The sequence below is a fragment of the Uranotaenia lowii genome, chromosome 2, assembly GCF_029784155.1.
Source record: "Uranotaenia lowii strain MFRU-FL chromosome 2, ASM2978415v1, whole genome shotgun sequence".
Classification (NCBI taxonomy): Eukaryota; Metazoa; Arthropoda; class Insecta; order Diptera; family Culicidae; genus Uranotaenia; species Uranotaenia lowii.
Genome location: NC_073692.1, coordinates 103377423 through 103643408, shown reverse-complemented (window position 1 = coordinate 103643408; position 265986 = coordinate 103377423). Strand labels below are relative to the sequence as shown.

Sequence of the window (265986 nt, the reverse complement as noted above, 5' to 3'; positions counted from 1 at the left end):
AAATTTGTGTCAATATTATCTTTTTTCAACTTTCAGTTAGGGATTGGCGAATGGCACTATAAAATTTAAAGTATAAATTAGGAAATTAAAAAAACAGAATTGAAACTGTCATGTTAAAGGATTACTTTCCTCTTAGCATTTGAATTTTTGAATGAAGGCAAATCTATTTTGAGTATTTGGAATAAAAATTCAAAACAATCACAAATTATTTTAAATTTTTGTTTATGATCGTAAGATAAGAAACTGTAATCCAAACAGTTGAATTTAGTCTGAATTTTATTGTTAATTCATATCAATATTCAGAATTTGGCTTTATGAATCTGGATTTTCAGTAATATTTGAACGTAAATTTAAAAGCTGATTTTCTTTGATCTTTATTTTATTATTGTTGATCGAGTTCAAGGGTTTATATTCTTAAACTCACTTGTGCTTGATAGATTGTTTTTTTTATTTGATATCTCGTACGAAACTTTTTTTTGTATTTTTGTTTATTGGTTCAGATTTTTCTCTATAGGTACTTAAATGTTTCAAAATTTTAGGTGGCATCCTTTTTACTTAAATGGTCAATTTTTATATTCTTTCAAGTTTGATGATATTTTTGATTTATCCTTATTTTTGATATCCTTTTTCTGACTTTTGAAACTGAGAGTTGGATCTAATATCAAGTTAAAGTCAATCTAACATCAAGTAAAAGTAAACTTTGGAAAAGTTCCTTTGAACCATTGAGCATAAAAGGTAGTGTACATGTTTCAATGTTTCCTGATCCTCCAATCCTTTCTTTTGATAGTTATGCTTATTACTTGGAATCACAAAATTGATGACATTCAATTCTCAAACTGACTGGATAAATTCTTAACATCTTCTAAAAATCAACCAAAAATAAATAAAGGTGATTTTTTTTCTATCAGTTATATGACTTTCTATTGGTGTTATCAAAACTCATCAAAAATGATTTGGTAATGGTAATGTTTTGAGTCTATCGAAAATTTTACATACATATTGCTTGAGTTGCTAAAAGAATATGACTTTTAGAAAAAATTAACGGTGCACGAACAATCATCAACAAGAAAATATTAGAATTGCCTTGAGTCTGATGCAACAAAAAACAAATTTCGTAAGTATGCTTCTTACAGGATAGTTGGGAAAATCATATCCAAGTATCCATTTTACTGGTGCCACGTTAAAGTACACTGGCAATGAAAATGGGATCCAAAACTTCCTATAGATAGATGGATGAACATTAGTAAGCCTTGATTGCTTTTGTCGCCTTCCTACTCTGGGTGATTCGAATGAAAAAAAAATGGAAATTGGGTGCCATGACTTTTATTTGATACGAATAAAAACTAAAAATTAATTTTCAAATTCAGATTTTCGGATGACCCCTTCTGAAGGGGTTGATCCATACAAGACAAATATTGTTTTCACGATATTGACGTTACTTTTCGTCGGATTGTGTGGAAAATTTCCACATAAATGTTTTGAAAGACGAGTAATCGATTTCAGGTTGTTAATTCTGTGTAAGGGGTCAGCCAAAGGGGTCGTCCTTATTAACTATTCACTGTTAATGCGATATTGTCGTTATAATACATCGGATTCAGATGAAAATTGGTACATGAGAGTTTTGAGAGACGATTAATGGATTTCAGGTATTAAATTCAATAGAAGGGGCCGGCAAAGGGGGTCGTCCATATTAACCTTCCAATATTTTTGCAATATCGTCGTTATTTGACATCGGATTGGGATGAAAATTTGCAAACGGTAGTTTACGAGGACGGGCAATCGATTTCAGATGTCAAATGTTTTGCCAGAGGTCGACGAAAGAGATCGTCCATATTTATTAATTTTTCACTGTTTTAGCAATATTGACGTTATTATGCAATGGATTGCTTTGAAAATTTGCACACGGGAGTTTAGAGGGAAGGGCAATCAATTTTAGATATCAAAAGTTGTATAAGAGGCCAATGAAAGGGGTTTAAATTTTTGGCAATAAACGCGTTGTAATGAAACAGTCATTTTTGTCATTTTTGTCATTTTTGTCATTTTTGTCATTTTTGTCATTTTTGTCATTTTTGTCATTTTTGTCATTTTTGTCATTTTTGTCATTTTTGTCATTTTTGTCATTTTTGTCATTTTTGTCATTTTTGTCATTTTTGTCATTTTTGTCATTTTTGTCATTTTTGTCATTTTTGTCATTTTTGTCATTTTTGTCATTTTTGTCATTTTTGTCATTTTTGTCATTTTTGTCATTTTTGTCATTTTTGTCATTTTTGTCATTTTTGTCATTTTTGTTATTTTTGTCATTTTTGTCATTTTTGTCATTTTTGTCATTTTTGTCATTTTTGTCATTTTTGTCATTTTTGTCATTTTTGTCATTTTTGTCATTTTTGTCATTTTTGTCATTTTTGTCATTTTTGTCATTTTTGTCATTTTTGTCATTTTTGTCATTTTTGTCATTTTTGTCATTTTTGTCATTTTAGTCATTTTTGTCATTTTTGTCATTTTTGTCATTTTTGTCATTTTTGTCATTTTTGTCATTTTTGTCATTTTTGTCATTTTTGTCATTTTTGTCATTTTTGTCATTTTTGTCATTTTTGTCATTTTTGTCATTTTTGTCATTTTTGTCATTTTTGTCATTTTTGTCATTTTTGTCATTTTTGTCATTTTTGTCATTTTTGTCATTTTTGTCATTTTTGTCATTTTTGTCATTTTTGTCATTTTTGTCATTTTTGTCATTTTTGTCATTTTTGTCATTTTTGTCATTTTTGTCATTTTTGTCATTTTTGTCATTTTTGTCATTTTTGTCATTTTTGTCATTTTTGTCATTTTTGTCATTTTTGTCATTTTTGTCATTTTTGTCATTTTTGTCATTTTTGTCATTTTTGTCATTTTTGTCATTTTTGTCATTTTTGTCATTTTTGTCATTTTTGTCATTTTTGTCATTTTTGTCATTTTTGTCATTTTTGTCATTTTTGTCATTTTTGTCATTTTTGTCATTTTTGTCATTTTTGTCATTTTTGTCATTTTTGTCATTTTTGTCATTTTTGTCATTTTTGTCATTTTTGTCATTTTTGTCATTTTTGTCATTTTTGTCATTTTTGTCATTTTTGTCATTTTTGTCATTTTTGTCATTTTTGTCATTTTTGTCATTTTTGTCATTTTTGTCATTTTTGTCATTTTTGTCATTTTTGTCATTTTTGTCATTTTTGTCATTTTTGTCATTTTTGTCATTTTTGTCATTTTTGTCATTTTTGTCATTTTTGTCATTTTTGTCATTTTTGTCATTTTTGTCATTTTTGTCATTTTTGTCATTTTTGACATTTTTGTCATTTTTGTCATTTTTGTCATTTTTGTCATTTTTGTCATTTTTGTCAATTGGCATTCCATTTTTTTTTTTTCCTCAAATTTATTTATTGATCATATTTTTTATGCCCTCGACCTACAAGTTTCTTCAAAAAGGATAAGTTTAAGTAACTTGAACCTGCAAAAATATTATCAAATACTATTTAAGATATTGAGAACAGAAATTTCAATCTATCAAATTTTCAAAAGATTCCCATATTAAGAATATTTAAATCCCAAAAAATAATATTGGATGTCTGATTCAAATTAGCCAGTGACCTAATACTTTCATATCAACAAACAGATTCTTCTTTACGCTACATTTTGTATACATCTTGCTGATTAATTATTTCCTTGAACGTTTTGAAAGTTTCATTACTTCTGGTTTCCTTCGTAAAGTAATTCATACATCGAACATAAATATCCCGTTAAATTGCCTGGTCGTGCCATGTTTCGTTCGTTTTTCCAACCATCCCGAGAGAGCCTTTCGAAATGGCCATATCGAGAGCTCAATACTGTTTATGCAAATCTATCAAGTTTCGAAAATTGGATCCTAATGATCTTGGATATTAAAATTCCACCATAAACCAATCTTATCATCTGCGCTGATTGGAAACAGGTAGAATTTCTCTTGGTTTACAACAGAAAACAATCGTAAAACAACCACAAACTCCTTCCATTCCGCCTTCCATTTGCCCGAAACCAGCCCAGCTTCAGCTCCGGTCCACAAGCAAACTGAATGAAATTAATACAATCTCGAGGCAAATAATAAAAAAAAACGCTCCAACGAGAGACACACAAAGTCGCAATCACGATATGTTTTTTTTCGTCTTGTGGCCAATGAGTCAATGATACGCGAGCGAGGGGAACATTTTTAAGGCAATAAACATTTTCCCCAATGTTGGCTCCCACTCGCTCACAAATACCACCTTTTCGATCATCATCATCCAACTTTGTTGATCTTCAATACTCCATCCATCTCCCATCAGCCAGCAGCCGGTGGATCCGAGCAGAAGAAGAAGATATCGCCAAAAAGGTGAGGAGGAACCGAAAAAATGCCAAGATGCGAAAAATCCGGCTTCGGGTTGCCGTGGATTTCGATGGCCGATAAGTTCACGCAACGCAGATGAAGAAAGCATCATTTTCATATCGAATTAGCGTCATTAGCTCGCCAGTCAGCCAGCCCAGAAAGGTTCGTCGCCTGCATCTGGAATGGAGCCGAGCGGATTCAAATCGTTTTATATATCGGTAGGGGTATATATTTTTGAAATTTTTCATCAACCTCCTCCGACACGCCGCAGCCGGCCAGCGAAGGAATGTTTGATTCGAGTTCCGAAATGGGTCTACGTGAGCTGCTGATGATCTGCTCTGGGACCTGGTTTCTCCTTCGAATCTTCGCAGACCCGGGAACAGAAGTGAAAACAAGAATTCCACAATTCAAATCAGATCCGGAGAGAGAAAAAGGTTGAAAATTAAACATGGACGGTTTCGATATTACCGGAACATAGTTGAAAAGTATTTTTACCTTCAATACTGATGTTATGAAATCGCTTGGTACATCTTTGTACCTGAAAATAATCACATTTTTGTAGGAGATGAAAAAAGAGGTTAAAGAAACATAAGCTACCAAAGAACGAAAGAACATAAGCCGTAAATATCATGAATTTTTCGAAAAAGCTACAACGGCTCACCGGCAGGACTTGAACCTGCTATCTCCGCTATGTAACTTTTCTATATTTGTTTTTTTTTTCTCCAAAAATATATTTAAATTTTAATTTAATAACAATATATAAGAAACTGAAATATAACATATCATTTTAAGACTCAAAGTAATATTTGTGAATCACTTTTGAAATTTTTTGTTTTTTATTTTTCAAAAAGATTTGATACTTCAGGTACCAGGATTAAGAAAAAAGGTAGGTTTTAAAGCGGTACGTCATCCAAACAAACGGAAAAATAGTACCCAGCTTTTTTGAAGATTTCAGCATATATCTGAGAAACCTGAACACCTATAAAATGGATAAGCTCATATGGGGTAAAGAATGGTAAAATGTAACTTTAGTTCTAATTCTTAGAATTCGATTCCATCATTTCATGATGGACAGAGTATAGAAAAGTTGTAAAGCGAACATAAACAGTAACATATACGTTGGAAAGAATTTTTCATAAATGATTTGAAGAGATTTGATTTTACAATGATCACAGAATGCTCTAACTAAAGGGTGATACGGTCAAAATTTGGTCAAGGGAAAACGCGTGTAAATCGGAGAAATCGTTTATTTAAAAAATCAAATTAAATTTCTTTTTAAGTTTAATTAGTATAAAATTCAGGAAAAATATTCAGTTAGGCTTCCGCTTTTCCAAATCCGAATTGCCGGGCCTTACGCTTAACCCCTGCCATCAGATTTTGTACAGCCACCTTGTCCACCTTCTTCGCCGCAGAAAGCCAGTTTGCCTTTAACTGCTGCTCGTCCTTAGCAGTTTTTTGGTCTTCTTTAGGTTTCGCTTGACAATAGCCTAGTATTTCTCAATTGGGCGGAGCTCTGGCGTGCTGGGAGGGTTCTTGTCCTTGGGAACCACCTGCATGTTGTTGGCGGCGTACCACTCCATGGCCTTTTTACCGTAATAGCAAGATGCCAAATCCGACCAAAACAGTACGGAACAACCGTGTTTCTTCAGGAAAGGCTGCAGATGTTTATTCAAACACTCTTTCACGTAAATATCTTGGTTGACAGTCCCGAAAGCTATGCAAATGGTGCTTTTCAAGCCACAGGTACAGATGGCTTGCCAAACCAGATATTTCTTCGCGAACTTTGACAGTTTCATGTGCTTGAAAATATCTGCTACCTTTCCCCTTCCTTTTGTCGTATAAAATTCCTGTTCCGGAAGCTGCTTGTCGTCGGCTTTGACGTAGGTTTCGTCGTCCATTACCACGCAGTAAAACTTCGTCAGCATCGTCGTGTTCAGCCTCCGGGATCGCGCTTTGGCTGTCGTATTTTGTTTATCATCGCGATTTGGAGTCACTACCTTCTTGTAAGTCGATAGTCCGGCTCGTTTTTTGGCTCTTAGTCCCTCTTGGCTCTCTTAGAACCCTTTTTTCATCGAAAAACCACCTTATTTGTACACTTCGTAAACAATTAAAAAAATTTCCAATACATACGACTGGGGCATAACTTAGGGTTTGGTGGGTCGTCTCATGTAACCGTGTAGACGACGAGAGAGAGATAGAAAACGGATCGGGAAAGGCAAGTCATTCTAGATTACGACGCGAAACAGACGGGATTTACAATGACGACGAGGCTGAAAATTGGTAAGGAAAACTAAAGAATAACATAAAGGCGTTAATATTTTTAGCCGGGCACCTATCAATTTCCTTTGCCAGATGACCAGTGTAATTACAATTATAACATCGTCTTCCATGGACAAAAGATGAGTTTTGTTTGGGCTCAGATATTCTCTGTATTACCAATTCTGACCCAGCCGACGATGATCTGTTATAGGCTGCTGGTTTGCTAATTGTCTAAGATTCGTTTGTGGTTCACGAACCAAGACAAGTAGCAAACCAGCAGCCTATAACAGATCATCGTCGGCTGGGTCAGAATTGGTAATACAGAGAATATCTGAGCCCAAACAAAACTCATCTTTTGTCCATGGAAGACGATGTTATAATTGTAATTACACTGGTCATCTGGCAAAGGAAATCGATAGGTGCCCGGCTAAAAATAAAAACTGTGAGTATTGTAATGAACGAGGACATTTCAAAATATGCTGTAACAAAAGAAATCGCGATAGCCGTTACACAAATTATCAATCTACGGCTCGATCTCGGGAACCATTGAATAAAAAGTTCAAACATGGAATTAATGCTATTAAGGTTGAAGAGTCCATGACCATAGATAACCAACAAGATGGAAGATTGGATAAATCTTTTTTTTTATCAAAACGGAAAACAAATACGACGATGCAAAAACTTTGCTATTTGAAGTCGGTGGAATTGGCATCAGAATGGTGGTTGACTCTGGCTCTCCGGTTAACATAATAAATACAGTGACGTTTAACGAGATGAAGCGTAGAGGGACATCAATTTTTCATGAACGGAAGCCTGATCCATGGGAGTTCAGATTGAAAGCTTTCGCCTCTGATCTAAACATCAATTTTTGTGCAGTTTTTGAGGTGGAAATTAAAATCCCAGGACAGAAGGATGGTATTTGGTCACTGGTTCTGGTTGCCCCTGATGGTCAGATAAACTTACTTAGCAATGTTACTGCTTTTGAACTGGGAGTTCTGGAGATTGGTTACGATTTGAACAAAAGGGAACTAAACGATGATTCAGAACTTCGGGAAATACCAAAAGCCCAGCTAAAAATCCAGGAAATTGAAACTATTCTACCGACCGTGCAAAGGTTAGGATGTTATCCGAAGGCCATTGCAGTCCTGATAAACGAAGAAATTAAAGAACGAGCTGTAAGAGAACTAGTTTTGATATCTTTGTTGAGTCTAGTCCCGAAAACTGACGACAGAGAACAGTTGTTAATTAATATGCGAGCGGCAATTACAGCAGTGCTTAGAGAGGATTGTCCGATGTTGAGTATTGATGATACAATAACAAGATTGACTAAGGTAAATGATTAATAGATGAGAATATAATGCTATAGGTACATATCGACTGAACTTTAATGTGTTTTTGTCAGGTCACAGAGGTTCTAAAAATAATCGTAGTAGCCTACATTCATTTTGGATTGGATTCAAACTCCAGCTTGGAGAGAATCCCAACAGAACCGTCGCAGGATCTTGCGGTTGACCCGGTGGAGAACCAACTTCAAACAAGATATTCTTTCGGAAAGTCAGAAACCTTCGGTCAAATCAGGCCCCTGGGACACTTGAATGGGAGTCAATGCGAAATCGGGATAGGGCCATCAATCTGGAACATGAAGGAAGTGCAGACAAAGACCCTTTTACAACTTCTCATGCACTGAAGGAGAGGTTCACCATCGTAATAAAAGAATTGAAGATCGGAGAGTTGTTTCCTAAAATACGTGAATTAAAATTTGGAGTGGTCGGGGTAGGCAACCTATATCAAATCGATGGGTGTGGAAAGATGTTAGTTGCTGACAATACAAATTTTAAGAGATTCGACATAGTTTTTAAAATCTCCAAGCAGAAATAAACTGCTATGATTAACACTTAAAAGATTTTGAAAGCCACCTAAGAAAATCAGAAATTTCAGGATCAGTTAATAAACGTTTCTTACTCTTAAAGCATTTGCAAATTGTTTAATCTCTAACTTGTTTTGCTTGAAATAGAACAAAAAATAAGAAGAATTGTCTAAAATTCGTTTGTGGTTCACGAACCAAGACAAGTAGCAAACCAGCAGCCTATAGAGTTCGATTTCAAATAAAGGAGGGATGAAACGATGCGTGTATTGGGTTTAACTTAAGGTTTGGTGGGTCGTCTCATGTAACCGTGTAGACGACGAGAGAGAGATAGAAAACGGATCGGGAAAGGCAAGTCATTCTAGATTACGACGCGAAACAGACGGGATTTACAGCTACAAAAACTTAATGTACACAGATAATCATAATAAAGTTTAACTATGGTAGAATCCGTTTGCACTTGCCCCGGTGTATCTGAAATGAATTTAAAAAATAGAAGCAAGCCAAGTAACTTTGACAAATGTCACCCTTCTCGGCGCAAAAATCATCATTTGTTTTGTGTAATGGTTACATAAAAAATGTTGAAAAATATTTTCATACCACCGTCGAAGCATGAACAGATTATTTTTTATCGATCAGTTCAATTTGTAAATGTTGAGTACTTAGTTGGCTCCGCTGGAGACTGGTCGCATTTTTTCCGCGGTCGCGTTTGATTGCTTCATTTTTAAATTTTGTTTTTCCCCAAAAGAAATTTGTTTATTTTAAAGGGGGAAGTGAAACACAATCATTTGGAACTAAATATGGAATGGCTCCTGAAAGAAAACATCTGTATGAATGGTGGAGAGATATTTATTTTTTGAGTGCGCAAGTTAAAACAACGGCATTCATGCCCTAATGTTGCGCTTGCTGAAATTGATGAAGCGCGTGCTATGGTTTGAACGGTGTAAAATGTGCAAGTGCAGAACAAGGGTTCTGATGAACTAAGTCTGATTCGGTGATTTAAAAAAAAAATGATCCATTTTTTCGATGAGTTTGTCAAAAATATGCTACCAGCAACAAACAAAAACTTGCCAGGTCCGCAGAAGAAGAAGAAAAAAAACAAGAACAGACTCGGCACATTCATCTTGCGGCCAATTGTGATTGTTCACTGGTGTTGGGAAAAGTGGTAGAAATTTTGACACTTGTAGCACATTTTGAAAATTTTACCATGTAAAAATGTTTTCAAGATCATTAGGCGTTGTATTTTTTTTACAGCACTGTTTCTATTTCCGCCGAATTTGATAGAAATATTGCTATTTTTGCATCACAGCATGCGAAAATACAACACGTGTTGTAAAAAAAACTTGAAGGCGACAGATCTTGAGCATGTTTTTGCATGGCAAAATATTCAAAATATGCTTAAAGTGTTAAAATTTATTCCACTTTTTCCCAAAACCAGTGAACTTTCTCTTAAAATACCTAAACACATGCAAAGTTCTAATTCATCCAAATGGATATTTCAATCTTTTTCAATCTATTTTTCATCTGAGTGTTTGACGGGTTTTTCACATATTTTTGAACAAAAAAAAATGATTTTAAAATTTCGCTTATGAATAATTTAAAGTACGTATGTAGGAAACTTTCTTTTATTTGTAAGGTTACTTCCATTTCACATATCATGCATAAAGCGTTTGTCGTTTCGTTTCATCATTCATCATAATTTATTCCGGCCAACGATTATTTATAATAATTTTAGTCTATTCCCTATCTTCAAGATCGTTTATAAAAATTCATAATTATATACTTCTAATTTTTTACCGCTTTCATAAATTTTATTGATTCATATTCATGTGATCTTATTGATTCATAATTTATGATTTCATTCTGCAGGATTAAATCATTAAATATTTAATGGTATGCAGAATGAACTTTTAAGTTTAAAGTGTCTCTAATCAAACAATCAATCAATCAAATATTTAATATCATCATTGGATAGTATGATAAAAAAAATGTTTCAGATTTTCGGAAATCAATGTTTTGTTTAGGATTTGCAGTAAACAACAAACTTGATTGGGATAGTCAGGTTTTGAATCAGTGTGTTAAAATTTACGGAATGCTTACATATTTAAAGCTCAAGTCTTGTTTCCTTAACCAGAACATATTAACTTTTTAAGAGATTTAAGATTTAAGAGATTTATTTTTAAGAGATTTATTTTACCATATTTCATCGCGTGTGATTTCCTTCTACCCACATTTTCAGCCAGATCACTCGACAGAAGGAGAATTGCACTTAACTCATGGTTCCGTTTTGTTTTTAGCTTAAATCGTTTAGATCGAGTTACTCATTTACAACTTAAGTTGCTTAGTTATTCATTTTATAACTTTATCAAAGTTAGATCATGTTCAATATTCCATGAATCGTCAATACTTAATGTCATTTATACATGTTTAACATTCTTCAACCCTTCACCCAAAATTCAGCCTCTGTGCCAATGGCGTGTAGTCAAATACCTACATTGCATCATTGGTACAAGAAGATAACGCGATCGGTGCTGATTCGATTTGCTCCCACCGGCATTAATCTCCCAAGTTAACCGAATTGCGTATGTCTGAAAGAAACGAAATAAAAACGTTTTCACGTCCCTCCCTATCGCATCACAAGACGAAGAAGGATGGAAATAAATACCGGCCAACACCAGGCAGCCAGCGAACCGAGCACTGTGCGTGTGAATGTAGCAAAAGCAACAACAAAAACATCCTTCTAATTCAATCCCTTCAATCCGCCGGCAAACAACCACGGCCGAGCTGTGCGTGTGTATGCAGTAAAAGCAACAACAAAAAAAACATTCCTTCAATTCAATTCGCCGGCAAACAACCACGGCTAAGCTGTGCTTCATTTTGCTCATCTTGCCCAAAAGGAGACGGTGAACTTTTTCGCTCCTAATATTTGTGAGGATATTTTAAATGAGCATTTCATCATCTGCTGCTGAGAGAGCCAAGAGAATTTTTTTCTCTAACGAATGATCAATCTTCTACTGTCAGAGCACTGTTGGTTTGTGACTCTGAAAACACCTCATCAGCGCTACGTGTGATCAATGAAATGAATTGCTCAGTGAAGGCAAGGGCATAGTTTTACTATTCTCATCGCTCATAAGAGAAAAAGAAATGCAAATCGCATATGAAATTTGATCGTTTCACCAAATCACGTGGACAGCTTTAATGTGGGATTGAACCGTCCTCTTTCTATATGAAATTATGGAACATTGGCCCCAGCAAGTGCTGAAATAAACCACAACCGAAGCGTCCATCTCTGTTCGGTCGTTGATTTCTCAGCCAGTAACTGAGAAGCTGATGAACATTTCTCCCTTCGAGAATGAAATTGGGTGACTGCGTTTTTGAAATGCTCTGCAACAAAACGTGGACTGCTTGATCGGTTTCAGTGTGAGAAAGCATGTTTCTCTTAGGCGTTTGACAAGCAGATGAGAAAAAGTGAGCAAAAATCAAGAGAATCGAAGAAGCCTGTGCGTGTGTATGTAGCAAAAGCAACAAGAATATATTCCTTCAATTCACCGGCAAACAAGCACCGGCCAAGCTGCCCGGCTTTAGCAGCTGTGTATATGTAGCGTGTGTATGTAATAGCAGGCAGTAAGCAAAGCACAGTTCTCATTCAATGGGTTTCCCGTTTCCTCCACTCCCGTTCCCTTTCCCGTTTCCATCGCAAGACAAATGAATACCTTGAAAGGAGGCCAAACGCCGGGAAGCCACTGTCGTGCGTTTCTTTTGTGATTGATCGGTGGCAGAATGCCTATGACAAATATCCCTCTTCTTGCATGAAGCTCAAATAGTACACTGGTTAAGATGTTGGTCTGGCAAGACCATTTGGTTAGTGATTTGAGTTCGATTCTCCCTACGGGCGCTGTGGTTAATATTTTTATTTTCTTGTTTCTGGGATGAATTATCCAATAGGAACGAAATCCCATAAAATGTTTTTCTTGTTTTGCTTGAATGTAGTGGTCATGCATCATTTTAGTTGGGAGCCGAGTCCTTATGCCAGTTACGGGTTTTCAAACATATCATCTTCGGCACAGTGCACATTTCAGCGCATTATCGGCACAGAGATGTGCTAAATAGGCATTGGATTTTTGCAACCTCTTCTATGGGTGTTGTAATGAAGTCATCATTGAATGATAACGAATTGAAGATGACAAAGTTTTTAACATCGTGAAAGAGTTTTTTTTTTTATTTTGATTCTCGTAAAAATTTAAAAAAATCGAACAATAGATGTACAAAGTTTTACATTTTTCGATGTCGTAAAAAACTTTACCTAGTATGACGGATTGGCTTAATGATATCACCTACAAACTTTATATTGCTTCCATTATCCTAAAGAAACTATAGTAAACAAAGAAGCGCAATCTGATCCCTTTCGAAATAATAAGCTTGCAACCCTGCTGTAGGGCTGCCTTTAAGACTGCTTGGTTTTGCTCGATTGGAATGACACTGACAGAAAATCAAAAATTCCAATCGTGACATTTCGTCTCTTTGTTTACTATAGGCTCGTTACATTATCCTATACCAACACTGTTGGTGTATAAATATTTTTCGGACAGTCTCCAAATATTTTTATATAAATATTTTTATAACTCAGTTAGCCACCTGGGGCAAAATGTAACAAAATGCAAATCAGAACTAAATCGCGTTCCCATATGCTAGAATATGACTGCTTTGCATTATGCGTTTGTTAACATTAAAATATCATCCATCCTAAGATTTATTTACATGATTTTAGACAGTGTTCGGCACAGAAGCGCTAACCCGCTATTCGCTAGTTAGTCCGCTAACTTTTTGTTAGCGATTTAATTTTGCCGCTAAGTTTTGATCGAGCTAGCGAATTAAAAAGTTCCGCTATTTTTTGGTTCCGCTAATTGAAGACCGCTAACTCTCATAGGTATATTTGTATCAATCCCTCGAATTATAAGTGACAGAATAAACTTTTTGTCATTAATCAAGTTAAGGTGACATTGAGCATTATTCTGATTGCTTACTTGGATTAGTTGGAAGAATGTTGGAAGAGATTAGAAGAATGTTGGAAGAATTAGTTGGAAGAGAAAAGATTTATTTAGTGTATTTTTTTTATTTTTAGCACTTTTTTTCACAATATTTACAAAAGTAGATAACAATAAAAGTTGTTAAACAATATAACACTATTTTTAACGTCCCTTCATCAAAATTTGTTTTCAAATGGTTGAGATATTTACTTTTTACAATACAGTTCTTAAGAGATTTTACAGATCAGTTCATATAACAATAAGATAATATTTCTATTGTAGCTTTCGTTTCAAGTTCAAATATAAATTGTATATATGTTTACGTTTGACAATGCTCCTGCAAGTTTGAAAAAGGGGAGAACAGTCCAAAGATTTTTAATTGTGATAACGTAAGATAATGTAAAAAACAATAAAATGAGATGAATTGCACAAAAGATTGTCAACGAAATTGCATACTATCTATTTAGCACAAAACCGATAAATCGAGTAAATTTTTAACCAAAACTTAAATGTAAAAAGAAATACCTCTCATCTTCCATCTTTTGCTCTTGTAATTGTTCAAAAAATCGTTTTTTGTTTAAAATAGTAAAACACAGAGAGTTGTTAAAATTCCCATCTTTGACAGTTTTTGTTTTGCTCATATAATTGTATGAAAATATCTAATTTTAAATTTAATACTTGAAACATATTTTTTCTCCCTCGAAGAGTTGGAAAAAATCGAAAAAGGAAGCGGCGTGACAAAAGAAGAGTTTGATATTTGTTCCGGCCTTTACCTTGGTCGACATTTAGCGATTAGCGCTTTAAGCTTAAAGCGATAATTTTTTTGGCACATTTAGCGTATTTTATTAGCGGTCGCTAACTTTGAATGAGTTAGCGATCTTATTAGCGGCGCTATTTTTTCAGTTAGCGATGCCGAACACTGATTTTAGATAATAGAATATTTTGTAGTACTTTTTACCCCTTAATTTATGCAGCAGATCAACACACTTTTCTTAAAAACATTTTTTACAGAAAAAACGTAAAATTTGATTCGAACAAAACAAAAAATTACTGCAATTGGTGCCTTATGCGTCATGACATCACAAATGTATGAAAAACTATAAATTTTCAAACGTTTTCATTTGATTTTCCTTAATTCCAGAGTTTATTGCATCTTACCCGTTTTTCTTATCAGGGTGAAAATCGCATGTTTTTGTAAATTTAAAAATAACTGGTGAAACCAATAATTTTTCTGACTACGTCAATTTGGTGTCCCATCGACCTTAAAACTTTTGATGTACAAGAGGCATGATTATCTGTAAGCATTAAGATTTTAGAAGCCATCGAAGTTAAAAATTGTTGCATGTTGCCCCAGTTGACGGTACTGGGGCAAGGGGGTCAAAAAAGTATAGTTATGCGTTACATAATTTGTGGATGTTGCCTAAGTTGAGGTTCTCAAAATCAGAGAGATTTAGGTGCCAAAATCATCGATTTTGAGTTGAGTATTTTCGATTTTTCATATCTTAATCAACATTTGCTGCAAGGTAAGATTTTTCTAATTTATTCAAATCTTTTTCGATTTAATTAAAACTGCTTGACTTATAAAAACATATATATGAAAACTATTTAGAGCTCCTTGACAACTTTAAGGCGCGTTTGCTCGAAACTATCATTTTGACACTTACTTACATCCCCATGAATCTAAGCGCCTCAGTTATAATCGGCTCTTAAATTCGGTCTTGAAGTGATTTTCATTCAACTTTAAATTATCTAAATTTTCATCAAGCAACTGAATTTAAAATAAATTCATCCAAATTTCAAATTTCAGATTTCATTACAACGTTCTAGATTTCAATTGAGGGTCTCAGAATCAGAGGGAAATAATCAATTTTGAGTGATCTTTACCAATCTATTCTTTATATCTCAATCTATATTTAATGTAAAACTCAGTAGTTAAAAAATCTTTAGTCGAGCACCTTGACATCTTTGAAACGCGTTTTCTCGAAACTATTATTTGGGCACTTATATCCTAAGGGTAAGGCTTTGATCCTAAGCGCTTACCTTTAGAGTAAATAATGGAACTCTCAAATCATCTTTAGAAAATCCAACTTTAGGATAAGAAATTTCCAGTGTAAAGTAGTATTTTTTTTTGCTGCTCTAGGATTCCCGGGGGGAAGGTGACTTAACTTCCAAGACCCCTTCGTTTCTTTGGTCATAACTATACAAATGAAGTATATTAAATACCAAATTTTTAACAATGGTCAAACCACCACTTCAATTATTTTCTCATTATTTATGTTTAGATAAGTTATAGGTTGAAAAAATAAAAGTTCAACAAGATTTATTTTTCTATTTTCTTTTTTTTATTAAAGGTTAAGACAAAAATAGATTAACCTTTTGCACAAATATTATATAAAAAAGATTACAAGCAGACTGAATGAACAAGCAGATTCTCATGTCAGGCAAACGATTCTCTTTTATGATATTTCGGCAAGACTTTTAAAATTTGTTGAATAAATGCATTTTGTTCAACAATCATAGAACATAAACAGTAAAAACTCATCAATTTCACAGGAACTCCTTTGGGCAACAAAAAATTACTCACTACTACTGATGAATATTTACTAAATTTAAAAATATCTTACATGGACTCGTGGAAGATAATTTTTTAAAACTTACAATTGGTAAAAATTGTTAAACATTCCCTTCAACACATTGTAATGGTCAAAATAGTGATTTTCCATTTTTGTCTGAACAAAAACTTAGTGTCAAAATTCCGTACATTTTCATGAAGCCCTACAAACCCCGAGAGTTGAATGAAGAAATGTAATTATGTCTCGGACCTATGGCAGACGAACAATTTTAGCCCTTATCTTAGAGGCGGTTTTTATATTCTGACAAATTGGATTACCGTCCACCCCAACTAGCAACCCAAGGCCGGGCTGCCGTAGCATGGTAGACTATGAAATCGAATCTTGGTCATTGCATATGAAGTAGGTACTCTTTTTGTGAGTTGATGGTTTCAGAACGTTTTTGGAAATCATGAGAATGAATATCAAACTTGTAGTTTTCGAATTTAAAACTGCATTATAATCGGTTGTCGATAACCCGTGGAAGGATGTAACGGCTTTTCAACACTTGAACTGAAGATACGTTAACGAAGATGAAGCAAAGCCTAATCAAAACAGAAGCTGCGTCTGCATTGAGCTACTGAGAAGAGAGCAAGACTTGCGTTATAGGGTAACAATTTATTGACATTTCACCGAATATCTATTTTTACAACCAATCTCTTATAATAGTCGCTCTATCGAATTATAGTTTATTTTATGGTTTTTCTCTGCATTGAAGCATCTCTAACCTTTTTTCAATATTTCAATATTCACAACTAAAAGCCAACCTTTTGATAGCAACCTTAGAAAGGACGCTCGGTAAAATTCGCGGGAAGTTGCGCGACCATGCGGAACTCGGGATAAGAAGAACAAAACCTCCTCCGGAGCACGTACATACCTAGGGACCTCAGAAACGATTTCAACCTGGGACTGGAAGGAGGGCCGCGCGAAAAGACGCTCTGGTTCAAGCTCCTTTTAGCCTGTTTTCAGCATCCCCCTAGAGTCCCGCGCTTTCCCAGCCCAACAAAATACCAGCCAGCCGAGCAGTCATTGCTGCTCGTTTTCCCCCCATTTTTTTCTGGAAGAGACTAAGACTCGGGACTTCTTGCTTTTTGAGCCTGAGCCCAATCCGAAGCCCAAAACCTGAGTCTCGAAATGACGGAGCAAGGTGATGCTGGGCCTTTGATATTCACCAAAAATGCCTCGTACATATAAAACGTGGATATATAATAAAATAAAATGATATGAAAGACGAAGAATGAAGGAATATAAAAATTTATTTACGCTCAACCACTTAAAAAGCCAGCAAAAGGCTTCGCGAGAGATTGTTGGGTCCCTGAAGAGAATAAGGAGACACGCGAAGAAGAATGTGGATAATAAGAGGCCGAACATGATGTCCGCGAATAAGAAGAAGGCTGAATAAGAGTGCTGGGCTAGGGTCTGTGCCACAGAGAGCAAGCAAGAAACCTCAACGCAAACCGAATTGATGCCGGGGAAGATGTTGAAGAAAAGATGTTCGCCAAAGGAATGTTTTCGATCTTTTTTTTTTTATCTTCTCTCCTTCGGCCAGCCTCGTATACATTTTCGAGCCCATTTCTCCTCCCGCTGCTTCTTGACCCCAAGGAGTGTCAGCATTTTTTCACCGGCCTTCCTTCCTTCCTAGCACAGGTCCTCCCAATCGTTCCTCGCTCTATAGTATCCAGTTATTTTGGTTCGTTACGTTTTTCTTCAACTTTCTTCCTTGCGGATGTTTGATTCGTCGCCTTTTATTGGAAAGATATCGACGACGGCGACGACGAGCAACGAGCGACGATCACGATGCGGATGACGACGACGACGACGACGCTGAATGTAAGACACAAAAATGCTGTGTATCGAGTTTGTTTCGACCGAATAAATTCCTCGGATTCCTTGATTATGCGTTCACTTTGCCTATCTCCGTTATTTCGGTCGTAAAATTTGCGAAACGGGAAATTATCGTTATGATAAGTTCGATGCTAAATTGAACCGTAATTTCAATTTATCACATCAAAGCTGCCAACAGTCTGAAGGGTGGAAGAGAATGTTTGAAGGCAAATCTTAAACTGTAGTGCATAGTGACTTGTTTTCAAATAAAGTGCTACAAAAAGCAATTTTCAAATTGGTCCAAATAGACTTTTAAAATTTGTGGAAAAAAGACTTTTTCAAAACGAGCTGTGTATAAAAAAAATAAAAAAAAATCCATGTTTGAAATTTTATTCAAGTAGGTTATTGAATATACACACACACATTTGAACTGAATGTTGTTCAGATTTAAACATTCAGGCACTAAAAACAGTATCTACTCCCAAAAATCAGACTCTACTCCAATAATAAGCTTCTTTAGAGGTGTAATTAACAGTATAAGATTCTATGACGAACCGGCATCAATAAGTTTTCTAATAACTGGCATTGTCCTCCTGGCGCAACTGCATTGCAAATGTCTGAAAGAAACCACAAAAAAATATATCCCATATCCAATCACAAAACAAAGCAGGATGGAGACGATCAGCCAGCAAGGATATTGTCGAACAATGTACCGAGCGTTGTTTGTGTATGTAAACCGACATTAGAAAAAAAAATCATTCTTTTTTTTCAACCGAACGGCAAAAAACTAACAGCGTACCGGCGTGGTTTGCGTTCCGGCCGGCGATATAAAACATTATCTAGTTTCCAATTCCCACCCATTCCCCTCGCATTCTGATACCTTCCCCATCAAAAACAAAGGAGGATAAAAAAAACACAGTAAATCTCTATGCCGAGTATGCGCTGAAATGTGTACAGTACCAAAGGTGATATAATTGGAAAAGCACTACGAGCATACAGACTTGAGCTCCCGAATAAAATTTTATAAGATTTTCATCCTGTTGAATAACTCATCAAAAAAATATAGCGAGAATCGAACTCACTGCAGCATCCCATCACGGCTTGCCAATCCGATATCTTACCCAGTGCCCCATCTGAGTCGGTTAGCAAGCGTAAGTTTATTGTCATAGTCTTTCTGCCACCGCCGATTATCAAAAAAAAATGCACTACATTCGCCGTCTGCCGTTTGGCGGGTTTTTCTCATCCTCTTTTGCCTTTGATGAGAAATGGATGAGATCGGGAGGGGAAGGTGGTGGTAATGGGAAACTTGAAATACTGTAGAAGCTTGTTAGTACCGGTTCGGCATAAAATTTTATACCGATAATTCCACCTCCAAGGAAGTTCATTATTTGAGTAGAGTATATTTGCGGGTGTATGGAATGGCTAAACAGTTGAAAAGACTGGAAGCTCTGGAGAAAAGAAAGAACTAGAAAAAATAATAATGAAGTAGGGTCAGTTACCCTACTAAAGCTTATTTCATTCAGAAATGGGACACTTTCTTTCGGTGATAGCTAAGCTTCTATTAAACGGGCATGCAAAATTTCGACAGCGTTGAATTGCTTGTCTGCTGAGCTGTTCTACCTAATATATTCAAAATTTAAAACTAGATATCTCATTTCTGAGATATTCAAGATGCAAGAGAAGAAGACAAAAAAAGTTTCCTTCAAAATCCTTCATTATGAAATCGAGAGCTGACAAAACAGTTTTTTAAGCCGTAACGCGCAACTACTATGCGTAAGTAGGCAAACACTTTCAAGAATGTCCACGAAGCTCAAACCAAGTGTTGAAGTGGAGCACATAATCGGAAACTACGGTTAAAGATCATCAGGGAAGTCAAGGCTTATATAAGCATTTTATATTATGAATTAGCAAAAACTAAGCGTAGGTCGTTGAAATTTGTGTCTGAGAATCTAGAAGTGTTGCCCTGTAATCAGTCATGTAACTTCAAATAACAAATTTTTGCTAGTTCCAGAGCTCGTATGTTGCCAATGCGACGGCTGAGATTCAATGAACGCCAAAACTCGCGAAAACAATTTTTTTCACAAATTACGGCGATAGAATCCCTCTACATCCTATTATAAAAAAAAGCTTGGCTTTCGGTTACCCATAATAATAAAAAATTGTAAAGTTTAGTTTATCGTGTTTTAATTTTCTGGCAACAAATTACCCAACCTCCCTCGTGACAATTTTCTTTCGGACATGGCAAATATCGACTTACGGCTCTCTCCTGCAGCGGCGCGTCTGCAAACGCTTCTCCTGCCGCTGCTCCCGTCGATCCTCGGCGAAATCTGATTGATCTGCTCCCGGGGTACCTTGGATCTATGACCGGTGTCTCGACCAATAGCCGCTAGGGGAAATGGCCGCGTCGCACTTCTCGATCTCGATTCGGCAGCCCGCTTCCAACGCCATTCCAATCTCGTTGGTCAAAACCTGGCCGTGCGATTGAACTTCGAGGGCAGCCTTGCCTTTTCACGCACAAACAGCCGTCTCAATTTTCGCCGTGATGGTTTATTCGAGCCGGCCAGGGCATAGACGCCATCCGAACAGTCCTGGGACGCCACCTGATATTCGTTTAAGCCACATGAATTAGCTTGAAGGATTAGTCGGATCACTTGTCGAAACTCGCGTGACATCGATACGCACTTGTTGGCCCTCGATTGCTGATCCGAACGATTCAAAATCACTCCTCGGTGTCGCGGTTGAATCCCAAAAAGAAAAGCAAGTGCTCTCCACCGAGCCTCGAGAGGAAGAACGAAAACAGCCGTTCTCCTCCGGTTCCACGTCACCTTTTTTTCGCACACCGGTGACGCACACTTTGTCGCAGACTTTTCCCTACACTGAAAGAAAAACCATGGTATTCTGAAATAAATAAAAATGTTTAATTTTACCATACGTTAATATTGTCGATATAAAAGAAGTTTTGGTTATTTTGACGACTTTTTGGTAAATTTTACCATGCGGGGTAGAAAAATTATGGTAAACCTAAATGAAAAAAGAGGTTTAATTTTACCATGCGCAAAATTTATTGATATAAATGAATGTTTAGTTATTTTGACGATCTTTTGGTTAATGCTACCATGCGGGCCAAAAAAATATGTGGTAAACCTACACAAAAAAGAGGTTTAATTTTACCATGCGAAACGTTTTGTGCCTTTGGATAAAAATTTGGTTATCATGACAATACTGTGGTACATTTTACCATGGATATTAAAAGCCAAAATACGTTCAATTTAGTTGTGTCATCTTGCGCTTTGTTTTCTCCTCGCCATTAAAATGGCTTTAAATTTCAATTTATTGCTGAAAACTTTGGAATCAATATTGATTTTGTGCTATGTGCCGCGATCTGAATGGTAAAGTGTTTTGGTGTGGAATATGTGACAAAAGATATAACTGTTTATTTATCCACAGGAGGCCATATTTTAATCTGGAGTGCAAGCGGAGTCATCAATGACCGCTAATTACAACAGTTTATAAAATGTTCAAGAGTAAGTGAATTTTATTAGTATTTCTGCACAATATTTAACATTTCTTTTTTATTTTATTTTAAGCGCACGGGGCGATAATGATTCAAGAAGGCGAAAATAAAATCTTGAGACAACAGCGGAACACCGGAAAAAATTGTAAAGGAACCTCCATCAAGTTAGGTTTTGGCATATAGTTCGTGATCATTAACACCGAACAATATTATATGTGAGTGATATAACAGTAAAGGATAAATAAACCAGCATTTTAAAAATTTAAATAGTTTCATTGAATGCATTGATAATTTACCATTATTTTGTCATAATTACCATGGCATGGTAAAATTGTACGTCGTAAAACCGTAACGCACCATAACGCATACACATGGTAATTTTAAACACACTCATGTTCAAGATAAACAAAAACGTACTCAAAAAAAATCCATCTGTTTTTATTTTTAAATTAACCCTCCGAAAAGGTAACGTTTACCATGATTTTTCTTTCGGTGTAGTTTTTTCCTTTTTTGTTGACTCTTCCCGCTCAGAATTCTGTCCGATTTTTTGCCAAATTTGGCCGTTTCGAGCAGTTATCGGGTCGATTTTGCCCCGTGATTTCCGAACTGGGACGTTATTATTTTTCGGTTCACGTTGAGGGTAACTTAATGAAAAGTTGGGTTTTTTCTAACAAAAATGTTGCCAATTTTGATCAAACCATATCAAATTACAGTCAACTCAAACATTAAAAAAAAACAAATGTAACAATTCCTACTCGTGGCATGGTCCCTAGCAGAATCAAGTTCATGTTATCATGATTAGGCAAAGCTGTGATCCTGTTAAAAAAACAAAATTTCGCGACGAAAGCTTTGGTTTTCGATATTTTGTAAAAAAAACTTAAAAAGAGTAGTAAGTATTGTTTGATAACTTCGTGACCTACGATCTCAACTAATCTATTTTACTTTTAACTGAATTTTATGATGATTTTTCTATGTTTTTGTCAGATTTTGAATGCTGACATTCCAGTGAAAACGTGTTTTATGGACACAAAAATAATCAAGTCATTTTAAAATCAAAACAGCTGAACCCACCAAATTGTACCTAGTTTTTGTCAAATAAGAAGGATCTGCCAATAAAGAAGCGTAAATTGAAAAAAAAAATGGATGCAGTCATCTAAAATGCAGATAAGACGAAGCATAAAGTGATAAAAACTAATTAATAATATAACTTAAAAAAGTGTGCAGAGACACCAAGAATACAATATGATTATTTCTTACAGAAAACGATATTTTTATATATTTTTTTTCCGTGATTTGTCATAAGATTACCTTCATTTCCATTTCAGAAAACTTGTTGATCAAATGAATGGTTTTCAAGATACACGCCTTCCTAACTGTCCCATTTCTAAATGAGCTAAGCTTTATGGACCCTTTGAGCGATATTGTTTATAAATCCATGCTTTTTCTCATAAATTACAATCTTTGAACATATTTTTCCAGCCTGGTTCCTTTTTAAGCATGGATCTAAAATACTAATAATAAGTTTCATGTTTCAAAAAAACAACAAATCAATTATTAATTTAATTATAAGTTAAAGAAGGTCATGTCAGTTTGTAAACGATAAAAAACACTAAAATTTTAGTAATGAATATCAAGAGCATTTTTACTCGCAGTTCGCACTGCACTGTCAGCAGCACGACTTAGTTGAAACTTTGTTGTGTATATTTACTGACAAAAATGTAAATAAATCTTTTTATATGTTCTAAATGAAGCCCTCATGAAAATTCACACTTCTTTTAATGGTTAGGATTGAAACAGAGTTTTGGCGATGTTAAATATATTTTTGGAAAAATAAGGTGTTAGTTAATCACTGCAAAAGTTGTTTCCCTCTAGGCTTTGGACAGGACATTCTGAATACGTGATTTTTTATCACTCTCTCTGGTTTTACAACTAGAGTGGAGCGACATTTTTCAAAACGTTGAACTATGTTTTTAGCTCCGTTTATTGCCAAATTTTTAAAAAAAAAAGGATGAAGGAGAAGTAATACCTCATTGTTTGCATGTGAGTATCTAAAATCTTCGTCATCAAAATTATTTATTTTTATGTTTGGCATTTTAGGGCCAAAGTAGGTTAAAGATCCAAAATAGGGTTACTCAGTCTATGCACTTTTTATCTTTGTGTCAGTCTTTGTGATATCACAACGAATTTTACAACATCACTGGAATACCGTTGAGCAACTGTACTTGCCAAATTGCACATATTGTATTCTCGGCTTCTGTAAGTTTTTCAGACAAGAATTGTGAGTTCAAATAAACTTCGATGTTCAATCGTAGCTCATTTAAACCTACATATTTTAGAACGCTTAAAGAAATCAGAAATAAGAGATAAAATTTGGCGATTCGCATCACGTGACTCGAAAGGTTGCCGAAAAAAAATTCTGTGTTTTGACGAAAAAAAATTCTGACTTTCTGTGATTTTACCCTAAAATTCTGTGACGGTTTTCTGTTATGCCTTTTTCATCAAATTCAATCAAAATTCATGTCTAATTGCGTCTTTTTTACATTTCACTAAAGAAAAATCAATTTAAATTACCAATTCTATCATATTATTCCATTTCATAGATAATTATCCAAAATTTATACTGACATAAAAAGTTGAATTTTGAAAAAAACGTCCAAAATTTTAAAATTCTGTGAAATCTGTGAATATTCCGAAATTTCTGTGTTCTGTGACACAGATTCTGTGATGAAAATTGGATCAAAATTCTGTGAAATTGTAGATTTTTCAGTGATTTCGGCAACCTTGGTGACTCGCCGGATAAGGCCTGTTAACTAATTTATTACTGTTTGTCCCAACCCTTCGATCCACTTTATAGAGTTATTTTTTTTTCTGTTATTCGAAAGTTGTAAAAAATATTATCATTTAATAGAAGTAATGTTACAAATTAATTTTGCGCAAACTTCAGGAAAAAACTTAACTTTGCCAACAATATGTTTGAAATCAACTTGTAGTCGTGCTGAAACTTTGAGTTTTGTGTTTTAACGATAAAACGATGTTCTGAGAATCAACAGAAAAAGATAAGAGATACGAATTGTTGTTTATTAAGAAGTTAGGACCTACAAGTGAGTGAGTAGGGGAGAATGAGGATACTTGATCCCTGGGGATACTTGATTCCTTAGCTAGATCTCGAAACTGGAATGTCTCACAAAGATCAAATGTTCTAGAAAAATGTGCCAAAATTAGCAAAATAACAATGCTTAAAGTTTAAAAAATTTTAACAAAATAATTGTTTGAGTAATTTAACTTTGTTTGAAAAATTTCACAAAATGTAACTTGAAGATCTTTTTTCATCACTTTAAAATGTTCCTTACATGGGAAAATTATGAAAAAATATTTGTTCCAATGTATCAATCGTTCGAGTGTAAAATGAACTTCATAATGCCATATTTTCAAAGCAATGGAAAACTCTCAACTTTTTTTAGAAAAAGTTTTCTAAAGTGTTGATTATGGGTACAGTTGATCCCCTAGAGTTGGGTACAATTGATCCCCCTTCCAAACGGCATATTCTTCTTCTGAATTGATCGTTATGATTGCCGATTACGAAACTACTAATATTTATCCAAAAACTAATAATTATCAAACAATTGTCTGAAGAAAAGAGCAAAAATAATTAATTTTCTCTTAATTATAAAAAATAGCCCCTTTAAGTATGCAATGTAATTAGCGTTGAGACAAAGTTCTAGAATTTTCTTCTTATGTCTGCTATAAATTGTGAAATGAGAACAAACATGACCAAAATAGTCAATTAACATTCTATCTTGGGGTTTTGTTTGATTTTTATACAAGGATTAGGGCTTCCTGAATAAAAGATCAAGTCTCCTTCAATAGAGGATCAAGTTTCCCCTAACTTCAGAAAAATCGCAATTTTTTTACTCCCACGAAAATGCTTCTAGTTCATCAACGGGTTCAAGTATCGTTCTAAATTTTGGAGCATAGAAACTTGAAATTACAAGCTGTCAGAAAATGCCAAAGATGGCGAGTTGCTAAATTTTTCCAAAAAGATATGGTGAAAATAAGAAAAGGGGATCAAGTATCCCCACTCTCCCCTACAGTTTTAGGCGGAATTTCGATACTTCGCTCATCAAACTAAAAAGCGACCACATATAATGTTTTTACCAAAACTATTATCCAATATTTTTTGCATGTTTGATGACATTTCATTACATTAGTGATAAAATTATAGGAAAATAAATTAGATTTTCAAAGCATTCAATACGTATTAATTGCAAATAAATGAGATTTTAGAATACTTCTGGATCAAACATAAATTTTGCAAAAAATCAGTTTACTGTTTTTAGGGCCGTAGGAATAACCGACTCATGGGGGGAAGATTTAGTGGTTGATTTTTTCCATGATTTGTTTTGCTCAAACAATGCATCAATAAAAAAACTTTTAAACTTATAACTTTATAACGACAGTTGCGTTCAAAAAAGAATGAAATCGTTCAAAGCAGCGCACTTCACTCCAACTTTAACCAGCTGTCGTTTCTGTCTGGGTTTATATATTTCATGCAATTTTCACAAAATATAGTTCAATTATCCAACTAACACTTCCCAAAATTTGAAGACTAAATGATGGCTGGAAAAAATGATACAGCTATTCTCGTAAAAAAGACATATTTGAGATTTTTATTATTAAGTTTTATTAGTGACACTTTACCATCTTCGTGGCATTCGTGTCATGATATTTGAGATTGCTTCACAAAATTCCATGTATTTTCATCAATTTTCGTTCCATTTCGCTGTACTTCTAGATCTAGAATTGAGAATCTAGCTGAGTTTCATTGAAATCAATTGACACGATCAATACTGCGACCAGTTAGAAAATAAGGTTCATTATCACCCAGCAGACGATTTCATTCTTTTTTGGGTTGATGATTGTATGGAAAATATCTTAATCAATGTTTTTTTTTAGATCTGCTTTCACAAAACCAAAAGTTTACATAAATAAAATTTGGAAATTGATAAAAACTTCAATCCTGACTTGTTTGGAATTATAGTATTTTAACAGGGCTCAAAATAAGAAAAACAGGGGTTCGGAAACAACGAATAAATAATTGATATTCGAATTTGATACATACACCCAAAATTCAGCCTCTGTGCCAATGGCGTGTAGTCAATTTCATAGCATCATTGGTACAAGAAGATAACGCGACCGGCACTGATTCGATTTGCGCCCACCGGCATTAACCTCCCAGCGCAACCGAATTGCGTATGTCTGAATGAAACAAAATAAAAACGTTTTCGCGTCCCTCCCCATCGCATCACAAGCCGAAGAAGGATGGAAATAAATACCGGCCAACACCAGGCAGCCAGCGAACCGAGCACTGTGCGTGTGAATGTAGCAAAAGCAACAACAAAAACATCCTTCTAATTCAATCGACCGGCAAACACGGCTAAGCTGTGCGTGTGTTTGTAGCAAAAGCAACAACAAACACATTCCTTCAATTCACCGGCAAACAACACCGGCAAACAACACCGGCCAAGCTGCCCGGCTTCAGCAGCTGTGTATATGTAGCGTGTGTATGTAATAGCAGGCAGTAAGCAAAGCACAGTTCTCATTCAATGGGTTTCCCGTTCCTTCACTCCCGTTCCCTTTCCCGTTTCCATCTTAAGACAAAGGAATGCATTGAAAGGAGGCCAAACGCCGGGAAGCCGCCGTTGTACGTTTTTTTTTGTGATTGATCGGTAACAGAAAGCCTATGACAAATATACCTCCTTCTGCATGAAGCTCGAATAGTATCCTAGTTAGGATGTCGGACTGGCAAGACGAAACAATTGGTGATTTGAGTTCGATTCTCACCACAGCGCTGTGGTTTTAATTTTTATTTTCTTGTTTCTGGGATGAATTATCCAATAGGAAGGAAATCCCATAAAATGTTTTTCTTGTTTCGCTTGAATGTAGTGGTCATCATTTTGGTTGGGAGCCAGTTACGGTTTTTCAAACATACCGTCTTCGGCACAGTGCACATTTCAGCGCATTATCGGCACAGAGATTTGCTAAATAGGCATAGGATTTTTGCAACCTCTTCTATGGGTGTGTATATGATTATTTATTTTTGAGAACTTTTACATTAAACTATTAAATCGAAACTTTATAAAACACGTCATAAAATCTTCAGAAGGGTGTTCTTAACTTGTATTATGAAACCTTAAGTAACAAAATATGGAATTCTTTTTGATCGATGGTTAAAATCTTTTTATTTGTCCAAGGCTTATTAAATTTGAGTTTCAAATAAGTTTTTTGAGAAAGCCTTCAAATTCTTGAAAAAAAATGAATCTATGCTTGAATAGAATAGATTAAATCATTCATACTCTTAAACGAATTTAATAATCTTAACCATATTGATGAAAATAAATCAAATTTTCAAAAACAAAATTAAGAGATTAATTTTTTTTGACTCAAACCTGGTTCTCACGAACTTGAACCGAATTTATGATTCAAGATTGAAATTTGGCTTTTCAAAAAACTTCAATGAAGGTAATGTTGAACAATAGACCCAGAAAATTTAGAATTTTGTGCAATATTTTAGATGAAGATAACTAGGTACATGTTTCTTCATCGGCAAATATTGTTCATGAAAAATCAATTGCATAATGATAATCCTGTGGACGAAATTTTTCAAAAAGAAAATTAGATTTTTTTGCATCAACCAAACTTCAAAACAAATAAACTCAAATTTAACTTTATATTTGTGTTTTTCAGCTGAATTGTGTACAAACTATCAATGTTTAATAATTTGATATTTTTATCTTGATTGTAAAACTCATTACGAGCTATTCTAAATTATGAATCTGCATTATGAATCTGAGTTCTGAAGTTTCGAAGCTTTGTTATATAATAATGTGAGTTCAGTGTTGTACTCATTAGATATTTGATTTAAGTGGAGTACACTCCATTCCTGCCGACGTCAAACTTGCATACCGAGTATTCATAGGTACATTATTCAAATTTCCCACATATATTCTTTCTGGAATCCTAAATGTCATATTATCAAACAAGCATCAAAACAAGGCGCATCAGATTAGTGCTAAAAATGTGATGTGCTCCTCACTGTAGGGAAGCTGCCTGTCTCCCCAAAACTGCACTGCCCAGTTTTCGTCATCGCTATTCAAAACGATTCATCTTTCTCGCTTCGCTCGCCGAGTTGTCGTCTTCGTCGAACGGGAAAGGAAAGTTCAGTCATAATTAAACATTTCCTTATTAAATTAAACAACTAATAATTGTCGGTTTCCGGCTGCTACCGTGCGCGTTTCGTTGCGTTGCTTATCGGAGCGATCTTTGGCCGGTTTGTTTTTATCTTTTTTATTTTTTCAAGCGAAAGACTCACACACAACACTTGGCCTGATGGGGCGTCAAGACTCAAGGGTCTGTGATTGGCAGCTCATGTAAGGGGATGCCGATGCGGTAAGATGAGCTATATATAGCATAAATAGTGAAGAGGGGGGCAGGGATACCAACACATGATGTTCGTCGAACGTGCGTGCCACTTTTTGCATGTTAGCGAGTCGCTTCGGTGCGTAACTACTTCTTTCGGATTTGGCAATGGGATTACACATTTAAATTGAGCGTTTTTGCTTTGGAAAGTGACATGTTCCATTGCAGATTATGAAGGTGTTTTAAAGTTTTGAGCTTAAATCTGAACATTTTATTTTTTGTGATTGGTCATAAGCTTGAAGCATGTTGTCCAATGTACAATATATTTTTCAATTTTTGTTTTGTATAAGAAATTAGCTGACCCGGTAAACTTCGTTTTACCTGTTACTTAATAAATCGTGAGAAAATTCATAATTCATCTACACAACTTTAACTTCTTCGTGCTCATGATTAAGTTTTCATAAAAATCGTTATCAAGTTGTTCGAGTTGTGTCCCATTTCAAGTTGTTTTGTATGGGAGCTTCCCTTTCATTAAAATAAGATTCTTAAAACTATTATACAAACCATATTTGGCCCGAAAAACTCTCGGATACCCAATTTCACATAATTCCGATCGTTCGTTTATACGTGATGGTGTTACAAAGAAAACGCCTCCATTTTTTTCATTTATAAGAAGATGGAACTTCACTTTAAATTGCTTCAAAGGTTCTCAATTTTACCATTTCTCGTACCCAAATAACCTTCCATGCCAAATTTGTTTTCATTTTCCCAAATAATTCTCGAGTCATGCCAAAAATTTGTAAGAAAGCCCCCCTTGTTATTACTCCATTGAAAAGAGAGGGGTCTGAAACCACCACAGAAACATTCATCGTATTCAAATAAACCTCCCACAGTGAAATTTGGTACTATTTGCACTATTAGTTATCGAGTTACAGTAGTTTCTCGATTTTATCACTATTCGATTTTATCAATACTCGCCAAATTCACGCTCGCCTTTATCACGGTTATTGTTTCGATTTTATCACGCTTTTTAAAAAATCGTTCAGAAACCATTTCCAGGTCCTTAATTTTCAATCAAAAGCATAGAGCGTCTTTGTTTATGATATTTTTATGGTTTATGTTATAGTAATAGGTATACAATAATATGAAAATTTTATTGAACTGCGTATTTTATCTGTATAGTGTTTAAAATCGTCATTTGGATTTTAAAAACGCTTGTAATAATTGACACAAGTATTTTAACGTCACGCTGATGTTAGTGTTGTTACTTGTGTTGGTTAGACGCTTTAAATAAAATTAACTTTTTTGGTTATGCGAATCATATAAAAATGTGGGTAAATTTAAGCGTTTTTGAAAAGAGATAAGTGGCTCTGATTTCTTTGTTGAACTTGTTGATTTTAAAGGGTGACTTGCGTAATCCTTATTGGATAGGCTTCAGTATTGTCTGAATGGATAATTTTGTAAGACCATAATGAAATTCTGCTAGCTTTGTCTGAAAATATGACTAAGATTTCTGTTTTTCTACATATAAAGACAAAAGATTATCTGCCGATAAAGCACACTTCGAGAAACACACTGTAAAAGTCTAAATTGAGCAAATTTTAAAATATTTTTCGAATAAACATACTTTTTAGTTCATCAAAGGTGTTAAGATTAAAATATTTAATTTTGAAATTATCAGAAAAAAAATTTTTGATGCTAATTTCTTTGAACTTTTTTTTTCAAAATCGATATAAGAGATAACGACTGTTAAATTTCCATCAAAACAAAATAATACACTTTAATTAGATGTAGACTATCAAATGGATATACAACATGGTTTTATTTCAAGAAAAACCTAAAAATTTGCTTTAGAGAAGAATAATTTGAATTGAAAATGATCCTTTTTGTTTAGTAATCTTTGATAATTACGCCTAATGATCAAATTTTATTGATACAAAACGTTTCCACTACTGAAAACATTATAAGTTATTGATTAAAGAGAGTAAAAATACTTTTTTCTACTTCAATTTTTAGTTTCGCCAAATTCACGGTTTCGCCATATTCACGGTGAAATTTTTTTTGACCGTGATAAAATCGAAAAACTACTGTATTTAAAAAATAGATCGATAGACTCCTCCCCACTTTCGAATTTCCAAATGAAAAAAAAATGGATATCAAACTACCATAAATTTTTTTTTCGTAATTCAATAACACACCAACGACAAACTTGGTTCTTTTTTTATGAAGAAAATTGTATGGGAGCCTTCCTCTCTTCTTTTTTGCTTCATATTGATGAAAGGAAAGGATCTCTAATAATCATAGAAACATTTCTTGTACCCACCCAAGTAACAATCTAAGCTTTATTATGGTCAGCAAAATGTCGTTTGGACCATAGCATTAATCTTCATAAAAAGCTAAAGCGTATTCTATAACATCACCTGGACTCTAATAAAGCCAAAATTAGGCTATTTGGCCCTATCCTAGGAACGTCATCATGACCAATCATTGTTAGTCATCAATATTGGTCACCAAAGCTTTTAAAAAGCTATTATAAAACATGTTAGAAATTTTTGTTTTTTTTCGGTTCTGTGAGTTTTCGAAGTTTTTTTTTTTATTTTTTCCAGCAACCGTAATGGTTGATGAATGATGATTGCATTATTCAGATATGATCTGGTAAAATTAATAGCTAAAAAACCAATGTTTAACCCATATAATGAGCGTTTTTTCTACTGCCAGTCAAGATTTTGGGTAAAATGTATATGAAATAGTATCTTAAAATAAATGCGCCTCGTCAAATCTGATGGTCAATCATGATGGGATTGATGGAAAAAAGGCCTGAAAAAATATTTTCCAATGCTTGCATTGTGAATCCATCAACATGGCGTCATTTTGTACCCTTCGATTTTGCAACCAACATGGCGTGAGTCAATTCATGGTTTTATTATGGTTTAATAATGACCCCAAAAAAAGCTACGATTTGACGTTTCTCTCGCAAGCCAACCAATTACACGCTAAGGTTCAGTTCCTCATTTCTGAGTTGTTAATCATTAGTACAGTAAATGAGGACAGACTTTTTGAATGAAAAGGGATTGGTTTTCAATGACCCGTGGAATAAATCATGAGTTGAAGTCAAATTTCGTTGTCTGACGCCATCTTGAAATCCAAGATGGCGGCTTCCGCTGAATTTTAAAATGGTGTAAATGACTTGAAATCGCATGAAACCCCAACAAAATGGGTATCGGGTGAAAGGGCTAAATGAGTAGAAGTTGAATTTCGCTATCCGACGCCATCTTGAAATCCAAGATGGCGGCATCCGCTCAACTTTTAATGCTTAATGCTGACAAAAAGTCGCATTAAACCACCACTATACGAGTATTGAATGAAAAGGCTAAGCTAGAAGATGTCGATTTTTTTCTTTCCGACGCCATCTTGGAATCCAAGATGGCAGCTTCCACTGAATTTAAAATGCTGTTAATCAATGAAAATCGCTTGAACACAACTTTTTTTCACGTAATACTACATTAAAACTACTATTTTAAAACAATTTAGATCATTTTAAATCACTTTTATTATTTTTTCATTATGTTTCTAATGCATTTAGAATTTTTCTTGTTTTGTTTCTAGTTTTTGATTTTTTTGCCATTTATGTAATTCTTTTATTCCTATCATGCTATTATGTCTAAATTGTATTGGTCTTATTCTAGCGAAAACTATAAGGTTATGTTGTTTCTGTTAACCGTCTGATTTTGGCACATGTGCCAAATTCGATGTTGCCAAAATCGAATGTTGCCAAAAACGAACGGGGTCTGTATTGTGGTGGTTTTTGTGGGATTTTCAGTCACTTACAGATTTTCAGAGAAACGCGAAAAGAGATATTCGACTTCTATCATTTAGCCTTAGCACCCAATGCAATATATTTGGGAGTTTCATGCTATTTTCATTCATTTACAGTATTTTTAAGTTCAGCTGAAGCCACCATCCTGGATTTCAAGATAGCGTCAGAATGCAAAAATAAACTTTTTATAGCTTATCCCAATTGACAAATACCCATATTTTGGAGGTTTCATGCGATATTCAATGATTTAGAGCATTTTTTAAGTTTATAGAAAGCTGCCATCTTTAATTTCAAGATGGCGTAAGATAGCAATATTCGACTTCTACTCGTTAAGCCCTTTCACCCACTACCAAGTTGGGTTTCATGTCATTTTAAGTCATTCACTACATTTTAAAGTTTAGCGGAAGCCGCCATCTTGGATTTCAAGATGGCGTAAGATAGCGTAATTCAACTTCTACCGGTTGATTTCTTTTAACTTATACCCATATAATATAGGTTTTATGCGATTTTCAGTCATTTACAGTATTTTTAAGTTGAGTGGTAGCCGCCATCTTGGATTTAAGATGGCGACGGGCAACGAAATTTGACTTCTTTTCGTTTATTACTTTCACCTTATAACCATATTGTGAAGGTTTCACTATATTTTCAGTAATTTACAGCTTAGAAAATAAAAGAGGAAGCCGCCATCCTGAATTAATGATGGCGTCAAGCATTTTTTTCCTACTATTTGGGCCCTTTCACTCAATACTCATATTGTAAAGATAGTCATACCACTTTCGGTGATTTCAAGTTTTCAAAGATGTATTTTTTTCAATTTAAACTCAAAACCAACACGCATTACTTACCAAAAATGTGTAAAAATGGGAGTTTCAATTCAAATATGTGCTATCTTATCTAAGCGTGTCCTGTTTTGACATTTTGATCGAGAACTGTCACTAAGTTTTATGGCGGTTTAATAATCAGGCACTGAGTGCTATTATAGAACATGCAAAAAAAAGCTTGGAGCAAACTTCTAAGTTTGTGTTTTATTATAGTTTAATAAAAGCATTCATAACTCTTTCAAAATAACTAAAACAGTATGTTTAATAAAAGTTTTATTAGCGTTTTCAAAAACATCTGAAAACATATGGCCGAAAAAAAAAATAAGCATTCTGCATGACCATAATAAAACCGTCATAAAACGAGCTGCACAGAAAAATGTCATAATTAAACCATAATAAAACTTCCTAATGCTAGTTGGCATAATCTGTGTTACTTGGGCAATTACCCTCCTATGCCAAAGTTGTTCCCATTTGATCGATCAGATCTCGAGTTATAAAAAAATTGTATGGGAGTGCTCTCTCTACCAAAAAACACAGAAATGCTCGTAAATTGCCAAAATTGGCCCATTTAATCAAATTTATCACAATTTATGCAAAAATTGTATGGAAGACCTCCATACAAAACCATCATCATAACATTCTGCATATACTTAAACACACCCATGCCTAATTTGGTTCCATTTGCATGATCAGTTCTCGATTTATGCAAACATATTTATTTATTTTTTGAGGACACCTCTCCCCTTTCAGTAAGGAGGAAGGGTCAGAAACACTTATTTTAACTTTCTCCGGCCTCAGAGTCTCCTACCTACCAAGTTTTGCCCAAATCGGCTCAGTTGTTCCCGAGTGTATGGGAACAAACAGACAAACCAAAATTTATTTTTAAATAAAGATTACCATAATTTCTTTTTAGGGCCTATTTTGAGTCCATATCAATAATTTTGTGGAACATCAAAATTTGCATTGCTTTCTCATATTCTACTGCGTGGGTAATCTGTAATGTGAAAATTTATGGGACGGAATACAGTCGATGGTTAAGCGAGAGTCCAAATGGCATAAATTGGTTTCTAACTTAAAGAGGTTTCTGACTTATCCACACACTTAAATTGCAAATACGTCACTCGAGATAATGGCTGATATCAATAAAGCTCTAGTAATTGCTTTTGCTATTTTCGAGCAGTTTTGTGAGTCAAATACTTCGAAAGGCATGCATATTTTTAATCCGGAGCTGGTTGAAAGTAAATGTTCTGCTCTGCTTTTTCATATCGAGTTGAGTAAATGCTTTAAAATTTTGCTATTCTAAAGTTCGAGCTAAGTAAAAGCTATCAAAGAAATTGCTATTTTCTTATTCATTCCACTAAATGGCTCTTCGAATAACAGGGAAAATGCCTTATTTTCACGAGATACTGGAGGAAATCTTATCGAATCTCGAAACGTTGCGTTCATCTTGAAATCCAGTATTGCATGTTCACGAGTGCACAGGTACTCGAACAACTGCTCTGAAATTCAGGGCAGTAATCGCCTGTGCTTATTTTAAGGCTCTCGTCAGACGATTTCATTTGCGAGGCGTTGCAGAAGTCTTTTTTCTTGCGATGGAAACAATAAGAGTGCTGGGAGTGCATGAAGGAAACAAACCTAATCCACTGAAATCAAGGAACAGTTTTCGCCCAAAGCAGGAGGCAACAACACCTGACGGCCAGGAAGGGGAATCAATCATAATTCCGAATGTCAATTTTACAATTCGGTTATTCCTGCAATTGCTGTGATGTTGAAGTGTTAAAATGTGTCCTGGACAGGATGAAATCGTCCCGATCAAAAAAGGATAGATGAACTGTGCAGGTTTTTGTTTGTTAAAGTTCTGAAACAATGCTGCTTTCTGATAAGATTTTTATAAATCCGAGAAAAAAATACTTTGGATAAAAATATTTGGTCAAGAAGAAGTATGTAAGAACATAATGTATCACACACAAAAATACCTAATGTGATATGTTAAATTTTCTACATAAAGCTCGAAAAAATTCAATATTTTAGAGCTTATGGAAATAAAATCACCTAACCCTAACTTATGAAAGATGCATCACTCTTCTTTTATTTATCCGCTCTTATTATCCTCAAAGGACTTTTTCATACTTATTTATTTGAAACGGCTTATCCCAAAGAACTTTTCCTAGATCTTTTTTTTGTGAAAAATAATTAACTGTTTCATTCGGCACCTATAGAGTTTGGAAAGAGAAAATGTCTTAGAGCATGACTGCTGACAAATCATTGATAAATAATAAAATATATTAAATAATAAAATAAATTTTCGTCTGTCTTTGAGGGCCGTGGAAGGTTCTTATGATAGTTTAAGACTCCAGAAACATGTTTGAGTAACTCGAGAACTGATCATGTAAATGAAAGCAAATGGAAGTGTATTTGGTTACGGAAAATGTTTCTAAAATGGTCTGGTACCCCTCTCTCCTCCAATGTAGAAAAAGGGTGCAGAAAGGGGGGTTCATATATATTTTTGCCTAAATGGAACCAAATACAGCATGGGAGGGGATTCGGATACAAGAGATAATTTTGTGAAAGTTTAAAAGTTTAAGACCTTTCCCTCTTTCCAGTCCGGGGATAGCAAGGGTGAAGGGGAATTTTTATATGATTTTTATTGTATGACTTGAAAACTTGTCAAGTAAATGGAACCAAATTTGGCATGGGCAGGTATTTGGCTGGGTGATTTACTTCTACAAATATTTAATATCACTTCCTCTTTCCAGTGAAAAGATAAGCATAGGGAGGGAGGCTCGCTTAATTTCTTTTTTTTTTTTGCATGACTCGAATACTGGTCAATCACATCTTACCAAATTTAGTATCGGAGGGTATTTAAATACGAGAAATGTTTCCATGATCATTTGAGACCTCTGTCTTCATCCAGCAGGGACTAATGAAGAAAGGAAGGGAGCAGAGATACATTTTTTATAACTTGAAAACTAATCGAGCAAATGGAACTTAATTTGGCATGCGAGGGAATTTCTATACGAGGAATATTCTTATGAATATTTCGTATCCCTCTCTCCTTTCAGAGAAGAAATGAGATGGTGGAAGGAGGTGTTCCCTTACAATTTTCGGAATATCTCAAGAACTTATCAAGCAAATAGAACTAAATGATTAATTGAGACCCCTCTTTTATTCCACTGGGAGAATGTGAATAAGGAAGGGGGCTCACAGTTTTTTTTATCAGTACCCGAGAACTATTCGAGAAAATGGAACCTAATTTGGTATAGGAAGGCAATTGGGTCCGAAAAATGATTATTTTATTATTTGCGATTTCTTCGACGGTCTTCCAAACTATTTTTTCAGTAAATAAAGCATGGATCATCAGATATTTGTTTGTTTGTTTGTTTTATTATAGAGGCTTGCTGGGTAGATTCGCCTCTGTATCATCAGAAATCTGGACGCACTGTTTATTATACCATAGCGCTCCTAGTTGTCGGATCTGGAATTTTTGACAGACTTTGTTCGGAAATGTTCCCTCTATCAGTGCTGAAAATTTCATTACGATTCGTTTTGTTCCAAAAAAGTTACACGTGATAGAAGCCGCGAGACGAAAATTAAGAGAGGTAATCAGTAGGCTCGGGTTCGATTCCTGGTTGAGGTAATTTTTTTTTCATTTATCATTCATGATCATGATTGCACTAAACGGTGAGGCGTAGATTCATCAAACAAAGCAATAACAAAGTAATCTAGGTCTGTTTTTAGAATTCAAAGAATTACCATATTAATTAACATACATTATGTTTCTGGTGTTTTGTTTGACGGAAGATGCTTTGATGCTATTATCCGCCTAATGTAACAATAAAAAAAAATCAATCATGAATGGTATGTGCAAAAAAAATCCCCTCGTACAGGAATCGAACTCTAGTCTACTGATTACCTCTCCGACATCTAACCAATAGGCCAAATCGTCAGACGATACAAGTTAAGCTGTAGCTCTATTACTCAGTTGACTTCATCGAGTCGAATTCGGTGCTAGATTCCCTAGCAGAAAATGCTCATTATGCCTTCATTGATAGTGCTCTGTTCGCCTCAAGTGAACAAATTAAAGTAAAAACGTGTTTCAAAATTGATTAAAGTGAAAAATCAAAATTTTATGATGCTGAAAATTGAGAAAAAATGTGTAGATCATGTTGCAGTGCGTACATTTCAGATCAAGATGATTTAAAGGTCATAAAAGCTTATTTGGTGGTGCTCAAAAATTATAATATTTTCGTCACTTGAGAACCTAGCTGATTATTATTTAATATTTCTTTAAAGATGAAAAGGATATTTCTTTTTTGGTGAAAAATTAATACTATAGGTAGTACGAAACAAGTCCTCATGAAAATTTGTTTAAGAAAATACGTACTTATGTAGAAAAATGGAGTGCTCATTATGCCCTGGGTGCTCGTTATGCCCTCATATCCCCTACCATGTGAATTTTGGTCGAATAGTTGATTTTCAGCTGGATTTGGGTCTCTCTCTGGGACTTTTCTTCTAAGGTTGCCAGATTGCCCGGTTTTATACAAGTTTGCCAGGATATTTGATACAAAATTTGGCAATAATGCGGCCAGGCCCGGTTGCCCAGATTTCTTTGAAAAATTTCCGGATTTTGCCAGGATTTTTTCACTTTATTTGGTGAATCGAAAAAAAATGTATTGTGTTGTAAAATGTTTTTTTTATTGTTGAGTGATTTCTGAGTTTTAACAAAAATTGCCCGGATATTTTGGTCTTGAATTAAAAAAAAAATGCTCGGATTTTGCCAGGTTTTTAAAGAAAATTGCCCAGATTGTCGGACCTTAGTCTAAACAAGGGTTGCCAAAATTTTTTCAGCATGTATCCGGGTTGAAATTTGATATAAAAACCTGGAAAAATCCTAGCATTAGATTTCAAAATCGACCACCAAAAATCCAGGAAATACACGGTTAAATGTTGTCAAAACCCAGATAAAGTCTGTTTTACAGAGAATCTGGTCGGATAAAATAGATCATTTCTCCGCAAAGGAATAACGTATAACAAATGTAAAAATTCAAATAAAGAATTTACAAAAAAAAATGTAAAAATGTCATTTTGTAAGGTTTTTATTGCACTTTTAGGAAAAAAATTACATAAAAATCATTCGTCAACTTTTCGGATGAATTTTCGAACTTTTTTCGTGATACCACCCATTATTTTCTGCACAGTACTTCTGGTAACCTCATTGCCATCTTGTTCCACCACTTTTTCATTTGAGAGGTTTTTTCATGGCTCTGCGACATTTCTTCAGTTTGCCCTTAACTATTGCCCAATATTTCTCGATGGGATGAAAATCCGGACAGTTTGGTGGATTGATACTATTTCCAAAAAAATCGATCTTGTTCTCCTTATACCACTTAACGACATCCCGGCTGTAGTGGCAGCTTGCCAGGTCCGGGCAGAACTTCACCGGACCTTTGTGGGACCGAATGAATGGCAAAACCCTCTTCTGGAGACATTCTTCTTTGTAAACATTTCCACACAAGCAACCCATAAAACAGGTACAAAAACGCTTACTCAGCCCCATCATTGATATGAAGTACGCTCTATGCAGCTCAAAATTTAGGTTCTTATTGATACTTTCAAGTTCCAAAACAAGTGGCCTCTTAATTCAGCTTCCAAAAAATCACAAAATGAACAAAAAAAACTCTCTATCTCAACTGAACCGTTGGCTTCGGTTCATATCACCTCCTCTTGATTATTTACTCTGTTCTGTACCGGTGCCGCCATGATACCACGCGCCGGATTCCAAACTCGACAATCTGCTCAATTGTTTCTTTCCTACATTTCCTACATATATCGCATAAAAATGGTCACTCAATTACTAAATTACATATTGAAAAAAAAAACTTGCCCAGCTTGAGGATCGAACCCCAACCCTTGTGGTGAGAATCGAACACGCTACCACAAGACCACGCCTAGATGTTATTCTAACTGAAACTAAAACTCAAAGTGGTGATTTGATTCTGAAAGCACATCAATGCACTTTTTGTGACTTATCCAATCTCGTATCGAGCACTTTTGTAACCTTTATTTGACTTATCAAATCCCGTATTGAGCTCTTTTTTGCCCTTTATGTGACTTAAGTCCCGTATAACGTACGTATAAATCACTTTTGCAAATTTCAAGTTCATACATATAGTTCACTTATGGGAATTGGGAAAAACAAGTCACATACAACGTACATTTTAATCACTTTTGCAACTTTCAAGTTCATTAATGAGTACATAAAGTTCACTTAAGGGGATTGGGCAGTTGATTCTCTTTGTCAGCCTATATGTAACTTTCAATGCCTTCATTCAAGTAAATATGTGACTTTTTGTTGCTTGGGCATTCATTGTGTCCCCAGTGATGAAAATCTTAGTCTTCTTCCCACAACTACAGATCCCTTGAAGAATCATCAACTTACGACCAAATTTATCTGCGAAAACATACTTGAATCTACCCGCAACATTCCCTTTACGTTTCGCAAGGTAAAATTTGTTACCGGGTATTTGACCAAAATCCATTTTGACCTAAGTTTCGTCGTCCATCAAAATGCATCCATTGTACTTGGTCAACACTTTCTTGTATAATTCCTTGCCCTGGTTTTGGCAACCAGGTTTTGTTTCAGCGTCCTGTAGGGATGTTTGCTTGCATGATACTACCGCAAGCCTTCTCGCAAACAAATTCGCCGACCTGCACTGTGGTTCGTCTTGAACTTTTTCGCCAAATCACGCAAGGAGATTCCAGGATTATTGTGAACTGATCGAATTACCTTTGCTCGCAGCTTCCGGTCATATGTTCCACTTTTACGCCTGGTTTGTTTTGCTCGATCCACCGTAAGAGTCTCCTGGTAACGTTGCAGCACCGAATTTACAGTCGATTTTGGATATTTCAGGAATTTCGCGATCTTTACCCTTGACCAGTGATCCGAAATACTCCGAGTGTGCGTAGGTCCTCCTCGAGCAATATCCATGTCCCGTGTCCGTAGAGAACAATCAGTCTAATGAGCAGATTACACTTCGTGCGGGGACTAAGTTTTCTTAAACGAAGTTGCTAAATTTTAATTTAGCGGTACCGAACACTGATAAGGTAATAAAAATATAGAAGATGTTTCTATGAAGCACCCTCGGAAAGTTCTGGTACTGCATCAATCAGAAACGGCACAACAATAAAGTCCTATAAGTTATACAAGCTGCAAAAATATTTGAAGAATTCTACACTACTCTTTGGTTTTGTTTAATGCTTTCATTAATCCAGCTCAAGTGCATGTAAACAATCTACGATCCTAGTGCCTGCTCGTCGTAGGTCATTTTTGCTAATGCGTCTTCACCTAATAACAACAACACGCCTACGGGAATGGCATGTTTTGCTCCCCCATCCCAACCCAGCGCACATCGTCGGTCGTGGCTTGTTGAACCAGTCCGTGGACCGCGAGTGCCGGGATACGAATACTTTGAAGCAACCGCGAGCCACCCCAACCCAACTCAAACAGGTGTGAGTGTAAAGAAACGCCAGAAACGTGTTTTTTTCCTTCGCTTCATACACTCCAGCCAGCACACCGCATGTGGAATGAAGCGCATTTCACACAGTAGAAGTGCTTTTGAAACAATTTTCTCTTGATCGCTTTCAGTTCACAGGAGAAACTCGCTTCGGTGACTCTGATGTGGTGATTGTGTTTTGATCTTATTGGCGGTGTTTTGAATGAAATTAAAAATATTTGCAACTAGGACCCCTTGGCCATGCATTGCTGGGGCATTGAATTGTATGTTCACATTATTTCCACGGAACAACCGTTGAAACGTTAAAGTTTGGAATTCAAGGAACGAGTTGAATTCTTCTGAGAAGCAGTGGAGAGCGTTCTTGAAAAACGGTGACACTGTTTTGGTGCATTGCGCTGAGCTCTAGGTTAGGGGAAATGCAACAGCGGTTTTTGTTTACGGCAGCGCAATTTTGTTTTTTGTTTTTTGAATGCAACCGCTAGAACCGTCAATTAACGTGCCTTTGCTATGAAGGTTAGTTCGAGTCTAATATGAGTTACGCGCCTCATGAGTGACCAAAACAGACCAATCGGAGATACCATAAGCCAAAACAAGTTCAAAACAAGAAAGGTAAAAATTCCAAGAGAACCTTACCTTTGTGGAATACGTATTACGATAAAGAAGAAAAAAAAAGTTTATTAATATTTATGGTTTTGCTCCTCAATATCGACGGATGAATTTGCATATTTTCGAATCATAAATTTTGTGTGAGTATGTGTTCACGTTTATCGAATCGTTAACTAGCGGGAGGAAGGCACGAAGATAAAAAAAAATATATCTTATGAATGCATAATAATGAAATGTTCAAAGTGACCCTAATTTGGTTGGATGTCTGCTGACGGCGCTGTGGTGCAAAAGAAGAAGAAATTCAAAACAGGAAATGCGCTAGTCAATGTGATGTCAATACAAGAGGTTATGATTAGTGATTGACCGAGAGGAGATTCAAAGCTGGATTTGAAACGTTAACAAATACTGTAAATGCAATCTAGTGCCCGGAATCAACATCAAATATTTCCGTAGATTGTAAATACTACATCGAATCATTCCTGCGGATCAATAGTCATCAATTTTACATCGAACGCGTACCCAATCGTTCAGTATGGTAAGTTAGAACAACTTGTGACTCTAAATTCCAACTCTAACTCAATATGAGCCACCCTGTGAGCGTGGCCTAACTGTAAGAAGAGCTGCGATAAATGTCAACGGACACGAGGTTAGATTTTGTGTTGACAGTATTCCGAACAACCGCTGCGCCAATCGCTATCGTAAAATCCGTTTTCTAAACTATGCGATTTGCTATATTTGGCAAAACAACATTCAACTCAATTATCTACAACTCTTTCCAGTTCTCTTTAAAAGTTGATGTTTTTTTTCCTCTAAAGCCTTATCTGTGTGTTTGTTACATCCTGACCGCTTGATAGTATTCGTTTAGTTGGTCGACTCTCCCAACTCACGATCACGATCCATCGTTCGATTCCCCAAGCTCTCTCGCAATGCTCCCGAAAAGCCCCCTCGCGAGAAAAACACCGAGGAGAGCAAAATAGTTACCTGGCACAGCTCCAATCCCAGCAGCTCTCGGGTAGCCTCGCCGCTTGAGGTTATAGTTGGGGCTGAGGAATTCCATGTCGCTGGTAGTTTCATAATATGGCATTCCACAAGCGGGTGACCCAAAAGTCGCCAGGTCTCCCTCCCTCGACGACGGTCGCTTTCAGCTTGATGTTGTTGAAGTGTTCAGCAGCAGCCAGCCGACCACTTTCTGTAGCATGATCTGTTAGCGTTCAAATTGATAGGGCAAAAAAAACGAATAAGAGACTTTGCCACATCGCAAACTCCTAACTGACCGAAAGCTTGATTGGTAGCAGCGGCACATGGTAAGCGACCGCGTGTGTGCTATGTCAACGTTAAGGTAAAGGGTCAGCATAATTTTTCTTCCTGCTTTTGCTGCCGGCCCATTTGTAAGTTGAACCACAATGGAATGCATCTCTCGGTTTTGTAATCTTTGTACAACTATGTAGAATTTTCCATGAGAATCAACAAATTTAGAAACTTTGTATGTACGAATTTCAATGAAATTAGGAAACAGGCCAGTAAACAAAACAAAATGAAAACAAATTTTGCAACACGGAAATTGCAGTTATAATTATTTGTTGAAACTCACCTTTTTGTTTCGGATCCTCTTGTGGAAATTGGGATCGGATCATCCCGATCTACCGATTGCACCAGAACAAAAACATTGTTAGTTTTGTTGGTTCTCCGGATCCTCTGGTCAGTTCGCAATTGAACAATAGCAATTATGATTGCTGATGACTGCTGATAATAATGTTCACTATACAAATGTTTACACCACTACACTTTGAAGCCAAACAACTCAAACTGGGTTCGTGGCAACGCAGCAGTGTTGCCAAATATTCTGAGTGGTTAACTCGGAATATCACACATAATAGAGAACATTAATAAGTTGGGATATCACATCAGTGTAGTATTGTAATTTGCTATCGCTTATGTTAAAAGTAGTTATTTATTTATGGAACAACGAACGACGAACAAAACTCGATTCCACGACTGAAACCTGTATTTTCAACATTAGTTGAAGTGTTAAGGGGGGGGTAGGGTATAACGGGTATAAAAAAACACCATTTTCACGATTTTTTTCTAGAGCTATCGTTCAAACAAATGTATTCAAATTTTTTGCATTATACAAAGCATTGTTAAAAGAACATTTAGTAATTTTTTCGTAGAAAAATATTGAAAAATGAGCCGGTGACGGAGCATTTTCGAGGATGCCTTTTAGAAAACAGGATTTGCGGTGGACACTGTATCTCAGCACAGAATCATCTGAAGTCAAAAAATCAGAGCAAAATATTTTTAATAGATGTTTTTCTGGACCCCAACGTTTTTATTTAACTTAAAAATATTTTTATGAAATTTTTGTGGCTGTTTGAAGTAAAAACTACGATTTTTCACTTAAAAATCCGCCATTTTTCACCTCTAAAATCTCCCCAAAGTAAAAAAAAAATCAAAAAAGAAAAACGTTGGGATCTGGTATTTTATATGTAGAAAATATGTTCCAAATTTGAAAAGAATCGGATAAGTAGTTTTCAAATGGCGATGTCCACGGACTTTAAAAATGTGCTTTCGAGAAAATCGCGTTTGAAGTTTCTGCTCTTGCTTTCTTGCAGTATTAGATAGGATGAGATAAAGGCCTATAACTTCTAAAGTTTTGCATCAATTGACTTGAAAATTTGACACAACATTCTTGAAATGTTTTACAATAAGAAAATAAAAAAATAAAAAAATCGATTTTTTGAAAGTGTTAGACCCTACCCCCCCCCCTTAAACTAAGTAAAAAAAAAAACATAAGAATATTAATTTTGGCATTATTTCAACTCTAAGGGGTCGCTCTAGTTCGCTGTAGTTGTATGCAATTTGGCACCATATATTTAATCCAAATTGAAAAAAAATCACGTCATTGGCTATCACCATTATTCTTGATGAAGGCAAATCAGCATTTCGTTCTAACGGATACATTCGAACTTCGAACGAATTCAAAACAGTATTCTGTTTTCGTATGAATGCGATACTTTCGATATTGTTTTTACTAACGATCCTATAGTAAACAAAGAGACGAAATGTCACTATTGGAATTTTCTGCCAGTGTCATTCCAATCGAGCAAAACCAAGCAGTCTTAAAGCAGAGTTGCAAGCTTACTATTTAAAAAGGGACCAGACTGCACCTCTGTGTATGTAGTCTCTTTAATTTTTACCAAATCAACTTCGAAATTTCTGAGCAGCAGGCTGCGTCAAAATGACATTAGTTGCAATGTTTTTTCGGGTTTTCGGGACGCAAAAATTTATTCGTTGGTTAGCGGCAGAAAATATTTGAGAAAAATTGTGCTAGGCTAGGTTGTGTGCCGAGGACCGTGCGACTGAAGAAATCGGAAATCAGCCTAAGGTGTGGAAATGAGCAGCCAGGAGCTGATTTCAGCAGCATTAAAACGTTCAGGTGTAGTCTGACATCGGAACGATTTTATCTGTTTCCTAGATGGTTCACTCAAGAGGTGGTCGTTTCCAGGAGGAAGAAGCTGTTCTCAATGCTGTGTGAATTAATTAAACCGACCCTTGCAAGGGCTTGGTCATCCCTCATTTGTCAGGCAAACGAGCAGGTTTTAAAATATCCCCAAAAACTGGTTTTTTTCTGTTGGGGAGAGAGTCCACTACGACCATTAAGTTGATATATTGTGGTATAATCCCGCGGTATTATTTTTACTTTGCTATGCTACTTGACACCCCTGCACTATTGGTTGAAGTTGCAGTTGTTTACCGGAAGCACTACGAGCACACAAATAAATAGGTAGCATCTTCAAGTGCAATCTAAGTTCCCTTGATTGAAAACATCCATCCACATTTATGTCCACATGCATCCACATTGAGGCGTACAATTCCCAGGTATACTCGGCTAGCATTTCACATATGCTAAAACCGGCAACCCTCATCATACTATGTGTGCCAGGTTATGTCACTAACGGGATTCGATCTCATGAACGTTGGTTTAGAAGATACGAATGCTATCCTCTCGGCCACGATCTGCTGGCCAAAAAAAAACTGTTTTTGGTAAACATGAAATAAGAAGCGAGCCGATAGGACAACTTTATCATGTCGTTCACAATTTCAAGTGCGTTGGGAGGACAGCTTGAAATTGAAAGGCGAGCTGAGAGGACAACCTGAACATCTTGATAAGAATTCCAAGCGAATTGAGAGGACAGCTTGGAAACCAACGGTGAATTGAGAGGATAGCTTGAAATTCAAATGCAAGTTGAGCGGAGCATATCGATAAGAATTGCAAGCAAATAGAGAGAACAACTTGGAATTCATAGGCGAATTCAGAGGACAGTCGTTATATATCGATAGAAATTATACAAGCGAGTTGAGAGGACAGCATAGAATTCAAAGATGAATTGAAAGGACAGCCTGAAAGTGACAATAAGAATTTCAAACGAGTTCATCTTGAAATTGATGACCGAGTTGAGAGGATAGTTTGAACGTATCGAAAAGATTGTTAAGTGAGTAAAGGAGATAGCTTTGAATTCAAAGACGAGTTGAGAGAACCGTAAACGTACCGATGAGAATTACAAGCGTTCAGGAAAGCTTGGAATTGAATAGGGTTCATGTTTATTTGAAGAAATAGAAATATTCATGTACGCTTAGTACGTCTTTCAAGGATATGATGATAACTATCTTATAATTGTCCATAGAAAGAATACTATGTATTCCGGAACCGAAATTCGATTGTATGACCGTTGGCTTAGAAAAATCAATACTATCCTGTAGAGAACGGGCGATGGCGTTGTTAAAAAGACACACCTTTGCAGAAAACACCTAGGAAAAAATTTAGGGTGGAACAAGATATGTTCACAAAGCTGAATATAAAAAACTATTTTTGGCTTTTTTTGATCATAAAAGATGATACAAATTAGTGTAATCTACAAAAGTGTGTTTTTTAGAACTAATTCAAAAGAGACGAACCAGCCAAAGGCTGAAAGTCTCTTTAATAAAGACAAAAAAAAACTAACTCAAAACTCTTTCTTACATACATAGCATTTAAAAAGCGAGCAAAAAAAATAATGTTGGTTAAAAAAGTGTGTGAGAGAATTTTTTTCCCTGGGCTGTTTAAACTGTTAAGGGTAAGCCTCTTAAATGTTAACGTCTTAAGCAAAATTATTTCATTTTTACGATCTCAAAACTTTCTCAAAACGTGATAAAATGAAAACGTTTTAAAAATCCTTCTCATTTTCCGTTGATTGAATCAGTTTTATTTTTAATATCCTTGTAATGTTTTGGCATAAAAAATTATAATTACTATTTTTTTTTTAAATCGTCCACCCCTATATGCGCTGTCAAGTTAAGAGATAAGACGAAGAAGGCAGGCACCTTCAATGCCTTGATTTACACAATAGATAGAAAAAATTGTACCGGTTCAAGTCAAGTCATTAACGCTTTTAAGAAGCAACAATAGCAAAAAAAAGTTGTGCAAAATTTAAGATCTCATTAGCTCATTTGGCGCAGTGTCTTATTAACACTTGATTGAGATACAAATGCTCAAATCCAAATTTTAATCATATTCAAAACCAAGAACCCCAGTGCTTCCAAAATTCATCCAAATCTCTTCAGTTCAAACAACTAGTTGGCTAGTGATCAACTTTCAGTTCAAGTTTTCATAAGGGTTGGTTAAAAAATTGAGTCGATTGGGAGCATTCTGGAATTTTTCAGGGCTTAATGTCTGAAAAGGTCCATTTTGGTTCAAAACTTGCCTACGATTTTATAGGGTAAGTTCCTTAATTTGGACCCCCATGGGTCTTTCCATGGCCTGAGAAGTTATTTTTGAAATTACCATGTTCTCAGAATTGAATGTTTTTCATGGTTTAATAAATGCCTAAATCTTCATCAACTTCATTCGTAATGAAAGTCGGAGAAATCTATTTGATTTGTTATAATTAAGTTCTAGAAACAGGTTACCGTCTCTGAATATAGGATCAATTTTTGTACAATATTTGACACATTCACAAGGGAACTGCGTTTTTGCTGCCTTTGTTTTAAAAACTGATTTTAAAAGACTGTGGTGTCCTGTACACAAATCATTTGTCAGATTTTATCCATCAACTCTAGATTTAGTGGCATAACGAGTAAAAGTTTTAAATTGGATCAGTTTTAAATAAAATCGATCTTTTATAACTAGAGACAAATTAAAAATCCTATGTGAAAATTAAAAACTGGTTTTGAATCTGTTTACGGTCCTTTATTTAATCACGAATTCAGATCTTGCTTAGCTATTCATTCCAGAGATACGTTTAAAAAATACAATCCTTAAATTTTGGGAGCTTGGAATAGATCAGATTACAACTTTTTTTTAACATCATTCAAGAAAGTCTTTGATTATTTTATATTGAGGATTAGAACTCATTTTATAACTATGTTGCAGTTTGTGACACGATTCGACTAATGTTAAAAAATATTAAATTCCAATTGGTTTAAATCTTTATTAAAATATCCTCAAGTTTACCGTATTTATGTAAAATTGGAAAAAAATAACAAAATTAAAAGTACTGAACTCATTTCTCAGAAGACAAAATTTTATGCGGGCCTCTGAAAAGTTGTTCATTGGGTTAAAATTTTTGTTTTTAAAATCTTTGAAATGTTCTATAAATTGCCAAAAAAAAATGTGCGAAAATTAATTTAAGGAATTATCACCTATTATCACCTATCACCACAAGAGTTCCCATAATAGTTGAAAGTCTTTGCACCTCGAAAAAATTCAAATTATTTTAAACCTTTGGTTTTTCAAGTTGTCTCCACGGTTTTTTCAGTGTTTAGAGCATTCGAGCGGATTCTACCTTTAATTTTGGGGAGTTTGGAAAACCTCAGGAAAACAGCTCATGTTAAACTTTGAATATCTTCGAACCATCAAAATTATATAAGAAAAGTTTCTCCAACTATTATAAATGATTTTTTTTTTGTATTAAACACATCGATAAAATACACTAAAAGAAATTTTGACACCATTATTCAAAAACTCGAAACTCTGGTGAGTAAGTATTTTTAATTTGTTACTTCAATGATTATGAAAATGAAAACGAATTTAAACAGCTCAGTATTGATAACGTTTTCTAAAAATTAATTCGAGTTTACAGTGGTGTTGCATTTGTCCAAATTTCAACCGATCCGTTTTGGGTTTTGGTAAATCTCTCAGAAATAGGACATATTAGAATATATGTATTTTTTTTTAAGGAAACTAATTTTTTTCACAAACCTTTTCATTAAAAAAAGTTCAATGATTACAAATAAAGAAATTCATTTTCAACCTGTTTACGGATGACTTTCCCGATACACATATCAAATCAAAATTTTATGATATAATAAATAACACTGAAATGTGATTTTTTTTCTGGGTGCAAATAAAAAAGGGTAAATGTTAAGATTCATCACTTTTCAACAATTCCATTTCATGTAGTGTTTTTTTTATTTAAAATCTAAACAACTACAAACATTTTCAGGAAGGCCGGTAAATTTCAAAACTTTTGAAATGGGCAGCGATTTAACATTTATGAAATGAACAATGAAGGTTGAAGGCTGAAGAAGTTTGAAAAAAAAAAATCATGGAACAAAAATTTCTCGCTAAGACGAATATGTACTTGGGCAGGCATATGCAATTTTTATTTTTAAAGCGTATTCTGTTTTTTTCTTGAACTTTAAAGAAAAATTACTTCTTTGGCCCGCGAGCGAATCTCATTTCCAAAATTTGACCCGCCTGTTGAAAATGTTGGCCATCCATGCTTTAGGCGGTGGTTTTTACAAATCCATATATTTCTCACAAATTGGATAGAGTTTTGTGTTTTTCAGCCAATCATTTACAATTTATCTACAATTTTAAATGAGAATTTGGTACTTTGGTTTCACCGTTATTTATTGGTAGATTTACATAGATGAGGATGACCAAAATTTCCAACTCCTGTTCCTGCTTTAGTATAAAAAGTTTCCTATTTTTGGAATATATAAGAATTTTTCAGATTATCCAAATATTTTTCTATATTTTAGATAAAATATCAAAAATAGTTCATATTTTTCACAGCGATAGATGATTTTCTATAAATTTAGGCTTAGATTGTTTAATAACGTGATGTTTTTTATTCGTTAATTCAGCTCTCTGTTTTACCACTAAAAAAGAAGTACATTTCGAGGAACGTTGAAAATTTTACTTTTAGATTAAATAGCAATACGATAGCATGTAGGAAGAAAACTTCATTGTTAGCATTAGAGTATTCCAAATCGTTGCCAGTTAAAATGACTATTTCTAATTCTCGGCGTTTTAATACCAAATTAGACTCTAGGTCAAAAGTAGGGCCACTAACCCAAGGTGAATCTTAACTTTTAAGTTTGTATTGGAAAATTCAGTATGCTGTTCAGAATAATCAATATAAATTTTCTTTCTCTCGTAGAACTTATAAGTGGCAATCAATAAATTCTGCGGAGGAATCTTTTTTTGCTGAGTATGTAACTCTGTTTAAGAACGTATTTTTTACATTTTTAGGCAAGCAAGTTTCAGCTTTGCCTTTTAAATTGAAGTCCGTCAAAATAAACAATCAAACTTTCAACACTGCTTATGCCGAGCAAAGTATTCCTTGTAATGAATTTTAAATATTTCTTATTTAAAAAGTTATAAATTTTTACAAACAAGTTTAGGCACAATTTTCCCGTATGTTTGAATAACGTGCCGATATAAAGCCTACCCCCATTCTGATACCTAGATGACTAAGTTCCGCAGTGAAGAAATTTTCTTACACAAAGCTCAAAGTAGAGATTTTCTTATGTAATCGTTACTTCAAAATTCTGCAAAAACCTGAGATGAGTTTCAATCCAAAACTAGCAGACGTTAAAAATCCATAAATAACTCCAAATCGACTGATGGTTAGTCCTGTTTTGAGAACTTATATGCATCGCTGCTTGTAAGAGGTAGGTTAACGGAACCTTAATTTGGTCTTGGGAAAAATACAAGACTCAATAAGTCTATTTTTTTGGCATTGATAGCTGGGTTAGGTTACTGTTTAGCTATTGATCCAGGCATCAAAGTCTGCTCGGGTTTTGTGTTAATTGTTAATTTGTTTTAACGATCAGGTGGATTCAAGATATCTCGAATATGGTACGGAATGTTATAAGAAAGCGAAAGCCTGATTTTTATTTCTATAGGAGTCTGATTTAGCTCTTTTGGTTCAAGGATAAAGATGAATTTAAGATTTTGATTTGAATATGATTTAAATGATTATATTTAACAAATTTATAATTCACAATCAGAAATCGGAATCTGAGTTTGGTCTTTGATAACAAAAAAAGAAAGCCTTCAGGTATTCAAAGCTCTGTCTACACATTGCTGTTTGTGTTTGTAGCTCAATGTATGGTTTCGAAATCACGTTTGTATTCTAAATTAAACTTTGCCGATTGCCCTAGTGCTCACATTATATTCTGATCACCGGTTGATTGGTCGGTTTAAATATAATTGCATATTGTAGCACAATTTATGTCATTACTATGCCAAACCCCTAACACCAGAACACGTCCCCCTCGTAACTCCTAACCCACCTTCGGATTGGTTTGATTTGACTTGGTTTGGCCTGGTCTGGTCCAAAGGGGCACGATCACGCATCAGTAGTAGCTAGCAGAAAGCAACAGTTTGGATACGGTGACGAGGGTGCAAAAAAATCTGATCACGCTCTCCAAAAGAATGACAGGAGGGAGTGGCTCGAATTTGAGCGCACGAGGACTGTGAACAAAGTTTTTTTTTGCCCGTTCATTTATTTATTTATTTATTTATTTTCGCTTGCTCAAACGAACTCGGTTGGCCTGCTGTCAAACATTCATAAATTAGGAGAAATGTGCCACGTTCCGGAACCAGGACTGCCTGGCCCCGGTGGACCATTCCAAACCAAGCCATGCCAGAAGAAGTGGGTGTGAGGGTGAGGAATTTTGGACCCTTAGCTGAGCCTCCGTTCCGTTGATCCCCGCATAGTCAGTGCTAATGAACAATCCTTTGTGAGCTCGATTTTTTTTCGTTGCTATTCCAACTGGTTTAGTGGATTTTTTCCCAATAAGCTTTGATTCCCGGGCCTGGAATCGGAGACCATTTGTTGGTTGTTCTGCCATGAATCAGTGCTTAGGAGGAGGGGATTAGGTCGAATTCCTTACAGGTGACGAATACACATGGTCTGTTGCTTGCTGATTCACTCTGGAGGCGAGAAAACCGATACGCGAAATAGTTTAGCATTCGGTAAATTGATAAGTTTGTTTACCAATGTCACGGCTGTTTTTTAACACCTTTTGCTGCGATAATTGGGGCGTGACTGGTCGGTAAAAATTGTGTATTTTTTAGCGTTCCGGCAGACAGACCGACTCTCTCAGGTGCTGTGGGCTTGTTTTAAGAGCCAAGTCGAAATAAGGTTTCGTTCGAATGGCAATAAAATTTGATTTACAATCCCTTTTTCCAATCTATAACTTATAGATACATCCCAAGTGAACCTGAGGTTGGCTCTGGCGGTTGAAATGCTAATCCTGTTAAAACAATGTTGTAAAGATGATTCATACATATGAACATATGTGCATAAACACAAAACCCGTTCAAAATATATAAAAACGCTCGAACTTAAAAAAGAATTAGAACTTTTCCTAGTCGGAATTTCTATGAGTTTTCAAAGATTTCCACTCCGTGGGAATGTTTCCAATACAAATATCCGTCTAATTTTTCATTGTGGGGATCAATTTTACAACAGACGCTTAGAAGCGTAGGACTTCTACTGGCAGTCTAACTTTCTTATCTTTCTTTTAACCTTGCAACTATTATTTAATGCTTATCCTCTAAAACACAATCCGTTGAGAAAAGTTATTTTTGTCAATTTATTTATTTATTTATTATTATAAATTCATCGAACAAATGTGTTTAAATGAATAAGTACACGATCACAAAGAATTAAACAATCTTGATTGGTGTAAACGACGAACAAAACGGCTTGATGGTTCTCCGAACTGATGTAAGTGCTCGGCATCCTGGAATATGCGCATCATTGCGCTGATTGGTTCATTGTAGCCGTAAGATGTCCTATGAGTTCGATTCGACAACAGCGAATGAGATCGTGACGTTCTCGACGGAGCTCTAAAGCTGATCATCCTTAGCAGGTTCGGCGATTGCACTTCTCCGTTCAACATTTTTGCGACGAACGTAGCCTGTTGAGTTTTTCGGCGACGTTCAAGAGTATCTAGGCCCAAGAGCTGGCATCGATGAGAATAAGGGGGCAGATCTTCGGGATGACTCCAAGGCAAATGGCGTAAAGCGAATCTAATAAACCGTTTTTGTACACGTTCGATTCGTAAAATCCAGCTGAGCTGATACGGAGCCCAAACGATTGCAGCGTGCTCAATAATTGATCGGACGAGTGCACAGTAAAGTGACTTCAAGCAATACGGGTCTTTAAATTCTCGCGATATTTTAGAGATGAAGCCGAGTTGTCGATTGGCCTTATTAATTACCGAAGAACGTTGATTGTTGAAGGTAAGCTGATCATCAAGGATAACACCAAGATCATTAACTTCGAAGACTCTTTTTATATGCTCATTGCCGATGTAGTAGTCAAATAGAATAGGCGATTTTTTCCGGTGAAAGGTTATCACAGAACACTTTGAGACACTAACAGATAATTTGTTACGTCTACACCATCCATCAAAGTGGTCTAACAACGATTGAAGGTATTCACAGTCCGCAGCGCATTCTATTGAAGCGAATATTTTCAGATCATCAGCATATCCAATTTTCGTTCCATCGTCTAAACTGGTTATCAAATCGTTGAAAAATAATGCAAATAATAAAGGCCCCAAGTTACTACCCTGAGGGACGCCAGATCGGTTTGTAAAAGGCAAGGAGATGCTATCGTCAATTTTAATTCTTATGCACCTTTCAGTTAAAAATGACTTGAGCCAATCAATCATATTATTATGAATGCCAAGCTTAGCAAGCTTAGCAAGAAGAATTTGATGATCAATGGCATCGAATGCAGCCTTGATGTCGGTGTATATGGCATCAACTTGCTTCTTATTTTCAAGCTGATTCAAACATAATGAAGTGTATTCTACAAGATTCGTACATACCGATCTTCCAGGCATAAACCCATGTTGTTCCAAAGCAATATATGACAATGAAGCCTGTAGTAAGGCTTGACTAACTATTAGCTCGAACAGCTTGGAACCTGCGGACAAGCTAGTGATTCCTCGGTATTGTTTAACGTTCCGACGTTCGCCAGTTTTGAAAATCGGGAACATAAACGAAGTTTTCCACATCTCTGGAAATTTCCGTTGCTGGAAAGACTGGTTAAAAATTCGAGCCAGAGGTGATGATACTGCTTCGATGCATCGACAAAAAATAGCTGATGGAATTCCGTCAGGTCCTGGCGCAAACGAGCTTTTCAGTTTTTTTGCAGCAGCTTCGACAATTTCTTGATTGACTTCAAAGGTGTTAAAGTCTATTGCATCGATAGGAACACTGCTAATGGCTTCGATACACTCACGTGCAGTAGAAGCATTGTCCGAAAAAACTGACCGGAAATGCTCAGCAAAAAGATCCCAACACGTTTGTGGAGAGTTAGCTACAGTCTCATGGAGGAACACTGACGAAGGGATTGCGTTTGATTTCCGTTTTGAGTTTACAAACTTCCAGAAACTTCGAGGGTTACTGCGCAGACCGGATTGTAAACGCATCACATGAAGCTTGTAGAGTGAGGCATTGAGTCGACGGTATGCTGTGCTAGCTATCCCAAATTTTGCTTGACAGTCTTCTGTCCGATTCTTACGAAGTCTACGCAAACAAACATTTTTTTCACGTCGTAGTTGTCGAAGTGTAGGTGTGCTCCAAGCAGGTGATACAGGTGGCTTGAATCTAGGAACATGCTCATTCAACCAGTTGCTGATTAAAATGCAAAACGTTTCAGTCATGCTGTCAACCGATGAGTTACTTAAAACTGCATCCCAATCAATGCTAATTAGATACTGCGAAAGAAGCGCAAAATTTGTCTTCCGGAAATTTAGAGGTCTTATGCTACCGATCGAATAATTTGATGGAGCCTCTTTGGCGGTTGAAGCAACTGGTAAGTCAAAGACAATCGGAGGATGATACAAGTCAACCGGTACTAATACTTCAGGAGCTGTACTGACGTCAATCTTTTCCTCACTCGGACCAAAAACTAGATCCAATGTCCTTCCAACGTGATTCCTGACTGCATTAAACTGAGATAGACTCAACGAATTTGTACCATCGATCAAGCAAGAGGCAGCAGCACTAAGGGGTGTTACGTTTAAAAGTTGAGCTCCAATTTCGCATTTTTCCCACATCAAACGAGGCTGGTTATAGTCACCACAAACCAGCACGGAATCATCACGAGAAGCCTTAGCGTACAATTCACGGATAGAAGCCACGTGGGACTCGACTACCTGGGCACAGCAGCTCTTATCAGGTGGGATATAAACAGCACAGAATAGGAATCTTTTACCATAAATTGTGGCAGCAACACAAACTTGTTCCAGTTCGTTTCCATTTTCTGTGTCGACAAAACTGCTGGCGTGGCATTGTTTCACTGCAATCAGAACACCTCCGAAGCTTTTTTTGACGCTATTTCGCGGACTACGATCACAGCGAAAAACAGCGTACTGATTTCCAAAAATCTGAGCCGAATCAAAGGAGTCAGTCAGCCCAGTTTCAGTCAAAATGACCACATCGTAACTGCAATCATTCGTTGCCAAATACAACACTTCAGTTTTGGTGCGTAAACCACGGACGTTTTGGTAGTAGCACCATGCTCCATGATTAGAGCGGCACGAAGACACGATTCTGGATGGTTGGAAACTTTATTGACCTCTTCTTAAGAAAATTAAGTCGAAAACAAAGTTGCTTTTTCAATAGTTTTAATTGTTTAAATAGTGTAAGAAATAAGAGTGTTTTTTTTTTAATTTTTTAAGGTTTTTCAATTGGTAATCGATGTTAATGCATCAAAACAACTTTTGGTTGAAATCTTTAACAGTACTGAATTAACCAAGAAAAATGAAAAAATTTTGAGGACATATATGGGCTCATATGCAGTAGAGGGTTAAAACTGTGTACTTTATTTTTGTAAATAATGAAAAATAAGATAAGCAGAAATGCTAAGATTGGTCGATCTTTTCAGGAAAAGATCGATCTTCATGATAGATTCAGCTCGACGGTCGTACGATCGTTCCACCTAAAAATCGAAGCTTTAGGATCGATTTCTAATAGACTTATCTTATCTTAAACTACTAACTTTTTGTTATGAAAAGGGCAAAAAAGAACACGGAGTACCTTCTATCTTTGATAGGAAAAAATGATTATAAACGCTTTTATTTAGGTATTCAATATATTGCAAAACTGCAGACAAAAAAAACCAAAACAGCCAATCCAAAATTAAGTATTGAAATCGACTGAATGCCAAACCAATGGCACTTTTTGACATTGAATCGGTAATAAGAATTTGGATCTAAATAACTCGGCTTAGCGAGAAAAAACCTAAAAGATCGAAAGATCTTATCGAAAATGAACGGATTTAATCGATTTTTTCATGCCAAAAATCGATCCAAAAATCAAACATATGAGTTAAATAGATCGATCATACATATATCGATCCAAGATCGACTAATCCTTGTTTTAACAATTTTACCTTGAATTTCATAATTCGCGGAAATGCCAAAAATTAAATAAGAGAATATGAAAAAAAATATTTTTTTTTCTCGAAAAGTCACTTTTTCAAAAATTAGCTCAAATCGAACCAAAATTAAACTGATAAAAGATACATTCGGGAACAAGTTTTTAGGATAAGTGTTTATATAGAAACATTTTAAAGGGAAGATAAGAGTTTCGTTTGCATTTGCTGGCAAATGGTTTGGTGTATCTTACCTATACTTTGAGTCAATACAATCAAATAATTAAATAAGTTATCATTAATAATCATTTATACCAAGTATTATTGCAAGTTGTCTATTGGGGGGGGGGGGGGCTGGTTTGGTAACTAATTTTTTTCTATCCTATTTTCGCACAAACAAAGGGGGAATAATTTTTTTTGTATAATATAGTAACTTTTGAAACAAGTTCTAAAATTTGTAATATTGTAAGTTAAAATTGTAAAATGAAGTCTTTAATAAGAAAATAGAACTTGGAACTTAGTCAAAAGTCTGGTGGATTTGGTTGGTTTGGTTTGAGTTAGAATTTTTTCTATGCTCAAATCAAATAAGCTGGATCTATGAGACTCTTATGCAAGTTTAAAATGTTTAACATTAATGAAAATTGATCAAATTGTTCGAGGAAGAATGACCCTAACGGGTTAAACTCCTATCAAAAAAGAAAAAAAAATCAAATTGTTCAAAAGAAAAAGCAAGAGATTAAAATTTTGCGGCAAAAAAACTGTTTCTTACAAACTTTATTCAAGTTTAAGATTTATAAGTTTCAATTTGGATCTTGAAAAAGTTGCAATATATGTAAATGATGTTCAACAAAATTTTCCATTCCAGTTCCATTATTGAAATCCTGAGGGTGATTTGTTTTTTAAAAATAAAAATCAGCTTATAACATAAAATAAATTTTTAAAAATAATCTGAAATTTTACTTTATGTTTTTGATTTATATATAAGTTTGTATACACAACTTACATTGATTATAATCTGTAAATTTTGAAATTCAACTGAAAAAAATGAGTCTACGATCTTTAGCGACTTGAATTCCTCAATGAAAGAGTCATCTCGATATTTTTATCGTACAACTTATTTACGAGATGAGTTTGAATATAAATTAAAATTTTGAATTTAAAATCTGTTCGGGATTCCAATAAGATTTTTGAATTTACAAAAATCAAACATTTTCGAATCTAAGTTCCAGATCAGAATTTAAAATATAACCAAAGAGTGAATTTAATATCGTGAATTTTCAAATAAAACTCTGATGTTACGGGTTTCAAATCTAAATTCATTAATTCAATAATTTATTTTCAATTCTATCTGTGAATCGAATTTAGAATGATTAATCTAATCTTGAATTTTCAATCCTGGATTGTCATTTTGAAGCTTTGAATTTTGCATGAGAATTGAGTTTAAAAACTTCGAATCTGAATATGAAACAAAAACTCAGGATGGTTTCTAATTTTTTTCATGCATATTCTGAAAATTATTATCATAATATTAAAAGCATATGAGGTCGAAAATCATAATTTAAATTTTGGATTAAATGCAAAACCAGGTTTTCAAAACGGCTGTTTATTTTTTATTTCTTATATTCGAATCGAAAATCATGAATCCTGAACTGGATACAAAATCCCAAATATTAAAATAGAAATATTTTTTTTATTCAAATAATATGGAATCAGAACCTACAAAATGTGTGGAATCTCATTTGAAGTTAAACGTTTGGAATTGAATTTCAAACAACAAGTGAGAAAATTTTTAAAAACTATGTCAGAAACCTGGAACTATTTTTCGGGGTTTTGGCATCAGTTCTGAGTTAGGAGTTTTTAATAATCAATAATCAAAATGAAATAAAAATTTATATTTTGAGTGAAAAGTAGAATACCTTGCTTGCATTTCCTGAACCCTCATGGGGGAGGAGGGGGAGTTAACCCCATGTCAATAATAATTTAAATCCAAAAAATAATAATCCACATTTGCCAAAAATGTTGATTAATTCAATTGTCTGAGACTCTACAATTAAGAAAAACACTAACTACACAAAGGAAAATCTATTGTAGTGTCTTTGTTTTAATACTTGTTAAAAATATTATAATTCTCCCAGTTTTAAGAAAACTAAATCTTAAATGATTATCTATTTAATTTCACAGAAGAACGTTTTATTTTTTTATTGAAGATTTTAATTTGTTTAACATCTATGTCAAAGACTGCAAAAAATTTTGTTTTAAAAAATATCTGAAATTCATTTCAGTTTAAGATTTCTTCTTATGTAACTTTTTCCCAACATTCAAAATTACTCACAGTCATCGAGAATGTTGATCATTTTTGCCATTCGTCCCGAGAATCTACCACTATCTCCTGGATGGGAAAACACCCCGTGACGGAGACAACAACTAACAGGTGCCAATCAAATTAATATTGTTTACTTGATATCGAATAAGATGGAGGTCAAATTTCAGCAAAACACTTTCAAAATAGTTGTTAAAAAAACAATGATCCTTAAGTAGAACAAGAAAAACAAACTACGTATCTTTACGGCCAGGCGATTTTTGGAAAGTTTGGAAAAACAGGGTTAATATGAACAAAATCTGTTGAAGAATATTTTTTAAATTTAAGTTTTTCATTAAATCACATCAGCAGCGTTTTAATCGTTGCTGAAAATTAAACAAAAATTGATGTTCATTTGTATATTAACTTTCAAAATCGATTCTGGACACGAAAATTTAAACTTATCAAATAGGAATTTGAGTATTTAATTTGATTTAGAAAAAAATGTGAATATACCCGGACAGATTTCAACAATATCTAGGAATCATGGCCGTAGGAACGGGGGGGGGGGGGTTTGGGGGTTAAACCCCCCCCCCCCATGAGGGTTCAAAAAAGCAAGCGAGGTATTCTACTCTACACTCAAAATTTCAAATCCATAATATGATAATAGAGCAAATATATTCAAGAAATACAATCTAGACTAAAAATTAATGCCAAAACCTCAAAAACCCATCCCAAGTTCAAAATTTTGCTACAGTTATCAAAATTGTCTCACTTGTTCATACACTAAGGTTGTCAGAATTTTCTCAGCACGTATCCGGGCTGTTTTATGTTCAAACCAGGCAAAATCTGGGTATTTGATTTCAAAATTTCCTACCAAAATCCAGGCAATATCGGTCAATTTTGATCAAAACTTAGGAATTGCTCATCAAAAATCATAAAAAAAAACTTGAGAAAACCTTCCCTGACTATTTTTATTTTTGAAACTTGCTCCGAAAATTTTGGACGCATGAATAAAAAATATTTTACTACTCAATTTGTTTTTTTAAAGTTTGATTTAAAATGAGAATGAGATTCAAACCCAGCATATTTATAATAATTGTCGGACAATCTGGCAACTTTATCTTAAAAATTCATGTCTGAATATTAAATTTTAAATTAAACCCATTTAGGGGGTTCTGATTCTATATTCCCATAACCAAAATTGTATTTCTACATATTTTCGTATTTTTGATTCTATATCAAGTTAAGGATTCTTGATTTTCAGTTCGATAAGCATAAGAAATAAGGAATGAAAAGCTGCTTTCTTGATTCGGTTTTGCATTTCATATCAAATTTGAATAATGTTTTTCGAAAATCATTTGCATTTTCAATATTTTGATAATTATTTTCCGAATATGAAAATAAGAAGAATTTTGTTTTTCATTTTAAATCAACCTTCTCAAACTTTTTTCTAAAAGATTCGGAAATCGTATTTTTTGTACATTTCAGAAATGGTATAAAAATTCGGAAACAGTTCAATTTTTGAATTCAGGTTCAGTATTAAGATTTAAAACTCAGGAATGAGTGGACGAGTTTTTCAATGAACATAAAATTGTAAAAGAATTCAAGAGAACATGAAAATAAAAATTTGCTTGTCAATTTCCAGATTTAATTTTTTTTAATCCGAAGATGTTTGTACACACAATTCAGTTGAAAATCCCAGATATAAAGTAGAATTTGAGTTAATTTTCTATGTTTTGTTTTATGCAAAATATCCCAAATTATGTTTTACAAAATTACCCACATGATTTTCATTATGGAATTGATTCTTTATGAAAAATATTTCCGGATGAAAAAACCAGTATCTGATCTTCACCTAAAAAATCTACACAAAATTCTATATTTTCTCGGTGTATTGATTAACATTATGGACATTGAAGTTTTTTTTTAAAACTGAATTTCAAACTGAAATCATAAATTTAGTTCAAGTTTGCTCCGAGTAGATTTGATCCAAAAATTTGCTATCGCTTACTGTTTTTTTTTAAATTTTTTATTTATTTTTAAGCTAAGGACCATTTTTCAAAATTTACGTTTTAATTCAAAAACTATTAATGAAAACTTAAAAATAAATAATCATATAAATAGTAACAAATATAATTTGTTTTTTTTTTCGTACGTTGTTGGGCAAAACATCATAGGAAAAAATCAGTCTCCAAAACCCCCCCATGAGTCGGTTCTTCCTACGGCCCTGCTAGGAATGCTGGCCAGATGTATTTAACTTAGCTCGAATTCGTTATTGAATTAACAGGTATGCCCGAATATATCCGAGAAAATCAGGTATAATCGATGATCAAAATATAAAACGATAGTTGTCAGCATTCTTCAGCACAATCTTCAATGAAAGATGTACGGAGAGACCTAACATCTTTTCCTGACACCTTAAGTTTTAATGATTGTGTAGCTTTTCAAAAATTTCCCTTGGATATTTTATGAATTATCCATCATCATTTGAAACAAAAGGACTAGTTATTCTGTATAGGGGAGATAAGGGCATAACGAGCTCCCAGGGCATAATGAGCACTCCTTTTTTCTACATAAGTACGTATTTTCTTAAACAAATTTTCATAAGGACTTGTTTTGTACTACCTACAGTATTAATTTTTCACCAAAAAAGAAATATCCTTTTCATATTTACAGAAATATTAAATAATAACCAGCTAGGTTCTCAAGTGACGAATATATTATAAGTTTTGAGCACCACCAAATAAGCTTTTATGACCTATAAATCATCTTGATCTGAAATATACGCTCTGCAACATGATATACACATTGTTTCTCAATTTTCAACATCATAAAATTTTTGATTTTTCACTTTAATCATTTTTAAAACGCATTTTTACATTAATATGTACACTAGAGGCGAACAGAGCACTATCAATGAAGGCATAATGAGCATTTTCTGCCGTATAATCTAGCAGCGAATTCAATTCGAAGAAATCAACTGAATAATACTGTCGATTTGGCCTATTGGTAAGGTGTCGGAGAGGTAATCTGTAGACTCGAGTTCGATTCCTGATCGAGGGGATTTTTTTGTGCACATACCATTCATGATTAATTTTTTTATTGTTACATTATACGGCTTATAGCATCAAAGCATCATCCGTCAAACAAAACACCAGAAACATAATGTATGAGCATGTGTTCATTCTTTGAATTCTACAAACAGACCTAGATTATTTTGTTATTGCTTTGTTTGATGAATCTACGCCTCGCCGTTTAATGCAATCATGATCGTGAATGATAAATGAAAAAAAAATCACCTCAACCAGGAATCGAACTCGAGCCTACTGTTTACCTCTCAGACATCTAACCAATAGGCCAAATCGTCAGAAGATACAAGTTAAGCTGTAGCTCTATTAGTCAGTTGACTTCATCGAGTCGAATTCGCTGCTAGATTCCCCGGCAGAAAACGCTCATTATGCCTTCATTAATGGTGCTCATACTGCCTCGGGGGGTTTCTCATTATGCCTCTACAGTAGACTGCCCCAAATGACCCGACTTTTGAAAAACTTATACGCTGCAGGCTTAAATTGATCCTGGGCCTAGTACAAGATCTCATGCCAAATTTGGACCAGATCGGACCACGGGAAGGGTCGCTCAAAGAGCCTGAAGTTTGTATGGGATTTTGAGACATTTTGTTCGAGAGGAACATGAAAAACCAGTTTTTCGTCAATAACTTTTGTCTCCTTCGATCGATTTCTTTCAAAAACGGGTTTTCTTAAAGCCTAATTTATGACAAATATTTCATCTGAAGGTTTTATTTCAATTAAAGTTAAGATAAAAAAGTTATTAAGCTTCAAAAATTGGTTAACTTTTTTAAGGGTGATATTCATCACTGTTTTAATGAGGCGACTAAAGGCCGACCAGAACACTCAACGTGAAATGCATGGCGTTTCTTCAAATAATGACCGATTTTAACCATTATTTTTGCACTCGATTGCAAGTTTTGATGTTGTTCTAATATTTGAGTTTGGATTATATTCACTGGATAGTTCGGAAAGAAGTAAGGGCGGAAAAATGCTTGACAATTTAAAAGAAAAATTGCATAACCACAGGGGGTTGGGAACATGACTGGACGATTTGTGATGCCAATAAAAAAAAAACAGTTTTTCATCAACATTTTTGGTTCCCGTCTGCCGATTTCTTTCAAAAACAATTTTTCTAAAAGCCTTAACTATGATAAATATTTCATCCAAAGACTGCATTTCGATAAGAGTTAAATTAAAAAAAAATTATTAGGCTTCAAAAATGGGCTCATTTTTTTAAGGTGGTATTCATTACATATTATTACAGCGACCAAAGTTATTGATGAAAAACTGTTCTTTCTTGTTTCTTCCGAGCAAAATGTCTCGAAATCCCATACAAACTTCAGACTCGTTGAGCGACCCCTTCCCGTTATCCGATCAGGCCCAAATTTAGCATGAGATCTTGTACTAAGTCTGTTGTACATATTTCCGCCTTTAGGCAGGGTTTATGTTTCATCTTTTCTACCAAACTCAGGATCATTTTCTTTCTCAAAAAATCTATTCAGAATGGTTGTTACTCTCAGACCCAACCGCCAACAATTTTTTTTAGATCGAAAAACACATGGACCACACTTTATGATGCCAATAAAATGATAATTTTTCGAAAAAAAGATCCTTTTACATTTTTCTCACGTTTTTTTTATATTAGCAATAGCTTTCTTTTGATAGAGAATGAAGGTGAATCTTTTTATTGGAATCACAAATCGTCCAGTCATGTTCCTATGTTCCTGTGGTTATGCAATTTTTTTTAAAATTGTCAAGCATTTCTCCGCCCTTACTTCTTTCCGAATTATCTAGTGAATATCATCCAAACTCAATTATTAGAAAAACATTAAAAATTGCAATCGAGCGCAACAACAATGGTTAAAATCGGTCATTATTTGACAAAACGGCATGCATTTCACATTGAGTGTCCTAGTCGGACATTCAGTCGCCTCATTAAAACAGGGATGAATGTCACCCTTAAAAAAGTTAGCCAATTTTTGAAGCTTAATAACTTTTTTATCCTAACTTTAATTTAAATGCCACTTTGTGATGAGATATTTGTCATAGTTTAGGTTTTAAGAAACCCCGTTTTTGAAAGAAATCGGTCGAAGGAGACAAAAGTTATTGACTATTAACTGGTTTTTCATGTTCCTCTCGAACAAAATGTCTCAAAATCCCATACAAACTTCAGGCTCGTTGAGCGACCCCTTCCCGTGGTCCGATCTGGCCCAAATTTGGCATGAGATCTTGTACTAGGCCCAGGATCAATTTAAGCCTGCAGCGTATAACTTTTTCAAAAGTCGGGTCATTTGAGGCAGTCTAGTATGCATTCCTGATTCCCTGAATTTTTAAAGTAAAGTTAAGCTAAATAAGGCTCAATTTGTCTGTGCTTGTTTCATTCAAATTGTTTTTTTATTGACTTTGAAAATTTATATGAACGCTCTCGAAATGGTTCGATAAAAAAAATGAAAATTTTAGGTGGTTTTAGTGACATTCTTACAGATTTTTTTTCGAATTATCACCGAATTCTGTTTAGATTTGTCCGGATATAATGTAGAAAAAAATCTGCAATGCTTACTACTTTACATTCATGTTCGTTGACAGTGACTTCTGAATGAGAGTTAACAAAAAAATGTACCGTAAACCGGGGTAATCTTGATCACCTGGGTAACTTTAACCAACATGAAATTTCTCCACATAATCATCAAAACCAGTCTGAAGCTAAAAATATCTCAAAACTTTTTCCACGTTTAAAAAACTATAAATTGAGTTTCATATTTGGAAAAACTTGGTTTGATTTTGAAAACTTCAAATGTAAGTAAAAATGTAATTCCAAAATCTTGAAATTTTTATTTTTTCTAAGGCTTGCAAACAAACACCCTTCCTGATGAAATCAAAGCGTTTAAATGCAAACAGGTGGATTTATGTGAGGGTTCATCTTTTTTCCTAAGTAAATGTATAGTTTGGTGTAGTTTTTGTTGTAGTTTGAGGTAATTTTTTTAGGTTAAAAAAATGGAGACATTTTCCAAGAGTAAGGCAGTCTATGACAAAAGACTAGAAACTCTATCAAATGGTAAGTTTTGAAGGTAAAAATTAAAGGGGAATTGTACGAGGGCCTAGGAAAGCAAATGAAGGCAAAATTTCATTTGTTATTGTAGTTAAAATTTGGTAAGTAATGTAAAAAAATTTAGCCCCTTAATTTATGCAGCATCATTTTTTATCTTTCGAATACAATTTTTGTTCAGCTTTATCACATTGAGGATCGCGATGTTGTTTTTTTTTAGACAGCGATAAAATCTAAACCAAGACAGACCGAAATTCAGCATTCTATATCTCAGAATTCCTTGGTCCAAAAGTAGCATATTTAGTATCTTTGAGCCACCGAAAGTGTTTTGTTCAATGTTGTAAGATTTCATGATTAATTTTATATCATTTGAGTTATGTCTCGACTGCTGAGCTACTCATTCGTAGAAACGAAAGAACGAGAATTCCCATACTTGGTCTGCAATTTGTTAACAAATAGCGTTTTTTATTAAAATCAGTGGCCATCTAGTTTTCCACGAGTTTTGCTCTAAGTGCTGTTTATTGTTTTTATTTTATTTGTTTATTTATGTATTTTATTTGGTTTGAAATGTCCTAAATGTTCCGAACTGCCTTAGCAGTTGATTAACTAGCATTTGTAAATATTATGTAGGTGTTTTGTACCCTTTATGGTCAAGAAAACTCGTTAAAACCGTCAAAATAGAGACTGATCAATGTTGCTCCAAAGCATCAAATTCTTAACAGAGACGAAATCGATTTGTTTAATCAAATTTGAAAAAGTCTTATAAATTTCTGCAACCATGTTTTACGTTCATAGGATTCCAGTACTGGTTTTAAAAAGATGAAACATGCCACCTTTCCCTTAACAGAAGAAATAACCGAAAAATATTGAAAAAAGTAATCAATCCTTTCCCGGATTAAAGTGATGTTATTTTTTAAGACATTGAAAACATGTTCAATTTATAATAGTTTGCCAAATAAGATTCGTTAGAGAATTGTTCCAATGGCTCCAACTTAGTAGCTTGAGTTTGGGTCAATCACCCTGAAGGGCCATGGATCGAATCCCACTACAAGTTTAGACCAGTGAAAATCAGAAAGGTTAAAATTGTGGAAGTCATGAATCTTTGAGCTGTGTATGTAAAAACTCGCCAACAGCTCAAATAAATGATTCTATAGAACGTGTTTTTGTAAACAATCAATCGTTTTTAGTGTTTCCAATCTGATAGTGGTTATGTCCAAGAAGAGGAATATCCGTATTATGACACTCTAATTATGCAATGATTTCCTCTCGATCGATCCGACGACGATTGACTGCCTCTGGATGCATTAACAAATATACCAACGTGTCGTCGCCATCGAGCTCCTAAAGTTTTCTGGACAGGTTTCCCCCCACCGCCTTCATTGTTGAAACGCCCGATTTGGCAGCCTCATCCGAGTTGACTTGCGATAGCTTCCATCATCAGTTAGGAAATGGCCTATGAATCGATCGTGCGATTGGGCTCCGAAAAACTTACAGCTTATTTATTCAAATTTAAATGATCGTGTCCAATTGGATGATGGCGCGCACATAGCGGATCCCGCGATCGCGCATGTAAGCATCACCTTTGGCTCGCTGGCTGGAGATCAAAGAACTCATTTTGCCCTTTTCCGGTGTTGGCATGGGACATTTCGTCACTCCCGTATGCACATATTCAATTAAAATCGCGTGGTCCTCCCCGTGGTGCAGCCGAGAGCATACCTGTACGTATACATATTAGATGGAGAAGCTGCGGTGACGCTGAACCGGAAAATGGCTCGAAATTTCTGACGGTTTTCCACCCCTGACCCCTAGCAGCCTTCCGCCTTCGAGCCTTCTCCACCTGCTGCTGGCAGCCGGGTTTCGAAACAGGTCGTGCAATTGAATTGTTGGTTAGTGGAACCCTCAGATGGTTTCTTGGCTAGCTGGTTGCTGACTGGCTGCTGAATCATGTCTTTGGAACCTACAGGAACTCGCCAAGCGACGACGACGACGACGCGCAATACGCAACACGCCAGGAGACGACGAAAAAGCGCGGACGCGCAAAAGCGAGCAAAAACTGGAACTTTGTCTCTTCGGGAAACCTGCTGGACTGGTCTCTTCTGGTCCCGTCCGTCGTCGTCCCGGAGCGGGGATGGTTTCCTTAGTATTTGGTGCGAACCTGACAAACAGCATCCACTACCCCCCAGCATCTTTAACCCCTTTACTGGCCAGCATTTCCCCTTCTTTTCTGCAGCTCATCGGTTCTTCTCGCATTAGATCATTTCGTTTGGAAATGTGTCGCTATCAAGCTGCATTAATTGAGTTTCAAATTTCAACAACCGAACGATTCGGAACCATTCCAGAAGAACCTGATTGCGAGATTAACTTCCAGCGCTAAACTAGCCGGGCTGAAGCTCTGGAAGCTTTTCTAGGTTCAACCGGCTCCAAGAACGCAACGCCTGGTGCTGTCGGGTTTGATGTGTGTATTTGCATCGTTGATGATCAGTGATTGGTGAGTTATTTAAAAAAGGTCCATTTTAGTTAAGCTACGATTTTGCTTAAATATTTTTATTGATTTCTAATAAGCCGGAACAAATATCAAATTCTTCTTTTTACAGCTCAAAATAACCATAAGTTACAATTTGGCCTTTATTCGCCTTAAAAACACTCGTTTACAGCATTTTCGAACCAAGTAAACTGAAAATCATTTTTCATGTGAAATCGGGTGCAGTTTTTAAGTTATGCTCTAAATATGGAATTCTAGAAAAATGAGACAGCAACACGATTGGACTTAAAATAAAAAAGTTATTGCGGTTGGACATGGACATTTTTTCCAAGTAAAATTTTCAGTACAAGAAATGAATTTACCGGAAAATCGCTTGATCCCAAAAGGTGTATAAAAATAAGTGTAGACAAAAATGTCAGAAATTCGGAATTTCTCCATAAATCACTCTCTAGGCCCAAGATATTTCATTTCATGGCTTTATAGGACGTTCACGAATTGAAACCAATCAATTTGAGATTTCGATTTGCAATTCAGTTAATATCATGTGTATTGAAACTCAAATCTTGACACAAATAACCCCAAACTTGTGTTTAAAATGGGTTTTTCTAAGAAGTGCAACTAAGCCAGTTCTAAATTTGAAACCAACCATTTGAACTTCGAAATTTATTCATATAATACTAATTTTACACATCACAAGTTGGTTGGCATCTGAAAGGTATTGAATAGTAACAACAAATAAAAACAAAATCCTAGTATCAATTACTTTATAACTAACCACTTTGATTTTTAAAAAAAGGGGGAAATGTCATTCCATATTTTATATTGATAAAAAATATTCCTCAAAAATCCAATTTCAGCCTCAATTGTAGGTATTTCGTGTTTCTCATTCTTCTGAGTCCAAAACTCCATATCCAAAAAGTTTTTGACAAATTATTCAAGGCCTAAAATTTTTCATTTTTCCTAGGTGCAAAGAATATAAGAGATGATTTTGAATAATTTGAATCCCTTAAATTCAAATATGCAATAAGGTTTTTGTCTAAGAGCTTTGTTTTTGAAATCACTTTTGAAAATTTTACAAAAAGCTTCAAATCAATTATCCACTTTTCCCTACATCGCAATTAATTTTGATTTCAGCGAAAAAAGTTCTTCTATTTGTTCATTTTACTCAATTTAAATCAGATGAAGATTTGTTAGATCATCAGTTATCAATGATTGATTTCACTTAAGACTGATTCATTTTTAAACTGTTAAACTCCATATCATCAATACTAGAAATATGTCTTTTTTCAATGCCTTTTTTGTTTAAATTTAAAAATATAATAACCGAATTTTATAGTTATTTATTTTAAATTTTCACATGAATTTTCCGATTTTTATAGTCCAACATTTTTAATTTCCTTACATTAACATTTTTTTTCAAAAAGTTTCTCATTGTTTGTTAGCCTTATAATCTAAATTTTTGAAATGGAAAACAAAGTTCTACCTTTAGTCCTTTCTAGGACCCAGTATTTCAATTGACGGCTACAAAACATTCAGAGCTTGAAATACTATAACTTTAAAACTTGTGCTTGAAAATTTTTAAAGGTTTTACTTATTTTTATTCTTTTGAATTATCTTTTTTTATAATGATTTTTTAATTAATGAAAAGAATCGAAATTATTCAAGGTAGCAACTTTAAGCTAAATTTTATTGCACAACATTTATTAAATGAGTATTTGCTTTGTGCTTTCAATATTTACAACAAAACTTCAAATTTATTATTTTTATTTTTATAATTGTCTTATTAATCATTCAAGGAATCACTCATTTCCCAACCTGTACTTTGTCAATAGAGGCTTTCAATGATGAACTGAACATGTTGCTTTATATATACATATATGAAGTAATTATTGTGAACTTCAGAAATTATCTATTTCTGAATTATTCAATTTTTAGGTTGATAACTAAATAAAAAAAATGATGTTATCTATGATTTTGATGACTAGAACTCTTGAAGTAAAATAGATATTCTTCATCTTATGAAAATTAATTTAATCATCAAGTAGGTATGTGATCGAGTAAATTCTCAAGTTCAAAATGGATTTTTTTCCTAATCAAGATTTTACAATTCCAAAAGTGATTCAATATTTCTTAAAATTGAAAATATTACAGCGCAATTTTTCAATGAAGCTTTCAATTGATAATGAAAAAAAGGAATGTTAATTTCGATGATTAATATACAACAAGTATTAAAGTTTTGCTGAATAATTTCAAATCATGATTATTTTCTTCCCTGACTTGAAATTTATTTTAGAATTCGGATTTAGTTTCTTTTTAAATCTGGGTTGAAATTGATGTATGTCGGACGCTTTAATCTCTGGTTTTATTCAAAATTTTAAATCGCAATCGTTCTCTGTGTTTTCAGAAATATTGATATTAGATTTGTAAATTTGATTGTTTAGTATTTATTTTTAAGCGAATGTCTAGCTTAAAATAAAAAACATCATTTTAAATAATGTATTGAGGGGGGGCAAGTGATATTTACCGTGTTGAATTCTGCCTATACTATGATAAGTAAACTGCGATTCGTTAAATTATTGAAAAAAATGCAAAAATAACTGTTATGGTAAAGTTACTGTGAGTTTGTGACGTTGAGTGAGGCAGCAGACGATTCCGTTTGATTAATAGTAGATGTATTAAAAAAATCCTAGAATTACAATTCATTTGTGTGTTACTAATTGTGTTTACATAATCTTAATAATAACTTACGTTTATTGATTTTCCTGCTCTTCTTATCTCATTCAACTTCTCAACTCTTTCTAGCTGCTTATTAGTTTGCAAGCAGCAGTATCTGAAGGTAATGAAGTTGATTTAGTGATAGTATAATTACTTCTTCTTTCTAGGTTGTTCTTACAGGTGGTGTGTTCCAGGTAAGTATTTACGGTAAGTATTCTCCCCCACGGCAATATGATTTCAGATTTCACGGGTAAGTATGTTTGTGGTAATCAATTTGTGCTTTCATCTACTAATGAAATTTAGCAAATAAGTATTTTTCTACTAACCAAATAACACTATCATACCAACTGGTTTTAAACGCTTAGCGATCTTGTGGTATTGGCACTATTTCATTTACACACTGTGTGTTTCACCGGCGGACTACAATCTATGCAAATTAATGATAAATAATTAAATATTTCATTCAGTGAAGCTATTAAATTACCGATTCAGGCCTAAATATAATAAGATTTACAAACTTCTTGTACTTAACACAACGTGTTGATAATTTGCAATGGCTACTATCAATTTTTCTTGAGCAATGCTATGATGATCTCATTATTCTACGCCAATAATTGCGCCTTCTCAGAATGTCGACTGTCATTGAGTTCCCCGAGCTAAAGTGCTTTAGTAGAGACGCGACACTCCCCCGCAGTACGCCAACTAGTGGCTTACTCCCCCGCAATACAGCAACTAGTGGTTTACTTAATTCCGCGTCTAACATCTAGCACGGCGAGTTTAACAGCTGGTCGTTCGTATATTCCAGTCGCTGTTTGAATGATTGCAGCTCTCACTTGTTTATCTTTACCCTGAATTACAGATATCACTCTTCCTAAAGGCCAGCAGTTTCTTGGTAGATTCGGATCGACAACAACTACTATGTCATCGATTTCGATAGACTTCACCGGCGTTAGCCATTTGGATCGTCTTGTAATCTCCGGCAGGTAATCTCTCACCCAACGCTTCCAGAAGATGTTTGCTTCCACTTGGCATGTTCGCCACGTATTGTTAAGAGCTTTGCTGCTATCATCAAACAACGTTGCTGGTTTTAAACCGTTCGATGAACCTAGTAGGAAATGGTTTGGTGTCAGGACTGGTGACTCGGGATCTTCCATTTCAAGATGAGTCAAAGGCCTGGAATTTACCACGTTTTCTACTTCGTTCAATAGATTACGCAATACTTCATCAGTTGGTTGGTGTCGTGGACTTATTTGATTCAAATTTCGTTTAACAGTTTGAATCATGCGTTCCCAAGAACCGCCCATATGTGGAGATGCCGGTGGAATGAATGTCCAAGTTGTATCTGGACTAGAGATTTCCTGTATTATCATGTCTTGATTCAATTCTTTTAAAGCCAATAAAAGTTCTTTGCTTGCGCCGATCATATTCGTACCACGGTCGCTTACAATTTGTATTGGAATGCCTCTTCTCCCCATGAAATTTCTCAGTGCCATTATACACGATTGTGTCGATAATGAGTGTGCGATTTCAATATGAATAGCCCTAACTGTGAGACACGTTATTAGTACCCCCCAACGTTTTTCGGTGCTGCGCTTCACGGTGACGTTCAGTGGTCCAAAATAATCGACGCCTACATACGAAAATGGTCTGGTAAATGCTGAAACTCTCGACACGGGAAGATCACTCATCGGAGGAGGATGAGGCGCTGCTCGCATGTTCTTGCATACCTGGCAAGCTGATTGTACTTTCTTGTAAAGGCTTGCTAGTTTCGGGATGATCCTGAAGCGTTGTTTAAGTTCGTTTAGCACTGTACGATGGTTACGGTGATAGAAGCGTACGTGATAGTGCTGAACTATAAGCCATGATATGTGACTATCCTTTGGTAGGATTATCGGGTTCTTGGTATCCATACTAGCAACATCACAAGCTCCAATGCGCGTCTTTGCTCTTAGAACACCTTCGCTGTCTAGAAAAGGCCAGAATTCGAAAAGATTACTTGTAGTTGGAAGGCCTTTTTGGGTAAGATCTTTGCAGGAGAGAATTTTTATCTCCATCGCAAAGTGTTCTTGCTGTGCTTGTCGAAACATACGTATTTCGCCTTGCTGTATCTCAGACCCTGATAGCGGTCCGAATAACGGTGCTGTCGCGTTAATCCCATTTTTTATGTTCTGTATATATCTGTTAAACATTGCTGAAGTTCTCCGAAGGTGGTTCCAACTCCCAAAGCGTGAGGAATCAAACAGTATTTTTGGTAAAGAGATATGTTCGTGACAGTATACGCTTTTTCTGAGTTCCTCCGTTGTTGGTTGCTGAAAGTTTCGTTCTACTGGCCACATTGCTTCATTTTGGTGTAAGAATTCCGGTCCATTAAACCAACGGCAGTCGTTGGTTAGCTCGGGAGGTTTTTGCCACTTGGTGCCTTCATCCGCGACGTTTTCTTCAGACGGAATCCATCTCCATTCCACAATTCGAGTAGTTTCCAAGATTTCACTCACGCGATGCCCTACGTACTGCGAGTATCGTCGATGGTCAGATCTGATCCAACAGAGTACATCACGAGAATCGCTCCAGAAGAAACGCTGATTGATGTTTAACGATAATGCCTTGCAAATGGAGGCTGTCAGTCGGGCTCCAATGACCGCAGCTTCTAACTCCATCCTTGGAATGGACAGAATGATGTTTAACGATAATGCCTTGCAAATGGAGGCTGTCAGTCGGGCTCCAATGACCGCAGCTTCTAACTCCATCCTTGGAATGGACAGAAACTTCAAAGGTGCGACTCGAGCTTTAGCGGCAACAATGGAGGTCTCAATCTTTCCGTGGTATTCGAAGCGTAGGTAGACTACCGCAGCGTAGCCTAGTTCGCTAGCGTCGACGAATGTGTGTAGCTGTACGATAGTGTCTGCCTCCAAGTTTATATTCGAGCGATAGCAACGAGGAACACTTACTGATTGCACTTTAGGGAGTACTGCCAACCACTGCAGCCAATTTTTGAAAATATTGCTAGGAATTTTCTCATCCCAATCGATTGAAGTGCGCCATACTTCTTGAAGAAGAATTTTTAGGTAAATCATAAGATTTGAGAGAAGCCCGAGAGGATCAAATACGGCCATCAACGTGCGTAATACCTGTCGCTTCGTCGGAACGCATTCGCCAGATAGGAGCTCTTTTTCATGTTTTGGGGACAATTTAAAAGTGAAGCTATCTGATATCGTGCACCACCACATACCAAGAACTTTTTCAGTGGATAACTCTGCATCATAGTTGAGATTCTTTTCGTTACCGCTCGTACCATTTAGTGCCTCCAAAACTTCCGGTGAATTAGATACCCAATTCCTCATTTCGAACCCAGCTTGAGCGTGTATGTACCGAACTTCCTTTGCCAAGCAAATAGCTTCTTCCACTGTTTCTGTGGCTATGAGCATATCGTCTACATAGTGGTTTTCTATAATTGCTGATGCTGCTCGAGGATATTGTCCTGCATATTCCCTCGCGTTCATATTTTTGGCGAATTGTGCACAACTGGGCGAACAACATGCCCCAAATGTCATCACTTGCATGACATATTCGCTGATCTTAGAATCGTGTGGATTTTCTCTCCACAAAAACCGTTGACAGTGTTGGTCTTCCTCCGCTACAAGTACTTGATGGTACATTTCGCATATGTCACCACAAACCGCTATCCGATTTTCACGGAACCTAAACAGAACGTCAGTAAGAGAGGAATTCTGATCCGGTCCTGTTAAGAGTAGTGAATTCAGTGCTGTTCCGTGACTCTTAGCTGCGGCGTCCCACACGATGCGTATCTTCTTGGGTTTATTGGGATTGAACACTGGAAAAACTGGCAGATACCATACCCTTGGATTCTTGTCTTCAATTTCAGCTTCGGTGAGCTTGCGAATATAGCCTTTTAGAACGTAGTCTTTAACCTTATCGTAGAGAGATGCCTTAAGATCTGGATCTTTATTCATGCGTGTTTCGAGGCACGCATAACGGCGAAGAGCGAGCGATTTACTTTCTGGGAGCTGGAAATGGTCATACTTCCAAAGAAGTCGAGTTTCAAATCGTCCATCCTTTCTACGCTTCATGCTTTCTAGAAGTCTCCGTGCTCGAGTATCTTCCTTAGATTCCACAAGAGTTGTTGGTTTTGTGATACCTAACCCATCGATCGAGAAATATTTTTGCATGGCCTGGTGTAAAACTTCACATTGCTCACCCTGACATGAACATCTATGTGCTCCATGGTAGCCCAAAAACTGTTGTTGACCTAATTCTGCACCACCATATACGATCCAGCCAAGTCGTGTCTTTGTCGCCACTGGTTCATGCATTTTTCCTTCTCTGCCTTTCAGAACGTAACCAAGGTTTGCGTTGTTACTGCCGATAAGTATACGAGGTTGAACTCCTTCATAAGATTCAACCTGAATTCCTCTGAGGTGACTGTATCGTTTCCTCATTTCGTCCATATCTAAAGTCTGATGGAAGAGATCTAAATTTGAAACAGTGAGCACCTCTGGTAGGCGATAGCGTTTATGCATCTCGTTCACACCTGAGATTTCAATGGTAATATTTTCAGAATTCTCCTGTCGAGTTTTATTGCCAGTCCATCGTAAGCAGAGTGGTTCGACTTTCCCAGACACTCCTAGCTCCGAAGCAAGCGATGATTCCATCAAAGTTAGCGAAGATCCGTCATCTAGAAACGCGAATGTGTTTATCTTCCTGTTTGGGCCATATAACACGACTGGTACCACACGAAAAAGTGCCTGGTTTGAAGTGTAGTGATGGATGTTACAATCTCGATGAACGACAGAAGATTCTGGGTTTTGTTGAGTTGAACCCTGCGTATCCTTTGCGGGATTATGTAGAAGTGGATGGTGCTTATAAAGACAACCGTTTGTGCCACATATTCTCTGAGATTTGCAAGGCATTCTAGGGTGCTTACCAAGACATTTTTTACAGAAATAAAATTCATTAACTGCAGCCCAGCGGGCTTTATAACTCATCTCAATAAACCTTTTACACTTTTCCAGAGAATTACATTCACCTTTGCAAACGTTACAGGATTTAGGAGGAGTATTGGGCTGTCCACGATCAGGTTTACCCCAAGCATAGGCTGGTTGATCAATTTCATCTGGTTCCGAGTGGGCATTTAAAAAACCGGTTACTTTTCTTCCAACTTTGTTTGCGCTGGAGTCCTGGCAAGAGAGCATAGCAATTGGCGAAATTGTTTCAGCCAATTCGTACAACCAATCGCAAAAGGAAGTCAGTCTGGTATCAGCGATAAATCTCCTGTGCCTCGCCCAATCCACTTTAAACTGTGTCGGTAGTTTGTCCACTAATTCCCGCACAAGTTCGACGTTGTAAATATACTCGTCCATCTGACAAGCTACAATGGTAGCGCAGAGATTTTTCACTACTAACGCAAATTCAATCACCGTTTCGAGACGATCGGCACGGGGTGGTGGCGTGGACTGTATTCTGGATATCAGATTGTGAATTATCACTTCGGGACTTCCGAAAAGCATTTTGAGGGTTGACATTATGCACTCGACATTGGAAGGATGCATTAACATGCATTTTACAGCATCAAATGCTTTTCCGCGCAAGCTTTTCTGGAGTCGCAATAGATTTTCTTCTTGAGTGTACCCGCACATAGATGTAGTAGTGTAGAATGTAGATATAAAAAGTGGCCATTCTTCGGGAACACCGGTGAAGGTTGGCAGCTCTCGGGACGCAGCTTGGCGGGCTAATGCATGACTATTTGAAAAACTATTCAAATTATCGATATTTGCATGTGGAAAACCCGTAGTCCGTTGTGGGGTAGATTGCTGCACTGGAATGAAACTTTCCTTTCCCAAGTTTGGACGAGCATATGTATTTACCACGTACGGCTTTGGCTGCATTCGAGCAATCATTTGATTCAACGGGGCACTGTGCCTGTGAGTATTCTCATTTGCTTGCGCATCTTCGCTGCACTGCTGCTGAATACACGGGTTCTGTTGCTGTAGTGGGCGATATTCCATTCTAGCTTCGCGGGTGAATTCGGGGATTGAACGGTCCAACCAATCCTCCACTTTCTTCTTCGGTTCAGTTTCGGCTATCGATGTTGTAGATGACGAGTTGCTAGCTATTTCCTGCATGAGATCAAAGCGACGATTCAATATTTCCTTCTTCTTCTTATATTCCTCCTCGATGAGCCGTTCTTCTTCTTGTAGCTTCTGAAGGTCCAGCAACACCCGTCGTTGTCTCACTGATGACTTAGTCGAGCTCGGCGCCTTCTGATTCTGTTGATCCGTAGAACCCATAAACTGATTGTTACGATGATCGTTAGCTTGCATGGAGGCGATTGTTTCCGTAGCTGTCGAAACTCGGGGAATGATTCCAGATGTCGTGCGTGAGCCTACTAACACGTTAGTGGTTGTGGCGATGGCAGTTGATTTATTGGATGTGTGATACTCGTAGGACGGATTGGCACTGTTGAATTCAGCACTGCACATGGTTGGCACTAACTGAGAAGGGGGGTATGTATTCATAAGATCGAACGTGCTCGCGGGCATAGATGTGTACGTAAGAACGTTTGGGGGAATGTTTGTTATTGGTACGGTCAAAAATCGCGAATTGTCCGAGGAAACAACCGTATTTGATAATGAATCAATTTCTATTGAAGGCTTAGTTGACAATACAGGAATATCTCTTATAAAACTAACATGCTTTTGGGTTATTTTACTGTTTTCACAACTGGTGCACCTCCAGCTGATGTCAGCTACAGCTTCTGTGACACCCGCGCACTTAAAATGATGCCATCGGTCGCAGTCGTCACATTGCACCATTGCATCAGTGTCTAAACCACCACAAGTTGGACAGTGTTTGTTTGCGTTCTTACCAGAGTTAGATGACGGAAGTTCTTTTCCCTTTGACTTAGTTCCTTTTTTTGGTAGAACATCTGTGGGTTCAAGGGAGCAAGTGTTGCAGATCCACACACGGGAAAGTGCATCGTCCGAAGCACCCACACATTGGAAGTGAAACCATATACCGCATCTGTTACACTGCAGCATACTTGTTGTCGAACCCGGAAAACGACACGCCGTACCAATACAGGTCATCGTTGGAGTTTTCATAGGACTTCGGCCTCGTTTTGGAACAGCTCCCATTGTTGCCTTCTCATTCTGGGCGGAGGATGATTTCTTCATCGTTTTTAGAACAATAAACGATTTTTTTAATGTGAGTTTGTGACGTTGAGTGAGGCAGCAGACGATTCCGTTTGATTAATAGTAGATGTATTAAAAAAATCCTAGAATTACAATTCATTTGTGTGTTACTAATTGTGTTTACATAATCTTAATAATAACTTACGTTTATTGATTTTCCTGCTCTTCTTATCTCATTCAACTTCTCAACTCTTTCTAGCTGCTTATTAGTTTGCAAGCAGCAGTATCTGAAGGTAATGAAGTTGATTTAGTGATAGTATAATTACTTCTTCTTTCTAGGTTGTTCTTACAGGTGGTGTGTTCCAGGTAAGTATTTACGGTAAGTATTCTCCCCCACGGCAATATGATTTCAGATTTCACGGGTAAGTATGTTTGTGGTAATCAATTTGTGCTTTCATCTACTAATGAAATTTAGCAAATAAGTATTTTTCTACTAACCAAATAACACTATCATACCAACTGGTTTTAAACGCTTAGCGATCTTGTGGTATTGGCACTATTTCATTTACACACTGTGTGTTTCACCGGCGGACTACAATCTATGCAAATTAATGATAAATAATTAAATATTTCATTCAGTGAAGCTATTAAATTACCGATTCAGGCCTAAATATAATAAGATTTACAAACTTCTTGTACTTAACACAACGTGTTGATAATTTGCAATGGCTACTATCAATTTTTCTTGAGCAATGCTATGATGATCTCATTATTCTACGCCAATAATTGCGCCTTCTCAGAATGTCGACTGTCATTGAGTTCCCCGAGCTAAAGTGCTTTAGTAGAGACGCGACAGTTACCATAACTTCTTCAATATTCAACCGATTTTAATAAACAACCAATTGAAATCTTTATTTCGAATTGACATTTAAGGCCAATATAAAATCAGATTTTTAAAATATTACCATCGAGTCTTAAACTTTCGCTAAAACAAAATTTTCCCTAAAAAAAATTTAATGATTTTTCTATCGTACAGTCATTAATATCAACAATACGGTTGTTTAAACGCAAAAATGAAGATGAGATGATCGATCGATACAAAATTTATTATCTTTTTATAGTTTTCAAATTACTGTTACGCAGTCCGAGATATTTGATTCTAAGTAAAAGTACATTTTTATTTTACCAAATTTTCATATTTGAAGCAAAGCTCAAAAACTGTTCTACTGAGATTTTTAAGAATTCCATTTTCAGATTCGGCGCTCAATTTCACATTTAAAATATAGGTCGGTAAATGAAGTTCACGATTTTTTTTAAATTTTGTAAACTAGTGTAATTTATTGGCCATACTTTGACTTTTTTTGTAAGGTTTCGGATATGAAATGATATAAAATTTTCTTCAGAACACCAATTTCAGCCTCAATTTATTCATGTGTTACTTGTTCATCAGAATTTACATTTCTACATAGAGGAAAAGCATTACCAAAAATTTAAAAATAAAGATTTAAAATTAATTTTCACTTTCCGCAAGCTGTTTTGACTTCAACTTTCAAAAAGACCGCAAGCTTTTTTGACTTAAACTTTCAAAAAGACCGCAAGCTATTTTGACTTCTGCATAAAAAGGTGTATGGAAAAAGTGTATTTTTGTAAATTAATCCCATTCACTAAAATATGGGATTATTTACGAATTTCTAAAGTAAAAATCCAATTTGAATTTTAAATATATTTTAAAGCAAAAATCAAATCATTTTGCAGGCTTCAACAAATTTGTTTACTGAAAAAAAATATTTTTTTTCTTTTCGTGAGTGATGGATGACAGAAATACTTGTAATGAAACCTTTCGAAATTTTTGAAAACTGTACAATTCAACCTTTTCGGATCATTATTTTCATAAATAAGAATATCTACAGACAAAATACCATTATGGAGTAAAATAGCCATAGTTAGGCATAATATACTGTTATCAATCAAATGAAAAAAAATTAAAACATGGTTAGACGTTTTTATTGTAAAAATTTCCTCTTAAATTATTTGAAAATCTAATCTTTTGCACCTTTCTTTTCAATTTTAAAATAAAGTTGCCGATTTTTTTGGAATTTCTTTAATTTTCAAATATCTAACTCTAATTTTTAATAAGAAACTAGCAGACCCGGCAAAATTTGTTGAGCCTTTGAATTTTTACAAAAATTGAAAAAAAAAATGATTATTTATTTTCATGATTTTAGATTGGTACCGCAAAATGGGGCTAATCGGAGTAGATTTTGTATTATTTTCGTAATATTTCTGTCAAGTTAATTTTAGTAGAACTTTATTCTGTCGTGATATGCCATTTTAAGTTTTCGCCAATAAGAGTATATTTCTCTTTTTCCCCATTTTCTACTTCTTAGGGACTTTTCATAAAATGTGATATTGTTTACATTTTATGAAAAGTCCCGGAGAAGTAGAGAATGGAGAAAAAGAGAAAAACGCTCTTATTGGTGAAAACTAAAAATAACATATGTAGATATACGTCATTTCGCCATATCACGGCAGAAAAGAACTCAATTATAAAAAAGTTGTAATTTTTTTTTAATCATTCTTCAAACAGCAATCTTTATTCACTCCCCAAGTGGGATGAATATAGACAGACAGTAGGTAGCTAATCAATCGAGGAAAACGTTCATTTGAACTTCAATCATATTGAACGTGGATGGATAAATGCGTTGTTTTTGCTTCGCAGTTTTCTTGTTCATTCAAATTCCCTGTAATCACCTTTTTCATCACCCATACTTATATTCGGAGAAATTTTAAAACGGGTGCCTTCCTCTTAAGGCAAAAATTAAAAAGGAAATTATTATTTTTAATTCCATAATTTCCAGCGAAAGCTGAAAGCGAATATCTTCTGAGATAAACATAAAAATGAATATTCTTCCGTTCTATATTGTTTTCTCTGTTTACAAAAGATGTTTTGTTGAAATGTGTCGCGATTTTACGCATTTTTAGTCAATTGTCTTTCTATCTTCTCCAAAATCATGTTAGAAGTAATCTTCACCGTATACCAATTTTGCAGACATCTCTATTTGCAGTGTTCTAAACAAAACTTCTCATGGTATGAAATTTCGCGATTTTTTAAGCATAATGTTTTTGTAACAAATTCCAAATTACATTCTGTTTTTCAATATCTGCTACCTGAATTTCATTTTTTTTATCTACATTGAATTGTATGATTTTGCTTCTCATTATACATTTTATAAAATCCATCAAAACACGAATGCTTGAGCTCTGATCAAATTAAATTGGAACATTAACAATGTTTATCGAATTCTGATTCACAGCAACTTTATATGAAAGGGTTATAAAATCCTATTTTTTTACAAAATGGCATTGAAAACTCTCATTTGACGTGAAGAATTGAAAAAAAATTAAATTTACTTAGAGAATTGAAAAAATTGTGATCATGATTTCAAAATTAGAATAAAACATTTTTAACATTTGGGTGTAATCAATCTTCTGTAGAACATATTATCACAACTATTTTTTTTTGTTTTCCAAGCTTCTGACCCCTCTGAGACTGAGTGTTGGATCTAGTTATGAGTCTAAAATCAAAAAAGTGATTCTTATTTATATTCTTAATTCCGTTTAGTTTTAATTCATCTATGTATGGAAGAAAAAATAGGAGATCTTTTAATGATTTGTAAAATTAACTTAACAAAAATACGGCGTAAATATAGACTACTATAATTTTTCTAGCCAAAATCCGAGCTATTCTATCTAGAAACCTGACTATATCCGGTATATGGTTGAAAGTTTCATCCAAATTTGTTCAAAATCCGGGAACTACTCAACAAAAATGGAAAAAAAACACCTGAATGATTTTTTGATTCATAGAAACATATTAGCTGATGTTGAATTGTATTTTAATCTCCAAGAAACCGTTTATGATCATTTTGTTAAAACGTGTTCAAAAATTTCTTTTTCATACACCAAAACCATAATATTTGAATAGTTTATTTCAAATTTTAGTATGATTTTGCAATTAAAGTGAATAAAGGATTTCGAATTGTTTTTATACCAATAAGTTGTGCGACATTAAAACTGTTGTGCGTGAAAGTTAGGAGTTTAGTGAAATGGTGTGTGAAAACATTCAAAAACAAATACATATTATTCAAAGCGATAGAACTGCTGAGGATAGCGCTACGTGCTCCGGACCATCCCAGGTTTTTCTACCAGCAGAGCGTTGCATTGGAGACACGATGCTTAGTTTAAATCAAAGATGAGTATCTGTTTTCATTATTTCCATACCGCTTTTTCGTATCATGTCAATCAAAACATAAATTTCCAAACGAAACAGGGCAGTTAAAATCATAATTCATAATATCTTTTAATAAAAGCCATGCAGTTTTTCAAAGTTATATGAAATATTGAAAAATTATACATAAGATATTGTACAAGACAAGTTTCTGAGAAAGTTCTTCATAGTTAAATTTTCTGCTCAAAAAGCTTCTACACTCTAAAGGTATTTTTGAGCATATCTTTAGGCGTTTCCAATTTAACGATTTTTTTTTTCGTACGGCTGAAGATTTCAGCTACTGTGGATTATGTGAAAAGATCTGATAAATTTTATATTAAAAATTTTCATCACTTAAAAAGTTTAATTCTGTTGAGCGATAAGTTTCGTTGGTTAACGAGATGCTAAAAATTTGTGCTAGAGATTAAATATATTGGTTCCATGATCCATTGAAGAAAAATAATGGATATATTATTTCTGCAATTTTTGATATTTGTTTAAAAAAATCTTGTTGTTTAATTCCTAGGCATACAAAAGAAAAGATAATTGATATCGTTTAACATCAAATCATAAGCCTCTCGTTACTTTGTGATGCGTAAAATTCATTATTATAAAGTCAAAATTGGGAGGTAAGTACGAAGAAGTGAGGGAAGTACAGTTGTTTAAAGGTAAGATGTAAAAATAAGAAAAAATTGATAACTTTTTTATTAATTTCATATACAAAATAGCTTAACTCTATTTATGGGGATTAGAGGGGGGCAGGACAGGGCATCAAATGAGCGGAAAACTGATATACAATGGATTGTGGGTTCAAGCCAGCCGGAGTATCTCGGCAAATTAGGAATCATGAATCGGGTACTTAGGTATCTTTTCAGGATTCTCAATTTGTTTCGAACAGTTGGAAGGGAGTGAGATGATTGAAACCTGTCCCAAGCCAGTGGTAACGGACCCCTTGGTTGTGATGCAAATTTTGTTGATGAGTTAAGCATGAACAATATTTGAATGTGCGATCGAGACTTCCCGTACCGCCTCGGGTCGAAAGACCTACCAGCCACTGGTGGGTCAAACATACATACAAACATACATACATACATTTTGCAATTAAAGTGAATAATACCGGGCTAAATTCGTGTTTTCCAACGAATCGAAACGGGTCGGACCAGACCTTTCTCAAAATTTGGTTACCGGTTGAAAACGAAAAATCTGTCAAGCTTTGGGTTGATCAGATTAAAAAATGTTTGAGTTGCCTTGATCCTGAAGCAAAATTGACTATTTTCGGCATTATGCTCGTTCTCGGCTGATAGCGTTTTTTCACCCCGTAAGAAGATTGACAATTATATCCAAGTATTCGTTTCACTGGTGCTACGTGAGGAGTACAGTGGCAATGAAAATGGGCGCCAAAACATCCAGAATACATAGAGATGGATGAACATCAGCAAGCCATGTTTGCTTTTTCGATAAAGAATAGGTGGTATGAAAAGAACCTAGCAATTGCTTTTGCTAAACCAAATCGAGCAGTCGCAGTCGAGTAGTCACATGAAGCAATTGCCTCGGTTGCTATGAATAAAGTTTGTTTTGACAGCTGTTTTCTCTGACAGAATCCTTTACTTTTAGAACAAGCTTGTTTGGTATGAATAAAGTCCAAATCTGAAGCAATTGCCCGACAAATCTCCAAGAAATTTCTTTATTTTCTAAGCATGCTCGATATCAGACTTTTCTAATAAAAAATTCTTTTATAACGTCTTAAATTTATCAAATTGGCAATATTGCACTTCAAAACAATTCAAATAGGCGTTTTCAACATGGATAAACAAAAATAGAAGTGAAAACCAATTTTTTTTTCATATTCTTGGCGTTGTATGGAATGATTTGTCTTGCATGAAATTGAACAAATCGAATAGCAAACATTCCAGATTACCGGGAATAGTGGATGAATTCCCAACTGGCCTGAACTTGGAATAATATTTCAATAATTTTTAACGATTTTTTTTAAGTATGTTCATATTAACAAAACAACCATTTTTAAATTATTTTAAAGTAACTTATTTTAATTGGCAAAACATTTTGTTTTTCAGGTGAACTAACTATTTCTTGCTTGCTAGACCAATTGGAATTGTCCTATCAACAAACGAACATTTCAGCATGCGCTTTTTAGAGCTTGTCATGCATTGCCTAAACACTTTTCGATCGTTGTTACCCGCACCGCTGAGATCGTTGCTGTTTTAGCCATAATTTTCAATTTTCTGATAGTTTTATTTAAATTTACTTAAGAAAACTACAGATTCTGCTTGTTGGATAGCATTTTTTTTTTCAAAGCAAAAGCTATAATCTAAAATTTTAGTACACATCTGCTTAGCAAATGTTTATTCATACCAAACTAATCAAATGCTTTGAGCTTTTCCTTTGCTTGATTTCGATCTAAGTAAATGCCACCGAAGCAATTGCTAAATTTTATTCTTACCACTTAATGACCCTAACCAACCTGTATGCATATCTCAGGTGGCGATGGAAATCCCGTGCTAAGTGTAAGTACAAGTTTTTTTTTGTAAACATTGTAACCAGGACAATTCGTGACGTCAGTTGCATTTTCAAACAAACAACCTTCATCGCTGCCAACTGCTGTTTACGATTCTCGCCTAGGATACTTAAACATCCTGGCAAATGACGTAGGCTTTGTTTACCTTTTTACTTCTTGAATAACGAATTCTGGAATAGTGAAGTCACCTAACAGATATTTATAACAAAAAAGATATTGACTTCATTCGGCTTCTTAAAGCGGGTCATAGACTACACAAATGGCAAATTCAATGATTCCACGACGATTGTTTGATTCTATGCTCGCCCACACACGATACAAACGTATTTCACGCAAACACAAACGATTGCTGCCGAAAACAATTTTGACAATTTTGAAAATTTTGACAATTTTGACAATTTTGACAATTTTGACAATTTTGACAATTTTGACAATTTTGACAATTTTGACAATTTTGATAATTTTGACAATTTTGACAATTTTGACAATTTTGACAATTTTGACAATTTTGACAATTTTGACAATTTTGACAATTTTGACAATTTTGACAATTTTGACAATTTTGACAATTTTGACAATTTTGATAATTTTGACAATTTTGACAATTTTGACAATTTTGACAATTTTGACAATTTTGACAATTTTGACAATTTTGACAATTTTGACAATTTTGACAATTTTGACAATTTTGACAATTTTGACAATTTTGACAATTTTGACAATTTTGACAATTTTGACAATTTTGACAATTTTGACAATTTTGACAATTTTGACAATTTTGACAATTTTGACAATTTTGACAATTTTGACAATTTTGACAATTTTGACAATTTTGACAATTTTGACAATTTTGACAATTTTGACAATTTTGACAATTTTGACAATTTTGACAATTTTGACAATTTTGACAATTTTGACAATTTTGACAATTTTGACAATTTTGACAATTTTGACAATTTTGACAATTTTGACAATTTTGACAATTTTGACAATTTTGACAATTTTGACAATTTTGACAATTTTGACAATTTTGACAATTTTGACAATTTTGACAATTTTGACAATTTTGACAATTTTGACAATTTTGACAATTTTGACAATTTTGACAATTTTGACAATTTTGACAATTTTGACAATTTTGACAATTTTGACAATTTTGACAATTTTGACAATTTTGACAATTTTGACAATTTTGACAATTTTGACAATTTTGACAATTTTGACAATTTTGACAATTTTGACAATTTTGACAATTTTGACAATTTTGACAATTTTGACAATTTTGACAATTTTGACAATTTTGACAATTTTGACAATTTTGACAATTTTGACAATTTTGACAATTTTGACAATTTTGACAATTTTGACAATTTTGACAATTTTGACAATTTTGACAATTTTGACAATTTTGACAATTTTGACAATTTTGACAATTTTGACAATTTTGACAATTTTGACAATTTTGACAATTTTGACAATTTTGACAATTTTGACAATTTTGACAATTTTGACAATTTTGACAATTTTGACAATTTTGACAATTTTGACAATTTTGGCAATTTTGACAATTTTGGCAATTTTAACAATTTTGACAATTTTGACAATTTTGACAATTTTGACAATTTTGACAATTTTGACAATTTTGACAATTTTGACAATTTTGACAATTTTGACAATTTTGACAATTTTGACAATTTTGACAATTTTGACAAATTTGACAATTTTGACAATTTTGACAATTTTGACAATTTTGAAAATTTTGAAAATTTTGACAATTTTGACAATTTTGACAATTTTGACAATTTTGACAATTTTGACAATTTTGACAATTTTGACAATTTTGACAATTTTGACAATTTTGACAATTTTGACAATTTTGACAATTTTGACAATTTTGACAATTTTGACAATTTTGACAATTTTGACAATTTTGACAATTTTGACAATTTTGACAATTTTGACAATTTTGACAATTTTGACAATTTTGACAATTTTGACAATTTTGACAATTTTGACAATTTTGACAATTTCGACAATTTTGATAATTTTGACAATTTTGACAATTTTGAAAATTTTGACAATTTTGACAATTTTGACAATTTTGACAATTTTGACAATTTGACAATTTTGACAATTTTGACAATTTTGACAATTTTGACAATTTTGACAATTTTGACAATTTTGACAATTTTGACAATTTTGACAATTTTGACAATTTTGACAATTTTGACAATTTTGACAATTTTGACAATTTTGACAATTTTGACAATTTTGACAATTTTGACAATTTCGGCAATTTTGACAATTTTGACAATTTTGACAATTTTGACAGTTTTGACCATTTTGACAATTTTGACAATTTTGACATGTAAGAGGATTTCTTTTTTTTGTAACAGGTACTTAAAGTACTTGGCTCCAATGAGGTATTAATAACGAAAATTTCGCTTGAACATCCTCCAACTTGCTATTATCGATTATTTCGATGGAAAACAATTTCTCTGCCCTAGGCAGACCACAACACGCTCTGGCAGTCCTTCGTAACCAACCCATTAAGCCTCCGCATTTTCAGTAGGTTCTCCAGCTTGATCGAAATTCCGTTACAGCACTACATTCGACTTCCATGGGCTTCACCAGCATAGGTAGTAGCTTACTAGTAGCAGTAGCGATCACTATTAATCATAAATGAGATTAAGATAAGAAACAATTTAAGGCTACTGGTTTTCAGCCTCGATTCCCGGGCCCAATATACATGTCGTGAGGTGTCGTCGTTCGTTGGCTGCCGGTTTTCCAAATCCGAAATAACAAGACATTATGAAGACAGAGGGAGAGGGAGAAAAAAAAAGAAATCCAATAAGATGGAGCATTGTCGTTGATGGGACCACTTTGGGGCAACAAGCCGAGACTAATTCATTCCTCCACCTTCAAGAAGACAGCACGCGGTGAGTAGGTACGCGAAGCACGGTTCTGATTTCCGAGATAAGTGTCAAGCAGGAAACGTTCACGCACCCCTCGGTGAATTCCTTCCACACACCTGAAAGCTCTGCCAAGAAGTTGGAATGCTGAAGCTGAGAAGCTGGAGGAGATCGGCAAAACCACGCCGTCTGTCTAAAGGCATTATAAAACGCGTCGGAGAAAAGATTGTGTTATTGATCGAAAAGCATTCAGCTACCGTTTTGAAAGTGGTTTTTTAAATTAGTTTGGATCCGTTGGGGGACGGCTTTGTTGCGATGGTAATGAGATAAATTTATGCGTGTATGAAAGCTCTAATGTTGCCTTTCCTATGCTGCCCTAGGACTGACAACATCTGGCTAAGTTCAGCTAGCGCCCACGCGTTTCGTGATATAGAGATTTGGAGCAGTAGCAGACATTTCGAAGTTGGTGGTCGAAATGTACCCTCTTATCGCTATGAAATTTTGACATACACACTAAAAGTGGTCCATTGATCTGATCTGACTTGTTCAGAAATATTTATGTCATTGTTATACTAAGTTTTCTCCTGCTACCGGTGTTTGTTTGAAAGCCTAGCGATATTCAAAAACTGACTTTACTTTCTCCAACTTAATTTTTTTTAGGCTTTGTTCGCATAGTTGGTAATTCAAGTTTTCTTGGAAATAATGTTGAAAACGTGCAGTTTTCAAAAACGCAAAAAAATCAACCATCGAATGATTACAATCTTATCTTTCATAATCACACAGAAACCGTCGAATCTAATTTGCTTTATGACATGATAACTACTGGTAAGTCATAAAATCATTCTGAATGTTCCCTGGAGCACTGACATTTCCGAGTTTTTATGATGCATCATAATTGGAGCTCGCATTGATTTGATTCCGATTGCACTCAGAGACATCAGAGACAACTTCCAGCTAAATTCAGCTCAGATCATCAGATGGACAGATAATTGGATGACACTAATGATTTTCGATTTGTTAATGATAGCCCAGGGCTGCGTTGTCCTTGGCAGCAACGAACCTGAAATTCTGGGGCCAGCTGATGATTTCGCTTCGAGGAAATTCCATTCCAACTTGTCTCTGCCCCCCGAAATATTACGAAAACCTCAAAAAAAAAACGAAAACGAAAACCTCCGGCAGCTACCGGCTGCTGCCGCACTAATTCATCGAGGTCCGTTCCCGCCTTGCACGGAACCGGACAGCCAGATTTGCTCCAGGAATGAAATTAGTGCAAAACTAATGCCCTGTGGGTGCCGGAGAGGTAAAACTCTTAAGAATGACCACGGAAGGGATAAATGGAATTGCTGGTCCAACAACAGGCACAGGGAATTCTTCGAAACAAAACGTCCCAAAGGAAAAAAAAGGCATCAGGAACGTGAATTAGTTTTTGGACTGCGCATTGAGCTTGTCGAGGGTTGCCATTTAAATTATTCTTATTAATAACACTAATTTAATAAAAGAATCTTGAATAACGTCTCATATAGCTGTGGCAAAAGTTATGTTGATATTCTTGATTTCTCATATAACAATTCTATGATTGTTCTACACGACCACCACCTTAACAAGAGGCCTCAGCTGTAACCTCAAAACATGCACTCACAAATCAGACTCTACTCCAATAATGAACTTCCTTGGAGGTGGAATTATCGGTATGAGATCCTATGCCGCACCGGCATAAACAAGCTGACATTGTCCTCCCAGCGCAACCGCATTACATATTTCTGAAAAAAAAAAACAAATAAAACATATCGCTGTGCGCGTGTACGTAAAAGACCCGGCAATAGAAAACACTTTCTAATTTCTGATTCTCAACCCATTCCCTTCCCATTCTCATCCCTTTCCCATCAAAGACAAAGGCGAGTGAAAAAAAACACCGGCCAATGCAGTGTTTTTTTGGTAATCGACGGTGACAGAAAGACTATGACAAAAAACCTTCGTTTCCTAACCAGCTCAGATGGTGAATTGGGTAAGATATCGGACTGGCAAGCCGAGATGAGATATTGCAGTGAGTTCGATTCTCACTATATATTTTTCTGGATGAATCATCGATTAAGATGAAAATCCCAAAAAATGTGTTCCTAGTGATCATGCATCGTTTTGATTGGGAGCTCGAGTCTTTATGCCAGTAGCCCTTTCCAATCATATCTTTTTTGATACAGTGGGACACCTTTCAATGCATTTTTGGCACAGAGATTTGCTGAACAGACACTGTATTTTTTCAACCTCTTCTATTGGTGTAGAAGAACCATGCTGATGGCAAAATATCGTATAAAAAGAAAGCGGTGTTATAAAAACTGAGCAAAATCAAACCACGTAGAAATCTTAGTGCAAATACTACATTTTTCTGAACAAAATAACAACTATATTTATCGCATGTTTGGATTTTTAGGATAATTAGAGCATGTTGGCGATTATTTTCAGAGTTAACATACACGGAGCTTTTGAAATCTGACTTTTATGATAGAATTGATTCATTTTGCATTCGTTTACGTAAGTTTAGAAACAACTCTTGTTTATCTACCAAGCAGTACCCATATAACAACTTTGTAAAATGTTTTGAAATAACTTAAAAAACCATTAGCGAAAAATGGTTACCTTCAACTACACGAGCTTACAGCATTTTTTAAGTTAGTAAGCTGAAATTTACTCTTAATGTGAAATCGGGCGCTGAATCCGAAAATGAAATTCAACGAAATCTCAGTGGAACAATTTTTTAGCTATGCTCCAAATATGAAATTTTGGAAAAAAAAAGAAAGAACTTGTGCCCAGTGCTGCAGTCAACGGACTGCACAACTTTTACTTGAAATCTCTTCTTTGAATATTGAAGGAAAATAAATTTGCTATCGATCAGCTGAACTTAATTTTGCGTATGATCAGAAGTATTGTATATATTAAAAAAAAAAAAAAGGAAAACACAAATATGAGCTCTCAGTGAAACAACATATTTTTGAGAAGACCTCTGACCTAGAAGACTTAAACGCTATCCTCTAGGCTACGGTCGGCGGCATTAGTGATTATAAAAGCTATTATTTTGGAGAAAATTTAGTTTTATCAACAAGTTTAGACTCGATGGTAACATTAAAAATCTAATTTTTTATGGACCGTAAACATCGATTAAAAACAAAAATCTCAAGGGGTTATTTATCAAAATAGGTAGAAAATGTATAAAATTATGGTTACTCTACAGATTTTTTCTTCTTAAAGCCTAAGTTGAGACTAATATTTCACTTAAAACTGAAACACGATTGGACTTATTAAAACAAAAAAGTTATTCCAGTTCAAAGATTGTATTTTGATCGTGAATTGTCGTCTAAAACGCAATGCTCCAAATGTACTCACCTCCCCAGCAAACATTAAATTGCATTATAAATATATTTGGCCGTCGACCGTGGCCTAGAGGATAGCGTTTAAGTTCTTCCAAGCCAGAGGTCATAAGATCGAGTCTCGGTCACGGCATACATAGTACTCTTTCTGTGGGCTGGTGGTGGTAGCATTAGTAAGATGCCAGCCATTATATTCTTGAAAGATGTACGCTTTAGTCTTAAGTAAAATTCAGATCTCTTCAAAGAAACATGAAGTTTCACTGAAATCCTATATGTGTGCTGGTTTTTTTTTAAATGACAGTTAAAATCGTTAACAATGGTAATGAAGTCCTAATGAATCGAATATGACCAAAAGTCCGCCATGTCTGCAAATTTGTTTTCCCGCGCTGGATTCAAGTGAGAAAACAACCTTGTTATTCTCTCTGCGATAAGCAGTGCAACCAGATTGCTAAAAATCAGAGGGTTCATTTGGAAAAACTGTCCAATGAGAGAAGCAGCAAATATTGTCGCTGGCAACGGTTTGCATGCATTGAGAGCAAAACTTGCGCTCTCTCGCATACTTTCAGGATGTGCGAATAAGTCGTTGAATATCGTCCAGTTTGTATAATTCTTATCGCTTAAGCTAGAAGTTAAAAATATGTTTATATATTGCCTCCACTTCCTCATATATTTAGCCTTTTTGTGACATGTCAATCACATCCATTTAGCATAGAAGTTACAGATTGGGTCTTAATAAGCCTTCTATGGGCGTACTATGGAGTTCTTTAAATTTCCTTTTTTGAGACATGTCCGCCATTTCATGAATATGAAATGTGAATGAACATCACAAAAGGGCATATTATCAAAAAAACATTGTTGTAGCTTGGAAATTGTTGAAATGTATAATTTATATTGAAATTTCAACTCAGAACAACTTAAAGCTAACTCGCAAAGGATTGTTTTTTAATAAAGTTATTTTTTTTTTCACTTTAAAAAATTTAGACTAACTGTGTTTACTTTTGCATTTTTAATAATTTTTTCTATCATGACTTTATAAATATCAACAATACTGTTGATCATACGCCAAAATAAAGTTCACATGATCGATAGAAAATTTATTTAATATGCAAAAATAATATTTCAAATAAATGTTATGCAGTCCGAGATATTTGAATATGATCATAAGTATTTTTTCCCAAAACTTCATATTTCGAGCATCACTCAAAAGCAGTTCTACTAAGATTTTTTGAATTTCATTTTCAATGGAAGTTTTAACGACTGTAACTTGAATTTATAGATAAGAATGTCGGCTTTCAGTCTTTTTAAAATAGCAAAAACGACTATTTATTTAATGTTCTGACGTTTCAATCCATATAGGATCGTCATCAGGGACTGCGAAGTTCATTGTGTGTAAACTAAATATCGAAATTCTTTACAAGATTATCTGATTCTTGCTTAAAATATGCCGTATTTATTGTCGGGTTTGATTCGGCTGATCAGATGAAGCTGTCGAGGATGAAAGTTACAAAATGTTCCTCAAATAGCCTTTCTGGAATTGTAATTGTAATTGCTGATTTATTTACACACGAAAAACCTTTAGCACAGGCCTTTTTCAGGTCAAGGAAATTTTAAGTACATTCGAAAAAAAGACTCACATTTCTGAGCAACTGTTATAAAATAAATAGAGCAAAGATTTAATTTCTGTAACACGTCAATCGCATCACTCAGTACTACTTTAAGTTACAAATAGGGCCTCAAATAGCCTTCTATGGATATGAAGTTCCAAAAAGAACTATAGAACAACTATCGATCGAGGTATAATCTGGACTTTTGGTAAAGTGATCTCTCTCAAAAATTCCGTTGAATTTTCCTCAAATTCCAATCATTTCAAGTCGTTCTATTTGAACATGAAATTTACTTCTGGTTCCTTTTTTTTTTGAAACCGAGTCCTACCATTGCTTCTAAAAACTTTTGCATTATTCACTAGGAACTGGCAACAATGAATACTGACAGCATTCTGTCAGCACGAGATGCTCTCTTGATTAAAACTTTTACAAATGCTGAGTGTTTATTGATGAGATTGAAGAGGTGTTGTTTACTGTGTTTCATCATAAAAACAGCTCCAAAACAACAGTTTCTTACGACAAACAACAGGCATCCCTCTTCCAACTTCTGCACAAGACAGAGGCCCAAAATTAAAAATTGGAATGAAACTTCTCCAAAAGTCGACCTATCCCTCAAACGGAATATCAAAGCTGGAGAAGAACCACCATTTTACCCTAATTTACCCAACTGATCCAAACGATCTTCACAACTGATCTTCACAAATCTACACCGATGGGTCCGATAGCAATTGTGGCAAAGTTGGTTGCGGAATCTTCGATGGAGTCTCCAATAGGAGCCTGGACCTTCGTGAAGCTTTTACAGTCTTCAGTTTCGAAGCTTTTGCCCTGCAAGAAGCCATTAAGGGTTCGAAGCCAAATTCCGTCATCTTCTCAGACTCGGCAAGTGTTTTAACAGCTATAGCTGCCGACAACATTAATTACTCCTGGATCTATGCCATTACTGCAAAGGCCCTCCTCCAGAACATCACACCCTGCTTCAAAAACGATGTTCCAAAGACTAGAGTTTTCACTACAATTAAGATTTAAAGATTTTAACAGTTTTGCCAGAACAAATCATAATCTTGCTTTTTTTGTTTACCTTTTTTCAGAAAAAAATCAACTTAAAGCTATTTGAGGATCGCTTCAGAGTTGGCCATTCAAAATGAAATTTAGCACAGCTAGTTATCCTGATAAAAGGTTCACTATAAGGGGTGGTAGCAGCAAAATTTTGGCTTTTAAAAACTTCCATATAACTAAGGACCACACTATTGGCCATCCTAGACCTGCGACTTTCATGAAAAAATGGCCCTGCAATGTGAAAACTTTTTCCAATACGGTATTGAACCAGAGAAAATCACTCATTTTAACTATTCTAGCTATGGAATGTTGCCATTGTTCCGCGGAAAAAAACTATTCTAGCTACTATGAAATATCCCTAATTATTGTCAGAAACAGTATACTAAAGGAACTATAAAAAGCAGGTAAGGAGACTTGAAAATAAACTGCAGTGTCATGCGCTCTTAAATCATCATTAGTAGGTGGCCAAACTCAATTTTTTTTTTCCGGGAATTTAACACAACGGTCATTCTTCCCAACAAGGCCAAACTCAATGCTTAACTTGACAGTTTTTGCTATGCTTTGAATTTTTTCTTTTTGAATTGTGATGAATCTTTCTTAAAGCATTACTTACTTTAGTCGCTTTTAATTCTGATGATGAGAAATACAATAATAAAACGTGTCAAATATGTTTTCCAAAAAAATTCTTAATGGTTTTTGGGACTTCAACAGGATCAATCAATGTAGATTATTTCATAAAACATCCCTTCTGTATATTCTGCATGAAGCTCTCAAAACCAAAGTAGTTTATTTTATTTGCAAAAATGATAGATTTTACACTCAACCAAAATTTTTCAACATTTTTGAAAATGCCAGTCTGCTATATTTTCACTATTGTGCGTTCCTGACCATTTGTGGACCTTTTTAGTTTTCTGTACTACGTAAATCTGGCGAAACACGAAAACAAAATTTTTTAGGAGTTTTTCTCGCACTTTTTCAACTTTTTTCATAAATGCCGTACTTAAAGCAACCAAAATCATCTGTTTTAATGATGAACATTGGTCTTTATATTCAACATACAACGAAAAGTAATCCTTATTAAAGTATTCTTTCTGTTATTAAACGAGTTTTAATAAACTCGCCGAGGCAGGGCAAAACGCGCCATGTCCGTTTATCTGAATATAATACATAAGCGTATTTCATATTTGTTTAAATTTATGTGCAGTTTACATCACAACCCTTCCAAAGAAATTTTTATGTTGAATTGGAGAACATAGCTTGAATGTAAACGAGAATATTTGAAATTCCGGAATTTCATATAGATTTAATTAATTATTCACAAGAATGTCAAAATAAAGCTACCACTCAGCGGACTCGAAGAGCGAACCCGATGATTGTCCACTATCGGCAGGAGTAGTAGCCGAGAGTACCCCACGATTTTGGCGCGATCATTCGAAGCATTTGATCCACCGCTAGGCATCGTGTTTTTCTATATCGTAGTATCTAAATTAGCCATCAAAGAAAAATATGCGCGTGTGGCTCTATGTGGCCTCAGGATTCGGAAAAGGCCACTTTCATCCCGGATATCCCAAATTTGCAAACCATTTGGATGGTAGGATCTACCGAATGCAACCATAGATCCTATGGTCGGATCTATCCGCCAACAACCACATCCCAAGGTATCTTCAGCAAAATGAACCTGGTCGGTTCTCCATCATCTCCATCTCCATTATCTGAAAACTATTCTCGAATTTACTGGACTACATTCTTCATTTACGAGTTATAAAAAAATCTTGTTATCGTGTGCAACTTATCCGTATCTCCCCTATGTGGCCTTAGTAACGGAGGCAAATCACAATCACACTGGATTCACACTGGCGTCAGAAGGAGTCGATTATGGTGGAGAAAGTGCTCGATATCGCTAAATCCAGCCCCGGCCCAAGTGAAATCCGAAATATTTTAGGAAACGCCGTTATCATGGGAAATCTTGAATCTTTCAATGCTTCTTACTGCATTTATAAGGGAATTTTTCCTGATGTGTGATAGAGGCAAAAGTGGCTGCTGTGTGGCAGCGGCTAAGAGAATACTACCACTGGGATACTGGTTCACGTCGTAAGAGGCGACTTATCCAGTACTTCCCATATGCGTTAGTCATTCTTCAAATGCGACTATCACATGGGGAGGGGGAGTAACGGCGATTGGTCACAATTTTTGCACATAACATTCAGAGGCACATGTCTATTCGACGTTTTAGGACGAATTGAATTACATCAACTTCTTTGTAATTTTTGGAGTTCCAAGCCTAGGTTCCTTCAGGGAGGATTCATCAATTGTGCTTTAATGTTTGCTATAAATGCACATTAGACTGGCCCACAACGAAAAAAATCATTATATTCCACGCGGCACCCCCTAAATTGGTGCATTTAGGTGAAAAAATGACTTTCTGAAAATATCAGGTCATTTGGAAGAAGCACGAGCTGGCGCAAAGGACTTGAAATTTGTATGGAGCTTTTCGGCAAAATGTATGAAAAATCGACATACTTTGGTGTTCTAAAATATGTTATCAGTATGCAAGAAAGCTCAGAATTTCAGGAATTGTAGTTCAAACAATGACAAATAAATTTGTAGAAGATTGTGATGCGATACGAGTTGACTGTGATAAGTTATCAGCAATTTAATGTGTGATTTTTTTTTCGCATTTCTTTGATTTATTGTAAACGGAGTATGGGCTAATAATCGCACTAACTTGATCGCTTCATCACACAATGAGAATAACAAATAGAAAGTTTGTGACCTTTCTTTTAACTTTTGCAGATATTGGTAATAAAATAAGCTACAACTTTGCCTAGGACACAAACTTTCTATTTGTTATTCTCATTGTGTGAAAATGCGATCAAGTTAGTATGTACTAATAATCCACCTATACACCGTTCACGATATATATATGAAACGCGTAAAAAATCACACATTCAAATGCAAATAACTTATCACAGTCAACTCGTATTGCGTCATAATCTTCTACAAACTTGTTTTTTATTATTTGAACTACAATTTCTGAAATTCTGAGCTTTCTAGCATACTGGTAACATATTTTAGATAACAAAGAGTTAAAGAATGTAGATTTTTCATACATTTTGCTGAAAATCTCCATACAAATTTCAAGTCCTTTGCGCCAGCTCGTGCTTCTTCCAAATGACCTGAAACTTTCAGAAAGTAATTTTTTCACTTAAATGCACCAATTAAGGGGGTGCCGCGTTGAAAAAAATGTTGTTAAAATCATCCCATACAAATTTGGGCCAGTCTAATGCACATGCACGAGTTGTATTCTCCTTATAATGTCATGTTTGTTTGTGGTCACTTTTTGTCATTAATAACAACCATAGGTAGTTGTGTAATAGTAATCGTTAGGAGACAAGTTAGAAATTGTACAACAAATTTTCAAAATAGCAATCCAGGTCAATTCTTGTTTAGATAAAAACGACTTAAACAACAAAATTTTGTATGAGTAGAGAATAATATTCAAACATAACGAATTACAAAATATTTAATTGCACTATCAGATCATGATCGGTTTGATTTTTTTTTTGAATCGCAGTAATAAATAGGATTTCGAAATGTTTTTTTTGTGATTCAATGACATTGTTTTCGGTTGACATCAATGTTCCCTTAAATTAGACGTTGTAAAATTATATGTTAACAAACATTTGTGTATAATTCTTACTATAATGTCCAAGTACTTTATAATTTTAGAAATTCTTGTCTACAAGCCTCATAGTCAGTGCTAGGAGTTTCAGTAGGAAACTTTAGGAGCAAAGGAGGTGTAGGACGAAATCATCACCCGCAATGCTGCCCTAGCATCTCCTAGGGTTAACTTTCCACAACTTTACTAACAATGGTCCAAAACCTCCTCACGTTTATGGATGGGTCGTACACTCAGAAAAATACTATTATGTATGCCATAAGATTCTCTTATGAAGTGGCGCCATAAGAAAAATTAATGAAATTCATAAGATTGTCTTATGACGCGAATGAATTCTGAAGATGAACGCCTACTTCAATGAAAGGTTGTTGCTTTTCATAAGAGATTCTTATGGAAACAATAAATCACTTTCTAATAAGAAAGATTCTCGATATTTCATGCTGAAAACATTCACTTTATTGTTTGCCAAATTTGTTTAAAATTAAATCCTTCATGGTCACCATCAGCAGCGCATCAACAGACGGCTCCATCAAAGTTTTTTTTGCCACATCTTAATCTTCGACCTTTCGTTTTTTGCCTATCAGCTTGCTGAAAAGAAAACAAATAGTGTATTTTAGTTTACTAATATATTCAACGTTCACACCAAAAACATCAAATCGAACTTACCATTCCGGAGATAACAATAACATTTAACATTGAAGGAAAACTATAATAACTATGAACTGGCGATTGCTTCGTACTGTTAGATGATGAAAAAAAAACTGATGCTATGAATGAATGTGTTCATCATTTTTTTCACAATGCCGTTTCTTCTATTTTTCATAAGAACATCGTACGAAAATTGAAAGAATTTCATAAGACTCTTATGAAAAATTAGTTTGGACGCAAACAAGTGGTTCATAAGATGTATCTTATGAAATTTATAATAAGATTTCCTCTGAGTGTAGAGATCTCTGCATCTATCTGTAAAGTAAACGTTGACTAACATACCTTCCTCTCTTCCCCAAACAGTCCGCAGGGTTCGGCCATGACACCATCAATATTCTGTGGGGCTGGTTTTCCAATTTAGAAGATTTTTTAATCTTAGGCAACAAAATGGGGGACCTTGCTTCTATTGCAATTATAAGTCAGGAAGTGTACCACAATCTCGAATGAGAAGATGTGGCAATTCCGACCGACTATAATTTCATAAAACGGAAAGTTATTGCGTAGCGCCAACCGAAGTTCTAGGCGACTGTTCCTGCGAATGCGAATGTGTGATAGAGGCGGGTCTCATTGTTCAAATCGAAAAAACCCGTTGACGCTGGAGGAGAGTTCCAAAGATACACCGAAGAACATATGGTGGGCTCTCTAGTAGTATGTTTGGATTTCAAGAAAGTCATAAACAAATAACAATTGATTACTGAACGTAGAACAAGTTATTCAACAACCGATATTTGGTGCCATTACCTTTGATTTTGAAGATAAGAACGCTATCCACTGCGGCTCGGCCTGCTGTCTTTGGATCCTTGAATTCTGCATTTTCGTCAAACAACTTTTAAAAAAATTAAAGGTATAGAAAATTAGAAATAAAATGCGGTGGCGATGGTGGAAGCGAAACGTACTTTCTCTATTTATGAAAAATCAGTATTATATGTATTATACCAAACCGAATAGCGACCATAGGACTAGCGACGCATTTTTACTAGCGAGATTTCTGTCATTCGCAGGTTTGTTTTTCTTTTTTCAGTCTAGTAGGCGATTTCGATGTAGTACTTGAACATTGTTTATGTTATTTACTGTACGTTTTCCTTATAGGCCATCAATCGCATGCTCCAGGTCTCCCAGGAAACTTGCAGTGCTTCGTTATTATTTTCAACGTCGGGCATATAGTCCAGTTACTAGCCCCCCCAAGGAGCACCAGCTCCGAATCAGAAAGAAGAAGAAGAAGATTTTCAACGTCGCAAATGCGACGTGTCGCTAGTAGGCAAAGCTGCTTTGATTATTAGCGCTCATATTTTGGATTTTTCTGCATGCATAATATGATCAGTCAAAATTGGGTGAAAATTTAGCTGCGTCCTATTTACACTATTGAAAATCCATCACCCAAATTCGGCAACGCTTCCATAACCTATTTTCGTAACTCATTAAGTTCATCCTTTTCAATAAGTATTTCCATTCCATGGAGTTCCATTTGCTATGGTTACCCTATACTGTTCCGTGAAATTGAAAAGGAAAATGCTGTCAAAAGTTTATATCCCAAAATTGCGTGAGCATTAGAATTATCCAGGAGCAACGATTAATGTTTTCCTACGGATAAGCTTTAACAGCCACACATCTTGGAATCAGAACCCGTGAGCCATAAGATATAAGTGGTTCTCTGCGAAGACCTACACACGTAAGTCAGGCAGCTCCAAATCGCCAAAAAAAACTTAAATGTTTTTTAACTGCTCACAAATTTATAATTTCGAATCCACAAAACGAGAAGGATGGAGAAATATTAAATTATATTCAAGGGAAAAAAACAACGAAAAGGGGTCTTTCGACAGGAAGCTGTTCAAAGTGGTAGCCCTTTCCATACGTCAGACCCCAACCTATATTTGAATCATTCATTTATGTTTCTTTTTCATTTTTTTGCTTGCCACAAGCTGTATCTGAAACGAACTTGAACGTAAAATTGTTGCATTCTTTCTGACATTGAAACTGACGTTCGACTGATCGTACGAAAAAGGGCACTCCTTTTCCTGGTACGGGTAACGAAATGCAATCGGTAGCCATCAACCCAACCATTTACGATGCCAACGCTGTGGATTGATAATGGTCATCATCGGAAACGCAGTTGGGGCCTTGCTCATTGCGCATCTCAAACACGAGCAAAAGAACAGATTGTGCCTGCAGCAAAGTTCATTTCAGCCGAGGATCTGCCCCTCGGGCACTTTCGAGTCGCATTCGGAGATCACCTCAGCAACACGCGGTAATATCCGGTTCCAGATGCGCGTCCCCCTTTGCTGGGCCAAGAGTGCCTCGCCCATTCGACCTTCCCCTCATCTGATCGTTGTTTCGGAACCAACACGTGTATCGGAGTCGACAGAAGAATGTGACCTTCAGACGCCGAATGAGTTCCACTCCGAGGAAATTTAGCCCTGGCTGGACCAATCAATGCGTTCCGATGCGATGCGATGGTCAACAACAGCAAGTAGGTAACACGTCGATTAGGCTGACACACCGGACACACAGAAAACAGTCACGCTACCGAATACGCCTAAATTGAACTGTCCCTTTTAGCATGTTAGTATGGTGTGTTCACTGTTTTTTTTTTCTTACTCTCTCTCCTGTATGGCGATTTTCACCAGCAGCTTTTTTTACTGCTGCTGTTGTTGTTTGAGTTGAACTAGAAGACGGGAATGATTAATGAAAGGTTCAGCTTTTGTGCGGCCGGAATGTGTTAATGGAGATTTGATCGAATTATTGCCTCGAGAGAAGAAAGAAATATTCAGCTCTAGCGTGGAATGGGAGTTTCTAAAATTTCAATTGACCATGCGAAATTTCTTTGGATGGGACCTGAAATGAACCATATAGTTAGAGTAAGTTCACCCGTGTTGGGAAAAAGTGGTAGAAATTTTGACATTTTGAAAATTTTACCATGCAAAAATGTTTTCAAAATCTTTGGGAGTTGTATTTTTTCACAGCACTATTTCTATTTCGGCAGTATGTGATAGAAATATTGCTTTTTCTGCATCACAGCATGAGAAACTACAACACGTGCTGTTAAAAAACTTGAAGGCCACAGATCTTGAAAATGTTTTTCTATGGCAAAATTTCTACCACTTTTTCCCACCACCAGTGAACTTGCTCTTATCAAATGTTATTCAGAACTTTCAGCCAAATTCAACTTTTTTATAATTAATTAAATGTTTCAATTCCAGCTCATAACTATTCACTTGAGTAATGGACGGCAACCCGCGGCTTTTCAGTACTATTTATGCGAGAAAAATAAGAAAACAAAAAACATTTAAATAAAACATTATTTTTTGTCGTCAGGTGTTTGCCTAATCAAGATTCAAGCGAAAAAAAATTGAATGACTACTTTAGGAACGACATAAAAAGGGTCCACGATGAAATTGCCACACTATGAAATTGCTCTAACTTTTTAACCGTTGGGTAGAATTTAATGAAAATTTGGTGGATTTAATTCATAGTGCATTGTTTACATCCTGAAAGTTTTAAAGTCCTGTGATCAAAACTCGCAGAAATGGAGTCGAAAGAACAGCTCGTGTGTGATTCATCACGAGAACAAGAATCTCCCGATCGTTCCATCGCTAAAACGTTGGGAATCGCGAATTCCACGGTGTTGCGAAAGATTAAACGGTTCGAGGAACGATTGATCACCGATCGGAAGCCGTGAAGGAAAAAGTATTCCATACAACACCAAAAATCACAACCGTGTGGATGGGGCCTTCAACCAAAACCCGAACGCATCCGTTCTGGATGTGGCTAAAAAGCTGTATCTAATCCGAAGTTTTGTCTAGAAGACCAAAACTAAGACTGGGTTTCGAACGTTCAAGGTACAAAAGACCCCTAACCTCATCAAGAAGCAGAACAAGTCTGCCAAAACCCGTGCCAGGAAGTTGTACCTCAACATACTGACGAAAGTTTAATGCTGCATCATAGACGACGAAACATATGGGAAGGCCGACTTCAAACAGATCCCCGGGAACCTGTTTTTCACGGCCAAGGATAAGTTCAGCTTTCCGGAGCATGTCCGCACTAAGAAGATAACCAAATTTGCGAATAAACTACTGGTTTGGCAAGCCATCTGCATGTGCGGGAAGCGGAGTGCACCTTTCGTGACCCAGGACACGGTGAACGGACAGGTGTACATGAAAGAGTGCCTCCAAAAGCGACTGCTTCCTCTCCTGAAGGCCCACAACGTCCCAACAATCTTATGGCCGGATTTGGCCTCATGCCACTACTCCTAGGACGTGCTGAAATGGTATGCGGACAATAAGGTCAATTTCGTGCCGAAAATGTTCAACCCTTCCAACACTCCGGAGCTCCGCCTCATCGAGAAATACTGGGCGATTATGAAGCAGCACCTTCTTAAACGACCTAAGGTAGTGAAGACAGTCAAGGAACTGAAGAAAGTATGGGTTTACATGCAAAAAACGGTTGATTCACAGGTTGTGTAGAATCTTATAGCCGGGGTTTGAAAAAATACGAGTTATTTTTCTATCCCTGAAAATTAAATGGCAATCGGATGAAAACTCGAATTTTGTGAATCAATTTCATCGAGTTGAATTCGCTGCTAGATTCTACGACAGAAAATGCTCATCATGCCGATCAATGGTGCTCTGTTGAAGAAAAATCGCGTTTTGAAATTGATTATAGTGAAAAATGAAAAATTGAAATCCAAGATAGCGCTGAACCGTAAAATGCTGTAAATAACTAAAAATTGCATGAAACCCCCACAATATGGGTATCGGATAAAGGGCTAAACTAGATGAAGTCAAATTTCGCGATGAGACGCCACCTTGAAATCCAAGAAGGCGGCTTCAATTGAACTTTAATATGCTGTTAATTACTGAAAATCGCATAAAACTCCCACAAAATGGGTATTGGGTGAAAGGGCTAAACGAGTAGAAGTCGAATTTTGCTATCAAACGCCATCTTAAAATCCAAGATGGTGGCTTCCGCTGAACATTAAAATGATTTTAATTTTTAATCTTGAAATCGAAGATGGCGGCTTCTGCTGAACTTTAAAATGCTGTAGATCTCTTTAAATCTTTACAATATGGGAATTGGGTAAAGGGCTAAACAAAGAGAAACTGAATTCCGCTTCCCAACCTCATCTTGAAATACAAGATGGCGCTTCCGCATAGCTTTATATCTTGTTTATCGCTTAAAATCGCATGGAACGCCCACAATATTATTATTGAGTTTAAGAGCGAAACCAGTAGAAGTTGAATCCCTCCTTCTGACTTCATCTCTTAATCCAAGATGGCGGCTTCTACTGAACTTTAAAATTCTATAAATGACTAAAAATCGCACGAAAGCTTTACAATATTGGTATTTGGCAACACGCCCGAATATTTTGTGTCGCCGAATTCGAACGATATTTTTTCTCAACTTTGTTTTAGCTTTGTGATTTGATTTTTTTGATTTTTTGATTTTCAGACAATTATCGCACATTTTAAGTCATTTTTTTATCATATTTCTGATGCATTTTGCACTTTTGTTTTTTTTACCATATTTGCTATTTATGTCATTCTATTATGCCTATCATGCTATTATGTCTAAATTGTTTTGGTCCTATTCTAGCGAAAATTATAAGGTAATGTTGTTTCTGTTGACCGTCCGGAAAGAATAATCGGTCTAATGAGCGTCATGTACAGGTTACACTTCGTGCATGAGCCAAGTCTTCTCGACCGCAGTTGATTGTGGAGTTTATAAGTAGGCACTGTAGGGTCGCGCCCCTCGGCGACCGCCTCACCTGTGAATGTGATAACCTTGGTTCTTGAGAGTGTGGGAAGTCGATGAACGAATGAGATGGCAGACACGGTACGGTAGCCGAGAAGTGTAGACGTGGCTGTGACTTGTGGAGGAATAATTAATAAATATAATCTGTAGTGCGAGTTAATCAAAGTGTTTTAATATTTATCCGAAGGATATCGTCTCAACAACCTGGCGACGAGGATTAAAAAGGTGAGTCTTGATAATAAGTTGAAATAGGTGAAAATACATTTTCGGAACGGAAAACAAATGAGGAGGAAGCTAAGATGGCTGCCTGAAGGTGACTTTTTCTGCAAGCTGGGGGCTGCCTTCAGCACTCGAGACACATTACCTAGGATAAAGCTGTGTTAGTGAGATCGATCGGATGGAGTGTGCGAGTGATTTATGTTGATGATGTTTTCTCTCACGTCAACTGCTTTTGTTTGTTTACCTGTGCATAATTTTTATGTTTTTTTAATTTTCGAAGCGATATTGCTGAATTGTTGGATGCAGATGGTGGTTGATTTTTCAAATTTACATAGCAGGGCACCGGTCGTAATTTGGGTCAACGATTTGTTTAGTAAATTAATTGAAATATTTAATTATATTGTTGATAACCGGTGTGGATGCGACAAAATTTGAAATTTAGCGAAGCAGAAGGTGAATGAGCGTTTTATATTTGTTTACAATCTGAGTGTTGAGGAACAGGGACTGCGATAATAAAGAGCTAAAATTATATGTACTGGTTCACAAGTGAGTAAGACAGCTGACGCAGGATGTACCAGTAGCGTACATTATTGGACGAAAAATGTACCAGGAGCGTACAAAGGCAGAAAAAAGGGTTAAGAGTTGTGCCAGTAGCGTACATAGGCGATGAAGGTTCAAGAGGTGTACCAGTAGCGTACAAAAGCAAAAATATATACGTGTGAACAGGAGTTGAGGATGTACCAGAAGCGTACAGAGAAAAAAAAGTGGAAGAAAAAAACGTACCAGTAGCGTACAAATGATGGGCGATGATAACAGTCGTGTACCAGTAGTGTATAGTAGGAGTCTAAGGAAAACGTACCAGTAGCGTACAGGAGTTTTTCGAGATGTACCAGTAGCGTACATAGGAGTTATGGACCAATTGTATCAGTAGCGTACAAAATTATATCTGTTAATGTACCAGGAGCGTACAGGATTTATTTGAGAGATTAGCAAGGATTCTTGAGAGATTGTTGATGTGATTGGTTGAAGAAATGTATATTTATTATTAATACGGTTACACAATTAGATGAAATAAATACAAAACAATGAAAATCCTTTAATGGACTAATGCGTTGAGTTTTATTGATTAAATAAAATATTTGGTACTATAACTATTATTTTTCCACAATACGGACTTGACTATTTACTTGGGGGATTACTCAAAGAAAAAAAAACCTCGAAATCTCGTACTTTTGAAACCTCCATCCGATCAAGTTTATTGCAAATTATTCCTTTTCATATGTTTATTTGTGAAAAATAAACACAACAATATTTAACTATGAAGATTATTTACGGTGCAAAATTTGGCATCTTGTTTACAGATGGAGGAAGCACGTCAAATCCCTTGTTTCCGATGTGAAACAATCGAAAAACAGAAGTTGTCTCAGGAATGGGACACTTGGAAAGTTTCTCTTGAGTGTTATTTCGAAGCATATGGAATAACGGATCAGAGGATGATGAAGGCTAAATTGTTGCATCTTGGAGGCGTTGAACTTCAACGTGTATTCCGGAGTTTGCCTGGTCACGATAAAGTACCGTTGGTCGCCGTAGACCCGCTAGTGTACGACTTGGCCGTCGAACTACTTGATGGCTATTTTCAAGCAGGCCGTCAATACGTGATTGAAAGAAGGAAACTACGGCAGATCAAACAAAGGGAAGGAGAAAAGTTTTCGCATTTCGTTCTGCGGCTTCGGCAGCAAGCTAGGTGTTGTGGATTTGAGAAACATTCCGGTGAAGTCAGCGAGATATTGAAGGAAATATACTTGATAGATGTGGTGGTAGAGAACTGTATGTCGGATGAACTGAGGAGAAGTATACTGAAGAAGGACCGCTCGTTAAGTGAGATAGAGGAGATAGCCGCGAGTATCGAAGACACAGAGATACAAATGTTGAATTTGAAGGGACCAGCTGTTGTGCAGGAACGAGCTGCTTATGCGATTGGAAATGTGCAAAGTGGGAAGAGATCGTTTCAACACACGGCTTACAGAAGAGGAGATGCTAGGAACAACCCACTGAAAAGGCAATCCGCTGTTGACAATTTCGCTAATCAGAACAATCAGTCATGTTTCGCATGCGGCGAGGAAGGCCATTTTGCTAAGTCTACCAATTGCCCCGCGCGAGGTCGTCCATGTCGCCGATGTAAACAGCTGGGTCATTATGAGAAAATGTGTCGCAAGCGGAAGAATGACATGAAAGTGATGACCAAGTCGAAAAGGATCTACAATGTCGAAAATGTACCAACGGAGGAGGTTGACTCTCGTTCCGCATCAGCGGAGAAGGATACCAAAGAGGAAAAAGTTTATTACACGTTCTATGGAGGAAATCAGACAAATGTAGTACCAGGGAGGATTGGAGGCATACCCGTTCAACTGTTGATCGACTCCGGTGCGGATGCGAATTTGATCAAACCGGAAACATGGGAAATGCTCAAGAGTCGGAAAGTTCACGTGAGGAGTTCTGTTAGAGGATCCTCCAAAGTCTTGAAAGGATATGGTAGTGACAAGCCGCTCACGATTGCTGGTTCATTCGTAGCCGAGATAGTTGTGGGAATGAAGAAGACAGAAGCGGAGTTTTTCGTTGTAGAGGGTGGTCAGCGAGACATCTTGGGTGATAGTACAGCAAAACAGCTTGGCGTTCTGAAGGTTGGTTGAATGAGAAAGAAAAATTAATCCAAGTTGTTATTTTTACGGAATTGTTTATTATTATTTTTCCATGTTATTTTGTTATGATTTAGGTGGGTCTACATGTGAACGAAGTAAATACTCAGAAAAAGTCATTCAGCAAGATTAAAGGCGTACATGCTGAGATCCACATGAAAGACCATGTCAAGCCAGTCTTCCAACCATTACGCCGTGTTCCGATTCCTATTGAGGAGGCGGTTAACAGAAAGTTAGACGAACTCCTTGATCGAGACATTATTGAAGTGAAACAGGGACCAACCACATGGGTTTCGCCTCTTGTAGTGGTACACCCAAAATTCAGCCTCTGTGCCAATGGCGTGTAGTCAATTACATAGCATCATTGGTACAAGAAGATAACGCGACCGGTGCTGATTCGATTTGCTCCCACTGGCATTAATCTCCCAAGTTAACCGAATTGCGTATGTCTGAAAGAAACAAAATAAAAACGCTTTCACGTCCCTCCCTATCGCATCACAACACAAGCCGAAGAAGGATGGAAATAAATACCGGCCAACACCAGGCAGCCAGCGAACCGAGCACTGTGCGTGTGAATGTAGCAAAAGCAACAACAAAAACATCCTTCTAATTCAATCCACCAGCAAACAACCACGGCTAAGCTGTGCGTGTGTAGGTAGCAAAAGCAACAACGAAAACATTCCTTCAATTCACCGGCAAACCGGCCAAGCTGCCCGGCTTTAGCAGCTGTGTATATGTAGCGTGTGTATGTAATAGCAGGCAGTAAGCAAAGCACAGTTCTCATTCAATGGGTTTCCCGTTTCCTCTACTCCCGTTCCCTTTCCCGTTTCCATCACAAGACAAATGAATACCTTGAAAGGCGGCCAAACGCCGGGAAGCCACTGTCGTGCGTTTCTTTTGTGATTGATCGGTGGCAGAATGCCTATGACAAATATCCCTCTTCCTGCATGAAGCTCATATAGTACACTGGTTAAGATGTCGGTCTGGCAAGACCATTTAGTTAGTGATTTGAGTTCGATTCTCCCTACGGGCGCGCTGTGGTTTATATTTTTATTTTCTTGTTTCTGGGATGAATTATCCAATAGGAACGAAATCCCATAAAATGTTTTTCTTGTTTTGCTTGAATGTAGTGGTCATGCATCATTTTAGTTGGGAGCCGAGTCCTTATGCCAGTTACGGTTTTTCAAACATATCATCTGCGGCACAGTGCACATTTCAGCGCATTATCGGCACAGAGATGTGCTAAATAGGCATTGGATTTTTGCAACCTCTTCTATGGGTGTAGGCAAAGCATCTGGGGAGCCACGAATTTGTTTGGATCTTAGACGAGTGAACGAGGCGATCGTGCGTGAACGTTTCCCCATGCCTGTTGTGGAGGAGTACTTGGCCCGATTGTGTCACGGAAAGGTGTGGAGCAAATTGGACATAAAAGAGGCGTTCCACCAAGTTGAACTGGCTGAGGAGTCGAGAGATGTCACAACATTTATAACAAACCGGGGTCTGTTTCGGTTTAAGAGATTGCCGTTCGGGTTGGTGACCGCTCCCGAGATTTTTCAGCGTATTATGGAGGAGATACTGGCGGGGTGTCAGGGTACTTACTGGTATCTTGACGATATCATTGTCAAAGGAGAAACTCAAGAGATACATGATGCGAACCTGGAAAAGGTAATCTAATCTTATTTTTGTATTTAATTTCTTTTTCTTGTCATGGTCAGAGCTAAATTTAAACTTGAAATAAAGAATAAATTAGATAAAAAAAAAGCAAATTTTAATATTTATAGGTGATGGATAAGCTCAAAGCCAGAGGAGTAGAACTAATCTGGCAAAAATGTGTCTTTGGTGTAACGGAGTTAGAATTCTTAGGGCATCGGATATCAGTGGAAGGAATCAAGCCGTCACATGCAAAAGTTTCCGCTGTTTTATCATTTCGTCCTCCAATATCAGAATCTGAGATCAGAAGCTTCTTGGGTTTGGCAAGTTATTTAAACAAGTTTATTCCTAACCTAGCCACAATTGCTCAACCACTTCGTGAATTAACAAGAAAAGGAACTAAATTCGAATGGGGAGTTTCCCAAAAGAATGCGTTTGAGAAAATTAAAAAATCATTGGCAGCAGCTTCAACCCTAGGATTCTTCGATCCCTTGGACAAAACAGCAGTAGTGGCGGATGCTAGCCCCACCGGATTGGGAGCTGTTTTGGTTCAAACTGATTCGCAAGGGCAATCGCGCATTATCTCTTTCGCATCGAAATCCTTGACAGACACAGAGCGCAGGTACTGTCAAACCGAAAAAGAAGCACTTGCTTTAGTTTGGAGTGTAGAAAGGTTTCGGATGTACCTATATGGCAGAAATTTTGACCTAGTGACTGACTGCAAGGTACTTGAATTCTTGTTTACGTCTCGATCTAAGCCTTGTGCGCGTATTGAAAGGTGGGTGCTGCGTTTACAGTCTTTTGACTATCAGATCGTACACATTCCTGGAGATAGGAACATAGCTGACGCGCTTTCACGTCTATCTATGTCAAAGGCTGTTCCATTCGATCCTAATGAAGAAATTTTCATTAGGGAAGTCGCTGTTTACGCTGCTACTGCTTCTGCTCTTAAATGGGATGAAATTGAAGAAGCTAGTAAGCAAGATGAAGAATTGCGCGAAGTAGTACGGTTGATTCAAAACGATGACCAACGGAGTTTACCTTTAGCATTCAAGGTAGTAGCGAATGAACTTTGCATCATAAATAATGTTTTGATGAGAGTGGATCGTATAATCATTCCTACTAAACTACGGGAGAGGGTGCTATGTCTCGCTCATGAAGGTCATCCAGGGATGAGATTGATGAAAAGTCATCTTAGGTCAAATGTATGGTGGCCAAATATGGACCAGCAGGTCGAGAAGTTCGTGAAGCAATGTAAAGGCTGTACACTAGTGGCAGCACCAAGTGTCCCTGAACCGATGATCCGGAAAGAACTCCCGACTCAGCCTTGGGTAGATGTTGCAGCGGATTTTCTGGGTCCACTGCCGGACGGTCAATATCTGTTGGTAGTAATAGACTACTATAGCCGCTTCATGGAGGTTGTAGAAATGAATTCCATCACAGCAGCGGACACTGTGGCGGAGCTGGCCATTATTTTCAGCCGGTATGGTATCCCAGTCACCTTACGAGTAGACAATGGGCCACAATTCAGTAAAAAATGCGAAGAATTCCGGAGTTTTTGTGAGTCTAGTGGAATACAAATCGTCAACACCATACCATTGTGGCCCGCAATGAACGGCGAAGTGGAGCGACAGAATCGGTCCCTGCTTAAGAGGCTAAGGATAGCGCAAGAGCTGGGGAAAGATTGGAGAGCTGAAATGCGGCGCTACTTATTGACGTATCATTCTACAAATCACACTACAACAGGCAAATCTCCAGGAGAACTGATGTTTGGTAGGAAAATTCGCAGCAAACTGCCTCAAGTTCCACTTACAAGGGTAGAAGATGGAGAAGTTCGGGATAGAGACAAGATCATGAAGGAAAAAGGGAAAGTCTATGCAGATAGCAAAAGGAAAGCTCGAGTTAGCGACATTGTCTTTGGGGACAATGTGTTGGTGAAGAGAACGAAAAAGGATAACAAACTGGACACTACATTCGCTCCGGAGGAATACGCAGTGGTGAAGAAACAGGGCAGTGATACAACAGTTAATTCCCAGGCAACTGGCAAGGAGCTCCGAAGAAACGTTGCGCACTTGAAGAAGCTAGAACGTCCGGATAGGATGGATACTCAACCTAAAAGGATGAGGGTTGAACCGACACGTTTCAAGGATTTTATCCCACATTAAATATGTAAAGTTAGGGGGGGGTTGTAGGGTCGCGCCCCTCGGCGACCGCCTCACCTGTGAATGTGATAACCTTGGTTCTTGAGAGTGTGGGAAGTCGATGAACGAATGAGATGGCAGACACGGTACGGTAGCCGAGAAGTGTAGACGTGGCTGTGACTTGTGGAGGAATAATTAATAAATATAATCTGTAGTGCGAGTTAATCAAAGTGTTTTAATATTTATCCGAAGGATATCGTCTCAACAGGCACAACTTCCGCTGATCATTCGCCGCCGGATTTCACGGTTGGGGTCATTGCCTGCAGTCACCAGTGAACCGAAATAGATAGAGTCTTCAACTATCACCAGCTCATCACCGCCTATTGTGACTTGTAAGGATGAATTGATGTCAGTGTGTAGGGTAACGGACTTATTTTGGACCAGTGGACCAATTTTGGACCACCTTGTCTAGCTCTCTTATAAAACAAATAATCATAAAATTTTTTAGCAAATATTGTTGAAGCCCGGGCACTTAATGTAATGCACTAATTTTTTTCATTATTAGTTGTTTTATACGAGAGCTAGACAAGGTGGTCCAAAATTGGTCCACTGGTCCAAAATAAGTCCGTTACCCTATATCGACATTCATATTCGAACATCCCTCGATATGTCAAGCAAGATACATCGACTCTCCGACAGCTCGACTCAAACGGGCTCCCGGACTACCTGTCATGTTGGTGAAAAACCGTTAGAGCCATTTTGCGTGCAGCGAGCAACGAAAGCAGTCCAGAAAGTCCTCCGGACAATCAGAGATTTTCTCTGTCAGTCGAAATACAAGTTATCACAGTGGCAGTCCTTCAAGGATTTTGTTGTTGCATTTTGTAATTGCATAATAGCTCTACACGCAAAATAATTTGGAAATTAATTCTACGGGATTTCTCACGTAAACTGAGCATTTGAAGCATCCCATCGATTCTACGTGCCTCTTGTAGTAACAACATTGATTCCATCTAACTAACACATGAATTTTACGTAAAGTTGAAATGGATGACTAAAAATTTCTTCAGATCGATTTTTCTTTAGCTTGTTATGCTACAATTGCGTAAGTTCTTATAAGAAAATCAACGGTCCTCATAAACAGCTGAATCAGAGGTTTATTTTCGGGGAAGAATGACAACAACATTTTTCGCAACCGCAAGAGCTCCCACAGTATTTGCAGCACCTTAATACTGACCCATGCCAACAGTTTGGCTCCTCAGCTAGCTGCACTTCGGACAGTGTCTATTTAGCAAGGCAAAACTTCCCCCAACACCAGCTAGATCAGATGAAAAACAGATTATAACAACTCCGGAAATTATACTCTCGGCCTCCATCTTTGAGCAAAAGTCGACGATTTGCTATTCGGTTTCCAGAATAAGGGATTCCAGCGAGAGCAGTAGGGGAGAGTGGGGATACTTGATCCCCTTTTCTTATTTTCACTATATCTTTCTGGAAAAATTTAGCAACTCGCCGTCTTTGACATTTTCTGACAGCTTGTAACTTCAAGTTTCTATGCTCCAAAAATTAGAACGATACTTGAACCCGTTGATGAACTAGAAGCATTTTCGTGGGAGTAAAAAAATTGCGATTTTTCTGAAGTTAGGGGAGACTTGATCCCCTATTGAAGGAGACTTGATCTTTTATTCAGCAAGCCCTAATCCTTGTATAAAAATCAAACAAAACCCCAAGATAGAATGTTAATTGACTATTTTGGTCATGTTTGTTCTCATTTCACAATTTATAGCAGACATAAGAAGAAAATTCTATAACTTTGTCTCAACGCTATTAACATTGCATACTTTAAGGCGCTATTTTTTATAATTAAGAGAAAATTAATTATTTTTGCTCTTTTCTTCAGACAATTGTTTGATAAATATTAGTTTTTGGATAAATATTAGTAATTTCGTAATCAGCAATCATAACGATCAATTCAGAAGAAGAATATGCAGTTTGGGAGGGGGATCAATTGTACCCAACTCTAGGGGATCAATTGTACCCATAATCAACATTTTAGAAAACTTTTTCTGAAAAAAGTTGAGAGTTTTCCATTGCTTTGGAAATATGGCATTATGAAGTTCATTTTACGCTCGAACGATTGATACATTGGAACAAATATTTTTTCCATAATTTTCCCCTGTAAGGAACATTTTAAAGTGATGAAAAAAGATCTTCAAGATACATTTTGTGAAATTTTTCAAGCAAAGTTCAATTACTCAAACAATTATTTTGTTAAAAAATTTTAAACTACAAGCATTGTTATTTTGCTCATTTTGGCACATTTTTCTAGAACATTTGATCTTAGTAAGACACTCCAGTTTCGAGATATAGCTAAGGAATCAAGTATCCCCAGGGATCAAGTATCCTCATTCTCCCCTAAAGGTGAGAAGTTCTTTCTAATTTTTAACTTTTTCTCATTCCTTGTGAAAATAAAAAAATGATTTCATTTTTCGTTTATTTCGACGGTTTTTTTTCTGGTAACAATACAAGAAGAAAACAGTCAAGGATGAGGAGCTTCGTTCCTTCCAAGAGGCCGAGATCCGGCCCAGGTAAATCTTACATTTTACATTTCTTACATTATTTTTAGTAAATTACCAATTCAAATTTATTTCTCATCCAGCTAGATTCAATCTTCAATAACAATAACATTCATAAACACATTGCGTTGAGTTCACTAAAATTTCACGCAAAGTGTAGGTGAACTACATGAAGCACAAATTCCTATTAGGGGGTATTCACGTGTTTATTTCGTAGCATCTACGTGAAAATCAAATGGATAAAAAATATGTAGTTTTTCACGTATTTGCGACGTGCAAATTATTTTGGGTGTAGTTTTGAGGAAATCTCTGGTTGCTCCAATGTAAAAATTTCATCGAGTGAATTTTTTTGTAAAAGTGAATTGTACATCTTCGAACGTGATGCTTGTTAAAAAATAAAAATAAAAGTCCAGTGAATAATTTTATTCCTCTCTGGCAAAGGTGGGGGCTACGGAAGGCGACACGTACCAACGTGATATGGTCTTCAACGAATTTTACTTCTTGGTTCGAAGAAACTCTCTTGTCAACTGGCAGCGCAAATGGGACGAGGATGAGATCGGTCGGTGGCTCCACTCGATTATCCCAAAGGTAAGCCTTAAGCCCTGGTTTAATAGATTGGACCTGAGTCGGGATTTTATTCGTATATTTTCCCGTCTCATGTCCAATCATTGTTCCTTAGATGCGGTACTCTATCGTTTTGACATTGCTGGCAGCAATTTGTGTAGTTGCGGCCAAGGTTACCATGACATCGAGCATATTGTTTGGTCATGCGAGGTCCATCTTGTCGCCAGAACGAATTCGATAGACTCCCTTCGGGCCCGAGGAAAACCACCTAATGTTCCAGTGAGAGATGTACTAGCTGTACTAGATTTGGACTACATGTTCGAAATCTACCTCTTTCTAAAAGCTATCGATCTTCGTCTATAATCCTTTTTTTATTTTCATATTTTCCTTTCTATCTTCTTTTCTTCTCTCACAAAGTGTTAAGTTAAGCAAACAATTGTAAACAACCAAAATCGATTTTGGCTCCTTAAAACCTAAAGGTATGAGCCGTTTCAAATAAAGAAATTGTTGAAAAAAAAAAACATAATTTTATTCGAATAAAGTTGAAGTTATTTCAAAATGGATGAGAATGCTCTTCTTTTGTAATTCGAAAGTGTGTTTTTCATTAAGTAATCGAAAGGCATAATTGCCAGTTAAGACAAAATTGTCAGTCGAGGACTTCGGTCCAGTTTAGGGCTTCGTTCCTGTTTAGGACTTCGATCCAGTTCTGGACTTCAGTCCAGTTGAGAACTTAGGTTCAGTTAAGGACATCGGTATAGTTGAGGACTCCGGTCCAATTTAGGACTTTGGTCCAATTAAGGACTTCAATCCAGTCAACGCATAGTTGCCAGTTGAGGACTTCAGTCCAGTCGAGGACTTCAATTCAGTTGAGGACTTCGGTCCAGTTAAGGACTTCGGTCCAGTTGAGGACTTCGGTCAATCTTAGGGCTTCGGTCCAGTTAAGGACTTGGTCCAGTTGAGGACTTAAGTCCAGTTAAGGTCTTCGGTCCAGTTAAAGACTCCGGTCCAGTTGAGAACTTCAGTCCAGTCAAGACATAGTTGTCAGTTAAGGACTTCGGTCCAGTTCAGGACTTCGTTACAGTTAAGTATATAAGTCCAGTTGAGGATTTCGGTCCATTTTAGGGCTTTGGTCTAGTTAAGGACTTTGATCCAGTTAAGGACTTCGGTCCAGTTGAGGACTTAAGTCCAGTTAAAGACTCCGGTCCAGTTGAGGACTTCGGTCCTATCAAGGCATAGTTTTCATTCGGTCCAGTTAAGGACTCCAGCACAGTCAAAGGCATACTTAGTTGCCAGTTAAAGACTTCTGTCCAGTTGAAGACTTTGGTCCAATTTACGACTTCTGTTCAGTTGAAGACTTCGGTCGAGTTGTGGACCTTTTTTTTTAAAAAAAAACGTTCACATACACATAGGATCTCAGTGAAGCTTTATGTTTCTTTGAAGAGATCCTTAACTCTAAGCGTACGTTTTTCAAAGTTATGATGGCTAGCATCTTACAAATGCTAAAACCACCAGACTACTGAAAGTATACTATGTATGCCATAACCGGGATTCGATCTCATGAACTTTAGCGTAGATGACTTGTACTCTAACCACTACGCTAAAGCCGCTGGCAAACTTCAGTCCAGTTTAGGACATCGGTCCAGTCAAGGCAAAGTTGTCAGTTAAGGACCTTGGTTCAGTTTAGGACTTTGGTCCAGTTTAGGAATCCGGTCCAGTTTAGGATTTCAGTTCAGTTGAGGACTTCAGTCCTGTTAACGGATTAGGTCCAATCAAGGCAAAGTTGCCAGTGAAGGACTTCTTTCCACTTTAGGAAAAGTAGCCAGACGATGACCTCGGTTCATTCAAGGCAAAGTTGCAAGTCGAGGGCTTCAGTTCAGTCAAGTCAGTAGTTTACGGTAGATTTCCTTTATCGCCACAGATGACCTGCTGACTATATAATTGTCGTCGGCAATGCAGGTAAGTTGACTTGATCTGTTGGAAATCGTGCCCTGCATTTCGCCCACAGGTCATCGAGAAACAACTTCTAGCGCCACGTTGAACATCATGTAGGAACGTTGTCGAAACCCTCTGCGCGATTCGTACGAACTCGACAATTCACCCAAAATCAGCATCCAGCACTGCGTTCCATCCATCGTGGCCTTGATCAGTCAGGGAAGCTTTCCGGAGAAGCCGTTCTTGTCCATGATTTTCCATAGCTCGTCACGGCTGATCGTGTCGTATGCGGTTTTGAAGTCGATGAATAGATAATGTGTGAGGACTAGGTGTTCATGGTGGCGTTTGGCAGCGAAGTAAGATTCGGGACAGCACTTTGTAGGCAGCATTGAGAATAGTGATCGCTCCGTAGTTCTAACAGTCCAATTTGTTGCCCTTCTTGTAGATGGGGCATACCACCTCCTTCCACTCCTCCGGAAGCTGGTCTGTGTCCGAAATCCAGACCATCAACCGATGTAGGCAATCGACCAACTTGTCCGTGCCCTTTCTGATGAGTTCAGCGGCGATGCCATCTTTCCCAGCCGACTTGTTGCCATTCAGCTGCCGAAAGGCTTCCTTCACTTCACTCATTGTTGGGAATGGCTCCTTTACGTCGTGGGCCACGCCGGTGATGTACCTAAGCCCACCGTCTTGATCTCCTGCATGTGCGCCGTTCAGGTGATCATCGAAGTGCTGCTTCCATCTTTTGATCACCTCACGATTACCCGTCAAGATGCCTCCGTCCTTAACCTGGCACATTTTGGCTTGCGGCACGAAGCCTCACGGCCTCTTCCGCTGTCAGTGATTTTCTACGTTTCGACGGGTGCCTCTTTGCACTAAATACGATCGCCCCCGGGGCGTTCTCTTCGCCCATCACCCTCCTACACTCTACGTCTTTCCATCAAGTTCCTTCAAAGAGTCCTCGAAAGGGTCTTCGTCAATCTCGCCTTCTGCTGGCAGCGCTGCTTTGAGAGATTGCGCGTAGTCTTCTGTGATATTTAACCGAGACGGGTGTTGGTTTCGAATGTTGTTCAGGGAGTTTTGGGTGCTTCTTCACCATCACCAGATAGTGGTCTGACTTGATGTTGGCGCCTCGACAGGATCTGACGTCGATGATGTCCGAGAAGTGCCGGCTGTTTATCAATCGATGGTCGATTTGTGATTGCGTTTGGTACGGTGATATCTAGGTGTACTTGTGTGGGAGGTGGTCCTGAAAAAAGGTTCTGCGTACAGCCAATCGTTTTAAGGTGACGAAATCGATAAGTTTGAGGCCGTTTTTTGGTCAACTGGTGCGCGCTGAACCAAACTTCGTCGGTTTGAATTCACCCTCCTGGTCGACCTGAGAATTAAAATTCCCGATGACGATCTTGATATCATGTGCACGTGATCGTCGATCGGCCACCACCTGATTTCGCGTTTCTGCATTTTCTCCATCACTATAAAAACTGTTCTAAGCTCGTGTGTGTTGCCGCAGATCTGGTGGAACTCTCTCAGCACACCTCATGCAGCGCTATGATGTTGAATTATCGGGTCTTCAATTCGTTGGAGAGCACACAGGTACTGCCTATGAAATTGAATGATCGATGGTTCCATGTTCCATGTTCCAAGTTTCCAATGGCAAGTCCCTTTTTGCTCAACTATTCGGTGAGCCGAATATTCGGCTTAACGGTTTTTTGGCGGTATTCGGCGCCGAATATTCGGCCGAACGAATATTCGGTACATCTCTAGTGCATGAGGTCTTGACTTGCACATTGTCTACAATTCGCCAACCAACAACCAACAAGCTTGTTAATGAAAGTAGAACGTCTGGTAAAACCATATGGAAAGGTACATGATTTCAAAGAAATTCGACCGTTTTCGGGTGTTTTGTAAAGTACAATATGTGTAATCTAAATATCCACTGGAAATCACCCGAAAGAATGTTGCTTCACTTAACCTCCGGCGGCGGCTCACCGGCTCTACTGTCGTGTCCTGACTGAGGGCTATTGAAGGCGAGTCTTGAGAGAGGGCGTCTTTGAGCTCACTCATACATTCATGCCCATACACACCATACACACTCACACAACACCACAAAAAAAACTCGACATCATATTTGGGTAACCATTGCTCCTAAGTAAAGCTCTACAGCTCTAAAGTATACAAAAATAATTTCTTCTCATGTGCTTATAGTTTTAATACACAGATTTGTCAAAATACTCGTGAAACTTAGCATTCCTTTGAGTCACCGGATATAGCTTTATTCCTCCTACTTCCCAATTCCGAACTAGAACACTTAAAAAAAAACCTGTCATAAGACTGGTGCATTTCTCGATCAATTGCTATCCTCTTCAATTCCCACTTATATGTCGAACGCCGGTGTGAACACATCTATTAAACAACTCACGACAACACGTTGCTCCGGTCCGGATAGCGGGATGTCACGTAGGTCGGCAAGTGGCCATAAAAAAAAGACCACGAAATGACTGTTTTCGACAAGAATGCCGATGCTACCGGTTTGATATCGTTTAAATGACAAGATAATTACCAGTTGGACGATATCAAATCGAATACATTTAGGTAGCAAGTACAGCAAAACCTGCCCAACAATTGGCCGGTATTGAACTTGGCTAAGTGGAGCCGAACCGCGTTCATCCGGTCCCGGGCAACGAATGAGGAAAAAAAAAGATAAACTGTAGTTGTCATACACTTATTTATTTGGGAGGGGAAATACCAATTTACGTACGTAAGGTATTCTGGTTGACAGACTGGTGGTTCGTCGAAAAACTATAGGCATGAGTAGCGTCGAATGGGCGTCTCGGCGACATTGCAGCTTGTCGTTGGTTGTGGAATCAAGTATTTTTAGACAAAGATTCACTGTCGTTTGCCGTACAATTGACTACATTCCGGAAATTGACTCGTAATTATGACCTCCCCCTGACTTTGTTCTGTTCCGGTTGAACGTTTTTTTTTCTCTTGTTGATCGTGGACAGTTTTTGCAATACGCGGCGGAAGTCGACGAAAATTTGGCATTCAACTGGGATTGCCATCGACAGTGACAATTTGTGATGATTTGTTTCGAACATTTCGAATATTTTAGTTTTTTGATATAACATAGCAAAATATCATGAAAACGATTTTTTTAAGTTTTCACTGATTGTGTATTGATGAAATGAAGTTATCCAGAAGAAACTGTATGAAAACACCAATAATGGACCTTATATAAAAGGCCAAAAAAGGTCAGGTTTTCTTTTTTTGCGATTATAGTCGTTTTACCATCTTTATGGCATTCGCGACTTTATCAACGCTGCAGTTGGCGGATCGTTATTGAAAAACTTATCCGGAACAACTGCATTCGATGTTTACTCTTGGGCTCGAACTCGCGGTCATCGGCTCAGAAGACAACAGACTTGCTAACTTACTAAATGATCTTGTTTTCTGATATTGTAATAAGTCATGAACAATTCAAAAGAATTTATCTCGTGATCTTATAAACCAAATGGGTTTATGGTGTATTCTATCTCCATTTTCAACTAAACTAGCAGCATTTTTTTGAAAAAATACCAACTTTCTTCTTTCTTTTTACAGGTAAGAATCTTATGGCGCTCGAATCAAGTGTTATTTAAATTAAAGGTATGTAGGTTCAAGGACATCTCTCACTCTCTCATTATATATTTACCTTTATATTTATATGCAATCTTGTATTAGGCAAAATTTTACCAGCATTAATCATCCGTCATAAGCTGGATTGAACGAACTGAATAATTTATTCGGTGTTCCTATAATAAGAATATTTTGCAAGTAAATCACAAATCAAAATAAAATATGACACAACTCGAACAATTATAGATGATTTTTAAACAAATTAGTTCTCAAACATGTTTTGACTTAACAAACATGATAAAATTCGTACAACTTTCATATTATACTCATGTAAATTTGTACGGTTTTGTGAACAGTTTTGTAAACGGAAACATGTACTTAGTAATTTTTTTAAGCATAAATTGGCATATTGAGAGATTTAAAATAATACCATTTTTATGTGAAACTTTCTCAGAAATTCAAATCTACCGTACTATTTAGACATTCAGTTCAATCTACCCATAGCTAAACCATCATATCTTCTGAAAACTGCATTCTGACACATCTCAGCGGATTTTTTTTGGAAACAATTTCAATTGTACCGATGCTACACTAAGCATTCCAGACCGAGAAATTCTTCCAAAAACCGGATAATATCCAAGCCTATCTGAGCAAATTCCGGAAAATTACCCAAACATTTCATGATGAAAAATTATTTGAAGTTATATTTGCTTGTCGAAGCACATCAGCAGTGTTCTATTCGTGTTTAAGGCGTACGAAATAATTCATTGGTTTATTAAACAAAACATTTTTTAATGAAAAATTTAAACTGAATTTGCTATGTTTGCCCAATTTTCCAAATAATGTGAATAAAACTGGAAAAAATTCTCTTCGGATCGGACTTGACTCGGAAATTAGATTGAAAAACCAGGCATATTTTATTAAAATTATTATTATTATTATTATTTTAATGGGCTTGTGATATAGCTCAGTTGGCAAGTCTGTTGCCTCCTGAGCCGATGTTCGCGAGTTCGAGCCCAAGAGTAAACATCGAACGCAGTTGTACCGGATAGTTTTTCAATAACGATCCGCCAACTGCAACGTTGATAAAGTCGCGAATGCCATAATGATAGTAAAACGACTATAATCGAAACAAAAAAAAAAAAAAAAAAGAAAAAAAAAAAAATTATTATTTTAATAACTTAACGCAACAGTAAAAAAAAGTTTTCGTAGAATGTTTCATAGCTTCACTCAACCATTTGAATTCATTTTTGAGTTTAAGTTTCCAGAATATATTGTAAAATTTTAACACTCAAGCATTTACTTTATATAATTACAAATTTTCTTTTGGTGAGTTAAAGGGGGAAAAATATCCTTTTCTGGGAGTTGGGTTCCAAATTTATCCACTGTGCGTTGTACAGTGTCTTATTTAAGTTAGAGACATAATGAAAAAAAGTTAGTTTTTTTTTTTTTGAAAGACATATCTGTTGGGCCAAAATATTTTTTTTCTTACTACAGTGGCCTTCAGAAGATCTTTTCCACGTTTTAAAAACAAAAAAAAATTATAATTTATTGAATCTGTAATTAAACAAACACGACGTTAAACAATTTAAAAAGTTGCAAAATAACAGAAGAAGTTAGAATAGTAAACTATAATAATTCTTTCGAAAAACCTTTGTTAACCTATGAAGTTTTATAATGTCTTTTCGATTCGTTTTTGAGACCTCTAACAAATAACCCATCTTATTCAGTATTGAGTTCATTCCATAAACTTTCTTTAGACCTAGAGAGTTCAAACTTTGCACAGAAATTTATTGTCCATACTGACTGCTTAATGTTTCCGGTATATTTCCATGAAAACGCATCGATTCAATGCGGATGAATCATCCGCAAAAAAGCATTGTATCGGTACTAAAATGATATAGTTTTTTACATATTTTTTAAGTTTTTGATTCTCTAAGAAAATCTAAAAAATCAAGCAAAAGATGTACAAATATATACATTTTTCTATGCCGTATAAAACTATAACACCCTCAAACTTTGTATCTTTTATTATCCTTCACCAACACTGTTGGTGTAGAAATATTATTCGAACCATCACCAAATTTATTTAAATGAAAATTTTTATAATTCAGTGTTCAGTGTTCAGTCTGGGCTGAAATGCATCAAAGTGCCAATCTAAGATTAACCCTTTAAATCTCGTTTCCATATGCTGGAATATCATCGTTTTCCATCACGCGTTTGTTTATTTCAACATTTCATTCATCCAATCATTAATTTGAATGATTTCAAATGGTAGAATTTACTGTGATATTTTTTACCCCTAAACTTATGCAGCAACCTTATGCTTTTTCTTAAAAACATTTTTGACAGAAAAATGTAAAATTTATTTCGAACAGAACCAAAAATTGCGGCAGTTGGTGCAATTTAAAAAAAACTATAAATTTTCAAACGTTTTCATTTGATTTTTCATTTAAAAAAATTATTTGCAAATTACCCCGTTTTGCGATGTGATTATCTGTGAAGGAGCAAAAAATTGAAGAGCTTATTTTCATTAATTTGGGTGCCCTATTAAACTATGCAATTATTTTAATTTTCAATTAGCTTTTGTACTTGAAATGGCTTTTGAAAATCGGTTGAAATCGTTTCAAAAATTTCTGCATTTTTTGGCAAAATGTAAAACAAAACAAAAAAATTAAAACAATAGGTTTAAATAAATTATCAACTTTTACCAAGACCGCTTGTAATTTTCACTTCTGCACTCGTTTTGTGGACTTTATCAAATTTAGTGAATGAAAGAAAACATTTTATCATAACTTTCTTTAGTTTTGTAAGAAATACTTGTAATGATATCTTCATACATTTTCAAACCTATAGTATTAAACTTTTTAAGATCATTGTTTCTCTGAAACTAGAACATCTAGGCAAAATTCTAGTGCATGATAGAATGAAGGATATTAAACAAAGGCAGAATTAGTTTGTTTTTTTTTAATGAAAAATAGTTAGCTTATCAGTTATCAATAATAATTTAACTAAAATATCATTAATTTATAAACATTTAAACTTCATATCACCAAAACAAGGGTTGGTAGGTAAAATCTGACAAAGGATTCGAGTTCAGGACGCCAAAATTTTCCAAATCAATCATTTAAACATAGGCACCGAAAATCTCTTGGGTTATCAATTAATTTCTATGAGTTTTTGAAATGGTACGACGTATTTATTGAAAAAAATTCCTTCCAAAATGTGATAAACATATCTTTTTCATCTTCATATTTTTAAATTTCAAAATAATTTATCGAATTTTAATGTATGCATAGCTTTTTTATTTTTCAAATAAAGTAATCAAATTTCATAATCAAAGTTTTTTTTTCAAAATATTTTTGATAAGTGCTGTATTTGGTCAGTTTAAACTTTCAACTGTCCATTGAACATGTTGAGTATAAAAGTTTCTTTCGTGATCTTCAAAAATGAGCTTTTTGGCCTTGTTTGATAACGGGAAGAATTTGAATTTAAAAAAATATTTTCTCTCTCCCGCTTTTAGAAGTATTTTGAGAAAATTCTCTCAAGTTTAAAATGGATTTTTTTCTTAATCGAGGATTCACATTCCGTATCGTGTTAAAATTTTTTTTTTTCAAATTGAACATATTAAAGCACAGTTTTTGTATGTTAATAAAGATGAGTAATTACTAAAAATGACAGTAGTTTTACGATTTTATCTCTGTTTGATTTTATTCAATACTCGCCATTTTCACGCTCGGATGTATACGGTTCTTATTTCGATTTTATAATTTTTTTTTTTAAGTACTTAGGTTGGAAATCATACAAAATCTATTTCCAGTCTCCTAAAATCAATAAAAAAAAACACGAAACGCGTTTGTATTTCGCATTTTTTATGGTTCCTGGTATGGTATATGAGTTTTAAATAATGTGAAAATGTTGAATGTTGATTCCTAACTGGATTAAGTATTTGAGTGTTAAATTTATCCAATTATTTTTCTCAAATTCACAAATTCGTGGAAAAATGGCTGATTTAGTATTTTTTCTACTTGTGCTTGGTTTCTTTCAACGATATGGAAATGAAAGGAATATCATAACTGATTATGTGAGGCCTTTTAAGCCGAAGAGGTATAATAAAACAGTTTAAATTTCGAGAAAAACACGCTTACGGTTCCAAGTTATGCAAGTTGAAATTACACAAGTAACAACTTGAGAGCTATTTCAAACACCCTTTTAATCGGTGAATAGGACGCACTTGCATGTTTAGGCAAACACTATTGTACAAATAATTAAATGTGTTTTAAATTTTGCACCGCTGTAGGTAAAGCATCTTTCTTTTTTCCTCAAAATTTTGGCAAAAACCCTTCTGGCTCGAAAGAGCTTATCTGATAGCGATTTTTTTTAATAATTTGAAAAAGTTATGGTTTTGACGTGTATGATTAAAAAGATGAATCAGAAAGGATTTTCATGGTGCAGTTTACGCTCGGTATTATTTTTTTTTTTTTTACTTTATTTATTTAATCGAAATAAGAGAAAATGAATTTTCAGTTTCCGTAAAAACTATTAGTCTTACTAAATCGGGCACTCTCATGGGATGCACTTTTTTTTAGGAAAAATTCAAAAATTGTTATGCAGGAGAGCAAGGCCGTGCGAACGGGTGGGGTTTTAGGGGTTTAACCCACCCCCCCCCTCCCATGGAGATTTTATTAAAGTAAAATTTTCAACGTAGTAAAGTTGAATTACTTGATCTCAAAAGGTATTGAAAGAAGATCAAGATAATCAGAAATTACTCATTACTCTTATTCCACCTTAGACGTGAGACATTCCATTTTACGAAATAACGCATATGCCGTTTTCGGGTTTCAACTTACTTTTAATTGTACATTTCGATTTGTAATTCAATCAACATTTTGTATTGAAACCCTAAACTTGACATTCACTACTTCGTCTTAAGAATGGGTTTCTATAAAGCAGTGTAACGAAACAAACTTACAGTTTGAAACAAATCATTTTAACATAGAAATTAATTCATCGAACACTTATTTTATACATTAACAACTTGGAAGCCATGGATACCTTATGATGGTCATCTGAATTAACAAAATATAATCTAAAACCTAGTATCTTCTACTTTATTACAAAAAAATTTTGATTTACAAATCAAGGATTTGAATGGAATATTCATCAAGAAACCAATTTTAGTCTCAATTTTATTTTGTGTTTCTTGTTCTTGTGAATGCTCAACATCACATTCAAAAGCAATGAATAAAGTTTAAAATTAAATTGAGTTTTAGAAATTTTTAAAGAAAAAACCTAGACGTTTTGATTTTACCAAAAACAGATACATTTTAAAGCTTATAAACTCCATATCACCAAAACGCAAGGTGATAGACAAAATTTAACAAACATAACGAGTTCAACACTCTTAAATCTATCAAATCAATCATTTAATCATAGGCACCGAAATGCTTTATCTTTGAGTTATCAAATATATTGTATTATTAGGTTTTTTAAATTGTTAGACGAGTTTATTAAAAAAATAACTTCTAAAAATGATGAAAAACTTTTCATTTTCTTCTTCATATTTGGTTTTAATTTTCAAATAAATTTACTGATTTTTAAAGTTTAAATATAAAGAAACATTTGTTATAATTTTTTTTTGATTTTTTCATTCTAAATGTGTGTGTTCTTGGAAACCTCAACTAAATTTATTTTCGAAAATTATTTGAAGTAGCAACTTGAAAGTTGAATTTTAATGCCCAATATTTACTAAATTTGTTTAAACTTTATGCTTTTTACAACAAAATTTGGGATTCATTATTTTTATTTTTATTTTATCAATTTCTTATTGATCATTTCCCAATCTGTAAATGGTTATTTTTTTAAACTTCAGAACTTTTTATAGCTTTTTATTTTAATAACTGGAAGAATTTTAATAATGAAAAAATGGTTTTTTCCTAATCGAGAACCCACATTTCAAATCGTGATTAATTTTTTTGCAAATTCAATATACGACCGCGGATTTTTTAAATAAATCCTTTTACTGTAAATTAAAAAAAAAAGTGTAAAATAAAATAAATGGTGGATAACAATCATTATCATTTTTCTATTATTTTTTAATAATGGTTAATTTTTAACCTTATCGGACATTTATTTGAGAATTCAGATTTTCTTTATATCTGGTGTTATATAGATTGCATTAATGCATTAGTTCTTGTTTCATCATAATTTTGATATTTATCAATGACCTACCGGAAATAGCTTCGATTTGAAACATTTATTCTGATTTGTTTTAAAAATTTTATTTGATCAATAATACTTATTATTGTTAAGGTTCAGTTATAATCATAAATAAGGAAATCAATTTCCTTATTAATTGTATATTGTTGGTATTGTTATTATTTTTGGCTAAATTTGGCCCCCCCATGAACGGGTCCTTCGCACGGGCCTGCAGGAGAGTATTATAAAGTTCAGATAATTCTTTGTCTTCTTGTAAGATTGAATTCCTTGATTGACTGATAAAATCTGATGAATATTTAGCATGTACACTGCTTATTTAAAACAATGACTCATCATTTAAGGCAAAACAAAAATTTTATTTATACACTTTTTCAGTTTCGCCAAATTCACGGTTTCGCCATTATGAATTGATTTTTTTTAGCGTGATGAAAGCGAAAAATCACTGAATTAACATTTTGCTAAACAATTTTTAATCATGGTTAATTTCTGACCTGATTTGAACATTATTTAAGAACTCGAAATCAATTTCTTTGTATATTTTTAATTTCAAATTAGTAAACATGACTGCTAAAAATTCTTTTTCAAGCAAATTTCTAGTTCAGAATAAGAAACGTATTGAATAATTTATTAATAAATTACCGGAAATAGCATTAATTTGATAATTTGATTCTGATTTATTTTAAATCGTATCAGCATATTTTTTTTCGAATTTGAGTGATGGTCATGAGTAAAAAAAAAACGATTATAGAAATCAACTGCCATATTTGTTAATAAATAAATAAATAAATTTGTTGTGCATTTCTGTTGGTGAAATTCATTTTTAGAAACACCCTACCAAAAACGTTCTGCACATTCAAAAACAAATTTTAGTTGAGGGTTTTGTCAGTTTGTCGATATTAAAAAAAAAGACAAGTGACTTAAATTTAACCTGTTATATCGTGAGACAGAAAACCCCATATGTGAAAAAAAATTCTAGCGTAACATTTCAAAAGGGCGAAACTGCCAAATGTAAACAAATCGAGTTAACGATCATTCCAGATGTACGTGGTTGTACTTTACCTAATTAACGCGGTTTCATCTTAAAATCACTAAAAACTTTCGAAAAATTGATAAAATTCAATTGAGCGAAACTTCCTGTTGATGCATTTTCTTTGCAAAGTCAAGTTACCCCTTATCAAAATAAGGTTAATTTTTCTTTTCGTGTAGTGCCAATGGGCGTAACTGAGTTGACCGTGTGACAAAACGGCTTAATTAGTTTTTGCGTGTAGGACCAATAGGTGAAACTTCAAAAACGGCCGATCAGTTGGGCGAAACTTGCAGGCGTAACTGAAATCGAAAATAAAAAAGGCGAAACTCGAAAATCTTTGAAATCGAGTGAAAAAAGTTAAAGATCTTGATAACCAATGAACAATAATTGAATACAATGCACATTTTTTGATTTTGTTGAACAAAAAGTGGTCGATTCTTTAAAAAGGATTTGATTAGATGTTCCGAAATTTCATACGCATTTTTCTCTTTTCGAGCTAACTGCTAGTTTCGCCCTTATGAAATGTTACGCTAGAATTCTTCGTTGTTCTCAATAATGAACACTTTATGCTTGAATTTATTGATCGTCTTGTACCGACAGTTAATCAAGAGAATAAACTTCACTTCGGATTTTTCTGGTAGGTATAGGAAACGAATAGGTATTTTACGAAAATGCAGTACAGATTGTGAGGCAGTTTTTTAAGAAGTTTTGGAAGTGCGACAGATGCAAACCAGCTTCATACACACTTTTAAATTGCTCATAATTTTTGATCTGTAGAAATTGGCATAATATTAGCCCTTATTCGCTCTTGAGTGTAAATATGACACTATTGGATGTTTGACGGCTTGTAACTTTATTCGGGTGCATCCAAATAATACAAATTCTTTGGGACGTTCAATGAATTGTTGAAATTTTTAATTTTGCGTAATTCCTTTTTTTGTTGACGCCCATGGAAAAAAACTCTCTAATCAGACCTTGAGTGTCAAATTGACACTCCTTTCTTAAAATCGCTGTATCTCTCTTGTTTCTCAACCGATTTTTACAAAATTTTCTAAATTTATGGAAACTTCGTGATATAACGCAAACATTTTTTCAGACAATATTCTGTTACAACACTTCAGTTATTCGTCATTCAAAGTCTAAGAAAAAAAAATCTGAAAAAACATGCCTCGGAAAAAGACTGTACATAGATCAGCAACGGAATGCTCCAAATAAATTTCACTTACTGTCCAGGAAAGCTGAAATTAAAAACCACATAAGGATATGAGAATAAATTTATAACAAAAATCATGAGTTTACATATTTGAGTTATAAAACGAGGTTTCCAAAACAATAAATATTGTAAAAATCGGTTGAGAAACAAGAGAAATACAGCGGTTTTAGTCAGGATTGTCAAATTGACACTCCAGAGAGTGTAGGGGGTAAAAAATTGAGGAACGGGTGAGGGATTTTTTCTTAATTGTTGCGTAACGCTGAGCATACACCCACCCCCCCCCCCCCCCCCCCCCGGACCTTTGTCACTATCCGTAACGTTCAAGCCTACTCCCTCTCCTCTAAGAGCGTTACGTAATTTATGGATGCCCTCTTAACGGTTTTTTGTCAAAATCTATCTTTCAGTACCTTCATTTTCGAATGTTATTTCTCCACACTTCAACCATTTTTTTTGCTAAACTGTTTAAACATATTAAAGCGAACACCTCCTATGATCTAAATTGGTACAATAATCAAATTGTTGCCAAGATTTTTTTTTCTCTAAATTAACCTTGTTTGTGGAAAATTCCTACAAACAAACCAGTCAACATTTCCTGCGTCACTACTTCTGGTTGGATGCAGCAGGTCTTGTATAGGAGCTGAGCTTCCTAACAGCAGTTGTAAAAAGTGTGAGCGACCGGAATGGTATGTTGATATCTTTTATGCTCCTCTGCAGCCTGCCCAGAAACAGCAGCAGCAGCAGCAACTTCAGCAGCAGCGCCCCATTGCTTGGGTTGGGAGGCTTTCGATTTTTATCGCACTTGGTTGGCGAATGGATAGACAAATATTTTCCAGTCCTTCCCCGGGTGCCCAGCCGATCGTTGCGTTTGTAGCTTGTTGTTGGGGTCCCAATTGCCAAAGTGAGCTCGCAAATGGTTGGAATTCCAGAGTTCCTCACCTGGTCCACTTCTCCGGCAACCATTTCCCTCCTCGATTGGCTGCGTGTCTGGTTTCATGGCCGTCATCATCTCTTAGCCGTCGTCCGAAGCTGGCCACCGGCTTTGGGAGATTAATACTTCCGATAGGCGGGTATGGGCCATTAAGTGAAAGATGCTGTGGAGTACGATTGCCTGGCTGAAGTTGTAACTGGTGGTGTTGTTGTTGGGGAAGAGTTACGGTTTTCTCGAAGGAGTTACCCCAACCCTTGCCGTTGCGATGCGACGGCCTGGCGAGCGAAAGACTAGGGAGATCCCGGATCACCCATATCCGGGATGGGGTGTGGCTAAGTGATGCCCGGTTCAATGCCAGACGGAATTTTTATTGTTTAGTTTTGAATGAACCATCGTTGAATGGTTGATTATTTCTATTTGAATTATCTCTAGAACCGGAATATCTGTACACTTGCGAAACACTTTAAAGGCTCTTGATAGTTGCTGTTCACACTACGGACGTTTAATCGGGACGATAACATAAAACAACATTACCGTAAAGTTAATTGAGGTACACGTTGGTAAGAAAACGAATTGATACGGGATTTGTTTCCTTGCAATATTACTCTTCGTGGATTCAACGTTTGAATACATGATGCTCGATAACTAGTGAATGTATTTTTTCTTTTGAATCATTTTAATTTGGTTGAAAATTGAAATGAATTATGAAAAGGCAGTTATTAACACACACTTTATGAACCGGTAGGCTTTTCCACAACTCTCAAAAATTAACTGTTATTGGAAGGTTTTGGCGTCCTTAATTCTAATCAATTGCTAGAATTTGTCTATCAGCTCTTGTTTTGATGATATGTGTGTGGAAATTTACAAATTGATCGATTTTGAGTAAAGTTGATCATTGATAACTGATGAACCAGAAAACCTACATGAAAATCAAAATGTGACTTTGAATCTTTTTACCATCCTCCATTCAATAAAGGAATCGAACATAAGAATTCAGAAATATAAATATAAATTTTAATAAAATTTTTTAGGATTTTGAAAACTTTGAATGAATTTAAAAAAAAAACAGATGCAAACTGAAAGCTGAGCTTTAGTTGGAATGTCTTGAGTAACAATATCAAAAACATTTGATATTTGAGGTTTGTCTCTGAAATTGGTCTATGATTTTTCATGTTCTAAACTGCTTTATTAAACCAAAACACTGTTGGCTTCTGCATGATAAAATTTAACAATTGAAATAAATTTCTGATTGAAGAAACTCTCTTATGTTATGAGATGCTTCAATTTTTGATAGTTGAATCTCTCAATAGCAGAATTTAACATAAATTTAATTTATTAATGATTTTAAACTTTGAGATTACAAATCGCTTTCAGCGAATTTTACTCGTCAACTGGCAGCGCAAATGAAACGAGGATGAGTTGAGTCGATGGCTCCACTCTATTATTCCAAAGGTTTAAGGCTTACCCTTGTTCAATAAATTGGACTTGAGTCGGGATTTACTCGAAAATTTTCCCGTTTCATGTCCCATCATTGTTCCTTAGGCGCGTTACATTTTCGTGTGAATCTCGCTAGCAGCAATTTTTGTCGTTGTGGACAGGGTTACATGACATCGAGCATCTTGTTTAATCTTGTGAGAACCACCTTATCGCCAGGGCGAATTTGATAGACTCCCTTGGGGCCCGAAGTAGACCACCAAAAGCTCTAGTATGGAATGTGTTGGCTGCAGTAGGCCTAGACTTCATAACTACACTACATTAAATAATGAGTTGTAAATACAAAAAACAAGAGTTTGGCTCCGTAGAACCAACAGTCTTAGTCGTTTCAAATAAAGGAGTTGTAAAAAAAAACTCATTTTAGTGGTTTTGTGCCAACGTAAGAACTTATACTACACATATAATATACGGCGTATTACAGGACACAACACTTGACGTTCTTACTAACATAAAAGGATTTAAAATTACCTTTCTTGTCGACCGGTTTCGGGCTCGATGTTGCCCATCTACAGGACGATGTCCGCCTGGTTACTCAAAAGAAAAACACTAACACAGCTTCATACTACCGCATAGTATTCGTCGAAGGATGGTCATATCATTTTTGGTTGGCCAAGTTGAAAAGAGGCGATATGATTGGCGGGTCGTCCTCGTTCATTAAAGGCCTCTCAGAAGTTGTTATAAACATGGATTCCCAGGCATTTAAATGTGACGCTTTGCGTATACATTTTTTGAATCTAACCTTTTCCCAATCTATAGAGTGGTTAGATTCCGATGCGTGGGCGGCTACGCTGGATTCGTTGGTTTTGTTATTGTCCACAGCGTTTTTATGTTCTTTTATTCGTGTTTTAAATTTTCGTCTTGTCTGGCCAATATAAACTGCTGGACAAGTCTCACACGGAATCTCGTAAATACCGGATCTTTCTTCCGGTGGGACTTTGTCTTTCAGTGACACCAACCGATCTTTTAAGGTGTTGGAGCTTTTGTATGCAACTTTCAAACCATGGTTAGAGAGAATCTTTCGAATATCGTTAGTCAGTAGTGGGAAGAACGGCAAACTGACTCTTTGAGATTCTTCTTTTTCTGGTTTGAAGGTGGTTGCATTAGCCCGGAACTTTTTCCTCTCGTGTTTGCGAAGAATCTTATGAACAAATTCTTTGTCGTATCCATTCAGATTTGCAGCCGATAAAATTTTTTCTTTTTCATTGTTAAACTCACTGGTTTCCATAGGTATGTTGTATAAACGATGAGCCATGGAGTGAAACGCAGCTTGTTTTTGAGCACCGAAGTGATTGGAGTCTGCTGTTATGTAGCGATCGGTGGATGTTGGTTTTCTGTAGATCCCAAATTTCACCGTGCTATCATCTTTCCTAGAGATTAACAAATCGAGGAATGGAAGTTTTCCATCTATTTCTTTCTCCACGGTAAATTTTATCGAACTGTGTTGACAGTTCAACAGCTCCAGGGTTTGTGAGAGATATCGTTCTTTGACCGTGGCGAAGATGTCATCTACATATCGCCACCAAACTCGGGGGAAAAGTTTTTCGCTTTTTTCGAGGTCGTGTTCAAAATCGCTCATAAACAATTCAGCTAGCAAAGGGGAAAGTTTGCTCCCCATGCTTAGTCCGAAGGTTTGCTTATAGAACTTACCCCGGAATAGGAAGAAGTTTTGGTTCATACAAACCTCAGCTACGGTCACGTACGCTTCTATGTTGTTTGGTGGTGCTCGGCGTCGATCTAGGTGTCTACGTAGGCTGCGCAAGGCGTCAGGAATGGGGACGCTAGGAAAGAGTGCGGAGACGTCAAACGAGACTAAGATTTCTCCTCGACGCACTTTGAAGTTTTTCAATTTTTCAACTAGCTCCACCGAATTCTTGACACTTTTTCCATGTTTTACTGGGTATTTTCTCATTTCCTCGACCAACCAAGCTGCCATTTTTTCGGTTGGAGTGCATATGTTCGAGGAAATGGGTCTCATGGCAACGGGATTCTTATGAATTTTTGGGAGGCAGTAAAGTGAAGCTACTTTTGGATTCGGTACTAGAAATTTTCTTTCTAATTTTACTTCACCCATCAGGAGCGCTACTTTTTGCCTTGCGATGTTTGCTTCCTCGATCAACATGTTGAGAGGATCTTTCGGCTTACCATTTTTGTACATGCATTCTTCATACGGCCCAGATGAAATCATGTCCCGAACTTTGGTGTCGTAGTCTTGCTTATCCAGGATGACAACGGCGTTTCCCTTATCTGCCCGGGTGAAAACCACTTCACGCTTTTTCAGTTGTTCTAAAACTTTTTCACAACCACTAGACTCTGCCTTTGAACGGTGCTTTTTTCTTGAAGCCTTTTGAAGTGAATTTGCAATATCATAGCGCAGGGCAGCTTTGGAAGGGAAATTCCGGAACTGTATAGCGCTCTCGATATTATTCACTATCTCGGCAATTGGGGCATTTTCTTGTGCTACGGCAAAGTTTAACCCTTTATTCAACAAGGCATTTTCATCATCACTCAGTTGAATTGATGACAAATTCACTACGAATTTCTCAATCGTTTTCGGTACCCCCCTATTCTTCTTGATTGGTTGAGCATTTGCAAGCGAAGCCAACTTTTTGCGGTGCTTTTGTTTCGTTGCGATCATGCGCTTGGAAAGGTTTCCGTTTAACACACTAAGCGCTGTCTGCCAGCACATCTTTTTCTTCGCGACACACTGCAGCACAAAACACTCTGCTGCTGTATGGAATTCTTCTTTTTTCAACAGCTTCAAATGAAGCGCGTATAATTGCTCTTCTACAACGGATAGCACTTGATGTTTGCATTTAATTTCTTCCGCCAACCAAGTTTTTTGGGCACTTTTGGTGGCTTTTACACTTGCTCGACTATGTGTCGATGTTTTTATGCTGATAAATCTGGGGACCAACCCTCTTCTTCTACACTTTGTTAGGAATTGGATATCCAATAACAATTTTTTCTTTTTGGTAACTAATCGGCCATAAAGGCGAAAGCACTTGGAGGTTGTAGCCTCAATATCACTCATTTTAGTGGTTTTGTGCCAACGTAAGAACTTATACTACACATATAATATACGGCGTATTACAGGACACAACACTTGACGTTCTTACTAACATAAAAGGATTTAAAATTACCTTTCTTGTCGACCGGTTTCGGGCTCGATGTTGCCCATCTACAGGACGATGTCCGACTGGTTACTCAAAAGAAAAACACTAACACAGCTTCATACTACCGCATAGTATTCGTCGAAGGATGGTCATATCATTTTTGGTTGGCCAAGTTGAAAAGAGGCGATATGACCCCCCAATCATATCGCCTCTTTTCAACTTGGCCAACCAAAAATGATATGACCATCCTTCGACGAATACTATGCGGTAGTATGAAGCTGTGTTAGTGTTTTTCTTTTGAGTAACCAGTCGGACATCGTCCTGTAGATGGGCAACATCGAGCCCGAAACCGGTCGACAAGAAAGGTAATTTTAAATCCTTTTATGTTAGTAAGAACGTCAAGTGTTGTGTCCTGTAATACGCCGTATATTATATGTGTTGTAAAAAAAAACTTTGAGATTTATTTGTGTAAAACATCAACGGATCACATGCCGATCCTAATGATAACTTAATAAAATAATGAGTTAAATACTATTAAAATTTTTCTTCGGAAAGTAGCCCTTGAAGCGTCGAAGTTGAAGTACTAGGCGAAGCGGTTGAAAGTTCTCAAAATTCCGATTAGAACGCTGTTGGCTCCGTAGTTATTCAGCCGGATGGGAACATAGAGCTGTAGATTTTGGTTTCTTAATCCTCGGGGTCGCACACTGAGAGAAATAGCCTCCAGCAGCATGGGAGAGTCAATCCTCGACGCAAGGAGATCCGCTACTATTCGTTCAGCTCCGTTCTGGTAAAATAGGCACCAAACTGCAGATGCATATTCAAGCGTTGAGCGAACTCTGCTGCAATACAGAATTTTTAGACAGTACACACCTTTAAACTCCTTTGTTACGCGAAATAAGAAGCCAAGACTTCTAGACGCTTTATCGACGATGTAATTCGTATGAGTTTTAAACTGCAGCCGATGGTCTAGGATAACGTCCAGATCGTTGATGTGGTCCACCCGGGCGATGGTTTCGTTCCCAAGAGTGTACTCTGCGTGAAGAGGGTTCCACTTGCGAGAAAAAAAAAGACCGCACATTTGCTGTGGTTCAGAGGCAAGCAGTTGGTGTCACACCAGTAGTGAGCGAAGGTGTTGAACTGCCTTTGCAAGAGATTGATATCGTCTTGGCCATTGATGGTGTGGAAAAGTTTGAGGTCGTCGGCATACGCAAGTTTTGGGCCGTCCAAGATAGTGAGAACATCGTTAAAATAGATGACAAAAATTATCGGTCCCAAGTGGCTTCCCTGGGGCACACCTGAACAAGCAGTGAATTGTCTTGAAAAGTAATTTCCAGTTTGCACTGATAACTTTCGTTCCGTTAAATAGCTTCGAAACCAGTCCAGTAGGGATCTACAGAATCTTAAGCGTTCGAGTTTAGCAATAGCAATATCGTGATTTACTTTATCTTAAGCAGCAGACATATCAGTATAGATGCCGTCAGTTTGTGACTTCATGATGAAGCTATCTTGCACGAACGATGTAAAAGTCAGCAAATTCGTTGTCGTGAATCGTTTCGGCAGAAATCCGTGCTGATCGTTGGAAAAGTATTGTTTTGAGGACGAGAAATCGGATCCAGAACAACCAATTCGAACAGTTTGGCTATCGAACAAAGAGCTGATATTCCGCGGTAGTTGTTCAAATCTTTCTTATTTCCCTTTTTGTGAACAGGGAACATGTAAGCTTCTTTCCAGAGCAAGGGAAAGGTTGCGAAGCTCGAAAAACATGTCTGATGGAAGTCAGCAAATGTTGCATAAAACGTTTCAAGAAATAGCTGGTTTTCCCGTCCGGACCCGTAAATGATGAATTTTTAAGCTTTGCTGTTGCCTTTAAAATAACTGCGTCATCGAAGGCAATACCGTTTAAGGAAGAGTTTAGAGGTGTGATATTTTCTACAGCCATATCCAGTTGCTCTGAAGGAATGGACCCAGTTGTGAAAACGCTAGAAAATTTCTCAGCAAAGAGGTTGCATATTTCAAGATCGGTGTTCACTGTATGGCCGTTCAAAATCATTTGAGACGGAAGCCCGGATTCTTTACGCTGATTTTTAATGTACTTCCAGAAAGATCTCGGGTTGGTCTAAAAATTACGCTGTAGCCGGTGGAGATAGTTCTGGTAGCAACGCCTACTGCTTTTTTGTACGCCGTGATCAGCTTGCGGCATTCTTCCTTTGTGCAGAGGGACTTATACTTGCTGAATTTCGAAGGGCATGGTTTTTTTGCCGTCTTCAGTTGTCGCAGTTGATTAGTGACCCATGGAGCTCGTGGGTTGGAGAGTAAGCTACGTTTCGGAACATGTCGGTCAATTATATAGTTCAGTATATTTGAAAAAGTCACAGCGGCTGCATCGGGATTAGACATATTGAGCTCGTTCTCCCATTCGATAGAATCCAGGACGAGTGAGATAGCTTCGTAGTCGACGTTTTTGAAGTCCTGGTAGAATGGAGCGGTTTCCTCTATAGGAGCGTTAGCTCTAGTGATATCGAGTGAGACCACTAAAGCTGGGTGATGGGAAACAACTTTAACAAGAGGAGCACGAACGGCCGTTTTCGTTTTCAAAGCTGTTGATCTGGCGATGAGTCGCGGTGCTCAAAGAGTCCAGGAAGATGTTGGAAGGAGCCGAGAAATAGGAGCGCATAGGATCTGGGAACAAAAAACCGCCATTGGAAGGGCACCATTTCAAGCCAGGCATGTTGAAATCACTGATAACAAGTATGTCATCTTCGGTAGAGCAGATTGAGCTTACTTTGGATAGGCACCGCGAGAAAGACTCAGCTGCAAGCGGGTCACTAGAGCGATCAGGAGGCACGTACACTACACATACATACAATTTCCGATCCCCGAGATCAATACGGGACCAAAAAAGCTCCAAATCGTCCCAGGAGCTGTCTTCGATAAGCTGAGCCGGGAGTCTAGAGTTGACAGCAAGTAAAACTCCGCCTCCAGTTGACTTTTTCAGTTCAGGGGGTTTCGATCGCAACAGAACACTGCATAATCTGAGCCGATAATTTGACTGGATAAGGTGCGGTCATTTAGCCATATTTCCCGTAATATTAAAAGCTTCAATAGCATTGGAAATGACTAGAAAATTATTCTGTTAAATGTTGTCAGTATTCAATATATAAACGTTTCTTTAAATAAATATCGATAAATCTGCAAAGATAAAATTTGCTTGTGAAAAACCTTTTTTTTAATCACTAAAACATATGAGACCCTCAGAGCCTGATCAATTTTGAGTAAATAACACTTAACGATTCTTCATATTACAAACTATGCTTGGTGATTTTTCCAGATTTTCAGTATTTTATTTACATACTTCTACGTTTGATCGAAAAATAGAAATTTCTTAAAATATAAAAAATTGCCAAAAAGAACAACTTAAAAGCATGATTTTTTTTGGCTCCAAAGGCCTCATATAGGATCTCACAGCGATTCCATTAACTTAACCACAAAGCGTACATCTTAAAAGAATATGATGGTTAACATCACACAAATGCTAAAACCACCAACTTAAATACAGATAAAAAAGGTACTAGGATGAGGATGTACGCCGTGACCGAAATTCCATCTCACGAATTTAGAAGACCGGAACGCTATTTTCTACGCCACGGGCGCAGAGTGGCCCAAAACTCAGAAAATCTGGCAAAAAGTCGATTTTTGAAGCGATCAAGATTATCTATCAATATTTCATCGTGTTCAAATTTCAGGCCACACTTTACCATGAAGATGACAGTCATAAGTTTTCTCGTTGAGGAGTTTGTTTAAAAATTTCCCAAAAAAATGTACATGGATTAAAGAATAAATAATAAAATAATGAATGTATTTTGCATTGCAATAATTTTTTTTATTTTTGCTAGGCAAACTTAATAACCAATTGAATGAAAATTTGTAGATAAGGTTCAAAGTTTTTAAAGTTATTAACAAAAAACGATAATATTTGTTAATTTTTGAACTTCAACAAGAGATTAAAAATACTCCACATAACTCCACTCTAATTTTATGTAGGAAAGATTCCCACATTTCTGAACAACAACATATTGCAAAGGGGGTTGAATAATTTTGCCATTTTTGGAGAACGGTTTTGAAAAGTAGAAGCATTATCTTTCGGATCACGAACTAGATAGATTTCTAATTGGAAATTATAAATAAGTTTTCATTCCAAATTTCAAAATACGATTAAAAAACATCCCTATATCCCCCAATATAAGTTTCTGTGTTTTATTTATCAGTTATTAGTTTTCAGGAGTTATCAGAAATAACACCCAAAACACGGTTTAATCGCGGTTTTTCAAGTTATCTACTGATTTTCATCAAATTATACTATTTGCTGTTCCAAATTCGTGAAAACTTATTGAAACATGAAAATTAATAGAAACATTAACAGTTTTTATAGTAGTTGAATAAATCAATAGAATATGAAAAAAAATCTTTATTATATACTTTTTTCTCAATTAATATTGTCATGAAGTGTTTGGTGATAAAACAACCGTTTATTGTTAAGGATGAACTGAGAAATTACTTAGCACCACATTTGGAACTTATGGAACATGTTGCAGCAAGCTTTTAGTAAATTTTATAACTGGGAACCTCTTACTGAGCCATTAATGTTTTTCAATTTAATTTGGTAAAATTAAAAAAAAAAGGTTGGTAGGTTGGTAAGGTTGCCAGATTGCCCGGGTTTGTCCGGGTTGACCCAGATATATTTAATATAAAATTTGAGATAAGTCCGGTCCGGCCTATTTTCCCGGATTTCATTAGCCCGAATTTTGCCCGGGTTTATTCTCATTCTCGTTTTCAAATCAAACTGAAAAACAAACTGATTGTGTTGTAATTTTTTTTTTATTTTGATTTAAGGAGTCAAATTTAGGAGATGAGAATTTCCATAATAATTTTCCAAAGTTTTTGCAATAATTACGTCTTTATAGGATTACCAGATTTATTAGAAAAAAGCCGGACCATTTCAAATACTCCCTAAATCCCAAATTTAATAGCCATTCTTTTACATATGTACAGTACTCGCTCATTAATTTGACGCTGTTTGGACTGAAGGGTGCGTCCGACCACTAAAAACGTTCGATTACTTAAAGTGCAAAGAAAATAACTTTTTTTTAAATGCGATACTTTTCAACATATTATTCTATATCAACGAATTCTGACTGTGAATTAATAAATAAAACTGAATATGTATTAATTTTGGAGCTTCAAACACTTGATATAAACTTTATGAAAACAAAATGCTGACCCACAACATACCCTAGCAACTGAAATTTCAATGAACTCATGACTTTTATCCAACGACACATAAAGAAACGTGTATTGAGTTCTAACTGGACTTGGCCTCAGGCCTCAAAAACGTCCGATTTCCGAGCGTATCCAATTAAAAGGCGTCCGATTAACGAGCGAGTATTTCATAAGTCCTTTCGATTCAAGTAGCTCATAGTAAGTGATGAAAATGAATAGATTATTGTAATTTGTAAAAATTGAGTTCTCAAGAAAACTTCCTTCTGTGCATACTTGGGACTCTTTTTAGTCGAAAGTGTTGCATGTAGTTGAGAGTTATCTTAAAACAAAAATTTCAAAAAATTAAATGATTTTTCAAAACAATTTTTTAACAGCAGGTCTTGATCATCCACTAAGTTTATTTGATTTTACTCATTCATACATTCAAATAAGGACAACACGTAATCAAAACTTTCAATATTAAAACATATGTTTATTGTTAGATCTTATTTTATTTTATCCAGAATGTGACTTCTTATTAAAATCCAAATGCAAAATGTGGTGTATAAATTTAACCCTTTAATGAATAGTGTTGTATTAAAACAACACTAATCACAATCCAAATATCTCGAAAATACTGGAATATTTTCAAGTGAAATACTGACAAAAAAATTTTAAGTTTAAAAGAAATTAGCCCTTGGTATTTTTATTACGAAATTCTAATGTATAAGAGATATCAAACAAAGTATGCTAAAAAATTGCATGGAAAAACGCTGTTATTTCTTTAGATTTGCAAATTTTATCAATTTTTTTAAATCTCAATCAATCACAAACACCTTCCTGCACCCAATTATCAAGGTTTGGAAGAAATTTGCAAAATCGTATTGATATAAATTGAGAATTTACAAAATTATTTTTCAACATAAATGGACCATAAATAAGGACTTCAAACCGGTGTAGTTACGTTATTCGAATTAAAATGTAATTATTTCACTGAATCAACAACAGTATTTTTCATTAAAAGAGAAGCCATGCGTTGAAGGGTTGAGGCTGCCAGGATTCCACAGAAAAATCTTGAGCCATAATCATTGGGAAGCAACTTACTTAAAGAATATTTTTTTCAAATAAAAATTTAATATCATCGCTTGAACGTGCTAAAAAAAACGCTCAACTGAACTAGAATCTTATTGGGATGCTTAGAACTACACGAGTTACCTAATCTTGTTTAATATGAACTCTGGAAAAATGCTACTGTTGCTACGTAAATATAAGAAAAAAGACAAAAAAAACAGTTTGACAGGACGAGATATCGCTTCCTGATTTCAAACTTACTATTATACGACAGAGAGGGGTCGTCAATATTAACGGTTTAATGTTTTTGCAATGATTGCTGTATTATGCATCGGATCCGGACGAAAATTCAGTCACAGGTGTTTCACAAAACGGACTATAGATTCTGGCAAAGTTTGAATCAGACGGCAGAAAAAGGAGTCCTTCTTATTAACTTTTTAATGTTTTTACAATTAATATGTTATATCATATGGTTTCACATAATTCCTTATAAGGTTATATAATATATCTTTATATCATACCCAATAATAAAATTGAAGTTAAGATTTCATCAATGATGATGGAATTTATAATTTGATTCTCTTTTTGGGACAAAGAATTTTATAACCTGTTTAGTTTTTTTTTAAGTTCCTGCGTTTTTGAACTTTTTATTATTTATTCAGCAGCGTTTTAGTTATGTATCATCTCTTTTTTAATATCAAACGTTATCTTTTCATTTGAATCTTATTTCGATAGTACAATTCACTTGACGTGATGAACTTTATCACGATTCTGTGATTGTTGCTTTTGGATATTGAGTTTTTATTCTTATTGAAAAGTCTGAATTTTGAAACAGGCTGCACAATCAACGTAGCGTAGCTAATAGCCTCGTTCAAATATTTTTCATTTTTTTTCTGAAACCTCAAAGCTGATGAAAAACTTTGCAGCAGCCTTGCTTAATCAAACCCATATCTGCAGTACTCAAAACTATAGGTTGCAATTACAAAGTAAGTTTTATAAAGCATTTCTCCTATTTTATTAATTAATTCTTGCACATATAATGCCCCCAAGTTATTCTTTCGGATTCTTCATGTGAAGAGAAAAAAAGATATTAGTATTGTAGCAATACCTAAGCACATTTTTTTTTACACACACACATCGTGTTGAAAGTTCAAATGCTCCTATGATGAAAAACATTCGAAATCAATATTTCATTTGAAGAACCGAGAGGACTCTTCATATCTCCAAACCGAGCTTAAATTCGAAAACCATTTGGCCTGTCGGATCAGCATGTATGCGTAGGCGTTCCGAAAGAGTTATGAAAATTGTAAATAAGGTTTTGATTCAGGCCCAATGGCCCAAGGAAGGAATAAGCTTTCCAAATTTAAATAAAAACAACACCGGCTTTGGGACACACGAGAAATGCAAATTCACTCCCCGAGCTGCGGCTATTTTTGCTATTCTACTGCGACGCAAACCGGCCTTTGGAGATGCTTGTCCTGTCCAAAAAAGGAACCAGCTGTGCGTAGGTGTCGAGTGGAATCTCACAAATAATTGCTAACTCGTGAATGGAGCAATCTGCCGAGTCGTCCCTCTCCACCCTCAACCAACCGAGCGAAATCTCTATCCATTCACTAATGCGAATGCATATATGAGCTTAATTAATTAGATATGCAAATCAAAACCGCGCCGCTTTTTTTTTTTCGAGCGGGGGATTTACAGTGAGTGATGAGCTTTAGATTGGAATTCTGATATTGGTACAATGGAACGGATCAGTTGCCAGCGAGCAACAATTTTGCACCGCCGCTGTTAGTGGAGTGGAAAGGTGGCCTTATCTGCACATTCCATGGCTAATTTTGGGCGGCTTAAAAGAGATCTTCCATACTTATTTCGTGCAGCAATTTTTCTTTGGTTGTACGTAATTAACGCGAATAAGCTTACCAATTTGGATAACGTGCTTAGATTGTTACGGACGGATGGTTCTGATGCTGGAAATAGACAAAGTCGATATGATTTGTAAATCGAAAATGGTTCATTCAAAATCATAAAAGATTATTCGATTATTTTCAGCCCATAAATACCTTTGGGTGATTAAACTACGCTCGAGTTTCTAAGAAACGGACGTGATTTTGTGCGTATCCAACTCTCACTTAAAGAGCTGCGATTCGAATCTTCTAGGAATCAGGAATGGGAAAAATTGGAGCATAACGGCTTATCAAAACTGCATTAGGAAACTTAAATGAAAAACTGAAAATTTTCTGAAGATATTAAAAAATCTGTTTTTTGTGTATTTCACTAAACATCTTGCAATTTTCATCAACCTTCCCGATCAAAAGAGAAAATCAACAAAGTAGAGAAACCTTAAGGTGCCTTAAGTGCCGTTCCATGAATGCATAAAGTTGTTGAAATAAGTTCGTTTCTCTGATAAGATGTCTTTCAACAAAAAAAAGAGTACATTCCGCAAGATTTTACAAAAAGAAGAGTACGCTCATTTCTCGATCGAAAAAGAGTACATGTACTCTTAAAAGAGTACGTATGGTAACCCTAGTCTAGAACTGCTAATTGTCATGTCCAGAAGACCCCTAAAAATTTTCGTTTTGTAAAATTAAAAGGATATTTTACCAAAGCTCAAATTCGTATAAAATTTTTACACCATTTTTTTTTAGCAAAACTCAGCGAATCACAATTATGGTTCTCGTAAATATGTGTATACGTAAACAACTCTACAAATAGGGCTGACTGAATCTCAACATGATTTTGAACAAGTTTATTCAAAACCATAGGATGGTTCGACCTAAGACAAAAAAGGTATTAAGCTTATAAGGAAGGTATTTCTGGAGAAAATATAAGATGAATTTATTGCTTTTAGTCTCATATAGAAATGCTCTCATCCTTGCTGTCTCACGATCAATTTTGTAGTCAACATCAGTTGAATTTGATATTCTGCGGATCTTTGGCTCAAAGTGAAAATATTATTTATTTTATTGATGCCAATATTAAAAACGCGAAGAACTGTTACTCCGCGGTTTTGATAGGTCTAGAAGAAAATATTCTAAGATTAACATTGCCTTAGAAACAAGCCAAAACGTCTGTAGAGCAAATATTTAAGATTGAAGCTTCATTTAATGTTTTCTCATTTGACGCTGTTTTTGAAGAATCAGAATATTTTTTTAATTAAAATTTCAAAATTGGTTTTCAAATAAATCATCAATTTGTTCAATTTTGACAAGTAATTAATTTAAAAATTTAAAAAATACCTCAATCCTATCCTATTGTATAATTTGATTGGACAATAAAATTTTACTCAACTTGTCATTATAACGAGAGGCCCGACACGCTTCCGGTTTTAAGCAGGTGGCTTAAGCGCCACTTCCGTTTGGAAGGCCACCTACCCTTTCTTATCTTGCCCAGCTGATGAGACTCGGTCGCGAGTTCCTTTTGATTCCCGATTTTGGGAAAGAAGCGGAAGGGACTCTAAAAAGGGATCCGTACTTCGACCCCTAAGGGCCGCCCCGAAGTCGAGACAAAACCCGGGAGAAATCCGTGGAAAAGAGAGTTAGCTGTTCGTTACGAAAGCAAGCTAGGGGCGCTAATCATCGGACAAGACCAAACCCCTTACCTGGATCAGAAGAGACAGAAATCGATTGGATTCACGGCCAATCTCCGCAGTAAAGATACAAAATAAATCCCGAACAACGAACAGCGTGTGACTCCCTTCCCAGTTATCCCAATCAGTCGATCATTACAAAAATATTCGCTTTTCCATTACAATAATTGATTTCGTTTTATTGATTTTGATGTGTGTCGTGTAGTGTTTACATCATACTGTTTAGGCCTAAACGATTTTTTCCCTCTTTCTACTTCTACCTAGCAGTGCATATTGGTGGAGACGCTTGGTTTTCGCTAAATCACTTAGCGATTTTGCTTGGGAAAATCATTTGATTTTCATTTAATTTTTCGGTTTTTCCACCGCGTGGGTGGTGAAAAGGCTACTTTCGTCGGCTCGCCAGTCCGAAAAACGTAATTTCTCCGCCAGAAAGTGTGAAAAACACTTTATTTATCCGGCTTAAAAGAGACGGTAAAAGCTGCGAAAACATACCAGGTATAACAATCGCTAAAGAATATGGGTGGGTTTACTATGAGTACTCACTCGAACTGCTAGCTGTTGGCGGGACTTTATGTTTGTCTCGTCGCGTTCAGTCGCTCCTTTGCGGCTACCTATCGCTCTCCCGGCGGATGTTTGCTGGTCGAGGGCTATGCAGGTAGCTAAGACGGGGCGATTAGAACCTTTTTTGTTCGGCCGGTCACCGCATAGCATTTGCGCAGCTATGCAGTGTGGCCCGCTGGAAGCTTGGTCGAATTCGGTTTCGGTTTGGCTGGGTGAAACGTTCGGCGAATGTTGGTACGTCTGTCAGCTGCCAACCCGCTTGCTATCGGCCCCTCGTGGTGCAAACGGCTGTGGCGCCGCGTTTCAATGTGGCTGGGTGGAGGTGGCGAAACTGGCGGGAGTTGTTGTTGCGGGACCCCGCGGTGGTTCGCGACCGGCCCGGTGTCCTTCCTCTAGGATGGAAGCTGCGGCGGGTGTGCGTATCTGTGGCTGATGGTTAAACACATGTCGGGGTTGCACATTTTGGCGGTACGGGTTGTAAATTTAGCCCATTCGGGTCTCCACCTACCTATTAGTCAAATGCACCACTTTTTGCACTGCACTTCCCTAAGCTGCCCTTTAGTTTTCCTGACACCGACTAATGCGAAAAAGAGGGTTTTTAGATAAGGGAACCTAGTCTCGGAATCACACACTGAACTTAGTTACCTGTCGAACCTAAGTAAAAGAACACTAATTGATCCTGACTCTACTAATCACCGGACGTAAGTGAGCTTGGAGTCTCAATCGTCCGCTGATCGACCTGATCTAGCTTGACTTCGCAACCGGAACTACCCGATACGAACGAGTCTAATCGCGAAGTCAAACAATTAAATCCCAATTCGCGAATTCTTCGAGTAGTCCTCGTCTTCCCCTTCTGAACCCGAAAATAGAGGCCCAACTTTTGCTCTGCCAAAATAGGTGCACAAAAGCCCCCGAAAGAGGTCATTCACCTGACGCCAAAATAAGAAAGTGGTCGGTGGCCTACAGAAGATAGCATCTAGAGTCACGTGCTTGCCGCCAGAATTGTGTCGGTCACTCAGATGTGTTAATGATTGATGATTGTTCATTTGGGGTGGTGCTTCATATGGTAGTGGGTGTTTGTTTCGTTCTTGTCTTTAATTATTTTAATTACGGCGAAATTTCTATTGGCATATGTATTTGAATATTAATATAAATTATTGTTACATTAAGATAAGGCTTATTTATTTAAGTAATTAAAATGAATGAATTCTTCAATTGGTTTAAGTATATTTAGCAAATTATGAATAAATTGTTTCGATTTGATGTACCCGTTACATCATTCCGTGCTAAAGTTACGAAAAATTTGATTGGCTTGAATCGAAGGTTCAAAGTCAATCAAATTTTTCGTAGGTTCGTTTTTGTCAGTTTGAACTAAGTTATTGATTTTCGGGGTCATATGGATTCAGCGTTAACTTAATAACTCCTCGCTATTTACAGGAGCTCCTAAAAGGGCCTGTCACTGACCATCAACGACGTGAGTCTCCGGTCTCCAGCGAAAATCGCAAAATTAGTTCAAAAAGTGAAAACTAAAACCCACAAACTTATTTACCACCGATGTAAAACTAACAAGAGAAGAAAAAAAAATAAAATGACTAAAAGGAAAATGAAATAGGAAATGAAAAAAAAAATATTTACAACTACTATCTAAAAAAAAACCAGAAAAAGAGAAAAAAACAATAAGTAAGCTTTAGATTCAAAACAAAAATCTTTGCTACTTGCTACAAAAACCGTTTAAAATAAAAAAAAATACTCCAGGAAGTTTACACTAAACTATGAGGAAGGAAAAAAATATTTACAACTATCAACTATTAAAGGAATATGAAATATACAAGATTAAAACAAAAAAGCTGCCTGAAACTATTGATTTGGTGAATGAGAGATGATTTGAACAAAAGCAAAGAAGTTTTCAAAAGGTTGTTTCGATTCCGGTTGACGCCCAGTAGTTGTGGCCACCCCTTCCGTACAAAAAAAACTACCTAAATTTGCTGCATTTATAACCTAAAGTATCACCACTGCTGGCTGAAAACGTCTGGTTGCATTTGCTCCCACACCTGGTTGCACCGATAAAGGAATGTAAATGCTCCCTTTTAAAAACGAACTCCGAGGTTTGAGCAAAATATCCTACCCCTACCTTTGGCGAGAAAACGGATAGTTGAACATTCCTCTTAAACGAAAAAAAAACCGAATTTTCTCCCTGTTTGTTTCCACAAGTAAACCTGTTCCTTTATTCTTACAGGGAGTCCACTCTTAAAAACAGAACTCATTCGAGAATAATTCTCTCCTGAGATTCTGAAGTATCACCTAAATCTACAATTAACTCATTCATAAATCTTATTCCATTCAGCAAACATTCATACATCAGAATCCACCTCCGTGGACTCCGACACGCATTCCGACATTATTCAATCAAACTGGCAACCACAACTTTAAACGTCAAACGAAATCAAAACAAACCCGAAAAAGTTCGACGTGTGGACTGGCTAGTGTGTATCGCTGGTTCCGAAAACCCGTTCGTTCCGGTGCATCTGCGAACCATAACCGGCCGAGGAAGGAGCATCTGTTGTCCGGGAGTGTTCTTCTTACGTGACGAGTATGGTGAAATTGCTGTTTCGTTCCAGCCAACATTGGTCAGGTTTGTTTGTTCACGTTTACTTTCAGATCTCGCTGACGGTTATCCTGGACGAAGCGGCCATCCTCGGTAGGATCCGTGACTGGGCGGACGTAGTCTGGTGGCGTTCCGAAAGAGGGTTCGGACGAAACAGCCACCACGGAGCGGCAACAACGGAACGGCATCAACAGACGGTTACGACGGAGCGGCAACGCGGGGGTGGCAAGGATTTTGTTATTGTATCGAAGCAGGTAAGTATGCAACTTAATGGCTAGTAAACTGCTCTTCAATTTTTTTAGGTGGAAACTACGACGATGTGAAGCACGTCCTCTTCAGCAGCGGTCCTCGGAAAAATTGTAGAGGCTTCGAAAGATGAGTCCCTGGATGATGTTGATTCCGCTTCCAAGATGTCTACGGGATCTGAACTGCTGACCGGGTTTCGCGGGAAATGGCCCTTTCGTCGCCCAAGGCTGAAAAAAGGCTGCCTCCTGGATTCTCTCAAAGGAAACTGTGAGTTTGTTTTTGAGTTTTTTTTAACCTATCCTAAGACTAATTTTAGAAAGTAATGAATAGGAAATTAGGAAACTAACACTACTAATTTTACTATTTACAAATGCGCAATCGGTTCAGCCCGATTTTAAGAGTTTTTCCGTTAGACGAGAGGTTCCTTCCCGCGCTCGAAAGTTGCTCTAGTTACTTTGTGTCCTGGATTCCGGTACCCTCAGCTTAGATAAATTGTGTCTTTCGCGAGTCCATCGAAATTGTTAGTCCCTGTCGGTTTATCGTCGGATAGTCGATGCTACATAGCTGAGGAAAAATTTTAGTCGTCTTTCATTCTGTTGAAAAAAAAACAACTTCTGGAAGAGTTTTCTGTTGTTGACAAACTCTTATTTTGAAACTTGTTTCGGTTCCCTCAGCTCGGATCGAACCCAGTCTTTCCTCGCGAGTCCTTCGAAACTAAAAATATTCCCTGAATCGGTTTTGTTACTGGTCTCTTAAAAGGTGCATAGCTGAAAAAATATCATTATGTTAGGTTTTGTTGTTGTTTGTGTGTAGGCGTTTAAGGTTTGTACTGTGGAACACTCCGAGGCGCTTTCCACTGTCATCCTCAAGTTCGTAGGTGTTTGTTCCAAGTACTTTTCTTATAACCGCCTGCTCGTATTTCGGAGCTAGTTTTTTGCAAAAACCTTTGCCTTTATCTGAAAGGTCGAATGTGTGCTTTAAGACCTTTTCTCCCACTTCGTACTTCGGATAGTTGGTGTTAGAACGGAGATTGTATGTCTTTGCGTGTTTGTCGTAGGCGTGTTTTAAATTTTCTCTCACCTGCTGGAATAGCGAGTCTGTTCTCTCCGCCTGTGATTTCGGATTTGTTTCTGGTGCTTGTTGCATTTCTCTCATCGTGGCGTATTCACTTCCGTCCGAAATCCTGTTCCTACCGAACATGATGAAATATGGACTGTATTTCGTGGAAACGTGAACCGCGTCGCGGATCGCGCTGGCAATAGATTGCAAGTTGTCCGCCCAATGGGAGTGTGCTTTTTTTAACGTTGCTCGAATCGCCGTCACGATCACTCGGTTGACCCTTTCGGTATTGTTTACCTGTGGATGGTACGCTGGCGTGAGCCAGTGTGATACGTTGTAGGTGTCCAGTAATGTTTTGAAGGATTTGGAAATAAATTGTGAGCCGTTGTCAGTTAGCACAATTTCGGGTACTCCAAACAAATGAAAAATGTTGTTTTCGACGAATTCGACTAACGAATGGGCTTTGGCTTCCCTGAACGGTTGTACCATGACAAATTTCGTGAAGACGTCCGTAGCCACCAGAAGGCAGGTGTTGCGGTTTTTCCCTGAGGGTGGTAGAGGACCAATGTAGTCTAACGTAACGAATTGCCAAGGGTGCTCTGCTGGCTTTTGCGATCCCATTGGCGGTGTTATATTCAAGTTGCCTGACTTGCTCACCTGGCAGGTTAAGCATTCTAGGCAGAATTTTTTTACGTCGTTATTCATGTTGGCCCAGTAGAATTTTTCCTTCACTGCGGCGAGAGTTTTCTCGATGCCGAAATGCGCCTTTTCGTGTATAAGCTTGATGATTCCAGTTATTTCCGCGGTTTTAGGGACACATTTCCAATCGAATCTAGGGTCTTGAAGTTTGGACTTGGTCGTTACGTAACGATAGAGAATTCCGTCTATAATTCGGTAGTTTGGGTATCTGCTTGGGTGTAAACGAATTTGTTCCATTAGCTGATCCTGTTCAACGTCTATTGCTGTTATCGAAATACACTCTATTGGTATTGATCTCGAAAGACAGTCGGCGGTAATGTTGGCTTTGCCCTTTCGGTATTCCAGGTCGAAATCATAGGCCTGAATTCTCAATGCCCAACGGAGCAATTTGGCATTACCGGTTTCGGTACCCATATTGAACAGCCATAAAAGGCTCCTAGCGTCCGTTATAACCCGAAATTTCACGCCCTCCACGTAATGGCGGAAATGCTGAATGGCTAATAACACCCCAAGGCATTCTTTCTCCACAGCGGAGTAACGCCTTTGTGTGCGGTTTAGTTTTTTACTAAAATATGAAATAATTCTTGTTGATCCCTCTTGTTCCTGGACAAGTGCTGCCCCTACCGCTCTATCGGACGCATCAGACTCTATAGTGAAGATTTTCGAAAAGTCTGGATTCCCTAGAATCGGTGCCGATGTTAAAACGGATTTAAGCTCCCTGAAAGCTTCTTCAGCTTCTTTCGTCCATGTCATCTTTTTGTGTTCTTTCGAAAGGAGATCGGTGATAGGTGCAGTGATTTTGCTATAATTTTTTATAAATTTTTGGTAAAATCCTGCTAATCCTAAAAGTCGTCTTATGTCCTCTTGATTTTTCGGTTGCGCGTAGTCGAGAATTGGTTGTATGCGAGTAGTGTCTATGGCCACTCCTGACTCGTTCAGCAAGTAACCTAGATATACTACTTGTTTTCTGCAGAATCTAGATTTCTCTAATGAAATTGTTAGTTTCGCGAATCTTAGCCTTTTTGCAACTTCTTCCAACAACTTTAAATGTTCTTCGAACGTACTAGAAGCAATGACTATGTCATCGAGGTAGACGAAGACGTTAGGTTCCAAGTCGAAACCTAATGCCCTCGCCATAAGCCGCTGCATGCTAAAGGATGCGTTTTGGATTCCGAATGGGAGAACCTTGAATCTCCAGACCCCTTCGGGCGTTCGGAAGGCGGTGAAATTCCTACTGCTCTCTTTCAACGGGATTTGGAAGTAGGCATCCTTTAGATCAATCACCGAAAAGAACTTGGCTTTCCCTAGACGGCAGAAGATGTCCTGCATATTCCTCATAGGAAAGGAGTCCTTAACGGTCAACTTGTTAAGCTTCCGAGAGTCAAGGCATACCCTCACCTTCCCGTTCTTTTTTAGGACTGGTACCAACGGATTGGTCCACTCGCTAAAACATTCTTCAATAGCATCTAATTTTTTAAACCTCTCCACTTCCGCTTTGATCGCATCCTGCATGTAAGGCGAGCATCGGTACATAGGCGGATTTTTTAGAACTGCCCCCTCTTTTAAAATTATCTCATGCTCTATCAGGTGGGTTTTTCCTAGATTTCCTGTTGATGTTAACTCGAAGTTTTTGATGATACTCGTGAGTCGTTTTCTGTCCTCGAAAGATAGTTCGTGTTCGGTTTCAATTCCCTCTGGGTCCGGTGTCGAATCTGTTGGTCCCTCATAAATCGGTATGTCTAAGGTATCGTCTTCTTCCTGATCCTCTATTTTTGGAAGGTTGTGAATTGGTTCAATCGCAAAGCAAAGTGGTTCTGCCTGTTCCTCTGTAATTTCTAACTCTTCGAGACCGTGTCCTAAGTCGATCATCGGTCTAATTTTGAACGAATCCCAAAAGTCTGCCCCTAGGATCAGTTTCCTGGAGATTTCCGGAACGATAATCGTGGGCACAACTTTTGTGTGGCCTTTGTATGAGAAAGGTATGTTAATGTAGCCCAGACATTTATATTTAGTCCCGTCTGCCGTGGATACTTGATAGTTCGCTGGTTGAACCTTAAGGCCGTATTTTTCTACAAGTTCAACCGAGTTTAAAATACTGATTCCTGCACCCGAGTCCAGGAGAGCTTCAATTTCAGTATCGAAAACTTTTATTTTGATGTGAGGGCATTTTTTTGAATTTATTCTGATATGGTAAATTTGTGAAAAAGGGTCGTAGTTTCTTGGATTGAGATTAGTGGGAACGCTTTTCGGTTGCAGAGTGTTAGCTATCCCCCGCTCACACCCTTCTACTCGTTTCCCTGGATGTTATTGACTGTGCGAGTCTGTGATGTCCTTGGGCATCTCTCACACGTTCTCAATGTTCTTCCCAGATTCCCGCATCCAAAACAAAATATGACTCGCGGCCTCGTACACTGTCTCCAGGTATGATCCTCGCCTTTACAGTTCCAACAACCCGCGGAATGAGCTGGTCGTTCTTCACTGCGTCCGTTAGGCCTTCGATCTACATACTGTGGATTACTGGTATGATCGTCTACCCGACTGCCTGTAGGCGTATTGAATGGAGTGTTTCTAAAATGTTGCCTTTGATTTTGGGGATTTGTATCCTGTTTCGGAGTGTTGTTCTGATGTTGCGGAGTTTGCTGGTTTCTGAAATTTGAACGATTTGGCATATTTTCCCTGTACGTTTGATTTGTTCCGTAAGTAGGTGTTTGTGTAGATGGTCCTCGAATTGCGTTCACCGTCAAGGGTTCGCCTGACAGATACTCATAATCGTCGAAATCGTCTACTTCAATGTTGTTGACCCATCTACGGTTAGGGTGTTCCGATATATGGCTTTGGAGTTGGAGATTGGTAGCGTCTATTCGATGGTTCAAGATCATCAGATGATCTAGATCCTTGACTCGAATAGTCGAAAGTCTGGAAAGGTACTGCGGACGCATGTTTTTCCAGATTGTCTCAAATTTTTCCCTCCTCGAGAGTGGTCGGGATAGCATCCGTTCCAACTTCTCGATTTCTGAAACGAAAGCCACGAAAGTCTCCCCTCTAAGTTGTTTCCGATCTTGAATTTTATCTTTAATTCCTTTATCCATATTTGGATTACCAAAACGGTGAGTTATTTTCTGTTGGAAAACCTCCCATGTGTTCAGATCATCCACATAGGTGAAAAACCAGTCTGCTGCTGTGCCTTCCAACAGCATATGGATGTCCCTGAGAACCGACTGCTTTGGAACGCCCTCTCGTTCTGCTAGTTTATTGATTTTGTATAAGAAATTTTCGACAGACATCGCTTTCGCATCTCCGTTGAAACGAAGCTTCCACTTTTCGACCCTACCAATATGTTCTCGGCGGTATCTGTACGCGGAGTAGGCATGCTCGTCTCTGAGCAAAGCGGATCCTGACGACTCTAAACTACGTCTGGTTTGTTGGAAAGGAGTTCGGTAGTTTCTAGCGCTGTTCCTATCCAAAGAACTGTCTGACGATTGACTTCTGACCCCCGGTCTGTTCAATGGCCTTTTATGTACCCCAAAAGTTTCACTTTCGGATTCTGACCCTGACCCATGATTTGGTTGGCGGGTTTTATGTGCGCTTCGATGAGCTTTCTCTGCATTTGCTTTGTACAAATGAGAAATAAGCTCGTCTTTCTCCTCAAGACTTTTCTTTAAGGAGTGTACTTCCCGCTCGAATGATTCTTGCAGTTTCCTACTATTTACCTGCCACATCTGGTCGAATTCTTGACGTGTTAGTATTTCCCCTCCTGGTTGCTCTATGAGTTTTTTCTTGGTACCTGTTCTGGTGTTGATGTGATCTTTTGGCCCTAAGTCATGGTGTTGTTTGAGTTCCCAAGGATGCTCAACCTGATGTTGTTCCCGAGGCCTCCACGCTTTCGTCATCGATTCTTTATTAAGTGTTGCCCCCTCGGTTTCCTCCTGTCCTTTCTCTTGTTCTTTTTCTACCGAGTTGCTTCCTAATCTGTAAACGGATATCAATTTCTCTATTTTGTCCAGAAGACTAGATTTCATTGAATCCTGTTCCTCGTTCAGAGTAACTGAACGATTCACTCTCATCCAATAATGTAGGACCCTCGATTCATATTTAGCTTCGACTTTCTTGTCTAAAGATTTTTTTAGATTTTCAATCCTCCCCTCTATGTGGGGTGCCTCATCGGTAATATTTACCCCAGAAGCGTAGTCTGTTTTTTCTTTTCTATCATCATGAAATAATTTTCGCAAACGCCTTTGCTTGCCGCACAAATCTAATCTCATCACCGACTCTGCTTGATTCCTAATGACTAATTCATAGTTTACTTCTTCCTCGTTTAGATCTTCCGGTCTTGGGAAATAACGGATCATCTTCAAAAGGTTTTCGGAACAACCGTTCCGGTGACGTATGCTGATCGAGAAATGTGAGGACGAGAGATATTACGGCGGAAATTATTAAATGAAGGCGAAACAACTTATGAGAACGAATAGATATTTTAAACCAATATAACTAAATATGAATTCAAATTGTAATTGAAAGAAAATGTTTTTAATAATCGGGTAAAAATAAAAAAAATAACGAACTTATGGAGAAGAAAAAAAATGTACTAGAGTTCCGACTACTATGTGTATAATTATAAACAAAAAAAGATAATAAATAGTATATGGTGAGAAAAGAAATACAAATTAATTTTAGGCCTTATCTAGCAATAACAATATAAAATGGATTCAATATGTATTTTTACGAACGAGATAATAAAACTTTTAATAACCCAAATGAATGCAAAATTTTTCAATGTAATAGCAATATCCGAAAATCTTTTTTGAAGCAACCCAATTTCTATGAAGAGAGTAAATGCGTCGATTCACGACTACTTTAAGATACTTTACAAATGTTATTTGATTCCAATATTACGTGACTTCAAATTCACAAAAATGCCTTGTATTGTTGGGCGCCAAATATAACGAGAGGCCCGACACGCTTCCGGTTTTAAGCAGGTGGCTTAAGCGCCACTTCCGTTTGGAAGGCCACCTACCCTTTCTTATCTTGCCCAGCTGATGAGACTCGGTCGCGAGTTCCTTTTGATTCCCGATTTTGGGAAAGAAGCGGAAGGGACTCTAAAAAGGGATCCGTACTTCGACCCCTAAGGGCCGCCCCGAAGTCGAGACAAAACCCGGGAGAAATCCGTGGAAAAGAGAGTTAGCTGTTCGTTACGAAAGCAAGCTAGGGGCGCTAATCATCGGACAAGACCAAACCCCTTACCTGGATCAGAAGAGACAGAAATCGATTGGATTCACGGCCAATCTCCGCAGTAAAGATACAAAATAAATCCCGAACAACGAACAGCGTGTGACTCCCTTCCCAGTTATCCCAATCAGTCGATCATTACAAAAATATTCGCTTTTCCATTACAATAATTGATTTCGTTTTATTGATTTTGATGTGTGTCGTGTAGTGTTTACATCATACTGTTTAGGCCTAAACGATTTTTTCCCTCTTTCTACTTCTACCTAGCAGTGCATATTGGTGGAGACGCTTGGTTTTCGCTAAATCACTTAGCGATTTTGCTTGGGAAAATCATTTGATTTTCATTTAATTTTTCGGTTTTTCCACCGCGTGGGTGGTGAAAAGGCTACTTTCGTCGGCTCGCCAGTCCGAAAAACGTAATTTCTCCGCCAGAAAGTGTGAAAAACACTTTATTTATCCGGCTTAAAAGAGACGGTAAAAGCTGCGAAAACATACCAGGTATAACAATCGCTAAAGAATATGGGTGGGTTTACTATGAGTACTCACTCGAACTGCTAGCTGTTGGCGGGACTTTATGTTTGTCTCGTCGCGTTCAGTCGCTCCTTTGCGGCTACCTATCGCTCTCCCGGCGGATGTTTGCTGGTCGAGGGCTATGCAGGTAGCTAAGACGGGGCGATTAGAACCTTTTTTGTTCGGCCGGTCACCGCATAGCATTTGCGCAGCTATGCAGTGTGGCCCGCTGGAAGCTTGGTCGAATTCGGTTTCGGTTTGGCTGGGTGAAACGTTCGGCGAATGTTGGTACGTCTGTCAGCTGCCAACCCGCTTGCTATCGGCCCCTCGTGGTGCAAACGGCTGTGGCGCCGCGTTTCAATGTGGCTGGGTGGAGGTGGCGAAACTGGCGGGAGTTGTTGTTGCGGGACCCCGCGGTGGTTCGCGACCGGCCCGGTGTCCTTCCTCTAGGATGGAAGCTGCGGCGGGTGTGCGTATCTGTGGCTGATGGTTAAACACATGTCGGGGTTGCACATTTTGGCGGTACGGGTTGTAAATTTAGCCCATTCGGGTCTCCACCTACCTATTAGTCAAATGCACCACTTTTTGCACTGCACTTCCCTAAGCTGCCCTTTAGTTTTCCTGACACCGACTAATGCGAAAAAGAGGGTTTTTAGATAAGGGAACCTAGTCTCGGAATCACACACTGAACTTAGTTACCTGTCGAACCTAAGTAAAAGAACACTAATTGATCCTGACTCTACTAATCACCGGACGTAAGTGAGCTTGGAGTCTCAATCGTCCGCTGATCGACCTGATCTAGCTTGACTTCGCAACCGGAACTACCCGATACGAACGAGTCTAATCGCGAAGTCAAACAATTAAATCCCAATTCGCGAATTCTTCGAGTAGTCCTCGTCTTCCCCTTCTGAACCCGAAAATAGAGGCCCAACTTTTGCTCTGCCAAAATAGGTGCACAAAAGCCCCCGAAAGAGGTCATTCACCTGACGCCAAAATAAGAAAGTGGTCGGTGGCCTACAGAAGATAGCATCTAGAGTCACGTGCTTGCCGCCAGAATTGTGTCGGTCACTCAGATGTGTTAATGATTGATGATTGTTCATTTGGGGTGGTGCTTCATATGGTAGTGGGTGTTTGTTTCGTTCTTGTCTTTAATTATTTTAATTACGGCGAAATTTCTATTGGCATATGTATTTGAATATTAATATAAATTATTGTTACATTAAGATAAGGCTTATTTATTTAAGTAATTAAAATGAATGAATTCTTCAATTGGTTTAAGTATATTTAGCAAATTATGAATAAATTGTTTCGATTTGATGTACCCGTTACATCATAAGGATTAGAAAATATCATGCATTTATTATTATTATTATTAAAAAATTGAAAATGAAATATTTTTTAAATAATTAAAACATTTCAAAACTTCTCAAATAATCATTTGTCTTAAGGTTTTTAGGCTGACTTTTAGGTTGCCAAAAGCACCGGTTGACTCATATCATGAAGTTAATTTTAAGAAAATTTTAAGCCTTTCTAAATTTTACAACTTATATTCCTAATCTTGATTTTGGAGAATATCTTAATACTGATCACGACTGGCAATTACAGGGCGGAATCGATTCTACGTAGACTCGGTTATTCGGTGCCTCGTCCAAAATTCTCTAAAAATTGCATTTATCAATCGAAGCCTGAAATAATTGAAAAAAAAAAGAAAATTAAAAGCCTGAAACCGGGCGTAATTTTGACCCAACCGATAGAACTTTTCAAAAATTTCACACATAATAGGTTTATCACCATAAAAATGTGCAAGCATCGGCGCTGTGTGATTTTGTAGTTTGAATGGTAAATGTCTGAAAAAGTTATATTTTCGAAGAATCGCTCTTTTTCAGGACACACATTTTTTGACATTTAGATGGTAAATTTTTTGAGATAATTTTTAGTTACATGATCCCTCAATTGTAGAAAATATGTACGAGAAATATTATCAGAGTAGAATTTTATAAAAGTTCAAAGTTAAAGTTTCAGTGAGCATAAATCCCATTTTATTATAAACTGTAGGTGTTCTATAACGCAGTATCTAACTTCTCCTTTTTCACATTCAGCAAAAGTAAAAAAAAAGTTTTCGGAGCTTAAATTTTCCGACTTGATTATCCGTTCCGAAAAATTAATTGGGTGGACATGGAATCCAGCTCGACCTGTATTCAGTTTATTTCTATGCTATGCTTTTATTTATTATGCAAAAATGAAAAAAAAATTCATTCTGATATAAAAATAGATCAAAATCTATACACACCAATGGTTGGAGTCAATTCTAAAAATTATAAATTTTCAATGAAATCATTTGTCTGAGCAGAGTTAAAGAAAATGATTTGTTTTTTTTTTAATTCAATAAATTTCATCTGATTTAACATTTTTTTTTTGCTTTCAACGTTATTATATCACTAATCACATGAATGAAGTTTTTGTTTTGTCAGGAATAAACATTGAAAATGCTTTACTTATTTCAATATGTTTATATCTTATACTTTAACACAAGTTTTTTTTTATCAAATAAGAAGAATCCAGGATCACTAAGCTTAATTTTTGTTCTTTTTTATAGGAATTTAACCCATTAAGGTAGGGTTGCCATCCGTCCCGCAAAAGCGAGACATGTCCCGCTTTTTTAGAAAATGTCCCGCCGTCCCGCTTTTTACTCGAAATGTCCCGCTTTTTTCAACAAAGTTTTCAAATAAGAAAATAAGTTTTTCACATTTAATTTGATTTGATTGTCATAAGTAATCTTAACAACACACCAATAGGACGGGTGTTTTTCCTTTGAAAGGTAATATGTAAGGAAATAATATTCTTAAATTTTGCAATGCAAGTCACATTTCAGCATTCCACTGGAGTGCTTAGAATATGTTTCATCTTCACATGTCACATGTTTTTCTTCGAGAATGCACTTCATCTCATCTATACATATCAGGAGATTCTACTTGATATAATATTCTTTCATATTTCATTCCATTCTTCAAAAATTTAAGAAAAGGATTGTGTCGGGAAGCTCTTCGATGGCAACTTACTATTTTTGCTGAATGTCAATAATGACCCACATATTCTACTTTGCACTTAAATGGATTCATTTGATTGTTTTATAAAGTTCTTTAATTTTGATATAATCTCAATCTTAATTTATTGTGGATTATATACGAGATATCTCGTTTTGCTACACTTCGATACATAACTCAAATATTATAAATTTAATACTGAAACCCTTTTAGACAAAATTAAACACAGCATTTTTGGTTACTCAAATATACTAAACTATCTAAATTTTGTCAAGTGGTTTTTGATATATAAAAAGAATGCCAAATTTCGGTGTCTCCCGGCCAAGATTTCGTCGCGGTCCTTAATTTGTTAAAAAGAAACTTATGTGACTTTAACAGTAAAAAAAATTAGTCATCCTAACAACCATAATGAAAATGAGAGCTTAATCCAAGCATGTGTTTAATATTGACATACAATGAACAAGAATGGTGAAAATCAGGAAAACATTTTAAGATTTCTGAAAACAGAAAAAATGCTTGTTATTCTAATCAATTCCTAATCATTTTCCATTTTGTTTCATCAAAGTTTTTTAAACAACTTGTATTCAGTCGTATTATTTTTATCCAACATTGCAGTTGGCACAAAAGCATTGAAAACCTTCTGTGATGCTTACTCTTGGGTTGAAAATCAAGGACGTTGAATCGGAAGCAGGTTTTCTACCAACTGAAATATGCCTCAGTTGTCGATTTAAAAATTAACTTCACAATTTACTTGAATGTAATAAGTATAAAACGACTTTTTTCAAAAAAATTTAAAATGTCCCGCTTTTTTTGCAAACCATCTGGTAAGCCTACATTAAGGTCATTCTTCCTCGTAGTTAGTTTTATCAATTTACTTAGATGGTCAAGAAAAAATAATGCGGCTCTGTTAAACATCGAATTTTTAAAAATTGTAATTCTTGGCTCTTCTGACTCAACAAATTTCCGACCACTACTGGTCTAGTACATCATGCATGATGGTATAATACACATTCAAAATTGATAACATTTCTTTATAATAAGCAAGTAACTCCGAATCCGAATATCGATGTCTAAACTTATCAAAACTAAGGTTAAACTTAAAGGAATTTTTTTGATTTCCTTATCCAATAGTTTTCCAAATAGGTTCACCAATATCTTATGAGGCTTCAAAACATATTTTGAAGACAAATTTTTAAAACATCTTAAAATTTCTTTTGTTGTTCCTGTTCTAGACTTCTGAACATTTCGATGGTCAAAAATTAAGCCAAGTGTATATAAATCGTTTGAGATTTAAGTTGTTGCTCTTCAACATAAACAATTTTTCTTCTTCGATAATTGTGAACCATTTTTCCTAAGCTCGAACGATCTCCTCTTAGATCGACTTATGAAATTTACAACTTTGAATATATTCTCCATATTTGTAAACGAAGGTGTTATTTAACGCAAGAGATGACATTTTGTCTCCGGTTCACGAATTCTTCAACGAACAGTAACCGAAACCGTTACGTGATAATTCGCTCAATCATTCAATACCCCTCTGGTCGAATTGGCTGAAAATATAAAAATTCTTTCCCCTTATGGCTGAACCGATAAAAAGTATGCTATAAGGTAAAAGAACCAAAACCCAAACCTCACCAGCAAAGAAGCAATGTGGTCGTCGTTTGCAGCAAAAATTTGACCTTTTCTATTTTACTCCAAGCATTCGTTATTTCTACCTTTAGTATAAACCTTCCCCTCTCGCGCCTAGGTCCAATTTTAGTTTAACTCAGTTTTTTTTCGCAGCCAGCGCTTTCGCGCTCGAATTGATTTTTCTTGAAACCTCATACCCCTACATCTCTCTTTTTCCTCCAAATACTTGGTCAATGTGCCACAAACCAGCCACGAATGATCACGACGACGACGACGACGAAGTTGGGTTCAATAAGCTCTCTCGCGCACCCGTGGCTTCTATGGACGGGCCCTGGCAACGGTCTTTTCGAGGCGATCTTGGCATCTCGCAACGCGACACACCAAGTAGAAATGTTGCCTCCCCACTGACTGACTGACTCTGGTATCGTCGTTGTTTGCCAGCAGGAGCCTTTGGGGCTCTCGATTCGGCGCTGGTGTTGGTGCAGAAAAATATTTCTGTGCCCTAGGGCAGAATGTATAGTCGCGTAATCGTGGTCTGGCTATCACTTCCCCGTGGCCCTCCCCCGCATTCGCTTAGTCACTCCCAGCCCACTTTGCCGTGCCATTGCTGGATCCATGAATATGTTGGCATTTGTTCGATTATGAGTAGAGAGACTTAGGAAGGTTTGAATATCGCGGCTTATTTTTCGAAGTGATCCAGCGCTCATTTCGGTTGTTTTTCTATTTCAATAACATTTTCTCATTCGAAGAAAAATCAATGAAGGATTTGTTTTATTCAACACTTCCACAATTCAACGTCATAAAAGCTTCCATATTTTATCGTCATTGTTAAAAATATTTGAGGTACATGAAGCCAATGGGCTACAATTGAAAATTTGAAAAAAAAAATTACTTATACCACAGATAATCAGCGCTTGCCACCAAATACCTAAACAAATATTGTTTTCTAGATAGAAGTGTTCTAGGAAGTATTGCCAAACTATGGTATCTGGTGACCCTAAACTTCTGGTAGCACTTAATCAACTTTTGCAAATAATAGAGAATTTAATGTAGACCAATTCATCCCATCATCTCAAGACTAAAAAATAAAACCCGGTTTAATACACTTAACAGTGGATTTGAGCCTTTCTTACAGCCTGTAAATCATATTTGGATAAATATGACACAAAACAATAAACAAATAATAGATTCAAAATTCTAAATAGTAATTGAAGAATTTCGAACGCAGTGATCAATTTGGTAAATTTGTGAATTTTGTCAATTTTTTCTATATTGTCAATTTTGTCAACTTTGTCAATTTTGCCAATTTAGTTAGTTTTGTAATTTTGTCAATTCTGCCAATTGTGACAGTTTTGTCAAATTGGGAAATTTTGCCAATTTTGTCAATTTTGACAATTTTTCGAATTCGTCAATTTTGTCATCTTTCTAATTTTCGTCAAATTTTCAAAACTTGTCAATATTGAAAATTTTTTCAATTTTGTCATTTTTGTCAATTTGGTCAATTTTTTCAATTTTGTCAATTTTGTAAATTAAGTCAATTCTATCAATTCAGTCAAATTTGACAATTCTTTCAATTTTGTCAATTTGGTCAATTTCGTCAATTTTGTACATTTTGTAAATTTTGTCAAATTTGTCTACTTTGTCAATTTTGTCAACTTCTTCAATTTGGTCAATTTTGTGATTTTGCCAATTTTGTCAATTTTGTCAATTCTGTCAATTTAGTCAATTCTGTCAATATTGTCAATTTTGTGAATTCTGACCATTTGTCAGTTTTGTCATTTTTGTCAATTGTGTCAATTTTTTCAATTTTATCAATTTTGTTAATTTTACTATGGAAGACTTTGGTGGCGCTACTGTTTGGTTGTTAACTTCCAATGGCTTCAGCAAGTGAAAGTTCGGGTTGACTTCCAAGCCGTCATCGTTTTCGCTAGACACCAACCCCAACAACAACAACACAACAATTGCACAGGTTTTTCAAGGCGAACGAAAAGTTTTCATCGCGCAACTTTAGATCTGGAGAGAGGAAGAGAAAAAGGAGCAAAAAAAACTAGCCCGAGAGCTTAAAGCTCGAGAGGATTCAGTAGCGTTTGTCTTATTGGATTCAATTTGCTTCTACGGGCGAAATTCTCTCCTGTCGTTCGTGCTTAGAAAAAGCTTCCTGAGCACGAACGGCACGAGAGAAGATGGGATGGTGTGCATACATCGTTCCAGCGTTGCCACATTTAAATCTGTATTTTCGAGGCAAAAAATCTTTTAAATCTGTATAAAATCTCAAAAATCTGTATTAAAATCTGTATTCAAAATTTTGATTCCGGATACTAACATTGCACTACGGCGACCTTTTTTATAATGCGTGGCGCACTAATCTAGTTGCCCTCTTCATTATTGCGCACTGCGACATTTGTTCGATCTTTCAAATCAGTTTTAATCCTGTGATTTTGCTACATGCAATCCGCTTTTTTTTTTGTACAAATAATTGCGAATTCGAAACATTGCACGAAATTATGTTTCCAGTACAACGAACAAAATACATATCCGCTACCGCTACATGTAAAAAATCAGGTCACACCAACTTTAAAGTGGATATGTTTTATAAAATGCAACGATCTTTGTCCAACCGGAGTTTAACAATCAGATGGGATTTGGAAATTGTGTCAATTGTCTCTGATCAGTTTCTGTATTTAGTTGTAATCGCTGTATACTGCAAGAAAAATATTCACTGCAGCTGAAGTTAGTCAATAATATTTAACTAGGTACCATTAAAAGTTACATTTCGTGTAATGCAATGTCTGATCTTGGTGTATGATTTTCTAACACAGGTTTGAAAACTCTTTTCAAACCCTTGCATTGATGCAGTTCCGAACTATAATCTGGAAGATTTTTCTCATTTGTGAGCATGACAATTGATGGCTTGAACGTTGGATCATCAAAGGAGATTATTCTCGATTAACTCAAAGCATAATCAAAATATCATAGAAATTTTTTCATTTACTGAAAATCTGTATAAAATCTGTATAAATTTCCAATTATCTGTAATCTGTATATACAGATTCTTGGTTTGAAAATTTCAAAAAAATCTGTATGTTCACTGAAAAATCTGTATATGTGGTAACGCTGCATCGTTCGCGTTCCCGTGTCGTTTTCCCCTTCTCAGAGCAATCTGTGCTTGAGAATCTATCGTTGGACGAAGGATGAGACTTACTATCACTATAGAAATATGCGATGTGAGAGTGGACCACCTTGTCAGGCGACAGATCCAGAACTGGTTTCGACTCCAGGTTGGGCAATCAGATGTTCAAATTTTATCGAAATAATTCGTTTGAAGGGAGTCGAATCTATTGATGTCTAGTTCGTCCCGAAATGTCTCAAAATCTCATAAGCTTAGAGATGGGCAAAACGGCTCATTTCAATGAGCGGCTCAGAGCCGTTCGCTCAATTCAATGAGCCGGTTCATTTGAGCGGCTCAAAATTTAACCGTGTTATGCAGCTCAACACTGGGGCCGTTCACATACCACGTGGTTAACCTAACAAGCAAGCGATAAATAATAGAGCCACGGTTTCTTGGTTCAAATATGCGGCTTTTGGTTCTTAGCCCATCAAATTACAGGCAACATAGACTGAGGAGCGAAGAACAGCAGAAAGCCGTTCGATCGTTTTCTCGAACAAAAGGAACCGTGATGGGTGGTGGTTCAAAAAAGAGTCGAAAAACGGCTCGGAAAAGAAAGAACGGCTCGAAAAAGAACCGCTCAAAAAAGAACCGCGACTCGCACAACTCTGGTTCACAATCTGAACAGCAAGAGCGGAGTATGGAGAGCCGTTCAATTTGATCAAATGAACGGCTCGGCCCCCATGCTCTGTACGGTTCTTTTTCGAGTCGTCCTGTTGCTCTTTTTTAACCACCCACCACCCACATCGGTTCTTTTGGTTCGGGAGAGCGAACGAACGGATTTCTGCTGTTCTCCGCTCTTCAGTTTGTGTTGCTTGTAAAGAACGGATGGCTCTCCACTCTCCGCTCTTGTATATTGCAGCGGTTAAATATTCCAACCAGTGTTGAGCGGCGGGTCACGGTTCATTTTTGAGCCGCGGCTCTTTTTTTAAGAGCCACGGGTCGTTCGTTCTTTTTGAAGAACCGGTTCAAATGAGCGGCTCTTGAGCGCTCGCGCATCACTACATAAGCTCGTTGACCAACCCCATCCCTTGATCCGATTTGGTTCAAATTTAGCGTGAGACCTTGAACTAGGTCTAGGATCAATTTCAGCCGTCAGCGCTTATATTTTTCAAATGTCGGGTTATTTGGGGGCACTCTAATATACATTTTGTAAAAAATCTATCAACTTTTTGTAAATTTCGTCATTCTATCCGTTTTGTCAGTTTTGACAATTTTGTTGATTTCGTCGATTCTGTCAATTTTTTCAGTTTTGCCAATTTTATCAATATTGTCAATTATGTCGATTGCGTCAATTTTGAGAATATTGTAAATTTTGTAAAATTTGTCAATTTTCTTAGTTTTTTCAATTTTGTCAATTCTTTCACATTTTTCAATTTTAACTATGTGGTCAGTTTTGTCAATTTTGTGAATTTTGTTAATCTTGTAAATTTTGCCAGTTTTGACAATTTTGTCATTTTTGTCAATAATCAATTTTGCCAACTAGTTTTTTTTAATTTTGTTAAATAGGCAAGTTTTTAATTTTTTTCAAAGTTGTATATTTTGTCAATTTGGCCAATATGGACAAATCGGACAATTTCGTCATTTGCATCAATTTTAAAAAAATAAAACATCAGTTTTGTCAATTTATTTTGACAATTTTATCAATATGTTTCGTCATTTTTTTTATTTTTTTTTTTTTCATTTTGTTAATTTTGTTAAATTGCTCATCTTTGACCATTTAGATATTTTTGTCAAATTTACCAATTTTGTCATTTTAGTCAATTTTGTATTTTTTTTATTCTTGACATTTTTATCAATTTTGATATTTTTGTCAATTTTTTTGTGTTTTTTACTTTAGTTTTTTTTGTTATTTTTGTCAACTTAAACAATTTTGTCAATTAAGTCACTATTATTAATTTTGTTTATTTGGCTAATTTTGTCAATTTTAAAAATTTTGTCAATTTTTCCATTTCAGTCAATTTTGTCACTTTTGCGACTTTTTGTCATTTTTGTCCTTTATGTTATTTTTGTGAATTTCGTAATTTTTTTTGTCAATTTTGTCAATTTTGTCAATTTTGTCAATTTTGATAATTTTGACATTTTTCTCAGTTATATGTTTGTTATTTTTTTGTCAATTTTGTTCATGTTGTCAATTTCGTAGATACAATTTTGTCATTTTTCGCAATTTTGTAGATTCAATTTTGACAATTTGGCCAAAATGGTCAGTTAGGATTTTTTTTTTCTGTTTTATCAATTTTGTCAATTTGCATTGTCAATTTATTCAATTTTATCTATTTTTCCGATTTCGTTTTTTTTTCTCGATGATAGCACTTTGGCAAATTTTATAAATTTCTCAATTTCGTCTATCTTGTGCATTATGTCAATTTAATCAATGTTGATAATTTTGTGAATTTTGTCAACGATTTTAAAATTCACAATTATGATAATCTGGTATTTTTTTAGTTTTAAATTTTGTCCATTTTTCAATTTTTCTTTTCGTCAGTATTGTGAATTTTGTCAAATTTGTCATTTTTGTATATTTTGTCAATTTTTTCTATTATCAAAAAATTGCCAGGATTCCAATAAGTTTCCATTTCCCCTACCCAGCATTAGAGCAGATCGGTTTTAATTTAAGGAAAGGGCGAATGTTGTTTCAAGAAAATTGCGTTTTAAGTTTATCAGCTCCATAAGTTAGGTCTTAAAATGTACTTTTCACTCAGCTAATAACTCTATTTGTTTGCATTTGGCGCATACGCTCTTTTGAAAAATCGAAACGAAATGTTAAAAATAATCGTTTGTTTTATGCGTTGTTAAGTGTATAGGGTAGGGGCAGTGATGCTATTGCACTATATGTATTGAAATGAACATATTATTCAATTCAGATTAAATTACTTTTTGTAATCCAAACCTCTAAATCTTAAAAAAAGATTTATTTATTAAATCTAAAAAAACCTCCTAGTAAACAGATAAATGGATCTCGTATATTGATAGTAGTTTTATCTCAATCAGCTAGAAAGATCAGATTAACTTAATAAGTTTCTTCTAAACAATCGTTTTTGTCCATTCTTAAGTTTCGGATTTTTCAGTTCAATTTTCAATCAAACGTAGGCTCAATACACAAATTAAACATTCCAATTTGAAGGAAATTTGTTCAATTTCCAATACTGCTGCTAGCGTTTAAAACAAAGCGTTTGGTCCAGATTCATAAATGGAAAAAAGCACATTGCATATTCAAAGGCGATTTTCTCTTCACATCACGAGCTTTTAGTGTCGCTTATGTGTATATTTATTTCGCCTTTAGTTATGCATGTAAGGAGAAACTTAAGAACCGTTCTAAAACAGGTGTTTTGGAACATCATAAATGATGTGCTATAAAGCAAGAGCCACCCTAGCGACTGAGCATAAAAGAGAGTTCTCTCCTGAGAACTCACTCTCCGCGACCGATCATGTGATCGTGTTCGTGGTACGATCTGTTTACCAGCATAGCATAGCACAAATAAATCAGTTGGCAGAAAACTCCACACGGTACACATCGGTTCTAATTCTTTTACCCCCGTCGGCTCGGAATCTAAGTTCAGTTGGGAATAAAAGTTGAAGTTTCCCCAAATTCGGTCGGTGTTTTTATTAAGTGGAAGAAATACAGTTTCACGGTGATCAATATCACTTCACCCACCTCAAGTGAATAGAAGAGGTTCAAATCAATTGGGTAGCCTTAATTGCACTCTCGGTGAACTTTTGGACTTAAGTCACAGAGAACAGACATCGGGCCCCGAACAAAAATTTGTTGAAATCGTGTGTGAGAATACCCACCTAAGTTTCAAACCAAATTCGTAAGTGGACTAACATCCATAAGATGTCGCTACCAGTACACATATTTTTCCATTTTTTCGACACGCTTAGAAATTAATACTCATAGCGTATCTCAAATGAGGCCATTGCAATGTATGAGAGTAACACAACTTTTTGTGTGATAAATTTTAAGAACATCTTGATTTAAAAAAAAATGCAAATCATATTTCAATCATCCTTTAATCGCTGTCATATGTCCCAGCATATGCCCCATATTATTCAATCAATATTGGCGCTGAATTGAAAGATGAATTCCTAGTTTTAAAGTATGTCTGTCATTAAATAGTTTTCTATAACAGAGAATGTGAACATAAATTGTTAATTTTGGGTCGGTATTCCGGTTGATGGTATCTTGTAACTCATGTTTATAAATAAATTAAATCAATTCTACTGATCACTAACCCTGAGTTACAAGTCCTCATATATCGATCTCAGGTAACATCAACCAGAATATCGAGTCATAGTTTACAATTATAACATTTATGTTCACATTTTCTGTTCTAGAAAACTGTTAACTGATAGTAAAATCCCAACACATACTATAACACTTGGAATTCAACTTTCAATTCAGCGCCAAAATTGTTTGAACAATATGGGGCATATGACAGCGTTCAATTGTGATTGAAATATGATTTGCATTTTTTTTAAAATCATGATGTTTTAAAATTTATTACACCGAAATTTGTGTTACTGTCATACATTGCACTGGCCTTCTTTGAGATAAGCGATGAGTATTAATTTCTAAGCGTGTCGAAAAAATGAAAACAAAAATAGGTGTACCGGTAGCGACATCTTATGTATGTTAGTCCACTTACGCATTTGGTTTGAAACTTAGGTTGGTATTCAAACACACGTGTTGAGCTCCAGCTCGAACTCTGTTCTCTGTGCTTAAGTGCTGTTCTTGAAGTGTTCCCCAGATCGTTCCAAAAGTGTTTACAGTCCACTTTTGAAGAACTTTTTATTATTTGGGACGATCCGGAACAACAGGTAATAGAATTTGAATATTAACACTAAACCGACCAAGTTTATTCAACTATCATAATTTATTGCGAAAAGATTAACACAATACACAAATAACAGGATCTTGTAATTCAACGTTAAACTTACAGTCGTCTCATGTTAACGACATCTTCAAATTTTTGTCATTTATGTCATTTTTGTCACTTTTGACTTTTTGTCGTTTTTGTTATTTTGTCACTTTTATTATTTTTCTCATTTTTCGTCATTAATGTAATTTCTGTCCCCTTTGTCATTTTTGTCGTTTTTATCATTTTTGTCATTTTTATTATTTTTGTCAATTTTGTCATTTTGATGATTTTTGTTATTTTTGACATTTGTGTCATTTTTGTCATGTTTGTCAATTTTGCAAATTTCGTCAATTTGGACAGTTTTGTCAGCTTCATCAATTTTGTTAATATATATATGGTCAAATTTTGGTAATTTTGCCAATTATTTTCAAATTTGACAATTTTAACAATTCTGTCAATTTTGTCAATTTTGTTAGTTTTGTCAATTCTATCAATTTTGTAAACTTTGTCGATTTTGTCAATTTGGGAATTTTGTCAATTTTGTCAACTTTGTGAATTTGATCAATTTTGTTAATTTTATCAATTTTGTCAATTTTGTGTATTTTGTTGATATTGTCATTGTAAATTTTATCAGTTTTGCATTCTTCTCGATCCTGTCGATTTCGTCAATTTTTTTCGATTTTGTCAATTTTGCCAATTTGGTCGATTTTGTCAACTCGAATAAAGGATGAATCATCCTAAAGGATGAAAATCCCGAAAAAAAAATTTTGTTTTGTCAATTTTTGCAATTTTGTAATTTTTTTGCAATTTTGGCAATTTGGTCAATTTTGTCAATTTGGTTAATTCTTCCAGTTTTATCAATCTTGTCAATTTTGTCATATTTGTCAATTTTGTCAGTTTTGTGAATTTAGTGAATTTCGTCGATTTTTCTTAGTCAATTTTGTGAATTTTGTTAGTACTTTCAATCTTGTCAGTTTTGTCAGATTTTTCAATTTTGTCAATCTTGTCAATTTTTTGAATTGTGTCAATTCTATAAATTTTGTAAATTTTGTCAATTTTGTCAATTTAATCATTTTTGTCAATTTTGTCAGTTCTTTTAATTTTGTAAATTTTGTTGATATTGTCAATTTTGTCAACTCGGGCAATTTTGTAAAAATTTTCAATTTTGTCATTTTGTCATTTTGTCAATATGTCAATTATGTCAATCTTGTCAATTTTGTCAGTTTTGTCAATTTAGTAAATTTTGTCGATTTCTCAAATTTGTCAATTTTTTTCGATTTTGGAAATTCTGTCAATTTTATGAATTTTGTCGATTTTGTCAATTTTGTTAATTTTGTCAATTTTGTCCGTTTTACCAATTTTGTCAATTTTGCCAATTTTCTCGATTTTGTCATTTTTTTTAATTTAGTCAATTTTCATGATTGCGTCAACTTTGTCAAATTTGTTATTTTTGTCAAATCAGTTAATTATGTCAAGTTTGTCAATTGAGTCAATTGTGTCAATTTGATCTATTTTGTCAATTTTTTTTCAATGTTATCAATTTTGTCGATTTTGTCATTTTTGTATTTGGTCAATCTGGCAAAAATGGTTAATTCGGACAGTTTTTTCTATTCCTTTAAGTTTGTCAATAATCATAAGCTTATAAGCTTTATATGCATGTTCCAAAAAAAAATCCCAAATGCTCAAACTCTACTATGGAGCGCTTGATGGCGCTACTGTTTGGTTGTTATCTTCCAATGGCTTTAGCAAGTGAAAATTCGGATTGACTCCCAAGCCGTCATCCTCTTTGCTAGACACCAACCCCAACAACAACAACACAACAATTGCACAGGTTTTTCAAGGCGAACGAAAAGTTTTCATCGCGCAACTTTAGATCTGGAGAGAGGAAGAGAAAAAGGAACAAAAAAACTAGCCCGCGAGCTTAAAGCTCGAGAGGATTCAGTAGCATTTGTCTTATTGGATTCAATTTGCTTCTACGGGCGAAATTCTCTCCTGTCGTTCGTGCTTACATTTACATTTACATTTACATTTATTATCACATTTCATCTGACTGAATAGTCTACATGAAAGATTAATTCTAAGTTTAACGGGAACACTACAAATATAATTCACTAAAATGTATAATTTTCTATCGAGACAATCAGATTTCTAAGTTGTGGCGAATTTCTTATTCTAGATCTAAAACAGTTAGTTGTAATGTCAAATTCGTAAAGTTCAAAAAACCAGTTGAAGATCCGACTCATGCTTCTTATTGGTTCATGTTGTCCGTAATTAGTTCGTCGGAAGTCGATTTGAAGGAAATCTCGTTGCCTTAATGTTCTTGCCGGAACGTTGATATTAAAGGAGCTGAGTAATTCCGGGCAGTCGATAGTGCCTGTGAAGATCTTGTTCACAAGTAAAGCTCGTGCTGTGACTCTTCTCTCCAGAAGAGTGTCTAGACCAAGCAGTCTGCAACGTTCGCTGTAGTCAGTGAGCTCCTGGGGGTGGTTCCACGGCAGGAATCTGAGTGCGTACTTCACAAATCTCGATTGAACAGCTTCAAGTCTTTTGGACCAAACCATCGTATAAGGAGACCAAACTTCCGAGGCATACTCTAGTAATGAGCGTATTAGGGAGCAGTATAAGGATCGAAGGCAGTAAGGGTCTCGGAACTCTTTCGATACTCTTTTGAGGAATCCGAGATTGCGATTTGCTCTGGAGATTATATGAGAATAGTGATCGCGAAAGGTCAATTTCGAGTCTAGAAGCACTCCGAGGTCCTTAAAAGCAACCACTCTTTCGATTTGTGTATTACAGATATGATAAGGAAACTGTATCGGATCGACTCTTCGGTTGAACGATATAATAGCGCATTTGTTAACACTAACGCAGAGACAGTTTGTTTCACACCATTTGATGAATGTATCGATGAGAGTTTGTAATGTGAAGCAGTCAGCATCAGATCTGATTTTAGCGAAAATTTTAAGATCATCTGCGTAAGACATCCTGCATTCTTGTGGGAGCAGCAAGTGTACATCATTGAAAAAAATTGAGAACAACAGAGGACCTAGGTTGCTGCCTTGTGGGACTCCAGAAAAGTTGGTGAATTCACTCGACTCACAGCTGCCTAATTTAACGGTCATTCATTAGAAAAAGCTTCCTGGGCACGAACGGCATGTGAGAAGATGGGATGGTATGCATACACAGTACGCGTCCCCGTGTCGTTTTCCCCTTCTCCGAGAAGTGCTTGAGAATCTATCGTTGGCAAAGGATGGAACTTAAATCACTATAGAAACATGTGATGTGAGATCGACCCCCTTTGTCAGAAAATGAAGAGTTTGGGGTTGTACCCCTTGGTAAACACACCAATATAACAATCTATGAAATGAAGTTCAAACTTCATTATTTTTGAAACTGGTTCGGTTGGGAACTGAACCGGTTCAAAAATAATTAAATTAATTGTTTCACAAAAATCTTCTTCCTCCCTCCTACACCAATTTTCGTCATGACGGCAAATCTGAGTGATACTTAACGCTGACTATGACGTCACGTATAATTTTACGTCATATTATTGATAATCTCGATTTTAGTGATTGCTGGTTGTGGCTAGCAAGCCAAATTGACACGTTTTTGGAGTGCTGATTTGATGATTATTACTATGAAAGTTTAATTTTCAAACTATTTTGTTTTTTTTTCTTTCTTTTATAGGACGAAGAAGAAAAAAAATCAATTTTTTTAAGATAAAAATCATTTTTATTGCACTGCCCAGTTTCGCAAAAACGTGCAAAAAAAGTTTACAAAAAAAATCACACCAATACACACAAATACACAGACATCGTCTGAACTCGACGAGCTGATTCGATAGGTACCTATAAAGGTATATCTAAGACCCATAATTAATGATCTCCCAAATCGACCGATAACTATACCTTTCTGAAAGAAAGGCAAAAAAACATCCACACAAGAACAATACAGAGTGTTAAATGAGTTCGGATACACTTTTATCCAAATGTTGTGATTAAGCCGTTGCATATTCATCTAATTTTTTAGAGCAATTTTGTGCTATCATCCGACCAGGAATAGTTTATTCCTGGTATTCATAGGTTAATTTTCATTGAGTGTTCATTTTTATCGATTTGTCCACATCACAGGTACTAGTACAGGCAAAAAAAATCCCAATTTTTTAACCAAAAAGAATAGTTTCTAGTTCACTTATATGTTTTGACCCAATTCTGATGACCATTGATGTTGTCGAGAATAAAGAAGTACAGAATATCTGAACTTGTTTTAAAATTTTTTTTTCTCATATTGTGTGTGAAATGTCCAAAAGTAGCTGCGTGTCAGCTAATTTTCTTCAAAAAGTTTATCAGGTTGTGTATCTTTGTATTCAGTTTTCATTGGTCATTTATGGTTCTTTCAACTTCCTTTGCTTGTAGTGTTTGTTTTTATAGATTTGAATTTCTGCTTGACTGAAAAGTAATCATTGATTAAATACTTCGCTAGGCACAAGCAGTGATGTCAGTTGAATTGATTTATTTTATTGCCAATAGACATACCTCTATTACTGCTACTAATAACTTTTTTGCCTAATATGATACGAAATTACGGTCTTGGACAAAGTTGTTTAGCGAATTTAAAAACTGGCACAAAATCCATAACCTTTCTAGGCTCCACAAAAAAAAATAAAAAAGATGTTAATTTTCAGAACTAAATATTCAATTTTCCCATAAAAACATAATACTTCAAATTTATTTATCTTCAGTTTTGTCGTGTATTTTGACTCTATATAAAACAGTTACCATCAATATGTGGAACGAAATGTCAATAAAACAGGAGCGTGCCACGTACATGGAGTTGAGATACCTCTGAATCTCAGGTATCAGGTAATTTTTTTTTCCCAAAAAAAAGATGTGATTGACCATTTCAAAATTGCCTTTTCATTCGAGTAAAAAAAATGTATTCTGTCTAGTTGATTTTAAATTATTGTGATTTTAACATGTATTCGTACTTATTCAACACCCTGTATTGTTTTACTTTTTCTTTTTTTATGTCTGAAGATAGTTTATGTGGCGTGTAATTTTCAGTTTTGGTTGTTTTTACAGAGTTTAGCTCTGAGGAAGAGAGGATGAAACTCGATCGAGTTTCAATTGAAGCAACTCTTCTCGTAGTAACTTAGTAGGGGAGAATGGAGAGACTTGATTATATTTATTCCTCATATCATGTTTCGAACAGTTTTACTTCTCATCTAGCCTTTAAAAGTAAAATATGTCTTTCTAAACTCTAGAAAATTATTGAAGTTATTGGTTATTTTGAGGAAAACTTGCTCTGAAAAAAGCTAAAAATATGACGCTTTAAATTCTATTTCATTTTCCAACAATTTACGTTTTGCATTTTTTTTCCCAAAAAGAATTTAAATATTTATGCTTTGTTTTGAAAAAATCATGTTCTTTTCATTTGTGGAATCGATCATTAAACCTGTTTTGTTCTTTTATCATTTCATTGTAGGATTTTTTTTGCTGAACAAGACAGCAATTTTCGTTTCTTTCAAATAAAAAAACCTTCCTGTAAGCAACAAATCCACTTTCGTATTCGATTGATTTAAAACCATACACATGTTTTGAAAATAAATAAATTGTTTTTAGTTTTCGCTTTTCAAAACAACAGTTATTATTCGCATTTACGGTTAATAATAAATTGAATCTTGATCTTTATGCTGATCCTCAAAAACGAAAAAGCAAAAAATTGTAAAAAAGGGCTTCAAAAAGGGTTTTTTGCCATTCGGTCCTTTCGCTTGTTCCTACAGCGGATGAAATTTTAATACTTTCTTCTGGAAATATAAAAACTCGTGTTCCAGGTAACAAGACTCAGACTGTGCCAGGTTTAGCACGATTTTAAGAATATTTTATTCGAAAACATTTTTAATATTTGCGTAGAGCGCTAAAGAGCCGCAGGTTGCCGACCCAATTATAAATATTCTTCAAGGAACAAATTTAAGCTTGGCAAGGCCACAAAATTCACATTTTTTCAAGGTGCAAAAAAAACTATAAAGCTATTTTTCATTAAACCGGGTGCCCTGAATCCAATAATGCAATGCAATAATTTTTTTTCTTTAAGGTTTTGTTTTCTGAAATAACTTTTGAAAATATTTAAAAATCATTTATAAAAATTCGGAACATTTTTGATAAAACGTTACAAAAAGTTTTAAAATAAAGGTTTTCTTTTAATTATCATGTTTTTCTAAGACCGAAAATTATTTTGTCTTAAGCGAAAAAAAAGTTAGAGAAATTTTCTATTTGTTTACTTTTCCTTATTCTGTAAAATGAGGGAATTTCATCAAATTTTAAAAATGTTTCAACCAAAATTGAATTTTCGATATCAAATCTAATAATTTGAGCATATCTTGGTACATCTTCGTACCTGACAACTTTTGAGCATTTTCGATATTTTTAAAGGCAAGAATGACATTATTTTGCAGACTTCAACAAAATAGTTTGAATGAATAAAACCTTTTTCAAACCTTCTTCTGTAATGTCAGCATTACTTATTTTGATATATTCCCGATTTGCAAAAATTTTAGAATTTTACTTTTTTATTCATTCATTATCATTATGATCAAAATATTTTTCCTTGATTTAATGAAGTTCAAAACCAGCTTTTTCTTCTATCATGTAGGTAGATTTGTTAGCTCAACAGTTATCACTGATTGATTTCACTCAACATTGATTATTTTTAAATTTATAAACTCTATATTTCCCAAACTATATTTCCCAAAATCTGAGTAAAAATTCGAGTTCAGGACGCCAAAATCAACCAAACGACCAGCACCAAAATGCTGTTTTCTTGAGTTATCAAGAATATCTACAAATACATTTAAGAAATGGTAAAGAGTTTCTATTGGAAATTCATCTTTTTTGATTTTAAGAATTTATCGGTATGTCCAAATCAATTTACCGAATTCAATAATATAGTTTTTTGAAATTGTCATTCTCAAAGTAAAACCATTTAAATTCATTGAAATATTTTATAATGGTTGATTCTGAAATTTTGTTTACTGAAAACATGATCTTGTTCAAATTTTGGAAAGAAAAACACAGTTTCTACCAAGACCCAACATTTCATTTGGCAAATTGAAACTGTATAATCCGCACTTGAAAGTTTATAAATGTTTTACTTGTTTTTATTATTTTGAATAATCTTTTTTGAAATGATCTTGATTCATAAATTAATCTATGAAAACTTCCAAAAATGACAAGTAGCAACATAAAGCAAAATTCCAATACTTTTCAGGTGCTTCGTTCTTTCAATATTTACAACAAAACATGAATCAACCCAAGTAGGCACACAACACATAATTGGGCTTTTGCTACACACATAAACAAGAGGTCTGTTGGGCACACATCAGAAGTTTTTATATGCGACATAAGTATTGTGATTTTCTTGAATAACTAGATTCGCTTGCAATTAATTTCACTTGTCAAAAATTTACATTTATCTTTTTCTCACCTTGTTTTGTTGCGTTCTTGAATTATTTGTTTACACATTAAGCTGACAACCTTGCAATGTGACATACAAAACTTCATCCGTATTTTTTAGCCGCATCTATGCAACTGCACAAATATTTAAGATTTTAAAAAATGGTTTAAGATAGTAAGAAATGGTGTAAAAATCAATCAAGAAACAGACAAATATTGGATCGATTCATGGCCCTGGCGAAAGATTTTACCAGACGATAACAAGTTTTCTGGCGGTTTTAGACCTTAACCACGTCCATTTTCTGCCATTCTTTCAACCGTAGCCGGGATTTTTAAAGGATTTGTTCAATGTTATCAAACATTTTGTTTTTGAAAATAAATAAGATTATTCTTCCAGTTTTTTAATTTATTTGTTATCGCGTCCGTTGGAAACAGATTCTAATCACTATCACTATCTGCATCTCCCGTTTCTCTTCGACTCTTTCGATAAACAGTAGACTGCCCCAAATGACCCGACTTTTGAAAAAGTTATACGCTGCAGGCTAAAATTGGTCCTGGGCCTAGTACAAGATCTCATGCCAAATTTGGGCCAGATCGGACCACGGGAAGGGGTCGCTCAACGAGCCTGAAGTTTGTATGGGATTTTGAGACATTTTGTTCCAGAGGAACATGAAAAACCAGTTTTTCGTCAATAACTTTTGTTTTCCTCGACCGATTTCTTTCAAAAACGGGTTTTCTTAAAGCCTAAATTATGACAAATATTTCATCTGAAGGTTGCATTTCAATTAAAGTTAAGATAAAAAAGTTATTAAGCTTCAAAAATTGGTTAACTTTTTTAAGGGTGATATTCATCACTTTTTTAATGAGGCGAATAAAGTTCGACCAGAACACTCAATGTGAAATGCATGCCGTTTCGTCAAATAATGACTGATTTTAACCATTGTTGTTGCGCTCGATTGCACTTTTTAATGTTTTTCTGATATTTGAATTTGGATGATATTCACTTGATAGTTCGGAAAGAAGTAAGGACGGTAAAATGCTTGACAATTGCATAACCACAGGGGCTTGGGAACATGACTGGACGATTTGTGATGCCAATTAAAAGATAAATTTAAATTAAAAGATGTTTAGAGTGTTTTTTATTACAAAAAATAATGAGATTGACACGTAAAGTTATTCAAAATATTTTTTTTATTCATAGAGTAATTAACAAAGTTCAAATCATACACAACATCGTAGCAATTGCTTCTTTTCGAAGCATGCACGGTAACAGAGTTTCAAATAAATTTTTTTGAAACGTAATGCGTACATTAAAAAAAAAGAAATTTCAAACTTAAGCACAATTCACTCTAAACCGAATAAAATACTTTGTTGAAATCAATTAACAATATTAACCTTCATTCTGTATCAAAAGAAAGCTACAGCTAATATAATAAAAACGTAAGAAAAATATAAAAGGACCTTTTTTCGAAAAATTATCATTTCATTGACATCATAAAGCGTTGGTCCATGTGTTTTTCGATCTAAAAAAAATGTTGGCGGTTGGTTCTGAGAATAACAACAATTCTGAATAGATTTTTTGAGAAAAAAAAGATTCTGAGTTAGGTAGAAAAGATGAAACATAAACCCCGCCCAAAGGCGGATATATGTACAATAGACTGCCCCAAATTTGTGTGGGAAATTTAAAACCTGTGCAACATTATGCGCTTTAGGTTAAAATTTATTCTAGTCCTAGTACAAAATCTCATGCCAAATTTGGGACAGATCGAATTACGGCAAGGGGTCGCTCAACGAGACTGAAGTTTGTATGGCATTTTGAGACATTTTGCTCGGAAGAAACATGAAAAACCTGTTTTTCATCAATAACTTTGGTTTCCATTGGCCGATTTCTTTCAAAAAAGGTTTTTCTTAAAGGATGATATTTATCACTGTTGATGAGTTGGGCCGGTCGAACATATTGACGCCTCATTAACAGTAATGAATACCACCGTAGAAAGTTAGCCTATTTTTGAAGCCTCATAACTTTTTTTTCTAAACTTTTATCGAAATGCAGTCTTCGGATGAAATATTTTTCATAATTTAGGCTTTTAGAAACATTATTTTTGGAAGAAATCGACCGACGGGAACCAAAGTTATTGATGAAAAACTGTTTTTTTTTATTTACTTCACAAATCGACCAGTCATGTTCCTAAGCCCCTGTGGTTATGCAATTTATTTAAATTGTCAAGCATTTTACCGCCCTTACTTCTTTCCGAACTATCAAGTGAATATCATTCAAACTCAAATATTAGAAAAACATTAAAAAGTGCAATCGAGCGCAACAACAATGGTTAAAATCAGTCATTATTTGACGAAACGGCATGCATTTCACATTGAATGTTCTGGTCGGACTTTATTCGCCTCATTAAAAAAGTGATGAATATCACCCTTAAAAAAGTTAACCAATTTTTGAAGCTTAATAACTTTTTATCTTAACTTTAATTGAAATGCAACCTTCAGATGAATTATTTGTCATAATTTAGGCTTTAAGAAAACCCGTTTTTGAAAGAAATCGGTCGAGGGAAACAAAAGTTATTGACGAAAAACTGGTTTTTCATGTTCCTCTCGAACAAAATGTCTCAAAATCCCATACAAAATTTAGGCTCGTTGAGCGACCCCTTCCCGTGATCCGATCTGGCCCAAATTTGGCATGAGATCTTGTACTAGGCCCAGGACCAATTTTAGCCTGCAGCGTATAACATTTAACAGGTTTTAAATTTCCCATACAAATTTGGGGCAGTCTAATAAACAGTCATAATCATGAGTCCAGAATACTATTCAATACTTGATGCTAGAAAAGTAGGAAAATTGAAAAAAAAACACTGTTTTTAGCACAATTGAATTTTAACTTACACTTTTCAATAGAGAAAATTTATTGGTAGGACCATCTCTGACAGTCTTTCCTGCAAATCTTCTTCGTGGTAGATTTTAACATCTCGTTGGATCTAGAAAAGAAGTTTATTTCAAATCCAAATTTTACAATAAAAAACTTCAAGAGTTACCTGAAGATTTCGCTCGACGTGAAGCTCTATGAATTTATGAATTATTTAATTATTTTTGTTGTGAATGACATGATTGCTGTGATTAATTATAGTGTTTTCGTTTATTGGCAGTGGCAACCTAGTTACCCACGAGTTTTGCCCTAACTACTGTTATTATGTTCGTTTATTAATTCAGAAGTCCACTAGTTTTGCCCGAGATTTGAACCTCAAGCAGGCGGTTGCACCCCGTAAAAGTTGTCAGTGTTGGGGGTAAGCATAAGGATGAGTATAGCAACCATATATTTGCATCGTCCCGGGTAACGATTCTGTTTGTTTATTCAGAAAAAGTTTTGCCCCGCACTTGTGGAGAAAAACGAAAACGGCATTAGTTTCCATATTCAAGAGGTGTACGGATATGACGGTGAGAGAAAAAGTACGAAATCGTTGAACGAAATTTGAGATTGACGAAATTTTTGTGTGAAAACTCTAGCGCGAGAAGAAAATCGCAATAAAGTTCAACTAAAATGTTCTTTTTCCCAAAAATCAATGCACTTATTTGCTAAAAAGGGTCATCGAGTATATTTTGATTTATTCCCTAACAAGTGGAGACGATAATGTCAATATTCGATTGAATACTAGGGCATGATTCCGCTATACAAAATAAAATATCAAGCCTACCATCATTGCAAGTCACATTAAACGGTTCCCCCAGATCATAGGTCGGCAACCTGCGGCTCGCGAGCCGCATGCGGCTCTTTTATGTAAAGCTGCGGCTCTTTAGTTTACTGCGCTAATATTATATAAATTTTTGAATAAAATGTGTATAAGATCGTGCTGATCGTAAGTCTTATGACCTGGCACACGAATTTTCATAGGTTCAGAGAAGAATTTTAAAATTGCATCCGCTGTAGTAACAAGCGGAAAGGACCAAATGACAAAATAGCATTTTTAAAAGCCTAATTTTACAATTTATTTGCTTTTAACTGTTTTTAAAGCATCAGCATAGAAATCAAGAATTAGTTTACCATTAACTGTAAATGCAAAGAATAACTGTTATTTTAAAACAACAGAATTAAATTATCATCATCTTCTTTTTATATTTCAAGCACTCATTATAACTTTTGGCTCTCTATGGAAATTGATCAATTGAAATTTCCAGAATTTTATTAGAATTTATCAACCATTTCGATTCAATTATCGATGAAAAAAATATAAAAAATTTAAAGCTAAAGTAAAATATAAAAAATTTGCTTTTCACGGCTGATTCGTACAAATCTAAATTCAATATTTGAGTTCGAAATTTTACTATCTAAAAAGCTATTTGAAAATAAACGAATCAAAACTTCGAGAGAATATGAAACTGCAGATTTTTCCTCGTCAAGATTACATGTTTCTTTATCAGCAAACATTCTTCATTTAAAATCAATTCCAAAGCAAAAATCCTGTGGATGATTTTTCATGAATATAAATCAGGCTTTATTTTCATAAAACCAACTTCCAAATATAATCAAGTTTTGTTTTATATTTGTGATCTTCAGCTGAAATTTGAAAATTACGTTCTCAATCAACGTCATAAAACTCAATTTACTTTCTAAATCGGAAATTGAATTTTTAATAGTATTTCTAAATCTAAATTCTGAACCTGCATTCAAAAATTGAATTTTGAATCTGTTTCCGAATTTCAATACCTATGCTTTCTAAATCTTAATTCAAATTCAGAATCAAAAAATGAACCGAGATGTGAATATATTCAAGAGCCCTCAAGCATGAATCTTTAATTATAGATTGTTTTTTTCATCCGACTTGCGAATCTGGATATACCTGAATTTAGCATAAGAATTAAGTTCAAGAATTTTTAATCTTTCAGCAAAACAAATACTCAGAACGGTTTCTAATATTAGCCGTAAATTTGCCGTAAATTTGAATTTACCGCTTAATCCAGGGCTGGCCCAGATTTTCAAAGAAAAAAATTGATTATGCCAGGCCCGGTCTGGTTGCCGTATATCGAGGAAAAAGGCCCGATTTTTCCGGGATTATTCACATTATTTTTTAATGAAATTCCAAATTTTCCACTAATTTTACAAAACAAATTCGCATGAAATTTTTTAAAATTGTTAAATAAGATTTGAACGCCTCTTATGTGCCTTGGTAGAGAAAATCATTTTTCGTGTGTTTATTATTCAGCTTTTTTCATGTCTTTTTCGAAAAATACGTTGGTCTTGGCTGGATTTGCCCGGATATTAACCAGTTTTGAGTTTTAAATTTAGAAACCCAATGCCCGGATTTGCCCGGTCTGGATACTTACAGAAGAGTTCTAGAATGCCTGTTCAATAAATAACGGATTAAACAAAGGGAATAGAGTGTGATGTGTGCAGCTAATATGCACAAAAAGTACACAAATTTTGAACAAATTTGCAGTAACGGATATTTTTTTCATTTGCGATTGAGAGTTAATCATCGTTGATTTATTTTCATTATTTTTTTTTTAAACTTTAAAAATATTGATTAAAACTGATTTTTGCCAGTTCAAGTATACTGTTTCTTTATGATTTGTCACGGTTTTTACATGAAGGCTACATAATTTCATTTTTAGAAATTTATACTGGTCAATCAACACTTTACTCCAACAAACTAAGCTTTGACAAGCATTGATGAATAATATACAATGTATCAAATTGTATTTTTCATCGAATTGGACGCACTATACGAAAAAATCACATGTGACATGGAATGAGATTTTTTAATTTTCCAGATGCATAAAATTCTGAAGACTCGTTCGCTTGATTTCATGAATTTTTAAAATTCTTCCAGCAGTCAGAAGCAAAATTTTTCAAGATTAAAATTTTCGACTAAATAAATTTTAGTTGGAAAGAATTTAATAAATCTGGTAGGTAAGTGCCTTAAAAAAGCTTTTCAATAAAAAAAAATATTTCTCTTTACTTCGTTATTTTAAAAGCTAGTTTTTGCCGAAGAAATTATAAACATTCTGCTTTTGTAAATAAGTTCAATATGCACTTTGAACTTTCTTGACTCGATTTTGCCAAAGTATTAAAAATGATATACATTCAAACTATATAAGAAGAATCGACGATCCAGAAGAGAATCCATGATCTTAAATATAATCAGAAACAGAATGAAAAGAAAAATCCAAGAGTTAGAAAAAAAAAACTTTAACGCATTTGAAGTTATTTTCGTAAAACTAATGTTCATTGATCATTCATTTATTTTGATTTTTTTTTATTAAAAAACGATAAATCTTTAATGTGGCTCTTTTAAACTCCAAAATTTTGAAAATTTGAGGTTTTTGGCTCTTCCGACTGAAAAGGTTGCCGACCACTGCCCCAGATCATCGATTGACGTATTCGGGTTTGTCGTATAGAATTTTACACCAGGAGGATGCAGTTAGGAGCTTCCGTCGAGTTGAGAAACTTTAACAATATTTCTAGAGTTTGTTTTGATTAGGTCGTATGAGCCACTGTACGAGTTTCGAGAAAATTGCTTTGGAAGTTTCGAAACACATTTTAATTTCTAGTTTTGAAACCAAAGTTCGGAATTGTCTGAAAAGTTGTCATCCAATATTACAATAGATTAAAAATATGCCTCCGTATTCGATACGGGCTTCAATTTTACTCTTAATAGTCAAAGTGTACTTACAACCTTTTGCCTGGATTGTTTGGCGCAAACGTCTTTTTGCAAAATGATGAATCCAATCTTGATAATTTGTTGCGTTTGTGAAATACTTTGATATTCCGTTGGAAGTTGTATGAAGTGAAGGTTCAAACAGTCGGAACCGTCAATATAACACGGAGGTGCCCGCTTGAAGGCTCCTTGCATCGGCTTGCGAGGTACTGTCCATCGTAGAAATGTTTCTATTGGACTATGGACACTGCTCTACCACCTTTGACTCCGTTGCCTACCAAGTAAAGTGTATACTTAGGTCAACGCTGACGAATGTTCGGGATGTATCTGTTGGAGTTTGAAAAAAAAAACTAAATGTCTCGCATATCAAAAATTTACACTTATTTTACTTACCCTGCGCCAAATTTAAGTGAGCCGTTCTTCTTAAGATAACAAGAACACTCTCACAACCGATTTTCGTTAGATTTTATAGTGTATTTCACAAAATTTCAACAATTTTAAAGCATTTTCTACAAAAATGCAAAACGACCGAAAAACCAAATTGCCGAACTGTTGTTTTGTGTCCTTTTGCATGCACGATAATTCAGAGCAACACAAAAGGTCGTTAAAACCAAATTGCACTCAAAAATGAGAAAGTTATTTTACGTCTTAAATTCAAATCATGTTGCAGGAGTTATTAATAAATTAATTAAAACCAAACTTTTTTCCAACATAGAATGAATGTTTAACAATCGTTTGCAGTCAATAACTCATTCTTGTTTATAATGGTTCATACGACCTAATCAAAACAAACTCTAGAGGTTTTCTCTCCCACTGGAAACGGTCATATCTTTCACAAAATCTTCATTTTTTTTCAAAGATCCGTAGTAGAAATCAGATAACAATCTACAGACAAATAAACAACTGTGCAAAAGCCATATAGAGCAACAAAACAAGGAATTTCATTATTTTGAATATTTTTTTTCAACGATTCACCGGATTTATTGTGCATTTTTGGTATTGTTATTATTAATAGCTAAATTTGAATTTCGAACCCACCCCATGGACGGATCCTTCGCACGGGCCTGCCGACCTATGAACTATACAATAGTATTTTTGGTAAATGATTCGGTGAGTGGAAGCTTATTTACAGTTTTTCATGCTTTAATATTGATATTTTTTAAATTTTTTGAATATTTTATTTAGAATGCTGATTAAATTTTAATGCGTTTTGGTGTGCTATATCATGGATTCCTTTGAAAAATAACAGAATTGTGTAGCTTTGAAATATGGTGCTATTTCATTAACAAAAAAATCTAATCAAATCTAACTCGAAAAATAAAAATTTAAAAAATCTGAAAAAAATGCATGCAAATAAGCCTACCTACCTACCTAAGGGTCCAGCGCCGATTGACCGGCGCATAGGGCTGAGATAAAAGACCTCCACTGCTGGCGATCCGGAGCCAGCGTCTTCACTTGCTGCCAACCAAGGTTCTCGTCAACTGTGCGGATTTCAGCGGCTAGACTTCGCCGCCACGAGCTTTTGGGCCTGCCTCTTCTTCGATGCCCATCTGGATTCCAGTCAAGCGCCTCTCTGCAAATCTCGTTTTCATCTCTTCGCAGCGTGTGCCCAATCCATCTCCACTTACGTTCTCGAATCTCGATTTCTAGCGCCTTTTGATGACACCGGCGATGAAGTTCAACGTTTGAGATCCAGTTGCCAGGCCACCAAGCGCGAATGATGTTCCGCAGGCACCGATTCACAAAAACTTGCAGTTTTCGCGTCGTCACCGCATATGTGCACCAAGTCTCACACCCGTACAGCAATACGGATTTAACGTTTGAGTTGAAGATTCGGATCTTAGTTCGTAGAGAGATCTGGCGTGACCGCCAGATGTTTCGGAGACTCGCAAACGCAAATCGGGCTTTTCTGATCCGGGTTTCGATGTCCTTCTTGGTACCACCATCAGGCGTAATCTGGCTACCAAGATACTGGAAGCACTCCACTGTCTCAACCTGTTGTCCAGCTACCACGAAATTGGAACGATTTCCTGTATTGATTTCCATCGACTTGGTCTTTCCGACATTGATTTTGAGACCTGCTGCCTTGGAGCTTTCGGTGAGGTCATCGAGTTTGCTCTGCATGTCTTGTTGTGTTTGGGCGAGCAAAACAATATCGTCTGCCAGGTCAAGGTCGTTCAGTTGCTCCATGGTTGAAGGATTCCACGGCAATCCTCGGTTTGGTCTACAGTCAATCGATCCAGTCAAGATCTCATCCATTACGATGAGAAAAAGTAGCGGTGATAAAATACATCCTTGTCTCACTCCAGCAGTTACCGGGATTGGTTCGGACAAGACACCGTCGTGCAAGACCTTGCACGAAAATGCCTCGTACTGTGCTTCGATGAGATGGACTAGTTTCTCTGGGACCCCCCTTCGTCTAAGAGCAGCCCAGATGTTTTCGTGGTTCAGTCGGTCAAATGCTTTTTCGAAATCAACGAACACCAGTAGAAGAGAGTCCTGGAATTCGTTGATTTGTTCCAGTATTATTCGTAGCGTTGTGATGTGGTCCACACATGATCGTCCGGATCGGAATCCAGCTTGTTGCCGTCGGAGTGTAGCGTCGATTTTCTCCTGGATCCTGTTCAGGATCACTTTGCAGAGTACTTTGAGGGTTGTACAGATCAAAGTTATGCCACGCCAGTTACCGCACTCTGTTAGGTCTCCTTTCTTTGGGACCTTTACGAGGATACCCTGCATCCAGTCGGCCGGGAATGTTGCAGTATCCCAAATGTCAGCGAAAAGACGGTGCAACATTTGTGCTGACAAGGCAGGGTCGGCTTTGAGCATTTCAGCAGGAATGCAATCGATTCCAGGCGCTTTGTTGGATTTCATGTTCTTGATTGCCGCTTCTATTTCAGCCAGCGAGGGCGCTTCCGAGTTGACGCCATTAATGCGACTTACTGTGGGCGCCTCGAGCTGCGGGTTCTGTTGGCCATTGCTATTTGTAACTCGGAAAAGTTGATCAAAATGCTCAGTCCAACGCTTGAGCTGATCTGTTCGATCTGTCAGCAGCAAATATCATATAATAATCGGATATCTCCATTGGCGGCGGCTCTTTCTCCCTCTTCGGCTAGGGAGTTTGTCCAGGCTCTCTTGTCTCGTCTACAAGCTCGTTTAACTGCCTTTTCCAGCTCCGCATATCGTAAGCGGGCGGCTGCTTTGGCTGACCCGGTACATGCCTGCTCAATTCCGACTTTCGCCTTTCTCCGATCATCGATCATCCTCCAGGTTTCATCCGACATCCATTCACTTCGTCTTCCACAAACTTTACCGAGAGTTCCATGGCTCGTCGTGATAAAGGCATTCTTGATTCCACACCACTGTTCTTCGACTGTTCCGTCTGTCGGCAGCTCCGAGGCTCGGGATTCTAGCTGTTCAACGTATGCCCTTTTCACCTCTGGATTCTCCAACCGGCGGACGTCGTATCGACACCCGACTTTCTCCTCGTGCCGTTGGACACGCGCAACTCTCAGTCGTATCTCGCCAAGGACGAGGTGATGGTCAGATGCAATGTCTGCGCTTCGCTTGTTGCGGACATCAAGAAGGCTCCTTCTCCATTTTCGGCTGATGCAGATGTGGTCAATTTGATTTTCTGTTCGGCCATCTCGGGATACCCAAGTGACCTTATGTGCTGGTCGATGGGGGAAGAGCGATCCACCGATCACCATGTTGTTGTTGCCACAAAATTCTACAAACAGCTCTCCGTTTTCGCTCATCTGTCCTAGGCCATGGCGCCCCATGATGCGCTCAAGGTCCTGATTATCGGAGCCAATCTTTGCGTTGAAGTCGCCTAAGTGGATTTGAATGTCACCCTTCGGAATTCTCTCAACCACGCTGTTCAATTGACTGTAAAACTGCTCTTTCTCCTGCAAATCGGCAACGTCAGTTGGCGCATAACACTGGACCATTGTAAGGTTTCTAACCCGTGTTCTGAATCTGGCTACGATTATTCTTTCGTTTATCGGTTCCCATCTTATGAGGGCCGCATGGGCCTGCGGGCTTAACAGGAAACCAACTCCTCGTTCCCGAGTAGCATGTTCTCCTCGTATGCCAGAGTAAAGCAGTACTTGCCCGGACTGTGTCTTGTGTTCTCCAGTGTTAGGCCAACGGACTTCGCTCAGTCCCAATATCTCTAGCTTGAGGCGGCTAGCTTCTCTAGCAAGTTGAGCCAGCTTTCCTGGCTGGGCAAGGGTCAAAACATTCCAAGTTCCAATTCTAGTCCGTGTTTTCATGCTAAAAGTCGTTGCCAAAGTTCCAAATCGGTTATTTCTTCTCTCAGTTTCTGTAACAATACAAGATATCAGGAGCAGTAGGTTGTTAGCCTAAAGTCCCTATCCCGCGATGGGGCTGCCATCTTGGACTTAGCTGGCGGGAGCCGCATTTCATAAATTCAGCCGCTTGCTGCAAGACAGACGCTCTTTGAGCCGCCCCTGACCTGGAGAACAGACGCTCGGTTGTTGTTGCACGCCGCCCCTGACATGGGGAACAGACGCGTGCGGCCACCTTCTCAGTCTGCATGCGACCAAAGCATCCACCGGGGTTGGGTACCCGATCTCCGCTTAGGTTACTCGCACCCCAGCCGGCACCACGGGGAGGTAGAGATAGGAGTTGTGAATAAGAGGTGATATAACCACTATGGGGTCTCGTGTTGCACATTATCCACCGTTTACCAGCCCATGCAAATAAGCCACACTTTAAATTTTAAGGAAGATCTAAAGACCTCCGGCGCAAACCCGCCAAACAATAAAAAAAACCTCCAAAGAGATGACTGTCGGATTAAGTCTCCCCAGGGATCCTAGCTCTCTACTAACGAAACTTAAAGCAGATTCTACTGGAACGGACGATAAGGCTTTTGCACAGTGCATTAGAATTAGTAAGCCTTTGGGCAAACAAAAGTGACAGCTTAATGCTAAATGAATACGATTCGAAGGAAGATAGTTAGTTTTCGAATTTGTTTTTGAAAAGTATCGAAAGTTTATCAATATACAGAACATTTTTGAAAAGCCAGTTTTTTTTAAGGTTTTACTAATGACACTCTACCATCCTTGTTGCATTCGTGTCTTTGAAAAGCCAGTGCATTTGTTTCTTTGTTTGCAAATTTGTTTTCTGATTTCGAGTGAAGTTCTTTCAAAAAATGAAGATTTTGTACAGGACACGACCGTTTCCTGAGGATATTGCTAAAGATCTTTATAAATTCCACAACTAAAACACTTAGTTTCATCCTCCGGGTTCAAAATACTAAAAGATGGACCCGAATACTTCAACAAAAGATCTGGGGGAACCATTTAATGTACCTTTCAAACATAATAGTCATTTTTCCATTTTGTTCAACTAGTTTCTGCACTGCTTCTCAATCAAATATTCACCAAATTGTTTCCACTTGTTAGTCAATGATCCGAAATATACTTATTGGATCTTTTTTGGAAAAAAAAATGCGCATTCATTGAAGTTTGAAACAACATTTCAGCTGAATTTTGCTTTTCCCGCTTATAAAAACCATTTATGTGTGCCCAACAGACCTCTTGTATGGGTGTATGGCAAAAGCCCTATTCTTAATTTTTGCCACATACATACTGCAATGTTCCTCAAGATTTAATATTGACTAACATTGACTAACAAATTTTTCCAACCACCATGACTTACATGAACGTCATCGGGCCAAAATCTATGTTACGAAAATATGATCCATGAAAATATTTTTTAAGTCACTCTTGCTCACGCTTCAATCAATAAAATGTGTTCTAGAAAAAAAAACAACTTTATGATTTATGACGTTTTTAAATTTAAGGCTTTATTTTCCCCAACATATCTATCGGAATCCAAAAACGGTTATCTCAAATATGATCACAAGAGTAACACCGAACCATCGAATTACTTGCCCTCGCCCAATACACTTTAAAACTATCTTCCCGCCCTATTATAGTCAGCAGAGAACCATTACCATAATTCGACGCAGGAATTCGAAGAATGCAGTCATTTGGTGGAGCGCTAGCAACGAGCAGAGCTGCCAACAATCGGCAGCCGAGAGAAATAAACAGAAATTCGCTAGAAGTGACGAGACGCAGCCCGCGCGGTGTTACTTTTGGCGCATTCGAGGATTGTTTAGTTATTATTATACGCCGCCACAGGCGCAATTTCGCTTATAGATAGATACCTACATAGATGGTGCAGCGCGAATCTCCTTAGTAAGTAGGGCACCTCGGCTGATTGAGAATCAACCATATTATCCGCTTGTGCGGAGGAATCACCGCAAGGGATTCGCACTGTCAGACCATATGGTGACATGAGCGTTCCAGAAATTCCATCAATCGTTCGTTGGACTTATTCTATATATTGGGTACGGTGGGTCGATCAACCCTTCCATAAAGAGGAATTTGTATGGGGTATTTATTGTCATTTTTGTAATTTTTGTAATTTTTGTCATTTTTGTCATTTTTGTCATTTTTGTCATTTTTGTCATTTTTGTCATTTTTGTCATTTTTGTCATTTTTGTCATTTTTGTCATTTTTGTCATTTTTGTCATTTTTGTCATTTTTGTCATTTTTGTCATTTTTGTCATTTTTGTCATTATTGTCATTTTTGTCATTTTTGTCATTTTTGTCATTTTTGTCATTTTTGTCATTTTTGTCATTTTTGTCATTTTTGTCATTTTTGTCATTTTTGCCATTTTTGTCATTTTTGTCATTTTTGTCATTTTTGTCATTTTTGTCATTTTTGTCATTTTTGTCATTTTTGTCATTTTTGTCATTTTTGTCATTTTTGTCATTTTTGTCATTTTTGTCATTTTTGTCATTTTTGTCATTTTTGTCATTTTTGTCATTTTTGTCATTTTTGTCATTTTTGTCATTTTTGTCATTTTTGTCATTTTTGTCATTTTTGTCATTTTTGTCATTTTTGTCATTTTTGTCATTTTTGTCACTTTTGTCATTTTTTGTCATTTTTGTCATTTTTGTCATTTTTGTCATTTTTGTCATTTTTGTCATTTTTTTCATTTTTTTCATTTTTGTCATTTTTGTCATTTTTGTCATTTTTGTCATTTTTGTCATTTTTGTCATTTTTGTCATTTTTGTCATTTTTGTCATTTTTGTCATTTTTGTCATTTTTGTCATTTTTGTCATTTTTGTCATTTTTGTCATTTTTGTCATTTTTGTCATTTTTGTCATTTTTGTCATTTTTGTCATTTTTGTCATTTTTGTCATTTTTGTCATTTTTGTCATTTTTGTCATTTTTGTCATTTTTGTCATTTTTGTCATTTTTGTCATTTTTGTCGTTTTTGTCATTTTTGTCATTTTTGTCATTTTTGTCATTTTTGTCATTTTTGTCATTTTTGTCATTTTTGTCATTTTTGTCATTTTTGTCATTTTTGTCATTTTTGTCATTTTTGTCATTTTTGTCATTTTTGTCATTTTTGTCATTTTTGTCATTTTTGTCATTTTTGTCATTTTTGTCATTTTTGTCATTTTTGTCATTTTTGTCATTTTTGTCATTTTTGTCATTTTTTGTCATTTTTGTCATTTTTGTCATTTTTGTCATTTTTGTCATTTTTGTCATTTTTGTCATTTTTGTCATTTTTGTCATTTTTGTCATTTTTGTCATTTTTGTCATTTTTGTCATTTTTGTCATTTTTGTCATTTTTGTCATTTTTGTCATTTTTGTCATTTTTGTCATTTTTGTCATTTTTGTCATTTTTGTCATTTTTGCCATTTTTGTCATTTTTGTCATTTTTGTCATTTTTGTCATTTTTGTCATTTTTGTCATTTTTGTCATTTTTGTCATTTTTGTCATTTTTGTCATTTTTGTCATTTTTGTCATTTTTGTCATTTTTGTCATTTTTGTCATTTTTGTCATTTTTGTCATTTTTGTCATTTTTGTCATTTTTGTTATTTTTGTCATTTTTGTTATTTTTGTCATTTTTGTCATTTTTGTCATTTTTGTCATTTTTGTCATTTTTGTCATTTTTGTCATTTTTGTCATTTTTTGTCATTTTTGTCATTTTTGTCATTTTTCATTTTTGTCATTTTTGTCATTTTTGTCATTTTTGTCATTTTTGTCATTTTTGTCATTTTTGTCATTTTTGTCATTTTTGTCATTTTTGTCATTTTTGTCATTTTTGTCATTTTTGTCATTTTTGTCATTTTTGTCATTTTTGTCATTTTTGTCATTTTTGTCATTTTTGTCATTTTTGTCATTTTTGTCATTTTTGTCATTTTTGTCATTTTTGTCATTTTTGTCATTTTTGTCATTTTTGTCATTTTTGTCATTTTTGTCATTTTTGTCATTTTTGTCATTTTTGTCATTTTTGTCATTTTTGTCATTTTTGTCATTTTTGTCATTTTTGTCATTTTTGTCATTTTTGTCATTTTTGTCATTTTTGTCATTTTTGTCATTTTTGTCATTTTTGTCATTTTTGTCATTTTTGTCATTTTTGTCATTTTTGTCATTTTTGTCATTTTTGTCATTTTTGTCATTTTTGTCATTTTTGTCATTTTTGTCATTTTTGTCATTTTTGTCATTTTTGTCATTTTTGTCATTTTTGTCATTTTTGTCATTTTTGTCATTTTTGTCATTTTTGTCATTTTTGTCATTTTTGTCATTTTTGTCATTTTTGTCATTTTTGTCATTTTTGTCATTTTTGTCATTTTTGTCATTTTTGTCATTTTTTGCCATTTTTGTCATTTTTGTCATTTTTGTCATTTTTGTCATTTTTGTCATTTTTGTCATTTTTGTCATTATTGTCATTTTTGTCATTTTTGTCATTTTTGTCATTTTTGTCATTTTTGTCATTTTTGTCATTTTTGTCATTTTTGCCATTTTTGTCATTTTTGTCATTTTTGTCATTTTTGTCATTTTTGTCATTTTTGTCATTTTTGTCATTTTTGTCATTTTTGTCATTTTTGTCATTTTTGTCATTTTTGTCATTTTTGTCATTTTTGTCATTTTTGTTATTTTTGTCATTTTTGTCATTTTTGTCATTTTTGTCATTTTTGTCATTTTTGTCATTTTTGTCATTTTTGTCATTTTTGTCATTTTTGTCATTTTTGTCATTTTTGTCATTTTTGTCATTTTTGTCATTTTTGTCATTTTTTGTCATTTTTGTCATTTTTGTCATTTTTGTCATTTTTGTCATTTTTGTCATTTTTTTCATTTTTTTCATTTTTGTCATTTTTGTCATTTTTGTCATTTTTGTCATTTTTGTCATTTTTGTCATTTTTGTCATTTTTGTCATTTTTGTCATTTTTGTCATTTTTGTCATTTTTGTCATTTTTGTCATTTTTGTCATTTTTGTCATTTTTGTCATTTTTGTCATTTTTGTCATTTTTGTCATTTTTGTCATTTTTGTCATTTTTGTCATTTTTGTCATTTTTGTCATTTTTGTCATTTTTGTCATTTTTGTCATTTTTGTCATTTTTGTCATTTTTGTCATTTTTGTCATTTTTGTCATTTTTGTCATTTTTGTCATTTTTGTCATTTTTGTCATTTTTGTCATTTTTCATTTTTGTCATTTTTGTCATTTTTGTCATTTTTGTCATTTTTGTCATTTTTGTCATTTTTGTCATTTTTGTCATTTTTGTCATTTTTGTCATTTTTGTCATTTTTGTCATTTTTGTCATTTTTGTCATTTTTGTCATTTTTGTCATTTTTGTCATTTTTGTCATTTTTGTCATTTTTGTCATTTTTGTCATTTTTTGTCATTTTTTGTCATTTTTGTCATTTTTGTCATTTTTGTCATTTTTGTCATTTTTGTCATTTTTGTCATTTTTGTCATTTTTGTCATTTTTGTCATTTTTGTCATTTTTGTCATTTTTGTCATTTTTGTCATTTTTGTCATTTTTGTCATTTTTGTCATTTTTGTCATTTTTGTCATTTTTGTCATTTTTGTCATTTTTGTCATTTTTGTCATTTTTGTCATTTTTGTCATTTTTGTCATTTTTGTCATTTTTGTCATTTTTGTCATTTTTGTCATTTTTGTCATTTTTGTCATTTTTGTCATTTTTGTCATTTTTGTCATTTTTGTCATTTTTGTCATTTTTGTCATTTTTGTTATTTTTGTCATTTTTGTTATTTTTGTCATTTTTGTCATTTTTGTCATTTTTGTCATTTTTGTCATTTTTGTCATTTTTGTCATTTTTGTCATTTTTGTCATTTTTGTCATTTTTGTCATTTTTGTCATTTTTGTCATTTTTGTCATTTTTGTCATTTTTGTCATTTTTGTCATTTTTGTCATTTTTGTCATTTTTGTCATTTTTGTCATTTTTGTCATTTTTGTCATTTTTGTCATTTTTGTCATTTTTGTCATTTTTGTCATTTTTGTCATTTTTGTCATTTTTGTCATTTTTGTCATTTTTGTCATTTTTGTCATTTTTGTCATTTTTGTCATTTTTGTCATTTTTGTCATTTTTGTCATTTTTGTCATTTTTGTCATTTTTGTCATTTTTGTCATTTTTGTCATTTTTGTCATTTTTGTCATTTTTGTCATTTTTGTCATTTTTGTCATTTTTGTCATTTTTGTCATTTTTGTCATTTTTGTCATTTTTGTCATTTTTGTCATTTTTGTCATTTTTGTCATTTTTGTCATTTTTGTCATTTTTGTCATTTTTGTCATTTTTGTCATTTTTGTCATTTTTGTCATTTTTGTCATTTTTGTCATTTTTGTCATTTTTGTCATTTTTGTCATTTTTGTCATTTTTGTCATTTTTGTCATTTTTGTCATTTTTGTCATTTTTGTCATTTTTGTCATTTTTGTCATTTTTGTCATTTTTGTCATTTTTGTCATTTTTGTCATTTTTGTCATTTTTGTCATTTTTGTCATTTTTGTCATTTTTGTCATTTTTGTCATTTTTGTCATTTTTGTCATTTTTGTCATTTTTGTCATTTTTGTCATTTTTGTCATTTTTGTCATTTTTGTCATTTTTGTCATTTTTGTCATTTTTGTCATTTTTGTCATTTTTGTCATTTTTGTCATTTTTGTCATTTTTGTCATTTTTGTCATTTTTGTCATTTTTGTCATTTTTGTCATTTTTGTCATTTTTGTCATTTTTGTCATTTTTGTCATTTTTGTCATTTTTGTCATTTTTGTCATTTTTGTCATTTTTGTCATTTTTGTCATTTTTGTCATTTTTGTCATTTTTGTCATTTTTGTCATTTTTGTCATTTTTGTCATTTTTGTCATTTTTGTCATTTTTGTCATTTTTGTCACTTTTGTCATTTTTCAAGTTTCAAAGGAGTTCACTAAAACTTAGTTTTGATTTAGAACAAAGTTATATAGCACTCTGTTAAGTTAGTTCTAATACAATTAAATTTGCTATTTTAGATGAGAGGGTAAGGGATGATTTATGGTGTTTCAACCTTACTTACCCAAATATTTCGCTGCTGCATTCCTTGATTGCTGCTTAACGATCCGGGAGAGGTGAAATTCCATTTGTGCATTGAACGCGTGAAGTTCTATGACTCAGACCTTCGGCGCTGCAGGCGCATACGTATGGTTCAGATGTTCCGTGAAATTTAATTGCCATCAATTTCTGTAGAATGATCAGCGCTGATGTAGCGCCGATAGCGATGTTCACTTTTTGAAAAGAATCATCAAGTTTGTTCAACTATATTAGAAAGTTTTTTTTTTTGCTTGAAGATTTATTTTCTTTTTATATTTTCTGAATTTGATTTTGAGATGTTGAATTTTTATTTTGAACTCAGAGTATTCCTAGCAAAAGTTTCTTAGGCAACATTTTCTCACGAAATCAATAGCAAACTGACGATCACAGCAGTGGCTCTAGCCTCGTCCTATCTGGGTGAGACTTATTACGTCCAACTGCTCGAACACGTTCGATAAATGCGGATATAAATTAATTAACCTAAAAAGAAAAAAAAGAACATATTTCGACCCTTTCAAACCGTAAGTGTAGCAGAAGAAGGCGAAACTCACGACTCACGAACAAACATAGGACTACATAGTTTACTCATATCAGCCTGATGCGTGCCAAAGCTGTTCCGTCCTCATAGACGAGACAGTAGATGATGTTGTTTTTGTTGATGATGATGATGCTGAACCAGTAAGGGATCGAACTGGGTTCCCTACGCATGAATGCAGGCATACCACAAAGTCGATCGCTAATTAATTTCCCAGCTTACCGCAAACATGACGCGTCCAATCAATCACAGCTCCATCAGCTCCACGGCAATTTGCGGTGTGGGAAGTGAATTTTAGCCATTTTTAGATGGATTCAAAATCAAATGCGTTCTAAAACTACTTTCTAGGTGAACATGAAAATTTATGTGGCCTTCAGTGGCTTTACATTTTTTTAAATTTATTTCTACTATTACTAAATAAGTATAAGTGCTTCTGTAATATACCTCCTGAATGGGAAAAGGGTTTGCATTGGCAATAACGACCGCATTCAGGAGAGAATAACAAGTAAGCCACTTTTACCTTACTTTCATCATTTCCCAAACCGACGACGCAAAGATATGGTCAATTCGTGACGTGTGAGTTCATACGATCAACATTCAACTGTATCGACTATCGTTCCGGATGAAATCCAATCCACCTCTGATGTAATGCTTTTCCTACTCCATATTTATCTAAAGGTAGGTACGATTGCTTGCTTTGCTACCAGATGTTAGCTCATGGAAGGTTCAATTCATGTGTTACTGACATCTAAAAATATCAAAAAGAGGAAAAATTAAGCAGTTTTGTAAAAGAAACTTTTTAGAGATTTTAAGGTCGGAGATGGTTTCTAAAATACTTTCAAACTCCTCTGACTTATAAAGGGATGGGCGTGGGCGAGCATGCATACGAGATCATTAATAATTTGACACAATTCGAATAATTTCCAGAAACTAATAAATCGATCAACGTGAAATTTGGTGTGTATCCGTTTTGAAGACCGGGAATAGTTTATATAAAATTTCAAGCCCCTCCATATTCCGGAATGGGAGGAGGTCTCCTATACAAAATTAACGAAAAAATGACACAATTTGAACATTTTTCGGAAACTACTGAACCGACCAACGCACACAGGGGAAAACGATGTAAAAAGGTGATCAAAATTGTTTACGCCAAAACGGAGCGTTTTAGACCCATAGTGTCTTCGGGACATTTTACCTACATTTAAAGCACTTTAAAATGAGCTTTTGATAAAAATGATTAAATCACCTAGCAGTGAGATAGAAAAATTATTTTTTGTATTTTTCATTTTAGAGCACTTATGTCTTTGGCAAGTTTTTAGATTGTAAAAAATGTAGCAATTTTGTTGAAGACGTCAACATCGTAGAAGCTAACCCAAAAAAGTTAGAAGGGTTCAAAATAAAAAAATATTTTTTTATTAAAATTTTCAGTATTTTAACAATATCTTTCCAGGACGAGCTTATTTGAGCAAGAGATGTTTGAAAGAGTTTTGAGTTACTTGAAATCAAATAGTTTTGTGGAACACACTTAATAAAAATATTCAGACTGAAACGAGTTAGATTGAAAAAACTAAGAAAAATTAACTGTTTTCGAACACCTGTATCTTTCTAGTTCGGTTGAGTTCGGTTCATTTTTTGGTTGCATTAGAATCAGGCAGGTTTCAACGTTGTAAAAACATATAGTTTACAATGTTAAGTTGTTTATTTTGTAGCTTTATAAATGATTAAAGTTAGCTATTTTCAAGGAATCTAGAGGACAAATTCCAAATTTTTTTAAACTGACAATTAGCAATCGTTTTTATTTTTGTGAAATTTTAGCCAAATCATTCTCTCGCTCGCGTATGACGTTTTTAAGCCTCCATTGACGAACCTTATCATCTACCTTTCCGCTTACAATACAATATACTTGATGAGTTACGTTAGCTAATTTTAAATGCAAAAAAAAATTCCTCTAGATTCCTTGAAAATAGCTAACTTTAATCATTTATAAAGCTACAAAATAAACAACTTAACATTGTAAACTATATGCTTTTACAACGTTGAAACCTGCCTGATTCTAATGCAACCAAAAAATGAACCGAACTCAACCAAACTAGAAAGATACAGGTGTTCGAAAACAGCTATTTTTTCTCAGTTTTTCCAATCTAACTCGTTTCAGTCTTAATATTTTTATTAAGTGTGTTCCACAAAACTATTTGATTTCAAGTAACTCAAAACTCTTTCAAACATCTCTTGCTCGAATAAGCTCGGCCTGAAAAGATATCGTTAAAATACTGAAAATTTTGATAAAAAAATATTTTTTTATTTTGAACCCTTCTAACTTTTTTGGGTTAGCTTCTACGATGTTGACGTCTTCAACAAAATTGCTACATTTTTTACAATCTAAAAACTTGCCAAAGACATAAGTGCTCTAAAATGAAAAATACAAAAAATAATTTTTCTATCTCACTGCTAGGTGATTTAATCATTTTTATCAAAAGCTCATTTTAAAGTGCTTTAAATGTAGGTAAAATGTCCCGAAGACACTATGGGTCTCAAACGCTCCGTTTTGGCGTAAACAATTTTGATCACCTTTTTACATCGTTTTCCCCTGTGTGCAACGTGAGATTTGTTGTGTAGCCGTTTTCAAGGCCGGGAATAGATTCTATAATACTTTCAAACCCTCCAAATTAAGTACGAGAAGGCTCTCATACAAAATTTTTTAAAATATTACACAATTTGAAGAATTTCCGGAAACTACTCAAACGATCAACGTGAAATTTTGAGCAAACCGATAAAAGTTTATATAAATAATATTTTCAAACCCATCCAAAGACTGAGGAGGCGTTGACTAAAGGAATGAAATGTCGAACATTTTCTTCCCAAGTGAAAATTTCCAAAATTTATCCGTAAAACTGGAATAAAAAAAAATTTTCTTCGTTAAAATTCAGTGACTTTTGAAGTGTCAAGTGAAGTGATGTAAAGTTAAAATTTACGAACGAATAAGTTTTATCCAAAAAGTTTTTCAAAAGATGGGACTGGGCTGGTGCTGGACCCTCGGACCAGTTTTGGGCGATTCATCATCGAGACAGGTGTTGACTACGGGAAGGATCCGGATCCATTTGAAGCTAAGTGTTTTTCTTTATTTCTTCTAATTAGTTGCTTAGTTGTTAATTAAACAAGTTTTATTGCTGCTTTGAAATTTTTGACGGCAAATTTCTCAGCAAAGTTGAAATATTTCCATGGACATTCACCAGTAGTTTCTTTAAAATTTTATGCAAAACTTATTTTAAAATAGCGTTTATTCATGAGCTTTTGCAAAAAATGCATAAACAGTTGCAAATATACTTTTTGATAAGCATCGACATTTTATTTTCTTTCGTTAGATAAGTTCAATAACGGTTATTGTGAACATAAAATTTAAGCCTTTGGTAAATATTTTTAACTATTAATTTGAATTAAAACGATTTTCTTGCAATTGTAGATTTCGGTTACATTGACAGTTGCTGTTGATATGCTGTGGGATATTTGAGAATCTTTTGATATAATAACATAGTGTAAAGAACCTTTCCGGTTCGACCGCGGATGATGCAGCTTTCCCAGGGAAACCTCTCAATTACTTAAACAACATCTAGAAAACATAGTGAACTCTTTTGATTTTTTTTGTAATTCTTATTGAAATTTCTAATAAATGAGGTTTTAAGGAGCCAAACTCGTTGTGTATGTTTACAATTGTGTGCTTAGGTCGAGATCGTCACAGGAAATAGATAGGGAAATTCCCACCTAACTTTAACAACCCTGTTTCATGTAGGACTATTTTGATTGAATTAGAAATATCAAAAATTCGATGTACTTAAAATTGAATCGAAAAATTAGATTTAAAAACGTGTCATCTAGTTAAATTCAGAGCTATGTATCATAATTTTACGAAGAGCATTTTGAATTGATGAACTTTTTTTAAGAGATGGTTTCGTTGATATCATTTTTTTTTAAATAAATCGCGTTAAACGGTTTATTTTTTAAATTTATTATTCACTTATTCTTCACCGCTAAACTTAGTGCAATTCAGGATAGTTTTTTTTACATAGAGATATAAACAAATTATAAAGAAGGTAAATCGTCGACTTGATATGTCACTGGATATTACGGTTATACTGTAGGCTTATTTTTTACAAATTTATGTTAGAGAAAGATACTAGGAATGTTCAGGAAAAATAGGCACTTAGTCATAGTAGTTATTTTTTTGTCATCATTACACTTAACAACCTCATACTCCCGTATTAACTGAAAACGTCGAATAGGAGCTAATAGGAGTAAGGAAAATAATTTTTATGGTTCACCGTAACACTTGTCAAAAGTGTCTCCCAATTAATTCCTTTTACCCAGTCCCAACCAAAATTAATTTGCTAGGATGCAGAGGTGACCTCGGTCCTAATGCACAAAATAAATCTTTCATCCCTTTCTTTTTTTTCGATCTATCCATTGACTACTAGGACGTGGCCGGCGCCGTTATTGGCGTTCAAAGAGAGAGCATTAGTTTTGTGCAGTGTGAATGAGCTGCTAATCCCAAGCACCATTCATTTGACCTCTGAACAAAATTGATGGCCTCGGTCAATCAGGGAGTAGCAACCATTGGCGACGTGGAACATGTTCTACTGAGCCACACCAGCGATCGTGGAACTCGAACTGATTGTAATCATAATTTGATTTTGGAGGAAGTAATCCATTTTCTATAACTATGCATTTCAGGTTTAACGGTTTAAGGTGGATGTGAGTAGTTAATCAAGCTAAGCTAAGCTAATATTTTCAAACCCATCCAAATTAAAAAGGGAAGGGGTGGGGGGGGGGGCTCCCATACAAAATTAATGAAATTATGAAACATTCTGAACAATTTTCGGAAACTATTGAACCAATCAACGTGAGATTTGGCGGATTTTAAAGACAGGAAATGGTTTCTATAATTCAAACCCTCCAAATTAAGTAGGGGAAGGCCCTCATACAAAATCAATAAAAATATGACACAATTTGAACAATTTCTGGAAACTATTGAACCGATCAACGTGAAATTTTGAGTATACCGATAAAAATTTATATAATACTTTCAAACCTCTCCAAATTCTGGAAGGGGAAGGGGGGCTTCTTTACGAAACTAATGAAAAAAATGACACAATCCAAAAAATTTTTGGAAACTATTGAACGATCAATGTGACATTTTGTGTAAAACCGTTTTATAGACCGGAAGTCGTTTCTGTAATACTTTCAAACCCTTCTGTTCAGGATCGCCCCTGATGGCTTGGATCGATAGCACCAGATATTCCGAGATAAAATAAAAACCGCACTCATTCCGAAACATTACAAATAATTTAGTGGACTGTATTTTAACAACTCAGAACAACAATACAATTATTCCGACATTAACTCTGGCCTCTCTAGGTCTCTGACTTTGGCCCGCAGGCCTCCGACTTATTTACCGTCTTCGATGGTGGTTGGTTGGAAAAGAGACCGAGCCTTGGGGTGATTTTAGCTGGACCCTTCGGAAAATCCTTTTCGTGGCCGAGGAAAAGCCGATAATTTTGGCGTGCATCTCAGCCGTTAATGCGCGCAGCATCGCCATGTTGCTACTGGGTCATTTCATTTCTTAGGGTGGTTCATGGTGACCCGTTCGTTCCAGAACACCTTCCGAATCAAAAGAAGAGGGGGGAGGCTGCTCCCATATAAAATAAACAAAAGCATTATAAAATCCTCGAGGGATATTTTCAAAAATTGATAAACGTAAGCGTGCTGACATAACTAACGGTGATTTATTAAATTGAAAAATATTTTTTTACAAAATAAGATGATAGAGTATATTGATATATGCTTCCTATTTCAATGAATGAAGCTTCTCAAATTCAATAAATTTAATAAACATATTATTAAGCAGACACGAATGCAACAAGGATGGTAATGTGTCGTTACTAAAAAAATATCAGTACTAGAGTGCCTCAAATGACCCAACTGCGCTTCAGACTAAAATTGATCCTAGGCCAAGAACAAGATCTCAGGCCAAATTTGGGCCAGATCGGATCACAGGAAGGAGTCGCTCAACGAGCCTGAAGTTTGAATTGGATTTTAAGACATTTTTCTCGAGACGAACTAGAAAATCCATTCATTTATCATTGATCCCCTAGGGACGATTTCTTTTGAATACAGATTTTCTTAAAAACTTAATTATGATAAATATTTCATCCCAAGATTACATTTCGATTCGAGTTAAGATAAAAAAAAATTTATTAGGCAAATGGGCATCTTCTAATATATAAAGATGAGTTGGACTATATATGTTTGTTTGTTTGTATGCACCTTATACAAATCCACACCGCTGAACCGATCAGCCTGAAATTTGGTACAGAGATGTAGTTGAACCAGGGTAAGGTTTTAGTAATAGTTTTGAGCCCCTCCCACCTAAGAAAAGGGACCCTCCCATACAACTTTCGGTTTTATTCACACGAACCAAAAGTCATGGCACCCATTCTGGCAACCGATTTTTTTTTTCCTTTGGCGGGATGTTCACCATCACCATGGGCCGGGCATTAGAAATGACCGTCCAGGAGTTCACGTGTACTGGAAAGCAAATCAAAGCTTGCTCAGCATTAGAAATTTGAAAGGAAAAATTTTGGTGGGTTTTTTTTTGTACATGCTACTGCTGAAAGCACGTGGTATTGGTACGAGATGTTTGGATGCAATAATGAGCTTACATTTTGGATTGATACAACTAGCCTGTTAATAACTTACTTATTGACTAGGACTTGAAGTGGTTTTCAAAATGCTGGGGGACTTCGAGAGTCTACAAGAATATACAATGAACTGAATAGTGAACAGTGAACTGACTTCTTCAGCTGAATTACAATTTGGACTGAGTGTTGAAAAACTATTGAACAGATTTTCATAAATTCCAGCTTTTAAGAACAAATTATTTTTAAATTTTTAGAATCCCTCAGGGAGAACGAAAAAATAATAATATTTATAGTTAAAAGTTGAAGGCTTCGATTTCAACGCTTTGATAGCCGTTGGGGAATTTAAACGGGGAATTAGAAAATCGATCAGATAATTAAATCTGAGATTTTAAATGTTAGGTATACATTTCAAATTCATTGACCAAATTATAATTTTTGAGTTATTTTTAGTTATAAATGTGTTCAATTCTCCTATCCAATTTTGAGAAGACTTAACAAAATTTAACATTGAATTAATCAAGAACAGACACTTTGAAATAAAACTCAAATAAAACCTTTTCCATAACATTATAATAGTATCTTCGGTTAAGATGATTCATTTTCAAAAACTTCCATCTTAACCGTTAAGATCGGTTAAGATGATTCGTTTTCGAAATAAGTGGAACTTTCAATATTTACGAACAAGTATTCATAAATCAGTGTGAAATTAAAAAGCGGCAAAGACAAACATACAACTCAAAACATGAAAAATGAGTTTTTAACATGATTCAACAAGATTCGGAAGTCTATTTTTCAGTAAATAAAACTTGAATATACCATTGTACAGGGAACCATCTTGAAAAGTAAGAGATTTTTTTAGAGGGGGGATGAGAAAAATAAATAACAATTTAACCATTTGAAGATAGAAAAATAAGACGAAATGAAACAAATTAACGCAGTGAAAATGATAAACACAGTGAATAACCGCAATAAAAACTTTAAAAAGATTAACAAATTTCTTATAATGATGAATATAAATCTTCCAAAGTTTTGAAAATTCAAACGACTCATTTTGATTTCTATTTTATGTGAAACCGAGCAAGGCCGGGTAAAATCTGCTAGTATTTTATAAAGGGTGATTTTCATCATTAAGGCCGGAACAAAAATTTTAATAAAACCAAGAATATAAAAGGTTATAAAACTCTCAGCTTCCACAATTTGTATTTTGCTCTTGTAATCTTTCGGATATTTGATGAATTTTTCGAAATTTCCAAAAATTACGCAAAACTTTATTCCCAACCCCCCCCCCCCCCCTTTCGGGATTTTTGGAAATTTCGAAGGGGAGAGGGGGGGGGGGGGTTGACAAAAGAAGATATCTATATTTTTTCCGGCCTAATTTGGTCCTGCGTCGAACATTATGACGCAGCATGCAGCAGTGATGAATATCACTCTTAAAAAAGTCAGCCCATTTTTGAAGCCCAATAATTATTTTTTCTTAACTCGAATCGAAATGCAGTCTTGTGGTGAAATATTTGGCATAATTTAGGCTTCGAGAAAAACCGTAAAAAATTATTGATAAAAAACTGGATTTGCATGTTCCTCCCAATCAAAATGACTGAAAATCCCGTACAAACTTCAAGCTCGTTGAGCGACCCTTTCCCGTGATCCGATCTGGCCCACATTTGGCTTGAGATCTTGTACTAAGCCTAGGATCAATAATAGCCTGCATCGCATAACATTTCACAAGTTTGAAATTTCCTATACAAATTTGGGGCAATCTGAGGTGCATTTGATAAACAAAACCAATGTTTAAGTATTTCTATAAAGTTTATCACACTTTTTGATTATGTGCAAATTTGCCTGCGTTTCAAAACTCCTCCCGCTCTTAAAAGGGGCAATTTTGTGAAACTCGAAGGGATTATTCGACGTAATTTTGAGTCTTATAAAAGGAATGGACCATCAAATTTGAAAAAAAAATTGGAAATTGTTGATTTATTCCAAAACTATTTTGTTTCTTGAAATTCTTGAATTTCTAGAAATTTCAAATATATTTTTTATGAATACTATAGCAGGCCTGACAATTAAAAAAATCAGGAATTTCCGAATCCCGGGAAAAACTCCCGGATATTCTCGAAGCCAAAAGAAAAATTCGAATTGTAAAAATTAACTCGATCTAAATTGGAAAAAATGGATCAAATTGAGCAAGGAAAATGGTAGTTCTACCTTGGCTTAGAATTAGAATTTATAAGAATTTTTTTTCTCATTGAATTTGATAAAAAAAAAAAGTTTTCTCGTTCGAAAACTTAGTGTAAAAGTGAAAAACGAAAAAGAAGCTATAAAACCAAACAATTTCAATGAAGAAACGCTACAAAAAGAGTCTGAATGTTTCTTTTTGCAACACTTTTCATTTGAAACTTCCGTTCCCGCAAACTGCGAAGTAGCAAAATCATCGGCAAATAAATGGTATGTTTGGAAACAAAAAAAATGGCTATCTGAGAATTTACAAGATTTTTTGTTTTTAATTTAATGATTAATGGCATTTCGGTGAAGTATACATTCTAACAGGAAGAATTTCAAATGAAAGTAATGAAAATTATAGACGGATAGATTAGATCGATTAGAAAGCATGAAAGTGTTGAAAATGAGCCAAGAGCATGATTTAAGAAAACTTCTTGCCGTACAAGACCATTTGTCCCTCATCGGTCGGAGTATTTGCAAAAAAAAAATACAATTATTTTGTAAAGCCCAAAGTCTAGTTAAGGCGGCATCCATAAATTACGTAACGCAAAAAAATGCACTTTTTTGACCCCCTCCCCCCAGTATGTCACAAATCGTAACGCTTCGACATACCCCCCTATGAAAATTACGTAACGCTGACAATTACCCCCCTTCCTCATCTTCTCATGATTTTCGAAGGTAAATAAATATATAATATAATTTTCTTAACGTTCTTTAAAACCGAATTATTATCCATCCAAATCGCTTCTTAGTACTCATTGATGATAAATGTTTGATAAAATAAATTAATTGTCTTATAACGAGTTGCTCTGTGCTTGTTAACTGGTACCGTCAAACGGGGCATCATGCAACAGCGGGGTTCGATGCAACATTTATATAACACTACATTGAATCATTTTTGATTTAATGTATTGTAATAAAGTTATCTTTTAATGATAACAAGATGATGATGACATAATTTCTCGCAGCTTAAGCTAGTTGTCTTAAGTTTTTTTATTTTTATGTAAAATTTGAAAAATCGACCAATAAATGTACAAATTTTAACATTTTTTGATGCCGAAAAAAACTTTACCCAGTATGACGGATCGGCTTGATAAAATTACCTACAAACTTTTTTACAGGTTTCCTCATGTTATACCAACATTGTTGGTGTAATAATATTTTTCGAACAAACTCCCAATTTTTTTAAATGAATATTTTTAAAATTCAGTTAGGTGTCTGGGGTTAAATGCGACAAAATGCAAATCAAAGAAATACCTTGTAAATCTCGTTTCCATGTGCTGGAATATGAATGTTTTGCATCACGCGTTTGTAAACATTTAAATTTCATTCATCCAAACATTTATTTTTATGATTTCAGCTTGTAGAATTTTTCGTAGTATTATTTAACCCCTAAATGTATGCCGCATCCTTATTTTCAGAAAAAATGTGTAAATTTGTTTTTACAGACCCAAAAACTACTGCAATTGGTGTTGTCATGCGTAATGGTCTTTAAGGCATCGTAAATATATTAAAAACTATGAATTTTCGTACGTGTTCATAAGATTTTTCAATAAAAACAAAGTTTGTTGCAAGTTACCCCATTTTCTAAGGAGTGTGAAAATCGCATGTTTTTAGAAAATTAAAAATAACTGAGGAAACCAATAATTTTTTTAACTACGCCAGTTTGATGCCCCAGCATCCTTAAAACTTTTGATGCATAAAGGATACAATTAATTGTGAACATAAGTTTTTTAGAAGCCATTGAAGTTGAAAATTGTTGCATGTTGCCCCAGTTGACGGTAATCTACCTTGTTTACTTTATTTTGTTCAAGCAGCATAACTTGTTATGCAAAATATACTCCCCTTAGTAATATTCGTCAGAATAATCAAAATAGCTGAATCAATTGAGAAAAAATAGTAAAATTTCCGTCTTAAGATTGGATTGAGTTCTTGGGGGTAAATGTACCTTATATTCGGTTTTCCAACGGTTATTTCACGGATATCCAATTCAGTTTAGTCTATCTTAGAATCTTTAAATAGGAATGGCTACAAACCAGTTTCAATCTTGTTAATGCTTACAAATGTTAAAGTGATTTTAGTTTGCTTATCATTTAGCAAAAATTGCATGATATCAAAAAAGCTGAGATTAAACTGAAATTTTTTAAGAAAAAATTCGTTACGTAACGATGAGCATACCTCCCCCCTCCCCTATGTCACAAATCGTAACGCTAAAGCTTACTCCCTCCCCCCCTAGGAGCGTTACGTAATTTATGGATGCCCCCTAACCAACTTCTATATAGAAAAATCTTTCTCAATTATTTCAATTTTCGCCAGCAAGCTTAAATCAAGTTTGTCGTAAGAAGGTCTTGGGTTTAAAAACTGCTAACTGAATTTTTGATGCGTTAAAAAAGTTTGAAATGTTTTGCGACACTTCTATCATTTTTTTTTAATAACATATACAGACCCCGTTTGTCTTTGGCAATATCCGATTTTGGTAACATCGCAAATCGAACGGTTTTAATAAACAACTTAACCTTTTTGTTTTCGTTATAACAGGATCAATTTAACTTAGACCAACACCACAAATACGTTTTTATGTTCTGAAATGGTGATAAAATGCAACAATAAAAACATTTTTTTTTTAATTATGAAGAACTCAAAAATAATAAATGAAATATTCAAACAGTTCAAAACAAATTCAAACAAAAGACTGAAAAACAAAAATCAACTAAAAAATGATGTAGAATGACTAAAACAGCAAAATATGACAAATGAAAGCAAACATTATAAACAAAACAAGAAAAGTACAAAATGCATAAAAAAAACATAATGAAAAAATTACTACGAATGGTCGGAAATTGACTAAAAATAACGCTTTTGATAGTATTAGTTATTTTGTAAAAAAAAATCTGAGAAAAATAACCGTTCGATTTTGGCAACATTCGATTTTGGCAACACAAAATGTGCGGACGTGTTGCCAAAATCGAACGGGATCTTTACATAGATCAGGGTTCGTAAGCAGTTGAGTGTTTAAATTTTCATTATCAATTTTTCCCGGGATCCCGAAAATTCCCGGGAAAAGAATCGTTGGATTTTCCGATTTCCGGAAACGCTAAAATAGCAGGGAAATGGAAACTCTAGTGAACACATAACTCAAAAATATCCACGCGTTGTCGAGTTATTTGGATTTTAATTAGTGTTTTTTTTAAAACAACACTATGCATTAAAAGAAAAAGGAAGCTTCTCCAAATCAAGCCCATTTTCGACAATTTAATTCAAGTTTTTCTAATAAAACAAGGCGTTATCTGGTGATTTTTCTAGTTTTATGGCGACCTGAATTGCTTTGAGTTTTTTATATTGGCACAATTAAGCAAGGGGGATTTTTTATTTATCCTCCAGTTTGTGCCCGGGGATTGCTACAAATTTTCCAAATTTCATTTTTATTGATTTATTATAGCAACTAGACTAAGATTACCAGATTGCCCAGTTGTACCTGGACTTGCTCGAATATTTAATACAAAATTTGGAAAAAAAAATCCAGTTGGGCCCGGTAGTTTGAGTTTCGTTGAAAAAAGCCCGGATATTCATTTTATTTTAAAAACCCAACAAATAATCAATTTTTTTCTGAATCTAGAAACACAATTTTTTGAGCATGTTTTACCAAAAAATACATGAACAATATTTTAGTGCGGTTTACAATCTGCTGATGTGTTTCATAAATAATAATTCAAGTGTTTTTCTTCCCGATTGATATTGAATAATTGTCCACGATTTTCTTCAAATTTTGTGCAATGATTCTTCATTCATACTTACACATTCGATGAGAAAATGGTGTTCATCCAAAGCGCCCAGTTCAAATGCAAGCTATGCGAAGTTGTGGATCACCTGTGCTACCATGCATGGGAAGGAAAGGGTTAAAAAAAATCTAGTGTATCCTTCTTAAACTGTATAAATATTAATAGATTAAAATATGCTGTCATGTAATCTTTATCTAAAGTTTCGGTGCTATCCAAACACAAACAACCGAAAAATGTTTACAAACTTTATAATAGAACAAAAAATTTCTTCTCTTCTTCTCAAGATGACCAGAAATAAAGTTTTCATATCAATATCAACCTTTTCTATAGAGAGGAACTAAAGCGTCCGAAAATAGACAACTCAAACAATCGCCAGCCTAGGCACTGGAATTTTGCCAACGATGGCACAAAAACTAAAACTAAACTCTACCGAATAAAAACAGTTCCATCTATACTTCTGTTCGTGAATATATTTTTATTGATGATTTCTCCTCGTCTTCAGGTTTGTGTGTCTGTTTTTTTTTTGCACTGATGGTTCGAATTTCTGCGCTCCGGTCCGGCCCAAAGTTTCCTTCAACTCCTAATACTTTGAGCAGAATATTAATGATCCCGATGTTTGCGGTCGTAAACATCGATACATAATTGGTCGGTTGAATGAATCTCATTTCTATAGAATCCAGTTTGGTGGTGTGGATTTTTTAGAAATTGATTGGAATTTGCACATGAAATCACTTTTCTTAGCGAAAACAGAGCGTGATTTAAAACAAGAAGGACTCGGGAATCATTACTTATAAAGGATTAAAAGTCATTAATGGATGTTATCGTCTTCCGGATGCCACAATGAAATCGCACAACCAGCCGATCTCTGCTGGAAATTGGAGAAATACCGATCCGTGGTACGTCATACCTTTGACGACTTTTCGAGACACTGTTTCTGTACAAAAGGCAGAACAAAAAAAGTCCTCTCTCCGCAGCCAATAGTGTAATGAATGCGTAACAATGATCACGAAGATTCCCCCATCAAGCGATTGACGAAAAGGAGGGACAAATGGGCGTTCAGCACGCATGCGATATTGAAACATGTCCGGATCACTCTCACGGATCACAGAGGGAAAACGTTCGGAAAGGAAATTAACCTCAGCTAGATAGACAACAACCGGCAGCAGAAGCGTAGAACGACGACGACGTAGAAAAGGCGAAACACGCGCCGCTCGAAGGAACGGAGCTGGTTTTGAGGTATGCGGTTGTTTTTTGGAATTTTCTTTCAATCTGCTGGATCCAGCGGGCCAAAGCTGGATAATCTTTTCTGTGTTATTTTTTTTTGTTCGTTATTATTCGGGGCCGCATCCATCATCTGCCACGTCTACACGCTAGCAGCCGAAGAATTAGATATACTTGGCAGGTTCTTCCGATAAACGCGAGATCGATTTCGAGCCGCTTCGTACGAAATCATTTATCTGAAACCCTCGAGATTGCTTCAGGGAAACATGTCGCTACTCAAGGCGTATACCTAAGACGGACGGACGGACGAACGAACGACCGAACGAATATCAGAAACAAGGGACGCGGGCAACAGCTGCTGATGCCATGAAGACTTTCTGGAATTTTGAGGCCATCACAAGAAAGGTCAAAATTCCTTCCTCACTTTGTGGTAAATGTACTGAATACTTTTCGCACACTGGACTGGTGTTCCATTCCCCGTGTTTCTGCCCCCGAGGCTTGATCGTGTCCAGGCGTGGGTACAGCACAGAGTTTCCGCGAGTGCGTCCGTCTTTGGACATCTCATAAAGCTCCAAGTCTCCAAGCGCATTCGTAACCGCGGCAGCGTCTCTGCGCAAAAGCTAATAAATTACAGGCAAATATAATTATCACTAGACCTTTGTGGCATGGCAGAGAGATCTTCCCGGCCAGAACCCAATGGTTCCGCGGTAGAATTTGTGGCCCCCTCCGCGATGGAGGCCACGCGGTAACCCCACTTGGTCAACTTTATATGGCATTACCTAGTAGGTACCGCGACCTATAGCGTTGTTTTAGTGGAGCGCGCGCCATCGTTTTGTTTGAGTTTACTCATAAAAGTTACACACAGAGACCGCGATTTGAAGGCCAGCCGCATTCCAGAGCGTGTTGTGTCTTCTCCATTCGATTTGCTCGGTTCGACGATCGCCCGACTTGGATCAGACCCGGGCGAGCGAGCACCCGTGTGCTGGTTGGTGAGCGAGCACAGATTGGTTAAAGCACCGAGACCGGTTGTTGTTTCTCTCTCACAAGAGAGAGAGACTAGTTAGGCCAAAGCCTTACGACTCATTCTCGCTCGCATTCGTTTCGCTCACCGAATGACGGTCGCCTTGGAATGCGGCTCGATCGATAGTTCTCTCCTCGGCGTGGAAGCCGCGCGTAGCTAAGCGGGTTCTCACAAACGCTTTCTACCATAAGCTGAGCGGTACGTTCGTGAACTTCGGTCCCGTGAAACTCGGTCGGTCGGTTGAGATTGGAAGTGTTCGATACCCATTCAAACTGGTTCGGATTCAAAGCCAGACTTGAACTTATAGTTTTCTAGTGACTTGTGTGAAGTGAATTGTGAAACTGAATATCTATCTAGGTGAAACAAAAAGGAAATACCATTGCTCTGATAAAGATGGAATCATCACCGTTATAGTGATGTAAGTGTTACTGGTGAATTTAAATCAGCGTTATATTGAAGAGTAAACCAATGTTTGACTACGGGGAAAAGGTTCAAAGATGGGTTTCTGGTAAATTGGGCACTTTAATTGAATCAACGGGAAAGTGATGCAGTTGGGAATGAGAAGATTAAAAATTGTCCAGGATTTTGAAGGGGTGGTACGTGTTGATTGACAGCCGAATGAGGAACGAACCCGTCTGCATTTGATAAGCATGGAATTAGTTAAGCTAGTAGTTTGTGGAATGTGCTAAACCCTGATATTAAGTGTGCAGCTTGAATCGGAGTGTTTCTATGTGTGCAGCTACTGGGAAATGTGGATGTACATGGGGATTTGGCTTAATGATTTTAACATCGATTGCTGTTTTTGGCAAACTACCTCTATCCTATTTCATCGACTGAAACTAGTGACCATTATTGCTGCGAGCGCAAGCCGTAGAAGAATTTAATTTATGATGTGACCAAACTCTTGGATTAGCTACACGCAGCAGTCCCAAGCGAGTCGAGTGTGTTCGTTTCGAAACGGCCATGTGTGCGTGCTCATGTAAGCGTGAATGCGAAGAAAAGCGACGAATTCCAATCCCGAATGAGAAGAGGCAGTAGATGAAAAGTTTTGATGGAGAATGTCGAGGAAGCATTTCAAAACGCAAGATGGCATGTTGTTTTGTAAGCGTCTGTGTTTTCGGTTGCTCCCGCTGTGAAGTGTTTGGGATTCGGTTTCAATAGATTAGAAAATCATCGAACGCGATACGAGAGAATGTTGTTCTGCGAAGGGCAGCGTTCGGACCGATGGCTTCGTAATTTGTCAACAGTGAATGATTTTCAGGGGGCAATTATCAATCCACTCTAGAGGGGAGTCAACTGAACGCCTTAGGGAACGTGTTACGTCGAAGAAACACTAACTATGCTTTACTGCGAAAACTGTCATCATTTGTTTTTTTTTTTGTGAAATTCTCATAAATAATAAGTTTAAAAGCTGTAAAACAGTGATAACTAAATAAACATGTTTCGAGAAAAACTGTGTTGCTTGACGATTAAAGTTTGCTAAGTTGGACCGTAACGAACGGTGTTTTAAATATCAAAAGAATACTCTTCAAAATGCTAACCAAATTGTGAAGTATTTAAATGAAGAAAAAAAAAAACGACGCTCGGTAACGCGGAAACAACCGATTCATCCTTCAAACGAAACTCGCGTTTGCTCTTGAAGCCACTCCAACTCGCCGCGATGGCTCTCTTCGTTTATTTTTTTTATGAACGCGGCTCTCCTTAAGCTAGCATCACACGACGCGATGAGATGAACAGAAGGGTTTAAGTCGAACAAAGTGGCGAATGTTTCAAAGCGGAATGAATTAAACGGATCCACATTCCTTTGGTTTATAACCCTAAGGGATGTATAAACCTCTTTTCACAACTCACCATCTGTTCTCTCCGGAGCTGCTCTGCTACGGCCATTTAGTTATTTTATACCTATCTCTCTACACACAACTGGATGGTGGAGGCTCCGAGAAATAAAAAAAACCAGAAGAAGCTGAGTCAAATGGAGAAGAAGAAACGCGCAACCTCTTCAGGTTGCCCCAAGATTGCTCTTAGCGACTCGAGATTTCTGCATGCCACAACCATTTCGCTCCAAAATGTAATAAATGATCGGAACGTGAGTGAACGATTCACGAAAATCTTCAACCGTCGACCAAATGTCCGTGGACCGAACATCGAATGACTGGCCGCTGGCATTCATGGTTGAAATGAGTTTTTGATTTTTCCCTTTCCAAGCATCTTCGGCATGTTTCTCGTTTCTGGGGTCTAAAGATTCGAGTTGTGTTTTTTTTCTTTTCAAATTCTTCCTTCCTTCAACCGCATACCAAAACAGAACCGTGAAAATAAACGGCTTCTTAGAACAGAACAAAACAACCAAACGAAAGGATAATTATACATCGAGAGCATTTCCAATTTCAAGTTCCCCCGAATTACGAAGTAAATCATCAGCTACGAGTTACTACCGAATTTTTCACCCCAGGCTCCAAGAATTCTGCTAATAATGATTTACATTGTATAATAAAAGCGAGAGAGAGAGATGGTCGAATAACAAGAAAAAAATTTTTTTTTGCTTTCCAAGGCATTCCTCCTGGAAAGCCCCGATTGTGTGAATTGATGATGAAACCCAATCTCGATCCCCACCTCGATAGAGAAGAAGACGGTCGGTTTTAAATTAGTTTTCTTTCGCTTTCTGTATTTGCAGGAAATCTTTCGTAAAAGTTAGTTGCAGCTGGTAACGATGCAGCATGCGAGCTTTTTGCACTGTCAGCGCACCCTTAGAGGTTTGCGCACCACCATCCCGCCCGCTGCCTCCGGGTACCCGATTTCTAGCCCTAAAGTAAGTAGCTCCGAATCAATAAACTCTGAACACACGTTATCCTGTGAAGTTTTTGACACAAAACCGGCTTGAATCTGAACTTTCATAACATCAAACAGTTTTTTTTTCCTATAAAAAAAGTTAGTGTTTATCGCATTTTCTTGTTAAAAAATACCATGACAATTTTTTTCAGTGTATAGAAAATAAAAAAATAACGTTCAAATAGTTTTTTGCAAATCTATGAACCTGCAGATGCATAAAAAGTTCTTATTAGTGCCGGTTTATCATCATGTCCAACAGCACATTTCACCAACCTCTTAAAACCTCCAAGGCTCCCTCAAACGCCTATAAATCACTTACTAAACTCAAACTAATTTGTGTTTTTATTTTCTCTACTCTCCTTTCCGTGTGATCCAAAAAATGGTATCATCTAATTTTGCCACCGTGGCAACTTCTTCTTGGAAAACGCACACATTCCGCAGATTGTTAGGAACACCACAGCCACGCACACTCTACTTCCTAGTCGAAGCAAAAAGTCGCGTCCGCGAAGTATACGCACAAACATGCCACCACTTCTCCAAGCAGGGCATGCTGGACACCGAACTATTCGGCCTGGCGGTGCTAATAGGTAAGTTCAAGTTAATTTCATCTTTTTCCTATCTTCGCATCTTTAACAGGGGACCATCCCCTCTAGTAGCTCTAGTCATCATTATATCCGTTGTCTTTGAGATTTCAACCCAAAATCTGGTTCGTATCTTCGAGTATAATAATTTAAATCAAAACCTTTAAGGTTGGTACCTGCCCCTTTTAATTGCTACCGAATCGCACACGTGGTTCAAGTTTGGCGCCAGATTTGCGAGAAATAGCTTTAGCAAAAATTTACTACTGGCGCCACAGAAATACACATGTGGTCTGCATACCTCCTACCTTCTTTGCTGCAAACTAAACATTGTGCTGGGTGCTACCGAAAGGAATGCGGAATACTTGTTTCAATAAAAACTCTCGAACGAAAAAAAATATTTGGTTGCGCCAAATATTTGAACTATTCATAAGAATTTGAAATAACCTGTTGATCAAACAGTTTTTATTTGTATTAGAAAGATATCAGACAGTAATCATCTGGACATTAGAGTAGTCCAAAAAGTGGAATATTTCTGATTTTAAAACTTTAGGACTCAAAATGCCTCTTGGTCTAGTAGAAGGCCGCATGCCAATTTTGAGCGCAATTAGGCGACTTTAAGTTGTCGCTGAAGTTCGTATGCAAAATGGTTTTGATCTGTACTAGCGAAAAATCACCTTTTGTTGGGACTGATTGATGAAAAAATAAGGTTTAACTATCCTTGGAAAATTTTTTCACAAATGCTTTAAAAACACCAAGTTGCCATGAGCCGCCAAATAAAGTTTAAGCTCCACCTTAAGGGGGGGGGGGGGTAGGGTCTAACGGGTATAAAAAAACACCATTTTCACGATTTTTTTCTAGAGCTATCTTTCAAACAAACGTATTCAAATTTTTTGCATTATACAAAGCATTGTTAAAAGAACATTTAGTAATTTTTTCGTAGAAAAATATTGAAAAATGAGCCGGTGACGGAGCACTTTCGAGGATGCCTTTTAGAAAACAGGATTTGCGGTGGACACTATATCTCAGCACAGAATCATCTGAAGTCAAAAAATCAGAGCAAAATATTTTTAATAGATGTTTTCTGGACCCCAACGTTTTTATTTAACTTAAATTTTTTTTTATGAAATTTTTGTGGCTGTTTGAAGTAAAAACTACGATTTTTCACGAAAAAATCCGCCATTTTTCACCTGTAAAATCTCCCCAAAGTAAAAAAAAAAAACAAAAAAGAAAAACGTTGGGGTCTGGTATTTTATATGTAGAAAATATGTTAAAAATTTGAAAAGAATCGGATAAGTAGTTTTCAAATGACGATGTCCACGGACTTTAAAAATGTGCTTTCGAGAAAAACGCGTTTGAAGTTTCTGCCCTTGCTTTCTTGCAGTATTAGATAGGAGAAGATAAAGGCCTATAATTTCTACAGTTTTGCTTCAATTGACTTGAAAATTTGACACAACATTCTTGAAATGTTTTACAATAAGAAAAAAAATAAAAATAAAAAAATCGATTTTTTTAAAATGTTAGACCCTACCCCCCCCCCCTTAAGCTAAAGACACCTCAGGTTATCAGGTGCTGAAAACTATTTTTCAGCTCATAGAAACTTGCGTTCTTCAAAGCATTTGTATAAAATTATTCAAAAAATATTTGTGCAAAAATGGGTTTCCCATTGTTTTGTCTCAAAAAAAAAAAAGATTTTTTCAGATACGTAAGAACAAATAAAGGCAACATCCTATAAAAACTTGAGTGTCTTTGAGTGACCCCTTAGAGTTGACCCATTGAGCTCAAAAGTGGCACGGCGTCTTCTGCTAGGCCTAGGAACAATTTGAACCACCAAGGTGTAAAATCGAAAACATACACTTTTGTATCGAGGAGAAAACAATAAAATTTGAACTTGACATCATCCCAAAAAGTTGAAAAGTTTATCAAAACAAAAAGGTTGTCCATTATGTTTAAGCACGATTTAAAATTAATAGTATAAACACAATTTTAAAACTCATAGGTAGTCATACGTTTCAAAAAATGAAATTTATAAAACAAAATACGTAATTCATAAGCAAATACAATTTTCACTTTGATGTTCTATGTAGTCGCTTTTACAGTAAGTCAGTGATCAAATTTTTGATCGAAGATTGCTCATGAGCATCAGCGCAGACTGATTTTGGATGATTTTGACCACTTTGTTTCAGTTTTTTGCAATATTTTCGATAGAATCTACAGGCTTCACATGTTTTTCAAATACGATTCGGTATGGGCCCAAAAATGTTCAATTTGGCGGATTCATCACGTTTGGTACGATATGGACTTTTTTGGATTGGTATCAAGCCATCGTGTCCTTTGAGAAGTGAATTGAGCTCTTGGTTCGAAAGAAATAGCCTGTTGTTGATTCCGCTTAGGCTTTATCTGCTTCTTATATGTCATAGACTAAGGTTGCCAGAATTTTTTCAGCACGTCTCCGGGCTGGACAAACCTGGTTTTTTATATATAAAAACTTGGCCAAATCCTGACCAAAACTCAGAAATTCCTCAACAAAAATCAAGAAACAAAATGAAATACAATTTTTTTTTTCATCAAAACTCATCGATAGATTTTGAACCGTATTTTAGGCTTCCGAAAAACTTTTTATGGGTATTTTTATAAAACTTGCTCAAAAAATTTCGTTTTGGAGGTGTTTGTTGTTTTTTTTTTTTTTTGTTTAATTTGTCAAATAAAGTGAATAAATCCGGGCTTAATCCGGGCATTTTTTAATGAAATCCGAGCAACCGGGCCGGGTCGGACTGTTTTCAAATTCAGTATCAAATATCCGGGCAAACCCGGATAAAACCAGGCAATCTGGCAACCGTATCATAGACCCAATCATGCCTTGGCACGATGAACGGTGCGATGAGGGAATCCCACTTGTTTGGCCACATCCCCAACGGAGGAAGTCTTCCTGCTGACGTAAGCACGCATAACTTACCGGTCCAAAGTTTTGTCCACCGGACCCGATTTCCGCCCAGATTTTCAATGGTCCACGAAGTTATTTTCCTCTCCATACTTCCGTATCAAATTTGAGGCCGTTCCAATACGTAATTTTTTTCATTTTCGCCAACTGACTCAACGAAATGTCACAAGATTTGTGCACGATATTTTTGCGTTTTTCCGGTAAAATGCTTCTCATTTTCCCAAAAATTTTGAAAACTGTAGCTCACGATACATCGAGTTTTAAGTTGGACTGTAAACAACAGCACACAGCAGAAATAATCTGGTTAAACGTCATCCGGAATGAGCAGGGTTGTATTAAAATCTTGCTCAGACATAATGCGCCACCCTAGATTCATTTCATATTGGCGAAAGGATTAATTGTGTAACGTTGGAATTTGAGTCGAAAAATTTCTATTTATCATTTTTGTAACGTTCTTTTTTATTTCGGTGCAAACATAAATAAAAGCTTAGCTGTTTATTTTTACATAAATTCAAAAACAAATGTTTTCTTATAATATTCTAACTTAATCATCAGGTCTACCATAAATATTTAAGAAGAAGTTGGTTGAGTTGAATTGAGTTGAGCAAACGAGCATATTTTTGTTATGAGAGTCAGGTTTCCGACCGATGCAATTTGCGGGTGCTTATTCAATCATCTTAGTCCATTTTATTAGCTAGTTGAAGAAAAGAAGAAGTGTTCGATGCGTACCCAAGTTAACAGCATTTGGAAATATTTCAAGGGTAACCTATTTATTGTGATTCGTTGATTTTTTTTTTGCACAGTATGTGCCAGGGACAATTTTTATCATATGGTTAAAATTTCAACATAAATTCATAAATGTACGTTTTCTGAAAGTGGTTTGACGTTTGATGTGGCTCTAAAACTGCTATCAAAAATATTTTGGGAATTTTACCAAATATGTTGTTTTTATGCAAATTTAATGAATTGATAGTAAATTTAACAACTTTTCATTCACTCTTATATGTGCTGTGAGCCTACTTGGTTGAATTCTACAGAATCAAAGCAATTGAAAGATTCTCTTTAGTTCAACCACGGTATAAGAACATTTCAGATACCAGTATTTCGATAGCAACTTACTTTCTTCTTGAATCGAAAACGCTCACTGACGACGATAACGATAGTAATTTGCTATCGTAATACCGGTATCTTAACTTTTCTTATACCGTGGTTGAATTAAAGGGAATCTTTCGATTGCTATGATTAAACTTTTCTTTGATTTACTGAAACATAGGTTATTTTTTAATTTTGAGAACTGGTTCACTGATTTGCTTAAATTTCTTTTGATTTTGAAATATGATAGACGTGCTCTTTGAAAATCATAAAATCAGACAAATATATAATATTAAAATATTCTATTCGTTCCAGAACAAAAAAAAATACAAGCAGTACGGAAATAATTCAAAATTTTGAAATTTTTACAAATTTGAAAGATTTTATGAAGAAATGAAATGGAAAAAAATGATGAATTCGAAAAACAAATAAAATTATAGTTATGTTATTAGAAAAATCACTCGTTGAAAAAACATTACAATATTTTGAATTAAGATTTCGAGAACAACCTCAAATTGAGGCCTCTTGAGCCAAAGTTTATTTAAACAAGTTTTTGAAGAAAAAATACTATGTTTTTAACAAGAACATCTCTGCATTTAAAAAGTTTGACCCGAAAATTCGGGACGGATCTATTGGGTGATTTTTTTTTTTTTTTTTCAATTATCCTACGAGTTTACATCAAGGTTGCCGAAATCACTGAAAAATCTGTAATTTCACAGAATTTGTGTCAATGAACACAGAATATTTAAAAGTTCACAGATTTCACAGACTTTCTTAATTTTGAGTGGATTTCCAAAATTATCATTTTTTTGGCAGATATAAAATTAAGGTTTTCTACTATGAATTAAAAAAATAGCCACGAGTGCCACAAGTGTGGTAGTATCATTTACCAAACATTTTAAAAATTGGTTTGAGCAGTTAACAACAATCTAGACTACTGTCAAGTTAAATAATAAGAAATTCTAAAAAAAATACATTATTTGTTGGTATACGTTATTGTTTTTTCTAAAATAAGCGATTAGCACTAGAAACTTGAAGCGATAACTTTTTCAGCTCAACTAGCTGTTTAAATGAGTGATCCCTTACTTTTAATGATTTAGCGATTTAATTAGCGCCGCTAATTTTTTAGTCAACTTTAATAAGTTTTTTTTATTTAAATGTACATCTTAAAGATGCTGGATTAAGCTTGCCAGATTGCCCGGTTTAACCCAGACTTGCTAGTAAATTTAATTCAAAATTAGGGAAAGGTCCGAGCTTTCTGTAAAAACGCACGGATCCAGTTAAAACCCGAACATGTTTACATGATATTCTGGCAATATTTCAGACCAGATTTTTTTTATCAATTTTTGGACAAGCCCAAATAAAGCTGGCTTAGAAATCTGGAATGAATTGGAGGCAATCTTTAATAAGGACTTCACTGTGAATGCACTGTGGATGACACAGAAACAATAAAGTTATTGTACAAATTGAAACCAAGTATATATACACAGGTCAGGTTTAGGTAATAACAAATATTTAAATAGAAAATTGAAACCATGTTGCGTGGGAAAGAGATTATTCACCTTTAAGAAACTACTAAAACGCATCGAAAGTTCATGGAACTAAAAATGTTTGCAGTAGTAGTTTGCAAATACCAACAAATGGATCGATTAGAGAGTTTCCATTTTAAAATACACAGGATATCCTTTTTTAGTAAGACTGGAATAAACAGACCTTCAGTAGGTATTCTTGAACCAGAACTAGTCAAAGCCGGGAACAATTGATATCCTTTCCTCCTTCTCCAAGAGAAGCTAAAGCTGTTGAAATTTAAAATGCTGATCCGGTGATTTATAGTGGCCTGCTACAGTTTATGTGCGCGCAACTTCACTCTCTCTCTCTCTCTCTCTGTATCTCTCCCCGCGCAGTCTGACAATTTATTTCCCTCGCAGTAATTTGGGGTTGATGGAACGCACACGACTCTCCTCTTGGGTCCGCCCGTCCACAAAAGTCCAACACCCACCATGACCACCACCGACCCCCTTCGGAATCGCATTTTTTCCCTCCGCGAAAGGTTTTGGGGCGAAATGCATAAAATCTCCATCTTGTCATAAATATGTACATGTGGCAGATAAGCCATCGCTCGCTGGCTGGTTGGCTGCTATTCAAAAAAGCCTCGCGGGATGGAAGCGAAAACCATCAACGACGACGACGGCCCGGGAAACCGCTCTCTTGTGTAAGGAATAAGAAATGGGTACACAAATTATAAACGAACGAAAAGACGTCGATGGCCACGAGAAAAAAACAACAACGACAACAACAACGACGACGACGTCGAACGAAAACACAACAGGCCCAACAGCTACCTGAATTACTAAACACGCGTCTTATGTCTTTTGGATCCTCTGCTCTCGTGAAATGAAATTCCTCCTTTTTTTATTCATGCTTCTTCATCATCGTTGTTTTCTTACTCTGCCTCTTATTTCAACATCAGTGCCAAGCATCTCGAATGCTCTGCTTCAGCGTTCGAGCGTCGTCGTTTTCTTCTGCTTCTTGAACCCCGGTTGGTAACTTTTCGCTGCTTCATGCTATCCTTCTCGAGCGTATAATCTTGGTTTGCCTGATCTTTCTTTTCCAAGGTTCGTCTCGCGCGCTCAGTATCACCACACACCGGTTGTCTCCCGCTGCTGCCCCTTTGCTCCATCAGCGGAACCAGAGCCAGGCTATCTCGGGTTCGAGGCACACTGAGTTGGCCAAAACGATCCAACGAACGAACGAACGAACGATTGGACGAACGCGGACGGACGAAACGGCCATACCCTGCCAGGCCAGGTAGCCTGGCATTCCTGTGTGCTCTCTATCGCGTCTTTATGTCCCGAGGCAAATTTCCTGTTGAACAGCATTCATGGGCCCCGCGCTCTCGTCCGCGCCGCCACTCACTGCTGCAGCCCCATTTGGTGGGCACTTGGCTCTGGCTGCTGCGCTGGGGGGACTACGACGACGATGACGGTTCCCCTTGCTCTACCTAGTGTCCTACGTAGCAGCCAGCACACACTCGTTCGGGCCACCTTTTTCGTATTTCGGCTGTTGCTGCTGCTGCTCCTGACGCTTTGGATATTTCGAATCCTCGTTTGAGATCGCGATCATTGGCGTTCGGACAAGGAGGGAGTGCGTTTTCACAAGGGCAAATTTAAAAATATGCCTGCATCCCATGAAAATATCCATCTAGTTAGATTTTGAATCCTGATTAAGAATTCACAATAAGATTATAATATTTTTTCAAATAAATTTCCAACATCTATGACAATACACTTCTCCTAAATTGATCCAAAACCTTTGAAAAATTCAACAATTCTTCTACGACCTTCAAAGGATAGATATTTTTCACGGCTCTTATGCCATTTAAATCTATCTGGAGCGATTTGGATTTAGGCATAACATTTACATTTTATTAAGCTTAGATTGTAAGTTCTTCGTAAATAGAACTATCGCCAATTAACCCTCTGTTATGGCGTTTTCGTTTTCTCCACTGGCACGGGGGCGAACTTTTTCTTTATAAACAAACCAAATCGTCACCCGGGACGATGCAAATATATGGTTGCTACATTCACGCTCAAGCTCACCCCCAACACTGACAACTTTGACGGGTCGCAACCGCCTGCTTGAGAGTCAAAATTTGGGCAAAACTGATGGACTTCTGTATGGATAAACGAACAAGGTTGCTTTTGCCAATAAACGAAAACGATATAAAACAGTACAGAATTAAGCTCAAAAAATCGGAAAAATGATAAGAATCTTTCGATTGCTTTGATTTAGTCTAAATTGTTATTTTAAGAGCACCAAAGAGACTATAGTAAACAAAGAGGTGCCATCTGATCCCTTTCAGAATAATGAGCTTGCAACCCTGCTGTAGAGCTGCCTTTAGGACTGCTTAGTTCTGCTCGATAGGAATGACACTGACAGAAAATCAAAAATTCCAATGGTGACATTTTGTCTCTTTGTTTACTATAGGCTCGTTAATGAGCACCTAAATGCAAAGTTAAACGAATAGATTTATTTTTGATGTCATATTTTATTCGAGCTGAGAATACGCCTCAAAAATGTACCTGGAGGAAAGTCGGGTAAGACGGATACAGTGGGTAAAACGGACACTTCCAATATTTCGAACATTACAATGTTTCGCACAAATGTAATGATGGAAAAATGTTTGCGTGAGTGTAGGGGAAAGTCGGGTAGACGGATACAGTGGGTAAAACGGACACTTTCAATACATCGAAATATACAATGTATGGCACAAATCTAATGATGGGAATGTTAGTGTATCAACACTTTCGAGACCGTTTGTTTATTAACATCAAGCATGGTCTCATACTGATAAATAAAGCAAACAAATACCTTGAGAATCCACTATTCGATGAAATTTTCTCTCCCAGAAAAAGTTTATAACTCACAAAATTTTCGAAAATTTCAACCGTTTTCAAAGGTGGAGTGTTTATTAGGCTTCTCTTTAACCATCTGGAGGGAAATCGGCGAATTTCAATCGATGGAATTGAGCAACACTCGTTTTGAAAATAAAAATGGTACTGAGGCGAGTAAGACGGACCCTTTAAGGTCGGGCAAAACGGACACATAAGTTTTTCCAGCTATTTCAAATTCTTCATCGGTTTGACCCTCCATATGTCTTCATAAGATCTTGACAAGAGCAATTGTTGGTCGAAAAGAATTCAGCATCTCGAACAGGCCATAAAAACTGTTAAAACTGAAAACTTTTAAATACGGAATGACGAAAACCACAATGTTTCGCTTCTGGACTCGGACCAGCTGGTTCCGTTTTGGTTTAAACAAGTTCTCAAATACATTTCTCACAAAAATATGTTCTTTTACTGCAATTTTCTGGCAAAATGTACCTTTTTATGCAGTGTCCATTTTACCCGACCATTTAAGAAAAGTGTAATTTGCAAGCATGTTTTAGATTGCTATAAAAACAGTACCGACGAAGGAAATTTACTAGCTCTAGTGGTGAATGCTATAGAAAACAACCTAAACTGCCCATTTGCACGAAATCTGCGATGAAAAAGATTGATTGAAATTATTGCGATTTTACCTTAGGGTGTCCACCTTACCCATCTTTCCTCTTCTATTTAATAGATCTTTCGAAATTACATACATTCGTCCATAGACGATTTAAAATAAGTAAAATGGAAAAAATACATTTCTTATTTTGAAAATCCTGTAAGACAGTGATTTTCAAACTTTTCTACCAACGCCCTCCTGTCTCGATATTTAAGAGCTCACCGCCCCCCCCCCCCCCCCCCCTTTTGGAACAAATTTGTTCCGGAGAACAACAAAAATTGACAACACTGAGCCCTTCCACCGCTATCTTATAGGTTCTCAACGCCCCCTTGGGTACGGTAGGGCCCACTTTGAAGACAACGGCTATAAGCCTTCAGCAAAATAAAGCTGTGATTCCTGACCTCGAGAAGACTTTTTTCCGTTCCGGTTTTCGAAGAAGAAGATTCGATTTCTGAAGTAATCAGGTTGTAATCCAGACCTGAATCCTATTTTAAATCTTACAAGGTATCCGGTCTAAATGTGCCAATTTTCAATCAAATAATGGGCTGAAAACATGTAAAAGAGAAAAAGAAATAAAGGAACGAAATGCCTCCAAAACCTTGGATACTCCAACTGGGTTCCATTTTTTACTATAGAAATTTTCAGCTTTCAACTGGTTCAACTCTTAACTGACTTCATGCCAAACCAATTTTTTTTTAATTTATTCATCAATTTTTTGTCTTATTTTAAACCAGCTAATAATAAGTCTCAAAAGTGTGTGCCTTTTTCGGCATTTCATTTGCCTTCTCCTTTTATTTTTGTTAAAAAAAAATTTAATAAGCATTTCGATGTCATTTAAAGTTTATCACTGTTGACACACTTATCCATTTTTTTTTTAAATTATATATTTGGGTATTTTTATAGCACTTGTATGCGCAAATTTAAGGATGAATTTGAATTTGTTGTTTGGAATTTGAAAATGGACATCTACCACAATTAGCTTAGTTCGTATTTTCTCTGAAGAAAAAAAAACCCTTAATCAACAACGACGATTCCGCAACCAGTAACTACTGTTCTGTTCCAGGCAGAGTTTATACTTTATGATGCAAATAAATTGAGCATGCCACCATATCAATGGACAGCCGGACGAACAACCGAAGGCTGGGCTGGTAGCAGTTCCACAATCCTTTCTTTTGGGTCAAATCAACTGCCTCGGTTGTAAATCGTATACAACGAGAGCGGATTAAAGTCAGCGCAAAAAAGCGAACAAAAATTTGGAATATTCAAATATTTTGTGTTTTTTTCTCTCTCATTTTGCTTCTCCTAACTTTGGCGGTGCTCCCTTATGCTTCGGTCGATTTTGCGCGTCTTGCAACCACGAATGAATGTAACGTGCCCAAGTGGAGGCCCCAGACAAACAAGTTTTATTCGATATATGCGTCGTCGTCGTACAATAGTCGCGCAATGTGTCCACCTCCAATGGACCAAAGTATCAGCCTATCGCCTCTGCCTAGCCAAGCCCAAGCCAGCCCTCTTTGCGTCTCCTCCGAAGATATCTGAAATATCCACCGATCCGCGCCAGCCACTGGCACCCAATCGCGCGTCTCCTCCCGCGTCTTGTGGTCGCGTTTTGGTTGAACCCATACCCACATACCTCGCCGACTTTCGCTTGATGCTGCTCTGATGGTATAAAATGGGCCCCGCGAGTCGAGAGATTCACAAACCGGACTCGCCCATAAGCCTTGAACTCTCCCTCCCCGCCAGGCCGCGGGGTCTCACTTCGATCGGCCGGCCGAGCTGGGGGCTGAGACTGGGACCCAAATATGCACGCACATCGTTGTTGTCATCTGTATAGCCGCCCCGAAGCTGGCTTTTCACATTTTCATTCCTCAGCGGGAGGGCCTGGCCGGAGGAGAAATTTCCACCGCTCTGCTGCTGCTTCGGAACTCGCAGTTCCTGTGCGTTTGCAGATCGCGTCCAACTCCACGTGGACGTGCTACTTCCCTGCGCATTAGCTCAACCAACTCCACAACTACCGAATTCCTTAAGAAACTTCCACTCCTCTCCACCCGTCCTTGTTGCTGACCATTTGTGGTGCTTCCACCACACTCTCAAACACTCACAATACCCAATACCCCATGACTCCATCATCAGCCCAGGCCCAGGCAGCGACCCAAGAGCGAACAAGGAAAACAAACTCGTTAAAATTTTAATCGCCAGCGGCCAATTTGGGACCCGGGACCCGGTTTTCGCGACAGAAAATTTCGTACACGTTCCTTGTCGACGTCGTCATTCAAGTCACCCGTCGTCGTCGTCGTTTCCTTCCCGTTGTTGGACGAACGAAAATAAGAGACCAACAGAGCAAAAAAAAAGTCCAAAAGCTCTCGCCCAAAGGGGGGACCAGCTAGGGGAAGGACAGGGAGCAATGGAATCACTACTGCCGGACACCAAATTCCTGCATCCATATTCCCAAACTAACGCATTGAAGCGAAACGAAACCAAACGATTCAAGACATATGGAAAGAATATTTTCTTCTCGAAATCTGGAAAGAACCTGCACGAAGAAAAACGGGTCCGGCTGGGGGTAGGGAAGAAGTGAGCGGGCCTGTCGCGAAATAAAATCGAATTTACATAATCGATTTGTATTTGTCATCATCAATTTTACTTTTGGACATTGATTTTTTCATTCTTCTTTGTTGTTTTGTGCTTGAACCGAGAACCTCAAAGAGTCACCATCGCCAGAACATTTTGGATTCTTCTAGACTAACGCCTGTGGACTCTGCTGTGAATCAAATTTGAGGATTCGTATGTGTTTGAATCTTGAATCTTGAATCTGAATCTTGAATCTGAATCTTGAATCTGAATCTTGAATCTGAATCTTGAATCTGAATCTTGAATCTGAATCTTGAATCTGAATCTTGAATCTGAATCTTGAATCTGAATCTTGAATCTGAATCTTGAATCTGAATCTTGAATCTGAATCTTGAATCTGAATCTTGAATCTGAATCTTGAATCTGAATCTTGAATCTGAATCTTGAATCTGAATCTTGAATCTGAATCTTGAATCTGAATCTTGAATCTGAATCTGAATCTGAATCTGAATCTGGAATCTGAATCTTGAATCTGAATCTTGAATCTGAATCTTGAATCTGAATCTTGAATCTGAATCTTGAATCTGAATCTTGAATCTGAATCTTGAATCTGAATCTTGAATCTGAATCTTGAATCGGAATCTTGAATCGGAATCTTGAATCGGAATCTTGAATCTGAATCTTGAATCTGAATCTTGAATCTGAATCTTGAATCTGAATCTTGAATCTGAATCTTGAATCAGAATCTTGAATCTGAATCTATCTGAATCCATCTGAATCTCGAATCTTGGATCTGAGTACATGTTTGAGCGAAAAAATCTTCTACCAAATTTCGAACTATTATTTTTAGCATTTAGCTTAGCTTAGCTTAGCTTGATTGACTGCTCACATCCACCTGAATCATTGAACCCGAAATGCTCAAATATCAATTTATACTACCTAAATGAATTTCACGTCTGAAACAGATATTTTTAATTGTTAAATAATGATATAGTCGTTCAGTTCTAATTTTTCTACACAAAATGCATTTCGAAAACCATGATCGCAGGCGTGGCTTAGTAGAACGAATTCCACATCACCAATGGTTGCTACTCCGTGATTGACCGAGGCCATCAATTTTATACAAAGGTCAAAAGAATGGTACTTGGGATTAGTAGCTCATTCTCAATGTACAAAACTGATCCTCTCTCAATAGATAGTTAGGAAAAATATAGAAAAGGGATGAAAGATGTAACATTGCGCTTTAGGACCGAGGTCACCTCTGCATCCTAGCAAACAATTTTGTTTTGGAGTATGGTTGGAAGGATATAATCAGGAAACACCTTTGACAAGTGTGATCTAGTTTTTGAAATTCTATTTTCGAAATTGTTGTTTGATGGAAATACCTGAACTGGTACAAGTACATTCTTAACTTAAAACCATATTTCTTCGTTTTTCATGACACTTTTCAACACATCCAATTAACTGCCATTTTATCGCAATATTTTCACTCAAAATATCATACCTTTTTCTTAAATGATAGAATTATATTTTTATAGAAGCTGAATTGATATTATAGTCGTTAAGTTAATTTCTTAAAGCTTCTCTGATCTCGGCATGATATTAGTTTTCTAGTTTGGATGGAATGTATAAGCAAATATCACAACAAGCATAGGATCAATATTTTAGTTTTTAACTTGAAAAGAAATATTTCTTCGATTGAACAAACAATTTCGATAATTAAATCATTTTAAGCGACATAACTAATAAGCAGCCTTTTAGAATTGAAATATTTATATCGTTATTTTAGGAGTAGTTTTTTATGAAGAAAACTTTTTCAACAAATTAATTTAAGATATGACGAACAATTTTGTCATGTTTTCGTGCAAAACCTAGTCAATGTTCTGATATGATTACTTAAATGTAGCAATATTACCTAATGCAACCTCTTCATAATAGCAGAAATTATTGGTAACGAATATGATGGAATCAACAAACTGTTTCATTAAAAAAAATTCTTTTGATTGCTTATCATATCTCACTCTTTAAAAACCTTAACCTCCGAAGATGTACAAAATCAATGAAAAAAATTACGACTCATAAAAGAATTATTTTTCATTCGGCTCCATTGCTTATGCATTCGACAACAAAGAATCTTCTGATGAAATTCCTAGATTCGAAAATGTTAAACAGGGACAAATGTATCCTACAGAGTAAAAATCCTTTATAAGAAAGAAAATGTCAAATAATCACGTAAATCTTCAGAAAAAAATTGAGCCGCCTCAACATCTCTAGATTTAAAGCACCGGTTATCATCCACCTCTATGAAAGTTCTTGTGTCAAACTCTTTTAAAACAACTAGGTCAGTTTCAAAGGTCAGTTTCAACAAAGGTCAGTTTCTTTTCTTAGGCACTCTGTAACAAAAAAATTGACTGATTGTGCAGCAATGTTTATATTGAAACTTCAGTCTTTCATAAGAATTGGTTATGTGGTTGATTAGTACTTTCACAACGTAACTAAAGGAACCAGAACAAAATATATTCTCTTCAAACCTAACAAAAGAATTAACTGATTCACTCATAGAATGCCAGAAAAATAATGCAAACGCAAACGATAGTGGAAATTCTTTCAGAGATAATGCAAACCGTGCAAATAAAAGCAGTTCTCGAAATTGATTTTTGCAAAGCGAAATGACACAATCTCCTCCCCCTCTTCTTCTCCTAAAACAATACTAGAATTTTCCACTCTTTGCAGTCTTTCATATTCTTACGACAATCACCGAACGTTATTTAAAAAAATCCGGGGTGTTTGTTAATTGAAATTATCCCTGCCTCGATTGATACTACAGCTATCATGGACATTTTTAAAATAAATATTCTAAAAATCACCTTACGAAATCTAATAGCAAACGAAAACAATTAGAGTAAAAGAATACTTAGCTGAAAAATCCTTTGCAAATGCTATGAAAGGTAGAGTTGGTTTCCCATGATTGGTCACTTTTTCCGATCCAAGATGAACCATACGAATCCAATCGTCTTCGGATCAACAGTCCATCTTCCTTACCCTAGTTGATCTGTCCAAAAATTGGTAGGCAGGTTTTTTTTCCAATATTCTTGAATACTTTTCCGACAAAATGAAAATTCTTGAAAAATTTGCGGAGCTTGAAAACTTGACGTCAGTTGAAGCCACCGACTACTTTGATCCATCCGAACTATAATTTTTAGCATTTGATGATAAAGCAGATTGTTAATAACTCAATTCTTTTTTAAATAATTGACAGCAGTCAGTATTACAAACATTTTTTGAAATGGCAAAATAAGGAGTGTATTCGAAAAAGAATGCAACACTTTGTTTTGTGGATAACTTTTGACTGCATGGATAGAAATGTTTACATGTGCAAATTTTTGTGATGTTCTGTCAAGTTGTTTTTGAGAAAGCGCCATGTGTACCACCTATAGTTCATACTAAATTTACTAAATTATGAACCACCCTTTTTCTAATTTAAGGGTTTTTTTTCATTTTTTTTTTGTTTTCTGAAGTTGGACTTTCAAAACTACTCAAAATTTTTTATTTGATCGAAGTAATGACAATTTTAGCAGATTGTCCTTCTTCTTCTTCAATTACCAACATAGCCGAAACATGTAAGCATCCTGGAAAATAAAGGACTTGCGCGCATCATTTTTCTTTTCAACATAATATCTGTCACATTATAAACTGCATTGCAAATATTACTATGACCAGGCCAACCATGTGGTAATTACCGCAAAAGATACTGGAACCAAGGGAGAAATAAAGCGTGGAGTTCCCGGCCAAACGTTTCATATTTCTATGCATATGTATGTACCTACATTAGAGTGCCCCAAAAGACCGGACTTTTGAAAAAGTTATGCGCTGCAGGCTAAAATTGATCCTAGGCCTAGTTCAAGATCTCATGCGAAATTTGGGCCAGATCGGATCACGGGAAGGGGTCGCTCAAAGAGCCTGAAGTTTGTATGGGATTTTGAGACATTTTGTTCGGGAGAAACATGAATAACCAGTTTTTCATCAATAACTTTGGTTCCCGTCGGCCGATTTTATTCAAAAACGGGTTTTATTAAAGCCTAAATCTGCCTTAATATTTCATCCGAAGACTGCATTTCGATAAGAGATAAGATAAAAATATTATTAGGCTAACCCATTTTTGAAGTCTAATAACTTTTTTATCTTAACTCAAATCGAAATGCAGTTTTCGGAAGAAATATTTTTCATAATAAAGGCTTTAAGAAAACCCGTTTTTGAAAGAAATTGGCCGAAGGGGATCGAAGTTTTTGATGAAAAACTGGTTTTTCATGTTTCTCCCGAACAAAATGTCTCAAAATCCCATACAAACTTCAGGCTCGTTGAACGACCCCTTCCCGTGATCCGATCTGGCCCAAATTTGGCATGAGATCTTGAACTAGGCCTAGGGTCAATTTAAGCCTGCAGCGCATAACATTTCACAGGTTTTGAATTTCTCATACAAATTTAGGGCAGTCTAATGTACACGATTTTAAAATTGCAACTAAAACTTTTGATGTATTTAATAATGTTAAGTTTAAACAGTAATTATGGTTGGATCTTACCAATAAATTACATTGTCATCGACCGCAATTATCTATATAACTCTTGCTCGAGTCACGATCCGTAAGCTAAGATTGACAGGGCAAAAGTTGAGGCTAATTTGATACCGGAAGCAGTTTCAACCCAATTTTTTTCTCGTCCAACATTTTCCAGTAGATACATACATATATGAGTTTTCTTGGTAATTTTTCAATTTGCCTAAGTTTTTTTTTTTGCTTTATTGGTGAATATAAACCGTATAAGTTAAAAAAAACCGTTGTCGGTCTTCAGCTGAGTATAAATTTTTCACTGTGTGTGCTTAGTTACTGCCTTAACTAACTAAGCTCATTGACTACTACTCATGTAAGGAATAATTGTATTCACCTTCACGTTTATTTTCACTTGAATTTTATTTCGATAATACTTTTTTCACTTAAACAAGCAAATATTTTCCCCGAAGCGAAAATTTTTGACGTCCTTTCAGTCAACGCCTATTCGAACCTCTCTAGACACAAAAACAACATCCTTTAATCAACTTTGTAGGATCTATGGAAGTGATATTCAGTCTAGGAAAAAGGTCGCATTTGGAGGCATCCATTTTTGTATATTTAGCCATTCATTGTGTCAATAGTTATATAACACTGACTGAATCCAGCTTTCACAGATCGTCAGCCACCTCAAATGCTAGACATTTAATTTTTCATTTTTTTTTTATTGTTCATCTCCGGATAATCCATCAACGAAGAGTATCTGGTTTCTGGAAAACTGACAGGTGCCCGCTAAAGAGTCCGTTTTGCTGTCCTTTACGTAATTTTGCAAATATCTCTCTGCTGGCATTTCTAATATTTTGCGCAAGATTTGACCACCGTTTTTTTCTTCAAGAAATGAAGTCAGGCGTGTTCATAAGTCAGCTAGATGTACTAGTAAAAACATTTTTTTGTTACTTCCTTAATAATATTTTTTTATATGCGCTTGATCAATCTCTACTATTCCTTACCTTCATGAAATCAATCATCTTCACTCCACAAATAGTGAAATTAGAATGAGTTAGCACACATTTAGATCCTCTAGTTTTCCTCAAACAATTTACCGTTTGAGTTTTAGTCGAATAGTTGATATCTAGTTATTTTTTAGTCTCCAACTGGGACTTTCCTGAATTTTTCGTGATCCTGCCCAAAAACTTCATTCAATGATCTTCAGTATTGGGCGATATCTCAAAAACCACTTGACAGAACGTCACAAATATTTGCACATGTACACATTGTACTAGTAAGTAGCTTCACTGAAAATTTCATCATGAAAAATCGAATTTTCAATTCGAATTGACGTGAAAACAGCAGCAGTAGCAGCAGAACAAACTTCCGAAGAATGACAACGAATGTTTTACAACAATACGTCGTCTCCGGATGTCAACATGCTTCAGCTTCTCCGTTCATCTGCCCAATTGAGTACTGACCAGCTGGACTTACTGTCTTAAAGTCTTAAGACTAAAAGTCAACAACATGGCTATGAATCAAAATCCACCTACAACTTCGTACGCCACCATTGAATAGGACACCACAAACATTCCCGTTATCGAACTTCAAGCGTCGCTGCGGGAATGATGGAGTATCGCAGGTTTCCTCAATCATGACTGAGACGAAGTCCATCGATCTTAGTGACATTTCAGTCCCATTTATCGTACCTCCATCCCCGACTCCTAAGTATTTAGCTGTATTTAGCTGGTGTTCAGTCCCAGATCACGGAGGTCGCATTAAGTCCTATGACCTGGTCATCTGGGATACTCTTTGTTGAATTCATGGATCAGCCAAAAAACTACAACCGGCGACCTTTGCTACTACCTCGAATGTAGTACCTACCCATTGCGGCCACGAACGGACCAGTTTCTTTGAATTAGTCTCATCTAGTGCCTTCGAGGATCGTGTGAATCAACTGGCTCCCATCTCAGCCGATGATGATGAAGTGACTCCAGTTCTCTAAAGATTGTATCGTGATGCTGCTTCGACTCTGGAAGGATTAGAAACTACCGTTTGGGTTTCTCCAGTGGAACGCAGTGACATCTGTCGTCCCAGCCCTGAGTTCGATTTTAGCGATGAAGTCCTCCAGCCTGCATCTCCAGGCAAATATTCATTTTGTTTGCACACATCAAAGTTATCGAACAATTTATCGATCAATCAATTTCGTAATTTTGTGTGACTCTGGAGCTATCCAAAGTGCATTCGAATATTTGCTTTGTTAATAATAATACTTAGTTTCGATTGTTTCAGAATTTCGGACTAATACATTTAACCAGCCCTCAAATAAAGCTTAAAATCCCAAATTATGTCAAAATGCTTCGTTCAAACTCGGCCTAATTTATATTTTTAACGAATGGATTTCATCTGGATTGTTTTAAATTTGCCCCAGCATTTTCCCAGCTATGGGCCCACTCATTTCGATTATCACCCAATCATTGAATCACGCTTCTCGGCCAGCCAGCACTCATAACTTCGCAAGCCCACAATCAGCGATGTGGTCATCGTGAAATACCGCAGTTTGCAAAAAGTACTTTTCACACACTCGGGTGATATTTGATACACTGCATGCCTCGCACCACCCCATTCATGATGCGTTCCCACCTCTGCCTTCCCAGCACGCCTTTGATTCGTCAAACGCCTGACTCTGGTGGTTGGAATGATTATAGAACAAGTTTCGCTACCGTCGTCGTCAACCTTCCGCGTCTCGTCTCAGCTGCTTGCGCATGCCGTCAACCTTGCTCTGCGTATCCACCAGCGCCGCCCAGCCAGTTTTTGCGTATAGGTATACACTTTCCTAACGCAAACGTTTAATTAGCATGCATTCCGATCTGCTTCGTACGAATCGACGCAATCGATGACAACGACACAGTCAGCCAGCCAGCGTAGCGTAGCGTGTTGAAAAGTCGTCGTCAACTCGTGTAAGATCTGGCCTAGGTATTTGAGCGCACAGCACACACTAGTCAAGCAGGTACCGAATCCCAGCAGCAGCACGTACACTAGCACTGGTACTTACTTAAATACTTAGGCTTAGTGCTGAAGTTCGGTTTGTACCACACACAGAGGATCGATTGAAAACTGCGCACCAAATCTACGCGAGGCGCAACAGCTGTATTCTATTATCTCTGCTGCATACCTGACGCAGAGCTAAGATGCTGCTCGCGTTGTTGAGTTGCAAAAAAAATCCAGAAAAATTGTCACCATGCTTCGGTTAAGTAAAACATCGTGTTGTTCGGTTTTACTCCGAATGGTAAATGCACTCCAATGTCAATTAATTTCTTCGTTTCAAGAGTTTTTTTTTGCGATGGCTAGGACGAAATCTTCACCCGTTGAAAGGTTGGTGGGAAAAGAAACTTTTGATGGCAGAAAACTCTTTTCGCCCGACGACGACAACGTGAAGTAATGCGTCAATGATACGAGACAGGCGCCATTTATAAATATTTACTATCTAGCGTATGCATTCCATACACACTTCTCTGGGTTAGGGCTAAGCCACTTCGCAGCAGCATTGCTAATCGAGAGAGAAACACATTTATAGCTACCCAACAACTAACAGTCAATTATTTTTTCTGCTCAGTAGTGCAAATTATGTATGTAATGGAATCGTTCCCATGATTGCTCATTAATCGGTTTCATAACTTAATATGCCTATCCCATCGATGTGTGTATCATATTAGCACCTATCCAAAAACGAGTTGGGTACTAAAGCGATGATTTATCTTTACAGATGGCGAATATCTGTTTGCCGATCCCGAGAGCAAACTGTCCAAGTATGGCCCCAAAAGCTGGCGTTCATCTCACACCCATGTAAGTGTCGGCACATTTCTAGAATAATCATTCAAGCACCCTCTGATATGTTTTATCATATTTAAATATATATTTTTCTCCTAGGGGTTGGATGCCAACGGAAAACCTCTCCTGGAGCTGCATTTTCGGGTGCAGTTCTACATCGAGAGCCCACTGATGCTGCGCGATGAAGTATCCCGGCACAACTACTATCTGCAACTCAAATACAATGCCATCAATCGGGACCTCCCGAAAGACTGTTCCGAACAGTCGCTGTTGCTGTTGGGTGGCCTGTCGCTGCAAGCCGAACTAGGCGATACGGTAGACGAGAATGCGGCGGAAGCGGGAAGCAGCACCAGTACTACGGGTGTATCCAGCAGTAGCAGTAACAGTATCAACGTCGTCGTCGTCGAAGACCCGGGCAGTATTGTGAGCAATGGCAGTGCCAACGATACCAGCAGCATCAACACCACTAGCACCACCACTAACTCAAATACCGGCAACAGTGGCAATAGTTCGGAGTATTTCCGACCGGATGAATTCATCAACCCGGCGTTGTGGACTACATGGGGTATCTCTGCCCTCAGTTCTTGCCATCGAGAAAATCGCGGACTGTCTAGGGCTGACGCAGAAACGCACTACATTCGCGAAGCCTGTAATCTCAACGAGGTCATCAATGCGCACGTATTCCGCATGAAACAATCGAAAAATGAACCCGGTAACGGATCGGTTTCCCTAAGCATCTACGCAAAAGGTATCAAAATTACGATGGACAACTCAACCACCATGACGTTCAACTGGCCTAGCATTAGCAAGCTGAGTTTTGACAGGAAGAAATTTGAGATTCGTTCGGGTGACAACAAAATCACACTATATTCAATGAATGATGACAAAAACAAAATGATATTAGCTCTCTGTCGAGAGACGCATCAATTTTCTATGAAAATTGCTCCTAGATTGACGGAGGCAATCAAACGGGAAGAAGAGGAAAGCAGCTGCATTCACGGATACCCTTACCTGTACTCGCGAGCTTTGAACTTACCATACAAAAGTAAAAGTGATCAGAGAATATCAGTTATATCGAGTACAAGCTCTAACACTACCTCTGGAATAGTAAGTGACCGGGTGCATTCGGAAGATGAACTAGAGATCATGATCAATACACCACCTTCTGCAACGCTAGCAGCTCCATCTACAGAAAGTCTTGCATTGGCTCATCTACTCGATTGTCCCAGCGTGAGTCGACAGACTTCATCGGTAGGTCAGGTTTCTTTGAAAGATCTGGAAGATACATTAGCTGCACTATCAGTACGATCCAACACAACCGTACGTTCCATCGGCAGCGATAGCACAGAAACGAAAGAAAGATCTACGAAGGAGTGTGAATCATCACCGTCTTCACAACACAACATTGGCTCGCAATGCTCGTCAACGTGCAGTACTGTAGTAGTTGCCACTGACTGTATCAGTCTTCCCACAAGCAATTCTAACGGCCCCATAGAAAGACGACAAACATCGTCTTGCAGTAGCCTTGAATTAGAATACAGTCACACAGCCCAGAATAGTACGCTAAGCGTAGCGGCTAGTACATGCTTGGAACATGACGTCAACGAAGAAGAGGAGGAATCCAACTCTGGCGTCTACACTCTTGCACATGTTCCGCCTACCGAAACCAGTGGAGTATATACCATGAATTCCAGCGAAATGACTGGTCAATCTTCTGAAATTGCTGAATCGGAATCGCACGAAAGTTCTCACTATGGGTGTTTCCAACCATGCCAGAGTGAAATTGCGGAACCACTAGAACCCGTTGATTCTGTTGATGGGGATTTCCGACCTCGGTTGGATAGCGACATTGCTGAGTTCAGAATGAGATCTGATTCAAACGTTTCGGCAGCGGGATCTTTCCGAGGTGATGGTAGCGATCCGACAGACAAAAAGCATGCTTTACTTAGCGCCGAAGAGCTGACGGATCTGATTGTTGGTCGAGGAACGTACCCATCACGCAAAACAGTCAGTCACACGCTGGACTCGGATTGTGACTACGTGACCCTTCCGCTACCCCTGGAAGGTGAAAGCTATCTGCAAGGCAGTGAAGATACGGCTCCTACTGAAGATGAATACGATGACGATGTACTTCCACCTGCTCCGCCAAAACGAATAGATAGCAATATACAATCACAACGGCAATCACTCTTAAGTCTTACTAATGTTGATGAATCTCCCCCACCTCCACCTCCTCCCTATAATGCTCATCATGAAACAACAGGCTTACGAGGACCAGACATTCGACCGGATGAAGCTCCCGTAATTCCATTGCGAGATCCTCCGCCATATCCACAAAAGCCACCCAACATGATCCGAGAACGATCGATTATATCTCCTCCGAGCACACAATCAGTCCCAGAAGAGGCCCCAGCTCGTTTTATCACAACCAGACCTCAAATAAACATACTGAAAGCTCACACTAGTGTAGTCGGTGATACTGCTAAACCTAGCTATGCGGCACCTACAATCAATAACATAGGTAATCTTTCACAGTCACCAATTCCATCAGCACTCACGGCAACAACAACCAATGGAATCGGCATTCCGGTCGTATCATACCACAAAACGATAGCCTCGCCTCCACCACCATACCCGGAATTGTCAAAACCATCACACCGTACCTGTGTTCTGCTACCAGTACTAAAACCCCGCCAATATCATCCACCACCTCCACCCACAATGCCCAGACAACCTCCACCCCCACCACCCGCACATTCGCTGGCCACAGTCTACACCGGTCAGTTGGCTCGTTCCCAAATAGAGCTCTACCAGCAGCAGCTATACAGCGATGTGGACTACGTTATCTACCCCATTCAAGACCCATCGATCAGTCAGCAAGAATACCTTGATGCAAAGCAAGGATCGATCCTGGCTGCCATGGCTCAAAGCCCACCTCCACCACCATATTTGGCATACCACACAGTACGAGCTAACAATCGAAGCTGGGATGCTTGCAAAAATCACGCTATCTACAGAAGCACACCTTATCTCTCTATGGCGTTATCGTCCAACTCACGCTATGCATCTACACAAAATCTTTCGGATACCTACGTTCAACTACCGGGAGCCTATTCACCTCTCTACAGTCCTTCGGTAGCTAGTCTCTGTTCATCATACGAACCCCCACCGCCTCCACCCCTTCGACCTAGACCGGTCTCAACAAGCTCTTCGTCCATGTTCGTAAGGTCCCGGTCGGACGATAACATTCTCAACTCGGTAGAAAGTACACCGAAACTCCGCAGACTTCCCCCGCCGCCTCCACCCTACGAAACCCGGAAAGCCATTCGCAAACCACCAATACCTCTTCCGACTCCAGAAAAGCACAAGGCCTCAATACCAACAAAAGCTAATACTTCTCCAGAAAAACCTCCTGATGGTAAGATACATTTTTCAAAATTCCGTTTAAAGATAGAAACTAATCTCTCCGATTTCTCTTACAGTTCCGGCTAAGCCAACTCCGAGCAAACCCTCGGGGCCGAGTGCCAAACTTCAAGCTCAGCTCAGGAAGCAGTATCCCGACTTCGATTGCAGTACTTTGAACAGCAACATTGACATTAAAACGCTACGCGAGAAAAGTAAAAATCTCGACCTGCCGCTCATTTCGGCTCTCATGCACGATCGTTCGCTTCTGAAACAAACCCGTGCCTTCGTCATGCCTAAGCATCCGAAAACTGGCGGCATGACAAATCCGGCCCTAGTTGGATCCCCCGGCACACCTCCCGGCCTTCAGCAAAGCTCTCCACTACACAAATCGAAATATCCGGTGTCCGGTTTGAGCACCACCCAACTTGCCAAGCCCCGCAAATCATCCATCGTTAGCCATCGTCATCCGAACGACAAATTACCGCCGCTGCCGGGTCAAACGACAACCGAAGGCAACAACTACGTCATGGATCCGACCCCGGCCAAACAGAAGAGCTACAGCTCATCGCAACCCAGTGCCTGATTTGATTGAACGAAGAAGCAGCATCAGTTAAGAAAAACTAAACAAAACAAACAAAAATCAACCGATAGACTTACAAATTGAAACATTTTGTGTCATGCTACATGAATAAGCGCCAATTGTCCCTTTTTCACCTCGTATCAATTCAAGAGAGAAACTTGCATTTTTATAAAATGGAATATTAGCTCATATGACGCGATGAAATTAGCCACGCGGAAAATCGATAGGAAGTTTTTGGAACGAAATTTCTTTCTACCCCACCGATAAAGAGAGCTCTTTCGTTGTTTGACAACTTTTCATCTTTCCAATGATTTATCAGCACTTCCCAATGACTTTGTTCCAAACTTTCTTACGATTTTCTTCCTTTCTAATCGGTAAGCTCAGTGAAGCTTATATCTAGTAAAAGCAATAATAACGAACAGAACAAACCAACCCGTACCCGTAGTGCAGCGTAGAAATTACAGACACTTCTTTCAATATTGAAAAATTCTCAGGATTCGTTAAGAAAAGGTGTAATTAGGCATACCTAGTTTTCATATTTCCTCTGTAGCTTTAGCATAAATTTAGTGTAAATAATCGAGACCTATCGAGAGTAAAGGCGTACAGAAATACCGTTAATTTTAAAGAATGGATTTGGTTGAAAATGTTTTAGAAGAGCATATGCTTAATTTGGCCGATCAATTTTGAATGTACTTGAGCGTTAGGTTTTAACAGAAGAGAAAAAAAACAACAGGAGAACGTGCCAAATCTGTTACTCTTGATTGCAGCAGAGGGTGTATGCTAATATGCAACATGCAACTAGCCTAGCATAGGATACAGTAAATTTCAACTGCACACAAGGAGGACAAGACTAATTTGACTAGCGTAACAAATTGAGTGAACGTGTAGGCCAATGTAATCTCCCCAACATTTGATGGTTGAAGTGAACGATTGCAAAGTACTAGCTAAGTGAAACCCCCTGCGAATTTTTTGATGTAAAATGTCCACGTAATAATGCTTTGAAACACTCAAAGTGAGTAGCCATATTTATACACTGTAGAGATCGCGCGAAAGTAAGATTTTTGATCTAGCAATCTTGGAATCTTGCAAAACATCAAAAACCAACCAGGGGCATACGTTACGATGAAAGTAAAATTTTGCTCAAATTACTTACGGTAGAAAACTTGTTGATTAAGAAGTGCACGAGTGCATTGGTTTAGGTTACGATGAGTTCTATTTAAAAGAATTTTTTTTTTATTTTCGAAAGCAACTGCTCATTGAGCGGGTCGGTTTTTGTGTGTAGGGAATCACTGATTTAGAAGAGAAAAAAAACGAGTACGAACTGTTTCTAGGAAGTAGTAAAGTAATCGTTATGTTTTTTCCTAATAGATATTTTAAAAACATATTTTATTAACATTCTCTCTACTCTATACAACACAGTTAAGGTTGACATATGTACAGAACATTCTAGCATGTTAAGTAACGTGTAGTTTAGATATTATTCGAATTTTCTTCTTTATAAGAAAAAAATCCATAAATAAAAACAAAATTAAATTAAAAAGCTTGCCCTTGGCGGGTGTACTTTTACTTGTGTAGTCTCACAATCACGGTCTCCAGGGGTCCCACTTCAAATCGGTCGAAATATATCCTGTCCCGTTTGGTCGAAGAACCGGCCACGATTTCGCCACTGTAGAACATTGCGGACAAATCCAGAGACACATTCTTCTCGCCAAAGTTGGTTATTGCTGCAAATGAATGTCTCCTCGGGTACCATCTTTGAATCACCAGTACATCATTCTGACTCGATTTCACATCCGTATTTGGAAGGACCTGCTCTTCCTTGGTCACGGCATTTTGGTATATCGATGGTGATCGTTTTCGCAGAGCTATCATTTCAACTACCAACTCTAAATGATGATACGACGAGGATTCGCTTTTCGGTAGCCACGGGAGGGTTCCTCGACCGGTAAACTGATTCTGATGGCCGTCCCAACTCATCACCGATAGGTGATGTAAATGCTTAGTTTCTTCGTGTTCGCCAGTAGGATCGTGAGCTTCCTCCAGCGCTATCTCATCTCCATAGAAAATATTTACCGTTCCCGGGAAAGTTAACTGCATCAGTGTTGCTGCCAACGTCATATTCGAGCTAGTGGTTGAACTCAAACGGCGGTCATGAACGCTTCCCAAACTCCAATGAATCCATGGGTGTTCAACATCTCTCAGAATGTGTCCTGCGACAGCACTGCGAACTGTATTGGCAATAGAATCTGTTCCATTTGCGACATCCAATCGCACATCAACCAGATCCACGTGATTCAAAATATCTGTTACAATCGAACCGGGAACTTTATCGATAAACTCCTTACTAACCATCAAAACGCGATCACCACCCAAAGTGTACTTCCATTCTTTGATATTCTCCAGCAGTAGTGGGTCATCGCTAAAATGTTCCAATCCTTTTACATAGAATCCATCAATTCCTCCGCGGGCCAACCAGAAACGAAATACCGTTGTCACAATGTTCTCCGAGCCCCTTGCATTAATAGATCTGGCAAGCCGAAGATATTCACTGGTGGGAGCTTCATCGGTACGATTCGGTAAATGATTTACATCGATAGTCGGTGGATTCAGGTGATCAATAAACGGGAAAATCGGCAAATCCAAAATCAACGAAATATTTCTCTCATGAAGAACTGCAGCCAGCTTCTGCAAATCCTCAACTTTCCCCAAGACTTCATCGACCGCCGTCAGTGAGGTAACATCTTGAAAGTGATCCGGATAATGTTTCGATGGGAAAATTGAGTTCAGCCGCACTGCTGCCACTCCTAGGCTTTTGAAGTATTCCGCTCGTCCAATGAGGCCGCGAATATCCCCGAGACCGTCATCGTTGGTGTCCTGGAAACTTGCCGGGAAAACTTCGTAGAATACGGATCCTTTATACCAAGCGACACTGAAAGGAGAGAAAAATTGTATAAACATCAGTTTAGAGATATGTTCATAGGTTTGTAGTACACATTTTAGCAATACAAAAACTTCAATCCACTGAAGATGTAATAAATCGTTGACTGGACTAGTGCCTTGCTAATGAATGACATAAATATTGATCGTGAACGAACTCCTCACAAACTTGTATCCATGGGATTCGAAATTTTTGCAGACGACGTAATTATAATAGTTTGGAGAAAACATGAGAACGTATTTGAAATCCCCAGAAACCCTTCCAAAACTACTGTGATAGCATTCACTATGAACAGCTTTAAAACCCCTAACATTAGTTTGGCAAGTGCCTCACTACGAATCCCAGCTGATATATTTAGGCGTTATACTAGACTCGAAGCTATCATAGAATCCGTAGATAGAGCATGTAATAGCCAAGCCTACAATAGCCCTGTTGGTCTGCTTTAAAGAAGTAGGAAAAAATGGGGACTAAATCTTTGGGCTTTGTATTTTTTTAAAGCACTGTTTCTATTTCAACCGTATGTGATTGAAATATTTCTATTTTTGCGTCACAGCATGCTAAACTACAACACGTGTTGTTAAAGACTTGAGTGTTACAGATCTTGAAAATGTTTTTGCATGGCAAAATTTTCAAAATGTGCTAAAAGTGACAAATTTTTTACCACTTTTCCCAACACCAGTGAACTTGCTCTAAGAAACAGAACGTAGTACCTGGAGACTCTCCAAAAACAACACTCTTTATGAGGGAAATCTTACGGGTCATCTAAAAATGCCGAAGAAATTTAAAATAAACTCACTTAATGAAAATATTTGCGATTGAATGGAGCCCGTTTTCAAACTAGACATACAATACAATGTTACTAATAACTACACCCACAAATCAGATTCTAGTTCAATAATGACCTTCCTTGGAGGTAGAGTTTTCGGTATAAGATTCAATGCTGACCAGCAATAACAAGCTTTCTCGTAGCTGGCATTGTCCTCTCTGCGTAACCGCATTGCATATGTCTGAAAGAAAAACATAAACCATATCCCATTACAAGACAAAGCAGGATAAAAACAATCTACCAGCAAGGATATTGTCGAATGATAAACCGAGCGCAGTGTGAATGAATAAGAATTTTGCGTTTTGAAGCGTGAGATAACACTTCCATCGAGGTTGCACTAATTGGTCGCGAGTGGATCCAATAAATCGAAGTGATAATAAATGATGGGTGATGGTTTTCCCCAAATAATGCAGCCCTCAAAGCCGACAACAGATGCAACAAGATGCAGTTAGGAAGCTTCTACACCGTCAAAACCAGAGGGTCATCCATGGAAACCCGCGCTGCTTGGTAACCACCCCGATCGGTAGCGACGCCCGACGAATTGACGAAGGCGAAGCGATCGTGTCCTCACTACCAAAAGTAACATAAAACTGCGAAGTACAAAGTGTACAGGTAAGCCATGGGACGCCGAGCCGCCATTTTGTTCCCGCTGAAAGACGGAACACTAACGTCAAATTCGATCATTTGGCGGGACAACAACCCTTTGTCCCTGGTCTGAGATTCTGCATAGGCATAGGTCAAGATCGTCACGCATAACCGATAACCTAAAAAGGGTCATACGTCGAAGGTTGTGGTCGATTCCGAACTACGAACCCTTCGAACCGACCAACCAACCTTCCCAACTAGTTTCTTCATCCTCCATTCCTCGTAGCCGAGTTTCCCGGAAAGAACCTCCCGGTTTTCGGTTGGTATTGGACCGACAGAGCAGTTAATCAGTAGCAGCGTTGCCCTCGTCGAAGGTCCGCCATCTTCAAAACCTACAATCAGGGCTTGGCCCAAAAAGGTACCGTAACCATCTAGGGACATTACTTTGTTTGTGAATATTACCGAAAAATAGTTGTGGCAAATTGTGTATAAAATTATCGAGAAATGCATATTTGGAGGTTTCCTGATCTTGTAGTTTGAACTCCTTTCGATTTCCTGTTGCTAAGCGAGTCGCCCTGAGGCCTGATAAAGGGAGTCCCTGTAACGCCGGTGGGATGGTAGGTTTTATATTTACACGTTGGGTTCGATTATCACTTTATTTTTTTTTATTTTGGGAGGGATAAATGATCCAATACGATAAAAATCCCATACAATGTTTTTCTTGTTTCGCTTGAATGTAGTGATCATGCCTAATTTCGCTTGGGAGCTCGATTCTTTATGCCAGTAGTGCTTTTCTAGACATTTCATCTTTGGTATAGTACATTTTTCAGCGTATTTTGGGCATAGAGTTAGCGCTGAGCGGCATCGAAATTATGCAATCTCTTTTTTGGGTGTATAGTAAATGGTGTTAGTCAGCTGGGCCTGCGGTTACTCCCAGATCGATAAACTTCAAAAATGTATAAAAGAACAAGAGAGGGGGTTTGGACGTAGACTCAGAATCTCAATTCCTAGGGGAACAGTATCCCAGACTGAAATTCAAGTAACTCTAGAATTCACTTTAGCCTGTTTGAGTGGATACAGGTACACAAGTATCTAGATGTTCTCCGACAGCCGGGCGCTCTTCGAGCACCAAGTTCGTTCACTTGTTACTCCTAACTAGTATGGAAGTATATTGTTGCACTAAGAAACCTGGCCATAAGGAACAGACTATTTTAATTCTTGGTTCCAGTCCATTGCGGTATTCTAGGGAACGAACCAACAGACTAGCTAGCTAGGGAAGGATTTCAGGGCCTGATGATTAGACCTGAACCTTTCTGAGGAGTATAGAAGAGTGCTTTGACTATGAAGTTCAAGAACTTTGAAAGCTCCACCTTTGTATAGCAGCTCATGCGAAAAGATTCATTGAAATAAGCACATGACTCTCCAAAAAACATGTTGAACTTAAGTTCCAAGCAAACATTTTTGTAGCTTGCTCTTATGCTGTTTTAATACACGTTCCATATACATAATATAATAATCGGATGGAAGTTGAAAAAAACAACGTTTACCAACCAAAGTGGAAACAATATACAACATACATAAATTTCATTTCTTCTCAAGCGACGAAAAACTACACCAACTGGGTGTTATCCGGAACCTCATTCGTACCTTTCGGAAAAATGCAAGAGAGTGCAAGATTTTGCTCTGATTATCTTCAAATCGTTGCCAGCGAAAATATTTTCCAGTTCTTTCGTTGGTCAGTATTAATCAATTCCTATCTGATTTTCAGCCATCTGGATGCACTGCAGGTTGCAGAGAGAACAAGACGATGATTTTCTCACTTGAAGACGGCGCAGGAGCAAAATCATTTCAAAATTAACAAACATGGCGGACTTTCTGTTATATCCTATTTAACCTGAGTTCAGACGACATTTTATACGATCTTTTCACTATGCAGTTTGAATTGCGATTCACAATTGTAGGCGACTTAAGTTATCATTTCTGATACGATTTCATTTTCGCTGGGTTGGCACGAGTTAAGTACTTACACAGATCTCTTGACTGACCATTGTTCAACAAAACAGCATCTCAGAAGGATAAACATTATGCAAAACGGTGCAATTACTACGCCCTCCTTTGACGGAGATAGCGTACATTTGGGGCCAAATTATAATGGTAAAAGCATATGGTTGCAAATTAGTCCTAAGAAGGATTTATATTACACATAAATCTTTGATATCATGCCCGATTGGGACAAGATGCTTAATCAGCAATCAACTGTCTCTACAATCAACAGTTTAGGTGAGCCTGTTAGGATATATTATGGCGTCAACACCAAATTTTACTTCGGGAGTCAGACTTTCGACTTCCGAATTTACTTACGACCAAGACTAGATTGTATGAACTAAAGCTATGATCATTTACTATTCGGACACTTTATTTCGGTGATAGCTACGTTACTGGAGCTTGGATATGCAAACCTTTAGCAGTGTTGTGTTCAAGGACTAATAAAATCGTGTACACGAGTGGCGATTCCCGCTCGTCTACGATTTTTACCCTTAAAGGTTCGCCAAAGCGCGAGCAGGCTGTGAAAAAAAATCCCTTAGGCTCGCGAACCATAGGAAACACGAGCGAGGCAGTCCAACCAACAGACGATTCTTTTGGATTTTGAATCCTGTCTCGCTCGTGGAAATCGTAACATACATGAAAATTTTTCCCCGCGATTCTGGCTCACGAACCATTTAGCGAAAAGGTTCATGAACTTTTTTTGGGAAGGGAACGCGTGGTTATTCGATTTTCTTCCGTAGGCAGGCTGTGCGTCTCTTTAGGTACGCGTATGGGTAATAAATTGTGCTTCAAGCAGCAGCAGGAAGTTCTTCATTTTCCGCTGTTCTTTCAATTATTGTATGGAATATTTATGTTTTATTTTTAAGTTTGTTAAAAAACAATTTTTTTTAGATAACTTACAGCGTTTCAAGATTAATGAAACTCTAAATATTAGATCAAATTCATTCTGCCATGTCAACTCCTGGGTGGTCAATTGAATTAAACAAACCTTCTTGACCAAATTATGGATTAGAATGGACACAAGAAGACCCTAAAGATGATTTTTAACAACCGTTTAAGGAATAAATAATCAAATCAAATCTTAGAGCCTCACAATTTCATCCAAATCACTACATTTCTGTAGTAGAGGTTCAGTGTAAAATGCCATAACTGTTTCTTAAATTTGGAAAAGACAACCACGATTCCATTTGTAAAGCTTCAACAAGAAAACATATGCATACTAGGGTGTCCCAAAATTGCATAACTTCTGGGAATCTGGGGGCTCACCCTCCAAATGGTAGATTAGGATGTGCCGAACAAACTTTTGTATGGGGCCGACTAAAAAAAATCATGTTTAGAGGTTCCGCAAGCGCGATCTTTAAAAAAAGTCCACTTTCAAAAGATTTGATTTTAAATAAATTCTGGGTCCAAAAATTTTCATAAAATTTAAATATTTTATATTTTTTTAATTTTGTTTGAGTTAAAAACTACACGTAAAAAATACAAAATGAACCAAATTTGTATCAAAATGTAAAACTAGCAAGCTATTTTCATGGAAAAAAAACTTTTTGGTCCAAAAATTTTGAATTCAACTAACCAAAATGTGTACCAAGCGTAGAATATTTTTGATACCAATGCCATAAAAAGATGCGGATTTTTGTGCACTTAAACTTAGCTGAACAAAACATGTGGTTTGTATCAACGTGTGAACAGCTATTCACGATTTAATGCTTAACAAAAATCACAATTTAGGATATTTTTTATTTAATTTATCAAATTTGTCTTAATAAATACCTACTTTAAAATCAAAATACTTGCAAAAAAGGACTTTGATAGTTTAAAGGAGTCATCAGAAGGCCATATGCCGAATTTGAGCAGAATCGGATAACAGGAAGGGGTTGCACTGAATCTCAATCTTGAAAGAGATTCTGAGACATAGTGTTCTTAAGAAGCATAAAAAACTGGTTTTTCATCATACATTTTTGTCTTTATAAATCGATTGCTTGGTTATGTAGATTTTATTAAAATTTCAATTAAGACTAACATTTCACCTGAAGACTGCAACTCGATTGGACTTAAAACAAAAAAGTTATGGCTGTTTAAAGATTGTATTTTGGTTACAAATTGTCCTGTAAAACTCAATGAGTAAAAAGTACTCATTGTGTGTTAAACGACAATTTGCCACAAAAATACAATCTTGGAACAGCCATGACTTTTTTGTTTTAAGTCCAATCGAGTTGCAGTCTTCAGGTGAAATGTTAGTCTTTATTGAAATTTTAATAAAACCTTCATAATCAAGCAATCGATTGGTAAAGACAAAAATGAATGATGAAAAACCAGTTTTTTATGCTTCTTTAGAACACTATGTCTAAGAATCCCTTTCACACTTTAGATTCAGTGCAACCCCTTCCTGTTGTCCGATTCTGCTCAAACTCGGCATATGGCCTTCTGATGACTCCTTTAAACCATAAAAGTCTTTTTTTTGCAAGTATTTTGATTTTAAAGTAGGTATTTATTAGGACAAATTTGATAAATTAAATAAAAAATATCCTAAATTGTTATTTTTGTTAAGCATTAAATCGTGAATAGCTGTTCACACGTTGATACAAACCACATGTTTTGTTCAGCTAAGTTTAAGTGCACAAAAATCCGCATCTTTTTATGGCATTGGTATCAAAAATATTCTACGCTTGGTACACATTTTGGTCAGTTGAATTCAAAATTTTTGGACCAAAAAATTTTTTTTCCATGAAAATAGCTTGCTAGTTTTACATTTTGATACAAATTTGATTCATTTTGTATTTTTTACGTGTAGTTTTTAACTCAAACAAAATTAAAAAAATATAAAATATTTAAATTTTATGAAAATTTTTGGACCCAGAATTTATTTAAAATCAAATCTTTTGAAAGTGGACTTTTTTTAAAGATCGCGCTTGCGGAACCTCTAAACATGATTTTTTTTAGTCAGCTCCATACAAAAATTTGTTCTGCACATCCTAATCTACCATTTGGAGGGTGAGCCCCCAGATTCCCAGAAGTAATGCAATTTTGGGACACCCTAATGCATACGTATCAATGATTTTTGGATTGAAGTGAATATCATAAAAAAAATTGATGAATTAATTCAATTTTAAAAGAAGAGTTTTCAAGTAATTTTTCTTTAAAAAAAACTTTTTTTTCGGGGTTTTGGCTTTAGGGATACAAATATCTACGGAAATTTGCTTTTTCGCCACCTTATCGGATTCACATGCCTCTAAAAGGATGAAGAAACAATGAAACCCTTAGTTCCGAAGGCTTTTGCAGAGAATTGAATTCTTTTTAACTTATAAGAAGACGAAACAATTTTCCAAGAAGAGAAAAAACCCGAATTGTAAGAGTGCGTACTTTATTTTGTCCAAGCGAAAACGGACTTCGACCACAATTACGGAAAAGCAGTTTTTAAATACTACAATAAATTCATGTTATTCTTAATTCAAATCTTTTTTAATAAAAAAAAATCTACTTATACATCATTTTCTATCAATGATAAAAATCGATAGAATTAATGATACGTCGGAAAATAAATTACGAATTTGCATTGTTATTTTCCGATTATAATAATCTCTAACATTAACTCTGAATCCGATCTTGATCTTACTACTGGATTTGAAATCATCGTTTATTGCCTGAATTTCCTTCGATTGAGCTTCTTGAATTGATTTCTGCAATTTTTTTATCTACCATTTTTTCGTCATTTTTATTTACTCACTAGCTGATCTCATACGAACTCCGTTTCGCTTTAAGCTTGGAATATGTAATGAAAAGATTGTTTGAAAACGCCAATTGCCAAGGAATTTCCATAGGCACTTTCGAATTCATATTTAGCAATAATTGCAAAAATTTTGGACCATAACTTTTTCTGTCGTCTGCTACTTAATTTGAAAACAGGAATTAATTGAATGTGCCAAAAACCCCCATGTATAAATTTCGACTCGATCGTTGCATAACAACGCAATTGTTGCCAAAAAGTTACACCCCTTTCGACCCTTGGCAAAACGTTTGCAATCAGGAATCGATTGCCTGTCCCTAAAAACTACCGAGTGCTAATTTTCATCCCAATCCGATGTATGATAACGACGATATTGCAAATATATTGAATGTTAATATGGACGATCCCCTTTGCCGGCCTTTTACACTGAATTCAATAATTTAAATCGATTGCCCGTCTCTCAAAACTCTTGTATACCAATTTTCATCTGAATGTATAATCATGCATCCGATGTATAATAACGACAATATCGCATAAACAGTGAAATTTGGACGACCCCTTTGGCCGACCCCTGACTTTAATTTGGATAAGTGAAGTCAATTGTTTGTCCCTAATAGCTCCAATGTGCAAATTTTCATCCCAATCAGTTGTTTAAAAACGATAATATCACTAAGATATTATCAATACTACTGTTATGATTTGTTTTTGGTACATCTTTGTACCTGAAAATATTCAAATTTTCGAAGGTTATGGAAAGAATTAGAGAAACATGAGGTATCAAAGAACGAAAGAACAACGGCTCACCGGCAGGACTTGAACCTGCAATCTATGCTTCAGTACAAAGGCGCGTTGGCCAATTTCACAACGGTGATTATTGAACATGAAATTGGCTAACGCGCCTTTGTACTGAAGCTGAGATTGCAGGTTCAAATCCTGCCGGTGAGCCGTTGTATCTTTTTCGAAAGATTCATGATATTTACGGCTTGTGTTCTTTCTTTCTTTGATACCTCATGTTTTTCTTTTTCTTTCCATCACCTTCGAAAACTAAGATATTGAAAAGTTAATATGGACGACCCCTTTTGCCGGCCCCTTACACTAAATTAGATACCTCAAATCGATTGCACGTCACTCAAAACTATCGTGTATCAATTTTCGTTTGAATACGATGTATAATAACGTCAATATCGCAAAAACAGCGAACAGTTGATATGGACGACCTTTTTGGCTGACTCCTTACACAAAATTTGATACCTGAAATCGATTGCTCGTCTTTCAAAACACTTATGAGCGAATTTTCATCAAAATTCGACGAAAAATAACGTCAATATCGCGAAAACAATATTTTTCTTGTATGGATGACCCCCTTCAGAAGGGGTCATCCGAAAATCTGAAAACATTTTTTATCTTTCCTGGCCCTAATGAGCATCCATGCCAAATTTCAGACCTTTAGCTTCTAGGACGGCTGAGTCTATAGAGGACAAACAAACACACAAACATACAAACAAACATACAGAAATTGCTTTTCATATATATAGATGATCTGAAGATTATTTTTCGATCATCAAAATTCACAACGCAACTTTAAAATGAATAACTCTAAATTAATCATTCATTATTTATGATTCAAAACTACCGAAATTTTTTTTATGGATTCATCACTCTATGTTTCGAACTGTTAGTAAGTACGGAGTTTGTTTTTCAGATTTTATTTTAACATTTCTGAATCTGCTTATACGAATTTTCCTATTAAAATTTATATTTTCTCACTCTCTGCATAAAGTTCGGAATGGACAAATTAATGATTGAAAATTGCTTATTCCAAATTGAAAAATATTCAGTTGAAATTCATTTTGGAATAAAGAGTACTTATTTTGGAATTGTGATCTTCTTATGACTCAATTCTGAATGAAAAAGTCACACTTTACTATTTGAATTGGGAATTCTTAATCCACAAATTAGATTTAAATATTCGTAGAACTGATTTCAAAACTCAGAATTCGAATTTAAATTTTACAGTTTCGAATTAAGTATCACGAATTTGAAATTAAGAATAATGGACATTTTAAAAATTAATTGCCCGGATTTTGCTAGGTTTTTATTTAAAATTGCCCGGTTCGTCCGGCTCGGAAATGCGTCAAGCAAAAAAACTAGATATCTTGTATTTGGTCCGCAATGAGTTAACATTGAAATTCTTGATTATCTTAATGGTTTTCTCTCGCTTTCAAAACTTCATCGCACGGTTAATGCCTCCTTTTTTCTGCCATGACATGAAATTTGAAATTCCAAACTTATATAAGTTCCTCAATTTGAACTTCGGAAGAAACTTGAAAATAACAAAAGAGATACAATTAAGATGCCGAAGTAGCAGATTTCTAGATTGGACTTGTAGTTTGTTTTTTGGATCCTTCCTCCACCCCATACACCTTTTTAGGAGTAGGAGGAACTTTTTATCCTTCGGATAATTAAATCAATATTTTTTCTATCTGTCACTGGGCCAGATCGCATCCTTCCGAAACTCTATAAATATAAAAATTTGTCAAATTTGACGCTGTTTAATATCAGAAAGGACAAACTTAAATTCATAAATTATATAAATCGTTTAAATTTACAACATTGTAAATTATTTTCATGTAATTGTTATGAGAACTTTGAAAAATCGATTTATTTCATCTATCCACGCGTTGCATTTGGCGCAACCAACAACCATGTGGAGACAAAATAACGAAACGGAAAACACGACCATCAAGTATGCAATGCGTTTTCCAATTTGGTTCACGAACCAGAATCGCGAGGTTCGCGAGGTTTTCTGCCACGGCTCGCTCACGATTTTCTGGCGATCGGATTCCCCTTGAAAAAAATCCCCTACAATCACGTGTTTGCTGAGTCGCGAACCTACTGTGGTCAGAACTTTTGTGAACTACGCGCGGTTTTGTTTCTTGGCTGCTCCGATGTGAATACGATTTTTTTAGTCCTTGGTTGTGTTGGTTATGAAAAGGACTATCTTGCCTATTTTTTTTTTCAAATTTTTAAGTTCACGTGTGTTAGAGATATTCACGATGCAAAAAGACATGGTAAAAATAATGCTGCACAACAGCCTCGGAAATTCATCATTGTCGACTTGAAAACTCAAGAACTATTGGATTTTTCTAAATTTTTTTTTTTTGGCTCAAATGGTTAAGAACTATAAGGAGCCACTCTAGAACTTTCACGAAGTTCAAACCAAGCATCGGAGTGGAACCTCTGATCTCAACTATGGTTAAAAGTCTATGGTTATTGGGAATAACTGAATGCAAACCAATTTAATATGCCGTAAATCCGTTTCCGGCAGGTAAAAAGTGTTGCCCAACTAGTAGACACCAAGTAAATAATTAATATTGAGGAGTTCCATGGATCGCAATCTATGCAACCGGTTTTTACGCAATATGGCAGATGTGTTCTGATGAACACCGAAAGTCATGTTATAACCGAATTTAAGAGGTAAAATTTTTCGAGATGCCTGCTCATGAAAAGGTTTCAACCATATTTCAATTGGTTGTGAATTTGTGTAAAATATCATGATTTTGCAAAGGTTTAGCTTCTGTGGTAAAAATAATAGATCAATAAATGCGGAAAAAAGTGCGCAAAGATAAAAAAAAAGAGATTTTATGATAAAGTAGGAGTATTTATTGTAATTAACGATTTTTTTATATTTTTACATTAAATATCATATTAATACTTTCATTTCTTCCAAAGAAAGTTTTTCGATCAAATGAATAGTTTTTAAAATACACATGTTTGTAACTGTCCGGATTCTAAATGATCAAAGCCTTATGTGGTTTACTGCCAGTTCACCAGCAGCGTATTTAAAAATTTAATTTTATTGTTAAATAGTAACATGGGGTAAATATCACAATACATCATTCACTGGTCGCAGTGAGCTCTCAAGGAAAAAAAGATGTAATAAGCTGAAAAAAAAAATGTGAACGAAACCTATGCAAAACTCCTTTTTTCATCACCTTCTGTAATTATCTCAGCAAGTCTCGTTGCATAAATTTATAAAAAAAAAATCTTATTGCAGCTTGTTGCATAAATAACCATATTCAATTCAAACTTTTTATTCAATCAGCAAAAACGTTTGGGAGAGAAGAGTTGATAAAAAATGTTAATAATGTAGGTACCTAAATGATTCTATGATCAAGTCATGTTGTCCGAAAAGAGCAGTGCGTAACACACTTTCAAATAATTTAGCTATGATATGTGGAAAGTTTGCAAACGTTCGTTAGTTCAAATGCTTAATATCTACACGGAAAATAATTTGAAAATTAATTCTACGGTATTTTTCACGTAAACTGAGCTTTTGATGCATCCCAACGATTCTACGTGAATCCGGAGTAATTATTCTTTTTCCTCACGAATTTTACTTAAAGACTGGCTTTTGAAATCAATTGAGGAATTTTCTCAAACGTTTGGTTGTAAATTCTTATAAGAAATAGAGCTGGCATCAATCAGCTTGTTGAGCTTTGTTTGAGTTGTGAACATTAGGTTGGACTTGTTTTCCGTAATTTAGTGATTTTTCGGTAATTTTGTGGTTTGGAATCTTATCAACGGTACTGATGCTAAAAATTTTACGCCCTTGTAGATCGAAAGAAAATGGTAAGTAATATATTGTATGATATTAAGTAATATTATTGAACTCTAGGGATCAGTTATACCCACAACATACATATTACATTCAAACATACACAACATACAAATTGAGAGTTTACTTACTATTGGTTTGAAAATATTGCCTTATGAGGTTCAAACGATTGGCATATTCGAATGAAGATTTTTATAATAATTTTTTCATGTGAGAAACATTTTGAAGTGATGAAAAAAAATCTTCAAATCACATGTTGTTTAATTTTTCAAACGAAGTTCAATAACTCGAGAAATATAATTTTTGAAATTTGTTGAGATAACAGCATTCTTGTTATATTCTATTTGGCACATTCTTCTAGAACAGTTGATATTCGTACGACATTCCTGTTTCGAGATATAGCGAAGAAATCAAGAATCCCCATTCTTCCTTAAGTTGCACGAAGATTTTTAATGACCAATATGCTTTTATATAAGCTCCTTGGTCAAATCTAGGATCTAAATAATCTAAATCTATTCAAATTATGTAAAAACCCTCTTTAAAAAAAAAGCAGTCAACCCACGTTTTAACTCATCAAATTGCAAAATGTTAATGAAATTTTAAACAATGGTAATCCGAGATGTACTTGATCATAATTATATTTTTTCGGGTTTACTGAATAACAGAAAAACAATTAAAATCATGTCCATCTGAAGAAAATTCAAAATTCTGGTTCGTATTTTTTTATTTTATGAAGAGAATAATCACTGTTATTTATGTTTCTTGCTTAATTTATTGACCCTATTGGTGAAAGGTTATGTCCTTTTAAGTAAAAACATCTTAAGATTTTGAAATTTTATAGAAAAATAAAAGAAGAAATGAATTATGGTGCAAATGAGCGGGTTCGTATTTCTGATTTAACAATACGAACATAAAACATATAAAATAAACAGGAATCGCTGACACCAGTTGTCTTTTACCGAATTTGCAAGATACGGAGTACCTTCAGTTCAGTTCAGTAATCAGTTCAGTTATATCTTTTAATAACCGATTGACTAGAAAACATTACCCGGTTTTAATCATCGAATTTCGAGTTATTTTACCGGACCGGATCACTATAGACAAAAACTGAATATTTTGACCGAACTCACTGTAGAAACTATACACTGTTAAATTTTTGTGTAAATTTAAGTCTGATAAGAATCACAAAACTGAATCATCTCATTTCACGTAACAACTACACACGATAAAGACACAAACGCTTGAAGCCATATATTTTCAAAGACATAAATTTTAAATGAATAAGACAAAAATTAACATAACATTGCTTTTCATTTCAAATCAGATTGTTTAAACATGAAAACAAGAATAAAGGGTTTTTTTTTCAGCGAAAGGACTGCAAGATTTTTTTGGCCATATAATTTTTTTCTATATTTATAAGCATACTAGCTGATCCCATACGAACTCCGTTTCGCTTTCAACTTGGAACATGTCATGAACAGTTTGTATGAAAGTCAATTGCCAAGCATTTTCCAGATGCACTTCTGAATTCATTGTTAAGTAATAATTGCAAAAATATTGGACGATCACTTCGTCTGTCGTCTGCTACTAAATTTGAAACAGAAATCAATTGACCGTGCCAAAAAACAACATGTATAAATTTCGACTAAATCATTGCATAACAACGCAACCTTTCGGGTGCTCTTATATAATCTTTGATATCTGGAATCAATTGCCCTTCCCTCAAAACTCCCGTGTGCAAATTTTTAAAGCAACCCATTGTATAATAACGTCAATATTGCTAAAAATAGTGAAAAAATAATTTATATGGACGACCCTTTTCGTCGACCCCTGGCAGAAAATTTGACATCTGAAATAGATTGCCCGTACCTGAAAACTACCGTGTGCAAATTTTCATCCCAATCCGATGTACAATTACGACGATATTGCAAAAATATTAAGAGCTTTATATGGACGACCCCCTTTGCCGGCCCCTTACACTGAATTGAATACCTGAAATCCATTGCTCATCTCTCAAAACTCTCGTGTAACAATTTCCGTCTGAATCCGATGTACAACAATGACAATATCGCATCAACAGTGAATAGTTAACATGGACGACCCCTTTGTCCGACCCCCGATTTTAGTTTGGATAAGTTAAATCAGTTGTTTGTCTCAATAACTCCTATGTGCAAATTTTCATCCCATTCCGATGTATAAAAACGTCAATATCACTAAGAAACTGAAAATTTATTATGGACGACCCTTTTTGCCGGCCCCTTACACTAAATTTGATACCTCAAATCGATTGCCCGTTACTCAAAACTATCGTGTACCAATTTTCATCTGAATACGATGTAAAATAACGTCAATATCGCAAAAATAGCGAACAGTTAATATGGACGACCCCTTTGGCTGACCCCTTACATAAAATTTGACACCTGAAATTGATTGCTCGTTTTTCAAAACATTCATGTGCAAATTTTCAACACAATCCGACGAAAAGTAACGTCAATATCGCGAAAACAATATTTGTCTTGTATGGACGACCCCCTTCAGAAGGGGTCATCCAAAAATCTGAAAACATTTTTCATCTTTCCTGGTCCTAATGAGCATCCATGCTAAATTTCAGACCTCTAGCTCTTAAGACGGCTGAGTCTATAGAGGACAAACAAACATACAGAAATTGCTTTTTATATATATATAGAGATTTCACAAGCATCACGTAGGGGTTAGGTGTTCATAAAAAAAATCTCATTTTAAATTTTCTTAAACGCAATTAAATTAAATTTCAAGAGCAAACCTTGTATACAGATCGGACAGCATGTTGAACAACAAACAACATTTTGCGGAACTTACTCTACGCCCGGTTGTTGAATTCCTCCAGCTAAAGATTGGTTTCAGCTCAGTATCAATTCGGTAATCGAACTGGCAAATTCTCGGTTACTGTTTGTTTTTTAAAAAGGCATTATATTTATCCTGTAGAAATTCTTTATATGTTCCTTAAATTTCAGGATTCAATGAACAACATGACCGTTTTTCTATCTTTTTGGGTGAAGTAATAAAAACTGGATAAATAAATTCTTAGTAACCATACTATGCGATATACTGTTCAGTTTATATTCTTCAGTATTCAGAGTAGGTATGCATCACCACTCGATAACAGTAAACAATTTTCTCGTTTGTTGATTTCCCAGATTAGCAGCGTCATTACACCCAAGCTCTAGAAATGATGTAAAATATGCCAAGTGCTTTCTACAGAACCATTCACAAAAAATCGCAGTCAGAAAAAGGGTATGTTTAACAGTGGAACGTTATCCAAACATACAGGACATTTGCACCATTTGCTTCTCACAAATCTCCACATACATATGTATGTACTCTAGAATATCTTTTTTCGAATGATTTAAATTCATCTTATGGAACATGTCAGAAGGTGTATTCTCAAACTGTGGGTGTATGCCATAAGTTGAGTCCAATAGCCTACAGGAGCCACAAATCCAAACTACAAACAGTGAAGCGTCACCTTTTGTTGACCTTCAATTGCAAATTAAGTAGGTAATACTTACGGTGGATTGCATGATTTAGGCAGCGTCGCAATCATTGCCACCACAATGGCTACCATCGCAAAAATGCCCCCGAGAAACACCAAAAATGTGCACTTCCGAATGAATGGCCAGTTCCAGTGCACGAAGCTTGGCATGTCCTTGGTGATAGGGATGTTCAAAGTACCGTTGAGATGAATTCCGTTCTCCTGAATCTTGCCATCACTTTTCTTCCGCAAATGCTGATAGTCGCTGTGATTGTTGAATAAATTGGATGCACCCGCCGTACATCCGCCACCCATGCCGATGCCCGAGCTTCCGGACGAACTGGTTTCCGCGGCCAAATCATCACCGGTTATATTTTCCGAGTTTTCAGTATTACCCATACCGGGAGTCAAGGGGTGCGTAAATCCTAGCGGAGGGCTTGGCGTTTCCGGCAACAGCAAACAGGTTGATGTATCCTCTTCAGGCAGAAAGGTCGATACCGATGGAGACGTTGTTAAAGAATCAGGCAGATCGGCACCCAGCAAGGTGGGATCGGTAGAAATTTGTAAATGATTCATTTCCACTTCGTTTTGCCCGACTCGGTAGTTTTAAAAATACCGTCACGGGACTGGGAAAACGCGATTCTCCCAGCCGAACGAACAACCTCAACTGTATGATGTATGATAAACGGCAAGAGATCAAACTTCGAAACTAGTGTAAATAGTGTCCGCGATGTGACGCAAAGAACAACTATTCAGATCTCGGGAAGGCCCCACTCGGGAGCACCAACACCAATGCAGAGCGCCAGTCGTCGCAGCCCCCGCACGATATCTCTTAACAATTAGCTCACAATGTGGTGGGTATGAATATGCGATTCAATTGGCACAAATTAAGTCCATTTACGCGATCACGATTAATTGGTTCGCGAATTTGGCATCCCGACGACACGTGCTTCAGGACGGTTAGACGAATTTCGATCTCAAATCGATCATTCAATTTTGATTTTTACTTAAATTTTCTAGGCAAAATTTTTCCAACCTTGACTGCTCACTATTACGTACGAAGAATATGTGAAAATATTTTTATAGCTAGTGAGGGAAAATATTTTGCTACCATAAACCTCCTTCCAGAACGCATGCGCGCGTTTTCCCTATTTCCACTAACACGTGCGGGAAATTTCCCAAAACATACCGGTTTGTTTGGGTGGAAATTCGGAAAAAAAAACTGTTTTGGGAAATATCGTTGACATGGTTTTAATTCTGACAAACCGGTGGTATATGAAGTTCACTTTTTGATTATTTGTAAAAGCCGTTACTGAGTTTCATATAAATTCTTATGTAGCATTTTTTGAGCCTATGTTTCAAGTTTCGCTTCTAGAAAGTTTTGGCATCCTGAACTCAAACCTTTTGTCAGATTTTGTCATATTCTGTCATTTACAAGTTTTGAAATCAATATGTTTTGAGAGAAATCAATAATGACTGATAACTGATGAACTAACAAACCAAGGGAAACCTAAAGACACCGTTTTTGCAAAATATTTTGTATGCAACTCGTTGTTTAACTTGTGCTGAAAAAATCTTCTTATTGCAATTTGTTGCATGAATCAGTAAAGTTACCGTATTAAAATAGGTTATGTACGGACGCAGGATTCCGTTGTTAGTGTCCCACGAATTGGGTCCCAAACGGCTATCGAATTTCGGGTGAGCAGCAAACAATTTCGGTCATCAATCGACCAGCGATGGCGGAGCAGAACAAAACCAAGAACGAACGAACTTTCGGGTGGTAAAAACACGTCCGTTGCGCGCGAGTAGGTTTGAAAAGTGATTTTATTGTTGCAAATAAATATTTGACATGTCACTTAAATTATAGCGTTTCACTTCACGTATCACTTTTTCGTCAAGGTTTTCTCACTACTTATTCTATATTGTGAGTGTGCAGTGTTGGTAATTCATTTTCGTTTTAAAATGTGTGTTGTGTGAAGTAGTGTAATGTGGAATTTATGTATGTGTATGATAATTACATCGTATTTCTTCTCTTACAGACTATTTCACTTAACATTCGTAATAAGTAAATTTCATTTCTTCGTCAAATTTTATGTATTTCATTTTGTGTCGATGCCGAATCGCTGCGATGTGACTGCGTCGGAACAGGTTACGTTAAGTTCAAGGTACCGTAATCCGGGGTAAGATTGATCACTTTTTTCAATATATTTCGATTATTTTTTCTGTTAAGGGGAATGTGGCATGTTTTATATTTTTAAAACCAGTACTGGACTCCAATGAATGTAAAATATGGATGCAGAAATTTTTTAGACAACTTTTAATTTGATTCAAAAATCGATTTCGTCTCTGTTCAGAATTTGATGTTTAGGGGGAACATTGATCAGTCTCTATTTTGATGGTTTTATCGAGTTCTCTTGATCATAAAGGATTCAAAACACCTTCATTATGTTTACAAATGCTAGTTTATCAATTTTCACTTGCTTTTTAACGTTTTCGTTTAAAAACATTTATAACCGAAAAAGTAACTATGATGACTATGAAATTATAATTATTGCTAAATAGTTTGAACTTCAAATACAAATGAAATTTTACCTTCACACATTCCCCTTGCCCCTCCTACTATTTACATTTTCATTTTTTCCTCAAAGATAACGATTTTATAGGGTTTCTATCCATTTGTCGAATACGGGCTTACTCTTGGGAAATGTCCTTATTTTTTAAATATCAAAAAATTATCATTAAATGACTATAAAAATAGCACTTGAACTATACAAATACAAAGAAAAATAGTTGTTCTTTCACTTTCAACATCCCGTTGGCTTCTAAATTATTTTTAGTTCATCAGGAAAGCTGCTTTTTTGCAAGCCTTGGAAAAAATAGATATTTTTGGATTTTGAAATTACATTATAACTAACATAAAAAAAATTTCAATTACAAACCAAATTTTCCCTTCTTGATACTCAATAAATAGGCTTCCAAATGTAGAAAACAGTTTTCAAAAATTGAAACTACAGGCTAAGTACCTGTTGATCTTTTGACTTCGTATGTTTTAGAGAAAGGACATGAAAAGTACTTTAAAACATCAGGCCTTTTTCACAATCATCTGGTCAACCGATTAAAGATAGACTATTTGATCGTTTTTGACAATGTGTAGCTTATAATTCACTGAGTCGATTTGGGGTTATTTTTGAATTTTTCAAACACTGGGGTCTAAAAAGCTTCGTATTGGTTTAAACCTCATCCATATTTTTTTGCAGAATTTTAAAGTACCGTCTACGTGAGTAAATTTGAAGTTTTAGGTTTGTGTGGGAAAATTTAATATTTTGTACTGAAAAATCAACATCATTTTCGTTTCTTCTGTGAAATTGGGCCTGCTTCTGGTTTTTGTGCCAATTCATACATTCTTCAAAGGAATTTTTCCGCTGACCAACTTTGTCAAAGTAATCATGCAATACCTCGCTAGGCACCCAGCAGTGATGTCAATTTAATTTATTGTTTTCCAATGCCATAAGACATACATTTTCCTGTTAAACAACTAACAACTTTTTTGTCTAATTAGATACGAAGTTACGCTCTTTGACAAAGTTGTTCAGAGGAAAATTTTCTTTAGAGAATATTTAGAATGGCACAAAAACCAAAAGCAGGCTTGGTTTCACAGAAGATACAAAAATGATGTTGATTTTTCAGTACAAAATACTCAATTTTCCCATACAAACCTAAAAGTTCAAATTTACTCTCAAAACGTTTCCGTAAAACGGGGTAAGATTGATCACATTTTCCAATATTTCACGATTATTTTTTCTGCTAGGGGGAATGTGACGTGGTTCATATTTTTAAAACCAGCACTGGACTCCTATGAACGTAAAATATCGTTGCAGAAATTTTTAAGACTTCTTTAAATTTGATTTTAAAATCCATTTCAAAGTCTTTGTTTAGAATTTGATGCGTTGGGGTAACATTAATCAGTCTCTGTTTTGACGGTTTTAACGAGTTTTCTTGATAATAAAAGATACAAAACAAACACCTTCATAATATTTACAAATATTAGTTTATCAATTGCTAAGACAGTTCGGAACAAACTGAAATTATATAAAATTAATCATGAAACTCTACAAAATTGAACACAACACTTTCGGTGGCTCACAGATGCTAAATATGAAACTTTTAGTCCAGTGAATTCTTAGATATACAATGCTGAACTTCGGTGTTTCTTGGTTTAGATTACTTCGAGTTCCAAAAAAAACAAAATCGCAATCCTTGATGTGTTAAGGGCAGTTAAGGCTGAAAAACAATTAAAATCGAAAGATGGACAATGATGCTGGATAAATGAAGGGGCAATTTTTTTTAACATTACTTTTAAAATTTTAACCACAAAAAAAATAAATTTTGCCTTCATTCAATTCTCTAGGCACTCGCACTATTACCTTTTAATTTTTTCCTTCAAACTTTACCATTTGATAGGGTTTCTAGCCTTTTGCCCTAGACTGGGAAAATGTCCCATTTTTTAAATATCAATAATTATCCTCAAAATATAACAAAAACTACCCCAAAATATAAATTTACTAAGGAAATGGGTTGAACTGTCCCACAGAACAACCAGCTGCTTCTAAACGTTTTGATTTCATCAGGAAGGGTGTTGGTTAGCGAGCCTTCGAAAAAATTTGGACAAATGCAATATACATATGTAAAGCCTCAAAATTTTTGTTCAGATGAGCTACTATTAGTCTTCAGAGCTCATCGATACTCAATTTCTTTTCTGAAGCATTTTCTGGAGTAGTGACGAAGTAGTGAAATTTCATGAGTCACGTAACTCGAATCGCAGAATAAGCATGTACCGTAAACTGGGGGAACTTGATCACCGGGGTAACTTTGATCAACATGAAATTTTTGTAGATAATCAGCATTAACTAAGTCTCACATATCTAAAAATTCTACGGTTTGAAAGCCTATAAATTGAGTTTCAAATAAGCTAAATTTAAATTGTAGTTAGAGATCGTTGTCCCCTTACTCATTGTTGCACAGAATGACTTAAATTGTCAATATTTCAGCCTTTTCCAAACTTCTTCCCGAAAACAATACTGAATCATGTTAACTGGAATGTTTACTGTGTTTTCGCTGTAAAATATGCATCTACCCACAGTTTTTATATTTCTTATTTTTTGCGCGCGATTTTTGTACTTATTGTTAAACAAACCTTAAGATTCCTTCTTCGGCAGATCAGGTTTTACGTCAAAACAAAACATTTTTCGTATAGGGTTTCTTTATTTAATTAAATTAAAATTTTTGAAAAATGCAGGACTCTGTAAATTTATCCTGAATTAGCGCAACGTGTTTTGATTTGTACGGATATGAAAATTTTCATTAAAAAATCACCACAGATGTACTTAAAATTCAAATAACTTTACGTTTAATTCTTAAAATATTTTTTGGTCTTTGCAATTAATTTCATGAGAACAAAAATAAATTCTAACTTGTACACCAGAAATGATATTCGATGTCATACAAAACATTCAAAATAAAAATTCAAACTTTAATGTTTTTGATCGCTAATTTGAAAGTTCAACCGTAATATGTAGATAAAAGTCGCAATTTACTGCGTTGCATAGCCAATGAGTTTTTTTTATCTATATAACCTTCGCAAAAAAAAAAATTGTTTGGAAATTTCAAATTTCTAAATTCGTATACCTCCAATAACTTTGTTTGGTTGTTTTTACAGCTAAAAATAGCAATGAAAAATTTGGAAGCGATTGATTAAGTCCTGAATTATAACAACGTGTTTTGAATTAGTAAGGAGGCTTGTACGGAAAAACCCAAATTTTCATTCAAAAACCATCAGAGATGTACAGAAAGTTCAGACATCATAATTTTGTATTTTTCAAATTTTTCTTGGTTCTTGCAATACATTGCATGTGAACAAAATCTAAACCTCGCTTGTACCCAAGAAATGATATTCGTTTTCATACAAAAAATTCAGAATAGGTAAATATTTTTTAATTTTAGTGTTTTGACAGCTAATTTGAAAGCTGGTTAACCGGATGAAAATAAGAATCGCATTATACTGCTTTGCATAGTTAATAAGTGTGATGATTTAAAACTTTCGCAAAAACATGTCATGAAATTATTAAAAGCTTCAGAAAGCAAATCCTGCAATTTAACAATACTTTTCAATGGATTACGATTTTTCATTTCGAAATGATTATAACTTTTTTCATGAAATACTTTGCTTTTTCTCATGCTGGCAAAAAATTAATCTTAAGAATGAGCAAAATCAATAATTTAAAATAATATTCATTTCAAACTTATTTGAATTTCTTGTATATGCGAAAAGTTCTTCTTGCATACAAATTGTCATACGAAATTGAACACGTTCATTGACATGTAACTAAAACAACTCGAATTGTCTATTGATATGACAAGTTTTTTTCTGAATAAGTGGATGTTTACGTTTAACTAGTAATTTAAGTACATTTTGTGCATTAATTAAATATTTTCCACTCAGAATTTTCACATTTTTTGCACTCAATGTTGATTTTTTATAATTAATTCAATAATTCAAAGACTCTTATTCCATAAGTTTATTTTTTCTACCGTCCAATCTTAAAAATGAAGTTTTGAAATTATTAAACTCGTTGAAAAAACTTATGTATGTATGAAAGTCGGGCAATTTGCATTGTCTGAAAAGTGTCAAAGTCAACCCGACTGCATTGGCTTTGAGAGACTACTTTTTTATCAGGTTTATTTCGAAATCCTTTGTCCCGACCATTTACTCAACATTTTATGCAAAGAATCTAAAAGCTGTTCTGAAAAAGTCTGTTTTTCTCATTTCGTGACGACAAATCTAAGAGAATTTTATTCCATGTCAACAGCGATCCCCTTGATATTGTTATTAATATTGACAGAATATTATACAGGAGGAAAACTACGACCCTTAATCCCAAAAACTAGAAGTCGAAGGTTGGAAGACCCGAAATATTACATATATAATGTGCAATTTTCTCAGGAATTCGAATCTGCCGTCGAGTTGCCGTCACTGGAGATATCTATGTGAAGCTTTATTTGGCCCTTATCATCCAGAAAAATAAACAGTCATAGCTTTGTGGAACTTAATTTGATCCAAAACAGTTTTTCAACCGGAAAACTCTTGGGAAGCATTTCTATGTGATGTGATTGTTTCCTGAAGATTGATTAAATGATACAGAGGTTACATTAATTACAAATAAACCCACTTATATGTAAAAGATATTCAAATCAATTAACTTTACGAAAAAAAAAATCTTATACAAAATTATATATCATGTGCATAAATCAGTCAAACGATCTGAAAATTTGGGCGTGGTCGTGTCCATTCTCAAGTTTTAAATTGAGATTCATTTTGTAAAAATCGATCGACTTCCAAGTGAGTCCTAACCATTTGTTTTATAAAATCGCATCTTCTTCATAGGGGTAAAACAGATCACGTTCTCTAATTTTTTTACCTGTTCATAGCCACTTAAAAATTAAGCATTAAAAACTTTTCAGTTCATTCTATGGGATTTTAAAGACATAAAATTTCGGGTAAATTAAGAGGTGGATTTGAGTTTCTGAGAAAACTTCACGTGTGATAAATGCTATTCCAGACACTCAAACCGGCGGCTTTGTGTTTTTTTAGGCCGAATTGGAATTGGAAAGTGAATTGGATGGTTTATATGAAAGGCCCCGCCCCCTCATAAGGGGCCGTCTAAAAATTAGATGCATTTGAACTAGAAGTTCTCATAATAAGCTTCCGTAACAAATATCAGCATATTCGACCTCATGGTGACTGATTTTTAAAATGTGCAACCATTGGAAAAAATCGGACAACATTATGCACGACACAAAATTTGCCTGTGCAACTTTTGGGCACAGACAAGCTGTTTTAAATGATTTTTTTAAATTTTTATGTCTCATTTTTGAAACACTTGAACTTTTGGATCTTGTTGACCAATCCTATATGAGTGCATCGACAAAAAAAAATCGAGTGAATTTGGTTGAAATGATTAAAAAACAGCATGAACACCAAAATCATGTGCTTAGCTGTGCAACGATTGGCAAATCACTTTATGGTGGCTAAGCATTAAGAAGGTTTTTAAAATGTGCAACCATTGGAAAAAATCGGACAATATCAGGCACGATATAAATTTCGCCTGTGCAACTATTGGCCACCGACAAGCTGTTTCAAATGATTTTTTAAATTTTTATGTCACTTTGTTTGATCATTTGAACTTTTGGATCTTGTTGACCAATCCTTTATAAGTGCAATCGACGAAAAAATCTAGTGAATTCGATTGAAATGACTGAAATACAGCATAAAAACCAAAATCATGTGCCTAGCTGTTCAACTATTGGCCAATCACCCTACTTAAAATCTAATTTTAAAGTTTTAAAATATCTGTTTCTTCGAAGACTCACAAACTAACACCTCTCCTGATAAAACGATAGCGTCTAGACGTAAATGGGTTGTTTTAAATGAAACTTTCACTTTTTCTTTTCTCTAGGTATAGTTTAAGAGTTATTTTTATGGTCATTCTATGATAATTTTTGTATATTACAAAAAACGGACATTTTCTATAAGGAAGCCTGTATAGAACAAATGGCTTAAAACATTATCAAATGGTTAAGTATGAATAAAAAAAAGAACGTAGGAGCAGTGGGAGGACCTAGGGAAATGCATGAAGATAATATTTCATTTGTTTCAGAGGCCAAAAAATATTGAGAAATGTTCATAATTTTACCCCTAAATGTATGAAGCAACATTGTTCATCTTTTTAAAATATATTTGTATTTGAAAGAAAACTTTGAAAAATTCAATTGAGTACAAACCAAAAATAACTGTTATTGATGTTTTTAGCCTTCTGTACTAATTGGCATCAAAACAATAATTCTGAAGATGTTGAGATACGTTAAAACTATAATGATCAAAGTTACCCCGAAACATGAAATCTGTCATTGTAACAAACATTTAGTTATAGCTATTTATTTCGTTTGAATATTCTGCTATCAATGATCATAATTTATACTCCTTTCCTCAGTAAGTATTTTAAAACTTTTATGTATTACAAAAAAGCAACCCCCTTCCAAAATATTCGAAAATTAATTATAAAAGTGATCAATTTTCTCCCAGTTAACGGTATCTATTATCCGCTTAGAGAAATAAACATTCATAACGTTTATCAGTTTCTGCTACATAAATTTGTTATTTAGATTTTTTGACCTTAGAAACTACAGAAAACACAAAACAAACAGTTCAGTTCGTCAGTCAAAATATTGCGCGGCTTAAAACGTAATCCTTGGTCATGGAAGTGGTTTAATCCACTCGATTGCAGATTAAGTACAGCCAATACCCCTTTTGGTAACCGTAAGCAGGACCAGACAGGATCACCGCACCAAACTGTTTTGAAACGGGTCAACAAACAGACAACCTTGCTCGAAACGAAAATAACAAATCCGGCTGGGTAAAAGACCCCCGAATCCGGGAAATGGGCGGATCTATGCTGCTGTTATCACTCTTCGGCGTAACACTGAACATAACAATTTTCGCCGCTGCAAACAACGTAGCTACATAGCTACTCAATTCGTTGCGATAAGGGAGCGCGCCCAAAAGATGAATACGAAACACGCGTGACCATTAACTGAAAGTCCCGTGATCAGCGCTGCTCCACGTGCTGTACCATGGCGTCATCTTATTCTTTGTCGTTCGGATCTTCAGATTGGTCGCCTCGTCTTGGGCAGTTTCACGTGCCGTAAGCCGTTGAAACAGGATGCTTATATTTTGATTCAAATTCGATTGTACTAGGCTTAAAAGCAAAAGCAAAATAAAATACGGAACGCCTGTTAAAAAAACCAAAAAGGTCAATATTTGAAAATGACATTTAATTTTCTCCTATAGAGGTTACATAGGGATCCTCATCAAATTTTAGTATCCAACTGTTTACTAGAGTTTTAAAATTTATCGTGAATTTATATCTTCTGATTCAAATAATGAATTTTAAATAGAAAAAACCACTATTTTTTAAAATTCCACTGATGGTAGTTAAAAATAAAGAATTCTTCAAAACTAAAAAATGATCTCAAATCATTTTAATATGCCCAATTTCCGTTCTTACCTAAATATGCTAGTTTCAAAAATAGTACGTTTCAAAATTTCTAAAATTTTTGAAAAATCACTACACAGATCTACAAAATTCATATTTTTTCTTAATAGAAGTTTGGTGGCTTGTAACTTTATTCGGGTGCATCCAAATGAATAAAAAAATCTTCGGGGACCCTCAATGAATTCTTGAAATCTGGAATTTTGATTGTTACTTTTTTATGGACGTACCCTGAAAGCCCAGGAAAAAAATCCCTAATAAGACCAAGAGTGTCAATTTCAAAATCTTCGTTTAAAACCGCTGTATCTTTCTTGTTTCTTAACTGACTTTCATAGTTTTGGAAACCGTAATGTAACCCAAATATGTTTCTCAGACAATGTTCACCTACAACAGATCAATTTTCCGCTTTTTAAAGCCTAAGAAAAAAAAACCGAAAATGTGTCAAATTGACACTTCAGGGACGGTAAGTAGTTTTCGACGGATGGATGAGGGTTAAAAAATTAAAATATTACAAGCAGCACTCAAAATAATATTCTAGATGTTTTAATTTAATATAACGATCAACGTCAACATTTCAACTTCAATGGCTTCTTAAAACTTTTTAGGTTGATGGGACATCAAATTATCAGTGTCAGAAAAAATGTTGGAGTCATCAGCTATTTACAATTTACAATTTACAAAAACATGCGGGTTTCATCCTATTATTTTTTTATGAAAAATCGAAATGAAAAATCGAAAACTTTTGAAAATTTTTAGTTTTGATAGGGTCAGGTAGATACTCTAGATTTCGACCGGAGCTAGTTTTCGACAGATTTTTAATTAAAGGCTCATTTTTCTAATTGGTTGCTCAATCTATGTATGATCATTTTTTTTTGCTTTCCTATTTTAGCTTATGTTGAACATAAAAATTCTTCTAAATAAGTTGTGTGATAGAAGTAATTCATAAATATAAAAGTATCATCAGTGAAATTCAATGCCATCAACCAATAAGAATGATTTTGAATCATGAAAAAACTTACCTTCTATTTGGTTGAAAGCAACATAAAAGGAATTAATGGATTAATAAGGTTCAGAATTAGATCTTTTCTGTAATTTTACTTATATTTTACGAAATTTCAACTGTTTTTTAAGCTGTCGAAATATAGCGCTGAAAATTTGCCTAGTAATCTTTTTTTTACACCCATCTTCTTGTGTATGTTTATATTGTTTCCATGGTGTAAAAATCGCCGTGAAGTACCTACAAGCAATTCCAATATGCAAATATTCATATTCCTGTGCAATCAAATGAGGTGTAGGAAATGTTTTTGTTGAAAACTAAAACTTTTGGTGTCGAAAATTAGAATTGAATGTCAAAACTAGACTATCGAAAGGTTTTAGTAAAAAGATAATAAAAACTTTGTTTTGAGATTTTTTATCAATAAAAAGATAGAGAATGATGAAAAAAAACTTATTCATAGAACCAAGAATATTTGAGATGAAAAATTTTAGTCGATTAATTTACTTCTATGGTTTTTCTGACAAAACAACTAAAACTGTCGAAAACTTGGTATTTTACTCATATTTGTGATCATAACGGATGAAGCATCAATTGCAGTAATTTTTGGTTTTGTGCGAATCAATATTTACTAGCTGAAATAATAAAAATTAATGTTTGGATGGATGAAACTTTGAAATCGACAAGCGCGCGACACAAAACATACATATTCCAGCATATCTATGGAAACGAGATTCAAAGGATGAATCTTCGATTTGCATTTTGATACATTTTAGCTCAGACTGGTAACCGAATAATAAAAATATTTATATAAAAAAAATTTTTGATTGCCGAAAAATATTTTTGAATCAAAAGTGTTGATATAGGATGACTATAAATAGCAATATAAATTTTTTAGGAGATATCATAAAACCAATCCGTCACACTAGGGAAAAGTTTTTTACGGCATCGAAAAATGTATAAATTTTAACATCTATTGTTCGATTTTTTTATTATTTTTTAAATATTTTTCGCTTGATTTTTTTATACCTATCTATTGCTTGATTTTTTTATTTTAACTTCGTAACTTCTTCAAATCAGCTCATAGAGGTTTGATGTCTCCGGATGAAATGTTCGCGGTAATAAAAGCAATTTTATCGTTTAATTGAAGAGATTCTAGCTCAACATTTGAATTCATTTTTGAAAGGCACAAAATTGAAAATATACGTCAGTAAAATTATGATTAGTTCACCTTGTCTTGATAACGCTAACTACAAAACGAAAAAAAATTGCATTTTTGCAAATTTTCTTAATTGAAAACTAGAAAAACGCACTTTTTACGAGAATAACACTAGTTTACAGCATTTTTGAACTCAGTAAACTGAAGGTCATTTCAAATGTGAAATCGAGCGCTGAATCCGAAAATGAAATTAAAAAAAATCTCAGTAGAACCGTTTTTGAGTTATGCTCCAAATATGAAATTTCGAAAAAATTAAAAAAGTTCTTGTACTTAGATTAAAATATCTCGGAAGGCATAACAGTAATTTGAAATCTCTTTTTTGCAAATTGAAGGTGAATAAGTTTTCTATCGATCATCTGAACACTGTTTTTGCGTTTGACCAACAGTATTGTTGATATTAGTGACTTTATGAGAAAAAAAATTATAAAAAACGCATTTTTTGATTTTGTTTCTACGAAAGTTTTAGACTCGATGGTAGCATTTAAAAAATCTGATTTTCTTTTGGGCTTAAATGTAAATTTGAAAAAAAGATTTCAAGTGGTTATTTATCAAAATCGATTGAAAATTGAAGAAGTTATGGCTACTTTACCATAACTGAAATTTTTGGAGTGTTTAATAATTTATCGAACCGCAGTACACTTATCATAGTATAGGAAGAATGAAACATGAAAAATCTCACTCGCTCCAAGTCAAAATTATTTATTAGCTTACCAGAAGGTCACATGCCAAGTTTCAGGAAGATCTGACCATAGGGAGGGGTTGCTTAAGTATCAAACGTGAATAAAATTTTGAGGTATTTTGCCCGGAAGGAACGAAAAATACTGGTTTTTTTATCAATAACTTTTTTCATCACTAGCTGATTGTTTTTTATGGTTGATTTTCTTAAAGCTTAAGTTGAGACAAATATTTCACCCGAAGACTGGGACTCGATTGGGTTTGAAACAGAAAAGTTGATGTTCGTTTTATTGCTATGCCTGCTATTGCTATTGCCTGAGATCGCTAGAATAAATCGATTTTTCAATCGTTTTCGTTCCATATCACCAAAACTACAGGTGATCGAAAAAATCTTATTGACGATTTAAATTCATAGAGACTTTAATGCCCCGATCTCAAATTATTTTTCAAATTTTATCTTAGATGATTTTGTTTCAGAGATACAACATTTAAAAACAAATTTTG

General features: G+C 36.0%; 6 protein-coding genes across 7 annotated transcripts; 3 read left to right on the top strand and 3 right to left on the bottom strand.

The window, feature by feature from the left end:
• Window positions 1-41225: 41225 nt before the first annotated feature.
• Window positions 41226-235777, top strand: LOC129749601 (protein expanded). 2 transcript variants are annotated; one of them, XM_055744623.1, is made up of 6 exons: window positions 41226-42175; window positions 209504-209638; window positions 210100-210245; window positions 230188-230267; window positions 230352-233670; window positions 233735-235777. In XM_055744623.1, exons 2-6 carry the CDS (start codon window positions 209547-209549, stop codon window positions 234238-234240), a joined length of 4143 nt encoding a protein of 1380 aa, XP_055600598.1. In that variant the 5' UTR covers window positions 41226-42175; window positions 209504-209546; the 3' UTR covers window positions 234241-235777. The 2 variants fall into 2 exon arrangements, with proteins under 2 accessions (XP_055600598.1, XP_055600597.1); XM_055744622.1 differs by lacking the exon at window positions 41226-42175 and adding an exon at window positions 206987-207250.
• On the bottom strand, window positions 66235-77112 carry LOC129741735 (uncharacterized). Its single transcript, XM_055733514.1, has 3 exons — window positions 76630-77112; window positions 70756-76431; window positions 66235-66441 (listed from the first exon to the last, which is right to left on the bottom strand). The coding sequence occupies exons 1-3, from the start codon at window positions 77110-77112 to the stop codon at window positions 66235-66237; spliced, it is 6366 nt and encodes a 2121-aa protein (XP_055589489.1).
• LOC129741734 (uncharacterized) lies at window positions 104658-105851 on the top strand. The gene has a single exon (XM_055733513.1). It carries the CDS (start codon window positions 104658-104660, stop codon window positions 105849-105851), a length of 1194 nt encoding a protein of 397 aa, XP_055589488.1.
• On the top strand, window positions 108374-109672 carry LOC129741733 (uncharacterized protein K02A2.6-like). Its single transcript, XM_055733512.1, has one exon. It carries the CDS (start codon window positions 108374-108376, stop codon window positions 109670-109672), a length of 1299 nt encoding a protein of 432 aa, XP_055589487.1.
• LOC129741732 (uncharacterized) lies at window positions 127395-131902 on the bottom strand. Its single transcript, XM_055733510.1, has 3 exons — window positions 130113-131902; window positions 127731-127997; window positions 127395-127665 (listed from the first exon to the last, which is right to left on the bottom strand). Exons 1-3 carry the CDS (start codon window positions 131900-131902, stop codon window positions 127395-127397), a joined length of 2328 nt encoding a protein of 775 aa, XP_055589485.1.
• On the bottom strand, window positions 235562-253541 carry LOC129749602 (alpha-amylase 3-like). The gene is made up of 2 exons (XM_055744624.1): window positions 252526-253541; window positions 235562-237166 (listed from the first exon to the last, which is right to left on the bottom strand). Exons 1-2 carry the CDS (start codon window positions 253062-253064, stop codon window positions 235801-235803), a joined length of 1905 nt encoding a protein of 634 aa, XP_055600599.1. The 5' UTR covers window positions 253065-253541; the 3' UTR covers window positions 235562-235800.
• Between the last annotated feature and the right edge of the window lie 12445 nt (window positions 253542-265986).

Coding starts and splice junctions, on each gene's coding strand:
- LOC129741732 (XM_055733510.1), bottom strand. CDS start 131,902: ATGTGCTGGCAGACAGCGCTTAGTGTGTTAAACGGAAACCTTTCCAAG. Junction 127,998..130,112: donor TCCGGTATTTACGAGATTCC/GTGTGAGACTTG, acceptor TTCGCTCGCCAG/GCCGTCGCATCGCAACGGCA. Junction 127,666..127,730: donor TTGCCGGAGAAGTGGACCAG/GTGAGGAACTCT, acceptor CCCAACAACAAG/CTACAAACGCAACGATCGGC.
- LOC129741735 (XM_055733514.1), bottom strand. CDS start 77,112: ATGAAGAAATCATCCTCCGCCCAGAATGAGAAGGCAACAATGGGAGCT. Junction 76,432..76,629: donor GTAAAATAACCCAAAAGCAT/GTTAGTTTTATA, acceptor CCCCCTTCTCAG/TTAGTGCCAACCATGTGCAG. Junction 66,442..70,755: donor TTCAGGGTAAAGATAAACAA/GTGAGAGCTGCA, acceptor GTATACGTACAG/GTATGCTCTCGGCTGCACCA.
- LOC129749602 (XM_055744624.1), bottom strand. CDS start 253,064: ATGAATCATTTACAAATTTCTACCGATCCCACCTTGCTGGGTGCCGAT. Junction 237,167..252,525: donor CCTAAATCATGCAATCCACC/GTAAGTATTACC, acceptor CTCTCCTTTCAG/TGTCGCTTGGTATAAAGGAT.
- LOC129741733 (XM_055733512.1), top strand. CDS start 108,374: ATGTCAAAGGCTGTTCCATTCGATCCTAATGAAGAAATTTTCATTAGG.
- LOC129749601 (XM_055744623.1), top strand. CDS start 209,547: ATGCGAGCTTTTTGCACTGTCAGCGCACCCTTAGAGGTTTGCGCACCA. Junction 209,639..210,099: donor ACCCGATTTCTAGCCCTAAA/GTAAGTAGCTCC, acceptor CACATTCCGCAG/ATTGTTAGGAACACCACAGC. Junction 210,246..230,187: donor CGGCCTGGCGGTGCTAATAG/GTAAGTTCAAGT, acceptor TTATCTTTACAG/ATGGCGAATATCTGTTTGCC.
- LOC129741734 (XM_055733513.1), top strand. CDS start 104,658: ATGAAGGCTAAATTGTTGCATCTTGGAGGCGTTGAACTTCAACGTGTA.